Source organism: Tympanuchus pallidicinctus, unplaced genomic scaffold (genome assembly GCF_026119805.1).
Source record: "Tympanuchus pallidicinctus isolate F22 unplaced genomic scaffold, pur_lepc_1.0 scaffold25, whole genome shotgun sequence".
Classification (NCBI taxonomy): domain Eukaryota; kingdom Metazoa; phylum Chordata; class Aves; order Galliformes; family Phasianidae; genus Tympanuchus; species Tympanuchus pallidicinctus.
This window is the reverse complement of record NW_026294742.1, coordinates 4,066,700-4,353,611: the sequence shown is the minus strand read 5'-3', so window position 1 is coordinate 4,353,611 and position 286,912 is coordinate 4,066,700. Positions and strand designations below refer to the sequence as shown.

Sequence of the window (286,912 nt, the reverse complement as noted above, 5' to 3'; positions counted from 1 at the left end):
CCAGCAGTGCCTCTCGGGTTCAAGGAGAGCACCCCAGTATCTCTCCCTTGCCCTGTGCCACGACCATGCAGAGGATGAGGGCATTCGGCCACCTCTCTCACAAGCACCATCCCGAGGCCAGCCCCCATAAAGCTTTTCTCCCTCTCACCTCCCTTCCTTTAGGACTGCTTGCAGTCCCATGGAGATCTCCCTAACCTCATCCACTCGGCCCTTTAAGGCGTGGATGAAATTCCTCACTGGTGAACTGCACAGACCGACGCGATGAGGCAAAGCCATGCAGAACTGCTACAGTCAGCACAGGAGAGGCCAAGGAGGAAGAAGAAGGAGGGGAGGGTGGAAGGTTGTCTGCTGGCCTCTGCTGTTCTGACAACAGAAGCTCACTTGGCTTCAAAGGTTAATGCAGCAAATGCATCTGGTGAGGCTCATGGGCTCTGACAGCCTGTCTGAAAGGCTCCATCTGCAGCTCAGCAGGAGGGACAGCTTGCAAGGAGGGCACTGGGGGAACAGCATGCTGTGTGCACAAGTGGCACAGGCGGGCACTATCTGAACCTGACAGAGCCCAAAGGGGCTTAGCAGCGCTGTGGTGCTAACAGCGCATACAAGGAGGGGAAACCTGTTTGCTGGAGGGAGCAGGGCTGTGCTGTAGCCTCCTGGAAAAGCTCAAGCTAAGCAGTTGGGCACACTGGGACCCTGAGGATCTTTCTGCCATGCACAGAGGTCTCTGGACAATCTGAAAGCCTAAGGCAGAGGTAAGGTACACACCACCAACATCAGGATCTGTGCTCCCCTGGGGGCTATGGTTGCTCTCAGCAGTTTAGCAACATGCTAAGATGCTCAGAGCCAATATAATCTGTGTGCTTGGCAGTTTCAAATGACAAAAGCAGCTTAACAGCACCAAGTGCTGCCTTCAGCCGCCCCTCTATAGCTTTAAGATGGTTTAATTCTTTTATGGAAATGTCACTCCAGAAATTGCTGCTGTCCCTTTTAAGGCAGGGATTTAAGAAGCTCTTTAGAAATATTTTTGTGAGACACAACACATCACATGGAATCCCAGTGGGACATGCTACAAGATCAGATGTCTCTGATACTGAAAATGCAAGAAGCTCACGGCACAATGTGGGTCTGTGAAATTCCTCCACTGCTCCTGCTGAGCCCAGCAAGGCTCCACCCCTCCTAGCACCCAACCTCACACTGCAGCCACATCTAATCACAGCAAAACCCATCTAAGTAATATGGGTGCAGAGTGTTCCTGGCATGGAGAGAAGTAGAAACCCCCCATGTACCTCAGATATCTCACTGATTCCTTGTGAAAGCAGTGGAAGTTCAGAATTCTCCTATGCAAAGAAGTCAGGTTAATGCCCTGTACCACTGGGGAGGACTCGTGACCTTCCTGTGCATGCAGCACTGCTGCCCAGCACACCCGTAGGCACAGCATCGTGGGTCATTAGGGCAGCAATATTCAGCCCAACAAATCTGCCTTAATAGGCCCTGTTAGAACATGATCAATTTGCCATAGCAAGCAGATGCCCATGATTACTTAAATGGAATTCTGCCACTTCTAAGTGTTGTTTCTGCCTTAGCCCTGGAGCACCAGGATACTTCAGGGCCTCATGACCCACTGGGAGAGCCTCAGTGCGAGAAGGAAAAGGCTGAAGAACTAATAAATATTACATAGAAAACTGTTACACCTCTCCATTAAGCACAGTCTCAGCAGTGCCTGTGTGCATGCAGTTACTGCTGTCAACACAGGCACCTCAGGGATTCCCCACTGATGCAGTGCCCTTCAATCCCCTCCCTGCATTCTGCACATTAAGGGGATTTCTTCCCTAATGTGTGTTACTGTGGGAGAGTGGACCTTCTCCAAGTCTGTACTGCTCTGCTCAATGGTCTACAAGAGTCTGAGTTATGGAGCTCCCCACATACATCTCTCTCTCCTGCAGACAGAGTGGGGCAAAATAGCAAGCGCTCCTGCCTCCAGATAGAAGGGAACTAAAGCTGAAGCCTGGAATCGCTCTTTGAAGGTGTCTTCCCAGGACTCAGCTCCCTCTTCTCCAGGAGTAATGTGCCAGCAAACTCAGAGCCACCCCACAAGAAATGACAGCTGAGATGAGCTGCTCTGCAGGCAAGCAAAAGCTGAAGCATAGTGCGAGGCAGCAAACACAGTGCCTTGCAGCACAGCTTCACCACCACCTTAATCCTCTTTCCCTTCTTAAATGCTAAATTAATCAATTACATTCCCAGCCCAGTCAGAAATGCAGCTTTCATCTTATACAAGGCAAACATAATTAGGATTGTCATTCGGATCCCACTCGAGCAGCATACAGATGAGAGCAACCCCAGCACATGGGTGTGTGCAGTGCAGTCCTCCCTGGCAGCAGCTGGGATTGCAGCCCCACTGGCAGGCAGGGCTTCCTGCTCTGAGCCACAGGAGCCCAAGAAACAGACGCAGCAGAGATTTATCATTAGAGATGGGTGGGGAAACGGATGGAGAAAGATAGCTTGCTGTCTCTTCCATGTTTTTTAGCTACAGAGCAGCAAAGAAAAGCAGCGAGTGACAGATTCAGAACAAATATTTCTGCACACAACGCAGTCTGATGTCGGAACATGCTGCTGTAAGATGCTGTGCTTGCTTTGGTTCAAAAAAGGTTTAGGAAAGCAAAAAGGGCAAAAGGTAATTAAAAGCAGAGATTCCCATCTCCTGGTCAGCAGACAGAACAACAGTCAGGGAAACAGCAACCTGCATCCCTCCTGTTATCTTCTCTCCAGGCACTGCCAACAGCCCCTCCTAATACAGGGTCTTCATGCAGAGAGGCCGTGGGCTGACCCAGAGCCATCACTCTTCTGCTCTTGGCATGGACCTGAGCTCTGCTTACCTGTCCCAAAGGCCCTGGTGCAGAACATCTCTGTTACAGGACATCAGCACAATGACAAGCAGATGTGCCTGAGGCACAGAACGTGAGCAAATAGAGAGAGGATCTCTGCTTGCTCTGTACTTTTCCCATTCTAATCTTAAGAGACACTTCTTGGGAGAACTCTAACAGCCACACTGCCCAGCTCAGCTGCAGTCAGCAGTGCCATATGTACCCGTGTTTGATTTGGAGCCAGGCAATGCCCTGATGAGAGGTGCAAGTATCCCTAGTGGGACAGAATGCAGGAAGAAACCAAGCCCAGCACTGTTGTATTTCTCATTAGCTCTATTTTTTCACACACTGATTCCACTTTTAAACCACGCAGACAGGAGACACACAAAGCCACTCTGCAATGAGCTGATACCTTGGCTACAAACCTGCTGCTCCTCCTCCCAGCATGGAGCTCAGGCAGCTCATTCTGATGCTGCACAGCCCCATAGCCATCAGCCTGCCAGGGGTTGTCTTCTCCTATCCATCACCATCAGCCACAACACTGCACTTTACAGTGATTTTCTCCTGACCCACCCCCTCTTGGACCTCTCCAACCAGACCCTGCAGCCCTTACTCAGCAGCTCTCCCTCCAAATGGGATCAGCCCAAGTCAGCCTCAGCAGTACCTCAGCATCTGCTGATGCCAGTTTCTCTCCTGCAGGTGCTAGGGTAGGGAGGGGATGAGCAGAGATAGCCAGTTTTTCTCTGATCAAACATTAAGCAAAAGTATGATAAAGGCCCTTGTGTTTCACCTGCTGTGCTTGGGGATGTGCATAAACATGGGGCAAAGCTGATGCATTGGCCACACTGCTCTGAGGGCAGCCCCATCCCATCTCTCTGCTCAAACCAGTAGAGCATGAAGGAGGTGGCATCATTTGAGGCTCTGAGAAGGAAAACAAACTTTGCTCTGTACTGCAAAAGGCCACAGCCATTCCCATCCCCCAGAATGAGGGCCCAGCACCTGCAGGAATGGATACTCCTACAGAGGTGATACTGTCTCAACCGCAGGCTGCTCCTACAGTCACAGGCCACCAACACCATGCTCTGTGTGCTGCGGGCATCCAACAGCAGTCCTAAGCAAAGAGGAAGCTCACAGCTCCAGCAATGGGAAGTCAGGCTGAGCTGCTGGTTATACTGGGAGCGTGACTCGGCTGCCTGCAAAGTCTCAGCTCTGGGATCCGACCTTTGCTTTCTCAACGCCCCGTTGGATCGCAGCGGTTCGGTCTGGGGACCTGCTAAAGTTTGTCGCGTGCTGCTGGAGGATGGAAGCGATGAGGAAAACATTCCTGCCCACAGCGGCGGGGGAAGGGGACAGAATTATGTTATCGTCCACCAGCGGGCAAAAGGCGCCTCCTCTGCTCCAGCAGCAGAGCGGCAGAAAACGGCTGCCCGCAGCCCAAAGGTGCGTTCGGAAGCACCGCTCGTCTCTCGCAGCGTTCCAGGTGTTGGCCCGGGATCAAAGCTCCCCCGAGCGCCTGGACGCAGGGAGGGATGAGGAGAGGGATCCGCTCCTCTCTTTGTCCTCCGCAGCGAGGATCCCCTCGGCAGAACACACCCTGAGAAGGGAGGAGCGGCCTCCGAGAGGAGGTGGGGGCCGGCACAGCGCGATACCCCCGAACGCGGCAGCCGGGGCGGGGGGGGGAGCGGGGCGGAGCCATTCGGGCGGGGCAGCGCCGACCCCCGCCCGCCCCTCGCGGCGCCTTCCCCGGTTCGGAGCTCGGAGCCCTCCCGGCCCGGAGCGGCGCGGCCATGGGCTCCCGGTTGAGCCGGCAGAGCAGCCTGGAGGATGAGAGCTCCGGGGCCGAGGAACCCTCCGGCCGTACCGACTTCCACCTCTCTTCGTTGTTGCTAAATCCGCAGAAGCTGCCCGGGGTGCTGCGGAAAGCCTCGCCCGCTCCCTACGTGCGGAGGGTGGGGTGGCTGCGGGAGATTCAGGCCACCATCCGAGAACACAAGCGGGAGCACGCCGTGCACATCCTCAGGCTGCTCAGGAAGGTAAAAGCCGCGGGCGGGGCGGGCCGCCTCCGGGCAACAAAGGGGCCGGGGCGGTGCGGGGCCGGCTCTTTGTGCCGCCGTTCGGGCTGGGGACACCGCCCGTAGTTCGTTGCCACCTCCCCTTCCCCGCCCGGGGACTGAGGCTGTGAGGAGGGGAGCCGGCGGGCAGGTAAAGCGGTGCCCGAGCCGTCCCAACCCGCAACCCTCCGCGTCAGCCCCCGGTGCGTTCAGGAGCGCTGCTCCCCAGGGAAAAGCCACCGCCCGCAGCCCGGCTGGAGGGGAAAGGGATCGGCGTTTCGAGGGAGCAGGGCTCTGTCTGCCGCTATGCAGGCATAGAAGAGCCCCACCGCGCAGACAGCCCACTGCCAAAGGGATGCAGAGCACCATTGCTGGAACAGAGCATCTCCATCGCTCCTTCACTTTCCAGGCAAACTCACCTCCCCGAACTGCAGGCGGCTCTGAAATAAACAGCACAGGGGACAAATGCTCCTTCTGATTTGGCACAAAACACCACCGCTTCTCAGCTTATCATGTCCCTTCATTAGATAATGACCCACTTCATGCTGGGAATGTACCCAGTTGCTTTTATAGCAGCCAGCAGCCTTTGGGTGTGAGCTTTGGAGCAGGGCTGGGCTCTCAGGGATGCTGTACAGCTGCAGTAATGTCCACTCTGAGCTCCGAGTCCCAGGCTCTGCAGCACACCTCAGCGTGACCAATGCTCCCAGCTACTGGTGAGCTGCACTTTTTCGAGTAGGAAATTATGGGACCTAAAATTCCCTCTCTGCTTTTCATGCCCACTGCCTTAGAGTTCACATGAGGAGCGTTCTAGCCCTGCAAACAGCCCTCTTGCCATGCATGCATATAGATAACCCTCAGCAAAAATCCTGTATATGGCAGACAAGGGCTGAGTAAGATCTCAAAGGCAGTTTAGGAGAAGAGTGATTACAAGAAGTCAGTGGTTGCCTCTTTTTTTTCACAGCTGTGGCAGTCTAACACAAACCGACTTCTATAGGGTTTGCCAGAGGCCAGAACCTCAAAATGTCATTTTCTATAGTGCTCAGCACCTCTCCTTCAGGCTGAAGCATTAAAATCTCTCCCAGACCTTGCGGTCTTCACAAGCCCCATCTGTGAGCAGTGGGGTTTGGATGCTGAGTCACAGAGCCATGGAGGGTCATTGCTGAGCCCTCTTTCCCACACAGGCTGCCAGTGTCTTTCAGGCTCAGCCCTGCACCCAGAATTACCATATGCTGAGCACTCCTCTTCTGCCCCCTGCCCTCTCACTTCCCCTTGTTCCATCTCTGTCTGTCCATCTTAAAACAGTGACCCTCTGTTCATCTGCTGACAACACCACAGCGGGACACACATCCTGTGGTCCCAACACAGCCTTCCTCCACAAAATGAGATGGGAACCCATCCAGCACCTCCACAACGCCTCCGGTTCTTTGTGTGCTCAAAGGCTGCTAATGTGCATGGCGCCTTCCAATGGCTGAACACAGCTGTCAGCCATGCTGGGGGCAGATAATCACAACCAATTCTCACGTGTCCAATGCTTCAAAGCACCGCGATCAACGTCTTTCATTATTCACAACATTACATCACTCTCAGCTAAGCTCAGCTCTTAGCTTGGTCCCCAGCATCTCCCTCCTCACAGAGACTGCTTACCTGAGCAGTAATGCTCTCGCAAGTTGCTGGTTAACACATCCCAAGCAAGGGTCTGTTTGTTACCTGTAACAAGAGAGAGAGACCTCCTTCACTCCAGTGGGCAGTGAGGATATTTAACACCATACCTAATCACCGAGCCTCAGACTGGCAGCGTTGGCACTCCCTTCCCTAGAGATGGCAGAGCAACACCGGAGCCAGAACTGCAACCCCTGTGAATGAGGGGATGCACTGAGGCACACCAGGGCTCCTGGGATTGCCTCCTGCCATTGCCAGACCTCATCCAGCCCCACATATCCACCCTGCACGCTGTCGCTGTATCCACCAGCACTTCTCAGCTCGTGGCCTGCAGGCCCCAAGAGGTGGTGGATTGCTCCCAGGATATCAGGAAGCTGTAATTAAATAAAGGGAGAAGCTGTAAGCAGATCTACTCAACAGGGATGCGAGATTCTGGCAGCATGCTGAGAACAACTGCAAACAGCAGGAGTACATTCATGCACACTTGCTTTGCAAAGCAGCACTCTGATGGCTGCATTGCACCTGTCCACATCAGCCTGAGAAATACTCACCTGCCAGAGAAAGATCTGTTTCTGCTGGTGAGTGGGCATCACTCTGCTGGAGGCATCAGACTAACAGCAGTAAAAAGTACAACTAGTTTTTCCCATGCTGAGACATCAGCAACCAAGTGCCCAGTAAGAGCACTGTGCCAGCGGAACGGCCCGGATCCATAACATGCTGTCTGCTCACCACAGTGCCTGGGTGGGCAGTACAGCATTTTCCAAAGAACAGAGAAGGACAGGAAAAAGAAAAGGAGGCAGTAAGGGAAGAATATAACTAAGAACTGGAAAATGCCCTGTGCTTAGAATTTATAGATTATCAACACAAAGTGAATGTTTCTATCTGTATTACTGATAAAACCCTTGAAGGCAGTCTTATAATGGGAATGCAGATTCAACTTAACAGCATAGCTCCAACTGGGGGAGTGTAATTACCAGTCTGACATCCACTGCTGCAGGCTCAGCCATGCCATCCTCTTGGCAGCTTCCCTCATCTATCCGTGCTACGCTGTGTAGGAGGCTCCATTTCCCCAAAGCCTTACGGTTAAGGGAGATGTTGGCACGATGCCTTGGCCCACATCCAGCTGCTTCTGTCCTTCAGGATTCACCCACTGCTCGGGCTCCTCGGTTGCTTCTGCTGTGCACGCGGTGGTGGGGCTGTAAAGCATTTGATTTATTCTTGCTTTCTCCATCACATCTGTAGCCAGGATCTTTGTCTCCATTCTGCTATCCGCTCAATTTGATCTGGGCATACACAGAGCAGGGAGAGTGGCTACAGCAACAGCTTTGCTTGCTGCTTGGGGTTAAGATTCAGCACCTCTGCCAGTGATGGCTCTGTCCCTGCTGGTTCTGCATGCACACACTCCCAGCTTTCTCTCCTAGAGTTCTCAGTGCATCTTTCCCTGAAGCACACTTTCAGTGGAGTAGTGCGAACATATGGGGCACTCATTTGCTTATTCATTTCTCCTGGCAGCAGCATGCAGAATGGGCAGAGGACTCGTTTCCTCCCTCAGCTGAGCCCTCCTCAACAACTGAATCCAACTCAGCATCATCCCAGTTACATCCCAGTCTTCTTGTTCTACTTTTTTGTTGCTGGGGTATTTTTCTGTCCTCAGAGTATTGCCAAGTGAGTATCCATGATCCTCCTTCCCAAGATGCTCAGCTGTATGTCTGGCTTTTTTTTGTAGGACCTGGGACTGGAAGGAACATTCCTCAATGAAGTCCTCTACAAAAATGCAACCTTCCTCAACTTGGTGGATCCCATCTCCCATGACCTGCTGATGAGCCTTGCTAGAGACCTGCAGTGTCCCAAAAAGGTGAATCCTCCCCTTTAACTCAGCAGACACTTCACAACATGGCATGATGCAGAACGAGCTCGGATGAAGAGGTGGATCAAGCTGGGTGGTTCTCCAGAACCAGCCAGCATGCATCCTTGGAGTGGTAGAGCATGCAGTGATGTGCACATATCTGTAGAAATCAGTTGAAAGAACTTTGGAACATAATTGCAGTTGAGGGACAGAGAGGTTATAGGCACAAAAGTCAGGGAATTACTCATCTTGCCAAAAAAAGACTTGGTTGTGAGGACATGTGCCAGATAAAAATATATGTTGGGGAAGGCAGTGTTGCCATATACAATGGCACACCCTCACCCCCACAAGCTAGCCATTGGAAAGAGGTGTTTATGGAACTACAGAGTTCCTCGCACTTTTGCCCAAGCTGGTGACTCTGGGAGGAGGACAAGAACCCCCTCTAAGGCTTTATCACATGAGACCATCCTAACCCAGCACTACATCCCACAGCAACACCAGCTGTTACCCTTTACCACCACAAGCACCATCCATTCACTCATCGGGCTCAGCAAGTGTCATGTTTGCTTTATAGAGAGGGCAACAGAGTGAATTTATGCAAAGATAGCTATTAAGCACACGCAGCTCAGAGCAGGCAATGGTGCCCTGGGGAGTATGCTGAAAGCCTGGTGCAAATTAGCAGCATTCTAATCCTCATCACAGCTGTAAGATAGCCTGAAAAATCTTTTCAAGAGTAATTATTATCCAAATACAAGCATCTGAAACTAGCACCTAACCAAATCTTGCCCATCTCACTGAGCAGTGAAGTGACACTGGGAGACATTGCCCTGCCAGCAGACAACACATTGATTTTTATGCACCTGTATACATCCCTCTTCTCTACTTCCATGTCTTACGTGCACATATGCTTAGATGAAATGCCACGTCTACCATTGTGTAGATCAGATTTTCCCCACAGGAGATTATTTAGGGGGGTGGAAAGCCCCAGCACCCCACATCCCCTCCCTCTGACCCAAGCTGAGCACCCAGCAGCTGTAACAACCTTACATGCCAAAGGTTGAGCGTGATGTAATTCCAGCAGAGAATTACATCAGCGAGAACACGGAGGGAACAGGAGGGTAATTCTCAACTGTGAGCCAGCAAACACTCACAGGGCACTGTGCCAGCATCTGTCATGAAGCCTGGCATGCACCTGCTGTTGTAGGTGGCACCAGCACCCACTTTGCCAGTGCAGCAGCAGTCTGGAACAGGGCACCTAATGCCAATCCCTTGGGCTCCCCAAGTGAACTGGGATGGGTCAAGAGGCGCTCTCCTGAGCACAGGCTGGGATTTCTCTTCATTTGGCACAGAAAAGTAGCCACGTGCTGGCAGTGCATCCAGGGGATACTCAGCTGACTCAGGGACTGCTTGGAAGAATCACTGTGCAGCTGTTGGCCCACAGTACAGCACTTTAACTGCTTGCAATAAAGAATAAGTTAGCGTATGTTCTGACAGCTTTACTATGTGTTTACCTATCAAATCTCTAAACGCACATGTTGCACTATGGCTGGAAGGCTGAGGAATAGGAATGCAGGTGTCTGTATGCCAGATGAGGCAGAAATCCCAACCTTCAGCAACTTCCATTTGTCATTCTGCTTCACCAGGAGAAGAGAGATGCTTTCAAAGTCACAGAGATGGAGAATGTGTGCAAAAAGAAACTCAGGAGAGCTGCAGCCACCTCGGTGCTGATGAGTTAGTTGTTGCAAGGGCTGGAGGGAACTGCTGTTGTTGGGAAGCTCCCAAACTCAGACCTCCAGGAGAAAAGCAGACTGCAAGGAAGCAAGGTGCAGTGCAGGGACCTGGCTGGTTCCTTGTTCCAGATTTCCTAGCTGAGCACAGGAAGGAATAAGAGTCCAGGTTTGCAGCCCCACTCCCCTGGTCAAGGCAGGAAAATGCTGGGCTGGGATTCTTCCTGGCAGTGTGGGGTACTTACATGTTCCTGGCACCCCAGAAGTGCATGCAGTGTTGCAGAGACATTTCCAACCTTTTATCCATTCCTTTTTCATCCTCTTTTCCATCTTTCCTTGCGTACAGTCCCATACTCCACTATCACCCAGTCCCTTTCCCACCTCCCACCCTTTTCCTCCTCTTCTGCAGCAGCACACAGAGCCTAAACTATCCCTTTGCTTGCAGGAATACGACCCCTGGAAGTCCTCAGATAGGATCTGCAGGCAGCTAATCTACCACCTGACCCCACACTCCAAATGGCACCGGCATGGCATGCCCCGCAGGAAGTCCCAAATGTGGTAAGTTCCTCAGGCTCTCTCAAGTGCATCGAAATCAGTCCTGCTGCCACAGTGCTAAGGAAGAAGAGAGAGCAGTACTTGAAAGGTATGCAGCCCCACAAGCACTCTAAGTTGGCAGCCCTGCAGACACACAGCCGAGACACAGCTGCAGAGCATTGCATAAGGCAGAATAATTTGAATTAAATATGTAACAGCAGCACTTTCTTGCTAAAAAACAGGAGAGGAACTGGTTTGTTTGTGGCAAAAGGCACCTGCAGAATTGGCATCTTTGGCTGCTGCTGGTAGCAGAAAAGCAAGGAATTACTGTTTCACTTGGAGATATCAGGGCTGTATTCTGTCCAGCCAGGCTGTTTTTAACTGATCTGTGTTCTCTGCTTCCTGCCATCTGCTATAGAGCATTTCACTCTGACCTCTGTCTGAACTCCTGCCCCTGCCTTGTACCTTTCTGCCTTCAAGGTCCTGTAAGAAGTACATGTATAGCAGCAAGACTTCTGAAGGCATTTCTAATCTCCGGTGGAAATCTGGGATCGTTCAGAGGAATCAATGTGTGGAAAACATATTCCCTTGTCTTTGTGATCCTCTGGGCTTGGGCTTTCTTGGGTCTGATACAGAACCCAATTCATCTCTTTTTCCACTTTCTGGCAACGTGCCAAATGGGTCCAGGGGATAATTAGCAAGTTCAGCCACACAGACAACAGGGAACTTCTGGCAGGTTTTAATTACACTCGGGCTGCTACAGAGATGTGGTCTGGGAGATGGAAAGGACCCACCGTACTCGAGCAGGACCACACATCAGGTGTTCCCCTGTGACCAAGCAACAAACCTGTAGGGCAGGAACTAAGTCACATCCTAATCCCTGTCAGTGGAACCCAACCCTCTCAAGTAAGTACAAACCTGAGCTACCCATGAATTGATGAAGTAGAAAGAATGAGATAAATGTCTTCAAGCACTCCTGTTTCAATACACAGTGATCCCAGGATAACTGGAACTGCAAACTCTGCTAAGGACCAGTCACACTTCCATCATGCAGAAGCAGTCTTATTTTAGTCACACATTGAGCCCAACCAGATCCCTCAGAGACTGTTAGCAAAACATCCTATGAGAGCTTTCAGACAAGCACATCTCTCTGGATGTCCTTAACCACAGACCCGCTCCCCCACTAAAGCCATAGGTCCTACCTGCTTCTGTTACCACCTTTTACACTGATGCCTTTAACCTGAGGCTGTGACCACAGCAAAGGTGCAGTGAATCTCATAGGGAGAGGACACAACAGTTGCCACAGGTTGCCATCAGAGCAGCTTTTACCAGTTGAACACCCTAGGCCAGAAACAGAGTCCACGGAGAAACATGGAAGAATAAATCTTGCAGCAGCAGATTGAATGCAACAGCAGCTGAAGTAGGGAAGAAAGATCCAGTCCAGAGTGTCTCTGGTTTCCCTGATTGTCATAGATGATGCTGGAAGACAGATCCCCTCCTGCATCCAAGCTAGTTGGTTCTTGACAGGTTAGCAGTCTCAGCTGTTCATGCACCCAAAGAGACTATTTCAGCTGCTCAGGTTATAATCAGGTTTGCTACACTGAAAACAAAGGGCTCCATTCTCCTTTCCTGATATATTTGTCTTGAGTCTGTAGCTCCCAGCTGACATCCTGTGTCTCACCTGATGGTGCTGCTTGGGCAGGCTGCCTGAGCAAACACCAAAGCTGAGCTCTTGAGGAATTTACTGAGGGTTTTCAAGTAAGAAGCCTACAAGCAGGAGGATAACTTTCCCTCAGCAGGGACCAGCATGACCTTACTACACAGTTGTCAGCCTCTTGCATCCTAAAGGGACTTCAGTTAAAGCACGGTTATATAGTTTAGCTCATTAAGAATGACTAATCACAATCCAGGGTGCCCTACAACTCCAGCTTCTCTTCCATAAACTGATGTTTACAATGTAAAGAGAAGCAGGTTAAGGCTTCTCAGTGTGGACATGGGGTTGCTTAGACTACCAAGAACCCTTTCTGCAACATTTTGACAGATGCAGTTTTTTGAGACACAGCTGTTTTTGTCAGATCTCAAAGCTGCTGTGGCTCAGCACTGCAGGACTGTATGTTCTCCTCCAGAAGAGAGCTGGACCTGAAGTATATATTACTTTTCAAGGGCAAAGCCAGAGCAGACTGCAGTTCAGAGTGGAAAGGGTATCAGCTTAATGCAGCCTTTGTCTGAAGGGGAGCACTGTAACCTAGTACCACCATTAAGGAGCTATAGATGATGACTGAACTGTGTTGGCATAGCTGGGTTGGGGAACCTTGCACATCTTCTACTAGCATTGCACTCAGAGCTGGCTGCTCAATGCCTCCCTTCAGTGCAATGGATGGAACCTGAACCTATAAAACATGCAGGCAGAAAACTGAGCAATCTTTACAAGCAGGATGTTCCTGGTGCAGAAAAAATAGCCTCAGTTTCCCACCCAGTAACCTGTTCTGGAAGAATAAAGGCGTCTGTGCATATGGAGTTAGTAACTCTCAGTTGCATACATCCAGGTTTCCTTTTTCACAGGTCACACTATGGGTTTAGTTCATTTGCCAGAGTGAATTGCATTTTGTAATATCTTAGCTAATCTAAAGCTGGGTGGGGAACTGAGTGTTCCTTCTGGGCTCATTGCTCCATTTCTCATTTGTCGATGTGCACTGCCCAGACACTGCAGCATTAGATGCACTTTAAAAATGCAGTGAAAGCGTTTGTGTCTAGAAGACTGCAGGGAAGCATCTCTAAAGGGCTTCAGGTCTTTTTATTTCTTCTTGAAAACATCAGTCAGGGCCATAGATGACAGCTCTGGCAGATTAGATCTTAGCCTTCACATGGCATGAGATGAATATTAAGTAGAGCTCCCATTTCTCCTTTATACAGCAGAGGAAATGTTCACCATCATTCTGCTTTTGAGTTAGGAAGCCAAGTTAGAGAATACCAGTCAGTTAACTAAAGCCACGTGGTAAGCATCAGATGCAAGAACAAGAACAGCTGGGACTGGGTTTGTTTAGCTTAGTGCTCTTGAGGCTTCTCTCATCTCACCAGAAGCAGCTGAAGCCAGACTTTCAAAGCAGCACCCTGTGCCACAAGGAAGCAAAAGCAAGCAGATTATGCTAAGTAGGCAATTAAAAAGCCCGGAGCTCATCCCTTAAGTCGCTGGCAGAGGAGCCATCCAGACATGCCTGCCATTAGGCTCTGTGCAAGGAGGAACAGCAAAGAAATACTCAACTCGTGGTTAATAAGCCACCTCTGGCAGTATCTGTTAATGAAGGAGGGGATGCACAGTGGTGGGAGCACCAGGAAAACTTTGAATGTAAAGTTTTGGAGGCAAATTAAAGAAAAATAAGAAACACAGAGGGAGAAAGCTGGTAACTCCCCAGCGATACAGGCAGGGACTATTAGGCATCCTTCATTACTGAAATCTTATTTGGCTCTTACCACTTCCTCCCAGCTTCTGCTTCCCTGAGCATGAAGACAGGGCAAAAGCACTCAATGTCCAGGATGCTAAACAAGCTCCTTCAAGACCTACAACACAACAGGATGCCAAACAGCACTGGATCTGCTGCAAGTCTCACCAGAGCAACAAGCAGGAGCTGTCACAACCACCAAAGAGCTTAACTGATGAGGAAGAAGTTGAAGGACACTGATCTCTTAGGAATGGCAGGCACTGCTCCTCACTGCATGCTGCACACAGCTCCAGGCAGGCTGTGGGGTCAGACTGCACATCACCTTCTTGCTCACATTGCATTCTCACTTGAAGCTGAGCCTCCAGCATCACATCTCCTCTCTGAATTTACTGCAAACATCTTCTGCTTCCCTGCATCCAGGGTCTAGATCCTTGCTGGATGCAAACCCTGGCAATTATAGATGTGCCACACAGCACCAGCTGCAGCAGCACAAGGCTAATCCAGCCTCCAGCACTTCGCAGCCCTCTGCCTACAAGTCCCATGGGCATCCAGAGCCATGTCACTAAATAGCTGTTTTGTCTCACACAAAGAAAAAAGCATCTTCATTTGAAGCTATCTTTAAGCCTATTTTACTTGCAGAAATTAGAGGATATTAGATGATCCCCTCCCCTAGAAATAAGCCTGGCATTTTATCAGCTGCTGCACAAACATCTTTTTGCTCCTCTCATGGTCCGCAGAGGGGTGGCCCAGGTCCCATAAAAAGCAGACATAAGGCTGTTTGAAACCTTTAAGTCTGAATGCAAGTTATTTCACACTGTTACAGCTTTCTACCATGAGAAATCATTAAATACATTAGACACAGTCTCAGCCTCGCGCAGTGAATTCCCTCCAGAAGCACAAGGATGCATAGAAAAAGCCAGAAAAAAAAGTGCTGCAAAACCCAGAGAGCAGGAATTTTTGGGCTGTAGAACAGATAGGGCAGCCCATGAGGTCATTTCCTCCTCATGCTCCTTCGTGGGTTCTTCATGCATCCACAAAGTGTCAATGAATGCACTGATGCATAGTTATTCATTTGTGTTACCACATATTTATAGAAATTATTAGGAGCTGAAGTTTCTGAAATAGCACAAACTGTATACACAAAGCAGAGCATTAAGGGCAGCATCATATCCTCCCCACAACAGCAGAAGGGCCTGGAAACACTGAAGTTTACAGAGGCATTCTCACCTGCCATGGCAGCTCCTGTGGTGCTCTAGCCTTCTCCAAGGAAGCTGCACACCCCTGTGTGCCCATCGCTCCCAGGGACTGGCTGTGCTGCAGCCATGCAGGACACTACAGGCAGGCAGATAGGAAGAGTGGGCACCTTCATACTGGTGGTTAGTTCTTACCCCAACCCTAACAAAGCACTTCTACACTCACTGAGCATATGAGTAAGGGCACTAGTGGAGATCCTAGTAGAGGTCCAATATCCTTAAAGCTATCTGCATCTGTAAGGACTGCAAGGCTAATAACATTTATATTAAGGCAGTAAGCTCCCACATTACACCAACACACGCTTCTACTCAACCCCACAACACAGCCTCATCATCCCCCATAGCTTCCACTTCTCACGGCACTCCCGCAGACCTACAGTCCACCTCAGAACTCCACGTCCCACTCATTTTGAGACCCTGTAGCACAGCCTACCCACCTACCTACCCTGCAGCCTACCTCCTCCTTGCTCTGTTCCCCTGGCAAACAACAAGGACCACAGGTGAAAGCAGATCTCTCTAGATTGCTCTCAGCACCCTGCTGCCCTGCCTACCTCCTCACAGCTGCAGCAGATCCCCAATGATTTGCTGACCACCGAGATCCAAACCAGCAGCTACAGGTGGGGGATGCTGGGGAAGGCTCTTAAAGGGACGTGGTAAATTCACTCCTGGAGTGCTGTTTGCTCACAGATTGTTTTTTTCTGATAAAATATCCATTTCACAGCCTTTTAACACCGCTCTACTGCAGCATAATTTGTTTGCAACAGACCACAGCATTCACCTGGAGAGGTGGTGAAAAAACAGCTCAGACACATTGCAAACCAGTGCATATGGAAGCTTTGCTTGCCATGGGTATTTCTACTGTCCATGTGTGAACATCTGTATGTATGCATCCAGACAAACCCTCTAGTTTGAAGAATTAGTGAAAGAATTCAGAGTCATATGGTTTGCCAGTTCTTGAGGAGTTTAGGTGCAGAGAAGACACAGGAAAGCCCCAGGACACAACCTGCCCAGAGGCGTGGTGCAAACGTCATGCCTGTTAACTAACCAAGCTCCACTTTCTGTTTGCAGAACGTTCTTAACGAGCCCTCCCCTGCTCTGTGTGTGTCATTCCTCTCTCTCCATTTCCACCCCCAGCCTGAAGAACAGCCTGCAGAAGAAGGTGAGCCAGGGCTCCATGGATCTGTCTGGGATCCCTCTGACCATGCGGGACGTGCACCGCATGGCGTACTACCTTCAGAACAACGGGGACCACCTCACCTCCGTGGACCTGAGCTTCACCGAGCTGAACGACGACATGGTGCGCCTGCTGCTGCCCTTCCTCTGGGCGCTGCCCAAGCTCACCCACCTTTCCCTCAACGGCAACCGACTGACGCGAGCAACCATGAAGGAGCTGACTGACACCATGAAGGACATGAACAAGTTCCCTTGCCTGGCTTGGGTAGACCTCGGCAACAACGTGGATGTCTCGTCCATGCCGCAGCCTTTGCTCGTGGGCCTGCGCAAGCGTCTCAGCCAGCAGACCACGCTGCCAACCATTTATGAGGCTCTCGACTGTGACCCAGAGATCCCCAGTGGGCAGGAGGGCGGCCGGCCGGAGGGCGAGGAAGCAGGGAGCACCCCACGGCTTGCTGTCCCTCAGCAGGGCTGCGAGAGGTGACTGGACAACGAGCCGGCTCTGGCACACTTGAAGCCGCCCCGAGGAGCAGTTCTGAGTCCAAACGCCAAGCAGAAGGCCAGCTTGACCGGCTTCCTTCAGCACTTCTCTCTCACCTTCCCTGACATCTCCCTCCAGTCTGCTGTGAGACAAAGCCTGTTGTTCCCCAAAATGTGCTCTGCTCCCTCCCCTCGCTGCCGAACCCATCGCCCACGTTACGGAGAGGAACTTACAGCAAAGCTGGTCCCCAGGCTGGGCTTTACTGGAAGACCTGTCGGAGTCAACCATTTCTTCCAGCAGCCATTGGGTTGAGGGAAAGTGATGGGGGAAAACTTAAAACAGAAACAGGCTTGTAGTTTACTTCCTTTCCTTCTTTTCCTAGGCACCTTGGAAAGCTTGGGACCTGCAGTCTTGAGTGTGAAAGGAGGTACCCCAAGAGCCTAGCTGTTGTGGAGCTTCGTTGAAGGGCTCAGAGGCCAGAGCTGGAGCCCGGCAGTGTCTCCCTCTTGTGTCTGGCTCTTTTTGTTTTGCTTTTTTTCCCCCCCCCCCCCATTGTGTGTTTTGTATTAATGTCTGAACAAAGGGACTTGGTCAGAGACCATCGGATTGCATAGGCTGGGGCAGACACATGGCTTGGAACTGCAGCATCAGGATATTTGTTGTGTGACTGGGGTGAGAGGGAGGGGAAGGAGGTATGTGTTGGTGGGAGCATGGGGGATGGGATGAGATGAGATGGGGTGGGAAGGCCAAGGGTTGAAAAGGGAGGGGAAATAGTCTTGTGGTTTAAAAGGACTGGTTCAAAAACCGTGGTTTTGTACCCAACTTACAAGTTTCAAGTGAAATTAAGGAGCATCAGACAGCTAAGTGCTTTACTGACACTAGAGGAGCAAGCAGTGAATGTGCCAGAGATGGGCACTTCCTAAGCTAAAGTGCAAAGCTTTGGCTCCTTATTGCATATTGCACACCTCGTAATACTGACATGATGTGAGCAGCTGCATTGTCATTTCCAATGCTGTCCAAAACCAAACCAGTGATGCAAGATTTCTAGTGTTTTCCACATTGCTCACGTTCTGTGTAAACTCAATAAATGGTTCTCTTGGACATGAGTGTAAAGCACCATTGGGTCTGAGTATCTGTGTTGTTGCCAAGCTGAGCCAGCAGCCCAGTCACTGCTACCTGACTTCTGAAAGAATCTCTCTGGGAGTCTCAACATAAAACAAACTCTCATATACTGAGCCACACAAATCAGCGTGAAACAGACGATTCTCTCATGCTTCTTGCTGACCTCTCAAGGTGTTGCAAGAGCAAATTGGTGATGCTGAGTTATTTATCCCCTTTGGATGAAGAGTGAGGGCACTGGATGGTATCAGTATCTCTGATCAGCTGCCAAGAGTCTCATCATAGACTCATAAAGGTTGGAAAAGACTTCTAAGACCATCTAGTCCAGCCATCAGTACATCTCCACCGCGCCCACTAAAACACATCTCTCAGTACCAAAAGTTACCCAAGGAAGAAAGATAGTTTTACAGACACTGGGACATTACAACCTGGTATTGCAGGAGTTAGCTGGTCTTAGTTGCCCATCACAGTGGAGATGGGAGAGAAAAGGCCCTAAGATAGTGAGGACATGGTGCTTGGAACGACGGTGGGAAACAGGTAGTGCTAACGTAGCCAAGCTGTTGTGCAACCCAAGGAAGTAAGGGAGCTTGTGTTCCCCTAAAGAGATCTCATCCCTTTTTGTGAGATTTGTGGAGTAATTTCTATGGCAAAGGCTGCATTTGGGGGCATGAGATTGTCTTGCAGAAGGCAAAACAGAGTTTCTCAAGCAGCCGCTCCCATTACTGGGAAAGGCTCTGCCACTTTCAGAGGTCACTGCCTGCCTGTCTTGTTAAAACTCAGTTTCTCCCTCTCCTTGTGCTATCTCTTTCCTCCTCCGTTGTGGAAAAGATCATATTTAGTTTTTCTTCTTTTCCTTCCAAAATATCCTTCAGCAAAAATGAAAAGCATTTCAAACGGCAGCAGGATCTGCTTAAACCCTTGCAGTCTGAGCAGAGCAGCAGTCTGTGCCAAGAAGAAAACTCGGGCACGAAGCATTCAACTGAAAGCTCAGTGCTGCCTGGTGAGTCAGAGGTGTATCTAGAAAGAGGAAGCAGGGTGCTGAGCATTCCATCTCAAAGCACTGCCTGTAAGGCTCTGTATTGAGGCATCTTCACAGCTTTTCTATCACAGAAGAACCCCTCAGAAACAAGGCAGGACCCCCAGCGTGCAGCCCACCACTGACAGCTCTTCCTGCAGAATCCCTGGCTCAGCCCCAACCACTTCCAGCCCTGCTGTAAGTAGCCTTTTGGGTCCCAGCCATGCTGATCAGCAGGATGAAGAAGAGACGTTCCGCCCTTTGCAAGGGAATTCTGTGCTACTGGCAGCTACAGGAACAAGAGATAAAGCATGGCTTGAAACAGACTGGTTAAACCAAGCAACTGTGGGACTGGTTCTTATTCCTCCATATGCACTTGGTTGCTTTGCCATAGAAACTTCCCCACGGAGAACTGGCTGTGAATAAATACATGCAAATGCAAATTTTGAGGTCTTGGCTTAGGAAGCCAGCAGTGCCTCTTGGATCAGCTTTAATAGCTGTGGACAAATGCTCACAGCACATCCAGCTGTTCCCTGTCAGCTCCCAATGGCACTGACAGGTGGAGGACTCCAAGGAGCACAGCAACACCCCAGTGCACTGCGACAGGGAGATAAAAACCAGAGAGGAGAATGCAACACAAATGCGCCTCTCCTTGCACAGAATGTGAAAGCTCAGGGCTCTCAAAGGGGATTAAATGGATGAGCTGCTGATACAAGCCTCCTCATTGCTACTTACCAAGAGGGACCAGCTTTGTTGTGCTGCTAAATTAGAAGATGCCTGTCTTGCAGTGAACTAGATAGCACAGCAGGAGAGACAGACTCCTGCCATACTGAATACTCTCCTCAGCACCGTACTTGCTGCTGCTGGGCTGTAATTTCAGCTGTGCAAAGCAGTACACACCTCATTGCCAATCTAATGCACCAGGCCAACCTCCATCATTTCACAGGTTAGCAGACTCCCTTCCTCTCCACGCAGAATGCAAACAGTCAGGAGTTTCCTACCTGGCCCAGCAGTTTCCTGCATCCTCAGGGCCAAGGGAGATGGCCACCTGCAGTAAGCAGTCAGCTGGGACCTTGCACAGGGTCAGGCAGGCAGCCCACAAAGCCCAGCCACAGTTTTGCTCAAACGTGGGGACACTGAGCAGCACCACAGGTAAATAAGGCCACGGGTGCCAGATGGCAGAAGAAGAAAGGATAGACCAAAACTTTTCAGTGTCTTAACCAGAAGTATACTTTCTTCCTCCTTCCCTAGCTGGTCAACATCTTCCTCACTCCCTCATCCTTTATTTTATACAGCACTGACTTCCAAACACAGAGTAATTACCTTAGCATGGTCTTGGTAGTGAGATGCTCAGCAGAGGAGTCATCACGAGCCTCCTGCCCCCCTGTGGCTCCATCCAATAACTGTAATTGTTTCGTTGAGTTAAGGATGCAAACACAGCTGGAAGCATGGGCTTGTCTGACCTATTTTTATTTCAAACACTTCAGAATCTGTCAAGGGCTTTCCTTCCCTCACGAACTAAGCTCTTTTTTTCAGTCTATAATACATTTCTCATGATGAGTGCTCAGACAGCAATGGAGTTTGCACTCTTTGGGAAGACTGACAGGCTCCTTACTGGACAGCTGCTGACAGTGTTACCAAAGTTCACATTGTTTCCTCTTATGAAAGCAAGCAAGCAAGCATTCAGCATTTGCCTTTGAGAGACAGATCATTCTGTCTACCACCTGACACTTCCAGCACTTAGTGAGGATTATTCCTCCCAGTCCATTTTTGAGGCAATATGCCCCAGGTTGGTTACTACGATGGGAAGCACGTGGAAAGCTATCTAACAACTTCACTCAAAGGCTTCATTCAAAAAGCATAACTCCTGTGAAACATAACGAGTCTCAGTAAGCATGAATGTGGCCACATAAAAAAACAGAAGAAAGCATTTCCCTGTACCAGCAGCAGCCCGTGGGTCTCCATGTCAGACAGCTGAGTGGAGCTTTGTTCTCGCTCCCATGAAGTCTTTTGGTTTGTGGAGCCAAATTTGGTGTGCATGCCTTTATTTGAACTCTCTTGCAGATGATAAGCTCTGTATTTATTCTGCAGACCCCCAGGTTCACCCAGTAGAGATAACCCTAGGATTAGCACGGCCCAGTCCAGGAACCCTCTCTGGAACTAGCAGACAGGGCTAGAGCGGGCAGTACGTGCTGGTATCAGAACCAACTGCACGTTTTACCAACTTTTTGGGGCAGATGGTTTTGTTGTTTAAAAGCTACGGTTGAAAGGCAATGAGATGGAGGATACCAAGGAATGATTCTGACATGCCACCAGACCTTCGGAGGCTGAGTCTCCAGCAGCAAGCTACCCTTCTCTGGGTCTCAGCCCTGATCACATCCATCCCTCATCGCTGATACAGAGTATTTGGGGGAAGATTTTCTGTACCTGTGCAAACCAGGCTCTTATCTGCTGTTCCTGCTATCCCTTACCAAGCAGAAATGAACCCAGGCCTCGTGCACACAGTCTCTCTCTAAGCACACTACTCCACTGCAGAGAAAATAGAGTAGGTGTTTTGCTGTTTTGCCACTCATTTCAGCATCAGCATAGGGGTAGGGCTGGCTGTCTCTGAAAAAGAGGCAATGGAAACATTGAAAGCAAAGCAAGAAGTGAAGGCTGCCAGAGTCCTCCCTGTACACAGCCCTAGCCAGAGGCTTCAGCACATCCTGCGACACAAATCTCAGCCTAGGTTTAGGATTTGACTTCATGTATTGGCAGTCAAATTCTGATATGAAAAACTCTAATGAGCTCCCTAGAGCTTCACCCACTTACTCTGTGTCAAATGTGGCTTATTAACTAGAAAAAGTTTGTAGCAAAAAGGCAAAACAAAGAGAGCTCATCCTAATGAATACCCAGAGAAAAGAAGAAAGCAGCATTTCCTCTATGTGCATTCCCCAAACCACAGAGCAGCAGCCAAGCTGTCCTCAAAAGCAAAAGGTGACGGCTGCAGCCAAGATGATGCACTCCTCCCTGGCTCTGGAGGGGCCTCTGAGGGGCAGCTTTTTACAGTGCTCTTCAAAGAGGTTTGATAATGGCTGATAACTGAACTCAGCGAAGGGAAAAAAAACAAAAAAGCCTGCTGTAGAGCTATTTTAGAGATATGTGAGATGCAGAAAGGAAATTATTCAATTGTGAAGTAGCAAACAGCAACGCCTTGTTTAGTTACAGAAGAGTCAGAGTCTCCACAGTTCATTTCTATCCCTCAGGTGGATGAAGTCAGAGGAGAAAAACCTAAACCAAAAACCTATTCATCTTGCCATCTACTTCAGATTTTAGAGGGCTGTAAAAACATCAGTGAGCAACTTCAAATGCCACCACGTGTTTATGCATTGTCACATTCTCAGCTGCACAGTGTGTCTCCTGAGGGCCAGCAGTACTGCCAGCCCCCTCTCCCTCTTGAAAGGAGGGCTATGAATAAGAACAATCCTCTAATCATCATCTTTGCTTGTACCTGGACAAAGTGAACTGCAAGGTGCTCTCAGCACAGTATCCAAGTATATTTGATCAGTGATTTATCTACCTTGCAAGATCAGAAGTATGGTTGTCTTGACAAGCTACTTACATATAAACCTTCAGAATACAGTCAGAGCAACCTGAATATCTGGGAAGTGTCAAATCCAAAAAGCACTGTGAAGCAGCTTACAGTTCAGTAGAAGACTGATGCAAGAGTGATCAGACATCACTTCTGCATCAGAGTTCTGGAGATGCACCTTGTAAGGATAATCCAGCAGTCAGAACATTCACTGGGCCTCCGCAGATTTTGTCCCTGAGATCCAGAAACACTGAACCTCTCCACGGTTCAATCTCCATCTCTCCTTGTGAAATGCAAGGTGACAATAAAAGGTTGCCCTGTAGCAGCTTTGCTTAGAAAAAAAAAAAACAAACCATAACAACAACATGAAAGCCTGCTGTGGTCAGGCACTCCACAGCATGGAGCCATGAAGAAGCTAAAGGGCCACTTTCACAAACCACACCATCTCTCCACAGATTCAGGCATTCCCTTTGCCTCCCCTTGCAGCTCAGCACTGTTAATATTCCCTCTAACTGCTCTGTTCCACTCTCCATCAACATTTTAGGCTCTATAGGATAAATTGCGAGCAGTTTTGCCTCACAACAAGCAGTGGTTTGCTCTGGAGTGGACATAGTAACATCTCTCCACTGAACTAGAAACAGAGCAAGTCCCCTACCAGAAAACAGATTTTCAGTCTCCAGGCAAAAAAAAACACCAACCAACCAACCAACCAACAAAAACCCAAAAACCCAACACAATAATAGTGCTTTTTTTCTGCCATTCTTTTCATCCCTCCCAGCATAAGTACACATCTTCTGGATACATTTTCTTTGCCAGGGCTACAACACTCTCCCCTGAATTAATGATGCTGGAAGACCTCCACTTTTCATAGGCTCCTATTTGACAGTCTCTGCTGAGCAGCAGGGGACTGCACAATGCTTGCTTATGCAATGACTAGCCCTGTGCCAGGAATAATAGCCTAATAGGAACAACCAATTCACACACAAAACCAAAATACTTTTCCTGTTAAAAGTCTAAATTAGGGGGAATAAAAACCCCAAACTTCCTGGCCATAAAATACACCAGTCTCTACACAGAGTTAAATAATTCTATGCTCTAGTCTTTGAAGAACAGCTAGAATTGAGTGGAGGAGGGCAGCATTTCCCTATTCATTTACCTCCTAGGTATTCTGGACACTGTAAGAAAACCTTATTATAGGACCAGGCAAAAGCAGGATGCCTGAAGCAGTTAAAATGCAACTTGATCTGGCTATATACTTGCAGACAAGTGCAGCTTTGGCAACTCAGGCACCAGCATGCTGTAATCATATGGCAGCTCTTCTTTCCACAGCCGTGATCAGCCCATGAGCAGATTAAGAGATGGGGAAAATATCACCTTACTTGCAAAGCAATCTACAGCACAATCCGTTTCAAGGCAATTGAAGGCAAGCAGCTCAAGGTTTTCAGCACAGTGGATTTATATTTCCTCCCAAAGAAATACTTTGAGCAGAATGGCCCCATCAACTTAGTTTTATCTAATCTATTGAAAGAGGAAGGACAGCTCTCTCTGTGTGAAATCAGTTTAGATGCAAAAATGCACAAATCCAGATTTTGGTTGTTTTTTTTTTGCTTTTGTAAGCAGAGAAGCATCAAAGAACTCAGGAAGAACCCTTTCTCCATTTTAGTCCAGAGTTGAGAAATGAGCAACCAAATTCCTGATCCTCGTATGCAGAACTCCATTGTTTGCTGAATTACCAAATCATTGCTCCACTGGGATGAGAACCTTCCAATCTTTTTCATATTACAATGCCAAAAAAAAATTGAACACCTTTACTTTAACGAAAGCTCACTATGAAGCTTTAAGTAGCAATGAGATAAAGACAGTACAGATATGCTGGCTACCAGCACCAGAAATTCATATCTTCCACTCCATTCAGCCCTTCTAGAAGAGGTTTTCTGGAGGTCACTGGATATCTAGGGGTCACATCCCTTTACTACATCCCTTTACTGCACCCTTTCACTGGCAGAGGAAGAGATTGAGAGGCTGCTGCTTCTCCCACACTTTTGAGAGTTAGTATTAAACAAGTTTTGTTACACTAGAGAATGGGGCTTTTACAATGTGGCGTGTAATCAAACTGAAAGAAGAGAAACTACAGCTTGCCACTTACCTCATCTATGGAGCATCCCTTCCCAGTCTCTCATTCATAACACAATACCTTTCAGACATATTTTGCAGTTGCCTTGGAAAATGAATGGAAGACAAGTACAGCTTTGGGGCCAAATGGAATTTAGACACACGTGGAGAGCAGAAGGGCACATGTGAGGGATGAAAGCATCTGGTGAGAGAGGAAAAGTCCCATAGTTCTATATGAAGCTATTTCTTCAAATGATTACCTTCTCCAATCATTTAACTCTTTGCTGCTGTTATCAGCATCCTCTGCTTTTGTACAGAAGTACAACCTCAATTTTCACTTGCGAATAACAGGTGGGAATATTTGGGAATAACTACCAGAGCAGCAGTGCAGCTTCTCTGTCCTACATGAGTACTTCAAAGGCATCTACACTGATTAAATCAAAGGGATAAATTCACGTCGAGGCCTCAGCCCTGTAACAGTCTCTATCTATCCCCAGCATCCACCACCCCAGAGAAACAGATTACTTGATATGCGGAAGAAGAGGATTCTGTACCACTGCAGTGCACGTGCCTAGTTAGCCAAGTATGAGGGAAACACACAGCACCAAAATAACCAAACCAATAACTAAACCAAAATACCCTGGGTGATTATGAAGCCAGCACTCGGGGAAGCACTGAAGAGAAAGGAAAATAAGCTCAGTATTTTCATGCTAGAGTTTTGAAGAGCATTGTGCTGATGGAGTTTACACCAGAAGTCATGTTCGTTGTATTTCTTCCTTCCAGAGTGTTCTGGTTTCCCATATTTCATTACCAACAGAGCCATCTAGTGGATGAGGTATCATTTGTTAGTATGAAATATGGATTTATCACAGTATAAGAAAACACACAGGATCTTAGAGCAGCCTGTAACAATCCAGCGCATCTGTTAATGTAGTAGTCAAATTTTGAGCAGTGACATCAATAAGATGTTGCCTGTCTTGGCTTTTGTTCCTACCAGTGCAAGACTTCAAACATTTTAATACTTACTTTAATACTCTTACTGAAGAATGTGAGTGTTTCATCCCAGACTCAGCCTCAACCTGATTTCATAACACAAAGATTCTGGTTTACACAAAATCCAATATCTTCTTCAACACTGATGTGGATTAGAGCTGTTAAATGTTTATAGTAATGATTGAAAGTTAATGCAACAGTAGTGGGAGGGAAAAGAACAGTCTTGTGTGTTCACTGGACAGCCACATACGTAAAGGGTGATAAATACTGAAGGAGTATAAGGTTCTTCAGGCAGATACACTACAGAGCTTGTTCTGTCAGTTAACCTGCACAGGGTTCTTTCTTTCTGAAATCCTTGGCTGCCCTCCTGCCCTCAGTGCTGCTGAAGGTCAGACCAAACACTTCAGGGAAGGGAGGGAATCTCAGTGGAGAAAACAGAAGCTTGACATTGCACAGAAAGGAAGAAAAGGAATTTCTGAAATGAATAAGAAATGTAAGTCAATCATTGTTAGTTGGAACAATCCACAACAAACATGCTATTGCTGGGCAATTTTCATTTACTTAAATATTTATGCTATACTCTCCAGAGCTCCCCAGGATTTCACAAGCTTTGCCATTCCAGCAAAACAGCACCATTTCTTCCTGACCTTTGCTAATACCTAACCTCTAGAAAAGGTTACATGCTATTTAATAGACAGAAGGAAAAAGCCAGTGGGACAGATCTGTTTCCCAAAGCATTGAACCTCTTCTGAAAAACACTTTTAGTCAAGTTTCCCATCTGTGACTTGCTTCCTTTTCCATGTATCAAGAAATCTTTCTGGAGGCTTTTAATAAAAAGAAGGTAAACCTATGAAAGCTGAGGAGTACTGGATAACTCTTACAAATAATAACAATCATGATGCTGCAAAGCCATCCTCACTATTAGCTCCTCCAATGAGTACAGGGAGACCCTCTAGAAGTCAGCCCCAAAAGGGTCCCAGCAAGGTAACTTCTGTTTGTTTAAACTGCAAGTGCACTTCTTGCCTTTCCTGTTACTGAACAAGGTAACAGCAACCTCCTTAGGCAACCATGGTACACATCAGCCACAGCCAGAATAACAAAAGTAACCCTATTTCAACACAGGTTGCTATCCTTCAGCACAACCCATCCTATACTAGGTTATACTCGTGGCAATTTATTCTGACACTAATCAGTCTCAGATTTTTATCAGGTATTGGCTTTGGGAAGAGAAGGCTGCCAAAGGAGCATCCAATAAAATCTTGTAGCAGATATTTGCCTCAAGTTACACAGAAAATTTCATGCTGTGCCATCCCTATTTTACCTGCTGACAGAAAAGTAACCCCAGTGGAGAAAATCTCAGACTAGGTTAGCAACACAAATCTCATGTATTAAAAGGGATAAAAACCAATTAACACAGCAAGAAGGAGGCATGTAGGTATAATCCTATCTGCTAGCGAAACAGATGTTGCCAGGTTGTGATACCAGAGGCAAGTGAAGGTAGTGGTTGCCATCAGAACAATCAGAATCACCCAGTCTTACCTAATAACCCATTTCCAGAGATCTCAGGTGTTTGTTAGTAGGACTACCACAAGCAGGCAGTTACATTTTTACTATGAAGCTCCTGGCACAGCAATAAGATGGAATTCTTTTGTGCTAAAAAACATCAGCCTAGTAAAAAACAAATTCAACATGAGCTTCAGTTTTGACTTTCAGATGATCCTTCCCAGAACAGTCTTGCAGAACTGAGTAGCATTTACGTAGGCATGGGAAGGGAATCCTGTGAAAATAAGATGTCCTCTCTCCCACGTAAGAGCTGGAACTAAGCTGACTGAGTTCCACAAACTCTTTCAACTAGTTATTAGAAAGGCTGCACTCTGCAGAGAGCACTGCACTTTACCTGCCAGTGCTTTACAGAGGGAAGAGCAATCAGCTGGTGTAAGCCAGGGATCTCCTCTGAGTGACTGCAGATTCAAGGAACACATTTCCACAAGAAAGTGATAAACATCACCACCAAACCCTTCCAGGTTGCTCACCTGAATACGAATACGGCTCACACATCATGTTTTACAGCTGTTTTTTTGTGGAAACCTTTGGACAGGTTCCTCGTGTAGGAACAAGAAAGCAATAAAGTCTCCATAATTAAGCCCAAGCACACCACAAAGACATTTTACAGATGCTCCTAATGCAAATATTTAGGATCACTACTGACCCCCCTCAAAAAAGCGCAGCTCACTACAAAACCCCTGCTAATCAAACACTGCTTTATTTACAGACAATTCAACAGATGAGTACATCAGTTCAACTTCCATGTCTGCACACAGAGGGTCTTTACACAGCAGAGAAGAAAAGCAGGACTCATTCATACATGTATAGACTGATGACTGTATGGAAGTGTACAATTAGGTACAGGAGTTCAATTTAAATATTTCAACCATCAATATCAGTAAGACAGCTACATGGTACTTCAAGCAAAAATAAGCTACAGCTACAGCTAAATCTGGCCTCCTACAGATGAGATTGTGAACTATGTGATCGTGTACAGATGTGAACAGAAGCTAGAGTCAGGCCTAAGTTCTGATCAAAAGGTTAGCCTACGTAATGGATAACAATTTCTGTGACTTTTCCTGCACATCTTTTAGATTCATAAGAAACATTTCAAATCAATGCTTGAAAATTATTTTTTTTCTTCCATATTCAGGCTTCTCTGCCCAGGCATCAGTAAGAAAACAAATAACTGCCAATACAGCCAGAATCAAATCACTTCAGGCAAATACAAACTCAGGCTAAAATGGTGTGTCTACTAAATATCAGTTGTGTGTTTCTAATGAAAAGTTTTCCCTGCATCCAAAGACAGAAGTAAGAAATACAAGAATACAAGCTCAATGTACAGCTTTGAAGACAGACCTGTATTTATTATAGATCCATATGAAGCTTCTCTAAAAGTTGCTTCAAGTTGGTTGTTTGTTCTGTAAATGCAGATGTTAGCACAACTTTAAAACAACATTTAAAAATTCTTCATCAGGAATGCCTTCTTTAGAGGGTAACAGCAGTACTGAACAAGGAGAAGCAAGATGATCTTTGAAACTCAATGCATCACACAAAAATCCAAAGAAGTCAAATCCAGATATCAAGTCCACTGTTTTCTAAACAACTCACTTTGAAATCAACTTCCAACGCATTTGCCAGCTACAGAAAGAAGCCAGAACTCCAGTGTGCCTATGAGGAGTTCTGTCATATAAGAGCAGACAAGGTTTTGTCAGAAACATTTATTAAACAGAAGTTACCAACGTATATGTAGACAAATTAAGAGCCCCTCTAATAAAAAAAAGCATATTGGTCGAGGCCAAAATTATCTTCGCTTCTGGAAGATGTTGCCACGACCCATCCCACGGCCTCTTCCTCTTGCAGCCACTGAAGAAAGAAAACATCAGGGATGACATGAATGTGATGCAACGCTGTGTTTATCTCAACAACTGACAAACCAAATACAAATAACTCCCAGTCTCTTCCTTGCAAGCATGGAAGCCAAGCTATAGAATGAGGTTCAGAAGTGATAAAATAAGTAGAAGTTTTCTGCGAAAACAACTGTAACCAACAGCTACACAGCTTTGCTGTTTATAACATAGAGTATGCATTAAGAGCAATGAAATATTAACACACTTTTGTTCTCATTCTGATCTGCATGAATTTGTAGCCTGTGAGATTTAAGAACTCCTGCTCGTCATGAGATCTGTGACACAACTCGCTGTGTTTTGTCAGATGTTACTTCCCCACACATCCTTACTGCATTTGCTACAGTTAACCAAGGGCTTCACAGCCCATGATTATTTCTCTATCTTGCTATAATGAGACTGTTCACATGAAAATTATATGAAAGGAGATGAATTGCAGAATGGCTAACAGTTACTGATTCAAAATTCTGTAAGTATCAACCTAGTATTTTTTACATATTTTTAAAAACCTTAAGAACACCAAGATCCTTCCTTGGGCAGTCCAAACAGCCACATTTACAAGAAAACCAAAGCTAAAGTTTTATGCAACTCTAGCAAGGCCACTTACTATTCCTGAACATCAAGCAGTCTGAGTCTTGACTGCCATCACTCATTCAGCTTCTTACAGCTCACGTTTGCTTAGTGTTAGGGATGAAAACTTCCCAGTTCCTGTTCAGCAAAATGGGGAAGCAAGGGGGGAAAACATCAGACCACAAACACATTGTACCCACCCTGAGCTTTGAGAATAGCTGCTTTTCCTCGGCCAGCTCCAGACCCCTGGTTCTTATTCTTCATGCTCTTCAGCATAGGAGCGTTCTTCAACATATCTGGTAAAATTAGAAACCGTATCTTGCTGCCTCTGATGTACACCTGCTCAAGCTGCGCCACTCGCCCATCTCTGTACGTCACTGTTATGTTGGACATCTGGAAAGTGAAGATCAGACTGTGGTCTTAGAGGCCTTAAACATAGTTTCAGACTCCTGCTACTCCTGCTTGTGGAATACACAACCAGGATTCACGTAACAAACTCAAAGCCCTGTCAAGCATACTGCCTTCTCAACGGCTGCTGTGACATAAGGCATCTATGACCATTTAAACATACTCTTAAGCCTGCTGTAATTTAAGCAAACTCATTATTTGCCCCTTCTCCCCATTGCTTAATTAGTTTTGTTTTGTTATTCAAACAGTTTTAATAGTTTGACCAGACCCAGCTATTAAGGAAACATCTTGATTTCAACTATGACGTGCATGAAGTCAATCAAAATTAAGCCTCTTGCAATGTCTTAAAGTAATCTATATTAGACACAGCTCTAAGCTCATAAATCATAGAATGGCCTGGATTGAAAAGGACCACAATGATCAGTTTCAACCTCCCTGCTATGTGCAGGGTCGCCAACCACCAGACCAGGCTTATTTATTATTAAGTTGAGAGACAATAAGCAAAGAACTCCTGAGAAAAGGATTTCACAGAGGAAAATCTTAAGTACTGGGAACACGAATTCCCAATTCTGTCCTCTTTGGCGTGCTCAGTTATCTGGAATTTGCTTCGTTACTGTAAGTGCATAGAGCAGAAAGGTTTTATTTATCCTAAGACTAAAAGCAAAGGTCTTTAATCACGCTGCCAGTCAGCTGGGTGTGACTGTTTCCAAAATTAGATGAGATGAATTTCTTTTCATCCATCTTGAGCTGCACACCTGACAATTCATGTTGTCTTCAGCTTCAATGAGCTTCCCACGGTACACCTCCCCGGTGTTGGTCTCACAGGTCACAATGTGGCCCTCTGCCTCGTGCAGGACTTTAATGGGCACTCCGATCGACATGGCTGCAGCGCTGCGGCTCTACTCCTGGGAAGGAGAAAAAAATAAAAGCGAAAAAAGGAAACAAACTACGAGTTGTTTTGCAGTTCGGCTTTGACTACAAGAAATAATTTTCTTTCTTGAAGAAAAACCCGCTGCTTTGACAATACACAGCTGCACAGCCGCAGCACTCAGTGCTCCGCCCGACAGAACGCAGCGTTCCCCACACGCGGCCTCCGCGCGCACCCCTCTGCCTGCCCCAAGGCCCGGCCAGGCGGGAAAAGCTGAGAGCGGCCCACCCCCTCAGTTCGCCGCTACCGCGCTCGAAGCTCTGCCCACGGCCCTCAGAAGCTGATGGCACACAGCCAACCCCTACAGCCAGCCCGCCGACACTCACCTCCCGCCAACCGCCCGGAGCCGCACAAGCACCCTAATGGCCTCCGCCTTCCCGCCGTGCACCGCGCCCCGGAAGCGGAAGTGCAGCGGCGCCGGTCCATTTCCGCTCCCTCCCCTCCAGACCGCGGCACCTCGGCACGATGGTTCCGCCGCACTCTTGGCCCTCCTGGGCGCAGCTCCCTCCCTCCCAGCTCCGAGCGGCCGCCCCGGGGCCCGCCCTCTCCGCAGCCAGGAGGAGCCGGCGCCGCACCAGAGCATGCCGCTGCCCCGGGCCCGGCGGGGCGGGCAGTGAGCGGGCGGCCGCCGCCATGAGGAGCCCCCGGGAGCCGGGGGAGCCCCCTCCGCAGGAAGGTCAGTGCGGCTGCGGCCCGGGGAGCGTCGTTTGGGGGCGGCCTGAGAGCGCTCCGCCCTGTTTACAGCCGAGCGTCGGGCCGTGGCGTACAGAGCTGACAGCTCTGCGGGGGGCGGGGATGGGAGCCGGGCGGCGCTCGGCCTGGCTGTTACCGTTGGAGCCAGCGCGTAAGGAGAGCAGGAACCAAGGCTGTGAGTTGTGGAGGTGTCACGGGGCCCTGGGTGGTCACCGACTGCTAACACACCGCCAGTGCTTACAGAGCTCTAAGTTGGGGAAGTTTTTTACTATGAGATGGTGAGGTGCTGGAACAGCTGCCCAGAGAGGCTGTGGATGCCCTGTCCGTACCTGGAGGTGTTCAAGGCCAGGTTGGATGGGGCCCTGGGCAGCCTGGGCTGGTATTAAATGTGGATGTCAGTAGCCTTGCATGTGGCAGGGGGTTTGGAGATTCGCGATCCTTGAGGTCCCTTCCAACCCAGGCCATTCTGTGATTCTGTGTGACTTGCTTCAAGTGGGATTTGGGGGTCTGTTATTTTCTTGGGAGACTGAAGTATAATTGACGATGCTAACAAACACTGAATACACCAATGGGTGTGCCAGCTTTCAAAGTTATGATTAAACCTGGTGGCATGATTGAGAAAATGCACTGCGTTGGCTTGTTGCTGCAGTAAGCCATAACTGTGAGAAAACAATTTAAAATTGCAAAACATTATCCATGAAGTTTTACAAATAAAGCTGCATCAAAACTACACCAGTCCCCCAGGATGTTGAATGCTTTTTATCCCCATCTAGAAACGTAGCTGACTTTGCATTAGCAAAGGTTTCCAACGGTCTGCTCCAGATTGAAGGTAAAGTCATTAAGAAAAGCCTTTTATGATTAACTCACTTGGATTGACTTTGAAGTTGCAATGCCAAGCGGAAACACTTCAGTCCATCAAGCAATCCGGGCTTTTCTGAAACTGAAACCACCACAACCACCCATAAATGAACTACAAGGGATGAATTACTGGTATTGCGGAACTTCTTGATAGAGATTGGGTTTTGTCCCTCTTCCTTTGCCCTTTTCTGAAAGGCCAAATGGTGTCATTTGTGAGCTGTCTCATCTGCAAAAATTACAATAAGGAAAAAGACATAGCAGTAGAAGAGGCTGAAATCGATAGGGCTTGTAAGAAATCACTGCCTAGAGATCATGGCTGTGTCTGTTTTCTACACATTTCACCTATGACTTTTTGTGGCATAGAATACAGAGCTGAGAACAAGCTGACTTGGAATGGTGAAGTACAAAAAACCATTCCCATATAACCACTGACAGCTTTTACATTTTACTCACATGGGGTGTTTTCACTGCAGTTGAATGTGTGCAGCTGAAAGTGCCCGTCATTCAGCAGCTGTACCACTGGGACTGCGGGCTGGCCTGCTCCAGGATGGTGCTACAGTAAGTGCTGTTTTCATTGGAAGGGGTGGGAAAACCCAACCCGTGGGAGAGGGTGTCAGGAAGCAATATCCAGGGAGATGAGGTATATGGGAGCAGCTGTGAATTTTGCTTACCCTTACAAGAGCACATATCCCTGAATACCCTTGGAGAATTACTGCTGCCAGGGCCTAGCACAGCAATCCAGAAGAAAGGGAAAAGACAAGCTAAGACAAACTTAAGACCTTTTGAATAATTGTTTTGATTGATCAGCACTGAGCTAACAATGAAGCAGTCTGGCATGCTTAAGCTGATAAGAAGTTATCCCTCTTTCCTGTTGTTACAATTCAGAACTGGTATTTGCCACAGCAAGTCACATAATTCCTTCCTATATCGTTATGCAATGGGCAGGTTTATCCTAGTTTCTGAGTATACTGTCTCTGTTCTGCTGAGCCCCCAGCCTGTGGGGCGAATGGTTTTTGTTCCAGGAGTGGTTTTGACTTCACAGCTATGCACTATATTGCCATCTTTTTTTTTTTTTTCTTTTTTCTTTTTTTGAACCTGTAGCTGTCCTGCTGAACTCCTCTTTCCTTCCACAGAGGAACATGAGCTTAGGTGCAGGAGAAATACCTATTTAGATGTCCACTTAGTAGATATGAAGGAGAAGATTTTCATTTCTCTCCATCCCTTCTGCCAAGACGTTAGTCCGTGTGCTGGTAATTCCCATCTTGACTTCTGTAACCTCTGCCTCTTCATTCCCTTTAACCTCTTTGCCACACCAGTCTGTCCAAAACTCAGCGTTCAAGATTAATCTTCTCACCTTGCCAATCTGACCTTGTTTGCCCTGCTTCCTTAATTCCACGTTTTGTCTTTCTTCATTTAATTCCATTTGTTTTGACCTCCAGAACTCTCTGTAACTGCCCTTCCCCACCCCTTTGCAACCTGTCCCAAGCTTTCTTCAGAACTTCATCTCCCCCTCACTGCCTTTTGTGTCATCAGTGACTAAGCAAGCTTCCTTTGAATATTTATCAACTTCCTCCCAGTTCCTCCTTTTGAAATTCATCTGTTGCTTGAAGCAGCTTTTAGTCTTTAATGCTCCCTTCTGCATTTGCTCTATTAACCTTGTATATGTAGACTGTAAGCCCTTCAGGATAGTTCTGTACTTGCTCAGTATAGCTTGCCTATTGTCCAGCATCCTGTATATACTTCTAGCACTATAAAGCAGTTGAGTTACCTGCATATTTCCAATAAGAAAAGTCAGAAATAAATCCATTTATGTATTCTCTGCTTCCTTCCCTTAACTTTGTGGCTCTTTTGTGGGTTGTTTTGTGGGTATTTCTTAGCCAAGCCCATTGTATCGGTTTTTCTGTCCCGTGGATGTGGAGGTTTGGGCTACAGCACATACTGTGCTTCTCCTAAGACCTGTGCTTCCCTTCCCCTACCTTTACTGATACCATAGGTACCTGGATCATTTGGACAACGATGAATTTCAGAAAGCCATCCAAGAACTCCGGTTAACAAAGAGTATCTGGACTATTGACCTGGCCTACCTAATGCGGCACTTTGGTGTTAAGCATAAATTTTGCACCCAGACACTTGGAGTGGACAAGGGCTACAAAAATCAGGTTAGTATTTTCATCTACTGCAAAATGGCAGGCAGTTGTAAGAGGGACCCCTATGCAACATGCTAAAGTGCCTCTGCTGTCTTACTGCCAGTTAGCCATGGCTCCTGGAAAGAAGGTTTGCCCACTGCCCAAACTGGTATGGATCAGTTTCAAAGCAGAAACTAGATATGTTCCCATCTTTTTTTTACATCTTTGATTCCATAATATAAAGTTTTTGTTTTTTTACAAAAAAAAAAAGTTTCCATGTAGCATTCACGACAAGTTACAGATTATTCAACAGCCTTGGAGACTGAAGCCCTCTACCTGCCTACAGAACAGGCACAGCCTGGGCAGAAGCAGTGCTAGCTTCCAACTTTCCCCACCACCATGACTCAGCCCAGACCTGGAGGATCCACCTCTAGAGGTGAGAGACCAGCTCAGCCTCTGTGTCTGTGAGAGCTTGGCCTGTTCCAAGTTTGCTAGTGAGCACCTACAGTACAAGTAGCTTTTGTGATGCAGCCTTCTGCCCAGTACAAATCAGAGAGACTTCCTTCATATGGCAGCTGAATAGCCACTGCTTGGAAATTATAACACTAAGTGACCAGGAATGAAATTAAAGTGATAATTTAGAGCAAGAATTCTTATTAGCAGTGAAACTGAGGGAGATAGAGCTTTTATCCCTTCATCAAAAACGTATATAGGGCCTTGCCAGCAGAGATTGTAAATGGTGAATTACCTAAGTGAATATCATTCCAGTTCACAATTTCTGTTGTCTCCAGTCATTTTACAGGAAGCACTTTGACACAGAAGAGAATCGAGTGAATCAGCTCTTTGCACAAGCCAAAGCCTCCAAGGTGCTGGTGGAGAAGTGGTAAGTTTATTGTTCTCTCCTTTCATGTTGGAGACTCTGGGTCTCTTGTTGGTCACTGAGATAAAGTGGTGAAAGACAGACTGGAATGAGACCTTCAGCCTTTTTGTGAATTAGTCTTTTTATTAAATGTCTTGAAAGAATGGACATAAAGACTTAACTGTGAAGTCTGAGGGGCAATAATAACAACGGAGTGATTTGAAAATGCTGATGGGAGTTGCCTTACATATTGAATTTGATTTTCCATTAAGATTAACCTGTAGGGAATGCTTTCAGTGCTTTAATTGGCCACTGTTAAGTACCATTGTAATATGAATTAAGGAAAATGCTATGTGGACACACAACCCATTGCTTCTAGAGCTATGCAAAGAGCATAGGTCTCTGTTCCTAGACAGAAGCACATAGAAAAAGATGGCATATGAGCCTTTGCCAAGGGGAGGATGAAATAAGTGAAAGAACTGTAAACCCAGGGGAAGACAAAAAATTATAGAACTGTTACACAACTGACAGTGACACTTTAGATGGGAAACAACTGAAAGTGTCCATGTTTAGCTTGAGTTGTATCCCTTTTTGTAGTGAAGCTGTTGTCAGAGTGGGGTGAATGATTAAGAAAAGAGGGTACAGCATAGCCTGTACCAGGGCATTATTTGAATGCTGCAATGCAACTTTTAACTAACAGAATAATTAAGTGTCCTTTTTCACATATACAGAGTCTGTATGGCACCACCTGTTAACTAAAGCTGCATCAACAGAGAAGGGACAGTCAGTCCATCTTGCTTTCAAGGATCACATCCTTGATCGGGGCAGGGACAGAGTGAACATCTGTGCAGTACTGAGTTTGGGGCATCAAAGAGGAGAAGCAACACTGGAAAGATTAAAAAGCACAAGTTCAGTCGTGTATAACACACAGCCCTCTGTCTGAAACACATCAAAGAGATGAGTTCTAATGCATCTGGAATAAACAGTGAAGGACAGCTTTTAACAAATGAGATTTTAGGTCATGATTCATTAACACTTGTTCTCTGTGGAGGTGCTATAGAAACACAGCCTCAAAAGAACCAGATAGTGGAAACTATCTGCACAATATGCATATTTGTGACAGAGACAAATTTGGGCATGTATTAAGTTAGCATACAGTTGTTAACCATCAAGTTCTAATGGCAGGATGGAGCACTTCACTTGAGACTTTCCCTCAAGTCTCTCAAGTTACTTACCAAGTTGCCAGCTCCTTTAATACTCTTCTCCCAGATGTCTAATACATTCAGAGGTTATATTTCTAGCATTTCAGAATCCAGTGCTGTTGCTCTGCACTTCAGAAACAGCAGTGAGATCAAAAGTCCTTGAATCTGGTCAGGCTGTCTCTGTAGCAAACCCTGGATGTTTTAACTTCATTGAAAACCCATCTGATTTTTTCTTTTCCCCCACAGCACAGTAACAGTTCAAGACATCCAAAAACACCTGTCCCAAGGTCACGTAGCCATTGTCCTAGTGAATGCAGTCTTGTTACTGTGTGACCTTTGCTCAAGTCCTGTCAAATACTGCTGCTTCCTACCCATTGGACAGAAGTGCTTCTGCAGGAATCCTGACTACCAGGGCCATTTCATTGTGTTATGTGGCTACAACACAGCCTCAGGGAGTATTTACTACAACAACCCTGCCTATGCTGACCGTAAGTAGCCTGCTCCTTTTGGGTGAATTCTCAACCACCTCATCACTAACATTTCCATGATGCAAAGCCACACTAATATGGACTTCCCATTTTAGCATGCACGTACTTCAAGCATCACTAAGCAGTTTGTCAGAATAGGTTTTGCAACATTTATTAAATCAGTGCACCAATTTGTTCTGTGATTTACTTGAGGCACTGAGATTCTAGCAAACTGGTAGAGGTTGGAGAGGTACTGAACTGTACTTTTGTGCTGAGTATAGCAAGATGACCAATTTAATACCTATTCACAGCATTACTTCTGTGAGCAATGCCTTTGAGATGAGAAGATAAACTACAGTCAGTAAAGCTGTAACATAAGCTGATAAACCTAGTCAGTATATTAGTTACTTTTCTCTGTAGAGTCTGCTAGACCCAGAAAAAGAGCCCCTCACAGGCATCTTCTGAATTTTTACTAACACTTTGTTCCTCTTTTATATAGGGACATGCTGCACCAGCATCAGAAACTTTGAAGAAGCCAGGAGAAGTTATGGCACGGATGAGGATATTCTGTTCATCTACACTGACAGCTGACACCCACAGCTGTTACTTCTGGTCCTTTCTGGTGCAGCCTGCACAGCAGCTGGCTGCTTGTCTCAGGACACCCCCTGCAGAGACCTTCCTCCTGAACTGCAGTGGGATCTTAAACAAGGGAGGCTTTATAGACATTGATAGGACTGTATTGCAATGCTGTCTTTACCTTTTTATTCTGGATGAAATATCTGATTTTGCAATGTATGTCATAGGTTTTTTTTTTTTCCCCTCATTTTTAACACTGCACATTTGACAGCAGTTTTGAAATACAGGCCCAAAGCCTGTTCACTTGGAGCTTATTTTCAAATTATACACATGAGGAAAAAAAGCACCAAATCTATGAACTTCAACACTTGGTAATGGATGCATAGGTTTAGATAAACAAGAGCAGGAAAAAAAATAGACAACACCTGTTACATTGTCTTTCAAAGCATCTGGGCTGATCTTCATCCTCAGTCTAGGGATCTGAGGTTCAGCAGGGAATTATGAAACAAAGAAATACTGATGTTAATCCACCTTACTTTCAGATAGTGGAATTGCCTTGTTGGCCTATCAGTATTATAGGAGTGAAACATTTACTCAAGGAAACTTCCCATGTATAAAATGCACAGTTTTAGCATTTATGATACCATCGGGTTAAGTTTTGAATAGCAGCCACTGAGATTGTTCCCTTGCACTGCAAACTCCATCTCTTTTGGCTAAATATTTTCGGGTGACTGTCTAGAGCTCTGTATTACCCCAAAAGTTTAAGGATATTTGTTTGGACCTAGGAGTCTTCACTGCACTTTGCAAAATCCTCTAGACATTATGGCACTCATGGGTTCAATTTTCTGATGCACCCAAGTCTAAATATACATTTATGAAGCAAATACAGAAATCATCCACACACTAGTAGTGTATGTTTTGTGTGTAAATTTTAAATAACAAGTGAGACTAGATTGTAACTAAAATGCTGAACCATATTTTGAGCCAAACTTTCCTACTTATGTTCACTTAGTGAGCTTCTCAGAAGAGCTTAAATCAATTAATACAGGGAATACGAGCTTCTTTTTGCTACAGTAACAAAAAACAGAACCAAAACTTATACTACAGCTGCATTTGGATGAAGTGGGAGTTCTGTTCAAACATTTTCAAGTGAAATTGTTAGTAGCCCATTCATAATCCTGTCATGTATTGCCAGGGTTTAGTGACTGTGCTGGGGAGCACTGTAAAGTGTAGAAATAGCCACATACTTCAGATTTGGCCATCACAATTTCTGACAGGTAGGTAAAATTGTTAGTACTCATGTACAGCTGGCAAAATTTGTTTTGCACTTTAGGCAGAGATCTCACACCTTTGTCATGGCTTTAGGAAAGGAACTGTTAGGAAAGGAAAGGTTTTGGAACTGTGTGGAATAACAGCAACTGGATATTGTTATTCAGTGGGGGAATGCTTTCAGCATTAGAAAATTTCTAGGAGAAGCCATCTTCTACCATGGCTGGCTTACTGTAAAGTATCTGGAAAGCATGTAGTAAGTATGCATAGTAAAATCAAAAGCACTGCTTTGTACAGAAGCTAAAAAACAGCAACGTGAAATGCAGCAGGCTTTGAGAAGTTCTGAACAAAATGTACACAATAAGAAACTCTCAGTGTACCTGATCCTGTTTTATCAGGAGTGAAGCTGGATTACATTCTGGCAGCTGTCCATGCAAAATGAGTAAAAACTGGGATGTATCTGTGAGCAGCAGAACCACTATCTGATAGAAACCCAGAAAATGATCCTGCAGTAGATAACGCCTTCTGGTCCCTCCAGCAGCAGTCAGCAGATGGTTGCTGGACCTGGAAATTTTATATCCACGTTCAAATTCACAATGTTTGGCTTAGAGGGATTGTATTAACTATGTTAATAATTAACAGCTATGTAAATTACAGGTTGATAAAAGTACTTTCTTAACCCAGGCATTTTCCTTCAGGTAGTCCATTCAGTAGCACTGAACTGCCACAGAATTATTTTTTTAGAGCAGGCTTGGTTAGCAAAAAAAAAAACCAACTTACAAAGGTGTGTAACTGACATCAGCTTCCACACGTGAATCTGGAGCTTATGTATAAAACATGAACTTAAGGGCACGCTAAATGGTCTGAAATGTACAGAATTGAAAATATGTAGAACCAAAGCTGTTTGAGTTAATACAGATGAAATGAGAGCTCCACTCACTGCAACAGGATCTCCAGTAGCCAAGTGGAATATGGTAATGAGAGATGAAAATACGAGGAAGAAGCAGAAGGAAAGCAAAAAGGTGACTATTTAAATGACACAAATTCAGGCCACAAAGAAACTCGCTGGCCAAGTGTCCAGAACTCCTGCATTTTCTGGCATGTTGTTTTCCATGGGAAGATCGTCCATCTAAACACTCATTCTGAAAATGTGCAGTCAGTCACTTTGTTTCCTTCATGCTGTCCATAGCAAAGGAGGGGGTATTTTACATGCAGGGATTTTATACATAAATATATTTTTATTTGTAATTAAGCCATTCTCAATAAAGGTTTAAAGTCATGGATAACCCTGTAGCATGATGTAGCAGGTGTATTTATTTACTGGTTTATTATTAAAAATGTTGGAAAGTCTTTAGAGGCATATTATATACTTCACTGGCACAGCTTAAATGGTTATTTGGATTTCTCCTCTTTAGCAGATCAAATGTTTGATTCAGATATATATTAATACCTACTAAGCTGTAAATCTTTTTCCTCCTGTACTTCCTGAATGCCTACTCCATCACTTGAGCTCTGCAAAACGAATTTCAGTATACACTAATAGCCCATGCATTAACTATACATTAACAGCATCTCCGTGGCTTTCCATTCACATGAGCGACTGCTTCCATTTCTGTCTCAACACAGCACCAAGCTGCTGGAGGTGTTAAAAGCATCTGCCTTCAGCCCTGCTTTTGGACCCTGGAGGAGCCCATCCAAGGCAGTGGTCCAACTACAGCTGAAATATATATAGTGTGATAGGAAATACAAAGAACCACAGCAGTGATGGTTTACAGGACACACAGATCTCCAAACATGTAGGACATGTACGGGATGTTACTTAGCTCTAGCAAAACTGCATTAAATGGGTGGCAATTGAAAACAAAGAAATAAAGAAACAAATAAAAAACCCAAGCAAAAAAAAACATGAAAATGGTTTATGTCTCCTTTCTCCTCAAATTATGCATTTGGGTAGAGTGTATAAATTGGAAAGCAGAAGCAAACAGACACGTGCAACTCAACATATTAAAAAGCATGTGTAAAAGAATTTCTTTTATCTCCTCTCCATCGAATTATGCAGCCCTGTACACAATACTGGATAAATGCCATCACCATTTTGTATCTATGTATTCTTCATTGAATAGAGTTCTAATAAGGAACAAAGGTTGGGAATCATTAGTGTAAACAAAAAAGAACTAACAAACAGAATCCATTTTTAAATTATTTTACTTCACATAGTTTTGAACCTTGCAGAGAATTAAAATAACATGAAAATAACAACTTGTAATTCATAGTAAATCAATGCCAAGTTGTACCTTTTCATTTGCTATGTACCATTTGATTGTATTGAGCTGATCTCTCTTACTGTCCAATTATGTTGGGTGTAAAACAAGGTTGGACTGCTTCAGCGAGCTTGTCTGCATACATTTCATATCTACCAGTCATCTGGAAAAGGAAAATCAAAGCTTCAGTTCAGTTAGCTATGAAAGAATGTCTGTAAAAAAGCAGTATCTACCATGTGTTGGATTTTTAATGTAGGCCTATTATTAATTGACTTAAACAGTAAGATGAGAATTCAGTCAAAAAGCAAACCCTCCAAAGTGAAAGTCCTTCAAGTCTGCTGACTTAACTTAAAGCTGTGTTTTAGCATCCAGAGTAGCTGAAAGCTGAAGGTGAAAACCAGGCTTGCTTTTTTACTCATCAACAACATTCGCTTTTTAAGTTATGTCAGGGATAGAAAAGGAGCATACCTGCAATTGTGTCTTTGTATTTGGTCCTTGACAACTGATTCACCCAACTGCCAGCAGTAAGTGTGAATATGTGTCACTGAGGGGATCTGGTTTACACTCAATTCATCCCTTAACAGCACGAAATATTGTTGATTTGGATGATGCAGGAAGCTAGGATACTGAGATACAGCACTTTGCATTCTGGTATCCTCTTCCCAAGTGCACAGTCTGCAATGTGAGCTGCTTCTTTCTTGCCAGCACGTAATGAGGACAACCTGTATAACTGTTTTGTTGCTGATAAATCTTAAATCTTACACTGATGTCCCATTCAGGTTTCATTGGTAAGTAGCAGATACTGGGACAAGTTAAATTAGTGCCTACACACTGCAAAAGGTTTTCTGCAGTGGATAAATGATGATTCTGTATTTCCTCATCCTCCCCATATCAAAGTACTATCTCTATCTCAGCCACAAATGAGAGTAAAATGATATAGAAAACCCCAGTCATACAAACAAAAGCCACAGCTATGCCTCACATGCCAAAATACCAATGAGAGTAATGCACACCATCAACAGAAAACTGTAATGGGCTGAGAGCATGACAATTGAATTAAAAATAAAAATAAAAATATTCTATACCACACAGCTAAAGGTCAGTGCTTTGCTTTAACTGCTTTTACTGCTTTTTTTTTCCCCCTAATCAATACAATTGCTTTTGTTTGGATGCCTCTGCAATGCTCCATATGCTTCCTGACACATCCCAGCTCTGCAAAGATAGCTTAAGATTTCAGTGGTAAAGCAGAACTAAATAAATGCCTGCATGACTCAGAAGCCTGGGGATTTCACAGCACAACTTAAGTCCATTAGGCCAACCACCATATGCCTACCACACACCTGCAAAACATCACATGCAACTCTGTACAGAAAAGGACCTAAAACTACTTTTCCATTTAATGCCTATGTACAGATGAGCAGCACCCACAGAGAAATTTGTCTCTAGCTAAGAAATGATTAACTAAAATGTCAACATTGCTTACAAATGATTATCCATTTTAAATAGTTGAGGTGAGAACTACTTAATTGAGCTCTGCTGCTGGAGGAGATACTCCAAATTCATAGAACCACAGAATCATAAAGGACAGAAAAGTCCTCCAAGATCATACAGTCCAACCATCCACCTACCACCACCATGATCCAAGTTACCTTTGGCTGAATTCAAAACATCTAAACCTTGTTAAATCACGCAGAAAGGCTGGCAATTGCCATGATCTGGTTGAGATTAATTCAAAAGTCTGTCAGGATGCTTCAAAGAAATTATGCTTCTTTTTTCCTCTGTAGCATGTGCATGTCCCCACGGCCAGAAAGTTATCACCAACAGATTTTTGCACATTCATATACAAAAGTCACAGCTTAGTTACAGCTGACAAGAAAAGCCCATAAGAATATCAACAGCTCCACGTAAGATCAGATCAAAGATCCATCTCAGCTCACTGGCCAATGTTTATGCACGCTGCATAAGAAAACTGCATGCTTCCCCTACTGGTCCTCAGAGTTTCTGACAATCAGCTCTTGAGGATCAAAGTGTAAACTCTTCATTTCAAGGCTATTTCCCCAGTTTCCCTGAATCTGGCTATTCCCTATCTGTATCCATTTATACCTTTAGCCTCCACAACATCTTCCAAAACATTCAATTGGTTCCACAGTTTAAGCTGTAGGTTGCTGAAGAAAGGCTGCCTTTTAACAGTTGTAACACTATATGACTGCTAGGAAAACTTGTTTGCTCTAATATCATACACAAATTGTTCTTAAAAACAGGCATTTCTTTATATTTAGGCTTACCTTAAAATTCCATTTGTCACTGACTTGTCTGCAAAGATTTAGATCCATCTCTACAACAAGAAGTCCATCCCGAGTACGGGAGAGTCCCGGTGTCCTGCTGCCATCTGGTGCAGCTACGTAGCTTGAGCCATAGAAATGGCCCAAGTCATGGTGTGCTTAAAGAGAAGTTTAATAAGCGTGTAATGTTTGCAAATAACTACACAGCTTCACATGCAGCTCCCCCAGTACTTGGTTCAATTTCCTGTGGTTGTCCCTTTTGCAGTGCTTTAAGCAATATCTCATCCCGAGCAGTTTACAGTACAACCCTAAGATAACTGCAAGTTTGACCATGAGTTCTGTTTCATGCACAGCACAGCTTTCAGATCTATCAAACAAATACAAAGAAAAACCTAACTGCATTGCTTCTAAATAATGCATGACGCTTTCCCATTACTAAGCTGTTGCACTAAATGCCTAAATAAATAAAAAATGAAAGCAAGAATTTAATTGAATGCTAATTGTCAAATCATAAACTTCCCAAACAGTCAGAGTTTTAGTATTTTAGAATTTTTAGTGCAAGATCAGAGGTGAAAGCATGGAAATTTGAGGCAGGAAATAAAATGTACTTCATACTGTACAGCTCCAAACTGTGCCAACCACCAGCCACACACACTGCACCACTGCGTAATGGATATCAGCAACCGTGATGCAGCCACATCTCTTTCTTACTTATTATAATCAGTTGGTTTTTTTGGTTTCTCAACCAGCCCTCACTTGGAAGTTATGAAAAACAGAATAGAATTAGCCAAGAATATTTCTCCATGGAAAGCCATTCAGACCTAAGTTTTTCACCAGTCATGACACCAATGTTGCTGTTAAGTCTCTCTCATGTAATTATAAGCTTTTCTTTAACCCCAACAGATTTATCAATCGGGGCAAAATGGCTTAGCTGGTGATGCAGGCTGGTGCTATTAAGGTTAATAACCCTGAACTTGTACAACAGATTAATTTGTGGGATTTCTGTCTCCCAGTACTGCCTCGACTCCCAAACTTAGCCCTCTGCAAACATGTAGGAACCTCGAGAAAAAAAACTGGTGACCACATGGCATGGTACCACCACCTTTAGTTGGAAGTGCTTCTCTACAGCTTACAAAGCAGCAGTCTTAAGTATGGCTAACACAGATGTCATGGGATAGACACTTGTAAGAGAGCTCTCATTCTTCAGACTCTACACAACAAGTTATCAGCAAGCACTGCGTGCAATTTCTGAACATACCTTCTCCACCATCCCCAGAAGTAAAGGCGTTTTTGTAGTATTCCTGTGAACAAGAAGGAATCCATAGGTGGCAGCATAGATCCATTTCATTCGAGAAAACCTTACAAGTCTACCACATCTACTGTGGAAGTTCATATGCGTCTATTAAGACTTTCCTGACTATCTAAAGTCAGCCATCAGAGGGACCTTGTTTCTATGGTGGGTCTAGAGACAAATACATTTTTGTACCACTGCCTGTTGTTCACACATGTTGGGAAACATGCTTCATTACAATTCCAAGAAGGGCAGAAGAAGAAACATTTAATTAATCCCATTCTTACAGGTGACAAAATGTGGCAAAGGTATTTGCATAACTGCAGGAACAAATCTGGATTGCTGCAAAGAGCCTTATAAAAGAACACAGAATATTTGGATGAATCCAAAGACAGGAATGACCTGTTGTTTGCAACATTATTTCTGATTATAGCATTTCTGTGTCCAGAAGGAGGTTGGACCTGGATAACAGCAAACTGCAGTGAGCCCTGACTTGGGGTTATGCCTCGTATTCAGTTCTTCTGGCTAAAACAATTGTCACATTGCCACAGAAACTAGGGGAATTAGCAACAGGGGCAAGTGCTGATTACAAAGAGAACAGCTTCAGAGTAGAAAACAGCTGCAACAAGTAGACTGCCAGCAACAAGGCAGTTCTCAGTCACTTAAAAACACTGAGAGAAAGGGCCTCACACAGTAGAGGAATCCAGGTATTCTCATGCTATTCATTACGTTCAGCTGAATTACTCCAAAATACTTGAATGAAGAGGTGAAATAAAGCAACGATACGTACTGTTCCCACTCTGTTGATGGGGCACGTGAAGCAGTGATTAGCTATGGCAGCATTTCGTGCTTCAATTGGCCACAGGGACTCGCTGCAATACACAGAAAAGAAGGCTGGCATTCACTGTCTTCTGCAGAGACTGAGATTATGTGTACAGCATTGCATATTTTCTGTCAAAAAAGCCAAAGTTAGTGACCGATCCTGTTCAATAATCAGAATCTCCTGACACTGACATAAAACCAAGATCTGAGAAATAAGCAGTAAAACAGCTCCCTCTCTTTCACAAGCCTCTGCCTATTTTCCAACAGGTGCTTCATTTCTGACAGATGTTTAGAGCAGAAACAGTCCTCTTTTTATTAAATAGCTTGATACACAGTTATCAGATTAATAGGAGGTCTGGAACTACTCAGAGCTCCAAAACAAAGGTGATACCTCCAGTATACTCCTGACAGCATGTACCTGCCAGATTCTGAGCGCTAAGGCAAGGTGCAGCTACTCAAGGTGCAAGTATCTGTCATCAATCTCCCAGTCAAACTCCAGAATCTTACTTGAGAAGGTCATGGGATCTGATTGAAAGGAGTTGCTTTATTGCCTTTTTTTTCTCAATTGCTTTGAGTCTGGCTGCCAGCTCTTCTAAGAAAAAGGGATTTTATTGAAAAGCTCCAGCAAATTACAATTTCACAGAAGAAATCAGATAGGAAAAAAAGGCTTTAGACAAGAAGCTACCCCCTGAGACAGTTTTCTACATAGGTCTCAAGAGTCCTCTTCCTGCAATAAAAATTATGTGCTTAAAAACAATCAAGTGAAAGCCAATAATTAGGAGAGCCTGAAGCACCCAGAGTACCAATCAAGCGCTGCATGACGACAGGGTAATCTCCATTTGCTCTCCTCCTAATGGGATGTAAGTAGTCCAACATCACAAACATTATTCTAGTAGTGACATGAATGCCCCAAAAGCATTGTGCATTCATGGAACTCTTTTCAAAGGACATTTTCAAATATTATGCAGCCTAAGTGAGATCCTATCTTTTACATTAAAAATTACCAAGGGCAGTTTCAATGACAGTCAGCGAAGGCTATTTGATACCATACTTACTGGCTTCCAGGTGAAGGATGCATAATCACCTGGCCAGCCAAACCTGACTGTAAATTACTACAGCCAAAACAAGACAAAAATATGATGTAGCCAGTCTAAATGTTGTAGCTTTCGGAAGACCAGCTGGATGCTGGTTAACTATCTCAGAGACCAGACACTCACAGATGTGCAACTAAAGTAGCGGAAGAGAACTGGTGACTGCAAACAGATCGATAGACCAAAATCCCAGATGGAGAAGAATGCAGAATCCTCCATGAAGACAGAACATGGAGGTGGTATTTCTGATTCCAAGCCTTCTGCAAAGTGACCCTGAGACTCCAGTGAGGGGCTTGGAAATTCAGATAAATGAGAAATTATGTAACAGCCTAAAGCAGCTTGTCTGTCACCTGAGTGTTCCGATGGTGGCTGAAGGATTAAAGATGATCTCTGCTCCATTCAAACTGTACATGAGCCAGTTCAGGGGGTGATGGCGCCCGAAGCAGATATTGACAGCAATTGTTCCAAACTGTGTCTGAAATACTGGGTGTCCTGTATTTCCTTCCATGTAGTAAGTAGACTACGAAAAAGTGTAAATAAATACATAAATAAATCGATCCAAAATGGAAGGCAGACTTCTAAAAAAAAAAAAAAAAAAAAAAAAGACCTCCAACATTGTTTGGATACATCACAGTTTCCTGTCACCAGCTTCAAGTTATGAGACCACAAGCAAGGACAAAATTTCTCATTTAGTACTCACTGCAATGAGTAGTCAGCAAGAAGTGGCTCTAAGATGTACTGAGATCCATTTTGAAGGCTCTTTCTGCCTCCCTTATAGTACACCATCAGCACTGGCTGACTTACACCTCAAACTAGAAGCACTACAGAATTCTACAGAAGCTCGAAATCAACTCACGTATTGTCAAATTTAAGGTACATCTCTTAGTACTCCCATCACATAAAATCTTCCTAAGTCATTACAATCCTCTGAAGTCTCATTAGAAAGAGACAAGATATGCTCTGTTTAAAGAACAAGGAATTCTTTTACTTTTATCTGTTATGTAATGCCACGCAACATTTCTGTGGACAGCCTAGGTAATATCAGTGTATGGCTAAGATTACTTATTTACATTTCCTATATGACAATTGCTAACAGGTGGTTGGGAAGAACTACCAGGAAAATCACAGGATAAATCCACAGAACACTCCTTAAAGAAACTGGAGCCAATTGCTGGCTTAAAAGATCTCATTTACCATATGCTGCAAACCTCTTGTAACATCAAACATTGCCTTCCAGTAAGATATGCACCAATTCCTGTAAAAGACACTGGTGAAGGCAAGGGTAGGGCATCACTAACAGCTATCAAGAGAGACAAACACTAAAGGGAACCTGCAGAAACAGACACGGGAAAGGAATGTGTGGAGTTACTGAAAGCTGCCTGCTTAGTGTACAGTGGTAATCAAAAACCCAAGAAAATCTCAGGCATCTGAAATGTAGAAGAAAACACAGTATTGCTGGTTTACATGAATTCTGTGCGCCCACAGCTTGAGTAGGCTGGGCAGTTCCAGTGCTTCCATCTCAGTGAGGATGTATTAGAGATGGAATAAGCAAAGCTGACTGAAATGACAAAGGGAATGGCACAGCTGCCTTTTGAGGAGCAACTAGAAAGGCTGCACCTCTTTGATCTGCAGACAGAAGGCTGAGGGTGATTATGAGTGAGATTTACAGCTTCACAAAGGCAGTGGATAAGATGAATACAGAAATCCCAGAAGAGCAGCAGCAGCCACTGAAATAACACTCGTATCTGATTTAAACCAAAATAATTACTTTTAAGCAGCTGGCAGAACACTTATAGAATGTGCTTCTACCAGTTTGTGAAAGCAGGGAGTGTCAGCAGATTCAGAAGGGATTAGGCACTGATAAAAGATCCACAGATAAGAAACAGGAATAGACAGGAGCACTCTATCTAACACCCCCAGTATAATGTCTGTGGATACTGGAAATGAAGAGGCCAGTTATTGCTAACATCATCCCTTTGTGATGATTTCAGAGACAGCAAAGAGACCAAACAGTTTGACACAGCGAGGTGTGGCTCTTACCATACAAGAAAGGTGCACTGTAAAACAGTTTTTATTGAGATCATCCACTGTACCAACTGCTGCCACTGATACTGCAGGAAACTGAAACACAACATCTGACCCTACATGAGGAAGCACAGTTACTGCTGGGGGACAACCAGGGTCTCACCTAAGTGTGAGAGAATGGCATGATGGAAGAGGTGAAGAGTCATGTTCTGAAGGAAGGGTGGGATAGAGGCTCACTCTGCCCAGTAAATGGGACAGGCTCTGACTTCTTATCAGCTCTCCTGAAATCACGCAGCCCCGTGGGCACAGATTTCATCTCCTTTCATGTGCTTAGAGAGCATGGCTTGTGGTGAGTGCCCAAGTAATCCTTTCTCAAAACAATTCTGCCAATTGAATATATTTCCATTTTTTCTTCTATTCTCAGTTTTCCTTTATTACAAGAGGAGAAGAAAAACAAGAATGTTATTGCTTCAGGGAATTCATCAGTCCTTATTCTTTATTCTCCACCAGAGGTCACAGTCATCTCCACAGCAACAAACGGTGATGTCTCAAGAAGGATTGATTTTTGTTTATTTATATGTCCTCCCACACACGGCAGAATAGGTTAGAGACCAATCTCTTTCTCCCGTCCATTTAGTTCTCACTGATTCATCAAGGATGATCTTAACAAGGATCCTTTCCCAATCTGCTCCACAGAGACAAGCCATAAAAAAACCATTTCAAATTCAACCCTTCCTTAGGGGTTAGCTTTGTTGATAAAGAACAAAACATCAAAATAGCAGAGCTGAGCATAAGCTTTCCCCATAGTCTCGTCTGTTGCTAAAATTCCTCTATCAGATTTGCTCAGCTCAGAAGAAAATGGACTTAATGCTCTTCTAACAAGAAATGTCGAATCATTATAGCGTACTGGCAATATAATAGATTGCTTTGTGATAATTCTTTAATTTACAATTATGCAAAACACTCAGTGAAACTCTATACTTTATGTGGAAAAGTAAAAGTAGTTTTTAACTTTCAAAGTGCCTTTCTTTCGTTACAGTTTCATAGCTGTAAACACGAATATTATTGCAATCCGTTGATGCTCCACAACCCACTGTCTAGATATTGTTTTGCTAAAAGGCAGCTCTGATAAAATAATAATAAAAATCAACATAATAATTAAAGTTTGAAGCCTGGTGATTGACAGACTCGTGCCAGAAATCCATTATGAGGAAACCTATTAACATCCTCCTCTGAAGAAAGCCAGACCAGTCTGACCAGGCCTAGGAGAGCAGGTCAACTTCCAGAGGTTTTTGAATACCAATTTTCAAGATAAAATAACTTGCAAAATAAGTAAGTCCCAATTCTGAAGCCTCAGTCTACTGCACTCAGACAGGCAACAACAGCAACTGTAAGCATACACACAACAGGCTCCGAAGAAAGGGCTCTGTTAATCACTCACTTCGGCTGACAAGGAGAGATTAAGTGAGGTAAGACAATGTATTTTTAGATTTTTGGTTAATTTTTAATCCTGATCTTTCTTCTGATAATTCTATGGATGGATAAACTCATTTCAGATCAGTCAGGTTGTTTCGACATTGCCTTCACTGAGTTAGTTTCTGAAGCTGATTCTGGTGAAGAGCCTTAAAAACTTGTGTGGGCTTCAGTGGAAGGAATGTGATTAGTGAACAGAAGGTGCCATAAACCAGAAATGCAATTAAAAAATTAATTAATTAAGAGATTCCACTGACAGAAACTGAAAAACTGCAAAAGAACTGTGATTTCCATGACAATTTCAGAGAGAATGAGAGATCAAGTCTGCAAATAATGCTCATGCATGAATCATGAAACAAATGCTCTCCGAATTAAAGCAAGTTTGACATCCTTACAAGTAAAAACTAAGCCAACCATGCACAGGTAACATAAAGAAGCTGTGATTAAAAGAAAAATGTTTATTTTTAAAGGATCCTCAACTTTTTTGTGGTTTCCATGAGGCAAAGAAGAATATGTGGCACAGATTCAATGTTCGTGCTTTAACAGTCATTGCACTCTACTTCTGATAAATTATCTTCATATATTTTTACCCGAGGAAAAAACAATGTGATGCTTAGCAAACCACATTTTCTAGAACTACGTCACACTTCCTGCCAATAGGACTGATACAACACATGGTGACACAAACAAGAGCTGCATGGTTACACCAGCTTGATGGTCTTGACTACTGCACCTTACCTCATTAAAATCTCCAACTCTTGGAATGTGATTTTTCCTACTTTTGCCAAGGAGAGCTCCTGAGTTAGAAATGACCACTGCAGTATTCCACAGAGTTCCTCCATGTACTTCATCTCGCTCCAGGATTGGAGACACCACAACCATATCGTACTTCTTTGCCAGCTGCACAAATGAACACAATTCCTCTATTACACACAAGCCTGAGATAATTATTTTCACTTGTGGTTCATAAAGAAGCATTAAAAGAAGTTTTCATCTTGTGCATTGTTTCGACTGTTCTGAAGTGCTCGTGCTTAACCCACACCAGCATGCCAGTATTGCCTTCATCAAAGATGGGTACATCAGAGTGGGCTTTCCACCTGAATCCTTCAGCTAGAAATACAAGGTGCTCAATGCACCTAACTGCAACACTCAAGCCATGGAGCTGAACTGAATCCATTCACAAGTTCAATGGGAGACTGATTCCACTCCCATTCTTTCATTCTTGCATATATTTAACACCACAGCTAGCTGAAAACTATTTTAAAGATCTAGAAACATTTCAAATGTTGTTACATATGAAAGGTTAATGTTAAAGAACATAGGTGCAAGTAAGACACAGCACCTTCTGACTGCCAGTTTAATAGCACATTGCCACCCTTCCTTCAAACCTCTTATCTTTTTGTGTTTATCCAAATTAAAAATACCTGGATGAAAAAATATGTATAGCATTCAGGAACAGTTAAATGGGGAATTTCATATACCTCCCATGGCAAAAGGCAGATTGGTTTGAAAAATAAATATGGAGCACAGCTGTGGTTGTCCATGTCTTCACAAAGAAGATGAAAACTGATTTCAGAGTACTGGAGATTTCTCATAGCATAAGAAGAAATCTAACCTAATCAGTGGTGGTTATAGACGGATGGGGAAGCTGGGAAGGCTTTGAGGCCATTTGTTCATTTTACCTCTTGACAGAATTTTGTTGTTATCCCGTCCTCTGCTGACTCAGCAAATTCAGTCCAAGGAAGCTTCTCTCTTGTACAAAAAGCAAAGGGCATGGCTGGAAAACATGAACGCATGGCAAGATTTACAAGTGTTCACGTCGTTCAAGAAATACAGAGGTGCTTCTGTTTCCATGAACACAGATAAAAATCAAACACTTCCAAATGATTCAGCTGTTTTATTTGTTTAAAGGGAAAAGCTATTTAAAAATATTTTTAGCAAGGATGAGGAGTTTTGGACCCACACAGGCCAAAGCAGAAGAGAAACAATGCGCTTAGTGAAGACAGTCCTACTGGAAGTAAAGATCCAAAATAAACCCCTGTCATCAGAGTACACTTTCTGTGAACCACTCGTGTTCACAATTTAGACCTTCATTTTCATTCTGGCCTCCAGAACCCACTTAGCCTCAAATACTCTGCTTTAATTAAAGTTAGATTTATTTATTAATTTTAAAAGTATCTGTCTAGATGAAAGAAAGTTTTAGAAGGAAAAATACGAGGAAAAGATCACAAAGGGTAACATGAGGCATGCCTATAAATATCACCATTGTAGCAAATCCAGCCTTCAGCACAACAGACTTCACGGATATACTCTATATAGTTCTGCCAACAAAGATTCTTTGTTTTGTGTGTTGGTGTTTTTTTGTATTTCTTTTCTTTCAGAAATCAAACCAGTAACATTCAACTGTTATACTGGGAAGACGTCTGCTGTTTGCTTAAAAGACATAAATCCAGTACAGGATACCTGCTGAACCAGAAGGAATGTGACCTCTGACAATCTACAAAGAATCACAGCAAGTACTCACTCCAAGCCTCCTGGAAACAAATGATGTTGACCCCACACATTGCAGCTACTTCCACAATCTCCTCAATTCGTCTGTGCAGTGCAGCCACCTAATTGCAAGAAGCATCATGCTATAAAAAAATCTTGTAACTTGTGCAGTAATATCCTGGTTTCACAAACTTTGTTCACATTATTATTTTTTTTATATTGTTCTATACTTAGTCCATTTGCTTTCAGAGGGAATAACTCAAGAAGTCAACATTCCTAAGAGAACTGGGATCTGAAGAGCTGGATATAGATGTTTGGGTTTTTTTTTAAGCATTTAGATGCTGAAAATAGAAAGAGCCAGCTACTAGAATCCTAATTCCATGGTTACAACACCTAAATATATGGCACTTCATTGCTGACTGCCTAGTAAATGGGTAAAAATCTGAAAAGAATTAGCAAAAAATGTATTTTTATTGGTCACTGTAAACAGTACAGAAGAGTGTTATGTAAATCTGTATTCAAAGTCAAGTACCCAGAAACTTAAGATGGGAGTAAGGACAGTCAGTTTTTGCAGTTGTCTTTGAATCCTGCTGACACGTGGATCTTGGACACTCTCTATGAGTTATTAACTCCAAACTATTTTTTTCAATCCCTCTATCCTAAGAGGTAAGTAGATCATTACCAAGAAAAACATCAAAACACTTATTCATTAGTCAAAACACACTGTATCAAAGTACTATTTTCTTTCAGTGTTCTTGTTAAAGATAAGCATAGGTGCTGTGCTTTGTATTGATACTTTCATGTGTCAAACAAGTGAATACCACACAAGTCATCAGGGACCTACAAACTCAACAGCTGAACAGCTATTTAAATAGTTACCTAATTGTTGCTAATGGAAAATCATTTAAAAACTGGTATCTTTTCCATAGATGCCACAAAGAATCCACAAACACGATCCACACCCCAAATTACCTGTTTGCTCTCATGACATGTAGTCTTTACAAAATAAATTGCCTTGCAGATGTTCTGTCCTATTGGTGGACAAAACTATTACCCCATGAGATTTGATAAATGCTACATTTTCCTTTAAATTCTCTATTTATGCCTCATCTCCATGCTTTCATGTCCATGATGCTGGTCAATATGTAATAACATTTGGTTTACTGCAGGACAAAGAATAATGCACAAAGATTCATTAATCCGTATTTGCTGTAATGGATTTTCCTATAAGGGAATGCTTCCCAATTATAACAAGTACAGCACTGTGGTTTCCACAGGTTGCCACCTTTTTTGGTTTCAGGTAAACCATTTTTCTGTTTCACTTTAGAGGCAACGTCTTTTCATTTACAAAATCTGTGATTAAACATTTAGCTTTGGAAAAACTGCACGCAGGTTGGGCAATTCACTGGGTAAACACAACAGGAGAGATGGTTCTGAGAAAAAATAGAACTGCCTGGGTCACTCAGATTTCTTACAGTGCGTTCTACTGAGATAGTGATGGGTCCTATGCTGCCAGACAGCCAGCAGACATTTTGTGATGGAACACCCAGTAAAAATAAGAGGTACATGCAGACAGCCTGAGTACCTGCACTGCCACAGCTGTGTCGGTAGGAAGAGGAATTTTGTTCTGCACCAGCCCTACTCGAACGATACGCGGCCTTCTCAGTTGCTCTGGAGCAGCATCAAATCCGTAGCCCTGTAGTTCAAAATCTCTCTGTTGAGCAGATGATAGAGCAGCCGCTGGCAAGCTAAGTTTTCTAGATTGAAGATGAAACAAAGACATTTCAAGATAAGATGCACTCCTTTTCTGCAGTGCAACAGACCAAAACGATCGCACGTGTCACCTTGCCCTGGGAAGACGTTGCTGTTCCAAGCTCCTGTGTCACACAGCTGTCAGATAAGGGAAGTCAGGCAGCAGCCAGGTTGTGTGTGACCTCAGCTCCATGGCAGCAAATTCTCAGTCTTTCCCTCCATAACTGTGCTTTCCAGACATTGCCATTTACTACAGAAATCAAGGAGCGCACGCATACAGACCTCTCTACCTAGCCCTGAAGGTTACATGCGCCTTCCCAACCTGTTTTCCCTCATGTCAGACCCCCCTTTTAGAATCATAGCATCACTAAAGCTGGAAAAGACCTCTCAGATAACATTACCTCATCGCAAGGTCAACCTTCTTCCTCCCTTCAGCCCACCTACCCTCACACTGCCTCCCCCTGACCCCCAAGCTGTCCATCCCCAGCAGCACACCTCGTCTCACCCCCATAGAGGATGCGCTTCACCTCGGCCAGGTCCTGGGGTGGGATGTGCCTCTCCAGGCATGACTCCAGTGACTCCAGCTCTCCCTCCATGGCCTGGCTGTTGGGCACACACAGAGGCTGTTGGGCACGCAGCCCCTTGGACTTTACCCTTGCTGGGTCCTGGTGGCCACTCCCCTTTCTCCCCAGCCTCCCCACTATGGTGGCCCAGACTTCAGCACTGTGGGCTGCAGGGGGGGGTTGATGCTCTCAGGTTGTTCAGTTAAACCTGAGATGCCCCAAATGGTTAAAGAAGCAATGATGTGGTCACGCCAGGTCACTTCTCACTTCTGGGGCAGCTCCACAGCCTCAGAAATAACTAATCTAAAAGCAGAACATTTTTAGGAGCTTTTTATGACGGCAGCATTCAATAAAAAGGCTTAGAAATAGGAAGGAGATCATAAAATGACAATAGTTTTCACGGATGTGTGCGTGCCCATTTTAGTTGCAGTGACACTCTGATCGTGAGCCAGGAGTAAAAAATAATTTTGCCCTCAAGATGGATTTGAGACCAAATGTCATCAGAAAATCATCCCCAAAACACAGTTAATGTCCAATAAAGGCTAGAACACGTTAAGACCTGGATCTAAGAAAAGAAAAGAACACCTGAAGAGAAATGGCACACACCCCACAGCCACCCTGCTTCTCTCATGATCTCTGCAGCACTGGCCATTGCATCTCCTTCAAAATGTTACTGAAATGCAGAATACTGGCACTTCATTGATTGAAAATAACAGCTACCAAGCCCAGGAATGGGCCACACACATCCAGACACATCACACTGATTTCAAGCGCTGTTTTTTGAATCTTCTAGAGGATACAACAACGTCCAGCACTTCACATCTACAGCTGTTTGCTGTTCTCAGTTAAACATTAAGCCCTTTAGACAAAAAAAAGAATATCATGGAGAGAGTGTCTAATATTTAACTTTAAACAGAAAGTGCACAGGGACAGTCAGGTGTCATCATGGCATTCTGAGATGTGACTGTGCCTTTTTTAACCCAAATGGTGCAGCGATGCTCATGGTGCACAGGGCATCGCACTGCTGCTGTGAGGGATGGGGCTCCTTGAGGCAGAAGGCCCCGAGGAGAGCCCTTCAGTCTTGGGAGCATTTCCAAGATCAGCTAAAATTAAGGGCGACAGCACATGACAAAACAAAAGCAGTGAATACGAAAGAGAAGAAATGCCATCATTTGAAAGGAAGGATGTTTAAAAAAGCCTGGATAACTGGTTTGTTACGTTAGTATTTGTCCTGTAGTCATTGGTGTAGCATTGTGTCTGTTTTTGTGACCAAGGTCCTGCGAACCTCTTCTTAGTGATCACTTTCCAGGCCCAAACATACTTCTGCAGAGCAACACTAAGCAGTGGCTGACAGTTACGTGGTGTTTTCCATTTGATGATCCTAATTTGCTTTAACAGTCAATTTTAAGGGTATGTATCAATAACATTTTGTTCTCTTCGTGGCTGGCAGGTCTTTAAAAATCACTGAATGAGATAGCAGTGCAAAAATTCAGGGAAATTAGGAAACCAAATTACGTTTATTTCCCTATCAGCATACTCAGGATGTCAACTAACAAATAAAGCATTTCTGGAGATTCGTAGAAACAAACAGAAGGGCCTGGGTTTCTTTGGGAACTATTCAAATTCTTTTCAGCCTGGACTGCAAATTAAAAGAAAAAACAGCAGGTCTATTTTGTATCCAGCTCCTGAAGAAGGTCACATAACTGAACTTTTCTCTTCCAGCTTCTATTCTTAGTGTGAACTTTCACTGACTTGTTTGTTTGTAATTTGTTAAAGCGTGCTACATGTAGGAAACGGACTTTGGGGCAATAAAACTGAAGCCCCTGAAAAGAATACTCATGAACAGTCGAGATCTGAAAAAACAGTACATTTCCTGTGTGCCGTATCAACCATCCTGCAACAACACAGCCAAGTCCAGACTGCGTGAACAGGAAATGACAAGCCTAGAATTACTAATAATGATGAAAGGAGACCAGGCTATTCCATAGGGACTGTGTGTATATAAAGGTATAATTCCAGCCAACACAATAAACCTTCAAAGCATGAAATGTTAATGTTCATCAGGAAAGTAACCTAATAAAGGAAGATGCTTTCCGTATCCCAGACAAAGCATATTAGAGAGCTTGGATCTAAATCTGAATGTTCCACCTTGGTCATTGCAATTATCTGCTAAGTATGATGCTTGAATCCAAAGCTCAATTCTGGTGTTGAATTCTTCAAATCTCTGTATTTAAACCTCTTCTCAGTGCTGCATTACCAGGACCAAGGAACTATTTTGCAAAAAACAAAGCTCAACCTTTTAGCATGAAATCAGCCTATGAATAATTGGTTTGGAGGAAAACACATTTTAAGGATCAGAAACATTTTTTTAAATAAGGGGAAATTCCTACAAAACACTTCATCTCTATTGCCCTCAGGTGGTCCACAAAGTCAGGCAAAGATTTCAGGACCACATGGGTGTAATGTGCACAGAAAGCAGTTTGTCTGTGCTTCTGTGATGGAGCCCTGTGCTGCAGTTGCCATCTCAGAGTTAAAACTGGGTTTGTTAACACTGGATCATATGTTCTGTGCCGTAAGACTGCTCCCAAGAGTTCCTGTAAAACCCCACAACAGCACCCTGGCATTACTCAGAAGCACTCTGGAGGATGAGTTTAAGAGCCAAATATCTAAAGTTCAGGCTAAAGCTGGGAAAGACCCAAGAAAAGACTTAAACAAACAAAGTGTCTCCACTGTAACCCAAGATAGAAGTAAACGCTAAACAGCATCACATATCAGAGCTAGCAGGCAGAGACAGAGAAACAATTTCCTTTCTATGTTTGTAATATGTACATACACTCTCTCTGAAGCACTCAGCTTTTTACAAACTCGGCTAATATCATGCAAATCATGTTTCCAGACACTTTCTTCTGCTGCCATTCCTTTAAATAGGTCACACAAAGCTCCCCAGAGTAGCGAAGTAAATAAATTGTGTCCCAGATGCAATAAGGGGACAATCTGTCTCAGCCCGTGCATGGGGTCATGCTGTTTGTTAACAACACCTACCAAGGGATTTAGGTGGACGTGGATCCAGGCATGTCCTGCAAGGCCACATGATATTGATGGCCTGTCTAAACTTGCTTTCTAGACACTGCAGCATTCTTCAAAATGACCTTCTACGTGTTCCTTTGCTCGTGATCACAAAATAAATTACCGAGCTGTACTGCAAAAGCGATCTCTACGTTGCTTCTCCTCAAACACAGATCCCTTTTGGTTCATGTAGAGGTAGAAAGCAATTATCTTCAGAGATAACTGATTCAAAACATTTCAAATGCAACCAACAGGCCATAGAGGGTAATTAGTAAGGTTGTAAGAAAAGAAACCTAAAATATAGGGTGAGTTTCATGCTACTTAATACACAGCTACAGGAAGGAAGGCAGTTGGTAAAAAAAAGCTTTGGGTCCTGCTTTGAATTATACACAGATACAGACAAGATGCAGGGGCGTTGCAATGCAGGAAAATTAGAATTTTGTTCTGAAGTCACTCATGTACCAGGATCTCTTGCCACTGCTAATTTTTGGTTTTGCCTTTTGTTTTGCAGGGGGACAATGGGGCTGGGAGAGCTTTACAGTGCCCACATACAAAGAAATCTTTTACTAGTTCTACTTAAATCTTCAGAAGCACTCTTATCAGTTTTAGAAATGGGCCTGCATGCATATTTAATTCAAAATGGAGATAAGGATTTTGATATGGACAAAAAAATTAGGGTTTGCATTTGGATTCTCCCACTTTTCCCATGGACTAACAAAGCCACAGGTACAATCACCTATGGAGCAGGAGAGTCAAATTATAACCTCATCATCTGCTCCTGGCTTCCTGCCATTCTGAAGGCTGGTTGAGGGGAAATTGCTGAAGAATGGAGGAAGTTCAGTGTTGACAATACATTTTGTCTGCTCTCTGGCATGCCAGGGACCAAAGGAGTCCCTAACCAACCTTTTGTCTGGGAGGCAAAATGCAGGTTTGCAGTCACTTTGCTTGCCTCCCTCACTTTGATTCAACGAGAAAAGATCAGCTCACAGTTATCACAGAGTTAACCTACCTTTGGAAGAGATCTGTTGTCTTTTTATCGAGAAACACTCTGCTTGCTTGCTTTGACTAAATCACACCTGGAAACGCATCTGTAAACTAGAAGAGAATCACAAATCGACCACTTTGGCTAATGAAAAAATTTCATTCTACCCTGTGATATCTCTGTCTCTCTGGCACACAGGAAGTGCCTTAAAGAGATAATAAACACTCATGAAACACATTTAATGACCTAACATTTAAGAGCAGCGCTCTTGTTCATTACTGTAACTTTCTGCTAAATTGTCATCATCAAGATTGCTCATGGGCTCAAAAGGTCAGTGTTATTTTTGCTGTTGAAATCACAGAGTCTGGGAAACAACTGTGTGTAAATTGCTGATAAACTGGAACAAAGACGGAGGAGAAAAACACTGAACATGTAAGAATGCAAGTAAACCAGCAGGAAAGGAGGGGAGGGGAAGAATCTCACGGACAGTTTATTAAAAGAACAAAAGAATAAAATCTGGTGCATTTGTTTTCCACTGGTGCAGGAAGCCCGGTCTTTAAGCACCTACTATAAATAGAGTGCTCTAATCCTTCATCAAAGCGGGTAGTAGTCTACAACAAAATGAATGAATTTTAAGTATAATCTGGGAAGAGGAAGATGCCACTCCCCTCATAGTAGAGGAATCTTTGTCTAAATTCTAACAGAAATTAGTTATTTCGTAGCGTAAAGGAGCTGGGGAGACAAAGCAGGGCCTGGAACTTGATGTTTTACACTGCAAGATCCTCAGCAAGAATATTGTTAGAGAATGGAATGAGCAGTCATCTACATCAGGATTGAATAATCAGTTCTGGAGAAAGATGAACTTGAATCTACTGCATGGTGAACCTGAAAATCCCCAAGGAGTTCCATTCTGAGTGGAGGCTGTATGTGAACTCTGTACACTTTGGAGTAAGTGTTCAATAGGGTGATAGGAATACCATACAGAAAACAACAGGAACTTTGAAAACATGAAAAGGACAATCTTCAGTCATTCAGCTGTCTATAAAGGGGGTGAATGGAAAGAAATCCCAAGTATTCGTCTCAGAGCCATCCAAGGTCAAAACAAATGCGGAATACAGAGACTTACACTGCCCTTGAGGAAAAAAAAATCACTGGAAAGAATTTCAGGAGAAAGAATGTAAGTTGTTATTAGATGGCCTCAAAGCCCTAACTCTATAGGCAAGCAGCTCTGGCTAAAACTTTGGCAAAATGACTCAGTACTTTTAATTGTGTGGGCTTGGGTTTGATGCTACTCAAATGAACCCAACGAGGAAATTTGTTCAACTTGCACACTGAACCAGATGCTTAATGAGTAAATTCTAGAATAGGCACTGAATATTCTTCCAGCAATCAATAACAAGTGGGAAAAGAGGCTTCAGCTGAATTTGTCCCATGAATTGATGCATACCACTGTCAGACAGGAATCCAGACTTAAGATTATAGGCATTCAGAAGCTTTATGTACGGAGTCATACATTGACACCCAGTTTGCAAACTTCTGCTTCAGAATAACTTGATCTACTTTGAAATTTACTTCTGAGTAAACAGCTTCTTGTTCCACAATGGGAGTATGCACACACAGTGCTAATCAGAAGTAATATTCCTCTTGAACTGCTAACTTTACTGCAATCCAAATGAGTTGCACAGAGTAAACAAGTGTTTTCTTCAGAGAAGTGGGAAGATGACAAGCATGACAACTTTTAAGGGCAGCTCATGGAGGGGAGATTGTGAGGCCTCAATGGCACATTTGTGTAAGGAAGGTTAGTATCTCTGGCTCACAGCAACATGTGAAATCAGGAAGATAGTTGCAGCTGCATTTGGCAGAAAAACAGTAGTAACCTAAGCTTGACACTATAAATGATGGTTTTTGAACCAGCGTCCTCATGAAAAAGCTAGATGTTGGCAAGAGGGCATGAGGAAGACAAAACAGAAGCTTAATTAACTTAACAGGAAAGAAAAATCTCCTAGATAAAAGGAAGAGAGCCATTTCTGAGCCAAGTACTTAAAGAGTTCTCAGACCTTCCCAGGCCAAAGAGTGTGTGTGTGTAATGCTGACTTCCTTCCAGCTCTGTCTGTGCCAGAAATAACTCTTCAATGGAGTATATCTCATTAGTGTACCTTTTACCAAGCCATTCTTTCAAAAGAAAGTGATACTTGCTGCTGACACGCTGCTGGCAAATGAAGAAGGAGGCTGCTTTCATGAAGAGTATAGCACATTCCTCTATCCCTCTGCCCAAACACATACAAGTTTGCTGACTTGTAATGGCACGAGCTAAAAATTGCATTGAAAAAAATAAAAATGAGAGAAAGAAAGAGGCAGAGAAAATCTGCAGCAACCAACAGGAGGGTTGACTGGCCTCTTCGAGACAGCAAGGCAAGTTCAGCATCTTTCAAAGACCCTTTTGCAGCTCGTATTGCTGATGCTGCCTTTCAAGACATTATGTTCTTAGCCACAGAAGGGTGAACCTGGAGCCATATACTGTGAATGTCACATAAAACCCTAAAACTTGGCCAGCTGGGTTGTAAGTACAGAACTTACACGTTGCCTGAAGATAATACATAACTCTTCACCCAAGAGAGGCACTGAGAGAAACATACAAAACATACTATCTATATGCTAATGCATCCATCCACCAACTAGCTGTGGTTTGCTTGATGCACTCCAGTTCAGGATCTGAGATTTAATTTAGGAATAAAAGTGCATTTCTATCTTTCATAGTTTCAAAGAAAATAATCCACCCATGAACAGAACAGAGCAGCTGAAATAGTATCTGCTGAAGTCTGTGAAGAACCTGAAATGAAAGATCTGAGAAGAGCAGTTATGTTCCACCTAAGTATCCCACTGGGCTGCAAAACTGGGCTGCAAAACTCTTTGGAGGCTTTATGAAGGAAAAATAAAATAAAAAGTGCATGTTAACTATTTCATTGTTAGACAGCAGTCTAGGGATACTGGAAACTAGAAACACAAAAGCTAATGGAAAGAGAAAGAAGGACAGGAAGAGACTGCAGAGGATTTACTGGTAGACACAGCTTTCCTACTGAGCAAAAACTGGTATGCCAGTAATCTCTAAGGAAATTTCTAATAGTAGCTCTAGAAGAGCTTTTTGTTTGGTTTTAGGTTGTTTTTGTTTGTTGTTTTTTTTGGGTTTTTTTTGGCTTACCAACTAGACTCCATACAGGACCTTTGGTCCAGCCTCACAGAGGACAATTCTGTGAGTCCAGAGGAGAAGACTGTAATGAATTTATAGTCCCAAGTATCATTAAATATGGAATTTATTCTTTTCCTGGAATGAGTGGGACACTCCTCCCACAGACAAAAAGGGGGTTTTATCTTTTTTCTTGTCCACAGAAGTCACCCCACACACAGTGCACTGCATGCGTAGAGCTGCTTCCTGAAATATTTCAAAATTTGTTTTCCTTAGATTATTTGTGTCTACAGCCACCAGCTGGTCTGTGTCAAAGCCGATATATTCAACATATTATTCCATTATCCTATTAGGTTGAACATGTCCTTCCTCCCACGAGTGCTGTTAAGATATCATTCTTATATAAAAGAGAGAACTTTAGTCCCACTGTCACCTCTTTTCTCCTTCAGAATAAGGCACTATCCTCTGATCAGATGACTTTTTAGCCCATTCTTACACTTCGTGTTCATATATGCAAGAAATGATTCCTGGGCATTTAACATCCAGCTCTCTCAACAAACAAGCTCCATACATACATCAAATGGAAGAAAAAACAAAAGCTCTGAAGTCTTGAAAAGACAAAGTCTGATAATTTCTTTTTTCAAATGACACTTTTCTATATTATGTTATTGGACTCTCACTTGAAACCATCACTTCTCTTCCATCAAGACAGCACTCATTTCCCAAACTGCTCTCTCAAAATGGAAAACATCTCAAATTCTGGTCAATGACATTTCAGCTAAGGAAACGGTCACCTTCAAGTTTTCTTCTGCAGGCTCTTCATGCCCCTGGGAATGGGAGAGCAAAAATTCCTGGCTGGTTTCCATGACCTCTGGGACTGAACATTCCTTGCTTGAAGAGCCTTCCCAACCTCTACACAAGCTATGATTAAGACCGTTAGTGTCAGCAAGGATTAGTCAAAAAATGCCATTTTAAAGTTTGATAGGAGTAGGAAGGCACTAAAGAAGTGAGATAAAGCAGAGAGCAAGCACCAATGGGAATGGAGGCAACCAACCAACACATAAATGTGCCCACGTCAAAAGTGTGTAGGATCACCTGTGGGAACACTTAAAATCATTGGCAGTGGCATGAACACTATCTCTTGCTTCTCTCCTCTCCAAGATATAGCTTTGGGTGAATAAGACTCTGAACAAGGGAACTTTCTCCTCTTTACATCCTAGAAAGAAATGTATTTTGGAAACAACGCACATCCCTCTTTATTTGTGTGCCTGGAGATTTCCAGTTAGCCCACACCATACTTTTTCACAGGATCTCAGAAGTAACTGATGAGCCAATGAACACTTCCACAGTCACATGAACAGAAGAGAAATGTAACACCTTTCCTGGACAGATCATTAGCAATATGCAGTCTCTTGATTGGGGAAAGAAAGAGGAGAACAGGGAATGAAGGAGTAGCAGAGGTGTGTGAAGGATAACTGGGGTATGCATATATAGAGAGCTGAGATAACACATCGTCCCATAAACCACAGCAAACACTAGCACAGCAAATTCAATCCTGCTGATCAGACAGGTTAATCATAGCCACTGGTGACAATAAAGGAGCCTTTTTTTTTCTTTTCTGATTGTGGCAGAAACAAATGCACTACTTGTCAAAAGGCAACACTACAACATCCTCCTATATATATATTAAGCTTGATTCATTCTCCAGAGCAGAAAGAAGCTTGCAAAGGTTTCATACCCATGTTTTACCACCTATTTACTCACCTCTCAGATCTTTTGTTCCACGGGAAACAGTAGTTAGTCACTCACAAACATGCTGACACAGTTCAATTTCCTCCTGGTCCCAGCACAATGGCAACCACTAGCATCAGCTCAGCTCCAAGTACTGAATAATAAAAAACAAAGCAACTTTATCAAGCCAAAATGTACCATCAGAAGCCTCTCTAACACAGCACCCTCCTCCTATGTTAATCAGAAAATCAAGGAAGGACACATAATGGTTACCTACTCATCCATCTACCTCTCCTCACTCTTGCTCACCAGAAAAGCAACAGGTGCTTCAAGCAGAGATGCAGACATGCATATTTATTCTCTTCAAGAGGCACCAAAATCCAGAAGTGTCCCAGAAAGATAGTATTTCTTTTTGCTCCTACTGCATCCTCTCTAGGTATAGTTTTTTATGGTCTTTTAACATAAGGGCCGTATGTTCTCCCTAGGGAGGTATGCTGCCATAGGTAAAGATGAACAGACATGCAACTAAAACATAGAAAGTGAATGAATAAATGGACATCAGGGCAGTGTGGAAGAGGTTAATATTAGTACATTGGGAGCAGCTAGTGGATCGTGTTTTACAGATAATAGCAGAGGGATCTGCTATTTTAAAGATTTTAAAGATCTTTTAAAGATCTTTTTGCTGAGAAGCTGTCATTGAGAGTAGTGTTTCGTAGCAGAGGAAAGCAGCACTGGTGCTGCTATAGTGGGTTGGGCAGTTATTATGGGATGCTAGAATGTCTCTCAAAGTGTGCTGTGGCTCCAATCATGCCCAGCCTCCTTGCTAATACACTGGGGTACCATTTTTCATTTCCTTCCTTGCTGGATTGCTATTGTCACAATAAATCCAGACGTTTGGGCTTTGGGAGGGAAGAAGCAATTATACCAGGGGGCTGCTCAGCACTGCAAACCAACACTGAGTTCGGCTGTGGTCCTCAGGAATTGCAACACTTCTGAGATTCACTCAGCCCTTGCATTCCTTGTACAAAAACACAATGCCCTAACTGTCACATCTGCTGGTTCATGCTATCTCTGCTCTTCCTGTTCACGCTGTGTGTTTAATTTCATGTTAACTACTACAGTTCTTCAAAGCTTCCTTCTAATGCAGTGTAATTTTCCACTGTAACCAAACACTCTTTAGAAACCAGCTCCAAAGTACCTGGAGAGCTTTGTGCACACAAAGCTGCAGGCTTTGGTTCAGAAGCTCTCCCCATGGCTAGAAGCAAAATCTTAGCAAAAGGATGCCTCCCTTCTTAAAGGTACAAAGAACCATTCTCTGGTTGTGTTGAGTCACAAGACCTTGAATTATCAGTTTTAGAACAATGTTTACGTGCAAAACAATGATTTAGCAAAATGTTTGAATAAGAAAGTGAGAGAATTAGCAGCATTATTTGATCTCTTTTGGAAAAAAACTGATTGACCACAGTTTCAAAATGTTAGAAGCAAGACCCTGGAGCCACAGATTAGTGGACAGAGACTGGGGGGAGCAATCAGGGTTGCCTGCGAATGCTCTTCATAATGATTGTGCAATTTAACCCAGCTATCATGAAGATGGATGAATGTAGCATGTGCATGTATTGCTGCTCGCAACCAATAATGGCTCAAATTGGGCAGAAGGAAAGATGACATGCTACAATTTGAAAATAATTAGTATGCCTGTAGCCTTTGTTCACCTTTCCATCTCATGCATTAGACGCAAAATATTCACATCCCAGGCAATTTAGCCCATCCCATTTTAGACTTTCTCATCCCATTTTTCCTCCTGTTCTGGTATGCCTGCGATTGAACTTGATTCACCCATATGTGCTTACCCTCTACGTATGCCCTCAGCTACTTTCATACACTCAAAACTGAAATGACTGCCATTTCGTCTTTCTGCTCAAAAATCCACAGCTTCCATATGGTCTGGATAAACTCAGGCTCTTTGTTACATTGATGCTTATTGTTTCTGTTAGTCCTTTGTCTTATTTCTATGGCTAATTCAATTATTTATTTTTTATACTGCATTCTCTTTCGGTTTGTTCAACGTGCACAGCTGCTAGCATAGCAAGGGCCAGAGCAAGACACATTTAAGGAGATCGTTTCCTTTCTTGTATGCAGAGAGCTCAGTTTAACCCATGGAAAATGTCTCTTTGATGGTTCAGCACCAATCTAACACAGGAAACACCACAGCAGCTGATGTTGGGCCTTTGCAGAGAACTGTAGTGCAGCATTTTCCTGTCATGCTGTAGGCTGTTCTGACACATCGTCTCGCTGTTCAACTCATGACAAATAACAGAGAGAAGCATTGAAAACAGTCTAATGCCAGGCCTCAGAATGACTTACCTTGTTTAACAAGGAGCCCTTTGGGTTTATCAAGCCTCTGTTATCTTGTGCATGCTGGGACATGTTAGCAGCTTCACTGGGGTGAAGAAAAACAGTAGTGAGAGCAAGAAAGTCCTGTTTTTATTGACCAGAGCTGCTCACCCTTCAGGGGCACCTAGCTGAAACACCATAACAAAGCATTGATTATGCTGCTGCTGAGAAACACAGGAAGGTCTTCCTGAGCACAGTTCCAAAATGCAGCCTGGAGAGAGAGAGAATGGAGAGAAAGACACTACAACACAAAGGAGAGGTATGACCCTCCAAAAGGAAAAAGAGACCTCACAAACACGAAGCAAGAGGCCAAAGGGACCAGTCCAAGGCTGAGAGGAGTTGCCACCCCCTCCACCTTCTGTCTGTATTCTTGCAAGGAACCATCTGGTTCAACTGACCAAAACATTTTCAGTCTACAGCAGAACAAAGAAGTACCTGGGTTAGTAGCCTTCATAAAGCCAGGATGTGGAGGCTTTTTTGTTTGCTTGTTTTTTTAAATATGCAACCTAAGAGCAGAAAGCTATTTTTGCTCTTAGGTTACATATTTGCTTTGAAAAAAATCCTTCATAGTTGCCACATTCCTACCTGATTTCTTAGCATCTCCCCAAGGGCTTCAGGCTTGATGCTGTCAGAGTCATCTCTGAAGAAGTGTCCTGGTGAAGACAGCTGAGTCTCCATCATTGTGGGGAAAATCTGCCTGAGGTGAATGGCCTAAGAAGCCATCAGAACAATCTGCTTTAACCAGAGCTTTCCAGCAAATGGAAATGTGGACCAAACTAGTTGGATCCTGAAGTCCCACAGACAGCAGAGGGAGCTCTCTCTGCTCTCTGTCCTCCAGGATCAGACTTAAACCTGCCAGAGTTAAACAACCAAAGAGAAATTAGAAATGACATCAGTGAGTACAAAGGCTGCTGAGTTCCTACACTGAGTGAGATGCCCAAATCCTAAAGAAGGGCCACACTTTGGAGGTTGCTCCCCTGCTGTACAGCCTGGCTGTTAACAGCCCACACCAAGTGCTTTAGGTGCAGGCAGGAGACGGATTCCAAAACAGGAGTTTAGTTCACGTTCTGGTTTGAAGCCAGAGTTTCACTGGGGATGAAGAGACAGGAGTGAGGTCTGGACAGTGTCCTGGAAGCACTGGTTTCAGTCCCACCTTCTCTGCTGTGCTGCTGGATAATCCTGGAGGCTTCCTCCGACCCATTTTGTGATACCTCCAACTGCTGCCCGTGTGACACAGTTCCCTGTGAATCTCAAAGACTTCTGACAATTGCTGGGTGCTGTGGGAACCGATTCCGACCAAGTTAGTAACCAACATTTCTGTAAATACCAAACGCTAAGGAGCTAAAGAAAGAAATGGTCAGGGGTGAAATGTCAAGTTTATGCTACTGTAACGCACAGCAGATGCTTCCCAGTCTGCTCACTGGCACTGGTAGCATAGTGCCTGCAGTTCTGACAGCCCAGGGCTTCAGAGGTTACCTTTCCCCCAACACGTGCTTCCCACATTGAAGAATCAGCAATACTCTGCAAATCCAGCAATCTTGCTTAGAAGAAAACAAACCCTTCAGACAGCCTTTTTCTGCTCCCCTGGCCAGCAGAAGGAAATGCTGCACACGAGTGAGAAGGCTCAGTGCTGCTGCTGCTTCCTGACTCCCACACTAAAAGGGAGCATGGGGGTCTGGGCTGGAGGAGAACAGTTCCACAGATAAACTGTCACAGAAGGAGCCAGGCCAGAGACCTTTCTTCCACAGGAAAGCAGGCACCTTCAAGAAACAGCACAAGTAGCAGCTGGGTAGGCAGGGAGTGCAGAGGAACACGTCAAAGTCCGGATTTATGGGAACAAAAGGGTTTTCTTTTGTTCCTCCAATTACCTCTGCCAGCAGTCGTGCCACGTTCCTCCCCCACCCATGCAACCTCACCTTCAATTACCTCAGGAACTTTCGTTACAGGAAGATGCCCTGAATGGATCAAATTAGTGCCTTATAAAAGCTCATTTGGGAAGCATCCATGTGATCCTTATTCAGTTAGCAGGAGGGGATGGAGTGGGGATGCCAAGTGAGGAGCTGAATGCTCAAGGCACACTGACATGGCTTCAGTGTATTGAGAAGACACAGCCAGAGAATGATGCCCTGCTTCTTGAGGGTACAGCAGCTTGGGGGCATGGGATCTCATAGAAACATCCTCCTCCTGCTTGCACTGCTCCAAGGAAATGGGATGTAACACGCTGCCAGCAGCTGTGAGCAAATAAGATTGTCCACACGGCAGCTGTAGAGGGAACAGGACTGGACAGAGATAAATTCCTGTCTCTGACAATAGCTAGTGGGCTCCAGGCAGACTAGCAGCTGCAAAGCACCCAGTTCCCTGTGCTGGTTCAGATGACCAGGCACCTCTGGGACTGTGCTGGTGAAGAAAAGAGGCAGAACAAGTCTGCTTCCATCTATTTTTATACTGCAGACCCATCTGCTCCTCTCCACAGCTGGCAAGGCATGGAGCTCAGCTTAGATCCTCCCAACAAAAGCCTCTTTATGAGGCATGGGAATCCCTCCCTCTACCAGCACCACTTGGCTTGGATTGCCTGGGCAGAGCTATTTCAAGCACCACAGGTGGCTTCTCCATCTCTCTGAGCACAGGATGGAGCAGCAGATGCCTCACCACAACACTGCCCAGCAATACCACTGGGGACAAAGCTGGGAAGCACACAGGACCTGCAGACATGCCACATAGAAGAGGCCAACAAGAGGAGGGGCAGGGAATGGGTTTCACAGGCGAGACAGAGCAGTGTCTACCTGCACAGAGACACAAGTACTGATACTGGGACAGAAAGACAAGAGTCACATCCAGTTTTTGCCCTTTGCAAGCACTAACTCACCCACATACAGGCCCTTTCCTTGTGACAAGGCCTGACATTTGCTTGCTCCAAGCTCTGTCCCCCAGACACACACACAGCAGGATTGCTCCCAGCCGCTTGTGTCTCAGTTATCTGACTGCAGGGATACTATTTCCTGCGCTTATTTTTCTTGTCTGGCTAGTTGGCCTGGAGGGTCTCACCTGTTGGAAAACTGCCATTGCTTCCCCATCTGCAGCACTGACCACAGCTCAGTGAAAAACAGCCTTAGGTCACTTTTAACTTCCTTAGGACCAGGAGAGGGCAAAGGCCACAGATGCCAACATGGAGCAGGTTCCTGCATGCCTTACCTGGAAGCTGACATCAGCAGATGCATCGGTAGAGGAAGCACAACAAGGACACGTGTTTTGCAGCACTGGCACACATCTGGTGCACAGCAGCCACCTGGAAAACGCCAACTGCATGGCTACGTGCAGGAGGACCTCCCTTCTGAGAGAGTGAAAGTGTCTGTGCGGCAAACGGAGCACAGCCTCTTCCAAGACCTGATTCACACGCAGGCTTCAGTGCTCCGTGTCATCTGTAAGTCACTGACATCCTGACCCCAGAGCATGGCCTCATGCTTCTGATGGGAAGAAAACCATCAAACTCGTCCTGGGAGGACCGTAAGTCCCACATGGTGCTTCCAGATCAAGTGCTGGTCCTCCTGCAAGGGAAACGGAGACTGCTGTTAGCGTGCAGACAGGCCATACCCCAGAGCCACACGGTGAACATTTACAGAAACGTTGCTACATTTTTGGAAGCTTGGGTAGTGCAGAACCACAGGAAAGGGAAAGACAGCCCCAGCATCTCAGATAAACTTCTTGTGCTGCCCAGGTCTCGCATGCTGCAGGAAAGGTTGGATCACCTGCAAATGGAGAACATAGGAGGGGAAGGAACCAGCATGGGAAGCAAGTGCTTAGAGGAAGCAAGATGTAAAGATTTATTGTGAAAAGCCTCAATTCCCAAGCACTGGTCAATTCATAAGGAAAAGGGGACCTTGGGTTTAACACAGTTGCAGTTGAATGTGACATGGGTTAGTGCTACAGATTGGAAGGTCTCAGTACAAGTCAGGGATATTACTGTATATTTCCTCTGGAAGGAAATCAAAATGCTATTTCTCATGAATTCAGAAAGAACACAGCTGTAGAAGAAGCAGCTGACTCTCAGCTTTAGTTGTGGCATTGAGTTACCAATGGTGGGAGAAAAAACTACTTCTGTTTTTCTAATGCAACCTTTAGCATTTTGATCCTTCTGGAATTAAGAGGATGATCTTCAGGAGGGTCTGAGATTTTTTGTCTCCACCCTATTTCTATTAGTGCTTTTGGCATGAATATAAAGGAAGGCAGGAAACACTTGGAATACTGGACTGCTCCCATATGGCAGACACCTCAGAAATGAAGCAGCCAGTTGTCCTTTACTTTAAGGTGCTGAGCACTCATGCAATCAATGCTGAGCATTTGAGGCTCTGCCTTTGGCTCAGTCATAATCGTTGTGAACCCACTGTGTTCTCTCTGGGATGGGGAACACAAAAACTCACCTCCACCCAGCGCATTTTTGCTCTGCAGAGTAGCTTCAGTCTGCTATGTTACCATCACAAAATGGCTTCAAGTTTAGCAGCAAACGATTCCAAGCTGTTCTCAAAGGAGCAGTGTGTTTCTCAGTCTCTGCCACCAGGGTTAGCTCAGAAAACCTGGCTGTGATTGCTCTCAGTCAGTTAGCAGAAGAGATGGCTTGGCAGGGATTCACAGGCAGCAAGCAAGCCTCAGAGCTGCCATTCCTGTCACCTGCAAAATTGGCCGCATCCTCTGGATGATGGAGATGTTTAATATCGCAGGATCCAGAGTGCATGGCAGAGCTGCTCAAAAAGCAATACAGGAAGCAATAGTGTTCAGTGCTGATTGAAATGCTTGATGGATTATACAGGAATGTGAAAGGATGGAAGTCCTCCTTGCCCCAGGATTCACACCAGCGCAAGCAGCATTCTTACTTTGCAAGACATTCCTTTTCTTTTTCTTGCCCAGCAATTAAAGTTTGCATCAGCGTGACCTTCATCCAGCCTGGATCAGCATGGGGAGAAATGGCTGGGCCCAGTGCACCTGCCTGCAGAAGGTTCAGCATCTGCCATTTCTCAGCCCTTCAACACACCTCCAAAATAGGAACTTGGCAAACAAAGCTCACAGAGCGCATTGCTAAGCAGAACATTCTGCCGAGTCCTGACACTGGGACTGCATGTTATAAGGCACTTGCCAATTCCTGAGTCAACTTTATTTATTAAACACTAGAAAGGTCATGACGAATCTCAAAAGATAAAATCTGTGTCTGTCAAGCTGCCTTCCTTATTTTCATTGGCCCAGACACTCACGTTCCACACCAACAATAACAGGACATGGGTTCAGGAGGCACCATAAGTGCAGCTTACCCTGAGATGGCCCAGGCTTGTTTTGCATTCTTCATAGAACTGATCCAGGCCATTCAATTGTCTCTTCATTAGGCCTCCCCACACCTCTCCTGTATATAATCCTCACACTGCACAGTTTTGCTCCCCTTAAAACTCTAAAGCACAGGCACATGAAACTTCCAAATCCTAGATGATGCCAAATGCCCAAATGATGCAGCTGCAGGTTTTCCAGCAGAGTATCCAACCAAGATATGCTTAACTCCCATTTAGAATAATATCCTGGACTAATACTAGCCCAAAAGGCATCCCCGTGATCTCACCAACAGCTGAGGCAGCAAGATACTCCATGTGCATGGACTTTCTTTACTCTCATTCCAAGCTGTTATCTAATCTCCTTGCCTTAGGTAAGGTAAAAAATCAGAGCTGCCCAAGGCTCTGGGTAAATCCTTGGCAAACAAAACCAGAGTGATCACAGCTCTGGTGCTTCAGTTTCCAAGCTAGCAGGCTTAAAGGCTGCCCAGAACTCTGGAGAAGTTGCAGTCACCTCTCTGGAGAGCATCAAGACACTCCCAAAAACCACAGTCCCAGGTCTGGAGTTCAGTGCATCGGACTCAGACCACACAGTACGGATCTGCACTCCAAATAACCTCATCCTTACACCGTTTACTCTGAACCTGGAGATCAAAAGTTCTTTGCCTTTCACTTGCCAAAATATCACCATGCTATTCTCAGCCCCACACTTGGCACAGCTTATTTGGTTTCATGCACTGTAAGGACTCTACTTTTCAAAATGAACCTCTGATTTTCTGAGATCTGGGTAGAACTTCCTGTCACTCAGCAGGATCTCAGTGGCAAACACTGCAGTTTCACAGCAGAGCAATGATTCTGCTCACAGGAGTAGTGCACTCTGCAGCCAAAAAATCCTACGAATAGTCCCATCCACTGGGTCATTTCTGAGGAAATGACTCCAGTATCCAGAAGCATCCTCCTTTCTTCCCAGAACAGCACTGATGAGGAGAATGGGAGGTCAGGAAGAATAACACATCTCCATGTATATTCAGTGAGACTCCAGTCTACAGTGAGTTGCATCATCTAACTTCAGGGATCAGAGGTGGACTCCTCCCAGGATCTGAGCTGGCAGAAGTCACACATGGAGAATCTCACTTGTTCACTTTGGCCAAATGCAAAACAGTGCAGAATCTTTCCTGTGAATGTAAATTATGAGGTCCATAGGGCCCCAGAAAAGATGCTCACAGCTTTTAACCCCCCAGAATTTCTCCTTGAAATACACAGTGGCCGTGAGCACAGCAGGCAACTCGTATGCACTATTCTTAGCAGCAAAGGCTTCCTGTTCAGTGGCAGCAGTGACAAGGAAGATCCTGCTGCTTTAAAGCTGTAAAATACCTTTTAGACAAAGCACGTCATCCACCTGTCTGCAGGGAAAATGCCGTGCTCCACTGCTCCATCCTATTTCAACACTCAACAATGTCATCAGTTCCCAGTAACGCAGTAAAGATTGCACTGATGATGTCCCTCAGCTCAGTCTACAGCAGCAGCCCTGCAGTTCAGTTTCTCTGGGTGACCATGCCAAGGTGTAGATTTCCGAAGTGAGATTTCCAGATGAGGCCGATTGTGTTGCTGAACTGGGAGCTCTGTCTGTTCTTCCAAGTACTTGCTTTCTTCCCAGGACCAGGTACAGCCATTGTTCCCCAGGGCTCCTGCAGACCCATTGTTCCTCCCGGCTCCTGGCCTTTGATGCAGCAGAACAAAATGCAGGCTGTTTGCAAAAGGAGGGGAAAAATCAAAAAGCTTTTCAATTACACAGTTGGTTGAACAGCTCGGGCACAGCTGGCTACACAGCACCAGGGTGCCGGCACCTCTCCACAAAGCAGGGCCTCCAGTGAGGCCTCCAATCCAGCTGCAAAGTGAACGGGAAGAGAAATGAGCAGTAGCTGATGGTTATCTGGTGAACTTTCATTTCAACACTTCCCAATTCCAAATGCTCCTGGATCGTACAGACTTTCACTAACCCCCTATACTCATTTAGTAGCTGCCAGCTGTGAAAAGCTGGAAATTATTCCTGCTGCATTCTGTCAACATTGCTCAGAATTGGCCTGAGATGCACCAGTAGCATCTAGATTCACTGCTTCCACTTCCAGACTACTGGGTCCGTCACCGTGTCCATGCTGACATCTTTAATAGGTAGTACCAGGGAAAAGAGCTCTCTGGAAGAACGAGCCTATGGAAAAAGCTAATAAAAGAATAATAAAACGTTCATAAAATAGACAGATCTCCCTTGAACAAAGACACTCATGCTCACTTTTACAAATATATTTTATTATTTTAATGCTTATTAAGAAATGTAACCAAGACAGACTCAGCAGCACCAGTGGCTCCTCACTGCCCAGCAGTCTGATGACTTCACAGATATTAAAACTTCACAGGTTCAAGAAAGAAAACAAACTTTGGTCAATGCACTTTAAATACATATGCATGCACAGATTCTCCCACCCCTTTCCCTCCCCTCCCACTGGTAACTGACAAACAGAGGGAAAACAACAATTATATTCATAAAACATTTAAATTAAGAGAGTAAGTGTTTCTTAGTGACAGCATGTGCAGCAGGTGTTCGTAGTGTCTTGGCTGACAGACCACAGAGACAACCCTCCAAAGAAATGGGGGCAGGAACACCAGCTCCTGAGACAGAACAGGGGAAGCATAGGATGTTCTCAGATCAACAGGTTCCAGTCTTGAATGCAACACATTCTTGTGTTAAGAGTCCCAGCAGATGAATAACACAGGAAGCTATACAGAACACTGCCTCATTTAGGGTTTAGTTGCCTTGTGCAAATCAGGAACTGGTGTCGTTTTAGTTACTCTGGATGTGTTTTACTGGTAAAAAAAGGTCAGACGCTCAGGGCCAGAAAGACAAAGCTCCTCGGTCTGTCTCAGAGCAATCTGATGCCCAAAACAAATCAGGAGAGAACTATTAGGCAGCTGATGTACCAAACACCTCTAGAGCATTCTACAGTTTCAATGCATCACAGCTGTTAACTGTATGCTTGTCCTTCCCACAAAGCAGGGCTGAACTGATTTTCTTAGGGGTAGGATGGTGTGCGCGGGGTGATGCTCGTGAAGCAGAAGGGCTCATTTCACCTGATTGTGCTTATGAAATAAGCATCTGAAAATGAGATAATCCAGAAAAAAACATCTCTTCCTCAGTCACATATCAACCACACAAAGTCAATCCCCTGCAGTTATCAGGGCAAGGCTGCCCCTCTGCAGTGACCCAGGAGCACCATAACACTATAAATCCCTTCCAGAGTCCTTATTCAGCCATTTCCACTCCTCTGAGGCTATCAGTGCAAACCTCAGCTCTTTCCAGCACATTCCTGCTCTCATGATAACCTCCCAACACATACCCTACAAATCTTCCTTCTACATCAAGATTTCCCATCAAACCCTAACACCCCAGTCTGTTCCCACACCTTAAAGACTTTCCTATGCCCTCCAGCATCTCCAGAGTTTCTTTTCAATGAAAGATCAAAGATTCAGAGTATTCCTTGTAACTCCCAAATCTGTCTGCACAATAAACTTGCTAGCAGCAGCTAGGACCAGTGGCAAGTCCTTTCTATTTACAGTACCCCAACTGTCCTGCCATGCCCTCTGTAAACCGGTATCAGCCTCACAAGTCTCCTTCTCATCTCAGTTGGCTCCATTCATAAGCAGTAGTTCAGGCTTGCACAGAACTCTGAGATACTGCCGATCCAAAAGAAAGCACAGAACAAAATTCTAAGTGCATTTATTTGCTCACACAAAAAAGCAGTGCCCTACTGAGGAAAGAGACCTAAGAACTCCTCATGATAAAATTGCTCCTGGCAACTGATCAGAATTTTACTTTCTCCCAAACCCTATAAAGCAGACAAACCCTGGAGCCTAGTAGTCTCAAGGGAATGGTGAAATTCATGGAATGCCCTCTCACCAAATGAGGCACTGCATCCCTCTATGGATTTTGAGTCATTTTTAGTAACATGTTCCAATTCAATGAAATTAGTCTCTTCTTACCCCAGCTGTTACTCTCTGGACCCACTGCACCTTGGATTCCTAAGGAGATCTTCTCTATCCTCTCCTGATGGTCACCCCATTCTTCCCTTTGTCTTGCACCATCTTTGTTTATCCAGAATAGCTATTTCATCAGCTAAATCTCCAGCTGGAAGGAAAATGGGAATATGAGTAAGGGAAGTTAGGAAAAAAATGTTAAATTTTAACTTTTCAAACTTGCTCTGTATAGTTTGGAAGAGGTGCATTTCTCAAGAGTGGAGAGCATATTTTATTCATGGGATTTTAAAACTTCTTTTTCAATACAAGGAAGGAAGCCTTGAAATCATGAAACAAGAATTCCAAAATTCTGTTCAAAAGGCTCACGCTCCCCCCCAGCAACTTCAGAAACATCTTCTGAAGGTCCATCTCAGACATATGTTTGCCAGAAGGCAGGCAGCATGTGGTGCAATTGCCCTCCACTCCTTCCTGTGACTACAGACTTCCAATTCCATACAAAACATGCTGCCTTCTTACAACCACTGCACATCCTCCTACACACATCCCCTGGCCCTTTTTCATTTGAAATCTAGATCACTAATGTTGAAAGGGACTGGATACAGTTGGGAGACAACTCAAACAGCCACAGAAAAACTGGTTTCAGGACATCTGGAAACTCTAAGTTTGCATGGCAATCTTACTTTGGTTGGGCAGGATAGTTTTCCAGAGGGACAATCTTAATTTTGTCACATCAACATAGATCAATTCAATTCCTGTGGCAACCAAGCAAGAAGAATCCACAATTGAGTGCGAAGAAGCTCAGGAAACAATAGAAAGCAACCAACCTACATCAGCTGTTGAAAGTCTGATGCAACGTGGCATAAAACATCCCTTTACAATGACAACTAAAGCTCAATAGGAGACACTTCTGCACTTGCCTGTGTTCCAGCACATGAGCTATACTGGTATTTTCCCACACTTCCTTCCCTGCTCTGCTTCTTTGTGAACCTAATTGTTATTGACATGAATACCGGATGTAATCTTGTGTTATTCTTAGAAACATTTCAGCTCCCAGCTGAGGCCTAAAGAGATCAGATCCCCGTTTTTCAGACTGAATTCCTCTGCTGCTGTTTCAGGAGGCCAGAGGAGTCATCCTGCACAGAGCCGACAGAAATATTCCATCAAGGAAGATAAAGAGCAACAAGATCCCAAGGCACCCTGCAGAGGGCCTGCCTACAGCATCAGTCATAGGGAAACGGTCATGTATTTGCTAATGGTGCTAGAGTGATAATCCACACCTCTGATGTTAGACTATGTGGTAGAGCCATGCCAAGAAAGCAGCAATTCAATTAAACTGTGAAGTCTACTGTTCTATATAGCTGCCTGTCCTTCTGCTAAGGATTGTGGTGACAAACGCATCCTCTTACCCAGCTTACAGTAAGCTTTTTGCTAGCCAAGAGCAGTCATGTACTTTGGACACATTCAGTATTATAAACCACTCTTCACCTTCATTCAGACAGACTGGAAAAAAAAGAAAACTTTCTTCAAGTAAAACTTAATTTTCATTCTAATAATTCACAATATTTAAAATAAACATGGACAGAGAACACACAAACCTAGTGTGCCATTCTCCAAATACAAAAATGCAGCTCCACTTTCCTTCCTAAAAATGAGATTATCTGGGTTCTGAAATGTTAGTGGAGAGACACAAGGAGGAGCCAGGGTTGGAGGCTGACACTTCTGATATTTTTAGCTAAGGAAAAACTCTTGATCCTCAGAACTGCCAGACTTCTAACTTTCTAGTAGGACCATTATTGCCCATCTCCCTGGAAGGCTGATGGCAAGGGGCATAGAGTATTTGTCTGGAAAACAAAGACTGGAAAATATTTAGGTAGAATACAAGCTAACATGGCACTCTGCTGCCCTTGAGCTACCACGGCTTCATAGGTGATACAGAAAATTACTAAGCTGCTGTGAAACTCCTCTACGACAAATCGTATCAGTGCATACCTTTGCTGTAGCAGATTTGCCTGCTCTCTTACACACACTACTGCAGTTTCTAAGCAGACTTCTACTAACACTGACTGCTTCCAGCTCCTCAGAGTATCTTCTAACCAGACAGACTGAGATCTGTTGGCCTCTGCACTGCTGGGACACATCAGGCTTCACAGCAAAGCACATCAGGAAAAAACTGAAACCACAGGAGAAAAAAGATGTTCAGACTGAGCTGGGATTCCAAAAGTAAGTAGGTATGTCTGTCTCATCCTGTGTCATTCCCCACCCTGCCTTCCCATCAAAAAATAAAAAAAATGTATCCCACAGACTTTTGAGTGAGAATGACAACTTCGGACCATGGAATTAATTTGTACTCTGGGAACCAGGGCAGGCACAGACACAGAGGCAAAAGCAGTAGCCAGACAGTGCCCACCAGCTTGCAGATACCTCACACCTGATGATTCTCCACTGCACCTCAGGGCAGGGCCACCCCTGGTGACGAAGACCATCCATGCTCTAGCACCAAGTCCTGCTGACTGTCCTTTTGCTAAGGGAACTCCATATTAGTCTCAGTTTTCATTATTTGTTGGATAGAGTGGAGAACTATGAGGTTACATTTGTCTTGTGCATCTGGAACATTGAGTGCCCAGGCAATGGATATGAGTTCTTGTTCATCTTTATAACTTAACACAATGGAATCTAATCAAGACAAGAGAAAACATCCGAGCAACCTGTTGCACTATAAGCTTTAAAAACATGAACTGAAAGACAAAATGTCATGGTCGAAGGTATCCAAAGCTCCCATCAGGTAAATTCCTTTCTTGTCCAGGCAGCTGATGGCATCCTTCCTGACCAATAGATGTTGCTATCTTCCTTCCATTTGTTGCAGGGCCAAAGAATTAGATGCTCCCCCTTGTTGCTCTTACAATCAAGTGAATGCTTTCAGCCATGGTTTTATTTCTGTTGGTAAAGACAGCAAAACAGACGTACAACCACAGACACACCGTATAGCGTAATGTCACGATATGCCCTGCTTCAGCAGTCTCCCAGTGCTCAATTTGGAATGCCATCTTTGACCCTGTCACTGCTCTTGGTGACAGGCCATCGATGGTTTACATGTCCCTCCTTTCTCAGTCTGTTTCAATGGTCTCTTGGCTTTTTCTCCAGTCTAGTATTTAGGATTGCCACAAATGTCCTGGGTGAGGACCCCTTCCTCCACAGTAACTTGAATACGTGTCTCTCCCCCCGCCCCCCAGCCTCATCTTCTGCCGTGGCAGAGGCTGCCCATGGAAAATAAAATAATTATACCAGGAAGACTGTGAACGATTCATCAGGAAACATCAGCTGCTGCAAAGGCTGTGCTTTCTAGATCTGAGAAAGATACCTGGGCATCTATTAACTCTTCATGGTGAAGCTCCCTGTTCACACATGCATCTGAGAGAATCCCATTTTTGCAGGAACGTGGGAGATGCCCATTTGTCTCCATGTCCAGAGCACTTCCATTCTGGTGCCATTCCAAGACAGCTTTGCATTTGTTTAAGTCCTGCTTTTCAGGATCCCTGTGGATCTCTCCATTGGTGTACACTTCTAACGCATACTCACTGATTCGTATGCTGGCGTTCTCTCCATCCCCACCATGCGTGGAAGTCCTAATGCTGGCTGCTCCCGCCTTGAACTGCTCCTTCCTTCCCAGGATATGCTGGCTGATGATTTTACGGAAGGTGTATCGGAACTCCCTGATTCGGTAGGCATAAATTAGAGGATTAACAACCGAGTTGGCATGAGACAGGATAATGGCTAGATACATCAGCCAGAGGGGAGCATGGGCACAATTTGGGCAAAAAAGGGTGAAACAGTTAATAATATGTAGTGGAAGCCAACAGACTGCAAACAAGCCAACAATGATGGCTAAAGATTTGGCCGCGTGGACTTCCTTCTGCAAAGTGGAACGTGAGCGTTCCCCATGCACCATCTTGTTCTCCATCTGCTTGAGCTGCCGTCGAGCTGCCATGAAGATTTTCAAGTAGATGCCAAACATGAGGAGAAGAGGCAACAACACACAGGCAAAAAAGTTGTAGTAGACCATGTACTCCATGGTGACCACAGCCTCAAAGAGACATACCACCATACTGTTGCTGCAGTTGATGGGAGAGGACTTATTAGCACCCAGCTCTTCAATCTGGGAACGCTTGTGCCACCCTAGCATTGGTGTCAAGCCAATGATGAAAGATAACACCCAGCAGATGGCAATGATACCTTTGGCTCGAGAGCCTGTCACCAAGCCATTGTACCTGTAAAGCAGAGGAAAAAATGAGAATTACACCAGTGTCATTCAACAAGTCCTTGACACCCAGACAATGGTCCAGTATCCTAGAAAGAAGAAAACAGCAAGAAAGGCATCTATTTCTTCAGCCATGCCTTTGAACTGCTGTGTAGAACCCACCCAGCCTAGGATGGACTCCATAGTGACACTGCATGCCATCTACTTTCCTCCTTGCTCCTTTACGCAGTGGATAGCCTACAGAAAAGCAGGGAAATTAAAATGGTTCATTCCACCATGTCACTTGGTCATGCATGCAGATCTTGCAGCCTGAATAACTGGCATCACTGTTCTGACCCTTGGTGGTGAAGGCCACTATGGCTCCTCTGCCAAAGGCATAGAGATGGCTCCTCCATTCTGCCAAGGAAGCAGGCTTCTGGCACAGAATTCCTATGTCTGTCTCACCATTAATCCATCTGTAAGCCAAACAGCACCAAAGGACTGGAGGCACAGTGCCACTGGCCCCGTAACCTAGCTGGGTTCCAGGGAAAATCTATTGCTGACTGAGTTGCAGAGGTCACGCTGACATTCCCCTGCACACTACCTCACTTTGCTCCTGCTTTCAACAAGTCCTGCACCACCAGCCTTCCTTAAATAACTGAGACAAGGCCAGCAGTTTTCCTCACCAGCCCAGCAAAGCTGACCCCATATCTTTCTCATAAAATAGGAGTTAAGCTAAGGAGAGTGCTCTGACCACAGGTATACTGTGGGCTGCATTGCACACACCAAAAGCAACCTCAGTGATGAAGATACTGATATACCTAGCTCAACTCAGAGCTCCTAGCAATAAATCCACCAAGATCTGTTGAACAAGACAATAAGCAACATGGTAAGAACCTGACAGGGCAGCCAGGGACCTTTGTTTGTTTGAAATATCAGCCAGTTCCCAAGGCCTCACAGGTTACTGCGAGTCCTGAGCTGACTCCACCAGTTCTTCTCTCTGAAAATGTAAATCAGGGCAACAGTTTAACATTTCAATGCAATTTCCTTTACTTGGTAACACTTAGCATAGAAAGTAGATGGCTGGATTCCCACATTGTCCAGTGTGGGTCCCACACTGCATTTGACCCCATGTGTCTGCAATTGGACCACAGTAGCTCTGGGCTACCAGTGTTGTTTACCCAGTTCTCCTTCTCCCTCTGTCTCCAGAATTCTCTCAGCAAAATAAACATTAAAAATAATAATAATAATCTAACCAGCCACAGAAATCTTTCCATCCCTCAATGAGATAGCCCCTCCCACAGGTTCATGCTCCTATCCTAACACCAGTTCAGAGCAGGGGAAGGGGGATGCTGCTTTCCTCAGGCACAGCAATGAAAGGTGATTTTGCCTGTACTTTAAATCCCTGCTGGTGGGCTCTGGAAACAACCTGGCTGATAAAAAACCTGGCAGGCTCCATCCTCCATTCCACAGCTGTATTTTAAAATCAGAAAAGGAGGAACAGCTGAAGAAGCCAACCACAATTCCCGGCACTCAAAATACACTGAAATTCACCTTCCAGAAATTACAGAGGGATTCAGTTGATCCTGGGACATAAAAAGTTCCCTCTAGCAAGAGGTGGATCCTACTCAGTGCCTATAGGAGGCTGAGAGCATGGATGCTAGCTGAGAAACTGCTTACATTCAGAGCTAATTAACACAGCGAAACAGCATCTGTGCTTTGAAAAATACCCTTGGGGAACAAGAGGTTGGCCAAAGGCACTTGGAGCTTTGGAAAAAAAAGAAGAAGAAAAAAAAATCACAAAACCCTCCAGCCATGGAATTGGCTACATCTTGTCAGAGGAATTTTGAAATTGTGCAGCTGTTATCCCACGACTAGAGATGTCCCATCCCTTTCACTAAAAATACATTCATCATCGCTCCAGGCAAACAACTCCCCTCCGCTCCACTCCAGCTTCTCCCTCCTTCTTACCCTCTGGGGATTCCTATGCAACAAACTTTACAAGGCTTAGGAACAGCACTTAACCCAAGCAGCCTTCTGCTTCCCAGCTGCACTGTACCAAGTTGGCAGTGCTATCAATTTATCAGTACATTTCTATAATGCTCAGCATCTCCATGGGCTAAGAGCAAAAGCTCACAACACCATGTGTAGCAGCTCTCTGGGTGTCTTTCTGGCCCCCAGGCCAAAACTGCTGCCTGTACCCACAGTGCTGTACAGCTCTGGATGATAAGGTCAGGGCTTTCAGGGAGCATCATGCAATTTGAGCTGCTGGCATCCTGATGCAGGAGGTGCAACCCGCTGAAAGGAGATGCTCACACCTACAGCCCATGCTCCTGCATAGCTGGACAATGACTTTGTAGCGTGTCTGATGTGTCCAGACAGCACTGGATTGCCTGTGCACAAGCAGTTCTCACACTTCCTGGAAATACTGGACTTGCTACACAAACAACAACTGCTGGTGAAACTGCAGGCACAGAGAACACGTGTGAAGAGCAGAGACACTCAGGGTGGAGGTGGATGTGGGGTTGGGGTACCTGGCTCCTCCATAAAGTGCAAATACCTGCAAGCATGGATGTTTTCCCCCAGATAATTTTGCCTGCCCTGCTGCTCTCCCACCAGCAAACCAGTGCATTGTCTCCAGGAGAGCAGCTGCTCTTGTGAATGCACAACTCCCCTATGCTGCCTAAATTAAATTGGCTGAAGATGTGATACCTTATGATCCCCCACCTTAGCTCTGCTATCAAAATAATGACTAAAGCAGAAAGTGTAGCGCATCACCTGTCTGACCTGTAAGTCTTGAAACAGGGTGGAAGGCAGAGCTGGTACAAGAATCACCAGGTCCTCAGATAGAGGTTAAAATCCTTCCATACATTGTGTGATTTATAGCTGGTCTAACTCATCATCCCAGCTTCTGCTTGGTGTGCTGCTTGTCTTCCAAACTCAGCCCTGGCTGACAGCGTGACTCCCCTCAGCCAAAACTCCCCACCACATGCAGAACTCACATCTGCCACTGTCACTGCATCGCAAAGCGACGTGCTGCACGTGGAGGGCACTGCACTTCCATCTGAATTCCAGCAGTGCTCAGTGCTTCTGAACAACTCACTGCAAACACTGTTCACTCAGCACAGTGCCCAACAGCCCAGCTGCAGGAGGATATTCTAGCCTTGTAACACATATCTGAAAATGAGAGATGCTGACAATCCCAGATCACTTAAGAAATCTTAGAGCAGGATATCAAACCCAGACCTTCCCACATACCACTCAAACAACTATTTCCCCAAATTGTCAGTTAAGGAACATCGTCCCTTGTTACCTGAAGATACCTGATACTGGTACTTAATCATGCTATGGGGATGGGATCCCACAGCCAGGCACAGGGCTCCGAGCAGTAGAAGCAATGGCAGTGGGCAGGCACTGCTCTTTTGCTCACAGCACTACCAGTTCCAGACCACAATTTTGGCAGCAGCAAGTTCCACCACACACAAAGCCATAGACAACTCATGCTGCTCTCAAAGCCGTGCCCGTGGTTGTAAGAAGGAGAAAGCAAATTATTATTTTGTATTGGGCTGAATCTGCTCACAATCTATTTGACAAAATATGAGCGCTTGTAGGAAATGCTTGGCATAAGGTCAAAAGGCTTATGGTGAGCAGGGAAAGAAGCAAGTGGGTCAAAGTGGCAATAAAACATTAAACCACTGATTCAGATACTCATCTACGACCATTTAAGAAAGTCAGCTGTCTCCAAAGTACCTTCCTTCAGAGGACAAGGTCTCCACTTCCAGCTCCTGCAGTTGGCACCTCAAGACAAGCGCATGGATTTACGCCACAGGCCCACACCTGAAGCCAGCACATGGAGCAAGCAGTAACCTGAGAAAACTGTTCTGTTTAGTTGCAGGAAGAAACACCTTCTCTCCTTCCAGTGCATCAGAGCTACCTGTCCTTCAGCACGGGAACCTGGGCACCACCAGTGCATGCACAAGAGCACGTGGCTGGGCACGGTGCCCTCGGAGCATTTCCTGGCACCAAAGAGCCTGGAAAGTGGCAATTGTTCTTGGCCCGTGACTTCATCCCGGAGCTCAGACTCGCAGCCAGTTTTGTTTCAAACACCCAGGGGTTTTATATCAGTGAGTGCAGGTTTTCAGGTACCTGCCATGCTAGAGACAGTTTGCATTTAGTGCTACACAGAACAATGGCTTGGCCTCACTTCCTTGGGAGTGCTTTGTTGCCACTTTCAGAGAGCTGCACTCTCTGAGCCACTTACAGAGAGCTGGCAGGATTCAGCAAATGTTTGAGAACTTTTTTTTTGAAATTCTGCAAAATGTTTTGATTATTTGACAATTAACAATTTTTTTTCTTCTATTTTTAAAAGTTACCTCTACATGCCTTTCCTCACTGCCATTCCTTGGGGAAGGTTCTTTTAACCACAGAAAAATCATTCCAAACTTAACACCAATTGCTTACTGAGGTGTCCAAAACCAAGCAGAATAAGAAATCGCATTCTTCTGCCTCCTTAATGCTTATGGCTTATTTGTGTGGATGTACACAACTACACAGATATCCATCGAGGTGCATGGTTGCCTTAGGACAAATTGGGCATGGAACAGTTAAATGAGGAGAAAAAATAGGTTTGGTGCTTTCCCCCCTTCTCCCCCCATATAGGAAGGAGACCCCGTTTATTTGTAAGAGTATTTATCTAAATTAATATCAGGAGTGTCTGATGTTACATTTCTTACTCTCTGAGGGGGAGAGAAGAGGTACTCTCCTCAAAGGTCTTCCCATTAAAGAACACAAAAGTGTTGCATTTTCAGTGGGAGAACTTTCCTTCCATTGGTTTGATGCATATTTGAGACAACCAGGTATTAGAAAGTAAAAGGTGAGATGTGAGCAGTCTGAATCATACTGCTTCTCCCTCTTGGGCTAATAGCTTTCACTTTCTCAGCATGTCAGAAGCTATAAATCTAATGTTTATTCACCCATAAACTCTTCTGAGGAAAACAGAATTGACAACTTCTTCCTTCCCTTTGTAAAAGGACAAACTAATAGAGGACGAGGAGGAGGAACCCACAGATCTACCTGTTGGTTTCTGCAGCCAATCAACTCCACTGCTTCTGGGCTGAAAGAGGGTGTGCTCTGTTATTTCTAAAACAAAACAGTGAAACAGGTAGAGTGCCCAGTGCTGGGCGAGTCAGAAAGACTTCTTCTGAAAGATACTCTACTTTGGCTAGTCCAGAAAGTTAAACTTTAAAGATAATATAGCTGCAATGCCAAAATAATAATAATAAGCAGAAATCCAGATATTTAAAATCCCTTTCCTGGAAAGTCATTCTCTAACCATATGAATGCTTAAACTTTCAGCAAAAGTTTCCAGAGTTCATTTGCACGAGATTGAAGACATTTCACCTTTTCACAGCCAAGTCAGATGCAAGCTACCAAAGGCTGCTCTCCATGTGCTTCCTTGTGCATTTATTATCACACTCATTTGTGAACTAAAAACATTTGTCAGTAGAAACACAGAAAAGTGAGAACAGTCCAATTTATAGGTACTAACACTGATAGTTTTCCTCCGCAATGGAATAGACTCTCTTCTTACGACAACACAAAAAGTAGACCGTTAACACAACTGTAAGTTTGGAAATCAGCAATTAACAGCAGCTGAGATGAGCCTTCAGGAATGACTATGCTGCACTGGTCCACATGGAAAGGTAGAGCAGGGAATGGGAGATTTATGTTAACCAACGTAAGTGCTGGGTGAGCAATGTATTCAGAATGGACAAAACTAAACTAGACAGGCTGGCAGAAAGAGATTTAAACTCAACAGGAGTGAGGATAACCAAAACCCCCAAGCTGAGAGGACAATAGTGAGAATTTTGTTCCATTTTTGCAGTCGTATTTATTACTCAACAGGATAGGAAGTCTCTCCACTGGTGAGAGCATGCTGCGTCCTCCTAAGGACAAGATGGGAAACAAGGGGGTTCCTATGCTCTGCCAGCCTTGGTCTCTCCCAGGGCTTCCTCTGCATCTCGAGCTTGCTGAACAACACTCAAGCATTGCCACAAAGCATTCAGACCCAGCCCACAAACACACTGCTGTTTTGCACCCAAAGGCAGATGTATCCAAACACAGTGCAGAAGGCTGAACTGAGTAACAGCCCCTGCACACATACTAAAACTCCTCCTTGTCCCAAATCCTCCCTGGCTGCACACCACGTTTCAGCTAGTCACATCCAGTTTCCAAACTCAAGTATTTAAATCATAGAATCATAGAATGGCCTGGGCTGAAAAGGACCACCATGATCATGAAGTTTCAACCCCCCCTGCTATGTGCAGGGTAGCCAACCACCAGACCAGGCTGCCCTCTAAACTCCAAAGTGGAGACCATAGAACAACCACCTTCAAGGCTGGCATGGGGACAAGCCCTTCTCTTGACCTAATGCAGGGGTGCCCAACTTTTTTGGCCTGCCTGGGCTGCATTGAGTGAAGAGGAATTGTCTTGGGCTGCATCTACATATGTTGCTCCGAAAGTAATGCCTCCTGATTATTTCAATGGAAAATACTGCTGATATGAAAAGCACAATAATACTCCCTGATAGAACAACTTCTCAGCTACAAAACACTATTTTTACCATAGGCACCATCATTAGCTGCTCATTCTTCCTAGCCATGAATAAAAGCCTGTATGCTATGCCCATAAATATCTGCACCAGTGGAACAAACCCACTGTCCTTAAACTTCATAAACATCCAGCAAGTATCAATGCATATCAATGGGGGCCATTTTTTTCTACATGGAGGAATCCGATTCCACACCTTTGTTTCATTCACACTTCCATGCCAGATGCCATTTGTCACAGTGCCCCTCTGCTGCCATCTGTCACACAGCAATGGAATCAAACAGAATATTGGTGGGAAGGTTTATTCTCTATGGCCATCCCACCAACATCTGCCTCTGACATCACAGGCCAACATCATTAGGATGCCCAACAGGAGGCCTTACTTTTGGAGCAGCCTTTATAAAATATACAATATGGGTAATATATAAGTAACAAGACATTTATCTCTTACATTTTAATAGAAAGAGAGCAACAAATGCATAAAACTAGTGGGATATTTGGCCTTGTTTTTCTGAAACTAACTGGTTCAGTGACAGTGGCTGCCAGTCTCAGTGAGCTCTCAAGGTGTCCATCAGAGATTTTTGATGAAATATTACTCCTGCGCTTCATCCTTGAAAACAGCTGCTCATAAATGTGTGTACTGCCAAAAGAGGATGACATGAATAAGGCGTGGTTGTGAGGGATATTTCTCTCTGATAAGAGAGGGCTTACAGAAATCCAGTAAAGAGACATGATCAAATTGTGGAGTTGAATATCAGATTGCAGCTGTATACATTCCATTTGAAAATTTGCAGGTCGTGTATTCATAATAACTGAAAAAGGAGTTGCAAACATAAATTGATGATTTCTCTTTTTGAAATCTTGGAATCTATTCACAAATTCCTGTATCAAAATGGAAAGCAATGCTGTGTGTTTTTTCACTGTTCACGTGACTGTGTTCAGGCAGCCCATCAAAATGCATAACATTATTTGCCATCACTTGAGTCAGCCCTGCACTGTGCCCTCCCTGTGCCCTGGTTTCAGCTGAGGCAATGTTAATTGCACACTGATGTGCTTTGGCTGTTGCTGAGTGATGGGTGCTCACGCAGGGCTGGCCCAGACGCTTGGTGGGGAAGAGAAATCACCTCTATAGTGTGGGCTCTGAGTGGCCACATGCTGCTTCTCTTCTCTTTAGCTCCACTTTCCTGCAGCACTTGTATTGCTGGTCAGGGCTCAGAGCACAGGTTTGCGAGTGTACAGTGTGCTCCTTTCTAAATATGGAGCAGCAACTTCCAAGCAGCTCCACTGCAAAGCTTTGGGCATGTGCCATATGAGGGCTGGGTAGAACAGGAAAGAAATCACTCACAAATCCAGCAACCAAGGCAGCCCCCAGGAATGTGGGTTTCAGTTTGTTTTCTCAAATTACAAGGTGAAAAATGCTGCTACTCATTAGCTCTCTCTTCTGCAGTTTACCTCGAAATCTGCTTTTACTGATGCTCATTCCCCACTAAGTGCCCCCTCTGCTTTTCAGCCCACTCTGCTTACCTGAGGGGTATGCGGATGGCAATGATTCTGTCGATGGCAATAGCAAGCAGGCTGAAGATGGAGCTCTGCGTCAAGACCAGGACGAAGCAGGCGATGAAAAGGCAGCCATAGAAGAAGGCACAGAAGCCAGTGCTGATGGTGATGGCAAAGGGGATTGCCAGCACTCCCACCGCAATGTCAGCAGCAGCCAGGGATACCACAAAATAGTTGGTGACGTTCTGCAGGTTGCTGTTCAAATAGACCGCCCAGCAGACCAGGACGTTCCCCAGGATGGCCAGCACCGCAATGATCAGTTCCAGGATGATGTAAGCTATGTCTGAGAGGAAGTCTTCTTTCCCATGTACTAGCATGGTGAGAGCGACCAGGCCAATGTGAGAACGTGCCAGAAAAGCTCAGCGTTCATATCTGCAGAGCACTGAACAGCCAAAACACCTCGAAGCTGTCTGCAGTCTGCAGAGCGCTCGGCGGCTGCCGTGAGGGTGGCTCACACATTCACCTCTCTGCACATGGCTGCTGGATGTCTTCACAGGAACAGGTGTCAAGAGGAAAGAGACAGGGCTCGCTAGCTTCGGCAAGGTGGAGTGACCAGACACAGAGCAATTCAAATTCTTGCAGACGAATGGACAGAAGGACACCTCGTGTAGTCAAACACTGCTCCCCAGGTCACAGAGTTCAGCTGGCAACATGACACAGCAAGTGCTCTGCACGTCAGCGTCACATCGGCTGTGAAGTTTTGTTTCCTGTTGACAGTCACACTGCTAGTCATGGCTTCCTCTCAGACATACCTACCGGCAACATCCTCCGTTCTCTTTCCCTTTTTCTGCCCAAGACTTGGGAAACTTTCTCTTCAGCCGAAGCAAACATTCAACTTCTCTTGTAGTTTCCTTAAAAAAAAATAAAATAATAATAATAACCAAAGAAAAACCACATATGCTAAGTAATCAGCTCTACGGCGGAGATGGAAAAAGCAAAATCTCATTAGAGTGGCACATTAAATTGATAACGGATATTAAACAGACCAAGAAGAATACATCATTGGCAAAAATCTCACATTCTGCCTATCCTGAAAGCTGCAAAGCCAGACCCAAGGCTCAGGAAGGCAGCATTTCGCAGTGGTGATGAGAAACAAGAGATGTTTTGTTTTTGAGGCTACCAACTGAGCTGGCACTTTTGCAGCTGCTCGATAGTCTGCCCTGAAACATGAGAGCCCCATTAATTACGCCTTGGCAAGCTCTGTGGCTGCACAGAGGAAAGGTGGAGGAGACTTTTACATACACCTGTCTCCTTCTGATCACAAACACAGGCTCAGGCCATCACGTGCAGCCCACCCTCACATACCTTGCACAAAGGAGTGTTGCACCAGTATACAGCCCAGCAATGGCATGAACGCTCATTCATAAGAGGGTTATGCTGCTGGCACACGCATTCACTCTGTTCCCACACCCTGTTTTTCCTCCAAGTGCATGCATACTGAAATGCAATTGGCAGCAGGGAGAATAAATAGCTCAAGGCATGTCAGACAGCAGTGTCAGTACTTCCCTGCTGGGAATGGACACATCCTACAAGGGTCTTTAGGTTGCCTTCCTGCAACACCATCTTCTTGCTCACTTAAATTTTATCCTACAGGCAAACCATTTTGTTTGCTAAACCAGCATTGTACGTAGTGTTGGCTTTTTTGTTTTTGGTTTTGCATCCATAGATTCCGATACACTTCACAGAGAAAGTCAACTTGATTCTGCATCTCCTACCAGCCAGGAACACATCCAGGATATACCCCTGCTAGAAATGCACACACAGGCACAATGCCATCACCATTTCCCAGAGTGCACATTCATATTCCTGCATCACACACAAACCTGGGACTCACCATGGTGCAGGGTAACACTACTGCTACAGATGCTGTTCCACACGAATAGGTACACACCACCTACATGCTTGTGTGCCTCATTTGCACGCTGATCCTGCAGGTATCTCTGCTTTCAGTAATGCGGGCATTTCACCACAGTTTCAGCGAAAAACATTGCCAACAGAAAATACAGTTTTCTGAGATCCATGCCACAGTCAATAGAACTGTTTGCTGTGCTACCCTGTAGCTTTCAAACTGGGTTTTAAACCTCATTTAGCCAGGCTTACTTGCAATACTTTCTCACTAATTTCTGAAAGCAGCGACTGAAACCATCGGAGGGCTGGGAGAGAGGCAGACATAGCACTGGCTAATAAATGACTAACTCAGGTTCTGAGGCAACACACAACTCCAAAACAAATGATTGTTGGTACCTCATCCACTAGTGATGGGCCGTGGCCTAAGCCAGCAGGTTGCATGCCTTCACAGTTCACTGTTTTGAAGTCAGAAACCTAATTTCTCAGGACAAAATAAAAGGGTAAAGACAGTGATAATAAAAGAAAATATGATTAACTCGTGATTCACATCTGATCTCAGGAATATAATCTAATTTTAGACCTTTCATTGATTTAGTGCTCTACTGCTAATGCAGCATTTGAAAGGAAAGTAAATGGCTCTTGGTGGCTTGGATACGTTTCAAAAACCCAGCTTTTCCTTCACTCCAACAATCTTTTGTATGTTTTGTTTGGTTTGCGTGGAAGAAATGAACAGAATAGATTAGTTTGTGATATAGCTATTAAGAGGGAGATAAAGATCATCCATTTAATCTTTTCTAAAGAACAAAAACCCCAAGAAGTCTCTATATTGTTTATCTTCCTTTAGCAAAAACCCTGTTTTCCACTGACCTCCCGCGGATTGCTTCTACCTCTTGGAATTTCAGGGTTGTTGGCAATGTGTTCTTACATCACTTCTCCAATGTTTGATTGTCCATTTCAAGTCCCAATAGGTTTGTTTCAAGGCACTGATAATGAAATCTCCCCTGCAGCCTGCCTTCCAGAGAAGGAGATCAGAATATCAGATAGGGACAAAGAAAATCAGGAGGGAAAGAAAACAAAGACAGAAAATAAACGACAGCACTTTGTGTAAGAGAGAAAGACAGGGATGGGCGGGGGAACGGCAGGATAGAAGTTGGCAAAAGCCAAAGAAACAATCAAAGGAAAAACAAGAATGTAAGAGAAACACCTTGTGTTTGTCAGGTGTGTGCAGGCTCCCATGGCCCACAGAACCATGGCTGCAGAGATGGTGATGGGGTAACTAAGACTGTCAGTGAAGCAGGGGATACTCTTCCCAGTGCTACAGTTTCCTTTGTTTGGATTATGAATTATTAATCTCTCCTGCATTTTGCTTTACCTGGCTCTTTCAGTTGCTCACCTCAAACTCATTTTCCAACAGGACATGAAGTAAAGCAACACACCTGCTCCAAAGAGTTCCTCTCATACCAATTATTCAGCACAAAGATGATGCTGGAATTACTGACAGTTCTGCACATGCTCTGAAAAAGCACAATGCCAGAATCTGAAGCTTAATGACCACACTACATACTGTTTTCTAATACAGCAGTTTTCAACCTTCTAGTTCAACAGTTTATTTCAGTCTTGTTTTAACCTTTCAATTTGGCTTTCAATTTGTTTGGCCCCTTGTTTCCCATTCCCTTTCACAACCGGTGGGCTAATTCTTCAGCCTAGCTATTTATTGAGAAGCAGTCTGCAAGACGTTGTGTCCAGAGGAGGACATGTCCTTCCACCCCAATCTGCTCCCATATGGACTGGAAAACACTTAAGAGTTCTGCAGAGCCAGCAAATCTCAGAAGAGAAATGACCAGAGCTGAGCAGGTGTCCCAGTCACAACCAAACAACATTTTGTGTCTGCATCAGCACCAGTGCTTCTGCAGTAGCAACTGCTGCTGGAAGCAGGAATTGCTCACCACACAACACCAGCACATCAGTGCTCTCACTTACTACTTATGGAGGTGTCACCATTCAGGGGGCTCCCACATCACCCCAGACTTCCCTTGTGTCTCACTGACCTCTCACAGTGCCAGCCAGCTTTAGCTTGCAACAGCGTGATGCATCTTAAATTACAGACCCGTTTGCAGCTCACTCTAAAACAAGGAAAGGGCCAATCTTCCTGTGCATATCACTAGAAATTCACTGTGTAGAGACAAAATGAAATACAGACCACCCAGAAAAGAAGATACATTACAAAATCACTGACTTCACGCAAGACTCAAAGGCTCAGCAACCAGGTCTGACAAGACAAAATTAATTAACAACTTGTTTTACTCACTGGGGAAGTGTATATTTAACAGCTCAGGCCCTTGAGGGATCAATATAGCAAGCCTCTTTAAACTTTAGAAAAATAATCTGTATCACACAATCTGCTGGACAGCTACAATTAGTATTTCTTCTCAAGCTCATGTTTTGTCTTGTTAATTGGATTAATTCTTCCTTGATACCCTGGGCCATGCTCTGGCTTTTTCCCTATTATTAAATAAACCTTTTTTTTTTTTTTTTTTTTTTTTTTTTGTCCACTCACAAACCTGTAAAGCTGTTGCTCTGCTCATTTTTAGTGACTTGGAACACTCTGTTCTCTCTCACATTTCAGCCCCAGTGAAAAACTGCACCTTGAAAATTCAATAAAGCACCTGCACAGCATGTTCCCATGAAGCAATTCACCACTGGAGACCAAGCAAGCTTTTGTTTGGCATCTCCAGTTGGCTTTAGACTAAGGAGCTGCCCCTTCATCCTTCTGACCACCTAAAGCTTTGGAGCGAGCCCTTGGCCACTGCTTGCTTCCCACCACCCATCTCTAAAAAACTCACTCCCTGCTCTTGGTCCCTTCAGGTAGCTCACAGGGCCCTGGGGGAGCCCTCATCCAGCTTCACTCCATGGGTTGCCATCCAGCATCTCTGTCAGACAATGCAGCCCTCCTCAGGTACCAGCTGCCTACAGATCACCTCCTTCCATTCACACATGGCTGCAAGCACAACATTACTGCTGCTAAAGCAGTCATTTCCTACTTTCTAAAGTCCTGAGGTGGGATGCTTGTTGCTTCGTATCCTCACTTAAAGCCCTTCAGCTCAAAAAGAATATTGCTATCTTTTATATTCAAGTTTCTTAGAAAGCTCTCTCTCCTCATTTCTCTAGAGGATCAAACCACAGTGAGTCAATGTGCACACAGGCACTACACCAATTCACAAAACAGCTCAGACTGTAAACAGAGTGCAAACAGGGAAGGCAGCAGCAGCACATTTCAGTGTTGCCTGCAGGTTTGTTTTCTGAACCCCAATATGTTCTATGAGCACACCTCATTTAGAGCAGCTCCCCTACAGCCCTGACCCACCACAAGAGGGCTGGAGACAGCCCCAGTGCTTCTCCTCCCTTAAGGATGGAGGAATGCAGTGGGGTGGGGCACGAAAGAGAGGAGTAAGGAGGCATCACCTTACTAACCAAGCCACACTTGTTCTGGTTGCTCTATCTGCTTTATTATTAGCTCTTGGCTAAATGATCTTTAGGTCATCTGCTTACAGTAATAGGAGGAAATTAAATATTAATAATAGACTATTTCCCTCTAGACTGTTCTTTGTTAACAAAGGATACAAGTGAAACAAAGCAGGCAAAATTATCAGCACACCGTGCTCTTGGTTTTCAGGTACCTGGAGCACTTGCAGACTCCCTGGATCCTCCTGGAGCAGCAGACATCCCATGTCCTGGCACACCTGCCTGCAGGGACACCCAGACAAGCGCACAACATGCCAGTATCTTGAAATCCTTCCTCTATCAAGGGACTCTACATTGCAGCCTGACCCTTGTGGAGCACTGTTTTAGACTTTATCCAAAACAACATCCAAGCCACTGATGTTCTGACTGAAAAAAATGCAGGGCTTTTCAATTGCAGAGCTCATCTCCCTTTAGGGAGTGAAGTCTTCGTACAGTGTGAACCCTGCAGCAGAGCAACACAAGAGCTTTGCAGATTATCCAGAAACACTGAACAAGATGAAGGCTTCAGTTTTGCTGAACTGAATTCGCTAATTCCCCCTTACAGAGAAACAGTAGCTCTCTAAGATGTAAAACCAGCACTCCAAGCACCTGTGAAGGGCAAAGGAAATGGTTCTTCAAAGGTCTGAACTGCTCCTGGCAAGGAAGAGGGACAACATTTCTTATGTTTCCATCTCTACTGCAGCTCAGGACCAAAATGGAGCGCATATCACAACAAGAACAAGCACGGTGAATTTGGGTGCCAAGTCTTCATCAATGAGGGTTCAATCTCTACTAGAGATGCTGCCACTGTGATAGCAACACAACCCAGGAGCAATTGTACTCCTCAAGCCTGTCCCATGTCTCTGCTCTTCCTGTTCATTACTAACATAAAGTCACAAACGAAAAGAAGTCCAGAAGGAGAAACCCCACTGGACAACAGAGGTCAGAGCACCAATGAGCTGGCTAACAGGAACCGCGAATCTGAAACCAATACTTCAGCTTTGCCTCCTGCCCTCCAAGTGCTAGGAGTGGATTAATTTTTATTGCTGTAGCGGAAGAGAGGATTGGAACAGAACACATTTGACCATTATTTTTTCCTAAGTGGATATTATAAATGTTTAAAAACAAGCAAGGGAAAAAAAAAAACAACCCAACAACAAAAACAACTCGTTGTAATTATTCCCATCCTAATGGTCACTAAAAGACAGGGAGGGCAAAACTAAATAAGGCTGAATGACCAGCAGTTAAATAAGCCAGATCAAACAAACAAACAGAAGGAAAAAGGCTCCCTCGTGCCCACTAGAGCAGGCACGATGACATCCTGCCAAGAAGCACAGAAACATGGTGGATTTTTAAGCAAACCATTTGCATCCAGGAGTGGTAATGCTGATCTACCTACAGTGTCATTTCCAAAAGTTAAAAACGGAGCACTTGAATAAACTGTCATAAGGCAGACATGTAAAAAAGCATAATTAAAACAATGAATCCTGGCCAGAAAGAAGTTACTACTGCCAATATCATTCAAAATGTCTCTGAGGATCCATTTTTCCTTTCCTGTGTGAGGAAAGAACTCAAAAGCAAATTTTGCCTCCGCACAGCCCTACCACAACCAGCTGTGTTCACACATTAGAAGCATTTCCTTCAAGAACAAAAGAAAAGAAATAAGGAAAAAGGATTTCAAGAAGAGGTGACCCACTGAGGAATACAGGCTGGGGAGGAATTTGCTCTGAAAATACTTCTCCTATTGCTAATGCATCCATTCTGGTATATTTTAACACAGTAAACTTCTCTCCAGATGTGACTTCATCCTTCATTCTTATACAAAGTTTCCAAGAAGGCAGTTCAGAATTGGGTACATCTGTTGATTTTGCTTTGTTTTTATCAAATTCACAATCCCATTTGCCTTCTCCAGCTCAGACTTGCTCTTTACCAGGCCTTGCTTCCTCTGTGAGCTCGTGCCCCATGAGCTGTGAGCAGCTTTTGCCCAAGCTCTGCCTATGGAACACCAACTCACAGCTCCAGAGCAGGACTGTCAGTGTGCCAGATCAGCCAGCTCCCCGTCATCTTCCACAGCAGAAGGAACACATAAGCTCCTGCCATCTCTCCCCGTGGGACTGAAAACCACTCCTCAGCTACCCTTCCCTCTCCTGATGCGCAAAATGAACGGCGATGAGCAATATCTACCTACCTCACAGCCAAGGAAAAGCTTTCTCATCTGTGGATCATACCCTGACCCCTCCGAGCAGGAGTTGTCACTGTGGCCCCACCAGGAAGCCGTGTTACCACCCAGGTGGTTTGACTCATGTCTACCCAGAGAGTGAAAAGCAGCTGGGCCTCTGCTGGCTTGCAAATGCAGCCCAGTACATCCTTCCTCCCCGCCTCACCCCCTTCCCTTATCACTCGGAGCTGTGACACAGCAGCAGCACTTGGCTCATGCTCTGCAGATCCTGCCCTGCCCCAGCACCCTGGGGTTCCCCAGCCTCTGCCCCCGGCCCCACTGGTCGCCACTTCCCCTATAAGAGCTGCTTATTGATCATCCACAGAAGCTGTACACATGCTCCTCATGCCCTGCAACACTGCTGGGTTTTGGCCAACACAAGACACCTCATTTCTTCCTGTGCCCTGGCCCAGTGAGTTTCACCCACTCATCTCCCCTCAGCTCATTAATCCTGCCGCTGAAACAGCGCTCAGACTGACAGCGCTGTGTTGTGTGCTGATCCCCAAAGCAGACAGATGTCAGATTTTCTGCCTGCCTACTTTGTTTCCAATTACTTTCCCTCTTCCGTTTACTTTTTAAGGCACCTCCCCCACCTCACACATCCCCATTTACTATGCCACACCTCGTCATGCCCTTCATGTCTGTGCCTCGTGGCCTCAAATCTATTTAAGACTTCTCAGGGCTCTGCCAATCTCTGTGGATAAAGAGTTGATGCTCTGATGATGTCTCAAGGCCACGTGCCATCGTTGTCCCTTCCTCTTCTGTTTGCTATGACTTGTATCACACTCACATCACTCTTGCAAAATGACTTGCATCTTTACCACACCCAAACAAGCCTTTCTAGAGGTTCTCCAAGTGATTTTTTTTCCAAGTCATTGATAATCCATTTTATAAGAACTCTCCAGCTTTGCTGTTCATTGATCCCAAAGTCTCAGGGTTTAGCTGGTGCTTCAAGGACTCTAACAAAGTTCTTCCTTCATTTCCTAAGTCCGCGTGCTGTGGTAAAAGCACATCCTCTGACAAGCAAGCTGCTGCTCCTGCCTGCTTCCTCCTCTGCCTGCTTGGGACAGAGACACTCAGCTCTGGTGAAGAGAGCACACAGTGCTGGTGAAAATTACATTTCTAGTTAGCACTTCTACATCAAGCCATTGCATGAAGAACTAGCAGACATTTGCAAATCATTTTATGAAACATTTTTACTGGACAAAGCATCTTGTTAGCTGTTTGTGGGCTACAGTGCATCTCTACGGGCAGCAGAAAGACCATCAGCAAACAGCTTGTTAAAATAGAGATGGCTCTACCACGCTGGGGAAGTGGTCCCTTTCTCCTATGAAAATAGAATATATTTTACATGATAAGAGAAAATGAAAAGCTCCAGCTGTACAGGAACCCACAATCACCATCACAACCAACTGAGCAAGGAGAAACCAAAAAGGAACTGTGGTGTGTGATACAAAAGATATGGGTAGAGCAGAAACGAATGCCAGCGAGGCTCCTGGGACAGGCATCCCCAGACCTGAGGATAGTTTCTCCCATGCAGACTGTGTCCGTCTCTTGCCTGCTGAAATCACACGGATTAACTGTATGAAAAGGAAGATCTCCCTTCAGTACTAGTAGGAAAACCTACAAAAACCGTCAGTGAATCCTCTTTCCACTCTTCAGTCCACAAACACAGCTTCTTACATTCTATATATCCTGCAAGAGCTGGTACCATGCAAGAGTACCAGAGAAAAAGAATCACAAGCCACAGTGAACCCCCCTGAATCCTCTACATCTACATATATTGCAACCCTGAATGCACCATAATGGTCAAGCAGAGCATGGATCAGAATTTAGGCAAGCCTCAGGGTAGTATAAAACAACAGATTAACTTCTATAGGTGTCTGAGAAAAGTCAAGTGCCTCGGTTTTAACAGCTCTAAATAAAGAGTCCTCATTTCTGGGAGGGAAACTCTTTTTGGAATCAGGGTGTTTTAAGGAACTCCAACTAGGCAGCCATTAGCACAGGTTATTTTTGACCTAAAACTCAAGCCAAAAAACAACTAACTTTTGAAAAGTCAGTATGCTTCCCCCATGCATGCTCCAGGAATCGTAATGGAGCTGGTGCCTGCCCAAATCAGTCTGATGTTATTTTCCATCATCCCATTGAACCTGGGCACTGATCTGTGCATAGGACGTATGTGGAAACTCTAATTATTCCAGTTGATTTCAATCATATGACTCTTTTCTGAAGTTTGCATTAAACAGCCACATACATACCTGTTAGCTGTGCTTTTATCCTGGGAAACGTTTGCTACAGAAAATGCCAGCCTGTGCCCAAGTCTGTGAATCTCATGCTGAGACCAAAGTTGTTATCATCACAGAATATGATATTCAACAGTCTCTTTCTCTTGACTCTGTAACATTAACTGATTCATACAAGGATCTGACAATCCTATTCTGGGGAAACCTCAGCAACCAAAATGACAGGTCAGCGTGCAGAGGACTTTCCCAGTACAAGAAGGAGGATGCAGATAATAGGCCAGCATTAGTGAACGAGTGAGAATAGAAACACTCAGGCTCCCATCGTAAGAAAAAAAAAGCAAGGGAGATAAGAAGTGAGAGAAGGCTTTGTAAAAACAAACCAAAATAACTCCAAAGAAGCAGAAGCGGGAAAAAAAATAGAAGAGAAACTGAAATATGAATGCTATATGAGGAAAGTACTTACAGCAGAGAAAAGAGAGAAAACCACCACCTACAAGAGATGCATTAAAAGAGCAAAAATGAGACCAAATTACACTTCCCTCTGTTTAACAGCACTACTCACCCAAACACGCAGGGCCTCTGCCCAGGAGGTATGCAGGCATGATCCCCCAGCTGGCGCTGGCTTGGATCCAGCTGAGCTCCACCAGCCAACAGCCCCTCTCCTGCCCTCCTTGACAAACTGCCCAACAAGGAGCCACGACTGTCCCTGTGAGACAGCGAGCTTCGTATCTCAGCGAGCTGGCAGATAAAAGAGTCCCAATCTGCGATTACTGACAAGGGCTGAGTGCCTTCCAGCCTGGCTTTCAGTGCAATCACAAATGCTAATCGACAGGAGCCCGGCATGTCATTCGTCACGTCTCCAGGGCTCCAGGAAAACCCCCCTTTCCTCTCCTTGTATCAGCTAGGGACAGGAAGATTCCCTCATCCTCTGCACAAGGGAGCCTTTCCCTCCCCCTATCCCTGGCTCCAACCATCTCTGCAAGAAGTTTCACTCCCTGCTAACTCCTCCATTGTCTCCAATGCATTGTTTGCAAATGTTCCCTAAAAATGCCACAGAAAGTATTCCTTATTCCCGTTTCAGGTTTTTCCACATCCCTGTGTAACACCTGGCTGTTATCTCGTTACCTGCCAGATACTGATAAACCTGCTGCATGCAACCTCTGACCTATCATCTAAGAGAAACACGATCCATCTTGTAGTTGTCATTCCTTTTCAAGTCCTCTCTTCCACTGTTGTATCTGTAGTTGTAGCAAACGACTTATCTTACACATATATGCATATAAAAATAACACTATCGAGAGCCTCAGAAGAACTTTCTATCCTGGCAGAAGATTTGCTACTGCTTTGTAAGCTAGGAGCTTGCAGCACTCATCTATCTTTTGCAATGTCATTTGCATACACTTTCTACAAGATTCATTGTATTTTATGCTACCTGGTGATTACTTTTTTAATGTTCTAAAATAATCAACCAACAGGTTTAATGATGAAAAGCATTCTTTCTCCAGAGCCAGTCAAACTAAATCGATAGGGTTTGAGTTGGTTGCTTAAATGCACATGGATAGTGAGGTCTAATGAGCTCCCAATGAGCTCCCAACTCCCACCTGAGCCTCTGCTGCCACCTCAGAAAGGCACACACCTCCCTCAGAAGCTCTCCCATTCTGTGCCAGCCCCACTGATGCCTGTTCAAAGCACTGAATTAAACTCTGGGTGTCAGGCTTCATATGATCTGCTCCTTACAGAATTCAAGGAGGGAAAGAGATTACACCCTTAACTAACTCCCATTTACCAACTACCTGCACCTGATGAAGTAATTCTAAATTCTTCTAGCTCATCCGCTGCAAGTTGCTCACTGAGGTCAAGGTGAGGAACGAGTTATAGCAAAGTTTAAGCTGGATGTTGGGTGTTTCCTGCATGCCTGAGAAAAGTGGAGTCTGCACTACAGGTCCCTTAGGAGCAGAATGGAGGCATAGCTGCTGGGAAAGGCACAGAGCTGATTCTGCCTTTGAGCAAAGGCATGGATTAGATGACCTCGAAGTGCCTCCTGAGGATATCTTCCATAATTGAGAGTTGTATATGCCATCTGGCCATCCTGATCTAGAGAGGTTTACAATAGAAAAGAAGTATGAAAAACAACCAGTAATTATCCCTGACTCAGATGCAGCCTTTGTGAGGGGAGAGGCATCTTCTGATTCTACAGAGGAAACTGAAGCCTTCAGAGGTTAAACCACCTTCTGTGCTCTCCCGAGTCAGAATGCTGCCAGTTCTTTACCCCTAATGGACCAAATCACAGCATTCAGCTGCACAAGCATCTCATTCAGTAGGTGACTTTCTCCTCATTTTTAAAACGAGCAGAGGCCAGAAACCAGCGCTGCTGTGCTCAGGTCACTTTGCCAGGGCTGTACGGATGCTCTTTGCAGAAGTAAAACCTAAAGGTGAACCACAATATAACCAAGCCTCCTGGTCCTAAATAGTAGGGGAAAAGAAAAGGGAAAGCTCTCCACTGACTTACGAGAGCCCTCCCTGATTCTTTGAACCACAGCTCTGTTTTGCTTAGAGTCCAACAAAAAAAAAAAGCTCCAATCACCCATCTCTATTTTCAGATGGAAAGCCTATGGTAAAGAAGGACCTGGGGGGTTATTTACCATCCACACAGGGTGAGGAGAATGAACAAGAGCAGTTGAAACCTGTTTGGGCTGAAGGATGGACTCTGCAGGACAGTGAGAGCGAGGTGTCACAGGCAGCCCCGGGTTGGAAAGCACCATGTGCTCACAGCTGCACAGAACGAGACGGAGCGCAGCCACAATGCGCGTCGGCCCATCTCACGTGTGAAAACGTGGGTGGAAAAGTCCAACCAAAGCGAAGAGCTGAAGCATAGTGAAAATAAGTGTTTCGGTGGAAAGATCTGTGAAGCCTTAAGCATCCTGTGCTGATGAGATCATACAACCTTCAAGCATACAGGCAGAAGGGAAGTGGGAAGGTGGGGGCTTCCCTCTGAGCCAGACCCTGGGCTCAAGACTGAAGGAGACGCACTGGGCCAGCTCAGACCCTTTGGAGAAACAGCTGAAAGGAAGAGCAAAGATCTGCAGCAGTCCCCAAACCTGCAGGACCGAGCTTTCCCCAGTAGTTCTTGAGAGGGCTTAACCACATGGGCTCAATATAAAATCCATTACTGAAGATTAAACAAAAAGATTAATAGCTTTCAAAAGTTGATTACGTACAAAAGCAATAGTGCCAGCAGCCCTTATGGAAACGTCCCATTAAAATCAGCAAAAATAGAAACGCAAACACAGGTAGGAGCCTTTTCAGCTCAGATCTTCAGTGCCTTTTGAACCCACTGACAGAAGCTAAAAACACGATGCCAGCCCCTGGTCTGGCACAGGATCACCCTGACTGCATTTTTATGTGTAAAAATATGCATGGAAAGCCAGGAAGATTATAAGCATGTAAATTGCAATCTTACCCCATGAGCAGCACTAAAAAGGAGTCCAGCTCACCTATTTTTTTTGCACCCCAGAATAGACCCTTCTAATTTCATACACACGTGTGCAGTTTGTACCTACATGTTTTCTCTGCACACTCAAAGGTTCATAGCTTTCCTGGATAATCCACAATTGAGCCCATTTAGACAGGATTTCATTTTTATATTATTTGTGGTATGGTTGACTTCTTCATAAAGATCTATTTACTCATTTTCACAGATAGGTATTGCTCCCACACACACAACTCAATGCAAACACTTCTCACGTGCCCGCTGCTCACTATCTAATCTCTGTGTTGCTACCTGGGTGTATGATACGCTGGGGGTCTCTGCGGCAGGAGCTGGCCATGCTTTCCTTTCCACAGAAGAATGAGTTTATCAATTACTACAATTCTGGAGTTACACAGGCCTGAGACTTACCAACCAGATAAGAAACCTGAAAACAAATACATCCAAAGATAGACTTATCTAAGAGTTGACCATCTCCTTAGGAAAATAATTTTATGCAGTTAAGGCAATTCTATTAACCGCTATTTACTAAATGAGTCACGGCATTTAAGTTAACCCTTCCTGTCTCCTCCGTGGCCCCTCTGCCCAAAAACACTCTGGAAGCCGACTACAAAGCTACCAGCAAAGCCCCGCGCTCGGATCCCGCCCCAGGACACGGCAGCACATTAAAGCAGCCCAAGGACAACATCTATACGACGCGGAAAGCTCAACCCCGCGACACCCGCACCCCGCACACACCTGCTGCTGCCCGCGCTCCTCCGTGTCAGGGCGGCAGTGCCCGTCCCGCTGGGCACGGAGCCGCCCCGCTCATCCCTCCGCCGCCGGCGCCCCGCACGCCGGGCACAGCGACCAAACTTTCCGCCGCTCGGCACGGGGCTCGCCGAATGAGGAACGGGACGAGGCTGCGAGCGGGGTTAGAGCCGTCTGTTAAGTCCCTGCCCTCCTCCCCTTAGCCCGATTGCAAAGCGCGTGGAAATCTCCTTTGTTAAACAGTCCTCATAAGTTGACAGGATGCAGGGTGCTCCCGGGGAATCACTATTTTATGATTAATTGTTTTCCGGCACAAATAGCAGTCGAGGAGTTCGGAGGAGGGCTGGGTGCGGGGGGCAAAGTCCGGCACCTGATGGTTGAGGGAAAGATCCGCGGGGCAGAGCCCAGGGCGAGGGGTGTGTCGGGCACTGATAGCCGGGAGAGGACCGGTGCTCCGGCAGCGGGGCCGGGGCAAGTCGCGGCTCAGAGAAACGGCCCCGTCCGGGGGCTGCGGCGCAAGCGAGGGGCCGGGGCCTCGCGGCAAGCAGCGCGAGGGGAGTTCAGCAGCCCCAATCGCTCCCGTCCCGGCTCCCACCCGTCCCGCCGCATCACCCACCTGCCCCGGGGCGCCGTACCGCGCAGCTCGGGCCGCGCCCGGAGCCGTGCGCCGCTGCCGGGCGCTGCCCCGCTCCCGCCGCAGGACGCGGGCGGCCCGGGGTCGGCGGCTCCCCCTGCAGGGCGGCGCGGGCGGCGCGGGGCGGCGGCGGAGGGGCGGCGCGGAACCCCCCGGAGAGCGGAGCCGCCCCGGTTTACCTGGCGGCCGAGGCGCCGCGGGAGGGAAGCGGGGGATCCGCGGCACAGGGGGCGGGCGGGGCGGCATCGGCGATCCCTGCAGGAAGTCCAGCTGCCGGCGTGAGGGACCTGCGAGGGACGGAAATGGGCTTTTAGTGTGTCTTAGACAGGGCGCACGGAAAGGAGGGCTTTTCCCACGCGCTGTTGGAAGCTTCTCTGTCTTTCCAGGCTGCCAATGCCACCCACCGAGCTGCAGCCCACAGCCGTGCCGAGTGGCACAGCACTAAGCTCCGAAAAGATTACACAAGCAGAGAAACCAACAGCTCCTTCTCTCCTCTGCTCCGCTGTCACTGCCACCGGCAGCGCGAAAAGGAAACCCCGTCCGTGAACACTGTGGAAGAGCTCAAAAATACCCAGCCCAGCTACGTCTACCAGAAGTGCCACAGAATCGTTTGAGTCGGAAGGGACCTTTGAAGGCATCTTGTACAGCTTCCCCGCAATGAACAGGGGCCACCTACAGCTCCACCAGCTGCTCTGAGCCCTGTCTCCGAGGTTGGGAACTGCTCCCATAACAGCCTCGCTCCTGCTCTGTACAAGAGGCTGTGTTTTCCTGCTCCCAGCTGATGCTCTACAATCTGTGCTGGGTCTCAGCTCCTTCCAGGGTAACGCTTCCTACATCTGTGCCACTGGTTCTCTTACTTTCAGGTGCTCTTTTCTTCTGCACATAGAAAAGTTCACAACCAGCAGCTGCTGTTTTACAACCTATTAAGCAGTTGGATAGGATGTCTTCCATTACTGCAGTGAGATTTGAATAGCTGCTGCCTTCTTTTTGAGTTCTATCTTTGCTATCACTTGTCAAGTTGCAAAACTGCACCATTCTTCAGATCCTATTTTTCCTTTTGTATGTCAGCGTGTATTATTCTTATCTATACATTTCCTACTTATGTATTCCCTTACCAGTGGTCAGCAAGGACTGTAAACTGAGGTTTAAGGAATACACTCAATCATCTTTTATAGTAATTAGAAAATACTATAGTTCACATTAATAACCAATGAGTAGGGGGCAGTACAATGGAGCCTTAATTATCTTTCCATTCTTTGTGGTTGTTGAGAAATCCAGGATTGCTATGACTGCTATGGCTGGACAGTTTTAGGAGGGGCTGCTTGAAGATGAAGGCTGAAACTACTTGGAAATGAAAGAGTTTCCAGCAGCTGTGGTGAAGGTGCTGCCACTTGTCTGGAGAGCAGGACGTGGGCTTGTGCTGGGAGCTGAAAGTAGTCCAGGACTGCAAGGAAAGAAAGGAGACTTTCCAATTCTCCTGATTACAGCCAAAAAGGCTGTCCTGACAAGCAGAGCTGCAGAAGCACACAGGACAATGTCTCCTAAGAGAGCAAGCAAAAGTCCTGAATTTTGGGCAGTTCAAAAGCAGTGATATTTGCACTCCTTAGACTTGGGTAAAGCAGTAAATCCTAGGAAGACAGTGTAAATAAACCCTGAAAAGCTCCCCTCAAGAAGATGAAAGTAAAGTAAACAAGAACTTAACACTTAAAAGACCTATTGTGATGCTCACCATGCCTTCTGCTGATCCCGCTCTAGCGACAGTCTGCTTGGGCACATCAGTGAGGCCACTGCAAACACAAAACAGATCAATATAATGACTAGGGCCAAAACCAGCTCATCAACCTTGTGCAGAAATCATACCCGCGTACTGCGATTACGTACGGGAAACTGTCTTGCAGTTTCAAGCATCAGTTTGTCTTGGGCAGAGTCCGGAAGAACAAATGTGTGTATTTTATTTAAGTAGAAAATGTGCTTATGCCTAATGAATACCTTTTTTTCTTTTTATTTGAGGATGCACTTTCTGCATCACATATTTTTCAGTTACTAGACTGTCCCAAACTACAAGTTCTATTCATTGAATCACAGGCTGTGAGTTAGATATTTGCTTTTGCTATACAGAGTACAATTTCTAATGGTCTCGGTACCTGAATCATTGCAGACCAGCGTGAAGCACTGATCAGACCATGGTTAATGCATAAGTGACAACAGCAAAGTCGTGTATCAGGGCTGTGCTGGAGCTAAAAAGCTGATACCCGATCCTTTACTTCATCAAAGCTGTGGGTTGTGTCCACTAATCAGAAACAAAAACTTATTTCCACTCTTTCATATTCACACTGAGATTACTCTTAACCAGTTTTGGAGCTGTACTTCGTTGTGAACCTTCTCATCAGACAAAATGATTCAGGCCATACTGCATTTAAGAGAGGCATATTTTGCAAAGATGCTTCAAGCTGAGTAGTGCAATAGTAAACATATGCAATATTGGTATAGGAGACATTAAAAATCATGTGTTCTGACTTGCACATAATTCCATACCCGCAATTGCTGCCCACATCTCCTCAAGGACAGTGGAAAGCCCTTGTGTTAGTCTAAGGGACTGGGGAGACAGGGTTATTTGAGGTCCTTTGGAGGAACTAGCAAATGCCTAAACATTCAAGTTACATACATATTTATATATGTATTTATGTATATGCAATTGTTTTTCTTGTCCCGTACGAAATATTTATTAGCAATTTAAAAATAATCATGAAAAAAATAATTCTGTGAGGAAGGAGTTCTATAACAAAGTTCCATGTGCTGTAACTGTGGAATTCTTCTCTGTGTCAAAGCCCTCTCACAAATGGTCTAATTCCAGCAGAGAAAGCGTTCAGCTTTTACACAGAGCTTGAGGAAAACAAGCCACAGTGAAGGTAAGTCCTGTAATCACAAGGAATAAGCACAACCCTGCTTAAATTCTGTCATTTGCACTTACATCAAGAACCAGTGAGTGCTTTTAAGTGGTTTCATGTCAGGAATTGGACGAGCCTTCCCAGACAGACTGGCTTCATTTCTTCAGATGCTATTCAGCGTGACAGAAGACAAGATGGGAGTTCAATCTAAATTTAAGCATTCTCTGTAGACTATTAATAGAGGAAAAACTGGTAGCATGAATCATCACGTGGGAGCTGCAGAGCGACAGCTATTTATTCTCTATTATAATAACATATAGAAGATACCCTTATACAATAAAGAAACTGTTGGGTTTGCAAGGCTCAGCGGGAAGAAGTCAAATGATTCCTCTTCACTGACACTATTTTCATTTTATGCTAAGGAGCAATGAAAGAGCAACCCTTATTTAACTTGACAAAATACACATTGTGTGTATCCAAGCTTCTGTTACAAAATCTAACTGCTGACCCTGCTCCATACCACTCCCTGCTTAGAGCAACAGTGACCTGCTAGAGGCGTGGAGAGAACTTTGTAGGTTTATAACACTAAATGAGTGTTTTAGCTCTCCTTTCAGTGCTTATACAATGCTCCTCTGGCCAGGAGTAAAATCGCAGCATGTCCTCCCTTTACGTTACTTCTCTGCTGGAACAAGAGCCCACCTCTATCACTGTTGAACCATCATCTTCAGAAAAGATTTGTCAGAAGGACTGAAGACACAACAGCTCCTGAACTGCAAAACTGCAGACGCTCAGCACCCCGCATGCTCAAACCCTCCCATGTTGTGATGTTTTTAAAAAGACAGAACTGGTTACGTGCACTGTGGGATTTACCTCATGCTTACTCCATTGCAGTCACTGGAATCTGAATTTGCTCTCCCAGAGACACACAGTGTTAACACACAGTGTTCCGTGGGTTATTTATTTTTCGAAAAATATGATATTGTCAACAGCTCAGTGAATTTGTCTCCAGACTGTTATGTCTCCTTCTCAAGTTTCTTTCATTTTTAAGAGCTTAACTTTGAGGCCTCTGGCGTGAGGAGCCTAAAATGGTTTAAGGAAAGGAAGCATAAACAAGGGAATCAAGCTACACACTGCTCTGGAAAGAGGCACAAACATCTCCTCACTCTATATAGTCAATGCAAAAGTCTAGCTGTAAAAATACTCTTCTATGTTCAACCGCATTTTCATAATGAGGGCTCTCCAAAGAATTTAATATACCAAAGAGCAAAGAACATATGAGAAGTTGACCTTTTGTTTTTCAAACAGGGCGTTTTGTACACAAAAACTCAGTTCCATAATCACAGTTCAATTAAACCATGGTGGTAGAAAGGGCAATAGCAGGTAAGACTAGCAAAAACCTTCACTTGGACTAGGATTGATGGTGTGTTGCTTATATACTTTGTGTTTTTTTTTTTAAATCATAGATGATATTTTTTCCTAAACAAGGACTTCCACAGAAGAAACTTCAAAACAACATTTCTAAGAAAAATGAGGCTAATAAAAATGATCTAATTAGACATAAATTCTCTTCTAGCCCTGAGCTGCCAGGAGTAGGGAGGCTAATTAGCTAACCTCTCTGTTCACGTGTTGGGTTGCAGCATCAAGCACTAATTCATATGGAAGGTACTGGGGCTTTGCACCACACAATTATTACCTTCTGAGCAATTTCTAGGAATTCTGTACCTCACTCAACCATTAGAGCTGAGAATGAAAAAGAAAATATACCAGTTTAATATGCCAAACACAAATGATGGTGATAAAAACATTAAAAAAAATAGGCAGAATACTAAGTGAGGGGGGCTAGGACAGGGTGAGCAGTGGAGAAGGCACCACAAAGTGCAGAGAAGGCAGGTTTTTTGCTGTTGTTTGTAGTCTAAGCAGTAGCTGCTGGCTGTTAGTAATTTCCCATTTGTAGAGGGAAGGTTTTTTTTTGTTTTTGTCTTTTTGTGTTTCTTTTTGTGGTTTCAAAAAGAACTGCATGGGGGAAGAACTTCTATCTTCATGACCCCTCTTGTCTATGTGCTCTGTGGAACCACCTACAGGATAGGGCTGAGTCCAAAGAAGTTCTATGCAGAACACGTGATATAACCCACGTCTCTTCCCCTGATCAAAGCCACTGTGAAACACGGTTTTGATAAGAATTTGAGTGGCAAGTTCTGCAATATTAACTTTTTTCTACACAGAAATTAATTGCAGAACAACCATGCCTCCAATCTAAGCTGTTCCAATTTAATACAATAAATATTATAATGATATTCCTTCCCAGCTTTTTATTGTACTGCTCCAGAGTGCTGCAGTTCATTACAGTATAACCTTCCAAATTGTTTAATTGATGTTATTACGTTCAATTTAATTTTATTAAAAACATGAAACTAGCACTGTGCGCTTGTCTACTGATAGCTTGTGAGATGTTCTGTGAATAAACTTCAGTTAGGGAATTCTATTTCAGTGACTGCAGTTGCAACTCAGATCGTGCAGACAAGATTGTTTTAACATACCTGACCTGCGTCCTTCTTGCTGTTTCTGTCCTGACCTTCATGCTGCCAAGTGCAGATGTACAAGTTGCTTCTATGATACGGTCATGCACATTCTACAGAGAAGGAAAACATCCACTTTCTGACACGAGGCTTTACTGCACACTTTAAAATATTTATTCTTAAAAGTATGGATACTGAAGATCTGTGCTTAAAAACTGGATATTGATAACATTTGAGAACTAAGAATTTTCTTAACTCATTCAAATTCACTGAGAATATTCCATCCCCAAAAAAGAGGTCACACACTTTCTTGCAGAATAACACTACTGAGTCAAAGGCATTTCTGAACAGAGAACACCAAATCTCAAAAACCTGCAAGAAATGAGCGGAATTAAAACACCTACAGTAACATCTAAGAACCAGCTGTGAAATAAAAGGGAACCTGACTCAAACCTCTGAATCCAATAGAGCACTTGGGACTTACGCTAACGATTTCCACACCATTTCAGAGAAAACTGCATTTGAAATCAGTTATCCTCCAGGACGAATGACAACATACCAAATTTAAGGTGCTTAGTCTTTATTTTCTATTTTTTTTTCTTTATTTTATTTTTCTAGTTTTTATTTTCACCTGGAAGTTTTACTTCTAGGCATCTGTTTTAAGTACACCAAACTGCTACAGATGAAGCCCCCAACCTTTCTCCAGCCCCAATTCCTCATGAGATGGAGAGTACACTGACTTCCTTAGTTGGGATAAGTAATATTGCAATAATTCTAATTTTGTATTATGTATTCTGTGTGACCGAAGTTGCCTTAATTGAAAGTATTAGCTAGAATTCCCTTCCCTGTTACTCATATTCAAGACCAAGACAATCCAGTCTAAGGAGATGCCTTAAATACATACCTCATCTTTAGAACATTCCATACGTTATCATTTAAAATCCTTTGGAGGTAGATATCAAATAATGCTGGTATATCAAAATAGAGGTGACTTCCTGACAACAGTGAGGTTATGGGCATGCAAACCATTGGCCTGTACTTCTCATCCATGGCACATAAACCTCCACAAATGCTTCCTGTAACATTTACTCCTGAAAAATCATGGTATCAGAAATGGTGTTAAAACATCCCCTTTTGAAGCAGCCTCAGTCAAAAAAACAGACACACGTTTTGCTATTTGCAATCTTTATTTCATGAATAATTAAGAAGAAAACATGGCAACATTGGCAAATTGAAGGCATACATACTAAATATTCATACAGAATACATTATGAAGAAACTAAATGCCCAGATCTTTAGTGGTCCTTGCAAACTAAAAGCATATTGGTCCTCCAAAAGGTTTAGCTTAAAATACTCTTGCTGACCTTTTAAGTTCCAATAACAGCTTGTGCCTTTTAAACCAGAAACAGGGTGAAATACAATTTGAACACACTTCAATTTTCCTCAGAACCGTATTTCTAAGATCTAATCAGAAACAAACAAAATAGCTTTTTCTTCCTTACCTTTTAAATGTATAAGCTGTTATACCGTCATAAGTATTCAAGACTCAAGCACTTCTTAAAAGATGTTCAGTTTTATTAAGAAGGTGCATAGGTACACACATATACACAAATGTATTTGCACAAGTGTATATATGTGTACATACATACATTTATGCAAAACCTCTACACATATCTAAAATGTCTATGCATGTGAATGTGTACAGAACCTATTTGACAGGGTTCTGAAAAAGAAGAAAGTGCTTCTTGTCTAAAAGGAGGATTATTGAACCCATGTACATGTTTGGTCAGTCTAATATTTGCGTTTCAAATGAGGATAAAACCAATACAAATCAGAAAAGCGTGGATGGAAGAAGAGAAGAGCTTGTAAGAATCATTGTGTTTTACATCATCTTTAAAGGCCATGGAAAAAGAGCTTTAAATCAGTTATTCATGAGATGTAAGTACTGGCTGCAGTGTCATTTCAAACAAGGTTAGTCCTTATCTGATGTAGTGCTGAGAAGTTAGACTGAGACATCAACAACATTCTGTTCTTTCACCAAGTCCAAAATTCACCACTCTGTTCTGTCAATTCTGCCTCACCTGAACTCAAAGTACCCCCACATCCAACACTAAAGGGTACCAATTAATGCCCTTCTGACTTTGACCTGGAGAGCTGTCCAACATTCAATGGGAAAACTACTTTAATTCATAGACATTGAACAACTCTTGATCATCACTGACCTAAAGTGAACGGACAGCCTGGAAGCTAACTATTCTGTGTTACGTTTCATAGTGTTATACTTTCTTTCCATTAGATAACATACAGAAAAGACACTTCTGTTAAAAAAAACCCTTCAGATAAGTATAAAAGTGCTACTGAAAAATAGTAAAATTGACCCTACTATACATGTAAAAACTAAAGTTTCTAACTGAAATGTAAGTTACAAGGATTAATTACTTGAGTATGTTATGTGTACTTGTGCTCTTCCTACTGAGCAGATTCCCAAGTAATCAATCCAGCTGCACATATGCAATAATTGGAAACCAGTAAAAGCCTCCAGAGAAACTTCAACAATGGAACACAACAGAAGAGCTTCTTTCTCTCCATGAACTGAAAAAGTTCAGAAAAATAAAAATCAACTATTCAATTATTGCAAATGCAGTCTACTGTCAAAACAGGTCAGTTCATGAACTGTGGAACCAGGACTGCCAATGGCTCCTCTGCAGCAGGAAATGTCCACTGGGCTTTTTAACTACCATATAAATACACTGCTCACATGCTAAAATAATACAGATACTTACTAGAATGAAAATGCTCGTAATACACTGCTATGCTGGGGCAGAGTAAGTTTTAAACCTAAAGTTCCCCAAACAACTTGTTTGTATTCTAGAACTCTATGCAAAATACAAAAGCCTTAGAAAAGTGCAACAAAACTAACTTCACGACATTTTTCCTTTAGTTTACATAAATACAATCTCATAAAAATATTATGAAACAGAAGCATACTTCTCAGTGGAGAATGAACGTGCCACCTTTCAGCTTTGAGTAAGTGATTTTGGCTGAACTGAAACTCCCTGAAAATAGGGAATTAAAATGAAACAAGCTTAATCACATCAGACTGCCATAATTCTGCAAGAAGTTCCCCCTCCCATTCTACATCCACAGTTCCTATTGGAAGTGGTAAGTACTGTCTGTAACTCCGGTAGACAGTGGCCAAAGGGTAAGGAATATTCCAAGAAAAAGACAAATGCCAATGGGAATGAAATCATCTCATATTCATAGCTACTACTGAAGTCTCAGTGTGAGGAAGCAAACCTGCTATCACAGAATGAACTCATGGATAGAGGCCATAGACTTGCCAAACTGAATTCAAGTGAATGGTAGACCAAAAACTGACAAGCACAGATACATAAGGAAAAACAGAAATTCTTAGCAATGCTGACAAAAATCAGAACTCCAGAACTCCATCTTAAGAGTTATTTAGTATTAATTATCAAAAGCATACTTGCAATATATCCCAGATACTTAACATAATGGCTTTGACAATTACCAAGCAAAATTATGCTGATTACACAGGAAAACCTTGCACAAATAAAGGCTCAGCAAGCCAGTGAGTCACTCAAAGCCCATCCAGTCACACTTCTTCGAGGGCAGAAACGCTCCTAGAGATACCTTTCTAAATAGAGACAGTTAAATGCATTAAAAGATCTCTATGACCTGATGGGCACTGTAGGGTGATGGAGATGATATGGTTGAAAAGGAAGTCAAGGAAGAGTTAAGCAGTTCTAAGGCATTTTTCCATTTAACACACACTAACCTGGGAAAGCACAATGGCATGTCCAGAACTTGTGAATGACTACCTTGTTTTAAGAGCATGTCCCACCAAATTGCTTATTGGATGGGCTAATATCACTGACTATTCATGCACTAATGCTAACTTCAGAAAGGAACTGCAGAGGCAGCGCTTGGCAGAACATAAGAATAACAGAGAAAAATATTCACCGAGTCAAGGGAAGGACCACGAATAAACTACACAGTTAAATCAGCCTGTACACTAATGCTATTATTTCAAAATCCTATTCAGTTGGCCACTTCAGCAGGAGTATTTCTTACAATAGGCAAAAAATGGTGTCAAGGTGTACAACTGGCTTCCTTCCCAAAAGGATTCTGCCCTCTAATCGCTCCTGCTCAAGGCAGCCTGCAGCTCAGCTATTCCTGCGGTGGTTGTAATAGGCAAATAAGAGGTAAAGTCACCACACGAGTCATATAAACACAATTTTAAAGGGTCAACTTCAGCCTGTGCATAACTTCTTGCCAGCCATCCAGGAAAGGCAGCTTTTGAAGAGACTGCCACATATCAGCATTCCCAAGCTGGTCACAAGCAGAACAAAGTAAGAAGTTCTCCATATCTCATACTTCCCAATTAAGCTTGTTTGAATCTAGGCTATAAGAAAATCTGTATCCAGGTCGAAACTGTACACAAACTGCTAGAATTGAGTAAAAGTCATTTTGTTGGTCATGGAAAAGATGCAACAGAGCCCAAATGGTCAGTTTTCAACTTTCTGAAGCGCTGAATGAGGGAAATGAAAAAAACCAGAGAATTTAACACTGAGATCATTAACAGAGGGGAGACACCAAGGAGAATTTTTTGTCACAGCTACAAATTTAAGGCAGATTATCAGCAGTTTAAACCACTGTGTTGTGCGCATCATCAGAGCAAATGCATTTCTACTTATGCAGGTAAAACCAGAGGCTGAATGCAGCCAGCAGCATTTATAGCAGATTACATCCATACATCAAAGCTGAGTTCACTTTGCCCTTGCAAACAAAAAGCACGAGAATGGACTTCCCCAAAACACAAGAACAGTGGAAATACTTTACAAAATTAGCCAAATTATGAGAAACTTGAGGAACACATTTTATGCAAGAGAAAAATAATTATTTTTAAATCTTGATACACTATAAATAAATGCTACCTTGTAGATAGCCTATCCACCAACACAATTTTAAAAGGGAGCCTTTTGTGCACAACTTTTCAGAAGCATGAGGACGAGAGATCTCTCTGAGGGTCACAGAGATCCATTCACAACACCAGGGCTACAGAATTGGTGTTTCCACATAAAGTATACAAGACAGCAAAATGAATCAAACCAAACCAACTGAAAATCAAGACAAGTGTAATTCATTCTGAAGTCACCTTAATTCTGTTACTGTCAGATACTGGGTCAAAACTGACAGAATTCTCCTTAATGACCAAAATTTATCTTCTCATCCTTTCTTTTTGGTAAAGAAAATGCCACAGTTCAAAGCTTACGATTATCATGATGACAACCAGGCAACCCTAAGACACATCTGACTCTAAACTGACATCTCTGTGGTCTATGGAAGCATTTCAGGAAACAGGATCCATTAGGTCATATAGCCATATCTGCATCAGTATTTTTGACAGATCCCTTCTGCCCACAGCTGGCAATAACTAGCCCTGATATACTACAGCACAGGCATTTGCAAGGCACATATTAAATTGTAGTAATATAAACGGATAAAATATTTGTCTCTTTTTTTCTTTTTTAAACACATTCAATAATATTTTCCGGGCTGGTTAAAAAAAGAGGAAATTAAATCAGCAGAAACCTCGCTTCATATGTAAGAAATAACAGGCAGTTTCAGGATTAAGTGCGAGCAGGAACCAAGTAGGACAGTATCATCCGCGTCCAGAAGGGCTACAGCTATTCTTTCACTTGAAAAATTAAATGCTGTTTGAACCTTTGCAGAAAACATGTGGCAGAGTGCAGCAGGGCATTATGTTTGTTTTTTATCTGTCATTGCTTCATTGCTTTCCTTCATTGCTTTCACTTGGACAGCTGTACGGCATCTTATTTGTAAAGGCTCAGATGTACGATTATAAAAAAATCTCTTTATGGAGCCCAATATTCCTTTCTAGATAGGCTTTTATCAGCCAGACCACACCATGAAGCTTACAGAGCACTGAAGTTCAAAATAAGGTCCTTTCTGTAGTGGCTCATAACTTCTCTCTCTGAAGACCAGCAGCACAACTTTTCAAAAGAAGGTATGAGAAAAATGTGGTTTCCTCCTCTTACTACCATGCGTTATTTAGTTAAGGGCTGGCACAGTGTTCCTGGTAAAGGAGGTGGGCCATCACACAGAACAAATCAATGTAAAAAACACAACAGCTCATGAGTGAATTTAGACCAAGAAACGCTGTCCTTGTCATTGGAAAAATACTTTCTTTATATACAAAGCAACAAATAAGACAATCGCAGATAAGGATGTCTATTCAAAGGAAGAATACAGATTTATAAGCACAAACGTGCATAAGTTGGAATCTAGTAAGAGATGGAACATAAGCCAGCAGTAGCACGTATTTCCAATAGGACTGCTCCTGTTGAGACTTATTTGAAGAAGCAAAGTAAATAAAAATACTGGAAGGAATATACAGGAAAGGAAACTATATTTCAGAATTTTATTAAAATCTGTTAATGATTTTTTTTTTTTTTCCCATTTGAAGCCTCTCTTGCAACAACTGCCTTTAGAGTATGCTGGCTTTTCAAATGCACCAACTGATAAACTGAGGGTATCCAGCTACTTTTAGGGATATGCAGGCTAAAGAATTATAAGGATGCATGAGACACTGTTGCTCTGAAAACTTCTCCAGAGCCCCTCTAAGAAGTTGTTTTGCAACATTTCATATATTCTTACAGGCACATTTATAATGTATTCTATTACAGACGTGTCAGTGTAAGCATTTTAAGAAGTAATTTTCTATAATGCTAGCTGCTGGAGACATACTGAATTATTACTCTTCACATGGGCTATGTTCTTCAGATGAGAGCTTTTTAGGTTTGGCAATAAGTCTGAGTTAAATCTGTGCTTCTGTACCATGATGAAGTTTCACAGATGCCAAGTGGAGCTGCATTCACTGAGTTAACATCAATGACATTCAAACAGTCCTTAACAGTCGTAAGAGCACCATAGGAATAGAAGATTCTTTATAACAGGGTTACTGTGTTGAAAGAGCATGTGCTTATAAATAGCAGTTGTTACAGAACTCGCTTCTAAAGTAGGCTTCTGCTTAATATTAATGAGAGATGTTCAACTGTGGCTTAACTGCTGGAAAATATTCCGGAAAATAAGAGGCAGAAGCAATGGCAGAGTGAAGCATTCCCTTGATTTGACGAACCAGATTACAACAAACATTTTAACAGCTTATAACAAACGGATGGATTAAATCATTCTGAGCCATTAACATTCTGCACAAAGCCCTGAAGTGCCAGGATGTATCAATCAATGATAGCTAAGGCACTTACTTGAACTCTTTTGCCCAAGAGCTGTTACATGAATTCAGGTGCATTTTAGGAAAACAAAAGCTGAGCAAACCAAAGTTTCTCGGTTAATTCCTTGTGAGAGCAAGTCTTTTCCATGCAATATTTGAGACTGCTGGGTATACACACATTACATTAGTTCCTCCACTCTTGTCAGAGAACATCTCACCTTCTATCACTCAGATGAGGATGTGCAACATCAATGAAAGACACACAGGAAATTGCAAAGGTAGATTTTTAGACAAATATCTTCATTATTACATCTTACTGAAAGTATCTTCTCTGCAGAGGAAATGCTGTCCCAGTTCCAAAATGCTACCACAGACATCCACGACGTTTCCTCGTATTGCTGTGAAGTAAAGCCTGGGGTAGCTGTGCATGCTATACAGGCATAAGAAGAAAAGGGGAAAGAACAAGCCATACAAGGGTTGATTATTGATTCATTTTTGCTATAATGGAAGCACAGAGAGCTACTGACAGATTCCTTTCAATACAGCATAACCTGAAAACCAGGAGCTGTATATGGTAGTCTTTAGAATCCATAAGATAAAGTTGGAAGCCACAACACTGTGACAGAGGTAGGCTTATAACGAAACTTTAGAAGAAAGAGTTCTTCTGTGCCAAATTTTCCGAGGTATCAAGACCACTTTTCCACTCAAGCTGTTGTGATGAAATAAAAGCTTGTTTTCCTAGAATATTGTGCACATTTTAAAGGAGTGAAAATAGCTATAAAGGCAGTAACTAAATTACCATCAGGAACTCTACTGTATCGGGGTGCCATAGGCTGTAGGTGGAATATTTAGACTGTGGTATCAGGACACTACAGAAAGTTCAGTAATATGATGCCATGTTATCCTTTCCTTCTCAAAGCATTAGCTGTACACTCAGTCTCCCATATGCTAGAGGATCCATTCATCTCACTCTCTTAGGTAAGAAAGCTTCAGGAAGTCTGGCTGGCAAGGCGGTAGATAAGCAGTCCAGGCTCTTTAGGCTACATAATTAATCTGAATAGCTTAATTACTTGGGTTATTCCAAGCAGCAGCAACAAGTTTTTGCTTTTTAAAAGTTGTTTCCAGGCTTAGTAGCTGAAGCAGTCTGAAGCAATCCAGGATAGCGTCACCGAAGTTTGAAGGGACTCAACTGATGCCAGTTTTTAGTGAAATGGGGATTAGCATTTCAGCAAGATTTCCATCTGGTAGCTAATGTCGGTTCTACTTCATGAATCTGTTGAATTATTAGGGTTTCAGGTTTCAAAGTATTTGTAAATTGCTGTAACATACAGCATGACATTCTGCCAGTCCGGACGTTCAGTTCGCACCATTTCATTGATGTCCTGTCACAGAAAACAGATTGGTCAAAAAGAAGAACCATAACCCTGTGAGGGACGTGGCAGTATTTTTACCAAGTCATGGTGATGGTAAGCCTGTAAAGTTTCCATAATTTAAAGCATTGATGAAGAAAGCTTTGTTCTCCTCCATGCAACTCGATATTACTTGGAAATAAACAGCTGTAAACAGCTATAAATAGTAAATGTAAACAGCTATAAATAGGATATATGGAGAATGCTGTTTTGCTGATTTAAGATTGAAATAGTGCATACCTAAGTTGTCCCCCTTTCAGAACAATTAGTACTGAAGATGTTACTGTTCCCCAGCCCCTTACACCAGTCTCACAAGTCAATGCAATCTGCCCAGGAGCTAAGACAAAGAGTCAGAATCAAGATCAAGATACTGACTGAACCTGAAGTTCAAAATTCTCATCACGATAGGAGTCAATAAATGACAATCCCATTTCACAGTAGAGTAGTGAACTTGGGATTACTTCAATATGTATTTTTGAGTGAAGAGGCAAGAAAGAGGGAAGTTTGCTTTGCCATCAGCTTGGCTATATGCAGGAGACAAAGCATCAGTGTGTGCCTAACTGGTAGGTCAGTTCACTCATTTCTTAACAAGTGTGCCAGATTGTCTATGGATAAGCTGAGCAAACACAGCCTGATCTGCCCTTTTCAGCATATGTACACAAGAACACAGTGAGACAGTTCCTAGACATTTCTGCCTAGTATATGGATCTGTTTTATAATCTTTGAGTACTAGGATCTCCAAACTCAAAAAGAGGAAGTTGTTTCTGTTTTGTTGTTGCTTTATTTACTTTGGTTGGTTGGTTTTGATTCTCTGTATGAAAGCAGCTGAACACTTTCTTCTTCTGGGAACAAAGAAGTCACCCTTATAAACCTCTCCTTACATCACCACTGCTATTTAGTTACAGTGGTTTTCACATCCTTGCTCACTCTTCACCCATGAAGAGGAAAAAAAAAGAAACACTACACACTGTGTACTGTTGGTATGTAAAAAGATACTAAACCCTTAAGATGGATACAATTTGCACACTGAATATTTAATTCCTTTCAATTTGTCTTTTCAGGAAGTCTGTAATTAAGTACATGGCAAAAATCAAAGGACAAACAGCAATCACTGAGACTAAAGCTAAAGCAGGACAGAATTCCTGCAGCTATTTTCCCACACTGTAGTTCTTATATCAGCACTTGGGAAGAAACTTCCAGGTTTCAAATCCCTGACAAAGCTTAATGTCCAGGAGTTGCACTGCCATTGTGAGCAAACACAATGCTGGTGTAAAGGCTCTGATAGGGATCAAGGAAAGTGTTATTTTTAAAACACCTGACTTCGCTGTGTTATTAGTTGCTAACTATGGCAGCTTTGTTAGAATTTAGATTGCTCAAGCATCACTTGAATATCGTTTCTGATACTGGCAACTTCAGTTGAATTTCTGCAATTAATCACAAAGGCCTGGGATACTCTCAATTCCCTACCTTCAGGAGTCTTACTTTCACTGTAAATCCTATCATGTTGAAAGTTAATTCCTTTAAGGCAAAATTTTTATAAGACACACAATAACCAGTAATTGGGAACAAAAAAAAAAAGCCCACATTCAATCATTTATAATGCTGACAAATTAAATCTAAACATTAAAGTCTTAACTTTTACATTTCAGTGAGCAAAAGAAAACTTACATAGCTTGATGTGTATTCCTGAAATTCCAACAAAACCAAATCATTAGAAAGTAGAACAGAGACAGAAGAGAGTTAATGGATCCTTGAAGATAGTATCACAACTATTTCTCGAATTATTCTCAAAAAAAAAAAAACAAAACAAAAACAAAACCAACACCAACTTTATTATTTCTTAAAATACTGAAAAATGAGTTTTGGTGAATCTTCCTTTTAGGAGTTTATCTCATAAAACCATTGAGTATCCCAAGATGGAAGGGACCCACAAAGATTACTGGCTCTGCACAGGAGTGCCTATAAATTAAAGCCCATGTCTAAGAACATTACCCAAATGAACCCTTCTTGAACTCTGTCATCAGGCTTGGAACCCCTGCACTTGGCACCTCAAGCACTGTGCTCAGTTTTGGGCTCCTCACTACAGGAAAGACACTGAGGTGATAGAGCATGTCCAGAGAAGGGCAACAAAGCCGTAAAGGTTCTGCAGAACAAGTCTTATGGCGAGGAGCTGAGGGAACTTGGATGTTCCATCTGGAGAAGAGGAGGCTTAGGGAAGACCTTATTGCTCTTAACTATCTGAAAGGAGGTTGTAGCAAGGAAAGGGTCGGTCTGTTCTCCCATGTAACAGTGATATGACCAGAGGTAATGACCTAAAGTTGCACAAGTGGAGGTTCGGATTGGATATTAGGAAGAATTTATTCCCTGACAGAGTGGCAAAGTATTGGAACAGGCTGCCCAGGGAAGTGCTGAAGTCACCATCCATGAAAGTGCTCACGAAACACATAGATGTGGCACTTATGGATATGGTTTAGTGGGAACAGCAGTGATAGGCTGACAGATGGACTAGACGATATTACTCTTTTCCAACCTTAATAATTCTATGATCATTCTTTGGAGAAGAATCTTTTCCTATTATCTAACCTGATCTTCCCCCAATGCAGCTTCAGGCCATTCCCAACCTGCCATAGGCTGTTCTGCTGTTGCCTTTGCTGCAGCAGCTTGAGTACAGGTCTTTATCCCACTCATTATTTTACTGCAAAAAACAGTATTAGCTTAAGTGGCTGACAATATTGGATTTATGCTAGACTGACAGAGATTAAACAAAACCACTGATGGATGTGCTTACCATTTATGTATTTTTTTTCAGTCAAGTGTGATACTGAGACTATAGGCTCTAGCTGAGCTCATCTGCTGTTATTTTTGCTTCAAAATCTTTCAAAAGCACAAAGTGGAATAATTTATTTTTTAAAATGAGATGTAATTTGTTCAGTATGTGTTTAAAACTCACCAGAGTGGATTTGATGCCAACGCTTTCAGCTGCCTGAAAAGCCAAAGTGAAGTTTCTCCTCTGCATGAGATATGAAAACGTATCAGAATCCAAGTAAATACTACTTCATAATAAGATGGCATTAAAAAAGTTTACAGTAAAACTGCTAATTTTGCCTCAAAGTGAGTCTGTAATTGGACCATATTAATTTTAAAAGGGCAACAGGAATGAACATATCCTAATATCACCCAAAAGATCTTACAACATTAAGGTTTTAAAAAGAATAGCTATAATGTAGTCTGAAATGTTTCAATTATGATTTCTAGTAAGATCATTTTTCTATTACTTTAATTAGTTCATTCTTCTTTTTTAGCTCATATTAGCTATATAGATTCTATATGGACATGAACATATATAATAGAATGGGAATTCTAACGTCATACCTTGTCCTGGCTGTTTAGCTCTTGATAAGGAATATGGGCTGGGAGGTAAGTATGGAGGACTGCACAGAAAGCCAAGCCATCATTCCAGCTGCTGCTGAAGTTTGTTATGTCAATATTCTTAAAAGGAAAAAAAAAAAAAAAATGCAAACAATATTAAAATCATATTTTAACAAGTATTAGTTCAACAAACACCTTAAAAAGGGACACACACAAAAAAACAACTTTGAACAGCCCGACACTGGAGTTCTGTGGTAAGGAACCAAAACACCTTCTATGGTAAATTAAAAAACAAAAAACAAGCCATGATAAGAATGTCAGGTAACCTTACACGGGTTAAAGAGAAAGTGGCTAATACTTAATTTCCTATAGTGCAAATACAGTTAAAAAGCATAAAACGATAGGCTAGAAAGGGTATTAAGAGTATAAATTTCTTACAACTGTACAGAGCAAAATATAAAAGCAAACAAGTTAGGGACGTATGTCAGGGCTCTTTCTAAAATCCCTGAAGTAGACCACGTGGTTTTACCTCTGTTAATACAAGACTTTACTTCTATGCTTCAGCACTGAAGCAAAATTTCTAGTTAATATTGATAAGGAACAAAGTTTTATCTGCTAAATAAAACATTTCTACATGAAAACCTACACGAACAACAACACAAAGAGAAATTAAATTGTCACTGTAAATAAAGATGCTCCAACAGATTTAACAGGAACCGTGGCAAGGAATCAAATATTTGTGACTGAAACTGAAATTGAAAAATGCAGCCTTGCACTCCTGATTCTTTGGTGACACTCAGTGACACTGCTAAACGCCACTTCTAAGAACACATGCAAGACTACTGTAAAAAAATTCAGCCCTGTCCGTACGAATCAGGAGCAAGATGCCTTGCTGGCCCTTCAGGTCACTGCTTACTTGACTGCTGGCAGCCCAGCAGTGGCAGAGCAGCTCAGTGGGCAGCAGTTTAAACTTTAAACACCAAGTCACTCGTTGACCTGACAAGAAGTTACAGACATCACTTATCTCTGACAAGCACTGAAACTTTTCATTCATCTAGTGGAAAAATGAATGTGGAACCAATGTTAAGCTGCAGAACACTCACAACTGAGGCAGCTGAATTTCTTGTCAAAATGATGATTTGGATACAAATGGAAGACGACCGCAATCCCCATCTCCAACAGAGGGAAAATAACCTCAACAAAACTAAAAGCAATTTCTAGAAGAACGCGAGGGAAATCTCCATTTCCCGCTCAACTTTCACTCTTCTTACACAAAGTCTGCACGATGCAGGTTGGGGCTGCAGTGATGTAAGAGTACGTGCTGGGACTCACAATGCCAGGGCAGCGCTCTGAGCCCGGCCGGCTGCCTGCCCACAGAGGAAATGTCATTGTTGGAGACCCCCAGGCTGTGGGAACGTGGTCCTCACTGCTTCCTCGAGCCGCAAGGGTGGGAAAAAATAAAAAAGAAAAAGAAAAAAGAAAGAAAATAGCTCTCCCTCCTTTCTCCTTGAGGGACAGGAAATTGGATTTAAATTAATGTGTGTTTAAAACTTTTTTCGATGTTACTTGAATTAGGCAAATAAATGCAAGATGCAGTAGGAGACTAAGGGAAAATATCAGCAAGGAGGGATGCTGAAACACTGCTGAGTCTGATTAACAGCCTCCAACACATCAGTTGGCTTAATGGTGGACATCCTTTCAACAATACCTGCTAATAATGACAGAACACATAAATGTGGTATAAACCACAGCCTGCGAAACCTTGCATACAATTTGTGCTTTTTTGTTGTTGTTTTGCTGTTGTTGTGACTTTTGTGCTTTTGTTTTCATTATTTTTGGTGGGTTTTTAAGACTGATGGGCTAAACAACTGATAAATACTAGCCATAGCCCATCAACTGATGCTGTACTTTATGCAGTACAGAAAGAACTGCAATGAAGATTCTGTAGGAAACTGAAGCTTTGTGCCTGGCTATAGGGAGAACTGCTTCCAGGCTGCTCCACTCATTTCAGAGCAGGCTCAGCAGTGTTTAAATGAAAATGTTAGAGCTGGAACACCAGCATCACCCAAGATGCATGTCACTGAAGACCCACAGAACTGGGCTGAAGACAGAGCACATGATTTTAAAAAATTCTAAAAACAACAAGGAGGCAAGGAGGTGTGCTCAGCTCCAACCAGAACACATCCATAAAAAGAAAAAATAAATAAATTAAGTTTACTCCCTCACCCATAAAGGGCAGCAAGAAAAACAGGACCAAGTTGTGCTGAAAATGGTAAAAGGAACTAAAAGAGGAGAAATTTCCTCAGAGATGATAGCTGTGTAAAATTGAAATATCACTTCAAATATTAATAACATCTATGGAACGTTATATTTGGAATATAAACATTGGAAAAATGAGGCCATTAAAAAAGTTCACCAACACATTTGGATGGTATTCAAGAACTTGGAATCCCCTGGTTTCCTACATCATCCTGTAGGGTCCAGCAATTATTATTAAGATAACAAGCAGAAAACAAATCCATCATCCAAGAATCTTAATGAATCCAGAGGAGCTGCATTAAATACAACGGAAGGAAACAATTAAAAGGGACTGGTCTCTGTTTCCAATTCCTCCAAGCATTATGAATGGTTATTAACTCTCAGATTGAAGAATTGTAATATTGGTCAGGCACCAATCTAAAAACTGGACAGACTTATTTAAACTGGAAAATTCAATCTTTTACACGGGGCTTTGAGAACATAACTGGCACTTTTAAATACGGTATAATTTTATTTCCCAAATGCTTTTAACTACTTGTGTTTTTCCAAAAAGCTCGGTGGGCATAATGAAATCAATCTTGCATTAAGCTCTTATTTCTCAAAGAACTGACAGTAAACAGAACATCGACCTAACATCTCTGACATAATTTCTCCTTTGTTACTGCTTTTATTCAGTAATTGGCTCTATTAAGATAATTCTACTGGAATCTAGTCCGGAATTTTTCTCAAGCCATTTCAGACCACAAAGTATTAAAGCAATTGGAGGGCATGCTTTCAGATAAATGAGGAATGAGCCTTTCTAAAGAGAGGTGAAGTAGGAGGAGTTTCATCAGTCCTTGTCCAACAACATTTAATATTCAGCACAGGAGTGAAATCACTTCCAGTATTACAGATTTTTGGCAAAAAGCATTTCTAACACTTATGATAAGCCTGAGTCATAAGGTTATGGAAAGCACTTGCCAATCAGGAATGAAAATCAGAGTTAAAAAGTTTTAGAGACAAAGTATGAGCAAGAATATAACATTTCAAATAATCAAAGAGACCAAGTTCTATAGCCTGCCCTACAGCCGAGGCAAACAGGGGAACAAACAATGGTAAAGGAACACCCACAGCAAAACACATTTCAAGCATGACTCAAGCTCCTGTCAGAATGCAAAGAGTAGCAGCAGTCACCTCAAAATGAGTATCTTCTTGTGTGCACATAAGAAAAATGACTAAGAAAATTCTTCCTGAAACTCTGATTCTACTTGTCTCCCCTTCACATCGCATTCTGCAGCTAAGAAAGCTATGGAAATCATGGTTCCTAACTTACAGTTACAAACTAAGGGCAAAGTTTCCCTAATTCTCTCTTCAGCGGATATATCCACATCTGTCTTCCATCTCCTCAAACTCTGAATACTCCAATCTGAGCAGAAGAGCATCCTGCACAGCAGCTCCAGCCCTGCCCTGCACAGGGAAGCGAGGTTCCCACATCTTCACTCAGCGCGGCTCACAAATGAGCTAGGACACAGGCAAAACAAAAACATGTGTCTGTGCCTCTGTTATATTAGTTAATGAAATAAGTGGCCTGAGAAAGCATAACGTGATTCTGTAGAATAATGTATGAAATCATTAAAGAGATTTGAGGTTTAACTTCACAGACCTTCGCAGGCTTTTTGCCATGGCATCGAATTACTACTAAAAAGCTTTTAAAAGCTTTTAAAGATGCACAGAAAAGAGCATCCATTAAAAAATTAGAAAGGTAAACTGCTAAATAAGTGTTCCTGTTATGCTTTCGGAAAGTCTTCTAGAGTTCTCCCTAGTCTTTCTGTGGTATTAATCAGCATCAGCATTCCTTCAGTAGGAACAGTGCCTGGTAATGCCTCCTGTGTACAAAGCTGTGACAGTAGCACCTCAGCTGTGTTCTCTCCTCGACTTTTGTCCATCTCTCTTGGATAGGTTTGGCTCTCCCAGTGAGGACAGCAGTGTCTGTTTCCAGCCACACCATACCAAAGCTCTCCTTGGAAAGAAGTCTTTTTGACTGCACATGTCAACGGGAAGCAATGACTCCCCAGAGACAAGGAGACCCACTTCTTCCTACAGAAGGCTCATCCACATTTAGAACTGGGGTTAGGTAGGAGGGGCTCTCATACTAGGAACAGCTGGATCCATACCCACCAGACAGCTCCTTTTGGAGCAGGCAGGTCAGCTCATGTTGGTGGAAAGGGAACTGCTGTAGCTCAGCCTCACCAACAACACAGTCCTTCCTGTTTTCCAGCTGTACCTTTTGCAGGTAGTAAAGCAAAGCACATCACCTCCTATCTGGAGCCACGTATTTAAAGACTTTCCCCCTTCCCTTCTTATTTAGCGTTTCTCAGCCAGTAACTGTTTCTAATACCAGACTCAGCTTGCCACTGGGCTCGAGGCTCCAGACAGCACAAGCCAAAGTGCAAATCCTGAGGAAAAGGCTGCGATGTCCAAGCTGGTGGTAATTCCAAATTCCTGCTGAACCTTGTACCACCTCAGACAAGTGTTACTTTCTTGCAATCAACAAAAACTGCCATCTGCTCCCCACTGAATCAGTCTGCACTGATTCCCAAATCGTGCATTAAAGCTGAGGCTGGGAGGATTTCAGGCAGTAGGTGACAACGTCCAAGAACTTCTGGAACAGTCCCAACCATGGCCTCCTCATTCCCAGCTCTTGGAAGGCAGTAAATAGGAAATATAAACCATCAAGTGCCTGAAATATCAGCCATAAAAGTTTCTTTTTAGACCAAAGATACGTTATTTTACAATTTTGGCAGAAAGAAAGACCATAAAAGGAGCAATCATCCTCAAAAAACTGTAATAGCTTCAGATTTTAACATATGAAGCATTTACAGAGATAAAGACAGCTCCATAATTTGCTCTAAATTTTGTCATAATTAAGTCTAGCAAGCTGACATTTCTCTTGTATCAGAATCCAAATCAAACAGAAAAAGGAAGCATATCCTTCCTCACTAATTTTTGGCAAAAGCATCACTGCTTAAACCAGGGAGAGAATTGTTCTGGCAGTCAGAGTCACTTCAATGAATCAACCAGACAGTGCCAGAGAAAGCCTGTGTATGCTGCAACCATTACCTCAGCACTAACAAAAGTGCTCTAAATTCAGCCTATGATAATCCATTTTTCGGTTTATTGTAGCCACACAGGGACATCAGTAAAAAAAAAAAAAGGTACCATAACTGAACACACACCTCTATCTGAAGACCACTACATGTCTGACCTGAGCAGCCCCTCCGTAACCTATCCTCAATAGAAGCACAACCACTAACACCAAGGGTAACCTGCCAAATCTCTTGGCCTCGGGTAGAACCCTGAGCCTTTGCTTTTGTACATGAAATTGAAGTGAAGAAAATGTGACGCATGTGCACGAGAAAAGATTAAAATAAATGTCATTTGCCTGATGTGCACAGAATAGATGATCTTTTGATACACTGCTCATTTGTTCCTCCTCTTCTTTCCCCTCTACAGGACAGAACAAAGGAACATATTTTAACTAGGTATCATTCAGTTGTCAAGAAATCCTCCCCCTCCACCCTGCCATGTCAGATACTTCTCCAGGTTCACAGATAATGTTCTTTACAAAGCAAATGTTGGACTTAAGTTAAAAATGAAGTTTCCATTTCAAATACAAGATGTATTTACAACTACAGATATACCTCAACAATTCCATATTACATAGTCCACTAAGAGCAATAAAAGCCTGAGAACACTGAGCTAAAGCCCTATTTCTTATATAATTTGCCCCAAATATCTTTATTTGATCTCCCAGCAATTCTCACTGGAAAGCCAAACTCACACTCACTCATGCAGCCAGTTTCAATCTTAAAGTTACCAAGAAACCAAGACTGAACCCTAACAGGTTCATTAAATACAGTGCACAGACTCTTCAATAGTGTTAGTCTATAAATAATTTTATACCTTCCTGATCAAACAACACATTTTCAATAAGGGCTCTAATCAGCTGTACCCACATCACAATCATTTTGGATGGCAATTATCCCATTGTGAGCAAGTGCAGTAGCATCCCCAAATGTTGAACATCACTGGGGTACTGAAATACAAAAATTCAAGTTCAGTAGAACTCTATTATTTATTGCTGCCATGAAGTTTTTTTTATTTTTATTAGATTATAACTATTATGTTTTTAAGATTTTTGTTTTAGGAGACAAAAGTTAGGCAGCATTGAAACAATTAGAGGACAGGTGCTTTAGGGCTACATTACAGGTGTCTTTCAGTGCACCTGCAATTAGAAAGCATGGAAAGCTTCAAGAAAACTAAAAACACAGCTATATACGGTCTATTCTTGCAGCTAACTTGTGGCAACTGCTTTTTGGTACCAGACCTCTGAGGTTAATACTTTCTCAGAATGCTGACAAAAATGGAAAATATATTGTAATATTGCTGTAGATAAAAATGGGCACAGGATGTGTGTGTCCTGTTTATTGGTCCCCTGCTTAACATGGAACATGCATGCTCACATCCTTTTTTGCACTTTTATTAGTTATGTACTTAAAATGAAAGTAGCAGTACTTCAGCTGGGCTAAATGCTCTGTAACAGCTGGACAGGATTGCATTATGCTTTGAAGATATCTGGAATTTATGACAGTTTTATGACACTGCACACATTTTAGAGAAGCCAGGAAAATGCAGTACTTGGCACAGAACTCTGAATCAGCGTGTCAGCCCCTGAACCAAGCTGACACATGGTCAGATGTGACATACGGTTTGTTGTTAGCTTTCAGCACAAAACATCGTGCTGAAAACTGATGGAGACTCATTCATCCTTTATCCAAATCCTCCAAAAAAACAAACAAAAAAAAAAGAAGTCCACAACTCATCTTAAGACACCAGTTCTCCTCTTTCATGACTTAAGGATCTGTTGAGTGCTGAAATCAACTCACACTAACTGAAGTGAATGCAATGCTGCCTGGACTGAACAGCCTCTAGATGAAAGTTAATAAAGAACCTGTCTGCTGCTAGCTCTGCAGTGACCTTCTGCAGATTGCCATTCCCAAAGCAAAGCTTCAAGGAGAAGTTCTGCCTGCAAATAGCATTCAGACAGTATGTCTGTTACAAGGAACAATATAAGAGAAAATGCCATACAGTTTCTTGTTTCAATAACAATTTCTTATTTTCATTGGCTGTTTTGGCCTTTGTTTTTTATTCAGGTACTCCTGAAAAGAATACCAGGTTTGGTGATACAGTTAAGCATTGTTTCGTGACGAAAATATTTCTATTCATTGCTTTCCTTCCAAATTTGCTTAAATAAAACAAGAAAGTTGCACAATGAAGTAATTTATTAACCATTTTAGAGTAGTTATTATTTTTTTGTAATGCATTCATAGCAGAGAGAGATGTAAGATGGCTTTAAAAAATATACTGCGTGGTATTCCATGTTTGTCAGAAGGGAAAAGAACAGTTTGACAAATTCCTGTGAATGTGTACGAAGAGTTCTAAATAAAATCCTCCCATCATAATGGGCTGAAATTAGAGCTTCACAATGCCATAGTCTTTGAGTTGTGTAGCATTCACAACATTTCAAGCTTCTAAAAGAGACAGATAAGACTCTTAATCAAAAGCTTGAAAGTAATTTCCTGGGGGGATAGGAGAGCAGAAGTAATTCTTCTTCCACTTTATTTCAGCAGACAAAAAAAAAAAACCACCAGTTGCTGCAAGCAATTAAACAGTACTATATTCTCCACGAGCATCTTATGGATACAGGAAACCTTCTGTCTGTGAAGCAGCACAGACCTTGATTGTGTTTTTTTTCCCCCATTTAGTATTTTTAAATGGAATAAAAATGGAATAAAGTGCAGCTCAAGAGCTACAGCTGGCCTTCACAGAGAATCATGTTGAATCATATGCTGCTGCTTATTAATAACAATAAACCAACCACATGGTTGTTTCTAACATTTTAAGCAACTGGCAGCTCATCCATAACTCTGTACATTAAAAACTTTTTTACTCATATCTGGTTATCTGTTCAAGTTCTATTCATTGTTTCTTCAACTGTTTTCCCAGTCTGAAGTGCATAACAATGTCTGGAATGAGAGCTAAAACACCACCAGGAGCAAGCATAGCACTACATCAGAAACGAGGCTTAAACTCATGTGCGTGGTTCCACCTCCATTGGTGAAATATGAACAGTTGGAATAATTCCTCAAATATTTTAAACACACGTTTGTACAGAAGGCTACATCTTGAGAGTCTCCAGGTGAGGTGAAGAAAAGAAAACCAAAGTGTCTGTATTTGAAAACTAACAAAGATGTGAACACAGCTTTCCCTGTGGCAAAGACATACTTAATAAATATTGGCTTTCAGAGCAGAGTTTACTTGCACATCAGTAATTTTACAAGATCGGCATTAGAAGTAAATTGCTATGATGTTAGGAGGACAAGATGCACGTATGGACAGGGATCTTCAGTCACCTGAGCTCTGCTTGGCTAACGTGGCAGCTCAGACAGAAGCTGGCTGGCAGTCAGCTTGCAGGTAGCTCTAAAAGCATGGGCTGGCTCCTGCCCAGGTGGCGAGCCGAACAAAAGCAAGCAGTGGTACAGGAGAAAGGTAGAACTTACACAGATGGGAAATGCTGAGGATAGAAGGGATTGTCACAGAATAAAGGACACTAGGAGGAGCTGGAGGTGTGAAAAGGTACCCTGGCAATATCTGGGGGGAGAGGGAAGCAGAAGGAGAGCTAGAGTGCCTGAAAGAGAATTGAATGAGGAAGGGAGATGTTCCTTGTTCTGATGCTTGTTTACTGCATGTTACTTTTGAAACCACATAGTTTTAACACAAAAATAAAAACCACTGAAGGCTCTTCTTTCTAGACCAAGGTCCTTATTCTCGTAGATAATGGTTTTGAGACATCAAAAACTAGATAAGCACTATTCACTACGAATGCAATGTTAGACACGTTCTTATCATTACACCACTTACACTGCATACAACCAAAACTGAAATTCAGGAGATGCTGAAAATAAATGAATTCTATACAACAGAGATGTAGATAAAAATGAGTGTGCTTAAAGCAGAAGACATTCTTGTCCAAAAAAGTAACTCCTTATAGCCTCATGATTTTATTCTACTACTCCAAGAGAAGGCATCCATTGCTTATGCAGATGCTATATGCCACAGTTTCCAGCAGTAACATAATCAGAGAACCTTACTATAATTGCTGAAGTATAGTAAGAGTCAGAAGTTATTCTTCTACTAGTGTCTATAAAACTCAAGAAGAGTAATTCGAAGCAGCAATCTATTTAAGCAGAAGAAAGCTAAGAAAGCTGCTTTACATTTTGCTTGTATGTGCACACAACTGTAGAGTGAAAAAATTGGCAGGCTTTCTATTACTTTTCCTAACCAGGTGTTAAATTTATGTATACCTCACTTCAAGGCACTATGAGAAAATACTTCTGTATTTTGTTTTACAGGATTTGTAAAGAAATATAACATCCTGCCTTTTTTAAAATGTAGGGAAGGAGAAAAGCTCTGTCCACAAAGCAGCTTATCCTCAGAAATAGCACAGTTTAGCACTAGACGTGCCACAGGAAGGGGGGGAGGGGGATTATAGCACAAGCCTCTCCATTGTACTGAAAGAAGACTTTTCCTATGGATGGGCCATCATCCTGTTATGTGGCTCTGAACTTCCTCCTGCATTGTGAGCCTCAAGTCATGGAAACAGTACAGTTCTTAAACTGAGGATTGTGTTGGGAATTCCAAAAACTTTCAATACAAGTTAACCAAACAAATACATCACGGTCAGATTGTTAACATCCTGGTTTAGTTTGCTGAAGCCACCATTCTTTTGAAAAAATAATGTAATCAGGAGAACTCTGGATAGATATCTTGCTACTTCTTCCAGGTTCTGATATCATTCAGACTAACTTCAAAAACCACACTAGAAAGCTAAATACAAATGCAAGACAACACATTTGTCTAAAATCCAAGGCATCTTACTATATCTGCATTTAGGAAACATTAGCTTAAAAATTAAAACGCTGAAGTTTCAGTTTCAAAAGTGCAATCTGTAAAAGGCTGTTGTAAAGCACCTCAATAGGAGGTCACCTGCCCCCTTAAGAAAAAAAACACATTAACAACATGGAGCAAAGTGACTAAGGAGCTATTAATGTTAGGTTAGAACTTGTAGCACGTGTTCCAAGAAGAGAGTACAGTACATACCAGTGCCATTGCAATCTATGCAGTCAACTGTGGAGCAGCCTGGCTTATGCCACTGGCAGAGTCTAATTTGTTGCAGCTACAAGTATGCTATGTTAAAACAGCTCTACAATTACCTGATATCCTTCTGTTTTTTTCTGGCACCATTTCAGCAAGGCATTTCTCTTCGATCCTCCATATTCTCTTGCAAGGGCAGACAAAGGATCTTTCCTTTCTTCCCTAGGAATGAGGGAGAAGTGCAACTTATAGCTAATTATTTTTCATTCACAACAGATACACATATTACAAATGCTAAAAAAAAAAAAAAAAAAGCTATCATGAATTATTGTGACTGAAAGTAGTAAGGTGCAGCACTAGTAAGAAAAAGAATACAGAGAGATACCTGCCAGACTTAAGAATTACTTTGGTGAAATACTTTCATTAGGAAACCACGTGTGTTTTTCCCCCTTAAACTAAACTTCTTCTAGGTATTTCAATCTCAATGATATTATTTCCTAACAGTTTGGAAAGTAAACTCACAATATTGTAAGTTCCAGCTTGAACCATTAAGCTAACTCAAGTGACTTTATTTTGTATTTAGAAAGAGAATAAACTGATGTTATCTCTTCTGCAGCTCATGGCTGATTACAAGTGTCACCTTGAAGCAACAAGTTTGCATATTAGCCACATGTCATTACTAACAGAATACTTGCCTGGGATCTGGACTTCTCAAAAAGGACAGGGGAGATCTACTTTGTTGATCTGCTACATGATATACTGGAACAAAAACGATTCACCCTTTTTAAAACATCAAAGTTCAATTCCCAATAAATGCCCTCTGTAATGAAGATATTGATGAAAAGACTGCTGTTATGCAACTTAGTTGCTGGATGCAAAGTGTGCGAGCAGTTGCTCTTGTTTTTTACACAATCACAGAATGTGTGAGGTTTGAAGGGACCTCTGGGTCCACATGGCACGACCTGTGCTGAGGCAGGACCTTCCACAGCAAGGTGCCCAGGCTTATGTCCAGGTGGCTTCTGAAGATGTCCACGGAGGAAACTCCACAGCCACTCTGGGCAGCCTGGGCCTTTGCTATGTTACCTGCACAGCATGAAGTGCTTCCTGATGGCCAGACAGAATCTCCCTGGCAGACAGTTCCCCCTGAACCTCCTCTTCTCCAGTCTGAACAGTTTTTACTGTCTTGGCACTGGTAGTTTTGTGCCATCTTCAAACTTACTGAAGGGTGCACTCTGCTCCATCACCCAAATGGTTAATGAACACAGCTAACAGAACCAGTACAGAACCCTGAGGTAGGCTGTGAGCAAATGGCTTCCAGCCAGACTTCACCACTGAACTTCTCACCAAGCCCACACAGAACAGCCTGATTATGAGAATCCTATGGGAAGAGCATCAATGGCCTTACTCAAGTCCACCTCAGAGGAGATCAAAGAAGGTCACCAAAACAAGTAACAATGGGGCTGCATTTTCCACCTACAATCAAGATCATGCAACTGCAGAGAGAGAGCTTCAGCACAGAGGTTTGGGAGAACGTTCTATTAGAACTCAAATTTAAAGTTCCCTCTCTTTACATTAATCCATGCTGTTTAGCTGTGAGCCGTACAACCTGTCTTCAGATTCCAGTAAATGCACATGGTTTATCTTGAGTCCTCCCAGTTAAGAAAACATTGCTGAAGGAAATAAAGTAGTGTAAATTGTATGGGGACAACGAGAAATATTATGACAGACAAATCTTATAAGTTAGTATATCAGGTCAACTGAACTCCTACCCAAAATAAGCCAATGAAGTTACAGCTAGAGCAGAGAACAGTAAGCTGCAAATGTTTGTTTTAGTGCTTATTTTACCACAGCGTTCAGAAAAAGGTAGGGGAGAAAAACCTCCATTCCAAAACCACACAAGTCCAGCAGCAGTGTCATGAGGAGTGTTCCCAGAAATCCATCTCTCACTGCACACACACTGCTGCAGACTGCAGTGTTGCTCCTGTTGGAGAGCTGGGCCTTTCAGTCAGTGCTCAGGCAGCACAGTATCACAGCTGTACAATCACACCATGAAATGACACATCATCTGCCACGGTCTGCAGGCTATCATCAGTGCAAGTTTATGTTATCAGTTCACACTTCGTACACAAGTCTTTGAATCTTTTTTATTGCAGGGCTTACCTGGTCTAAATTCTGGTACTAACACACACATTATTCACTGCTGCTGGTAAAGTAACCACAGATCCAAACTCAACTTACTTTCTGAAAGGAGAGCAGCAGCAAGGCATGTTTCAACTGATTTCAGGGAAACATTTTTATCATCCCCCACAGTTGTAAATAGCTTCACAATTTCATATTGTAATTATTACAGACTGCAATGATTCTGAAGGCTAAGGATATGATATTACTGCTGTACAAAAACTGTCCGTTCTGTGCTAAACAGACCTGAGAAAATAACTGAGTCTCTGTCTGCCAGTTTCCCAGTGTAAGAGGCAGGGATAAGAACATACTTTACTTGCGTAACATGAGGCTTAAATACTTTGAACTCCTTTAACTGATAACATTGATAAATTTAAACATTTTCCTATCTGTCAAGACTTTTCTTTTTAACGTGTAACAAAAAAGAGGTGCCTGGCTAGTGTTACCTAGGCTTGCATTATGATTTCATGTGTGGTGCAAACGACCCAGGCCCATTGACTCCTGGCTACTCAGAAGGCTTAGCACTGTCTGGAATTAAGACCTAGTTGTGCTGCTTTTCTTCAGCTGTGATTACTAAGGCAGAAGTTTATCATGTGTTCTCCCCTGGACCAAATCACTCTGAAAGGTTTGTTCAGCATGCTGGAGCTCACTTCTTGGACTCAGCTTTACAGTATTTTGAGCAGATGTGATGTTATTATTTAGTGGCATTGTTTAGTTTGGTTTTCTAGTGTAGCATATAGTTCTGTCATTGAGCCTATAAGCTCTAAAAACTATACTGAGCTGCAGTGAACTTCAGAAAGCTTCACTTTCTGAAGTTCTCAAAGGTTACTCAAGATTGTTTTCAAGGAGAGGCAGTAAAATCTGCAGTCTTCCTGCCAACATTATATTCTAGATACTTGCAGACAGCTACAAAATTAAAATCTTACTTTATCACATAAAAGGGCTTTTACCTTATTCGACTTCTGGTTGTAGGGGTGACTGATGCTGTAGGGGAGGATGAGAGGGACAGCTGTGGTGAGGTGGTACCCATTGCCATGAGAGATGCTGGAGACCCTCCATCGGGTGCACTGATATCCCGTTTGATTTCTTCACTACTTCTTCGAGACACTGTGTGGTAAAAAATGTCCATGTATTTAACATTGCCAACATTAAATCCACTGCTTCAGAAACCACCAGTGGAAATCCATACATGACACATTTACTTCACATTTCCTATCTAAGAAGTACCAAGGATTTAGAGATCAACAGTACTGATAAAATTTGTATCCGAAAGCAAACAAAATTTGATGAATGCATCTAACAGCATATCATTACTTGCACTGGGAGAAGGACAACGTGTTTCCCTGCCTCCTTATCTCTGTTTAAAGAAAAAAAACCCTACATTTAAGCAGTAAAGTGTAACAGCCAGCTACAGTTTCGTGGAACATATTCTTCTAAGCCAAAATTACTTCTAATGCAAGGAAAGGGTGACATAGAAGCTGTCTGTTACATGCAACAATAAGGACCTAGAAATGCAATTAAAAATCTGTTCAGTTTCACTTGATGTGATAGTTATTATTTTTTAACCACCAGACTTATTTTTTATTGTTTAATTTTTCTGTTGTAAGCTACTCCAAAAATCCAACCTATTGACAAAATCTTAATGGTGTGAACATAAAAGGTCTCTCTTGAAAAAGTAAGACAGATCTGGAAGTACACGACTGAAATCAGAGTTCCTAATTTTGTCATCTAAAAAACGTGATATTACCCGAAATAGATTTGGCACTTTCCATTGCAGGAACTCTTGGCAAAGATGCTGGTCTGCTGGTAGAAGACGTTCTCAACAGATGTTCTGCAGAAAGAAGACAGAACACTGTTTACAAAGATGCCAGTTAAGCACAAGTGATCAGGTACACGTTATGAATACTGCCTACCAGTGCCTGAGTTGGGCTGTTTTACTGAGAGCAATATATCCTTTTCTATACGAAAGAGGCCTAAAATTTGCACATTGCCAATGTAGTTCACTCATGTATGATGATACATTCTTAATCCTTTTACAGTATGGCCTCTCTTACACGTTCAGCTGCCCTAGGCTACTGTAAAGGAATTGTTAAAGCTGAAGTCCAAGCAAGGAATCCCCACTTAGAATGCAGCAAAAAATGCTTGATGTGTCACTCACAGTGTGGATTGGCAAAGCACACTGTTTTGTCTGTTATGTGAACTTATTTTTGTTGTTTTTGTTAGTTTGGTTGATTTTTTGTTTGTTTTTTAAACAAAATCTTGCTTTCTTGTCTCCCCCTGCAGTGGGATCCAAGAGGTACCTTAACAAACCATAGGGAAGCTCTGTTCTGCCCACTGCCACTGAGTGAAATCAAACTGCAACAAAACTAATTTATGAAGCATTTAATCAGAAGTAACACCCTTTTGGTTAAGTACCCTCCTAAATAAGTATTCCTTCAGCTAACACCTTAAGCTGTGTGCAAATGTTTACATATTCCTGTTGCTGCAGAAACACACACAAGGCAGTAGTTTGAGTACAAAAATCAAGAAAAGGACAAATTGTGATTCAAAATAAAATGCTAAACCCATTTCAATACTTGACCAATTATTAGGATACATTGCTAATAAAGATACTTTAAAACTATATACAGTTATGAACAGGAATTCTGTCTGGCACATTCTCTGTTGGAATGTAGTCCTGCTCCTGTGTTGACTGCAATGAAAACGCAAAAACTACATAAAGCATACCACTCAATTTGGGTCCAAGCTTATGTCTACTCATGAACTCTGTAACAATTAAAGAATCCTAAACTATCTTCTTGGAAGGGCATTTCAATATTTCTAAAAATGTCAATGTTTCTAAAATTAAAACTCCAGCTGCATTGAGCAAAACTTCAATATGCACTGAACAAAAGCAAGAAGGAAATCTGGCACATCCAGACCATTACAAAATGTTACACGCACAAAAAGTACCCTTTATAAAGCATCAGACCTCAGGAATACCAAATTGAGAGGAAATATTCAGTCTGGAGTCATATGGGTATTATCTTGAGAAACATCTACAAAAAAAAAGCCTAAAACAGGCATAAATCAGAGAGCTACGCCCAACACATGATAGCCATTCATTCTCACAGGAAGAGCACATTGTGAGCAGTGCTTTTAGAGACAAAACAAAGTTCACAGAACGGGGAATTATTGGAAAACAGATAAATCAACACTCAATTTAATTCCATTCAATTTTTCTTCTGACTCCTGAAGATTCAATATTTATGAAGTTTATATTTGGTTATTCACATGCAATACAATGCCAAGTATCATCCCAGTTTCTGTTTGGAAAAGAAAACCCAAGCACAACACATCATATGGCCACAGAGGTGAAAACAGCAGCACAAAGTCATCCTGAATGTCTCACATCTTGATTTTGCAAGTATCAGTTTATGCACACATGAAAAACAGATTCATGCCCCATTATCTGGACAAAAATGTGGTTGAAGATTCACCGTATTTGATGAAACAAGTAAAACCTTTTTGTTTCTTGTTTTACATTTAAAATATAATGAAGTCAAAATAGTTCACTTTAGCCCTGTACGATACAGTAATGCTTTAGATAGTAAACACTGTAAGATATAGAAAAGTAGCACTGCTAAATAAGTGCAAACGAACTCGAGTGATTACCTTGAACAGGGATTTCAGCATAGCTTGGTCTTTTGTCTGTCAGTGTAGCAAGGGGTTTAGAAGCAGAGATTGGTCCGCTTATAGAATGCCTCTGAAACAGAAAACACAGTGTGCCAAACAGTTTGATATATACAAACCCAGTAGAACAGAATAAAACACACAAAACACAACTTCTAAACATGCTTTCAAGAGGGCAAAAAAATGAAGTGCCTTTTTTCAGGTGTTTATCCTGAACTCAGTTTCAACCTTTCAGAGAAGCTTAAATGAGTCTTATCTTCATGAGATAATAAAGCTCTGATGTTTCTCACCAAATCATGTAGTCAAGACAGATAAATCCAACACTGCGATAGAAAAGTTCACAGTATCTATACACTGCAGCATCCTATAGCATAGGATTATAGGGCTACTTATCTAACATTTGGAGTCTAACTAATACTATGCTTTTGTGCTCAAAATCAAATGCAGAGCAAAGAGCTGCCAATAACAAAGAATCCAAGTACAAAATACAGTATGGAGAATTTTATCACTTTGTATATCAAAAGTCTTGTATGCATGCAGCAAAGACTATTCCCTTAAACATGTAAATGAAAGTGACTGTAACCATGAGCCACACACAGCTCTCCCTATAACAGCTTCCCACAAGAATTGGTATTTTAGGTTTTTGTTACCTTTAGAGATTATTTCATTTCCTTCAGGTTCTGGTTTTTGTTTTTTTGTTTTTAATAATAAAACATTGCATCACAGCGACAGCCTCTTTGTTTCTAATAAAGAAGTAAATAAAGGAAACGATAACAACAGTAAGGTGATGAGGCTGGATAACATCATGCCACTTGGCCAGCTTTGGCACTGTCACTACGAAGGCAGAGCAGTACAGAGCTTGGCCAGGAAAGGCAGGTACACACAGAGCAGGCACACTGCAATGCTTTATCACGTTCTCAGCTTCCGGGTATCACTGAAAAACAAACATCCTTTACGGATATTGGCAGAAAATGACCACATTACTCAACTGATAGCCTGCTGTATCTTGGTCCTGTCTCCTCGTTATAAAACAAAATGTTTGTTTTGTTGCTTTTTACTCCTATTGACACTGCAGACTGAGCTTAACTTCGCTATTGCTAGTTCCTCGTTAAATATCTTACTGCTACAACTATCAGTAGTAACATACTGACTCAGGAAATGAGAGGAAAATGAGCCAGCTAATACGTTCATACATCAAGTTCTGCCTGGCAATACTCTGGCAGTAATAGTGCACAAGTGTCTCATGAAGAATTACTTTTCCTGAAGCATTTTACAAGTATTAGAAACATTTCTGCTCAAGTGAGCTTCTGTTGAAGCTGCAGATGAATCATTCACCATTTCTCTTACATCTGATGCACAGTGAAACATGTATGGATCCTACCAATTCCTTGATAAACAGACTTTGTTTTCCTTCAACTAGTAATGCATTCAAGCTTGTTTAACTACTAAACAACAATTTTCCTTAACACCAGTGACCAAATTCCTCAACACTAAATAAAACGAGATCCAAAGTTTTCCCATGCTTTTTGAGGCTACTCATGGAGACTCCCAATGGGACAGAAATTACTGAAGATGCTTTACAATCTGTTCTCCTGGTTTTCATTCACCCCACGCTGAGGTCTAGCAAAGTAGTACTTCAGATGAGGTGCAATGAAGAAAATTGTTCACTTAGATGTTTTTATGCAGTAGTCTCTGTATAATGTAATCACAATAAGAGATAAAATTAGGGTTATTAAGATCATCACCAGTTACTTTCCCACAGCCATTTCTGGCCTCTGCTAGCTGCCTGTTACTCTCTTCTTCTCCTTTTGTAACAAGAGTTAACAGCCCCAGAAGAGGAAAAGGCACACAAGACAGAAAAAAGGAGAACATCTGACACTTCAAATTTGAGGCAGAACTATGGCAAGAAGAAAAAATCCCTTCAACTATCCTGCTTCAGACTCTTAATTGGTGCAATCTGCTGTAGCTGTGACAGAAATGTGACCCTCAGCTACTATCCAGGTATCTATTTCTGACCACTCTGCACTTCAGTAGGTACTTAAATGAGTACCTCAATAAGATGTTCTGCCAAATTCAAAGAAAGCACAGCCCTTTGCACACCAAGTAGTTACACTGTGGAAGTTTGACACTGAATAGGCTGGAGCCTGAAAGCTTCTTGCATGCTCAAAACAGAACTGGACATTCACTGGTGAGCAGGGAATCTGAAACCACATCTGCTTCTTTCAACTACAAAACCAAAAAAGAAAGTACTTGGGGAAACCAGCAGTGATAATTCTCCATCCTTATAAATCTTTCTAGGAAACTGCTTTGCCACTTGTGGGTTAAGTTTTGCTGTGTTCTACATTCTGAAAAGCAATGTATTTATGTGTGTTTTTCCCAGCTGTTTTGCAATATTGTTAAGGTCTGGTATAAAACCACTAAGCTTTACTATGGGCTCAGACCCAAAGCTAGAAAGGGGTTTTTGGCTGCTTGTTTTCCATTTCTCAGTAAGTGCCAACTCTAGTATTTCCTGTGACAGCTTTTAAAATCTGATGATAAGCACTGCAACAATCATACAGAGAACAACCCTTCCACCTTTACTCAAGATCTTAAAGCATAGATTAGTACTGTAAGGTGAGAGATTCTATAGATCAACTCATACAGAAACCACTTATAAAAAGACTGCTTTACAATTGCAAGAGAGCAAAAAAACCCCAAAAAAACACAAAACTAACTTCTTCTTACAAGAGAATGGAAATAAACAGAATACAAAGGAAGACCAACAAAAACAAAGCACCTACCAGAGAATGTCACATCTAAATACTTTAGAAAACTGTCATCAAGAGTGACAGAGCTCAAAAAGAAATTATTGAAGTAACACACTGAAGACAACAGGAGGATAACTGACATTAACAGCATAAGGTGCAACAATTCGTAGGGGTTTTTTTGAGAATCTGGAGCCATCTGTGTCCTTAAGTTTGTTTGCTTTTGCTGAAATCTCTTCAAGCAGCTAGTGTGACCATAAAAACAGCAGCCATCTATCAAGCTGAGCATTAATGTATTGATGATACATTCTTTAGTGTAGTGTTGTCTCCTTTACCTAGACTCCTATAGCAGCTGAACACGTGGACAAAGCTTCAAAGGAGACACAACAGAACACACAGTACAGTCAGCAGCTGGACAAAACTCTCAGCCAGTACGAAATGAACACAGATAATCAGTTTACAATGACCCCATTCCTCTCTGGTCAGGTCTGGTAAGAAAAGCCCATGCAACGTGGGATACATTTATACTGATGACTGCTGACAGACTGCATAGATCTCAGTCCACTTCCCAAAGGAGGTAACTGCTGCTTCCATGCAAGGCACAAGACTAAGAGCTGATAAACAGCGAGTCTAAAACTAGGCAATGTAGATAGTTTTCCTCTCATGAGGAATCTTATGATTCCTCAGCAGTACAGGAATCATAAGAATTTTTAACAGGTACCAATAACCTCCAAATTATGTTGTCATATCTTGTATTTACAATAGGGTTTGCCATGCAGGACTCCCTAGGGAAGCACAGGGCAGGCTAGAGCCTTCTGCAATTTCTCTTTCATTGCAGTGCTTAAACAGACATCATGCAAACAGGACACATAACAAAACACACCTATGTTATGATTACGCCCCTAACAAGAAAATTAGCTTTTAAGGAGATATGTTCACATGGACCTGAGCAGTGGGGATCAAGAAGGAAGAGACATAGGCTGTATCTGAGCAAAACCACAGCATTTTTTCATTTCTCAAATACAGCTGCCTAAGTGCCATTTTCTCAGAGGTCTCCTTGGGGGAAATATGCTTTCATTAGAATGAACATTTTAGTAGCTGCTTACTTGCAGCATCATTTTATCATTATGTCCCCATAAAGGCAACCAACATTTGTACATCACTGCCTGCAGGTTCACTTGCTCTTCTTCACAGAGAATTAAATGCAGCCATAAAATACGTACCTGCATGGGGGATACAGCAGCAGCTGGGGGCGTCTTCATGGGACTCGGGCTCAGAGGAGTGCGAGGAATTGTGGCAGCAGCAGGACTTGGAACTGGAAGAAACACAGCCATCAGGAAGCAATGCCCCATTTTCAATGAACAAGCAGACTGGCTGCATGTAGCAAACTCTCCATTTGTGTTTTACTCCCCTAATTTTACAAGATCGCATCTTTAAAAACTGCAGGTAGAGACAGCCTGCAAAACCATTTAGAAGTATGCCATCACAGTCACTCCTCCACAGTTACTTTCATTTTCTGTACTGAATATCTCAGTCACAGTAAAAACATTTCTAAGTTTACTAAGAGGTGTACAAAGCTAAGCTATAGGATGCTGTTAAGCTGGCAGATGAGAGCATAACTAGTTCTCTGATCTCCAGATAACTGAAGACATGGCAGCAGGCTTCTGGGTCTGCCAATAAGACAACCCCTGTATCTGCTTTCCAGCTTTCAGTTCAAGTCCCATAGCTAACGCAGACCTACTGTTGTGTAACACGCTTTCTGAAATTTTGAATTAAACAAATACCAGGTTTAGGAACACATGAGAACAGAAATACTGAGCTGGCGAGTTACTCATCTAATTCCATAACACCATGATTAGGCATAAATGCTGAAGAAGATAGATACCAGCTTAAAATAAAAGGTGAAAAAAGGTAGAAAGGCTTTGCTGTTTTACCAGACTAATTTTGTCAAAAGAGAACTTTCTTGAAGAACAGATTAAAAACCTTTTAAGTTAACTCAATGAAAATTTAAAAATGTAAATATATATGAAAAATGAGAACACAAACTGAAATTGAACCATTTACAGAATCGTCAAGTAATACAGAGGAGCTTTTATAATAAATATTCAGGCAATAGGTATGGAGAAATAGAACTGTTGTGCACAGAACACTTATTGCAATATTGATAATATAATCTACTTTTAGCCAAGCCTTTCTGCATTAAAAACTTAGTGACACTATCAAAAATGACACTCAAGGCCAAAAGGCTCGAGGCATGTAAAATATTTCCATTACCACTTCAAATGTCATCACACCTAAAATCCATCTCCTATTTTAGGGTAATTACTCAGATTTCTTATTCTGCTTATCCTTAACAGAGAACAACAATGGCTGTTTTCACAACCAGAAAATTACAGTCTATTGTCTCAACAGTGAAACCCCTCTCATTTCAAAAGATATCCTTTATTTATTTCATGGTGAAATAACTGGCTGGAGGTTGTTTTTAACTTTTATTAGCACCGACTACAAGAACATGAGTTACAAAATGAAACAAACTCAGTTCTGGCTATTGCATGCATTTAAGTATGCTTAATTCAGCACGTAAGTTCGCAGCTTAACAGAAAGGCTGAAGTCAGCTGTGCTTCCAGCTACAATTATGTTGTGTGAGTTTCCATACTTCCAATACGAGGCAGCACAGAATCAAAGTGTGTAACATACGAACCACTGGCAATTTGACAGAGAAGGAAAACTAAGGATAAAAAACGATGCTTGCCCTTAGCCACTGGGAATAACCTGTCGTGCAACCTAATGTAGGTTGATTTGTTTCAGCTATCGCTTACGAATCACGACGGCACAATAAAACAACTCATCCGTGAACTAGCTAAGCCATTAGAAGTATTCATGTCCACACATCCAAAATCAAAACTTGGCACTGGCTGCACATAGTTACCTTGGGAGGCACTGTCAAAGGACTTGATGAGTGTTTTGACAGTCGGAGTTGGCTCTGAGGAGGTGGACGATCTGCGGCTCAGGCCCATTCCCTGTCTCAGAGCTGCCAAATCTCTCTCTACAGCATTCATGTAATTGTACACTCGCCCGCGTTCTTCTTCCTGCCTGAAATCAATATGCAGCCTGTTTAAGGCATTTAAAGCCACCTTAACATACAAAGTGTTAAAACAGGAACATAAATTTGAAGTCAAACTAAAATCTGTAGAGAAAAGAATTAGCCATTAACCCAGTTTCCTTTCCACTGTGATTTGGGAACAGATTATCATCCTACATTATCAATTTAAATCAACAAGAGAGCTTAAGCACCAGACAAAAAGTCTATCAAATCAATACTCCATGTAAGGCTTAATTTCTGTTGATTTCTGTTCCTTTCACATACACAAATCCACACACATGCATGTATGTATTGAAAATTTAAGGCTCAAAAATTCCACCATTTCACATGAAAATAATCAGCTCAGAAATAATTATGAGTGGAAAGAAAACAGGACAAGATATATGCAAAACAAGGGTTCTTCTCATATAAAACAACATCTGTATTTATCATAGCAAAAGCCCTGGCTACTAAGGAGAAGTACTCATGATGCACAGAAAAGTTGACACTGCTTATTTTCCATACTGAGGGTAGATAAACCAAGTCCAGACATTAACTGGGAAAAAGCCTCTATGAGAAACAGGTTTATACCAAAGTGCCAAACTAAATATTCTTGGAGGAGGAGCATATAAAGGAGAAATAACTTTTTCATTTCCATTTACCTACATTACTCCTCAAAGCCTGCATAAGGCAAGTAGTTTACAGCGAAAGGAAGAATTTACAGTTTCCAGAGTCTCAATAACACATGCTGGATTTTCAAAATCAGATCTCCCCCCCCACAAAACAGACAAAATTCCCATTATCTCTTGCATACTTGCGTGACTTGATTTCCTCCAACTCTTTAGTGAGCTTCTCATTTTTCTCCTGAGCTTCGTGTAATCTTCGCTTTAGGTCTCCTATCTCTTCCTGGGCCTCAGACTTTATATCATTTGCTATAACCACCGCAGTCTGGAGATCAGCTTGGAACTGACGCCATTCTGCTGACTCCTCCTATAAGCAAATAAAACGTTAAACTGAAAGCAGCAGCAAGAATTTTGATGTTAAAAAAAAAAAAGTTATGCATATTATTCATATTTTCCCCATGTTACTACAACAAACAATTTTCAGGAGTGATTAAGGCACTCACCACTGGTGCTGTGCATAACCTAACTCACATTCCACAAGTTTTGCTAGAAACAACCTCGAAGGTCAAAAATTTCTGCCCTAGAAATTGAGAGAATGTTCATAGTATTGCAAATGTACATATTGAACATACATCAGCAGACACAGGAACATATTCACCCAAGTCACCACATTTCTGGAACGCTAAGAGTTTTTCAGAATTAATCTTCAGTCTCTGTAAATTAGTAAATATATTTCCCTGTGATGCCCTGCTCTCACCAGTTCCTTTAATGACATTACATTTAATCATATTACTTTTTCCATGATTTATTGTGCTTTTCGTTTTTCAACTTACCCGGAGTCTCCTGTGAAGATTCTTGATCTCTCTTTCCATGTCATGCTTTTGGTCCTGAAGTTTTTTAACAGTATCTGGAAAGAAAATGAAATTCCCTGTAACATCGTAGTCAGGGCTCTATTTACTTAAGAAACAGTAACTGTAACAACCTACAAATGTTTTTTAAAACTTAGTCAGAGAACACTTTTGTATAATCAAAGCCATCCGGAGAAAAATAGTATTATTAGAAGTAATTTGACAGAAAAACTCTGCTCTGTGACTGGTGGGGGAACAGCAAAAATGAACAATTCCTGTCACAACATTAAGATGACAAAGCAGTAACAAAGAACAAATAAAAACAGTATGTACTATTTTTATTTGGTAGGTGGGCAAATTAACATGGAAAGATCCTAACATGGGTACGTTCAACTGTAAGCTGCAGCTACACTAAGCCTCCTGATCAATTTCCTCCTTTGCCACAGCGCAGCTGACAGAATGCCGCTGTGCCTTCAGTGGGGACAAACTTCCACTTGGGTCCACAAGAATTGTACATTCTTGTCTATCAAGCTCTATTTGGAGTAGAAACAAGCTACGTTTACAGCGAAGGGACAAACAGTCAATGCAATTGTGTTATGAAGGAGATGGTTCCTCGATTCTGTCAGCAGCTGTACAAAAGGGGACGCAGGGTGATCAGCACCAGCTCCTAACGCGGCGTCTGACAGGCTGGCTACAGCAATTACTATTCATTTGGTTCTTTATTCAATACACAGGGACAGTGTGATTGATTACTCCATTCTTATAACTAAGCAACTAATGAAGAAGAACGCAGCACAAGCCTCTCATTAGCGTGTCCCTTCACTGATCCTGGACTGGAAGATGTTTCATTTCTATAGCATCGTGTATTTCCAAAAGGTAAAACTGATAGGCCAACTGATTAACTGTGTTTTAGTTGAGGTTCACTGCTCTGAGTTTTGCTGGAAAGAAACACTGTCACTATGTACGGCAACAACCTTTTCACAAAGACTGAAGGTGCATAATACACACATTCATGCAGATAAATTGATACCATAAGGTTTTGGAGGTCTCATTTCCCAGGATGAAACACTCTCCAGGATTCTGACTTGGTTATTAGGGCTCAGGAAAAACACTGAATCCATGCTTTGCTTCAAGTCAATGTTCTACTACCACCTTCTCCGCAAGCAAGCCTATCACTTCAGTACTCCTTGTCTTCTGCCAAATTGCTCTCCCTAACAATAAAGATGAAGCTGTGGCAGACTAAGTGGAACACAGTTAGCATTTCAAAATGTTTAAATCAAATGGAACAATGACTAAGTACACATTTAAGCCCATTTATGTTGATATGTACGTTCAAAAGCCTCAGCTAAGCTCACAGGAACATCACAATTTTTCAGCCATGGAATTCTTTCTAGTTTCTTCATCAGAAGAAATTCTTCAGTGCTGTCTCAACAGCCCCAATTCAAAGGCTTTAAAAGCCACAGCTGATTTCTGTACAAGGATGACATAATCCTCAGTTGGTCTGAAACCATGATAACCTCTCAGGCTTGCAAGAGTTGGAACAGTAAAATTAGACAGATACTTCTGTATGAATCTCATTCTTACAAGACTACACAATTTAAGATGCATCCAACTGATCTTCAAGCTTTGAAGACAACATGCTGCTGTGACACTCAAGAAAAGTCCTCCTATTTTTAGCTTGTCTGCATATAAAACTTGGTTGAGATAAAGTCAACACTGAAATGGCAGCTTCAAGTGAAAATTACACAAGTTGCTCCCACTCCACACTGTTTTTTTTTTTTCCTATAAAAATATGCTAAAAACCACCAGCAGCTAAAAAACAACAGCAGAACACCAACACAACACTGCAAATTAGGTACCTTTCAGCTGCGATGGCAAGCATAAGGAGCTTTCAGTAGCACTTTGAAATGCAATCGAGTGGATGGTGGCCCTTTTAACAAGAGGTTCAAAGAATGTTTTTTAAAATAAAATTTGTTCTACTGCTGAAAGCAAGCTGCAGTTCATCTAAAAATAACCACAAACCAGAAACTATAAATGCATCCAGAGCTAAGGTTGTACAATGGCATTGTTTTGGGCTTCTGTGAGATATGAAACGCACCATTAAGTTTTAGTATATTTATGCTTTGAAGTAAAACACAATGGTCTGCAGTTACCATAAACAACAGAGAGCATTTCACAGCAGTTGCTGGAAACAGTTACCTCTGCACAAACCTCAAATCTGTCAAAGAGATTCAGAAAAACAGAACGGAAAGGAACTTGAAACTTAGCGAGACTGAGATAAGGGATTTCCCCTCTTACAGCTCAACTCCACTCTTCACATTGTGCCACCAACTGCAGGCCACAAAGCCAAGCAGTAACAACAGGCAGGGAGCAGCAGCTTCTGTGCAGCTGCTCTGTGGTACCTTTCCTCACTGCATCCTCGCTGCCTCCCCAGTCTTCTCTAAAATGCACAACTAATTAAAAACTAATGCTCAATTTATTTTTCCAACATTATGTAGAAAAGGATGAAACATCATTTGAAAAGTGAGCTTGATAACTGCTGTCAAGGTCCTTTTGAAAAGGAGATAATATTAAAAAGCAATTCTGACAGCCCTATAGTAGAAGCACTCATTCACTCCTTGTTCACCTACTCTCGTCCAAAATATGTACTGACAGAAATACTGATGGATGAAGAGAATTGAAATGTTGAACACTCACACCTTGCAGTAAATGAACGTACAACAAACATTTTCAGGCATCAGAACATCTGACAACCAACAAGCTAACCTACAAACATTAGTTTTCTGCAAATCACAATACAAAATCCTCCATACCAATTCATCTGTTCACTGCTGGGAAGAACAGAAGATTTATTTTTTCCCTCCCTTAGCAAAGATGATGACTGTGCCAGCTTGGCGACCTGACTACCGAAGTCTGTCTGAAGTGGCACACGAAAAGCAGAGCACAAACGCCACCTAGTGCAAGGCTGTGCTGCAGCCCTCCTGCTCAGCAACACCTCTGTGTCAATGCTCAGCCCCTCACAGGCTGCTTCATCTTGCTGTGCCTAGTGATAACATGGAAGTTATGGGGTATTTCAGTATTTCTTTTCCAGATTCAGTCCGGAATCACTACGGCTAAGATTCCTTATCCCACTAGTGGCATGTTCAGGTAGCACTGATTGCAGGCCCTGCCACACCTGGGCTGACTGCAAGGGCGGACTGCATGCTTTTAATGTCATTGACATGACACTGGAATTCCACTGTCCTTATCTAAGAGATCACTGTTTCTTTTCAGGCACTCATTTTCATATAATAACAGCTAAAATGTGGTAACTTAATATTCCAATAGCTGTGAAACATGTTTCATTGTATGATCCTTGAACTATTTCCTAGAATTAGGGAAGCCTGCAGCAATGAAGCAAGTCCCCAAGCAGTCAGGCCAGAGCATCACATGATCCTACGTGACTCTTTAGTGCAGTGGCTCATCAACACTGACTGCAAACTCATCAGCTCATAAATGAAGCATCTTCCTCCTAATTGTAAAGTTTCTCCTCTGTAATTTCATTAAGAGATAATTTTCTGCCATTTAACACCTGCCATTTCTCTGTCATCTCACCACCGCTCTCAATTAGCTAGCAAGTTCGTCATTACACAAGCTCTCACATTCTCTTAAATTCTCCCATATTTGACACTGGATAAACGAGAGATTGCCATAGTTTAAAAGCTTAGAAAAAAAAAATCTTATATTGCTCTTATTGCATTTAGTTACTTAGGCTAAAAAACCACCATTCCCCTGACTAGTGCTCACATAAACCTGCAACACATCTCCATGTTTAAAAGCACAGTATTTGTCTGGTAGAAAACCAGACCTGACCACAAGTCTGATCAACATAAGAGAACTTAGTAAGTAAGATGTATGTTTCTGTGAGTTCAATACAAGTTATTAAAATGTTGTGTTACACGCTGTATGCAGTCCCACAATTCCTCCTGTGCAATCCCTCCTTACGGTCGCTAGATGCCACTCTCCAGATGCTCGTTTCCTCCAGAAGTAACCACAGCAAACAGCCCAGCTGACTTTTCAGAACTGTTTCTGCAGAGATGAGTAACAGACTACAGCAATTTTTGTTGGAAATCTCAGCACCAATAGATTTTTTTTTCCACCAGCATGTTTACCAGTTCAACTGTTACAGCAGGAACACTCTTACATAATGTCTGTCGAAACGACACACCCTATTCCCAAGGCAAAAGCATCTAAAACTTAGAGCTGCCTTGTAATTAGGTATTACTAAATAAACACCTAAACAGTTATTTGACTGCATGAATGGATTTCAGTTAAGACAAAGAAAAAAAATGCAAGTGGAGAAGCGTTCATCTTTCGCAGTGTTTGGTATAAAATGACTTCAGGAACAACATCAGAGCTGCTGCCCACACACCTGACCTCCCATTCCTGAATATGTTCCTTTGGTTTGAGCACAGAAAGAGGAGGAAAAAGAATAAAAAGCTAAGCCAACTTTGCAAAGTGAAACAGGAATTGTCTTGCAAGATAAGGGAACACTGCTTGGGGAAACTAAGCTGACACCCACATCTGAAAATACTGCTCTTCAACTGAATGAACAGTTTTGATTACTTAAACCACCATCTTTCCTTGATAGCAGACCGATTTAAAATACTTGCTACAAACATTTTACTTACAGTGAAAAGGAATAATACTTTGACTTTTCATTATCTGATTTAGAATAGCAGACATTTGAATTCCCTAAGTAGCACAGTGCAAATAACAGCTTTCAGAAGGTACGGCTGCCCAAGCTCTTGTTCAGATGGAGACTAATTGCAGAATTCCAGCCTGTGGTAGGAATGTCTGAGCAGGTCTCAGAGATCAGAGAGGGAACGTAGGCACAGACAGATAGGTGAGTGTACAGTAAATATGAATTTCATACAGGCTCCAACCATTTCTTGTACAGTGAGTCAACAGAGGGAAGAGATCATCAGTTATTCACATTCTCAAGCTATCAGCTAAATCCTGGGATTTAGGCACTTGAAAAAGAGAGCTTATTTAAAAAATAAAAATAACAAAATCAATTATCCAGTTTCCAAAATGCACACTATTATTAACTCTGTAACTACATGTTTTCCTACTTAAAAAAAACAAAACAAAACTTGAAAACAGCATTATCAGATTTCAGATTTATTCTCAATTCACAGGTTTTGGTTCACCAACTGACACTGAGACTGGAAAACAAAATCTGGCTTTTTTTTCCCCTTAGCATTTTAAGGGTGACTTGAACTCAGACAAATGAGAGACAAATGAGAATATTTTCACTGTTTCAGCGTTCTGCTTCATAAGTTCTTAAATTATCATTACCCTTTCTAGCAACACATAACACTTACTCTCCAAATCAGATATGATGAGATTGTCATGAAGCTTCACAGCCCGATGCTGCTCTACTTCATCCTCCAACTCGAAGATGGTTTCCTTCATGTCACTTCTCTCAGTTTCTTTCTCATCGAGCTCTGCCCGAAGTTTTTCTAGAGTCACATTAAGATCCTCTATTTGTTTCTTGGCTTCTTCTTGGAATACTCTGTATTCATCTTCAACCTGAAAAAGAAACACCACATGTCATAACCAAACTGAATTCCTTTAAAGATACACTTCTAGTTTTCTAGCTAGCATACCTACAATGTATTTTTGGAACCATAGGAAAGGACATTGGCCAAGAAGTTAAACACAAGCCTTTAAAACTGTACGTGCAACTATTTTTCTGTGCCAGAGTCAAGCTCTTTTCTCCCAGGCTGAACAAATGAGCTTCCCTCAGCTACTCCAGCAGCAGAATCCTGTACTCAGGGAAAGCAGTAAGAACCACAGTACTGAGGTTTCAAGAGCAGCTGATGCAACTTAGCATCTAGCTGCTTTGGAAGTGGGGGAAAACTCTTCATCCTTTCTTTATCCTGCCAAGAGAAGTCAGTTCTCTTTTGTGCATCGATATCAGTGCTTGCTGATTCCTTAACCTATACCAAGATTCATATTTGTGCATGTGATGTGTCACTGATTTGAAGCAGTTGCCAGAAAAGTCTTAGAAGCTACTGATCTGCTTAATTGAAAAAAAACCCCCGACAGGGAAAGGAAAAGGCAGCAGACCTCTTTTCAGGAACAGCAAGACCATTTTATTCAGCCTTATGAAGCTGCAGCTTAAATAACAAGCTGAGATCAGAGGCTCTTTAACATTCACTCCCATGCCCAACAGCAAAAAACAAGGTCATGGCTTAGGGCGGGTCAGCACAGGCACCAATTTTAATCCACAAAATGCCCTGCTTTAAATTACCTGCTTCAGTATTTATTTATTTATCTTAATAGCACTACTCAACCTTAATTATTAAAATTTTATTTTAATTTTTTTTAAATCTCTAATTAAGATTAATTCTAACTGGCTATTGATCTGCAGTTAGCATATAGCTCAGACAACATATCTGACAAACTTTCTTATCAGGAAGACTTATCTTCAAATGGATAATGGCTAGGACATTTTTACTAGATAAATCAGTTTCATTTAAGTCACAGTAGGTGTTCTAGAACTACAACGTTTGGATCCAAAACACAATTAACACATAAGGTGCTCCTGGATGGATCATTAGAAAAAACCTTCATGTATTTGCCATATTTAATGATTTTTTTTAAAAGCTTAAGTGTTCTTTTTTTCACTCAAAACTAAAACATTTAGATAGCAAATTAAATTACATGGAATAACCTCCCCTACGAGGACAGGCTGAGAGAGCAGGGGCTGCTCAGCCTCGAGAAGGAAAGGCTCCTGGGGGACCTGACAGCAGGTTTGCAGATGTTTTCAGTATCTGTCAGAGGCAGTAAGAAGGAAGGGGACAACCTCTTCAGCAGGGACTGCTGTGACAGGACAAGGAAAGATGGTTTCAGACTAAACAAGGGGAGATTTAGACTGGATATAAGGAAGAAGTTTTTTACAATATGGGTGGTGAGACACTGGCACAGGATACCCAGAGGAAGCAGAAGCTCCATTCTTGAAGATACTCAAGGTCAGGCTGGATTGGGCTCTGAGCACCTGACTAAGCTGCAGAAGTCCCTGTTCACTGCAGGGAATTTGGACTAGATGACCTTATGGGTCCCTTCCAACTCAAATGCCTTACCTATAATTCTGTGATTCTATGACATACTTCTTTACAAAAGCCTGCAGCACTTTCATAACAGAACTGAAGAAAGCCATTAATCCTAACTTTACCACAATCCAATCAGCCTCATAATTAATCCTTTATTTCTGAAAGAACTGCAATGACCAACAATAAATGTCTTGATATAGAAGTGATGTTAAAAACACAGCGAATGCAAACACTACCTTAGCAATGGCATCTTGCAATCGATTGGCATCATTGCGAGTGTGCGCCAGCTCCTCTTGCAGACCGCTGGCCAGTGTCTCTGCTTTTTCTTTATCCAGCCTGACACTCTCTAGCAAATCCTGTATATCTGATTTGTCTCCAGAGTTGTGTATTGAATACAACTCAGCCACCTTCTGCTTCTCGTGCTCTAACTGAGCCTTCAGCCTGTTCATCTCTATCTGGTCGCTGGCTACCGTGGCTTTGTACTCCTCTAAGGTTGATGCTATTGCTGTTTTGCTTTTCTGTTCTGACTCAATGATCCGTTCCATGTGGTGATTGCGTTCCTTCAATGCCCCTATCATTTCTTGGGCCTCCTTATTGTCTTGTTCTGCCATCTTCAAAGTGTTGCTCAAGTGCTGCTGAACACCTAACAGCTGCTCCCGCTCAAACCGGGCGTTCTCTGCAAGGTCCATGTAGCGCTGCTCCAACTCCATGTAGCGACCACTTTTCATATCTTCATCAATTACATAGGAAATATGGTGTTCATCTAAAAGAGACCGAAAATACTCTATCTGACGGCTAAAATGTTCCAACTTATCACTTTGCTGGCACAGAGATTCCATCAGGATGACTTTTTCCTCTCCCAGTCTTTCATTCTCACTGTTTAGCTCTTGCGTTATTTGCTGCAGATCTGCAAGCTCTTGAAGCGTGGCTTGGAGCTCTTCTGCTGTGCTGTGCTGGTTCTCTTCCATCTGATGTATCCGCTCTGTCAGACAAGCTACGGACACTTCGCTCGCGTTGCCACTGCTTCCTTTTCTAGATCTTTCTATACTTGGTACGCCTTCAGACTCCGAAGATGACGGAGCATCTAAAGCATCATCACTCGATGTCAGTGGCTGATACACTTCACTGCACTCGCTATCTAAATTATCCATGGAGTTACTATGCTGGTTGTCCATCAGAGTGTGTTCATCCTGACTTAGCAAGTCTTCCATTGACCCAGGAGCAGAACCTTCCACAGAAGATGTCAGAGTACCACCACCATCACTGTGGTTGCCAGCTGTAATCTCCGGACTCAAAGACTGGTAGCCAAAGAGTTTCTCAGAGTTGTCCAGCCTTTGTTCCAAAGAGAAGCCTAATGCATTTAGTCTGTCTTTTAACATTCGGTTCTCATTCTTCAGCTGGTTGAGCTCTTCTCGGATGGCAGTGTTTTGTTCCTGTAACTGTAGCAACGTAGACTCTACATCAGTTGGCTGATGGACAACAATGGCCTCTTTTTCTTCAGATTTTTCATCACCTTCAACTTGGTCTTCATTAAGTCCCAGCTGAGCACGCATGTCCCTTAGTTCATTTCTCAGATGCAAGATTTCCACATCTTTAGTTTTTGCTAGCGTCAGAAGATCATTCACCTTTGCTTCCAATGCAGCTTTGTCACTGATCTGATTGTCTGATTTGGACTTGCTCATCCGAATATCCGATTCCGGATTGGTGCGACTGCGGGAACGTTTTGCCAGGACCGCATCATTGCTGCCCTGTCCAGCCAGAGGCAGTTTCTTACTCTGGCTTAAGCGGGACCGATCGCGTATTCTCTCCCTAGAAGAGCTCGACTCTTTAGTTCCAGATGAAGTGCTACGCTTAGCTGTGGAACCTGTATGGTTTTTGAAAGTTAGGAATACTCATTTAGAATACAGCATTTGGACCGTAAGACTGCGTATTTTTTAGCCATACAATGGTTGATTTTCTGAACTATGCTGGCAAACACATCCTAGAAAATAAATCTACAGTTAATGTTTAAATAAACCTACTTATGAGGTAAAGCAGCTGTACTTTATTTGATGTGTGCTTTTCAACTGCTATACTGCTCCAGTATTTTGAACCTCAAAGCTTAGTTTAACTGTAACATTTACACATTTCTTTTTTTCTGTCTTTAAAAGCTTCTGACAAACTGTACAAATATGATAGCAGTACTTTCCTGCAAGTTCAAATTTCACTCTTTTCAGTAGATTTGAATGCAAGCATTTAAGTGATGAATTGTGTATTACGATTAATAAAATATTAGGCTACTTTCTACTCTATCTTCATCACATTTCATAAGGCACAGATGAATTATTGCTATTTTATTCCCAGATGATTTACAGCTTTGCAAGCATTACTGAATCCAAAACACAGTGAGGAAGGTATTTCCATCTGTATTGAGAGCACATTAAATAATTCCACTTCTCTAAACAGTTTATGAAAGCTCTCTTACTTCTTTACTAAAAAAAAAAACAAAACACATTGACTGCAACACGCAATCACATCTTATGTTTGTAGCTTGAATCTTCTAAAGACAAATTAAACCACAACCCTCCAGATTAACTACATGATGTAGTATTATTATATAGTACTTACATAAGCAGTACTATTAAAAGGAGCAGCCTCCAAAAAGGCAATTACAATATTACAAAATATGTAAAGAAGATCAAGGCCAAAGCACAGAAGATATTTCATTTGACCATGGTCTTACCAACCACTTCCTAAAGCAGTCTGCATCCACACTGCATGGCAGGAAAATAAAATTCTACCTTCAAGAACCAGTATATCCATCTACCTGCAACAGTTTTAGGTTTATTTTCCAGAGTGTTCATGGTTGTCCCTGTAGCTGAAGACACTGTTGGTGCACACGTGCTCTTCTTTGCCTTGACACCGTTGGTCATTGTCACTCCACCGCCACTGGCCATCCCTGCTAAGAGGTCATCGTTGCTCTTAGTCTGAAAGAAAGGTAAGATGCAGCTTACAGACAGCTGGCTGACAAGTTTGCATAGCCAATATTTCTTCTGTGAAGGATTCCATCAGTTTAACAAGCACACATTTGACCAGTCTTATGTCTGCGTAGGTATGCTGAAGAGTAACTGCACTGCAGCGTGCAGAGCAGGTGAGCTGAAACTGAACTTCAACTACTTACACACAGCTGACCATAGAAACCAAGTCCCTTCTCTCCCAAGAGAGAGGAAATAATCAACATTTCAATACCTGAAGTGGAGAAAGAAAAACAAAAAGAAGAAATCACGGGGAAGTGTAAAAAAAAGAAATTACAATGAAGTGTAATTTTTCTCAATTCTGACAGAAAGGTTCCCCAGGTATAAAAATAAACCAACAAATACTAGGAAGTCTGCCTAATGTTCTTCAAGAGAACACGATCAAGCATTTTCTGTTGGACAAATTCTCAACAAAAATGAAAGCTAACAGCAATAAAAATCAATCCAAGACAAATAAAATACCATTTCTAGCTCAAAATGCTAAGCCACAAACCACTAGAGACAGTAGCAAGAAGGGGGGAAAAAAACAGCACCCTCACCATATATCCCTGTCTTGTTTTCATGCCCCTTCCTAGGCACTCTCAGAGACAGGACATTTGTTTCATGTACTTTTTGTCTGACCTCTTAACATCATTCCTGAAGCGACTGTTAGACACAGCAGCTGCCTGGAATGTGACAACAGTAAGCACAAGGACCTCAAGAGCCAGATTCCCAAATAGAGAATCCATCTTCCAGAGTAAAGCAACATCTAAAAATACCAAGTACCCAAGTACGAATTGGCAGACAGCACCACTCTTTAAAATGCAATTTGTCAAATGGAGAAACAATCATAATAGGCTAAACATTCTTCCTATTATAAGGCCCAAAAATTAAATTTAAAAGGTTAACAGCGTTCCCTGAGTAATTGTACTATTCAATTAGATAACACATTTGAAGTCTCAACTAGCATTCCTGCTAAAAGGTCCCAGCCAGGAGCTCTGCATCAGGACTTAAAATTCTGCAGATTTGTAACCTCTCTATCACATATATATCCATGGTACAGTGTTAGCCAGACACAACATTTTATACATTGAGAACGAATTTACACATGCTTAGTTAAAACCAGTGTTCCATCTCGCTCTATTACAAAGTTTCCTTTTGCAGCTGAGAATTTGACAACAGCTAGCAACATTGATAACAGTGATTCTACGGAGTCTGACATCAGTCAGACAATTAGCTCTTGGCATTTGTACCTCGCTAAGAGAGCGGAGAAATTAGATTAAGCTTTCAAACACTTGCAGCACATGTTATCAAGCCAAATAGGTCAAGACGTGACTCAGCTTGAAGAAAGAGAACTACGTTAAATGCAGGCTTTCTGACATTAGTCACCTCCAGCCCTTTGCTGAACAAAGGAATTTCAGCCAGCCCTTCTCCCTCTGACTTAGCCATGCACTATTTCCAGGGTAGGTTGGAAGGCACTGCCTCCTCTGCAGCCAATTAGTAAACAGTTTAGAGAAACTGTAACACTACACTATTGGCAGGAAAAACTATTTAGCAAAGCTTTGGAAAAATTACAAACCAGCAGCTCTCTTCTAAATGCTCCCTAATAGCAACACTCTTGACTTGAAAAATCAAACTATTTTTACAGTATGTATTTTTATTGGAACTGAAATTAACAGTTTTCTCAAGGAAAAAGTTTCTCCCATTTACTGGAAATGTTGCATCCCTGCTTAGCAAAAAAAGCCTTTCTTTAAAAACTAAAAGATTAGAAAACCAAGTAATTGAAGTGCCAATGCAATACAATTGACATTCCATTTTCCCCCACAACTTTATTTCTTTCAGTGCAATGAAACCTGAACGATTGCCTCTATAACTCATTTCACATTAGTTTCCCAACATGCATATCCTATTTACTGCACCTCATTCAAATCCTTTTTTTTATCTATCTACATAATTATTCCTACGTGGGATTTTCTTTGATGCTCACTGTTGCTGCACTGAAGTACTTCAAATACTAAACTTCACAACAATCTGTAATTAAGTTACTGCATTTTGCAAACAGATTGCTGAAGCCCAGACACAGGAATCCTGAAGATACTTTCTGAGTTTTGATTTTCAAATGTTAGGGCCCACTCTGACTTTTCAGGGACACTGGATTTCTGCAATTCGTTTGCATCAAGTGCAGCTGCTGCCTAATTACAGCTGTGATTGTTAACAGGGCTGAAAGCTCATTGGCTAAAGAAGTCAAAAAATGCTTATCTTTAAAAAAGGAACACAATGCTGTTTGCACAAAATATTTTTTGACAGATTAGAAAGTAGAGGTGGGTGGCTGTTAGCTGTCTGTTGTAATAACGTGTGTGTGCAGGTGGGAAAGTGGTGGATGTTTACAAAAGTCCTGAGTGCAGTGGGAACCAAAATCTTATGAGAAAGGTCACCTGAAAGAGTTGGTCAGTGTCACACAGGCATCCTGCAGCAGACAGAAACAGCATCCAGCTGCACTGAAGGAGGGGTCTCCCATTTTCTTCCTGCACTCACTGTCTAAACACTTTGAACAAGACAAAACCACAGAACGATGCGTGGTTAAAGACCCCCCACCTCTCACCCAAAGCACAGCACCACCCTACAGCTGTGTCATGAAGGAGATAGAAAAAAATGTACTAGAATTAGAAAGCCATTTTCACCCGCACTACTGATTAAGCAGTGTGCCTGTGCATTTCTATTCCTTAATACCTGCCTTTCGTTCAACAACCAACCCAAAGGTTTTTGTATCTGAATGCACACTTATTTTGAGGACTGCATAACTCAGTAGGCTGCTGCAATCAAATCTCATGCCAGCCATGTTTTGTTTTCAAGGAATATTAGATGAAACTTACCAAATGCACACAAATGTACGTCTAAGAGCAGATTCTAGAAACTACTTTAAGAAAAGCAATATGCCAAAAGCTTAATTGATAAGATCAAATATAGAACCACACAAAATAAATCGCTGGCATTTCTTTCAAGTCAGAAATTATACAGGTGATTTGACAGCAACCTTAAGTCCAAAAATAAAAGCTACTAACTTTTTGTTTGAGCATCGAACACTCAGAGAAAACTAAATAAGCAAAAGTCATTAAGTCACACAGCTGGCAAAGCAGCAGCTTGACAAGGAGGAGACACCCAACTGCATGAATAAGCCTGGCTGAAACATAAAGCTGAGATAAATCACAGTAATTATAGGGAAATTTTTCATTGTACCTCAAACAGACGATTGTCAAATTCTAATCCAACACCCAAACATAGCCAGAAGTGTTACTAAAGTAAGAAGTAAAATTGTGAAAGCAGACTGGGTCAGATTTCTTCAGTGTTAGATCATCCTCCTCCTTTACCTCACTGAGAGGTATCACCTCAGAAACTTGATCAGTAAACTACAAAGGGGTTTTGTTTCTCTGTTCTTTGAGAGGTTTCTAAAAATGCAAAATGAGAAGTGTCAACAATCATCAAAAGATTATTTCAAGTTAAGAAAATGGAGCGGTGGGAGTAGAAGGGGCACAGGGGGAGAAAAATCTACGTGAAAGCCAGCTTGGCAGTTCAGTGCAAAAGTAGTAACTGTTATTCCATAACAGAGAAAAAAGAGTGAAAGACAGACTTTGGCAAATCTGCAAAGTTATTACAGAACAGCTTCAACTACTACAATTTCTTAATTCTACATCTTGCCAGCTACATATACAGCCTATCTGGCTGCCTAGGCAGCACAGATACAGGTCCCAGCTGCACACACCAGCCCTTATTCTCAGCATGCTCCTCTGCTCCAGGGCAGCTGCAGAAATGCTACAGCTCTGCACACTGGGCTGCAGACAGGCAGCAGGAGGGGAGCCCAGCCACGTCTCCACCAGCACAGGGAGGCAGAACAGGCAGACTCAGAACATCACTCCAGCCCCGACGTGATCTCAGGCCACAAATTCTGCACCAGCACAACTTGCTAAGTCCTATTTCTTGGTTGTTGAAAAGCCTATGATCCTAAATCCAGTAACGTATGAGAGAACCTCTACCTTTGAACTTGTTTTAGGAGCAAGAATCAACTTGTGCATGTTCAGCTCAAGCAATAGTTCACACAAAGGAAAGGTCAGAACAGCCAGTAGAATGCAGCTGCGCTGACCTGACACGGATCACCAATGTCAAAAAGTTTCTCATGTCAGCTACCTCATTAGTTCTTGTTTCAGAATGGTGCATAGCTCTCTTCAAATCCCATCAGTCACTGACACACCATTCAAGCATAACACGACACTACTAATAACACTCATTCCAGTGCAACTTTCACCTCACTCCTTTGCAGAACAACCAAGTTCTGCAAAGTATACTGCCTTCCATCCCACCACAAACTGCAGTGTGAAAATGCAGCACGAACACCACACAAGACCCTTCACTCTGCCCAGTGCTGTATAACCACCTCAACTCCCTTCAGTTCCCCATGTAACAAACATCTAGTTGCACTGAAAACGTGTTGTAAAATGCTTCACTTCTAAAGCTTTCTTGTCAAAAATTGAAATAATCAGAAAGTTGTAGTAGCTGTTACCTTCAAAAGGGATGCTGATGTCCCGGGTTTGGAGAGTTTTGTTACTGCAGACAGTGAGGAGCCGCTCTCCGGTTTGGTTTTTTCAGTTGTTTGAGTCTTATTTACTCCAGGCACTTTGGGCACTGAGCCAACACTCCTGCTTGCTTTCTTCATTCTGGGCTGTCTGTTTATGATGCATTTACAAACAAATCTGCAAACAGAAAGAAGTCTTCAGCACGAAATACAAACGAAACACAGCGTATTTTTGTAGCACTCTATTTAAGAGCGGAAGTCCAGAACAGCACTAAGAACCACAAACCAGAGCCAAACAGCATATATATGGAACTGACCTACAGGTTTTATGCTTTTATAAAAAGGATTTTATTTTTTTACCACGAGTTCCTACAGCTCCGCTCCAAGATTTATTTTTTCCAGTTCCCTTTCCACAAATGGCTCTGAACCAAAGATACTCTAGAAGTGACCCGTGTTACTGAGTTTGCTTGTTAGCTAGCAAAAGAAAGGCTTATTAGGGCTGCAGCGTTCTTTAGTTCTGACTGTGGGAAAGAAAATACCGTGGGAGCATGAAGGCAACAAGCTGACTCCCAACAACAGCGGATCTGAGAAAAGATTAGCTTGGTAACTGAAGTACTGAAGAGTATCAGCAGTTGCAGAGAAAATGGGCTTATATAACAAGTCAGAGAAGATGAAAAATTCTTATCCCTTGAAACCAGTTATTATTAAAAGTCATGTTAATACAGATGTGGGATTTCAAGTGTCTTGAATGTAAGGTTTCATACTGTCACATGATTATGATGACTGTCTCCAAGAAGTAACCCAGCAGCCCTGCCATGGGACGCCTGAGCACCTCCTCGCCTTCAAGCTCCCTCCAACAGCAGACAGCTGTCAGACCTGTGGCCCAGCCACGAAAAACCAAGCTGACTTTGCACAAACATGGAGCAGCTGCAGCAGACAATCGCACTGCCAATTCCAGCAGAAAGCCATAGGAAAGGCAGAAGAGCTGACAACTTGGTGCAGGGACACAAGAAGGACCAGACACGTCGTGCTCATCCTCTCTCTTGCTGAAGCAGGACAGCTGGCAGCTGCCTTCCTCATCCTGCCTGAGCCAGCAGACAGAGAATGGAGCAGGAGACAACACCCTCGCTCCCCTTTCAACCTCCCAGGCTGGATGGAGCAAGTGCTCTGCTCTACCTGAGCTCAATATCCCACAGCTAGTTAGAAACACAAAGCCCATTGAGTTCTCCCCATCTCTTCCAAAGCAAAAACCTTCAGAGGCACAAAAAGCAGTTGGTCAACCGAGTGCATGAGAAGTGCCACACACAAGCACGGGAATCAGAAGCAATGTGTTACACTACCAAAGTGACACTGAACACCAAGCACGCACTCCTCCAGCCCAACACCACTTCTGCACACAAGCAGATTCCAACTCTGACCTCCCTCAAAGTCAGTAAAACTCCCAAAGCTTTACATCTTCAGATCCCTCAGCGCCATTAATACAAAGTCTCATTTTAAGACACTGAAAATATTTGTTTATAGCTTCCAGACTCTTGAACTCTGGCACGAACAGACACACAAAACTTTGTCCACTGCTGCAGTTTCCCCCATCAGAATGTCAGCAATGCAGCAGTGCTGCCATGCTGCTACCAGGAACCAGAACGCCCGCGCAGAGCAACACATCACCGAGGGATCATCTGAAATGGGACACTCCTAAGAAAAACACAACAAAGCCCAAACCAGAAAAGCCCCCGCCAGAGAAGCCCCATGAAGGCGAAGCGCTTGCTGTACACCAACACCTCCCCAGAATGTGATGTTTAGAGGCAGGACCACGCTGCCATGCTCACGTTTCTTGCCTTTTCCATGTTTGTGAGTCAAACGCTTCCACGTGCTTTTGATCTTATTCCACTGAAAAGAAGAACCGAAAAGAACAAAGAGGACAGCGAGTGTGAAGAGAAAATGGTGCAAAGCTGGCTCCATTACAAATGATTGTAATGTCCTACTGATTACATAAAAAGTGACCCATAGCACACTGGAGAAACAATAAAACTTCTATTCTTGCAACATTCGCTTCAACAGCAGTGATTTCAATAAGTGAAAATAAAGTAAGCTGCACGAGCTTAACGTGCAACACGATGTAATTCAGGTAAGAGCTAAAATAACATTTCATCATGATTTTAAAGAGCAAACATTCCATACAAGACTGCAGTTCATAACTCACCCCAGGGACAAAGAAGTTACCAAAGCCTTCCCTTTCCTGACACACTCCTTCCTACCTCAGAAAACCCAAAGCAAAGAGCAGAGAGGAGATCAGCACAAACAGCAGAACACAGCCTGCAACCCCCCGAGCTGCTCCTGGGAGTGCCCCCAGCACAAACCAACAGAACACCGACCCACCAGCAGGGCACAAAGCATTACTGCAGCCATTTGATTAACGCCAGCATTACAGGATCAATTATAGCATTAATCAGGATGGAAAAATGCCCAAATGAGCCCCAGCTATCAGATAGAAAGACCACATTCCTGACATGCAATGCAAGCGCTGCCTCCAACCTGTATCCCCTTCCAGAGCTCTCTCTCTCAGCAGCACACATGGCACAGGACACAAAGGCAGATCCAGCCGGGATGCAGCTCTGGCAGTGTGTGGCACCAACCCGGTGCTTCATGCAGCTGCAAACACGGCACCATAAATAATAATTTGAAAGCTCCCTGCCCAATAGCACGGCGCTGCTCCTGAGGCTCCTGGGCTGATGCACCCAGCCTGGTGCTAGGCAGCGCTCACAGGGCTGCCCCTGTATGTACCTACAGCTTTTAGAGACCTGAGTGCTGGGGTGATTTCTTACCTTTCTTCATATGCTTCTTTATGCAAATCTTGCTGTCACAGAGGTAAGAGGAACAGAAAGCACTTTCCTGAGCCTGTAAGGCAAGAGGGCATCCAGCAGCAAACAAGGCACCAGCTGCCTGCTGCTTGCTGAAGATATCTCATCGAGGAGTACGTTGTTTCACCTATTAACGTTTTCCAATAAAATGTGGTAAATAGTATCAGAATGCCTCTCAAGAGTTACTTAAAAGAGATGTGATCCCTCACATCTGAGGACACAGCCTTTTTGGAAGCGCTGATGAACAAAGCAGATGTCCAGAACGCAGAAGGAAATGGCTATCTTCAAACCGAGCCCTGCACTCGGTACGCTCACTCTCTGTGTACAAATTCCTTGGATTTGATGTATGCAGGCTGATGACTTCTGCCCAAACAAGCAGGGAACGACATTTTTAGGCCACAAAGACAGTCTCAAAAGGCGGAAAAGCAGAGGAAAGATTATGCAATACAACCCCTCCAGCCTCCTGTAAAAGGCGCATCAGAATGTCTTCAAGTCTCTGCAGGCAAGAGAGCATAACTACCACCAACTCCACGTCTGGAACATGAAATAAGCTACCAGGGCAGAGACACATAGCATGCACTGCTCACACCCCCAGCCCACAAAGCTGCACAGCACAGCAGTCAGATGGAGGCATGTTCTGAACAGATCAACACTGCTCAGCGTGACTTCAGTGCTTTGATTCGCAGCATTTGGGAGAAGTCAAAAAAGTAAAAGCAATTCCAGGAATTACTGAGAAAGCAACACAAAACCATAAAGCAAACGCGGAGCTCAGCAAATCCATCTCTCCTGCCCACCCACACATCAGCTGGTACGTGCTGTTCCCCAGCCCCAACCTAAGGGCTGCATTTGGACTCAAAGGAGCCCCAGCGAGGGGCAAACATGAGATCAAAGGCACTTCACAGCTTCTACAGGACATCTCCTGGGGAAGGTGATGAACAGCCCATGGGAGCCCAAATGGCACAGAGTGGGCAGAGCGGGGCTGCCTGCAAACCACCACCGCTGCACTGAAAGGCCGACAGCCAAAGCCAAGTTCCAGTGAGACAAATGAGCAGTGCTGTTAAGGCAGTACTGATATTGCTATTTTTCTTTTGAAACCCAAAGGAAGAAAGAAGAGAGCTGTGGGTGAGAAGAGGCCGTTGTGCACCTCCATTCCTCTGCTCCTTGTTTGGAGAAAACTGCAGAGCTGTAAGTGCTGTGAGCAACGTGCACCCGTTGCAATGCTTCGCATTCCAGACAAGTGACAAGAGCAGCTCAGAGCTCCTAACTAACAGGCCGTGCTCTAAAAAAGCCTTTTCATAACAAAATTAAATAACGCCTTGTTTCCAAGCTCCTACCTTAAACAGACGTTATTTCAAACCACTGCTGAGGACAGAAGAAAACAAGCATCCATCAGACGGGCTCCGCTGCCCCTCCCAGCGCAGACTGTGAGCAGCACCTGGGGAAGCTCTTCTGGCAGCTCTGCCGAGCAGAACAACGGCCCCAGGGACAGTGACCCCAGCAGCCCCTGGGCAGCTGCGCCAGTGCATCACTGCTCTCTCAGAGAAGAAACTGTTGCCAAAATCCTACCCGAACCCGTCCTGTGCACCATGACAGCGTCACTTCTCATCCTATTGCTGTTCCCCAGGAGCAGAGGCTGATCCCCACCTCACCACCACCTCCTTTCAGGGTATTATAGAGAGCGATGTGGTCACCCCTCAGCCTTCTCTCCTCCATTCCACACCTCGTAGTAAAATTCACACTTGCATCCAAACTTTAAACTACACACATACAGATACAGTACAGACCTATTTCCTGGACTGTCATTACAACTCTCTGACAGACTTAAAAGGTTTAAGCAGACTTGGCATAAGTATCCACCTTCTCTACAAAGCTCTCAGGTTAGCACTGCATTAGAACAGAAGCACTGTTTTAGCACTGCAGGCTTTCTTGGTTAAAAACATAAGCAAAATTATTACACCACACATTTTCTGGGCAGAGGACTGGCTGCCTTAAACTGCAAGTGATAGGTGGTAGGTAACCCTGTGATCCCATCGTCACCTACCAGCTATTTCAGGGAGCTCCGAAATAACTGTTATTGCACAAGCCAATCACCCTCCAGCTACAAAGGTGTATTTAGAATCACGTAACCTTAAGCACATACTCTATTATTTAACCCACACTTAGGTTGCCCTGTGGAGATTCTCCTTCTGCAGCCAAGGAAGCACTTGCACAAAGAGCAACAAGCTATCTGAAGAGCAGGGAACTTGGCACGACAGCTTCCTTCCCTTTCAGCTCAGCAATAACACCTCATGGCACTCCTATACCCAGGACAGAGTGCAACAGTGGCCTTTCCCCTGTCTCCACTCACCTCTGCCAGCTGAACTCTGCTACCAGCAGCTGCACTAAGCCTGTAGCAGGATGAGACCAACAGGGAGAGGAATGAGGTCGGTATGCTGGCTACCATTAGAAGAAGGGGAACAGAGAACACTAATAGACAAGCATTGTGCTGCCTGAGGAGCCAGAGCAGTGCTTTCCAGCACAAGTATGTACAGGCCAAACCTGAAAGTGAATAAATTCGCCCCAATCAAACATTCATCCAAAATACTCTATCGGATCATTGATTTGTGCAAAATCCCCAACGCCTGCTTCCTGTTTGCAGCTCGGTCCCAGTTATCAATCTGTTCTTATCAGATGCTGATTCACGCATCCTCAACTTGAAGACTAATGCTGCCTGCACTGCTGCTGCTGAGAGACAGCAGGGTGCTCATCATGCCCATTCCATCGCTGACCTGGCCCGGCAGCATTCCTGAAGGGCCGCACCACCACCTGAAGCCATCCCAGCCCCAGGGCTCACACCTGGATTTCCAGCAGGGGATGTCCGGGTTCTGGTCACAGCTGGGCCGAGAAAACCCAATGGGTGTGAATAGCCCATCTGTAAACCAGTCCTGCTGGGGCTGGGGGAGGGAAATGCCTTCTGGGGATTGCTTAAGCCGGTTGTGAAAATCATTTAATTGTACCCTGCCACCAAAAGAGACAGTCCCACCCCTTCCTCTGTCCTCTCCCTCGTTTCAGTTCTAGAGATCGTAGCTCGTTTTCTGATGAGTTAGTTTTTTTCCATCAGATCAGGGCTGATCTGACTCACCTTATAATTACCAGGCATTACGCAGAGCAGCAGGCCACGGAACTGGGAATGAGAGGAAGGCTCCCCCCGTGGGGCACTGCTCCACACCAGCCTGAGCTCAGAGCGAGACCACACGGCACAGCTGCCACCCTGCTGGGAGTAGCCCCATGCTGCTGCCCCACCACCACTCTGTGGGGCCACATCAACTGGATGAGGAAACCCATGAGCTCTGCGAGCAATCCGAAGACAGAACACAGAGGCTGCTAGCAGGGCTGAAGGTCAGCTCTGTCTGGCTATGAGCCCTGTGCTCTGAGCCACCTTCTCCTTGTCTCTGAAACCTGACAACTGCACACTCACGACTTGGTTTTAAAACCTTCAGGCTTAGCAGACAGAGATGAGACAGAACTGCACGCAAATCCTTCCTAAACACCACGCTAGCACCAGGGACATTCACCTGCCTGAATGTGAGCCTGCAGATATGCATTTGAGTCACACGGAGTTGCTGGGGATACTATGGAGCCTCTCATGGCTAACTGGAGAGAGCCAAGCTGTAACAGATCGCTCCTCCAGCTGTGTCCCTGTCAGCCCCAGGGCTGCAGCACCTCACAGGGAATGCACTGCTGCAGGAGAACCCAGCACAGTCTCACACTGCAAATCATTCCAGAGCTGAATGTTCAGGAAGGCTCTGTCTGCCAGAACTACTGCGAGTGCTTTTAATTAAGAACACGCACACAGCAACGTGTTAAGAAGAACACAAAGTTTGAGGGAGAACTGGAAGGAAGGCACATTCCTGGTCAAGCTGTCCACATCCCAAATACACATCCCATCGGGCCATGCACTGCATGTGTGCAAAGAAGCACCCCATGTGGGCTAAATGGCCAAAATGAAGACAAATCATAGCATTACTTTCAGGCTGATGTCATCAAATACATCACCCGAGTACTTCAGTACTACCTTTATTCACCTTTTTTTTTTTTTTCCTCCTTTAAGAGGTCTCTTTTCACCTACCTTCACCATTTACTTGTGATTTCCTCTTTTTGTTACTCCCAGTTCTGCCATGTATTTGTCTGTTCTTTGCAAAATTATCAGGAGCCGTTTACTTACAATAATGAAGATCAAAAGTCCCAGCGCCCTTACAGAAGCTTTCGTTCCCGAAGAAAACCATGCATGTCCATGAGCATGTGAACAATGAATTATTTATCTGAAGAGGGACAGGATCCTATGATCACTCTCCGGCTGCACTAAGCTGCTAAGTGTTCCAGAGGCTGGGTTGCTCTGATCGTTTCAGCTGGAGTAAGCTCAAAAGAAACAAGAAGTGCACTCCCTGTGAGTCGTCACTTCAGGCCACATCCAAGCTTATAACTGAGCCTCTAAGGCCTGCTTATTTTCCCTTTTTCAGTAAGAGGACTAAAAATAAGATCAAATGGGGTGATTTCTGAAGTCAGGAAGTACAAGCATAACATTTGTGATGCTGCTTTTCCCACTGCGCCATGGAGATTCGGTCACGCTAACAGCATTACAAGTTCCTAGAACTGGATCCTGGTCGGCAAGACAGGCTCTAACATTACAAGATCAAGGAGAAAGAACAAAAAAAGGAACTTCTGAAGTATGTCTGTGAAAGATCCCTTTAGAAATTCCCAACGCTCGCTCCGTCTCTTCTTTTGTACTGGAACAAAAACAGCATAAACTCACTTCCCTACACCGTGCTACCTGGAAGCATGCATTTATTCACACCTCGTTTATGCTACCTCATCTATTACTCAGTGCAATGAAAGTTATAACAGCCTAGAGATCATTGTTCACTGAGGACAGAAGTGCTGGTGCCAGCACTGCACTGAGGATGTGCAGCAGGCAGCCAGCCCAGCCTAATGCCCCAGGTTTCTTGGAGGGACTCCTAGGGACAGGCCCAGTGTGCCTAAATGCCACAGGACTCTACTGCCTTCAGGTAGAAGGGAAGGTGAAACTTCACCCAGCTTCAATACACCAGAAGCACAGTCCTGGAGATCCGGAGGTGCCGCTGTGACGTTCTGCCACTGTCACACTGTAATAAAGCAGTGCTTCATAGAGCTAAAGTCAATAAAACCACAGATTACTATCAACATCCACGACAAAAGTCCCATCAACGAGCTGCTCCAAGCAGACAAAAGGACTAGGAAATATGGGCTGTGGGGTTTAATTACACAGCACTGTATTTGACAGAAATAGGAGAATGAAATAAAAACATCTCAGATGCTTTGTTCTCCACAGCCACGTCCTGTATTGAGTAAAGAAATCAGACATGGGGTTTCAGCAACAAGAAAACAACTGAAAAAAAAAATGCAGATTCTTTCTTTCCTTACTCCACACAGCCCAGGGGCCTAGGAGCTGACTTTTCCATCAGCTGAAAACGTAGTGATACCATCACACAACGTACTCCCATCTCACTTTTTCAGATCATTATGCAAGACTATCTGTTCTCAGCCCTGGAACCACTCAGGCCACATCACTCGGTGTGATACCTGCCCTGTTCCCCAGCACCTGTGGGGTCAGCGACCCCAGCACCCCATGGGCAGGCTGTGTCAGAGCCTGACTTTTCTTGTGGAGAAGAAAACCATTCTTTGCATTTTTGTTAGCTACCACCTAACAGCAACCTGGAGGAGGCATTATGTACTGCTGAGCTCCTGCAGGGCTCACAGAGCGTTCCTGCCTCAGTTCCACCTCAGGCAGCCGAAGTCCACGCCGAGCAGGGCTGTGCAGGAAGCACAGGGCTGTGTTTGCCTTTAGGGCGAGCAGAGCTCTCTCTGGCCGCGTCCTCAGCCGGAGCGCACGGCACTTTTTCAAGCGGAGGAACAACAACTCGAAACACATCTGCCGCTCCACATGCACCGTTTGTGGCTCCTGGCACGGAGCGGATCGAGCGTCGCTGCTGCGCTGCCGCCCTCAGAGCCGCTCTGCGCTGTCACTGCGGCGCAGCTCCAGGATCCCTTTCCCGAGCCCGGATAACGCCGGGCAGCAGCAGCAACGCCCGCTGCGCACCGGCAGCAGCGCACCGGCAGCAGCGCTCCGCACATGGGAACAGAACGTCGGAACGCAGCTCTCACCCCCGCCCCACAATCCGGCTCCGGTCCCTCAGCGCGGCCGCGCCGCCCCGCCGTTCCTTCAGGCCGCCCCCGGGCACGAAACGGCCGCCGGACGGCGAGGCCCCTGAGGGCGAGGCGGGGGGAGGAGCCCGGGGCACGGCCTGCGGGGCCTTCGCGGCCCTGAGAGGGGACCCTCGGGGGTCGGGGCCGGCGCTCGGCGCTTACCGGGCAGCCGCCTCCTCCTCCTCCTCCTTCCCGCGTCTTCGCGGCGCGGCCCGACGTGAGGGGACGGCGCCGGGCCGGGCCGGGCCGCGCGCGCCGCCGGCGGGAGGCGGAGGGGGCGCGGAGGGGCGCGCGCGGACGGCGGAGCCCCCCCCCACCTCGCCCCGTCCCGCCCCTCGCGGGCGGTGCTGCCGCAGTGCGCGTGCGCCAGCCGTCCCACTCCGGAGCCAACCCGGGGCCGAGGAGGCGCCTGCGCCGTGGCGCCGCGCGCGCTCCTATTGGCGGTCTGCGCTCCGCTCGTGCCGCGCGGCACCTGAGGGAGCGGCCGTTCGCTGCCCGGTGCTGCAGCACAGCTTGGTTACCTTTGCAGTGAAAGCGTTTCTTACGTGTTTATGGGATCAGGTTGCGATGAAGGTTTCGTTCCCCATCTTTCCGTGCTGGCAGCGGTTTCTCTGGAAAATGGAGGCACTGCTCAGCCCGGGTCTTTGTGAAGGGGGAGAGCGGCTGGACGTGAGGGGAGAGCTGAGGCAGGGCAGCAGGGCAGGCTGAGCAGAGGCCCGGTCAGGAGGCAGCCCTGCGTATCCTGATCTGCTGCAGTGCAAGTCTGCTAGGTCAGCAAGAGCCATTTTACAGAAGGATTCCGCATTGAAGCTTTAAGAAAGCAAATCCGAAGCTATATTATACAGATCCACAGTGGGGAAGAAGTGTTAGTAATGCTCATCGAGTTCCCTTGGGAGAGCTTGATTTAAATAAGTGATTCCATTCACACCTCGATTGCTACAAAACGCTCATTTAATGCAATATTTAGCGAGGCCAAAGCTGACTTCATAGTAAGTATCAGTGATGGAAAGCTGTGAGGTGTGAGGCTGGCTGCATCAGTAAATAATCCTGGTAAAGGATTAAAAGGATTAAATACCTGATAATGTTAATTACATACCTGCTAACGCAGCATTTTGCCCAGCTACTTCCCTGCCTTTCGTGCTGTTACTGTATATTGCAGTTGCTTTAATTCAGCAATGGCCTTCTGCTAGCCTGTAGATTTCACTGAAGTCGTACAGCTTTTACCTTGTAAAACATGCAGTAGCTCTAATTTGGAAGCAGTAGGAGTGGTCACTTCCAGACCTTTGGCAATCTCAGTCAAACACAATTCACACACTGACTTTAATGTAGGCCCGGTTCTTAATTAAATAAGACCCAAAGAACCCTGACGAACAGATACAGGAGATTTTATTTAACACTGTGTACAAAGAAAGGCTACAAATGCCTTAGACTTTTTCCCCCCAATACAGTTTTTGTATCCCTTTCATACCACTTATCTCAGAAAATAAAAAAAAAAATCCTGAATGATTATTTTCCCCCTTTTTTCCATTTTTCATCACATGTGCCTAAACTGAGAGATATTCAGTCGTTTCAACACCTTTCAGTAGTAAGCTCTTAGGGTTGGTTTTCTTTGCAAAAACAGAGCACTGAGATACCGAAGCACTGACAACAGCAGTATGAAACGTCAAAACCAGACTGTAACACGGTGAAGTTACAACAACTCCAGCAGTATTAATTCTGAAGAAACCCCAAATTATCCAAACAGTAACAAGTTGTTTTTTCTTCTACGCCTGATAAATTATCACTAATTATATAATTTAATTGTATTTATATTTAGTCTTATGACCTCCTTTCACTGGCATTCTTCATGGATTATAAACACACGTAATAGAGATAAGAACAAACCATATAACCAATATAGGCAAGAGAAGGCTTTGTTTTGCTCCCGTTGCTTTTTGCTGGACAGACACAGGAAGGACAACACGTCACATGTGTCCTTCCACGAGATCATACTTAACTTCACCCGACCACTGTGCTGCTCTTTGTCATGCAGCATTAATTCTTCACCCTCTTTTTGCTGCCTTGGATAGTACCTAGTCACTTTTAGCACTGATATCCCATCTCTGTAAAAGATCTGTCCTTGTATATCCGGGATTCCAAATTACTGAGTGACTTGCAGAAGTTTTTGTATGTTGCTGTGGAGCTCAAGACAAGATTTCTCCTAGGCTGTGAGAAGCAGTGAGGAAGAGATCAGAGTGGATGCATTAGAAGAGGCTGTGAAAGGTTGTGAAGAACCTTTCTGCTATGTCAGCAGTCAGCATTTTCATTATGTTACTGCTGTATTTGAAGGAGTTTTAATACTCAGATCAGTTTTCAGCTATTTCCATAATCCCATAATGGTTATGGAAGTCCTCTCCTAAAACATGACTAAAATGGAAGAAATTTGAGCTTGCCTATTTATATTGGCGGTTGATAATTCAATTAGGCACTATAAAAAGATGGGTCTGACCCCATAATTGCTTTCTGGGCTTCGCCTCACCAGGGAAAACGTGAGCCTCTAAGGAGCAAAGCCATCTGCTCACTGGTGGGCTCTTCCCATTGTGGTTCTTTGGCCATCTGTGGGAAGCAGCTATGTTCTCTTTCCAGGCAGGAAGCTGATTTGTATACAAGCATGCTCTTCCACACATCCACAGGGATATAAACTGGTCCTGCAATAGAAATCACTCTGCAGATAAATGGTTGATCTGTAGAATGCCTTGAAATCTCAGAACATCTTGTCACTGCAATAATTACACAAACACAAGCCCTAGCAAAAAATCCAAGAAGAATTCTCCATTCTGATGAATCATTTCAATGAGATGATTTGAACATGACTGCAATTAAGGCAGAGCAGTAAAACAAATATTTTTTCTAGGCTTGGGCACTCTGTGATCATATTCATTCCCAAGTATGCTTGAGCAGGCAAAAAAATAGAACATATCTTACTTGCAAAACAAGCCTGCACAAGCCTGGAGCATTAACACTACCTGGTCCACTCTGTACCAGAAAGCTGGAAATATTCCAGCCATCTCCAGGAATAGCCCTGCTATAAACTCATTTCTGCAGTATAGGATGACGTGGTTTCTGATAGAAAAGGACAGAGGGTCTCTTACTGAAAGAGGAAACGTGACAGTAGAAAGCAAAATGATGTGGCCTGTATTTGCACAGGTCACTGCATGCTTTTACAGGGGTGTCCTCCAGTTCTACTATAGAGTGGCAGAATCAACAGTGGAGGCCCTTGAACAGTTTTCTCATTCTTGCATTAGCACTTTTGCTTGACCCAGGCCTAAATCTAGCACCTGCTCATGGCAGGAGAACCGAGATAATGCATACGCTCCTTTTGCCTTGGCCCTGCTTGCACCATTCAATCACTGCAGGGAGTTGTAGTATTCTATCCTTGCAGCTCAGAAGCAGCCTCTTCCAGCTTAAGCTGTATTCTAACCTCCTGGTTCCATTTTTCTTTGCAGTAGCTTTTCACCTTTGGTTTAACACAGACTCTGGTGCTCTGTTGCCATGGAGGAAAAAAAATGTACAGAGCATGTGATAAGCTTTGCTTTCTTGGCACTGAACTGTGAAGATTCAGTAGTGAGAAAGAGGGCTGCAGCACATCAGAAGGGAGGCTGCAGCAGCTGAATTCCTGGCATTCCTAAATTAATGTTTATTTACTGACAAGGCAGTCAGTTATTGAGGCCACAGGTCTTCTGTAACTTGAAAGGAGAGCTTCTGCTTTGTGCAGTTCCAGATCATCTTATCAGAGTGATTCCTAATTGTTTTTTGGTTGTTTTTTTCAATTTATGTCAGCTTTCTTCCCTAAGACTTTGGTAAGAAATAATAATTAGCTGTGAGTACGTCCTTCTATCAGCAGTCCTTTCTTGATTTTAAGATCCACGTACTTTCATCTACCCAGTGAAAACTTCCATGGAACGCACACGGGAATCCATTTCATTCTGGCTGCGAATGGAAGATTGCTGATATTATTTGTAAGGCTCCGTGATCCCAGCTGCAAGAACCCCGTGTTAAAGGAAGTGGATGGTATCTGATTTTTCAGGCAGCACTACAAAGGGACGTTAGCAAAGCTTCCAAAGCAAAACGTACCTGGACTAAACAAAAACCTAAGGAGGAACAAGTAAGCGACTGACTTGCCAACGACTCCAAATTTTGATTATTCTGAACATATTTACTTCCTTTTTCAGATTTTTCTGCAAGGAACAGAAGCAAATCCCTCAAATCCAGCATGAATGTGTTGGTCTTCTATTACTGCAAGTTTCTCTTTGAATTGAAGAGAGAAAGAGCAGAGGCTTTTCTCAGACATTTCCCACTTCTTCCTAACATTGCCATGCTGGGAATGCCACATCTGACAGCACTGCCTCAGCAGAACAAGCCCTGAAAACAAAGGACTCAGCAACCAGTGAGGAACCAGAGAGGGTCGCTTTTTTCTCCATCAGATTTTCAGTATCTCTGAAAGCTGTGCTGGTCAATTTACATTCTGTGCATACTTCAAGAACGGTACATTGAGAGAAATGAACAAGTTGCCATGCCTTCCAGTGTTACAGTGGGTGACAGGCAAACTTAGAGCTCCACATATGCTTTGCAGAACAGTACATCCATTTAAATAAACTCATATAAAAGTAACTCAACTGTGAGACACAATTTTAAACAGGTAAAATGAATAAGCTGTGGAAATACTGCAGCTTCCATCAAACACTCTGTGGTTCCACCACCTCGTGGCCAACGCAACACATTGCAGTTCTGCTCCATCTGCACGCTGACAGCCTTAGTATGAGCAATGGAAAGGTGGAATCAAGGCGAGCAGTTGGCATCAGCAAATACAGTCAGTGCACAGCTGTACTTTGCCCTTAGCTGATATACAAAAAATAGCAGCGTTAGAAGCCTGCAATAGCTTGGCTGCACCTCAACTTGCTTAAAGTTGTGCAAGGATAAAGAACACCAGCAGCATTTCGATGGATGTGTTTCAGTTTAATTTCAACACCCTCCCACGAAAAGCACACACAAAACAAAGCTCAGAATGATGTAGCACTATTTTCTTCTTGCCCATCATTAAAACCTTTTCCCTTATTTTGCTTTATTTTTTAATTAAAAAAAAAAAAAAAAAAAAAAACTGATCACTGTTTTTTTCTTGTTTTTTTTTTTTTTTTTGTTTTGTTTTGTTTTGTTTTTAAAGAGAATTTTAGAATAGTTTCTAACTGCCAAGAAACCTATGCTTCTTTCTCAAACTGGAGGCACAGTCTGTCCTAACGACCTGCAGTATTTCTGCTGAAGCTGTTGATGTTTCAGCTGCACGTAGCTGAAAGCTGCTTCTTTAGAAATTTCTTTCCAATGCAATAGAAACAGAAAGAACACAAACTCAGTGCAGTTTTAAAGGGTAGTTTGCTCTTATGTTGTTTATATTGTACATTGTATATTTTCTTACGGGAAATGCAGAAGTTAGGTTTTCTGACACAGCTCTTAAATCAGAAGACCTTCTGTAAAGCCACGTTTTTACCAGTCCCTTTATGTTGTAAGTGTGATAAGGCTTATTAAAAACACAACAAAGTTTAAAAAAAACCCAGGCCCACAACATCCCTTGGAAAAGAATACAAAAGCCTTTTGGAAACGCTTCATTTCTGAACACAAACGTCTATCTGAAGAAAAACTTCAATTGCAAAATTAACAGAAATTCAAAAAATCAATTCTCATATTTCAAATCAGTCCATGATTTCATCATTAGCAGAAACATCCGCTGTTTTTTTCCAGCCCAAAATTACCAGCTTTGGGGAAAACATACTCAACAGAAATAATTAATGGGTTACGTTAAATTACCTTTTTTTCCCTGATCCACATGCCTGCATGTTAGATTACGTTACATTAGAACTGAGCATCGTAATTGAGAGACTAAAGCAACAACCTGTAACAGTAACCAAGCAAAAGCCATTTCTCATAGTTACACGCCGTACATCAGTAACTTAATATTAATTTCCTATATAAATAAAAATAAAAAATGGGGTAAAAGTAAATTGGCACAGTCATTATGGTATTGCTTTCCAGTTTCAACACTGCAAAGGGCAGCCACAGATTCTGAACACGGAAAGGAAAGGGCTCTGGCACCCAACCGTCTCCTGCGCTTTGCTCCTGCTGTTGCTCTGTGGGCCTTTTTTCCTTCCAATGCAGTCAGCAGCAGCGCCACTGCCTCAGATGCACCACACAGCAGCCTGGGATGGGCAGCTGTGCAGCCAGCAGGAAAAGGATTGTTATGGATCTGCTAGGTGGAAATGAGAACAAATACATAAAACCAAAACCACGGTGTGGTTTACTGGTCTGCCTGCCTTAAGTCGAAAGTTGTCAAGATTGTGACTAATTTTTACCTTCCAAAAAGACAGAAATAAATATAAAAAATGCTAAGCCTTCAAGTTTTCTTGCCTTCATCCCCTCCCTCCCCCCAAAAGCACCTCCTACTATAAACATGTTTTCTGTTTTCCAGATTCAGAAGTCGGAATGTAATGGAAATACATATAAGAGAGAAGGAATTTCTAGTTGTACATTACATTACAAAGAGGTTTGCTCCCAGACCTAAGAAGGGAGGGATACTAAGCAATATTAAATTCCTATAAGGATCCTTACATAGCATGCAAAATGTTGATATACTCACAAAATCAGAATTTCTATTTTTTTCCTTTTTGAATTTGTAACTTCACAGTACAATATTTTCTAATATTATGCAGCAGTCAAAATTACATTGACTACAAAATCATTTCCCTTCCATTATTTCTTTCTCTCCATTTGTTTGAAAGACTCCTTTGTTGGTGGTTTTTTATATATATTTTTGTAACTGAGACGCTGCAGGTCACTCATCAGAAAACATAAAATTCAGCATCACGGGGGTTGCTTTCTCTGTGGCGTTTCTGCTCAAGTGATGTTGGCAACCCAACTACACCAATCAAGATCTGTCCTTCCCTCCCTTTCTCCATGCTGATTCCTCCCCTTGTCTTCATGCTGCACTCTTGCCTGGATGGTTGCCACCAAACGGATGCTGCATAACTGGGTATGAAGCAACGGGGGCTGGAGTTGTTAATGACAGTGGAGTGATTCCCACCTCTCCCAGGACGTTTGGCACAGCTGCTTCATAGCCAGAACACTTTGCTCTGGATGCCAGCAATGAGATTTTGCTTTCAGTTCCCTAGACAAACACTGCTGTCCTTTATACCTGCGTAACCCCCGTGGCTCTGACCAAGTTAGGCAGGAAGACACCAGCCCAGTATTTAGTGAGACCTGCTGCACAGCTCCGTGTGGTTCCACAGAAATCCCTTCACTGCTCTTACTTAACACAGGCTTGACATTTCTGAAGAGGACACATGCATGCTACTGGCTAGGCTGTCCATAAAGTACATTCTGACATATTTATCAAAGCAGCTATCAGAAGATGACTCTCATAGAAGCAATGCACGTACAAAGCCTCCAAAATTCAAGTATATATCTATATATTAAAAAATATGTTCTGATAGGAGTAAGCAGCCAGGCAACCTCATAACCACTAATAATTTGTTTTGTCCACGAATGCTTCAATTATTTTTGCAGTGTTAACATCTTTTCTTTGGAGTGTTGGGAATTAACAGCCTTCCCAATTAATTTTCATTAAGTTTGGCTGAGTCTAAGGAATTCAGCAATCCTCTCTGGATAATATTGCTCCTGCTTTTATATGCAAACAACCAACGAATCACAAAGCACTGACTCAAACCGTCCCTGCCTCTCTTTAATTTGCTGTATTTATTTGTAGTGAAAAATCATTGAGTCTGGGCCCTTCAACACCCCCACCCCCCAAAAAATCCACTCCATCAGAAGTGCAACATAGGCAAGAGCACAGCATCTCCTTGTATAAACATTTGCAGGAGAAGGGGTGGGCAAGACAAATAAAAAAGTTTGAGTTGTATGCAAAACTGTTTCACTTCTTTAGAACCCTGTTCAGGTCAGGACTTCAATTTCAGAGGAGGGTGTCTTAGATCCCAGACCCTTCCCTTCTTCTTGCAAAGCAATGCTATTTTTGTAGCCTAGAACAGTACTTTAAAAACAGCAGTTATTAAAGACACAGTTGTGATAGATCCTTTAACTCCCTCTCACCCAAAAAAGGGTGTCCTATCAAGTGGTCCATTAGAAATCTTGACGTTTCTTTATGACAAATCCATAAAATGAGGAATACCTTCCATCACATTCCCAACAAGAGTAACAGCCACATTCCGTGGTACATCTGTTCAAGTGTCTATTGCTCCTTCTAGTGGAGGTTCTGCACAGCTCTATCTCCACTTCGATTCTCATTCTCCTGATCAAAAGCAGGTATTTTTCTACCTTCTCTTCAGCTTGCCACTGGTTAACAAACAGCAGAAGCACTGAGGGCCGTAATTCCCCAGAACAGGAACAGGCCAGAAATGTCTGAAGAAACACCAGTCTTCCTTTTTTCAAGAGTGGCAGATTCATGCCAAGAACAGGTTGGGTTTGTGGCGTGGTTTGTTTTGGAGTCCTGTCGGCATCACAGACATCTACACCTCAGTGGAAAAGAGAATACTTTGCCTCTTGCTGTCGGGGGTAGGGATGGTCTCTAGCTGCAGGAAGTACAGAAGGACTTGAACCTGGAAAGAGAAGGGAACAGGTAAAAATAAAGCCTTGTTAATTCATTGTCATGCTGGCTGTTTTACAGCTGGCAGACGTGATTGCATGGCTCTGCATAGGAATTTCTTTGCACTTACTAGTTTAATACTGTGCTTAATAATATCGGGAGGAATATTAAAAACTCCAATGCTTTGGAGGCACTTTTCAGCTTCAAGGATAGCAAGCGTTGATGTTCCACGTTGTTGAAAAAATTTGATCTATGATTTGCTGTCACTCAATAAAGGAAGTACAAAACAGCACGATGAGCTAACACAGCCTCCAGGTTCCTCTAGCTGTCTGCACTGCTTTAAGAAGGCTGCAAGGGCAAAAGAAATCTGAATCTAGCAAGGATTATTGAGCACTGTGGAAGAACAGTCCTTTTATCCTAGGCTTGTAACACAGCACTCAAAAAGCCTTGAGACTGCTCTCCAAAACCTTACTGTGCACAAAGAAAGAATGCAGGATGTGTGCATATCAACTGTTAGTACAGATACGAACTGAACTGCCTGAAGAAATACAGTTCTGTAAACAGAGTCAAAAACGCCTGCACTGGGAGGTGAAAGTTGTTTATGTTGCTCAAAACTGCTATGAAAACAAAGGAGGAAAGCTGAACAAGGCCTTGGTAGATGAGCACAGCTTACTTTAACCCAGCTACTGCCTCCAAATGATTCAGTAGCACATTTTGAATTTTACCTGGGACATGACTTCTAGTGACCAGCTATCAGTCATTGTTATAGGCTGGGTTGGGTTGGCAGGGATTTTACTGTCCTTCTCTGAAGGTCTGAGCAGCGTTGGTCCAAAGACAGTTGCAAGATTATGCAGGGACATCTTGTTAATGCTCTCCCTCTCAGCAACCCTGCGAGAAGAAATGACAAGGTGGATCTTTGTAAATATCTGAGTTTGGAAATCAGCAAGAAACCATAATTAATTCTTTTATACAAAATTTAGGTACAGACATTGAAGCAAGCACTCTCTCATACATCCCCAAATTGACTGTATACATAAACAAGACCTTGACCTGACAGCTACAATCTTAGGCACTCTACAAACCCTGGTTTGAGAAAGGGCCTGCTGATCGTTTGGTCAGGCAGAAGTGAGGCAGAAATAAAGGAATGTTTTCATCCCAGTTTCAGAAATGAGAAACTGAGGCACGCAGGTTAAAACATTTACCCAAGGGCACAAGAGTCTGTAACAAAAACAAGCCCAGATTTCCTGGATTTTAATCCAGAACCTCAGTCACAAGATCATCTTTGATGTCTACACTGACAGTCTCTGGATGTACATATGAAATTGAAATACTGTGCATGTATTAAACAAGTTTATTGTATCAAACACATGGGAATATTTTTTCACAGTTGCAACCACATTGCAAAGACAGACAAGATCAGAAAGACCAGTCTAAACAGGGAGCTGACAACTCCAGTTAGAAGTGCAAAACTGGAATTTTTAAAGATGTGTTACGTTAGATTGCAACACCTTTTGAGACAATACTGACGAGTCCTTAAGCACAAAGTTTCACAATTAATACTGAAACTTTTCCTGATGCAGGTGCAGTTTTGTGGAGATATCACAGCAGCAACTTGCATTTGCACTAGATAAGTCCTCAGAGTTTTGCTACCCCCCTCCTTCAGTTCTAATCCTCTCAGTTTCGGTGAGAACGCAGTGCTTCACTAAACGAGCATGAAGCAATAGTGATCTGATGAGCATCCACATCAAATCAGAAATGCTTCTTCATTTGCCTGATTCAGCATGAGCTCAGGAGAAGGCGGCTCCTTTTTTCAAAATAACGATACCTTACACATTGAGTAAGAATCTGAAGGATTCAAACATCACCTTTTTAAGTGGTCCAAAAGGAAAAGGAATGTGACAAGGTTGGGTTCTGGAAGTGATAACAATAGATTCAACATACAGCTTTCTTTTGCAACGGGATCTGAAAGTGCTGCAAGACAAAAAAAATAATAAAACATCACCACAGGCAGTAAATTAGAAATTGACTGAACTGTATAATGTCCCAAACCACCAAATATGGTTGGTGCTGAATGGACTGTAATTGCATCGTACTTTGGAAGGCCAGGCAGACATAAGTGCCTCACTGTTAGTTTTTTTCTTGATTTCTTGGAGGGATAGAGAACCCTTTTCCCTCTAGCAGTTCAATTGCTTGCAGATGTTAAATCATTAGGATGTTTCCCCTTCATTAAATATAACAAGGCATATCTCTCTCCAAAGAGGACTTCCTTGGAAGACTGAATGGGCAAACAACAAGCACAAACTCAGCAAGCAGGCTGTCATTCTATTCTTTGCCTGCCCTTCAGAAACTTGGACATTTTCTGCTTTCAAAAAATCATGGCATTTGCTCATTCTCAGATTTGCAGCAAGATGATGTCATTCCAAAGCTAATTTCTGAGATCCATTCCACTTCCCTTACGGCTTGTTCCAAGCTTCTGTGCAACATTATAAATACAGTTCTATACTGCTTTAGGAGCAGCCTCCTAAAGAAGAGCATCTTTAACACAGATCCAGGTCGTCAAGAGTTATTTTTGCTACTACCTACCAATGCCCTCTGCAAAGTTGGGGTACAGTTCATCTGTAAAGAGAGGTTCAGGCAGCTCTCGGAAGTACAGCTTCAATGTGCCTGCAATAGCATTAACATCCATCTCGCTCATCATCACTGACACATCTTTGTTATCTGAAAGAGGGAAGAAGGGTTAATAAATTGCTGGCCTTGCATTCACTTTTTGATTGCTTTGATTCCTTGTTTACCTCCTGTCTTTGCCCAAATAGCTGAGAGTTTTCCTGTTTTCATTTCTCTCAGCTAAATGACAACTGAGAAATGCTGCACAAATGGCTGCAGTTTCCAGCTTTAAATCAACTAGAAGGAAGTTCACACTATCCATGGTTCCTTCTGCTCTGCCAGCAATGCAGGCCTGATCTGGAAAAAGCCCTGCATGACTGCATTTATATGCATTTCAACTTTTTCCTAATGACCACATTGGTTATTCCAGTTCCCTGCCTCAAACAGCTTAGAATAAGAGACTCTGAGGCTGTCCAGCTCCCCACTGAGTGCTAAAGTACACAGGCAATTCAGGGCTCACATTTCAGTTTTGTTACTTTTAAGTACAACAGGACCACCTCCTTCCCTGAAAACAAACATCAACCAGCAGAGCCATTGCTGGCTTAGCAGAAAATGGCATTTAATGCAAACGAAAAAAAGTTGTTCTTCAAAATATGAAGCACTTTTACTTGCACTACTGAGGACTCACAAATCAATGTTTTTGGTAGTTCAGGGGGACAGAAAGGAAAATAGAAGAATGAAGAAAAGCCACACACACAGAAAAAAAAGAGCTCAAGAGGTCCTTTGGTTGTCAGGTGGATGCTGAAAGTATGGCAGAAATTTCATTTTCCACAGCACAGCAGTCTGGAGATGTTTAATCTGCTGAGTTTGGATGTCTTTGGGGACATGCATGGCATTCCATTAAATGCAGCAGCACTAAGGAACACTGTTCTATACAAGATCAAGGAAGGCTTTAAAATATTGGTCAGAATTAACTGAATTTACAACCTGCACATAGCAGTATAGCCACAGAGTCAAAAAAAGAGCCCCGACCATCCATCTTCTGATTGGTAAATCACCTATTCTTCCTAATCAACCACTGAATTGCATCATTTATTTTCTGCTTGTTTCCTTTCACAAAACATTCTCAAACAATTCCAATGACTTCTAATAATTTGGAGGCAGCAATGAGGAAAACTGCAGCTTCTGGTTGCTGCTTCCCCTGAGGAAGCTTCCTGCTATGCACAGAGTCTTGGCAAGGCCTGCAAACCAGCCGTGTCATGTCTGCTGGGAGGAATAACAGACGTATTTGGTACAGGGATCCATTCCATTGTAGGTCTTGGGTCGCATCTGTGGCTGAGGAATATGAATAAAACATGCAGCCAGTTTAAAACGATTCTCCTTGAATGAGAATCTCTCCCTCTTAATGCTTCTAGGGGAATGTAAATTAAAAATAGCACAGCCAATCTGACAGGGAGCTCACACAGGTTCTCACAGGTAGGAGGAAAGCAGGCACAAATACTTACTGACATCAAAGGCCGCTTTCAAAGCCTGGATGTCGGTTGCGACCCCCGAGACGCGGTAGATGCCCACCTCCTCCATTCCGCGGCGCTCTATCTCCTCCACGCACTGGCGCACAATGTAAGGCACCTTTGATCTCTCCCTCCTTAACAAAGGAAGACAGAAGAGTTCAGTACAGCTCATGCCCTCAATTCTTGCTACCCCAGCCAGACAGGCGGGCTAAAATCACCCTGTCATTCTGCAGCAGCCCTGAGCACTAGGGCTTCTAGCCAGCTCCTCCTACTGCCCCCTGTGTCTGCAGCCCTGCAGAGGTAATGGGAGCATTCCCAAACTACATAGCAACACTGCTGCCTTCAAATTAATGCATTTCCAAAATGAGGAAACACTACACTTCCCAAAGCATGTAACAGAACAAACAGGTTTCTTCCGGTAAACAATTCATGATGAAAGATTAAGGGTTCAAAAATAATACAACAGGATCCAAAGAACTTGAACATTTCTGGTTATGGAAAGGAAATAACACTCTTTAATGGCTCTGGAACTTTGTGGCCAAGCCAGCTAACAGCAAAGTAAAAGGGCAAGGGGCGTTTCCGGAATTCTGAGAAGTGACATGCTGGAAGTGAACACCCCAGGTTTCCAAGCCTGTATGCATGTTGGTTTTTTTCCCATGCAAAAATGAAGCTCACAAAATGTACACCACCTTTCTGCAGCAACAGCCATCTGCACTGCTACCCAAGTGGTGCAGACTGTACTAAGAAATCCCTCAGTGGCATTAAGACAGGTGCAACCCACTGGCTAATTGGCTTTTTCAAAAACCAATAGGGAGAAATTCAACCCATCCACTCACTTGGTGACAATAGCAATCTTGACCCCAAAGACCCCCGTCTGTTTCCGTGATGGCATCCTCTTCAGGCTGAACTCTCGACTGGTAAACTTCACTGACAGCTTCACTTCAACCTGATCAGAAGAGAGCAGCTGTTATATTTCAAACATTTTTTTTCCCTTTTTTTATTCTGCAGTGAACAGCAAAGATACAAACCACATCAGAGGTGTGGAAGCAGTGCTGTTTGCTGTACTTACTCCATTCATTGAGATGACTGTGCGTTGCCAGTCCTTGTCCTGCAGTGTCTGTGGGTCCAGCTGAAAAACATGGAAATGACCCTTGAGCCAAGAACAGACTTGGGAGAAGTCAACTAGTCTGAAAGGCTTCTGTGAGCAAGCAAAGCTCCTCCGCTTTCAATGCATTCATTCATTCCCATAGGAAAACACACATCCTAAGGTTTCCCAAATTTTGGGTAACACGACACATACCGTGCATTCTCCAAGCTGGGATGATGATGACATCTCACTCATACAGACAATCCTGCAACACGCGTGCAGTGTCTGCTCAACAGCAAAGCCTCGACAAGAAGCCTCAACAAGGAAAATCAGTATTTGAAAGCTCAGAACCTCACATTCCATGGAAAGGGAAACTGCAGTCATTGCTGCAGAACATCAGGAGCAAGAACAGCAGGCCAAATTTGCCCTGTCCCGCAGGGCCAGGAGTCCAAAAAGGGGAGGAAAAATTTCTGAAAATAGACTGATTTGAAACAGATCTCTCTCAAAGAGCTGCAAGTTCCAAGCACGTAAGCCAGAGAAAGTCTCCTTTGTTCTCTAATTTCTTGCCTAAAAGAGGCGTTGGAATTAATTTTCAAAATTCAGAAATAAGATCAAGAATTGGGAATCTCTGCGTATGTGTACACAGGAAATCTCTTGTCTGAAGACACATGCCTGCTTGCATGCTCTACTTCAGTTTGGGAAGCCTGCTGATAGTTTCAATAGTCAAAAAAGTTAATTAAATGTAAGTGCTGAAACATTAAAAGCTGGATTATCAAGGCTATGGGTTTTTCTATCAGTTCTCTTGTACTGCACAACAGAACTTTTATGTAATTTCTGTAAGATCAAAGTAAGCACAAAATCCATCCATAACATCTGCTTTAAAAACCAAGAGCAACTGCAGAGTTTTGTTTCCTTTTAAAAAAAAAACCAACACTGCTTTTCGTTTTTGTTTTTCCCGCCCCACTAAGTGCAATTCTACCTGATCTGCCCAGGCTCACAGTATGGTGATCACAGCAATGTCAGACAGACACACGTTCAAAAAGCCACACCTGACAGTGGACAAAGACAGATCCCTTATTAAGCTCTTATTTTTCCATTCTGGAGTAATTTGTAAGCTTCAGGCATTTACAAACGTTGAATAGGTTATTATTAATTCATCACAGGGAAAGAATCACTTTGCTGCTTCTGCACAAGCATGAAGGAACGCTAAGTCTGCTACATCACAAGAAGGAGACAGCAAAACTCATCAGCAACATGGGAGGGAGAGAAAATGGCTGTTGAAGTGCAGTTCCTGCAAGAGCTGTTCCTCCCACAGTACCATAAAACCTTCCAAATGCATGGCAGAAAACAGATGCTGCAATCTGGTCTCAGCTGGAGAAAGTGGACTGCAGTTTGCCACAGACTGCTGTGGTTGGATGAGTGCAAAATTACTGTGCTGAAACAGAAAGCCAGACTTGAGAACTTCATAGTTGTTGGCAATGAAGCCAATGGCTTCCAGGAAGGACTACATTCTGCTGAATTCAAAAGACACAATGACCCTACAGTGAGAAAAAGGAATAGAAATGGAACATGATCTACACAGAGATAGGTAACTTTGAACAAATGAAACCTGTGTCAGGATCTGACAGTGGAGGAACCCAGTCGAAGAGGAGAAAGTCAGTTCAGAAACCATGGAAAGCTGTCTTTCCATGAACTGTGTGCTACTTTTAATTTCATGTTGTGCACAGTCAGGAAGAACACCTGCCTCTGCTATTGCAAGAATTCACTAAACAAAATCAGGTTCTGAGGCAAAGCCCCAAGTTCCATTTTCAGCTTTGCTTGATTTCTTTTGAGTGAACAGTTGTGAAGCTGGGAGCAGCTGACTCAAGTACTTAAACATCACCAGGCAACTCCAATGCTAACCGAAAGAGTTCAAAACCAGCCGATTTTGCTGACACTTAGCTCAAACTACACTGACAATACACAGAAAAGACCATCCTGCATGAGAACTTCTATCAGCAATCTGCACTAGCAAAAGCTAACAGACTTCAGTGCCTCCTGAGGCAGCTTTGTGGCACTTGGCTCTTGAACACCTGAGATACTGTATGCTCACATGGAGGCAGCTGCACCACGCTCTGTGTTTTGAATTCACTGTTGTCTGCAAAGAAAAAGACACCAGGGCTATTTCTGCAGTACAGTTCCTCCCTCTCACAAAACTCCATGCAAAAGCAAACTTCTCCACCTGGCAGAAATAAATGTTGAAACAGTGGCACCTGCTGTATGTTCTGGGAGCTCTCACACACCATCATGCTCACGCTCCAAACCATCAGCAAATTAACCTAGAACTGCTGTCAGGCACACACATGGCACTTCCCCTGACCCCCTGCCACGCTCCCTGCGAAAGACAACAAGCAGAAAGAAGTTTCTCCCTGCTTACTCACACTGTGGAGACCCCAAGAAGGAGCAGATGAGCAAGTCAGGCCAACCTTGTCTCTGCGCACTTTGTTACAGATGTGATCCCACAGCGGGGTCCTGCCTGCACACACGCGCCTTCCTGCTGAATCGGACCGGCTCCTGAAGGCGTAATTGTGGCAGAAATTCCTGAAGATCCCTTGTAAGGAATAGTCAGTAACTAACAGCTCCCACATTTTGGGACTGCAGAAAGGATCAAGAGGCTGATGGGCAGAAGTTCTTTGCTGCAGCACTTCAGCAAACCCGAATAACAGACTGTTTGCCAAGAGGGTTTGCTTTTAACTCCGGCGGAACAGATCCGCCCCCGCCTGTGTGCCTGGCCAAGGTCCCTGCAAGCTGGCCAGAACCTGAGCTGTTCTCCCCTGAATTTCCGTGATGGAAGTTTGGTTTCTAGCGAACTGCATTCTTTCCCAGAATCAAGAGGAAACCATTTCTGAAGTGTTTGGTTTCCTATGAACGAGCAACCATGCTCGGTGTTCCTGAAAACTTGACCTTCAGCTGTCTACAAAGCTGCCGCAGGGCTCTGCTGGTAGAGGCTGCCACAGCGAACCCAACTGTTAGAAAACAGCTTTCTATCTCCTTGTAGAATGGAGTTACTGACAGCGTTATTTGCAGAGAGTATTTACAATTGCAGGGAAAAGAGGGTTTGAAATATGTGCAAAACAGTTGAAGGAGAACTCTAGCATGGCACAGTTCATTTAAGCTAGCAGGTATTACCAGTTCTGCTTAGGTTATGGCTACAAAACTTCTTTTGCCATACAGAGAGAACCAGCAAAAGCAGTGCTCTGGAGTTGGGAGTTCACAAAGACTCTTCTTTTGCTGGGTAAAAATGGGGACTGAGCAAGGACTGTTGGTGCACCAATTGCTGCCCATGCTCCTCTGTCTCTGAGCTCTGTTGCAGGGCTGGAGGGACCCCCTGTGCTCCCCACCTGCTGTTTGATTGTTGGTAGAGAACAGCTTGTACTGAATGGAGGGTGGAGGGGGGTCAGGCTGACCTGAGCCAACCCTGCACAAATCAATGGCTACAACAACAAAAAATGAATCCAAGGTGCTTTTTAAGTAACTGAGTCAAGTAGATGAAAACTAATAAAAGAGCAAAGGCTTGAATAAGTTCTCAACAGTACTGAATGAAGCAGAAAGTTAGGTTTAACAGCCTGACAAAATCACAATAGGAAATAACAGTGTCAGTGGGAAGCAGAAAACATCATTTACACCCTGAGCAAGCTTTTAGTCCCGGACCCTGCAGCGGACCAACCTTGTGAGACCAGCAAGAGCAACACAGAAAAAGGGCAACAGGAGCAGGCAGGTTACAAAGCAGACTGATGACAAAGAGTCAGTGAGTGTGATGCTCCAGCACAGAGAGCAGCCTGTGACAAATGGGGTCGTGCTGTCTTTTGGCCTGATTTGGAGATCAGTGACCTGGAAGAAGGAGCACTGAGTAGAAGAATGTAATCTACAGAGAGCCAAAAGGAGGCTGCTCCGAGTGAGCACAGAGCCCTCGTGTCACCAGCCCAAGGAACACTGAGGCACTGTGAAATGGCCACCTCTGCATTAATGCGACAGTGAAATGCACCTCTCAACATTTCCTTCAACTGGTTACTGGGTCTGAGTGACAAAAGGACCCATCTCATCCCCACCAAAAGCATGAAAGATTGTGCTGTGTCTGTGCAAACAGGACAGACCTGCTAAGAGCCTTATGGGCTTGTTTGCACAGCCCCCACTGGAAGCTGTGCCGCATAGGAAAACATAAACAAACTGGGCTGTGCTCCCCCACCACCTCCAGGCCTCTTGTGACCCATTTTTTTGGCATTGGCAGTGGCAAGCTACATCCCTAAATTCACTAATGAATCAAGCAAATGGTTCTCTGTATCCTGCACAAAACACAAGAGAACAAAGCAGCTTGGCACCGCGGGATTTCTGAGTGCAAGGTTCTAGTGCTCATAGCAAATTAGCAATGAATTAAGGCACACAATTAGGTACAGAAGTCAGCAGAGGCTGAGCGTGCAGAACACAAAGTAGCAGGGACCAGGAGAAAGGCAAACTGAGGACACTGGTCAATAGCAAATGCAAGGCAGGCACTAAGCCGTTTGTGTTTTGTCTTAAGAAATCACCACGGAGAGTTTGCTGATTTTTGTCCCCCAGAAGAGAAAAGAAAACATACAGAAATAGGAAAAAACAAAGAAGTGTCAGCAGAAGTGAAATGTCTGAGAGCAATGACTGAGGCAGCCTTAGTGTTAGTGTGCTTTATGTTATTTATTTGCATTACTTCCTCCCTTTATTAAATCTCCCTGGCAACTTCACACTCCATCAGTTTTTAAGTGTAACTGATGTGTCATACATGTTGTCAGAGTCTCACTGCTGCTGGAAACTCCCAGTCCAGCCATAACCCCATTCTTCTCCTGCCGCTGCTGACATGTTGATCTTTGCCACCATCACCCCTTAGACATGACCCACTGCCTTCTTCACTTCCACCCTGTTTTCATTGCTGGGGTACTGTTCTGCATGAGCAAACTGTTTAAAGGAACTCAAGCGTGAAAAGGTTTTCTGAGTTGACACTTGGGAAGCACTGCATGTGACAATCTGTTTTACATGAAAAACAAACCTTGATGTCTGTGAAATAGCCATGTGCACTGCTCTGAGATAGCCCAGATAATTAAGCAGATAAGAGTGATCGTTCTGCATGGCAACAGAGGAGGAACAGAGGCAACAGAGGAATGATGGTGCATTGCTACCACTGAATGGCCGCTTAAAGTCACATCCTCCCTGACTTTCCAGCGCTGCTGTGAGGGAAAACAGTTTGCCTCAGGTGATCATGCAGAAAAAAGAAAAAATAATAACAAAGGAAGTGGTGTATCTAGGAGGCACCAACTGGAGGAGATGGATCACAGGATGAAACATCAGTTTGCTCAGGCAGCCTGTTCCCAAGGCTGAAGCCAGTATTGCTGATATATGCGCTCGCTTGCATGCACGGTCTCATGACCAAACAAAAGGCAGCTACAATCAAAATGTGGGGAAATGCTTGCCACACTTAGTGTAAACCTCAAAGAGCGAAAGTGCCATCCAAGTGCCAAAGAGAGATTGCAAGGTAACAACAGAAAGAAAAAAAACAGTTCAAAATGAGAGACAAACTGAGCCTAAAACCGAGCTCAGCCTCATACTCCCTGCTGCAAAATATATCTGGCCATTTCCTCCCTTCCCAAACTCCTCACCAACCTCAGATTCACAGTGGCACCTTCTCCCTGCATTTCTCAATGCCTAAGGTGTAACAGAAGCCTCCCCCCGTGTGTACAATCCAGTGCTGTTGCTCTCAGGTCTCGTGAGGATTTCAATTTCTACCTGCGCAGGAGCTTCTCCCATTCAAAACTTTGCAGTTTTACTTTTAGGGAGAAAATCTGCAGATTGGCAAGCTGCAAATCTCTTGCTCATGGCTAAAAAACAGGGAAATAAAATATTCCATAGGAAGAGAAAACATGAGCAATGGGAGCTATTAAAGTCACTGCCCATTCCTGGAAGCTTGTGACCACATGGACCAATTTCCAGTCTTCCTTCCTCCTGTGCCGTTATGCAATGGAGAGATTTAATAAACATTTCACAGCCTGCTCTCCCTGATTCATTGTCTTCCTCTCTGCAGCACCGAGAATGCGGTGAGTCAGGAATCCCAGCAGGAAGAAGCTGCAGATTTACAATAATACATACAGGGCTTGAGAACACATTACTATTTAACCAACACAGATTTTTCCCTGTTTTTATCAACTAGAGGATGCAGACACGACTCCTGACATTCCCAGACTTCTTAACTATGGGGAATTTTGGAAAAACTCACCCAACTTCACAGCCGTTGCCTTTAGACAAGACAGATTTTGGCTGAATAACAACAACAACAACAAGAGCTGCACAGGCTAGAAACTCCACAGTAAACAAAACTTCTGAAAGAGAAATGAATGTAAAACCAATGATAGGGGAAAAAAAAAATGCTGACAACATGAACAAGCTAACCTACAGGCACTGATTTTATTTTGATATTATAATCTCTTAATAGAGAGAAATCTTCGGAGGTTGGATTTAAAATTAGAACAAGATAGAACCCTTCAGTAATTCTTATCAACCCCAAATCTCACCAGACCCTCCTATGACTTAGGTTTGTTGTTACTCAATGGTGTCAACAAGCTGCGTGATGCAACAGAAATCACTGAGAATTGAGGATGTTCAGAAAGGTCAGAAAGAGTCCTTAAAAACTGCCATGGGGATTTACCGAAAATGAGAGCTTTTGTGTTTGCTTTTGTCATAAAACACAGCACAAATTCATGGATTAGCCAAAACATTTCTGTTGATTTTTTTTTAAGCTTTCCAAGCTGCTTAGATTTCTCTAAAAGAATCAAGTGATTGAATTCAAGTGCCACCAACAAGTATTTATACTTATTACCTTCATGTAAGATGTTTTAATACAACATACACACCCTGTGCATAAAAACACCTACTCCAGTGGGGAAAGAAATGTCAAAAAAATTTAAATCTTATACATTTTTTTTAACTATGTAAGACATTGAAGACTTTAGAAGGTCACTGATTCCACGGTTCTCCAATGAGAGCACACAAATCTCCAGGGCATTTCAAGGCTGAAAGCTTGCTCTTTTGTACTTGCTCAGATCCACAGAAAATCAGCCTTTGTCAGCAGGAGGGACACACAGATCTCTGCTTGGCCTGAGAGTCACGTTCTACTAGCATTTATTGATTTGTATGTACATTATCTTCCAAACACCCAGCGTGCATTTGGTGACAAAGCTTTCCCTGAAAATAGTATGAGAGCTTCAGGGCTGTGAGCTGGGGGGGAGAATGGGCCTCATCAGCCTCATTTAGACAGCAAACCCCTTTAGAGTAACAGTGAGATGTGATCCTGCAAGCTGCCCACAATCAGAGCTGCCTCTGAAATGCCACCGATGGTCTTGGCCTGTGTGATTATCACTCACATCCTGGAAAAAGAGGTCATCCAAGAAGTGGCAAAGACCTAAAGGTAAATGAAGGTGAACCAGTACTGTTTTTCTGCACACAAGAAAGGAAAAGCTACCTGGGCAGGGTACAACAGTCCAATGTAAAGAATGCATCCTCAGAGCAAACACTTAAACAGCTCCCTAAAGCTGTGCACAGACACTGCAACAATCTGGAGGAAGCATAGGAACACGTGTTCACTATGACAGCACCCACTGAGGAGCCTGATTTCCTCTGCACGGACCTTTAGTCCTTTATCACACAGCAGCTCCTGGAGAGCAGCACCCGCCTGCAGTCATCCCCTTCCTTGCTATATTTGCTGCACAGACAAAGCGCACACACAGATTCACAGTGGTGGAATAGTTCAAAAAACCCATTTATCTCAGATGCAGTCTGTTGTCATGGGCACTAAACTTTGGACATGGCAGTTATCAGGACAATAACCCTGTCCTCCAAGGCCTTGCAAGCACATCAATCAACTTCCAGCACACAGGGAAGGAGGGAAGGTAGTGTTCTTCTGCACAGTATTTTCACTGCTTCCTCTTTTGTCTCAACAGTACCCAGTGCTCACTGCAGCTTCTGTATCCTCTGCTGGAAGTGTTGAAGTTAACAGGGAAATCAAGAGATCAGAACCTATTTTTTCTGAAAAAGCATCTTTTATAATAAGGGCAGTGAAGTAAGCAAGGGGGACAAGGCAAGAGGGAAAAGGATGCTGACTTCCCACTTGTGAATCTCACTATATTTCTCACTGTCTGGAGGAAAACTCCCAGCGTGGAGACAATCAGAAGGCAGAAAAAAAGCTCTCTGGGATGCTCCAGGATTAAAAAAAACCTGTCATGTTTTGCAGTAATCAGGAACAAGTTAAGTGCAGTCTTACCTGGATCTGTCCTTTTCCCATTATGCGATCTGTGCTCTCTCCATCCTCTTTGGTGAGCTTCATTTTGTTGTAGCACTTTTCATAGCACAAAATCCGCAGAGTCTGTGAGCCTTCCAACTCAATCTCAAACTCCTGCAGGGCACCAGAAAAGGACAGAGCAATGAGTGCACCACAGCAGGACGTTCAGTCTCTTCATAGTCAGGATATTATCCTTAAAACTCTTCAGGAAGGAGCACTTCAGGTCTGGCGAAGATCTCCTTCCTCATGAAAATGGTCTGAAAATAAACTGAAGCTGTACTTTGTACATATGAGGTGGCCAAATTAGAGACTAAGGCAGTTGGCTCCTTAGCCAGGTTTCACTGACATGCAGCGAAGCATCATTTAAAGAAACAAACTCGCCTACGTTCGTCTAATTTTGCTCTCCTGCAGGTTTGCAAGTTGGCTGTAAGCAGGCATACATCTAATTCTTTCTCCTCACAACAAATAAAAGCACCTCCAAAAAAATCCTCCTTCAGTATATTATCACTGATGTCTTATTAAAAAAAAAAAATAATCCAGTATATCTGTTTAAATGATGAGATGCTGGAAAACGCAGGACTCATTTTGTACTGAAAAATTTATTTAACTCCATCCAGATCAAGAGGAAATCTGTGAGAAGGAATTAGAGCCAGGTGGATCTGCCATCAATGTGATTGCTGAAAGGCAGCACATGCTGCACAAATCCAAAGCACGCAGCCTGGGCTTCAGACAAAATGTTCTTTCATTTGCAGTTTTTCTACCCATCACGCACTGATGTCACATGGAAAACAGCACATCAAGAACAACCCAACCTACCTCATTCCAGTTGGGCTCTGTGGTGTCTCTGTACACCCTGGTTTTGGCCTTGTTCACAAAATACCCAAAAGAATCAACCTCTAACGTGCAATACAAATCTGAGAAAGGGGAGAGAAAAACTTCATAAATATTTCTAGAACCTCCTATCTTACATTAATCACCTTTAGGGTGTTTCTTCATTTATATCTTCTCTATAATAGTGCCAGTAACACTGCCCAATGCAAATTTTGTCATCTGGACCAGCAGAGTTGCTTTTATGAAGCTGAATTACCAGCACACTGGTATAAATAACCTCAGCACAGACAAGCCTTTCACTTATGAGTCTGGTGTGTGCTATTAACTACTATTTCCCAATCAAGCCACGATGAGCAGAAGGTTTACACCAATGAGAAATGAAACTCCCCTAGGTAGATACAGGATCCCATCAGCACATTGGAGCTGATTTCACTGGCAACAGCATCTGCATAACATCCCTCAGAGGCTAGGTTAGGGCCGAGTCATCAAAACCTCATTATCTCCACACTGTTTAATTATGTGGTATCTCGTGTTTTTAAAAATAGTGATGAACTGCAGACGTTGCCCCTACTTTTGTGCTTTTAGCTATGTTAGCCAGTACATTGCACTCCTCTAAATTCATACCAATGTCCCAGTTTCACTTCCAGTTCCCCAAATCACCACTCCTCTTCCTCATCATCATCCCAGTTACTGCAGTCCTAAATGAATCCACACCCAGCTGTCAACAGCACCATCATCTCCCTCCTGCTATCTAACATCCCCCAAAACCTCTGTGTTACAGAACTACAACTCACTTGAACTTTGCTTGAATCCTGTGGCAGAGTGGACAATGACATTCAGGAATCCATAGAGACCTGGAGATTCATCATCTATACAACAAAGCAAAGGAACGCTGTTAAATTCACAGAGAAGCTAAGAGCAAAAGACAGAGTGATGAGTTAATTTTGCAGAAGTTTATGTCCCTAAAACGGATGTAGCAGGAACATGTATTCTAGCCATTTATAACTTCTGGCAATTTGGGGCTTTTACAATGCCACTGCTAGGGTCAGCAAGACAGCGTGGAAGAAAAACAAAGGACAAAAGTAAAATATAGACACGAAGCCTATACCAGCAGGCTAAAAAGCAACACAGGATGGTCTCTGACGCAGTGTCCTACATTTGGAAATCATCACCAGATTGAAGCTGTAGCAGAAAGAAATATTAAGAGTACCTCTAGGGGAAATGCACAAAGGCAGGCAGAGGCAGGCTTTCACTGCAGCTACACCATATGAAAGCATAAACTGTACGTCTTACCTTCCTTATTGATAGTGAGGGGAATGTTGTGAACTGTCTGGAGTTTCACACAGGAATTTGTCAGCATCTGGAGCTCCACTGATGTGAGTGAGAAGCTTTTAAAGCCTGCCACGGAAATTCAAAGGGAGAGCAATTAAATTCAAAGCAAAAGCTGAATGCATGCTCTCTCATTCTGGGCATGCACAGGACAGCTGCTCCCTGGGCAACACTCAGCAACAGTACCATAGCACTTAGGTCTGTACTACTGCTGCAGCCTATCTCTGTTTAGGGCATGTTCAATTATTCCAAATTTAGAGTAAAATGTCCCAAAATGGTTCACAGGAATAAAGGGACACCTACATTCTTGCAAAGCCAAAAAACACCCACACCAAAATAAAAGTCTCTTTGGTCAAAAGGTGCAGTTGTTGCCTCTGCCCGGAACTACACATCTCTACCTGGAGGGTAATTGAGAGAAACTCCTCCCACACATTCCCTACGTGGTATGGGAAGCAAAATTCCCACAGACAGGCTCAGATGTGCAGTGACAGAAGACTTTCAGATTCCACTCTGAATGCCCCACACCGTATCCTCTGGATTCAAAATCACAGCCTTTGAACCAACAGCCAGCTGAGGGTCACTCACATTTCTTCTGCTGCTCCCGGATGTTCTCCCTCCACTCTGCCCTTTCATAGTCCGATGAAATGAGGAACGTGTAACTCTACCCAAAAAACAGAAGAACATGGGGTATGCATTAATCTGATCCACCGCTGAGAGCTGGTCTGCCTCCAATATTTTCTCCAGCAGAAATTCTTGGATATACTGCTCTTCTGGTACTCTTCCCATTGCCCTACATCACGGTTTTGTCAATGACAGGCAGGACTCTGGCACTGTGCCATGTCAGCAATGTGTCAGCAGCACCAACAAACAGACTCCTGCAGTCAGAGCCTTCACAGGGCTCTGCCCTGCGAACAGCAGCTGTGGCCCTGGCAGCACGATGTCCCACGACAGCTCTGCACAATTCCTTACAGCAGCTGCACCACAAAACTTAAAAGCTTCCATGACAGGCCAAGACACTGATGTGAGCTGAAGAAGCAGTTACCAGCTTCTGAATTTTGACTGGTTTGTAACAGGATCTTGTGACAGACTTTTGCCTTGTGTGTGCTAAGGCCATGGACAAAGGTTCCAGTACTGTCAGAGCAGGTGATACCTCTGGCACACTGAGAGTCCTGCAAAGCTAAAAGGAGATCGTTCTCAGCATCCCTGGTGCCGAGTGATTCTGTGAAGGGCAGCACACAGCTCTGAGAAGGCAGCCCTGAATGCACTAAGCCTTGAACTGAAGGGGAGGCCAAAAGGGAGTAGCTGCAGAGCTTTTTCTTAGGTGAAGAGGGCAGTTCCTATTGCTCTGACAGGATTTGTCCCAGACAGGTGTTCAGCTAATACATTCATGTATATTTTTTATGCCAATGTCACATTCAAATTAGTCACGGCCTCCCGAGACATTATCTTAACACCTTAGTTATGGTTAGGTGTCTGCTCCTTGGAAAGTGCTTTCAGACCAGACAGAATAAAGTAGGATCTCCTTATACAATGCATGTGCAAGCACACAGAGCCCTTTAGCATTTTTCTATTACACAAAGCCTGAGACAGACCAAAACAGCCACTCACCTTGCCATTGCGATTGTGCACCCGGAAAGCCATGTTGGGAGACATCAGCAGCAGGAGTGATTCCTGTTCTGAGAGCTTCTTTTTCAACCTCTCAATGACCTTGCTGCCCTTATTGGCCCTCTGAATGGTGGGGGGAGAGAAGACAAAAGGACACGCACATCATTCTCCTACACTTGCTCTCATTTACACCAACACACATTTTCAAAACCACAGTTCCTTTTCTCTAAAGGAAATGAGGATATACTCTGACAGATGCCAGACTTTCCACATATTGGTATGCTATACTCCCAGCCTTTCTCATGTCTACAGCATGAGAGCTCCATTTTCAACATAAATGCCTGGAAATAATCACAGGCAGATCCATGTAAGCAGAGGAGCAATACGGCATCTTTTGTTGTTTCTGCCTCCAACTGAGGAGGCCGTCATACAAGCAGTGCACCAGAATGAGAACAATGGGCTGTGCAGCAGTCTAGATGTCACTGATAATTGAGCTGTACCACAAATCTCTGCTGAACAGCCTGTTTTAGCAGGATTCTCCATGCTTCTATCAGCATCTCATCTCAGCAGAGATATTGAGTCTGTTCTGTATGTGGGATGGAACCGGCTTTTTTTGTGGTTTTTTGTTTTGTTTTGTTTTGTTTGTCTTTTACCTTTTCACGCTGGATATCATTCTTGATCTGGGATATCTTGATTTTCATGGCATCCAGTTCCTCATCAGGTACCAGTGGGATGTTGGGAACTGCCTCGGACTCATCCACCATTTGGAAACTAAGGTCAGTGAGTGGGATGTACCATTTGCAGTCATACTGCTGGCTTTTTCTGAAAGACAGAAGGTCCAAACCTTTGCTCCTTACTGGTGCTTGGCAAATACTCACTTCCTCTTCCTACAGGTCATTCCTCATTATAGCTCATAAGATACAGAAGTAGGGACAGCTTCTTTATGACTACCACATCAGAAAAAAATCTGGTAAAATGCTGCTTTCCAGTAAGAAAGCCAAGGAGGACCAATTGCCAGTACAGTGCAAAATGAATCAAATCGTTTTGTTACCTAGTTTATTCTGTCCTAAAAAACCCACAAAAATCTTTTGCATACCCTTTTAGTCCTCTGCTCTGCCTCTTCAAAGCCTCTGTAGATGCAGAGTTTGAAAGCAAAGCCACATGTGTGAATGGATGGCTGCCTGTGGTCTAAAGCTCAGGTCTCTCCTGCCTGAGCTGGGATGGTTGAGTGGAGGGTCGAAGTGTCAGCATACAAACTTCCATGTAACCAAATCAGAAGAAACTACACCTTGTGACTGCCATTCTGTGGTGCTCTCACCAGAACAGCCTGTCCACGGTTTTTTCAATGTTTTGTGCTATTTACTCCCTTCTTCACCCCTCCTGCCAATATCAGACATTCTTGGGAAAGTCCCACTCTCTTCTAAATTACTTCCCTGGAAGTATGTGCTTCAAAAAAGGGCACGAGCAACTTGTTTGAGGAGAACAAGGAGAGGAGTTTCTCAGAGCGAAGGTCTCCTATGACGGCCAGCACTTCCTTGCTGATCACTCTCTGTCCAACTACATTTTATAGATTCTGGTTACCCAGGACTGCAGTATTCAGATTCAGCTGCTGTTGCTGGCTGAACCCAGGACTCTGCTGAAGCTGAGATGCAAAACACATAGACCAGAAGGGAAACCTCACCCTCCAATCTGCTTTTTGAGCTTGGCACACAGGAAGAGATCAGTAAAAAGAAAGACGTGACGTAGTTTTCGAGCCCCCTCAACGAGCTCCACCATGAAACTGTCCTTCAGGAGCTGCCGGTGCTGGTGAAAAACAGAAAATGTTTCAGTTAGTGAAGAAAGAGCCCAGATAAAGCACTGCGCCTCCCTCAGCGACGCACTCCTGATGCCTGACTCCTACCAGAGCCAATTTAATAAACTGTTCCAATTCAGCAAAAAAAACAGGCTGTTATGTGCTCCTTGCTGTGAGCTCTGCTCCCCGCTGCTGCCTTCTCTCTCAAGGGCAAAAATGGCCTCATTCATCAGGTGCCAGGTCAGAGCGGAGGTTTATTTCCATCACCTGTCTCTGAGACCAAGTGTTACTTATGGTGAGTCATTGCCTGGCTTTAAGTGCCCAAGGGCCACCATCACAGCATCCCTCTTACAAGCCAGCAGAGAGCAGCAAACACCACTTTTCTGTCCAGACTTCCCCCATCATCCAGCTACTGAATTCAGCTCAAGCTACCCCCACTCTGCATTAGCTAGATACAAAATGTGTACCTTGCAAACTTCTCTGTAGTCCCTTACCTGCTTGTGTTTAAACAGAATCATCTGGATATGCCCCCACCCCACACCTATTCAAAGCTTTAAAAGCTTTTTTTTTTCCTCCTAAATAATTAATAAAATGAATCAAATGTTCCCCAAACCTAGATGATAATTTGCATTACCCCAATACCTTTATTCCTATTTCTAATTCCCAGAAGACTTAAAACCTCCTAATTAGCAGGCATACATTGGAGGGCAAAAGCATCTTTTCCCTTCTTCCCCTACAGGGACTCCATAGCTGACAGACAAAAAGGCCGGAGCACTGGCACTGAGACAGATGGGTCTGTGCTGTCACCAGTGACCAACACAGGAGTTTCAAGCCTTCCTCTATGCCCAGACCTTCTGTTCTGATGTCAGGATCAATATGAGTCCGAGTGCACATCATGCAGAATAGAAATTTCCCCTCATTTTCAAAAGCAAGCCAAGGGTATGTCACTTTGGCAAAAATTATTCCCACAAATATGTCTGTCAGTGTTAGTTTGCTTCACAGCCAGTACAAGCAGCCACCCTCAGCTTCTGCACACAGGTTTCCTAAGATGCTTTTTCCTCATCCTCATAGTACTTTTACTTGTTACTCCAGCTAGGAGGATGGCCTGCTGACACCAATGAGTGACACTACACACACTGTACACGCCAAGACAGCATCATGGTTGGAGATAGGAGAGATCAGCTCACATTGCTCAGTGCTAACCAACAACACCCCCTTCTGCTCTGTCACTGTCAGCCTTCTCCAGGCCCACGCACGACTTGTCAGTAGGACAAGCATCTCCGCAGGAAACTCATATGCAAAATCTGTCCTTTGCCAAGAGGCAGCCCTGCTCAGCTGCGCAGCAGTGTGCAATAGGAAAGCAGTTAACCTCAGCAAGGTCAAGACATCCAAACCAGAACTCATGCCTCAGTTTCTCAGGGTTATGCCTCACGGGTTTTACTTGCTGCATGACTTAACAAGCCTTGAGCACGTTTACTGCAGAGGGTGTGGGAGTGCAAACCTCCGCTCTCCTTCTCCTTCCTCCTACCATCCGTCCCACCCTGGCTCTCCAAAACGAAAACAAGCCACATCAGCCCCAGCAGGCAGCATGGCAAGAAACACAGGGGATAAATGTCCTTGCAGTCACAGTTCTTGTTTCTAGTCTGTTCTAGAATGCCCTAAACTTCCTGACACAGACTAAGGGTCTGCATTTTCCTGTCTGCAGCTTGCAGCCACAAGCTGCTGAAGTACAGATAGCATGTCAGCATCTCACCTTGGGTCTGCCTGCCACCACACAAAAGCCCCAGTAGTCAGTGAGCAGCAGTAAAAGCTGCACCTTTCCCATAGTACTATCAGTACTTCTTCCTAGCAGACTGTTGCACCATCTCTGGGCACAAGTCTGTGAAGATGCAGCATCCAGCAGTGATTCAGGCTCTGGAAGGCCCATATATACATTAATATTTAATTTTTAGGCATGATCTTCCTGGTTTCTCCTCAGTGGTTTTGGAGGGAAGGCCTGCCTGCATTGGTGTGCACTTGCACACAGCTCCCCACTCCTGCCTGATGAATCCTAGGTAGGCAGGAAACTAGAAAACAGCTTTGAAAACAAATAAATAAAAAGGAGGTGGCATGCTGGCAGTAACAAAAGCTCTCCACAGCTGCAAAGAATTTCTTTTGGGAGCAATAATGAAGCAGGGAAAGAGATTTTGTGAACAAGCCCAAAACCTGATCTCGGGCTGCTAAATCTGATGCATATTAATTATGTTGCAACTCCTCTGGGGCAATGAGAATAGCTTCTTGTTGCCTGCCCAACCTCTGCTTATTGTTCACTCTAACCACAGTAATTTGAAGGTAAGCATTTCCTCCAGTGAAGGGAAGCCTATGCAGAGGGAACAGTAACTGCAGGTCTTAGTGTCAAGCCTCCACAAAGTAAGAAGAGTCCATCAGCAATCCCTGCAGCAAGCCTCCACGCAGCCTTCCTGGTCCACATAGGTGACCCCTCTTTCTGCCTCCTAAATTTGCACTGCACTGCTTTGGCTGCCATCATCCAGGCAGACTTTCTCCAAGCAGTCATGCTCTCTGTCCCACATCTCCCTAAAACCCAAGCAGAAAGCTCAGCTATCAGGGGTGTGATTTACAGCCTTTGTACTTCCCATCTGGGACTAAGGTACCACTTGTTTGCACTGAGCTTCTTTTGGCTGGCACTCTGGGGTATGAATATCCAGATCGACAGGACACAGTGCTTCTATGAGGCAGCAGAAGTCTTTGGCAGCAAGTTCTCTCAGAAATACAGTTGGGTGGAAAGAAGACAAGGTTGTATTTCCTAAGTTTGCTTGGATCAGAAGTAAAGAGGTGAAAGGGACGTATGCTAGTCAGCCGCTCAGGAAAACACTAAGCTTCCCAGAGCTGTCATTCATTTCTTCTCATTGAGGAGCTAGTTTAGAAAGCTTCCCCTTTGGAGCAAAGGTGTACCACCACAATGAGCAACCAAGGATCTAGGGAGGAGAGGAGAGGAAAAAGAGTTTGGGGGTCAAGACAGGAAATGTATCCTCATAAGGGTGTGAGCTTGATATTAGGTCTAACTACCAGCTTCTCTGGGAAAACAGGACTTTCATTAGGGCTGGCCACAACAAGTGTGCACCAAGCTGCTCAGCATCAGTGGAGCCGAGGAGGAGCACTTCCAGCACAGGGCCACATCCTTTGTTGCAAATGAGTCAACTTGCCAGGAGGGCTCAGCAGGTCAGAGGGAAACAATAAAAGGATTTCCCAACTGGCTTACCAGATCCCTGCCAAACCCCACAGCCAGGGAGCACAAGGCACCTTTCTGACCTTCTGCATGAGTCAGCCCATCCTACCCCACACCCTGGGGAAGCCAGGGGTCCCCATAGGCAGCACGTCTGCCTGTCAGGTACCCATACCACCTCAGTTCCATAGGTCATACTAGCATTTTGGGAACCAAAGTCTAAGAAGGTTAACTCTCTCCTGAGGGCACCAAGAGCTGTTCCTTTGCTAGCCTTTGGTTAAACAGACTCCCAAAACATGAGGTCTTTTATCTGAATGAATGGTCCTATGATACTGTATGTCACATACAACATGTTGGGAGACCATCTCTCTCAACTTTGTTTCTGAAGTTACACTGTTTGCTAAGATTACAAAAGGTGTTAAAGGTTTTCCTAAAATTCACTATAGGTTACAGAAACACCAAAGACACATCCAACAAAGCATGGGCTTAGTATCAGAGTGGCTGTGCAGAGGCGGAGGGACTCCATGTGTCCTACAAACAGCCCCAAGACTAACAGGTGTTCAGCTCAGGAGCTCAGCTCAGATGCTGAAAGATTTTCGAGGACATCTAGAGGAAAGCTTCTTATTTCGTATCATTATAGAGTGAATTAGTACAGTCTTTACCTCTCAAACAGGGCCTGGGCAAACTGTCACCAACCAGAGGCTTTTGCTATGCTACCATATTGGTTCAGTACAAGCCCCAAGTCTCCTTTCTAGACCCTGCTTCCTTTTTCACGTTTTTAGCTGCTGCTTCTCTCACCCCCATCTCTGTGTTCCAGACAGAAGAGCTCTCCCTTTATGTCCTTCAGTGCTTGGATATCCTCTTTGGACTGCCTATTGCTGTCCTCTTACCTCTGCCAGTGAGCACCTTCTCTGCTACCAACGTGCTCATCTATTCATTCTACAGTGTTTTTGTGCTATTTGTAAAGGATAAATCCTTCTGCTGTCGTGTACTGCTTAACTCCAAGAAGTGGCAGAAGATCAGCCTGAGACACGTTACAAGAAGTGGAATTTAAAAATATATTCATCCAAAACCACAGCTGTACAAAGGGCCATCTCCTCACGTGACAGCCAAGCAAAGAGCTCATCCGACGTGGTGACAGCAGCAGCATGCGTGGGTGAGAGCCCCCGGAAGGACTGGAACATGTGTGATGCAGGAGGAGAAGGGTAAAAGCAGAAGATGGGTATTGGCATATGTCAGTGAGGAAGAGTGGCTTGGCTTTCTGCAGAGCGTAGGAAGAAAATGATTCCTTGTGTGTGCGCATGTTTCAAGACCAGCACTGGAGAATTAAGGGATTCTATGCTTGGAGAGATAAATTGGCTGCTTTTTGCATATCTAGTAGGTTTTTTTCTTTCTTTTTTTCCTCCCAAGCTTCTGTCACCAGAAGCTCTCTGACTCCAGCTGTATTTTTAAAATATTCTACTGTCAACACCTGTCCAAAGGCTCCGGGAGTAGTAGGCACCAGGCTTTGAGTTGTGCATGCCTGCCTGCATCTAGGCTTAGTCCTCAACTTTCCAGAGGCTTTACTTTGCACTTCTGCTCCCTTGCAAACCTTCTCTCCTACTCTAAGTTAAACACAAGCCTAAAGCAGTGATATCTAGTTTCTTGCCTGCAGCTACAAGCCTTGTTTAGGTACGTATTAGAGCAGTCTGCCAACAACCTCTTCTCTCCAGGGCAGGAGGGAAAGGTCCGCAGCAGCATAAGCAGATACAAAATGTGATTTGGGGGGTCTTATTTCCAGAAGGAACAGCCTGTCTGCTCTCTTTGCATAAAGACTGGTGCTGAGGATAACAGACACTAAGCTACTCAGCCAGTAGAGTGACCCAGAACTAAAAAAATGGCTTAGTTTTCAGGTAGCTCCATCTCTCCATACCACTGTGTGATCACAATGCTAACACTTCAAAGAAAGTAGGAGTGTGCAGCCATGGGTGAGACAGAATGGCAGCCACCACCACTCTGATTAGCTTGAACTATTCTGAAACAACACCCTGCAAAGAGTAGAGATGAGCTGAAGCCTAGGAAGGAACACACATCAAATGAACTCTGCAGCTTTGTTAACCTCTGCTTTACAAGAATGGGCCAAATTAGCTGGAAGCACAAATCTTGGCAGGGAAAGATGACACACGCTCCAACAGTCATTTGCATCCAGGTTCAGCTGAGAAGAAACAGGCAATCTGCAGAGCTCGTTTGCTAATAAGTCTGGGAGGGCTATAACTCCCTCCCTTCTGGCATATATTTGTACATACTTCATCTCAAAGCACTTATTTTCCTGCTTGTCTAAGGGACCAACCCCTGTAAAACCTTAAATAGGTTTCCTATTAAAGATGAAAGAACAGAGGAGAAGAAGGGTCAGCAGTGAGCACGTAAGAGGCCTGCTCCATGGTCTTAAGGGGTGCAAGATTCTCCATATTCCCTTTCTGAGTCAAAGGGTGCTGTGCTACGCAGACCCTCTTCCCTCCTTTTGTGAAACTGATTTTTTGAGTTGGTGAAGTGGATATCTGCAGATAAAACATCAAAAATACGAAGAAGTAAAATTACAGAAGTAGTAAGCTGGGAAGGAGCAGTGAGAGAATGGCACAGATCAGGTTGAAGGGAGACAAAGTCAAAAGTCTGGAAAAAGCCTTCAGTAAATCCATCCTGGCTCCCCTGTGCTGCCAGCTACAAAAGGCCCAAACCATTCCTGAGAGGTACAGACTGAGCTGGACCTGAAATTCTCCAGGCAAGACCAGAAAAGCCATCAAAAATTGCCAAGTCTTTACTCCTCCCCACACTTCTGCCATTCCTTCGGAATCTCACTGTGAGGACATATTCAAACCCTTCTGCAGATCATGGAGGAACACAGTGCATCCTTCTCCTCAGCACAGACTCCAATGCTCTGCTAGTTAAATTCAGCCTCAGGGCCACTGCTGCCTTCCCAAACACCAAACAAATGCATTGAGTGAACCACTCACAAACCAAACAGGACGGGGCTGGTGCTATCCTGGATCCTCTGCACCAGCAGTCCCTAGCAAACTACAGAACAAAGAACTGTGGTTATTGTTAGCCTGACCAGCAGCAAGGGCCAAACTATGTGCAGTATTCCCTCCATCCTGGCTTGTAGGCTTAGCCCAACTGATCCTCCCTTTCCTGTTACAGCCCCTTCTGTCTCTGCAGTGAATGGTTTTACTCCCTTTGCATTCATCTCCTCACACTAACTGAAATATTCATTCAGCCCCAGCAGATTAAATCTTGTTCGTGCATCACAGAAAACTTTCAGTTCACATACATAAACCCAGAACTAGCAAAAAAGCCTGCCATGCAAAACAGGACTTGGATGCTCTTGTGCAGGAACAATATCTGATGTCATTCAGGAAGGCAGCAGGCAGGTCAGTGAGAGCCAACGCTCACAGAGCAGGAACCACCTTTTGTAAAAGAGATCAAGACTGTTCTTGAGCTTGTTCTATGTTTTGACCTGCACTCTTCTTAGCAGCCTGTCGCTAGGGAGATTAGCCACTCGCTGCTTTCCTCAGTTCAAAGAGATCCTGAAAAAAAGAGCTGGAGAAAAGGAGATTTGACTCCTCCCCATGATGCACCCCAAGGAGGAAACACACTCTGCATAAAAGGCAAGGACTGGGGAAAAAAGACAACTGAGATCAGCACCTAAGCAATGCATGAGGGGAAAATGCTGTTTTCCCTCCTTCCTTTTCACCAAGGAAATTTCAAAGGGGAGTAAGACAAATAATAATAATAATAATAAAAAAAAGCTATCAAAGCAAGCTGGTGACTCATTAAAATAAAAAAATGCATTATGTATTGAGGGTAGTCAATTAGGAAATGTGAACTGCACACTGTCCTGTCACCCCAGGGGAAGCATAAGCAAGGGGAATGGGAGGAGAAAAGGAAAAATGTACAGGCATAAACAAAACCCAGCTATGACCCCAAGGTGAGTAGCCTGTAGGAAGCAACACCTGTCACTAACCCACACAAAGCAGTTGGAAGCCTGCTTCTGCCTCTGGATTATTATGCAAAGAATGAACGTAGCTACTCCCCAGACAGATAGATACTGATTCGAAAGAATGTGGAATACAACTGGAGAAAGTACCCACATTCAGCCTCTCAAAGTGGAAGACAAACAGGGAAGCACCAGAAGCAAGTTCTTTTCTTCCCTAGGCTCAGTACAAGGAGCGTGCAGTGAGGGAGAGCACAAAGGGTTCCAGTTTCCTCCAGCACACCTACAGCCCTATCCTTCAATATGCACTCTCCCTCCATCACACACAAAAGCACTAGAGGACCACTGAGCTTGTGAACAGGCCTGCTGAGCACAATTCCAACAGGCCTCCTCCTTCCTGCTTTGTAAGATCTGACAAACATATTGCTCCAAAAAGAGATCATCAGGATTATCCTCCCAAGACAGCCCCGCTGCCTATGCACTGGCACTTCATTAGGATTCTGCATGACACTTTCCAAAGCCTGAATCCCTCATTGAGATGCTGACAGACAACCGGAGAACACAAAGTGCTCCCTCCCCTGCACAGGGACATTCCAGCCTGCAATTTCTGCTGTGACTCAATCAGCATCCACTTTAATGAGGCTATCTGCTATCTCCAGGCCCTGGTGACTGACGTTTGAGCTTCCATCTCAGCCTTCAATTGCTCAGTCTCCCCTCTTCTCAGCAGCAGCCTTCCTCAGTTAACAAAATGAGAATAGGAGCAAGAGTCACAGGTGAACAGTATACCTAATTTCCAGTACTGCAGCTTCTAGCTGATTTTTGTCAGCTGATAATCAGTTTAACAGCTAAAAGCAAGCATGTTTAGCTGACAGGATTTGGGAATACATCTTGAAGGTTTGTGGTATGTTAACAATCTTCTGGGATTTGTAGGAGATGTTTTTGTACAGGGTAATTTGGGTCACTTTTGATCAGCCAGTGTCTTCAGCATGCTGCCACAATTCCTCTTACAAACTTATTATTTGAGCTGCACCTCCCTTTTGTCCAATATCCTACATCCTCCTGTCTCTTCGTACTTCTGTCAGTCCCAGTGTGCCCTCATCAGGAAGGACTGAACTGTCATCTAATGAAATCACAAGGCGTATGAATCGAGCCCATTCAGGCACGCAGAAGTTTACTGCTGTGTAGGTTTATGCTTTCCTTGCACAGCATGACATGCAGGTAAGGGAACCCCACATCTTGGAGCTTCTTGGACATATTCAAACTCATAGCAGAGCTGAGAAGAATGGTACCACACCTATAGGATTTTAACATCTCCCTCAGCTTTCCCAGCCCGTTTCATTTGTTTTGCTCCCCTGTCCCATTCACAATATTGTTCTTTAGAAATGAGGATGCAAAAAAAATGAGCTTATGGCATGAATTAATATTTAGGCCATAACATTTCCTAACCTGTTATGATTTCTGATAATTCCTCATCTTTTTATCTTCCTAGGCTTCCTGTGTGTTTGCAGGTAAAATATATTTACTACATGACTATGCATTGTAGAAATGACGTATGACAAATCATTATAAAAGTGCTAAGGACAAAACTCTAATCATTCTTTTCCTCCTGGTTTCCAAACTGTTTTCCGTACAACATCCTTTAGAAAACAAGGACACCGTATAAACTGTTTCTTAGCAACAAACAAATTAATAGCTCAGGTTCCCAGTCTGCTCCACAAAGGTACAACCAGTATTTAGGAACTGAGAAAATAATGGAAGCAGGAAGACTCACCTCCCCCTTCTTTACAGTCATGGACTGCCGACGAGGAGTGATCTCCTCATTGATGCTGGAAAGGAAGTTCTGCGAGATCCGCAGGGCGTCCTGCAGGAGTGGATGATCAGGGTGGCTCACTGGAGTGTGCTTGAGCAAATCCTGCCACCAAGAACACAAGCGAAGAACAGAATCATGAGCAGCACTGGAAAGCAGTGCCCCCAGAGCTAAGTCCCCAGCTGAAGCCATCGGAGAAGATACTCCATGGCTTCTTACAGGCTAAAGTAAGGCTGTAACTACACAGGAAGAGAAGTGACAACTTTGCAGTTTGTAACATCACTGGAGAGCTACCAGGGTACCATGGGCTCCCTCTCTTCAGTGTAAACAGAAGAGGCTCCTATGCTGCACAGCAGCTTAGTTTTTGCAGTCCTGCAGCTCAGTGGGAAACATGAGAGGAAAAGAAAATAGAAAATGGGAGAAAAGTTGGAAAGCTACCCTTCAGATACTTACATGCAGTACAAGCGTGCTGCGAGTCACTCGATCCACTGGCTTGTATAGCAGAGCTGTGAAAAAAATGCAGCAGGAACATAAAAAAAAGGTACCTAAATGCAGCCCTTAGAGAACAACTTGTCCAATGCCACTGAGCATACAGGCACAGGTTTATTAACTGATGAGGTACTAGAAACTCTTCTCCAAGGTTAACGTGCTACATAGCCAGTAAAATACACATGAATGCACAGAGGAAATAAACATGCTCTACAGCAAACAAATACCCACTTGTGAGCATATTCTGTCACACAGTGGGTGAGGAGCACACAAGGTGGTACAAAACAACTGCAAACAGCATGGCACACTTGCAACAATTTCCTGGCAACCTGCCTGGTCCCACAGGTCAGAATCGGGCCTTGCACTCTTAAAGTTGCCAAGGAGGTCCCTGAAAGGTTGGCAGTGCATCCCTCCTTCTGGAGTTCAGCATGACACTGTTGAGTGCTTCCAAACCCTGATAACAGGCCAAAAAAGGAAGGGGATTGGCTTTTACATTAATCATTATGGAAGCTTCATATAACATAGCTTATCTTCTACTATGTATACATGTAAAGGCAAGCACAATGAGAACTGAGCTTGACCAAGCTCTCTAGAGAAGGCAAAAAAAATAGAGCAATTACTTCTAGGCTGATGTTTGTGCTAACACTGGGTAGTAGGTGTTTTCTTAAGAACACAGCAGTCCTTTGGTTAGCCTGGTTATGCCCAAAGGGACTCATCAGGTTTAAGCTGGGCAGGAGCTCACCCATGCATGCATGCAATTTACTATGCAGAAGCTCTACTACTTAGCAAATGGGAACTGATTTCCCATGGAAAGCCAACAGAGACTCCACAACCTTCCAACATTTAAAAAGAAGAAGTGAGTGGAGGCTTGGCAACAGCCCCCACGCAGTCCTGACAAACCAGTATCCTCTGCATGGATCACTCACTTTCCAAGGAATTTTTCGTCGTCTGATCTTTAGATTCCTTTGTGCTTCTAGCCTTTAGATTCTAAAAGAAAAAGAAAACCCACGTAGCAGACGGTCAATCACCTTGAAATATCACATGGGAATGTAAGAGATTATCTGCTCCTCCAGAGAAGGGCCAAAGAATGACTGGAGGACAGCCCTGCCACAGTTCAAATCAATGAAGGAAAAAATATGCTTGTTTTCTTGATAATTTCACCATTGCTGTGACAAAGGCACCTATACATCTCAAATAATAATCAGATTTCTTAGGAGTTCGCATCAATAGAGAAGCAACAAAAGAGGGAACCACCTACAGCAATGTAGGGATGGTAGAAATTTTAATCACCTGCAAGAGAAAGGCATGTCCACAACAATGCAGCCATTGTCATAGCATGTACACACCACCAATAAACAGAGCACAGGATTGGGATTTAGCACCCCCTGATTATGCTTATCTATGCCCAGAGCTAGGTGACCTTGGAGAAGTCAGCTGCCTTTCACAACAGAAAAGGAACTATGCCTGTGACTTTTCTTTTTTGCTACTGTTAATAAATGGGAAACTCTGTGGAAGGCATTTCAGTACTGAGAGAAAAGGAAGCGCAGAGGAAGCTACTCTGCTAATAAGTTGACACCACAGTAGCAAAGAAGTGGTAGACAAAGGATCAGAACCCAATGGAAACCCTCAGTAAAGGAGAAAATAGAACCTGCACACTGTTGAGTAGCACGTCAGATCCCAACAATGTTGAATGTACTCAATAGCTTTTTCAGAGCAATAAACACCCTAGTATTATTCAGCTCTGATTATTTATTTGCTTGTTTTTAAGGATACAGATATGAAGTTCACATTTTCTTGGCAACTGAGTTTTTCAAGACATGATCACTGCAATGCAAACAGTTAAGAAGCACTGCAGGCAAAGCTGGTGGCCTGGGATGTTCTTTAAAGCATTTTGACACAAAGTACTCCCCTTTGAGGAAATCAGAGCAGCTGGTAAATAACCTACATTACACTTAATACACTCGCCATTTTAAACAGAATTTTCTGTCCTCTTCTCCAAACCAGGGAAGCCTGCAATTCCATGGTAGACATAATGCAAACCATTAAAGATGGCTTTTTTTACATGCAGTCAGCATAATCATTGGGAAGAGCAATATTTGGGAAGCTCAAATAATAACTTTCCCTCTAGAAATGCATGCAGGTGGCACAGAGCTGAAAAGCTCACAAGAATCAGTTGTTACAAGATTTCCTGGGTAGGGACAGCACATAAAGGCTGTGTATAGGATAACCTCTACTAGCCCCAAATATAAATCATTGTAAGAATCCAAGCTGAAGCAATGAGTCTAAGGGAGCTCATAACTCCTCCAGAAGTCAGGGCTGCAAAGAGTGTTGGAGAATAGATAAGTGACACTGCAGGGTATTAGTCAGATTCAGATGGCTCATGTGTCTGAATACCGTGACATTACCTCAGAGATTTCAGCAAACTGAGCATTGGCTTGGCAGCATTTCTCTGCTGTCTCCATGGCAACTTCATAGTTATCCACAAAGGCCCGGTACACTCCCAGCTGGCTGGCCTGCAGGAAGCAAAACAAAATCAAATAAATGCTGAGGAAGACGAGTTTGGGATGGCCAGACTGAGTATCTAACGATCAGGTCATGTTCCTTCACAACAAAGAATCACAGGGAATACTGAGCAGGCCCAGAAAGACATCTCTAACCTGTTAAAAGCTTAACCAGGGCAGGTCTTCCATACACCTAACTCCAAATATCCTGAACAGATTCACTTACTGGCCTGTGAGGATGACACATCTTTATTACTGCCATCTATTTTTCCCTTCTGAACTGCCAGATTAGTATCTATTAATATTTTAGCTCATTGATGTAACTGGAACTGCTGGATGGTTGCCACAAAATATGAATCAGACAGGAATGATTCAGCCAAACAGCACAAATGTGACCCCAGTAAGCTACTAGCTGGAGCTTTTGCACACACGCTGGTCACACTAAAACAAGCCCAGATATTAAACTATATATGCATCAGAAAACATTGTAATAAGGACAGAAGATGCTGAAAATGTAGCAGAAGTCCAGCACAATCTGTCTGTGAAGGCAGTGACTGCAGCACTTAGGTCCAGGTGAAGATGGAGCAGAGACCAGTAATGAGCCACTATCATCACTGAGCCCTAGCACCGATCCCATTTTCTGACTTATTAAGTGCAGCCATATTTGTGCCAGAGAACAAAAGATCCAGCTCAGGAAATCCCTGGGTAGCTTCCAAGCTTGTCTGGATCGCAGAGCAGTCTTTATGTTGCGGAGCAGCACAGGCTGTGCTGTAAACACCTCACAGTTTGAACGTGTTCTCAAATGCGTGGTCAGCAGTGAGCCAATAGGTGGGGTGCTGTAAAAGACTCAATTTGAAGGAAGCCTGTTACCAGAAAAGCTTGCATTTACCCTATCACTTCTACAGCTCCCCTTTGCCCAAGAGGTACAACAGGCAGAGCAGTGAACTTTCTCACAGACAGTGCTCTTTTCCTCTCTGGCTCTCCCATAACCATTGTTCTCCATTCTCTCTGGAGCTTTATGCAAGAGATAACAGACAACAAAAAGGCACTGCATGGAGAGCATTTGCTGCAGCAAACGTCAGTGTTAGCTAACAGAGACTATTCTCTACGGCAGATTTTACTGAAAGACTGGGTACTGGTCACAGAATCACAGAGTGGCCAGGGTTGGAACGGACCTCAAGGATCATGAATCTCCAACCCCCCTGCCAAATGCAGGGCCACCAACCTCCCCATTTCATACCAGACCAGGCTGCCCAAGTCTAAACTCTCATACTCTCATACTCTCAACTCGACCTGCTGGAGGGGAGCTCTGCGGAAAGGGACCTGGGTGTCCTGGTGGATGACAGGTTGGCCATGAGCCAGCAGTGTGCCCTTGTGGCCAAAAAGGCCAATGGCTTACTGGGGTGCATTAAAAAGAGCGTGTCCAGCAGGTCGAAGGAGGTGATCCTCCCCCTCTACTCTGCCCTGGTAAGACTCATCTGGAGTACTGTGTCCAGTTCTGGGCTCCCCAGTACAAAAAAGACAAGGATCTCTTGGAAAGAGTCCAGCGGAGGGCCACGAAGATGGTGAAGGGCCTGGAGCATCTCCCCTGTGAGGAAAGGCTGAGTGAACTGGGTCTGTTCAGCCTTGAGAAAAGAAGACTGAGAGGGGACCTGATCCAGGTCTATAAATATCTAAGGTGTGGGGGGCAGAATGGCGAGGCCAGACTGTTTTCAGTGGTGAGTGGAGACAGGACAAGGGGAAATGGCTGGAAACTGCAGCATAGGAAGTTCTGCACAAATGTGCGCAAGAACTTCTGTACAGTGAGGTGACGGAGCACTGGAACAGGCTGCCCAGGGAGGTGGTGGAGTCTCCTTCTCTGGAGATGTTCAAGACCTGCCTGGATGCCAACCTGTGCGACCTGCTGTAGGGAACCTGCTTTGGCAGGGGGGTTGGAGGGGGGTCCCTTCCAACCCCTACAATTCTGTGATTCTGTGATACCATAAAACATGCTTATGACTGAAGCTGAAAGAGACTGTGCCCATTTTGCCAGAAGTGACTCAGTCCCAGCTGCCAGTGGGGCACGAATCCCTGAAGAAGTAGCTGTCAGAATTACTGCTCATTTGCAGGGCTTATGACACTCAGGTTTGGATGATGCCAGATGACAAGGCAGAGCTTTAGAGTTTCTCCATTATAGTGTGGCTCTTTTATTTCCTGCTACTCCTGAACAGGCTCTATAAGCTTTGTTTTTCTTCCCTACAGATGCTGCCATTAAAACATCGTTTCCAGTAAAAACTGATCTTCCAATAATGCTCCCCAAGTTTTTATGCTAGTTTGAGATTTTCCTTTTTTAATTAAAAAGAGCATAATGAAAACTAAATAAACTTTGGCAAAACGAATTGTTTTTTGGTGAAAAGTTTTCCATTCTTGAAAACTATTAGAGACAATATTTGCTAAAAATTTATTTCTAAAAACTGTATAAAATATTCCACAAACATGAGAAGCCCATTTCAATCCCACATTCTTGATGGTTTTCATAGTTGATGTTGTTTTTTTTCCCCTCTCTTTTCCTTAGTTTCAACAGGAAAACTCATCCAATGACAGACCAAGAGGCAATGGGCACTAATTGGAACACAGGAGGTTCTGCCTGAATATCAGGAAGCACTTCTTTACTGTGCAGGTGACTGAGCATCAGAACAAGATGCCCACAGAGGTTGTTCAACCTCCATCCTTGGAGATATTCCAAAGCCTCTTGGACACAGTCCTTGGCAGTCTGCTCTGGGAGGCTTTGCTGGCCTTCCTTGAGCAGGGAGGCTGGAACAGATGACCTCCAGAGGTGCCTTCTGACCTCTGTATCCATTCTGTAATTCTGTGAAAAAGGTGGAGTAACAGCCACTGGCACTGCAAATGGATGATTATTTGTGCCAGACCACATGAAATTCTGGAACTTGTGACATGCACTAACTTCAACCCACATTGCTTTATTTTGTAAGAGGTTCAAGAAGATTTATGTTCACAGAGACCTCAGGATAATAGCAAGGATTCCAGCCTTTATCAACAAATTGCATAACACAACCACAACTAAACAATCTATTCCAGAAGATTTGATGTATATCCTGTAAAGATATCTTCTAATGCCTGCTGATCTTGCTGTCTCTCCCATCTGCCACAAATGATGAGCTTTACTTCATGCAGCAGAGTTCACAGTTCCCACTGAATCTGTACCAAACCATCAGAATCCAAAACCACTAAGCTAGCTCAGTTGCCCGCACCAGATCAATTTGTTTGCTTCCAATACTAATAAATTCTGCTATAAATTCCCAAGAATCAAGGGAAGATAAAAATGAGAATGCCACAGAAGGGCCTGTAACCACCATCAGCAAGAAATGGTCTTAAACAAAGACCTAAATAGCTGAAGAGGTTGAACCTTCCCAACAATATTCTGTTACATCTTGTTGCTGTGCAACAACCAGAGCAGAGGGGCATTCTGACAGATAGGCATCTGACATGGGAGTGCATACGAAGCAGAAACTTTCATGGAAATAAACAGGAGGCATTACTTTCAGAACAACCTATGTCTATCTTTGCTTCAGCAACCAGAAGCAATTGGTTTTGTCTTCTTAAACCAGATGCTTAAATTACATATGCAGAGCTACTGGCCAAGATATCAACTTGACCCCTTCTGGCTAAAACATGCTGGCAGTGGAAAGCAGATTCCCATATTTTCATCTTGAGCTGTCAGCATGCATGGAAAACATCCCCTTCCAGGCCCTTCTCCCCCTGCTCCACAGGCAGTGATGCTGGTACTGGGCTACACAGCTGCTAACAATTGAGTGACCCTGGAAAAGAGCACTCTCCATCCAATAAACCCCTCACTGGAATGTCACTCCTACCCTGAGAATCAGAGGCACCTCAGGAATGCAGAGATTCTTTTCTTTTCTAAAAGGAAAAAACAGCCCTTTTAATCCCTTTGCTCTCTGTATGCACTAGGGGAGAGGCAAAAGAGGCCAAAGGAATCTCCTAGAATGCAAACAATTTTTCATCGGACTCAGAAAGTTTGCAATTTTAAATCAGCCTTAGGAATATGCTTTACATGACTTCGGCCTGAGAATTTTGTTGAGGCTGCTTGGAGAAGTCTCAGGCTGACTGGATCATCTCAGCTGCAACGGGAATATCAAAGTCACTACAGTGCTAGAAAAGCAAAGCTAAAGGCAACCACCATAAAAAAATGTAGATGCAAAGCACCATAGAGAAAAGGGAAATACATGTGAGGGAGCTCAGCAATAAGGAGAAATACTTATCTTTTGGTGTTAAAAGACTTAAAAAAAAAAAAAAAAAAAAAAAAGAGAGAGAGAGAGAACAAACACTGTCATTCCTCAATCTTCCTGTAAATAGTTTGATGATGCTGCAGACAGCCTGAGATTCAACATTTCTGTAAAACTGTATTTGTATTAATATCGTGGCTTTTTGGAGTCTGTAATTAACGAGAGCCACTTTTTCCACAGTGAGGCAAAGCTAGAAACTTGTCATTCATTCCAGAGACAGGCTTCCATCCCTTTAGTCCATGCAAAGTCACCAGAAGAAGCTGTAGCAGCACACCTGAGAAGAATGAGAGGTAAGAGAAGCTCTGGTGACTGCAGTCAACTCACCAGCTTTTGGAAGAGGTCTCCAACACGTTGCTGGTGACTCCACTGCTGCACTCGGGGAAAGAGTCCATCATAGAATTCTTTGTGGATCTCATAGAGCTCAGGCACTTTGAAAAATATTGTCTCAATCTGCTGACTAGTCAGCACAGGCTGAGAGGTGGTGGCAGCTGCTTTCAGAGGCTTCATAGGCTGAAACAAGAGATGAAGGAAACCATTACCATGCAAACCAAGTACATTCACCCTTGCCACATGACAAAACATACTTCCAAAGAGTTGTTTTACAGCCTGTTAGTAAGTGATATTTGCATTCACACAACTGCTGAAAGCTAGGCATTAGCAAATTCTCTCATGGAGATCAGCCACCTCTGGTATGTGGATCTTCCCAGGATATTAATAGTGTGATTAAAACCACTTCGCACTCAGTTTCCTCAATCTCCAACTGTAGAGAAGTGTGTCTAATAATTAGCACTGAATACAGACAGCGTTCCTGCATGCTATCAGATTAATATCTCCTGGGTTGTGCCATACCCAGTCCTTTCCTTTGGCTTCTTTCTCTTGACCAGAGAAGTGGCCAACAGGTACCTTTTGCACTGAGCAACTGACAGTCAAGGTGTGTGAAGTTCTGGGCAATTCTGGATGGAAGTAGCAGCAAACAGTAGCAGTACTGGTGGTGGAAATGTAGCAGTGCTTACCAGCAGCAGAGCCTCCAAGTGGCTCAGATAGGTTTCCTCACTGGCCAGGATTCCTGACAAGACCCATTTTCTCATCTCCAGGCCTTTCTCCAGATCTGGCTCACTCTATAAAGAAGTTAAGTGAGGAGAAGAAGAAAAAAAAAAAGAGAATGAGAATGGAGGGGGTGAGGAGGATTTTATTTACTTACAGGCTGATAAAAAACAACTTGTGTTTAGCGTCAAGATTCTAGAAGCAGACATAGAAACACCAAAGAAAAATTTTTATCCACCAGAAACTGATGGCACTAATTTACAGATATTAGTTTTTAGTCATCTATCTTTGGTGCCTGGGTTTCTTCACATAAATCAGAACTTAAAACTTTAAGATTCAAAAATCTATTATTCTAAACAAATTGTAGGGGCCTTTGGTTATGTGCAGTTCATTCTCTCCACCCATGAGAATTCTCTACGATTTTGCTCCAAAGCCATGTGTTTCCCTACACAGACAGGATCACTTTCCCTCTTTCTACACAGATGCACATGAATATGGAGCAGAAACAGCCTGCCATTGCTGTTAAGATGGCTGTTCTTTCTCCCACTCTTTACTATTCACCAAGTTATTTTCACTGCCAGCTTGCACAAGGTCTATTTTTAGTTAAAAGTCTGAATAATCAGCACTGCTTGGATTGCACATGCTGGTTTTCTTATTGGAATTCCATAAAGCAGTTCTTAACCAAAACAACTGGGGAAAAAAAGAGAGAAGAATAAATACATTCATGGGCAAACACCGATGCTAGCCATCAAGCTTTAAGAGAAGTGACATTCTCTTTTCTACATTGCAGTTATCACTGAAAAACGTTTAACCTGACAAAATGGAGCATCCCCATAAATTCTGAAGAAAAAAAAAAAGGAAAGCCAAACATTGGAGGTTATAAATAATGACACACCACCAGCATCACTTTTTGCAGAATGTCATTTTCAACTTTTTATTTCTGTGAATGACTGCCTAAAAAACAAACAAACAAAATTCCTATTTTTGCACCCTTGTATTGTTGTTAAAAGACTCTAAGAGCAGAGACAATCGTTAGATCTAAAAAAAGTAAATAGGTAAATACTTCTAAGGGCTTTGGGCAGACTGTTAGGGACTCCATCCTGCTCCTGTTAATACCTACAGGAATCTTTGGCTATTGATTTCAGCAGGAGGAGGATTAGGAAACATTAACAGTATGTTCCCCTCTATTGACCGAACATAAAGCCCGTCTACAGCTGATTTTAAATAGCTCTACTTGGAGTCCTACGCTCTGAACCCTGCAAATGTAGATAGGAGGTTCATTATGAGAGATGTACCTTGGTTACAGGTAAGCCTACAGCAGCTATCGCATTAAGTGCAGCTTGGAGCCCACGCACCATGCTAAGAAAGAAATGGATCCTCACGCTCCAAGGTATTTTTGGACTCAGTGTCATCAATAACAACCCTGATTTTTGAACGCTTTCGTTCTATTTCATATGCTATTTTCTAGGCTAAAAGGCTTTGCAGCAATACTTTATAAAAAATTTGTGAGGTGTCAAATACTGCTAACACCTCTTAAAGGAAGGTGACAGACAGAAGCAGTTCTAAGCATAAGAGTAAAATGTACGTGCACATCGTGTATGACATGGAAAACATTGGTCTTCACAGCCCACCTTTCAGCAAGGTTCATTAAGAACCACAGTGCCTTTTAAAACCTTGAAAGGGCATCTCAGAGAAACCAAGAACTCGGAGTTCAGCATTCAGACGTAGAAGATTTAAGGAAAACACCAGTGACAAAGTAACTACGTGGGGACAGGAACAAAGAAACACTGCAACACATTTCTGTGCATCTCTATGACGTTTCTTACAGCTCAAACAGAAATCTTTAACACAATGTCTGATCCCTAAAGTTTCTGTAGTGGTAGCACCTGGATAGCTGCTCAGACACCACTGTTAGGCATGGCACATGCATGTAACCCAGAAAGACAGCACCAAGATGTTTGGCGAAGATTTCTTTCACTTAAAGAGGCATCTAGCTGCCTCCTGGGAGCCTTAATGCAAGACGAACAGTAATCTTTGGGTTTCCAAAGGTTTCTTAGCACATTTACAAGAGAAAAATGCAGTAGAGAAGCATCGAAAAACAACTGACAATGTTCCAAAGTCCCCACTCCTGAGGATGAAGTAACTGGTCAATGTTGACACAACACTATAATTATGTCTAGCAGGTTCTCTTAGAGGAGGTGGGTGCTTAAAAACCAGCTGGATATGTTTGTGACATCTGTGAGGAGCACCACACGATGACAAGTAGCTTAAATGATTCAAACTTCCCCATCGCAACTGTGACACAACAGTTTTCATTATAGCACTGAAAACAGCTTTCCTCTTCACAAATAAAAGCTTTAATTTATAAGCCTGTTCTTGCTGGGCATCAGCTGACAGAGACAGCACTTTCTGCCTGAATGTTAATTTCCTCTCAAAGAGATTGGCTTTCAGAGAGACAAACATCTCCCAGGACACACTACAGACTCTCCTTCCTGGCCATTAACACAAGGTCACATTGAGAAGCCCACAGTATTGTCCTAACTCTTTATAGGAGCATTTTCCAAGTATGATGCTTACAAAACGACAGCCTCAGATCCAGCCAGCCTGAACAGGGCCTAGCTGCTTTAAGCTACAGTGCAGCACTTGCTGAGGAAACTCAGGAGGGATTTTATCCAACAATCGCAGAGCACACCGCAAGGTTGCCAATGCAATACCTTCAATTTACACAAAGATTCCTCAAATGTGAAGAAATGATCTCCTGCTGCTGTCAGGGATCAATAGGACACCATGCTGCTGTCTCCATTGTGCTGCCACTCTGTATTTCTCCCTGAGAAGCAGAGCCCAACATGAGCCTCCTGCTGAGCACGGCCTCTTCTGACAACATCATCTGATGCACCAAGGAGCTGCTCTTGCTGCTAGAACTTCTGGAAAGCAGCCTCAGGGTGCTTTTAAGCTATTCTTGTCATGAAACTTGCACAATGATCAAGAAATTCACTAGGAGCTAGTGCCAAAATCAGGGAGAAACAAGTTTATTATTTGGTATCGCAATATTTCTTGCTTACAGAATTGGAAACAAGCTCACCTGCACACTCAGATCAGAGCAATTAGCAAGCAAAGATACTGCAATGCTGTCCTGCTCTCGTCTTAGAGCACACAACAGCATGATGCATGCAGCACCATGGGCAATTTCTGCTTTGGCCATATTTGAAGGAAGGGCAACCAAGAGCAACCTTGTAACCACAAAGTCTCACTGACTGCTCTGTTTCTGTGCTCCAGGGAGAACAGCAGTTAAGAGAGGGAATATTCTGGGCCCAAGAGGCATCACCCAGATGTACACCAGTTCAGGGAGATCTGCCAATGCTGGGTACTCACTTCCCTTACTCAGACAGGAAGCAGTCTGAAATCTCCAAGCAGTCTGTGGCAAAGCAGGGAGCTGATACTACATCCAGAAGATCACATTAGCTGGGGAAAATACACCTATTAATTCACCTATGTGCAGACGGGATGTTCTCAGCAGGATGTGGGAGCAGCCCATGCTGGCAAACTCTAACCACCAAGCAAAGAATTCCAGGTGGTCAGCAGTGCATCCCAGGCTTCCTACCTGCCCTGGTTAGCCTGTTCTTGACTAGTACAAGCCTAGCTAGTATTTCATGTTCTGATCTTATTCCTACCTTTTTGACTCAAGCATCCATTTCTAGCCTTTCCCCCTTGGCCTTCCACCTTTTGATTGTCTCTCTACCCACAGGTTTAGGAATAAATCTGTTTTATAAAACTCTACTAGGGGAGCAGCCACAGCATTCCTGCCTGTGTTCTGTAGGAGCTGTGAGCATCCAAGAAGCAGTCAGCTCTCAACAAAGCAAGCTAGAAATCAGTGCTGTGTTCCCACCCTCAATGAACTACTAATATATATATAATACAGAGAGGGAAGATGGAAGACAACGTAAAGGAAGTTCCATGGGTATTTCACACTTACAATGTTTTGCTGTTTTATTCTCAACTGGGTGGTGCATCTTGCTATTCCAATGATTTAAAAACCAAACACAATCATAAATAAAATTTTGCAACCTGAATCAAGGCCAGTCAGAGTGGATAATAGCATTAAAGACACAAGAGAGCGTGCATACGCTGGCCTGAAGCCATGGCTGTTTTGAATGTGTTTACAGCTTGTCAGCCTAAGTACTCTAGTTTACTAAGCAGGTTGGCACTGCTTGTTGTATTCAATTACAGCAAACCTGAGATTCACCAGCTCCAAGGATTAGACAAGTTCAGCTCTTCTCGACTCTTTTTAAAGAGCTCAGAGGTTTGTGGTTGTTATTTAAATTAACAGCAATAATTGCTTTATTGCAAATGTTAAAAGAATAGAGATTAAGAATCTAGAAACCACCACGTGTAAGATTTGGCCAAGTGGTTGCTGCCAGAACAGCTTTGTAAAGAAAACCAGTGCTTCAAAGTGGGCGTATGAAAGGCACTTCAACTCTCCAGACCTTCCTTTGGTACAGTGTGTTCATGTTGTGCAATGAACGTGTTCAAAGGAGAGGTTTCCCGTAAGGGCAGCTCAGAATCTCACAGACAAGCTACCACCCTATGAAGGAGAAAAAAACATTCATTTTAATCTTTAAAGTTTAAATATCTCTGAAAGCATCTGCCAAGCAGCCTGGAGGTGTCCTATTGTCTAGGTGATATTAGGCAGGGAAAATTCTGCAATCAATCCAATCGTGCTCCTTGCAGGGGAAGGAGCAGGGACAGGAGCCAACATTCTTTATAACATCAGTATTGATGTGCCAGCTCTCCTCAGGAAGGGCTGTACATCCAGGCAGAGCCCTCCGGCAACACAGAATTGGAAAAGAAAGAGTTGCATCTGCTGGAGATAGTGAGAAAAATGCAGCATTAAATAAAAATAAATAAGTAAATAACAAATACCAAGAGGGAGAAAGGAGAAGGATTTGGAAATGTTGGAGAGCACAGGAAAAGCTGACAACAGAAGTACTAAGCAGAGCTGTAAGACAAGTGATCTCATTTATTAATGTACATTCAGAGGTCAATTTTTCTGCCCCTCATCCTCCTGTGCTTTCCCAGTTTGTCAGAACTCAACTTCAGGAGGATAAACAGTACACATCCCTTGTATTGCACAAATAAAAAAGTCAGATGAAGCAAAATTTGACTGTTCTGCTCCAGACAGGTCCTGACAGGAAGCTTACATAGACATGCCAGTTTTCATTCCCCTCCATGGTCTGGGGAGCCAGAGCCTGGAACTGTTGTTTTCAACTGGAAAACAACAGAGCAAACAACAAAAGATAGACTCTACATATTTGTATTATTATCTTTTCATTAAAGAACAATTTAACATCTCACAGTATTCAGAGGAGCAGCATTTTAATTTTGTTGAAGCACTTTAAATTTTGATTAAAAAATCAAGGTGCTAAGCATGTTCTTACTAGGAACTAGCTGCTCAGCTTCAGCGCTCCTGCTCTCAGGGAGCGATGCATACAAAAATTGGAAAACCATTTTGGTAAAAAATATATTCAATTAAAAAAAAAAATCATCTCTTAATCTCTAGAAGAGTGACTGCTATCATTTTCAGGTGGGAGACTGTCCTGCTCCCATCTCCAGAGCCCAATAATCTTAAGTCCAACCATGTCTTAGAGCCTGTCTTTGTTGGCAAGCTGATCTTTGAAAGGCCTTCTCACCTTTACCCTCTCCATTGCTCTAATCTCTTCCCACACGAGTAGTAGCAATGGGATCCTCAGGACTGAAGCTTCCTATACTCTCTCTGTGCCTTTATCCTCAAACAAACTACCTACCCCAAGCTCTAAGCAATAAAGTCTCCTCTAGAGAAGGGTGCTATCGTCTTCCTCTGTCCTACCCTACACAGCTATCCACCTCTTACTTTGACTTTATGCATAGAACAGAAGCATTCTTGCTCTTTGTACTCTAAGAGTCTGAATTAATACTACCCATTAAACCCTCTGACACCTTCTGGATTTACCAGTTGTGTCTCATTTGGCAAACATTTGTCTTGACGTTTTCCAAAAGCTTCCAGGATTTTTGGAAAGTTCAATAATAATTAACTGTTTGGAAAAAATTATATAGCTTTCAACTTAAATAAACAACTTATATTTATTTCTCCCTTCTCTTCCCTTTTCATCTTTCCCTTGTAGGTTTGCTTCAGAGCAACGAAGTCTGGCAAAAACTTGGCTTTATGCCAAGACATGCTTCCACATCTCAGCATGAGATTCTGGAAGAGCCAGAAGAGGGGTACAACCTGGACTGCTCAATGCAAACATCTTTTAAGGCTTCCTTACTAGAAAAATGATGAGTTGGGATGTTGAGATGCACATCAAAAATGCCCTCATTTACATCCTCCTTCAATGAAAGATAAAACTAAGGATGGCATCCCTCATCACCCTCTTTGGATAGGGGCATATATTTGAGTGATGGATTCACAAAGCAAGTGAAATAGAAATACATAAAATGCAGTTGAATTTGTACAATTTGAATGCAGAGCAGTCAACATCTTTTAGTCTACTTAGATGATGTAAGCAGAAGAGGGAATTGAGAAACGGATCCAAAGCGACAAAGATTGAGAAGAACAGCAGCCTTCTGGAAGTCAGCTTGTGGCCATCGCTTCCTGGAACAAAGGACATGAGGCGCTGGGAGTCTGTCACCTCCCAGGCTGAGGAACATAAAGCCCCTCCACATGTAGTCCACGAGGTATCCTCTTGGTTTCTTTTGGAACAAGACACTGCTTTGTCCCTCTGCATCTTCTCTACGTTGGCTAGGTAACCAAATGGAGGCCAGCCTGCCAACGCCACCCAACCGAACACTACAGCCTCTGTCAGAAGACAGAAGCATTTAGTCAGTCGGTAAAAATATATATATATAAATCCCTTTGACATAAAAATATGTCAAAGAACAATGCCCTCAATGTTCAGATATCAATGATCTGATCTCCAAAAGAAAGACTGTTCTGACGAATAAGGCCAATGAACAACATCAGAATGCTGCCGAGTCTGTGATGCTAAATGAATTGGTCATGATCACATTAAAAAAATACATCATTGTTTGCATGCTTTTCATCTGGGTGTCTGACTGAAGTGCTGTTAGCCCTTGGTTGCAAGTGAAATTAAAGGAATTTCTCTTTGAACGCGAAGAACACATTAAAAGTTAGAAGCTGGTTTTGTATAACATCAGACATCTCACATTAAGGACTCAAAATGAGCAGATGCACTTCCTATAATCTCTCTGCCTTCATTACCTGTGATAAGTGGACATGGTATCTTCTTATCTCACAGGACACTGCAGGGATAATTAAGGCCTGCATAGCATTCCAATAGTATTTGGAATTAATGGTCATGCCCAAAGGAAATGAGTACTTGTGTACTCAGAACTAAGTTTAAAACGTCCCACATATACAGAGCAATAAAACACTGAATCCAGTATTACTTGTTACATGCACTAAATAACACAGAAAAAACTATACAAAAAATAGGACAATTGTGTAATTGAAATTAATTATAAAGACTCAAAGTTATCTGCACAAGGCAGGACTGCATAGTCAGTAATTCTTTAACCTTTAAACAATCTTACAAATGTAATATTTTGAGAAAGCAGTATGTATACAACAACTGTCATGTTGCTATATACAGTAACTGTTGATTTCTAGACTCTGGCCATGATAATCTAAATAACTGCAGGCACATAAGAAGCCAGAAGAAGGGACTACTATACAAGCATGCACACAGACGTGTTTTCAGCTAATGAGGTGTAGTGAGGGGAAAAAAAAAACAACAGACTTGCATCCTGGTATTTCAGGGTTCTGATCCAACATGGTTTAAATACACTGCAACGAGCAAAGTACATGACACTTAATTTTGTTACTGATGTCTTTTCCACTACAGCTGAAAACATAATTATAGTAAAACTCATCTAACAACTTGTGTCAAAGTTTAACTTGCTTAGGAAATAGCATAACCATTTATAAACTAATTTCTTCCTCCATGTTGTGGACCTCCATTCATAGATAGCATTGTCAGTTGTGAACTAACTGCAGCCACGATCAGCTGAAGCAGTTGAAGTTCATTATTTTAAGTTTAGTCTGTCTCAGTATCCCTGCATTTTTTGGAAACAATAAAAAATCTTTCTTATAGTCAGAGAGAAGAAAGCAGCTGGTTATAAGTATTACCTTTTTAAAAGGCAGTCTTCTAGTATTGTTAGGACAACACTAAATTATCTGCTTTTAAATGCTTATGGGGTGATATTCAAATAAATCAAGACTAAGATGAAACATTTGGCTGTTTCTCTTCCCGGCCTCCAGCTACAAACAATGTGACAGTGGGTTCTTTGACTCAGCCATATGATGTCAAATTGCATTTTCCTTTTAACCTAAGAAACATAACCTGAAAATCTCAAGCCAATATCAAAATATTATTGGAGCTTTTGAAATCATTAATGATCATTTCTCCATTCAAAAGGCTCTTGGATATCACAGGAGTTCTCATCCCGAGCAATTAGGAAAAAAAGCATCTCAGAGTTAATAGGGTAAAGTAGAAGCAGCTAGCTAGATTCCATACACTATATTCAAATAAAATACAACAATCAACAGTAAATGAACTAGATAATGCTTTAAGAGACCTTGAGGAGAAGAACAAGAACACTTTCAAGTAGTCTTTATAATCTAACATTCATCCTGGAAGAAGTAAGGAAACGCATGATGTGACACTAACCAAGAAAGAATGATAGAAGGATGGATAAAATCAATGCTAAAAGCAATGGTTTGTGGAACTTGTCAAACTCCAGAAATCATTTTAATATAAAATAAATAAAACTGTCTGATAAAGGTGTTGATTTACTTGTAGACTGATACCTGTAAAATACCCCTCATCTTCTCCCATGACACTTTGATTAATAGGACAGAACAATACAAAGTCAACACAAATTAAACAACTTAAATGACAGATTTCAAAGTGTCATTTGCAAAATGAGAATTCAAGGCTGGTTGGCTACACTGTCTTAGAAATAGAGTAGGAAGAAACTAAGAGCTGTTTTTGTGCTACTAAGTATTTTTATGAATGAATTGGGGAAACCAAAAATCTGCAGATGACAAAGATTTCCAAAGAAACACCAGTTTGGCATGGAAGTGCTCTGCAATTTTGAAAGCAAAAGGATAAAAACGGCAAACTACAGTTCAAAGGCAAACAGATCAAGTTAAATGTAAGAGATTTCTGACTAAAGAGAGCAGTCGATGGCTATTTACCAAAGCAAGTGGCAGATTCTCTATAAGATAAAAAATGCAATATGCAACAAAAAAAAATCATCAAGTTCTAAACAATAGCCATGCCCCTGAAGCAAAAATAATGCAAAATAGCCTGAATGGCCACACAGAAAACACAAATCAAGCTACTCAGTCAATTCTGATAAGATAAAAAGCTCAGAAGAGATTATATGGATATGCATTTAGTAAACAGTAAAAGTTTTTATGAACATCCATCTCCCACACAAGTCACTCCAGTTTAGAGCTGACAGTGTTAATTCTCCTTATTCCACTTCCACAGAGCAAAAGAAATGGTCTGTATATTCCAGATACCTTATCAAAGCCTTCAAAGTACCCAAAAATAATTAATTTTCCTTGTGTAAGGCAATGACAGCCCACATAAACAGACGCACACAAGGAACACAGGCCCCCAAATGCACCTATACTTTAGGAAGCTCTGGTCCAGTATCCCCTCTTCCAAAACATCTGGTATTTAGAGACTTCTTAGCAGCATTTAAGCATCCCTTTTCTTCAATACATTCAAAGTGTGAAAAAATGAGTTAAAAATGAGTAAAAAAAAATACACAGAACGCTTATTTCTGAAATTTAGCTTGAACATCAGTCAGAAGTCTCAATTTAACATCAAATATACAATATAGTACCACATGACTGATAGTGTATCAACTAACCTGTCTTACCATTCTGGCAGCCCCCCTCCCCCTTAAAGCAGTCTACTCCTTCCACCTTTACAAGGTGTGATTGACCCCAAAAAGGCAGGAAAGAACTCACTGATTTTGTAGATTCCAGAGACCCTGAAGACAGGGTGTCTCTGCTGCCTCGACTCTTGGAACTGAGATGGGGGGAAGACGATGGCGAGTCATCGATGTAGGGCATCATATCATGATGTCGCCTCTGTTCTTCAGCACGGTCTGCATCATACGCATAGCTGGGTGGTGTGCCACTGAATGAAGCATCTGCAAAACACGGGAGAAAAATCTGTCTGGTCAGAGCCAAACTGGATATGAAACAGGCTGGTCAACCACAGCACTGTTGATGTCCCAGCTATTTAGTTTACTGATAAGTAATCACAGAATCAGTGATAGTTAAATATAGATCAAGTGGAAGCATGAATTTAATTAAGCTCATGTCACCAAACATTCATTTTGATGATTTTAAGTCCTAAAAGGCAAAGTCCTTTCTAATATCTAACATCGGTGTTCATGAAATTGCAGCTCTTTCCTCCAAGTTTTGCTTCAAAAGTATTAGCATTAAGATAAATACTCGTACAGGCTCCATACAAGTCACACAGTCTGAGTCTATCAATGCAGTGGGTTGGGGTAGCAGTCTCTGTTGTTCTTATTTTTCTGTGGAAATGAACAGATGATACCCCTGAAGGTTTAGCAATCATCAATAATACATAGCTCAGAAAATGAACAGTTGGACTCGGTGATCTTGAAGGTCTTTTTCAATCTAAAAGATTCAGTGGTTCTGTAATTCTCTTCAGACTAGGAACAAGAGGACTAGGAAAGAAAGGTCGTACATGTCAAGTGAACGGGCCTGCTGCCAAAACAAAACTCTAAGAGTCCGTCTTCTATTGGCTGCCTTCCTCCTCAATTCTAATTCCCTAAGCAAATAAACAATCACCCTCCTTCTCTCCAGTACCCCACAAAAATAAAAATAAAATGGTTAATTTAATTCTTTACACCACATTTGAATTTTTAGGAGGTATCAATGAATTTCTGCAGGAAAAATGAGTAGTAAAATTGATTCTGGTATCTTTTCCACTGTTTCTGCAAAAACCTGTACTGAGGACACATACTGAACAGAACAGCTCCCTGTGCTGTAAATTAAAAGGTCTTTTACCTCTCTGCACAAATACACACAGAGGATGAACATTTGCTTTCTGCACAGTGCCAAAGAATCACATCTATCATGCCCAAAGGAGGATGGAAGCAACTTTGCATGTTGCTCATACTTCACGTGTGAAGCATTTTCACCTGTCAGCGTACAGAAGTGTGAGCAGTGATAGCCATGCCCAGGCCATGGCAGAAATCTGCTGCTTTCAGTTACAAGTCATTCATTTTCACTCTTCTCCCCAAACTGAGGAATAACTCAAGGCAGACAAGCTAGATCCACTTCTACTGTAGCAGGCAAGCCTTACGGAAGACAAAGCCATAAACAAGGATTTTGTTTGTTTGGTTTTGGTCTTAAAAAGTTCAAAAATTTGCATTAAATTCACACTGGAACTCAACCTTTACTTGTAGAACTAGTTTCTACTTGTTTTCACATATCTAGGTTCTGTAAAAATAATAAGCAGCAGCTGCCAAGCATACTAATAATCGTGTTATACATCACCAAGGCAGGGTGGAGGAGTAACATTTTAAAGCCCACTTTCCTCCTTCACAGTAAACTCAGTTAAAGCATGACTCATGCCAGCAAAGGATGTGAACTTTGTGTGAAACAGAATAAAACTTGATCCATGCGGTTTATTCAGGAGGGAGAGCCAGTCCAGGGAATTTATGCAAACAATATACCGAAAACCTAACAATAAACTCACTGTAGAAGTGAGCCTCTGTCTCAATTTGTAGCAAATACCACCCCGCTAAATAACTGCTGTGTATGTGGCCTTCAGGCTGCTGAGTGACCATGGCAATATTATTTTAACAAGCTCAGTGAGTTTTATGTCACCCACTCTCTCATGGTATTACCTTGTGCTCAAGCCCTCAGTTTCTCAAAGGACTTTTAGATTGTGCAAGACCACAGGAATGGGAATGGGAGAGGAAGGGAAAAAAAGAAAAGAAACAGTACGTATTTGCTGGGGTGGACTTTTATTGAGATGTCAGAGACTTTCCAGATTTTCTTAGTTGTTTAGAACTCATCCTATTAAGTTAATTTGGTAAATGGAGGCTTGAAATAGAGGTGCTAAAGTAAGGATGATCAGGCACAAACAAAAGAGATTTCAGATAAGTTGGATAATGCCCACATATCAGCAAGCCAAACAAATCACAGATCTCATGCTTGAATTGTCAGGAGCCCTTTAGCTAAAAGAATGCAGAAGAGAAGATATCAAGGCCTTTGAGTTCCAACTCTCAAACAGGCAAGGAAAGAAATCAACAGGAATAACCTCCACCATGCGCAAGATGACTGGTCTTCTATGTGGTCACAAGGCATGATTAGGGACCATGCTGACTCCAGAAATTAGAATTTTATGTGGAAGACAATCCTTATTCCTCCCACCTCTACAATATTTATGTCATTAAAAAAATAAAAATAAAAATGTAACACCAGGCAAATTCACTGGAGGAATGCAAATACCTGATTTCCATTGAATTATCCCTCCTGCAGCTTTCTAACCCAAGAAGCCTGAAAAACACTGCTGACAATTTAACACTTGCTTTATCCACAGAGGAACATCAGTACAGGGTGCTTATGTCAGCTTCATGTCTTTGATCAAGGAAGAATTTCTTCAAACTCCTATTCAAACCAGTTTCTCCTGCACACATGCAGTAACAAGACTCATTTGCCGTGCAGAAATGAAAGCAGGAATATTTCTTTACTCCCAGTGCTCGCTTTCTAACTGTATGGTTTGCTCCCTTACTGTTAATGGAGAAGTAAACTCCATATAGTGTATATCAGCAGAAAGGCTTGCAGGGAATCACAGTATTTTCACTTTCCTCACTTTCTCCTACTAAGAAGTAGGCTTTGTATTTCTGATTTCCACAACACGTTTTGTCTCCTACTACACAGGGAAATCATCATTCGAAAGGAAAGGAAAGGAAGATGGAAGACTTAGGTTAGAAAGAAGAGATCTATTCCCAGCACTGCATAAAGATTCAGTTTACCTTTGCATCATTCACTTTGTCTTTCCATGCATGAAAATGAAAATAAGACCCCTCAGCAAGGAATGAAGAGCCAGCCCATCAGTGTCACAGACTGCCACAAGATACGAGCAGAGAAAGCCCCACACAGAATTTAAAGCTTTGATACTGTATCTGTAGTATCTGTAACACATTCAAAAACCTTAGAAACAGTTATAATCCCTCTTCTTCCTATTATTGTTTCATACAGCACTGAAATCCACCCATGGAGATTTTTAATTATCTCTGAGGCAGACAGACCTTCTTGCTTTTATTCCGCCATTTATTCCAACAGAAGCAAAGTATTACTCTAGCGAGATACACTAAGCAAGCCCCAACACTAATAACAGAGGTAGGCTCGCATCTCTGTGATTAAAGAGACCACTGTTGCTAGGGAAACTAGGTTATTTGGATCTCCTACAGGCAGGCACAACTCTGCACAGGCTGTTCAGGCTCTACCTGGCAGCAGAACAACTACAGCAAAGGGATTGGAGCCAGGAGCTCATTGGACATCCCTAGCTGCTCTGGGTGACCCTCTTGTAGATGTAAGCAATCTCAGGGAGCAAAGCACCAGTGTTGCTTTGGGCACAGGGACCTGGCTTAGCCATGTGGCCATTTAACCCCACAGAGGCTTGTCCTCTGCATGAGGACAATGAGCAACAAAATGCTCAAGCTACCCTCACCAGCAGCAGCTTTTCTGTTTTGACAGCTTGTAAAAGTCCCTGTCCCCTACCCTCATAAGAAAGTCTGGCAGCTGTGACTGACCAAAATGTGCCCTCTCACCACTAAACAGCAGCTATTTCTGCCACTGGCCATCCAATATTCCCTTACAGTACTCCACTCTGCACCAGCACATCATCATCTGCAATCAACTACTCGGGGGCTACAAAGGTTTTTCATCAGTTTTGCACGCACTCAAACGGTTACTTTCACCTTTTGGTTCTGATGACAGTAACCTTCCTGGCCTTGCTTTGTTCCCATCTTTAGGAACCTGCCCCACATCCTCTTCTTCAGTTATTGCTTCCATCCCCTCACCTCCCCAAGCTTTCATTTCAGTTTGCCGTGCTCAAACTCAACATTCTTTTCTTTTGTTTTTCTGTTCCTTACCTCTTCTAAACTACTCCCTCTTCCTCACAGCATCAAATTTCTCCTGGCTGGGAGAAAAGAGCAATCTAACAAACCTGCAGTTAGCTACAAACTTCCTTGCACTCAGTGACTGCACAGCAGCCTTGTCCTGCTGCCTACCCCCCTCCTGCTGTGTGTCACATGCATTCTTTGAGAGTGTGAGACCAAGACAGAGAACTACCTTGCCAGCACAAGGGAAAAAGAAACTAACTTCAAAATTAAAAAGACTAGTTGCATCTAATCGTTTGGGCCACACAGTGACTCGAGTGTCATACGTTCACAGCATCACAACATCCATAGCTGCTTGAGAGGCTTAACAGCAGCATGCAGAGAAGCTTCCAAGCTAGCTGTGCCCCAGCTAATCCCACTAAAAGAGCGGCGAAGCCACTGCAGCTCAGACCTGCCTGCCTAAGTAAATACAGAGAATCCTGAAGGGGGTGGGGAAGCTGGTTTATGCCAAAGCCCCACATCACTGTGGCTTCATTGTAAACGGTACCAAGGCTAGCACAAGTTTGCAATGTCTATACTCACTCCAAAAACATTCCTGCAGCTGCACAGCAGAAGAGTGTTAAACCAGTCTGCATGTCTGGCCGTGCATTTCTATACCAAGGAATGTGCAAGGCCACAGTTTGATAATGCAAAGTCTTGGCAGCAAGAAGGGTCTAAGGTTTCCACCACCAAGCCATAAACCACAGCATGACCCTTTCCCTCTTATCCCCTTAGTTACACACAGCCCCACACGTGGCTATGGCCCAGATAAAGAACTCAGTCAGCTCAAAGAAAAACATCTTCCACAATTCCCTTCTAAGCTGGATCAGCTTTCTGATCCAGTTCATGGCACAGAAATCCCAACTAAAAGGTTACATAGGCATAGTGGTTACAGGATAGGCATACCTAAAGCTTGCACAGCAGCTGAAAACAATGTATTAGCAAAGCACTGATGGAGGCTTCCTTTAAGCAGAAGTTTGGTCAATTCCTGGATTCTAACATGGCTGCTTTGGGGACAAATAACTTTTGTGCAATCCTTGTTAGTTTTTTTTTGGTTGACTGGTTGCTTTTGTAACCATCAAATTAATGCGATCTCCCAGCTCCAGCTTTTACATGCCACCATTTGCTTGGTGATAAACAATGCAGGTTCATGTCATCATATTTCTTAGTGCTGGCCCTGGCCAGGCTGCTTGGAGAAGGATCAGGGATTCATTCCCAGCAGTAAGCACATGTAGAAGTACATTTATGTGGACGGGCTGTGAATGCAGTTGCCTAGGGAATGCAGCAGCACATTCTAAAGTATAAAAATGTTAAACTATGGAAAACTGAGCATTTTGCTCATTTTCTTGACATCATCTGAATCATCATCTGCAAAACCAGAAGCAGTGCACACACGCTTTAGCACAAAGCTGAGATCCACTAACAATTATACTGTCTACCTATATCAGGAACTTGTCCTAGAATGAAAACCAGGTATGGGAAGGGGGGGGGGAGGGAGAGAGGAAGAAAGCAGCTGATTTGCCATGTCAAATCCCTGTGGCTTTATTCTTCTTAGATTGATGAATAAAAGGCTCCACTAAGACACTAAACAGATTCAGAGCAAAGTCTCTTCTTACACAGATAAGAGATACAATGCTGCAAGACAGTACACTTGATTATAAAGATGTTTAGTGAAACCTAAAGCCCTCAGTCAAGTATGAAACCAAATATATTTAGCAAAAGAGAAAAAGAAAAAAAAACACACAAGTATGTACACATAAATAGATAGATCACTATTATTTCAAAAATCCTCTCTTTACTATTACATAGGCATGTAAACAGAGGCAAACAGTAACAGGAGCTAGCTTCAAGTCTGCCTATGGCTTCAAACTATAGACCTCTGTAAAGCACAGCTTTCAGTGCTAAGCAATTGACTTGTAATCATGTGCCATAGAAAAAAAAAATATCCACGCAGGATTATCTTCCTTACCACTGCCAAACAACCTGTTTGAGAGTATGGGTTGCAGAAGAACTGTGGTGAAATACATAACACAGCTCACCCACAGGAAACACCCATCAACACACAGACGAGGCTGAGTTAAACAAGCAGTTTCATACAATAGAGCCAAGCTGCAGTTTCCCATCTGCAGGCAGGCATTAAACGGGCACTGGAAGCATGCTGTATGTTGATAACCTGCAGCAAAACTCTTTAGGGGATAGGATGCAAATGGAGAGGTACCCCAGGCTTTTGAAACACAAATCTGGACACTGGAATGGCAGCTTTACACTTTTGGTTGTGATATAGCCTAGTTCTGTGAATTCAAGAACTGAGCAGATTTTCCTGAAATCACCATACTCGTTTCAGGTTTGTGTCCCCTCCTCCCCATTTTCTTTGAAGTATAATGGTGTGCATGTGTGCACAGGTGTGCATGCATGTAGTGATTGAGAACTGCATTTTATTTTTGAAATTGAAGATGGAAAAAGCAATGTACCTTACATATGGAAGCAGCAAAGGACAGCTGGTGGTTTTCCCTTCACCCTCCCTTCATCCCCCAAGGGATCTTGGGCTGTAGATTTTAACCAGCCCCCAAGAAACTTATGTCTGTGCCACAGATGAGCTTTATCCCTATAGCAGACAGTGCCCATCAGTCTTTAGGAGATGAATTAACTGCAGTCAACTTTTAATCTTTTAGGTGTGCCAAACTCAGATCATTAAGTCTAAAAAGGAAGACCAGAGGTCTGTAATGTGCCCACATGTGGTTCTATGAAGAGTTCAAGCAGAGACTAGAGGATAGGCCTGATCACTTTGCGGCGGTCTATCACCGAGACGCTGTTGCTTTTTGCTCTGATTGAAATTTTCCTGCAGGCAGATTGAATGTTCACACAGATCTAAAGCCTACGCAGGCTGTTTCCACGATCCAGCCATGAAGTGCAAGCTGGAATTACTGAGACAGTTCCCAATCTCAGGGAAACCTAAAGGCATCCTCCCAGAGGACAGAAAGAATTGCTCACTGACATTACTGAGAGAGTTTATAGCATTAGAAATTCATGATGCTAACCTGGTCATTGAGGAGAGTCCACCTTTTCCCAGACACTGCTGTGTAACTGCCAATTCAAAACATTTTCCTGCTGGCAGCCTGCTTGCTGCTTGTCTTTGTTGCAGATAACTCTGGCTTAGCAGCCAGGGAGTGCTGCACACTCAGGAGGGCAGACCAAGCTGTCATCCCCACACTGCACTCAGCCAGGCTTTCAAACTTGGTCTGCCACAGAGGTCAGCAAGGGAAGAGTAGCAGAGATGTAAATTCCCATCTCTCTAAGACATTTGACACTTGCCCAACTAATATCAGGATGGAAACACAATCATCACACACCACAAACTGGCCAGAGGAGTCCATCAGATGATAACAGTTGCAAGTAGGAGGAAGTCAAGCCACATGTTTTAAAGGTACGGCCTTTCAAACACAGGGTGTCTCAACAGCATTTTGTAAAATTTAAGATCCTTTGCAAGTAGGCTGCATGTTACTAACATCAGCAAAGAAAGTTAGCCATTGCTACCACAGGAGGCGAGCCTTGAACATTTGCCTCTGATAGCTGACTATGCCTACGGCATACAGGCTTTCCACCAAGGCACTCAGAAGGGTTAATCACCATCATTTAGGGCTCTAAACATCTGTCAGTAAGCAGACACAGGTATGAATGAAGTATGTTCACAGAATCACTGGCTGCAAATATGCAGCCAAGAGAAAAAGACAAATTCTGATCAAACTTAAATTATATTCCAGAGAAGGAAGCACAGGAGAATACTTAACCTGCAGGTGAGGACATGGCCCAAAACAGTGAAACTCCTGCTGTCTTTTTTCTTTTCTGACTCTTCTTCCTAAACGCTTAGCACTAAGTCACGTGCTGCAACGCAACCCCCACAAAAGGATGAACTCGTGCCTTGGATGCAGCAGAAACTGAGTGTGTTACCATCCAGGGTCCACACCTTTAGATTCCTCTCCTGCTCTATGTTTTCCCAGGCAGGATGGAAACATTTCCATGTTCAGTTCATGCTGGCAGTCAGGCCATTAGATGTTCTTGGCAAAGCAAATCCCGGAGCAAACCAGAATGCTTTACCAGTTTTCTTTTCCATTCCTCATTCAGGATTGTGCACAAAGTTTAGCTGCTTTGATTCACTACAATCCTATTAGGCAGAAAATACATTTTAGGTCTAGTCCTTCAGAACTGAAGCCTTTTGTCACTATGAGAATACAAGCACAGGCTGACACATCCACAAGTGAATGCAGGTTTACTTGAAAACCACCAAAAACTTCAGCAGTGACCAGATCAGAGGCGTAAACTGACTACAATGAATAAAGGTTTTCCATGAAAAATAAGGTAAAAAAAAAGCAAAGAAAAACACAAATGAAGCAACAACAAACCACAGAGAGCTATAGGAGAAGAGCTAAGAAGTCAGACTATTTCCCAACAAAAGCAGGAGCTGCATTAGGGGGTGTAAAGTCTCAGGATTCCAGCAGTCTCCGATTTCTTCACAGGCTCGTGCCCATATCTCCCCCATTGTCCCATAATGTCCTATAAGAGATCTGTTTGCAAGGAGCACAGCAAACCACAGCAGGAGCTGGCCAGGCTAAAAATAACTGGAGAAGAGTATTATTTTACAACACAAAGCAGTTCCTTATTCCATTTCGCTGATCATCTCCACAAAATGCATCAGCACAAATTGGGCACAGAGGTGGGATGGAACAAATGTGACTGTTCAGGTCAGCATTACTGCTGTGCTCAAAATAAAACCTTGGTTTCCCTTCTAAAAAGAAATCTAGTAACAAAGGCTAAAAGGAAACTGTGTGTACTAACTACATTGGGGAGGCTGCTTCTTCCTTGCCTGCTGTGGCTCTATCATTTGTCTCATGAATGAATGAAAATTCCATCAACAATCAACATACTAATTACCATTGTGTCCTCACAGTTATTTCAGAGTTTTGCAGTCATTTCAAACAACATTTGACAACAGGATACTCCAGAGAAATAGAAAGGATTAGAAAATTAATAGAAACAAAATGGACCAAATTGCCACAGCAGGATCTGTTAGCAAGAAAACACCCCACGATGTGTATGTTCCATTTCCTGTATTTCACTCGAGCAGACCAAAAGTCCTGCCATGCAGAGAGGAAAGTGCCTGTTAAAACAAGGGTTTAACTGAAATGACAGGTTTGTGAGGAGGAAGGGAGGACCAAGCCCAGACAGTGGGGGATATTTAAAATCTGTTTGAAAAAAGCAATAAACAATAAGAATACCGTTCTGTTTCCAGGTCTCAGCCTCTCAAGATGAGCTGCTTTGGCTTTTTTTAAATTGTTTTGTCACTACTGCAGCTAGGACACTAAGAAGCAGATAAAGCTAGCCACTACTTTCCTGTTTACAATGTAAATCCAGCCATTGACATCTTTCTCGTTACTGTAAAAAAAAAAAAAGCAACAAAAAAGAACCAACCCTATTGATTTATCATCTCGGCCTAGAACAAGCAACCCAAGCTCTAAGTGCCTTGCTAGGCAGATGGCTCTGCCTACAACACTAACAACCTTTTTTGAACGCAGCTGCTGCCCAAGCTCAGTGCCTTCCTGTCACCTGGACGAAGAAAAAACTGCTTTGGTGTGGTTCATAACCATGACAAATCAGTTTAAGAAGCTATTATTATTTTTAATTGAGGATGCTGTAAGGGGAACACAGCTCCCCACAAACATTAATAAACACTATCTTCTCTCCATCTCCTTTCCTTCAAACCTACTAGATAAGACTAAGATTCATTCTGGGCTAGTAAGTTCTCATGTAACATACCATGTCTTTTTCTTCCAAATTACTTTTTTCCCTTCAGAGCCTGCTTCTGGAGGTGTCTATTCTCCTGTAATCATGAGCAAATTTGAAAAACACAATACAAATACAAGCAGTACAGCAGTGTCAGAGCTCTCATTGAGGCTGCAGAGCAGATGAGAGGAAAAACCTCAGTCTGAGCCTATGGTGTTCTCCATCATATGCCAACTGTGCTGTTTTACACATCAGTATCATTGACTGCTTCACTGCTGTTCACATTTTACTAAAATATGGCAGGATAAGAGAGAGCTTATTTTGGTAATACAGATGCATTACATTACCATGTCTTGAAATCCCACCATTCATCAGCATGAATGAGCCAGCAAGTACCATGATTGTGAAGCCAGGCCAAGAGGATGTGCCAGTGAATTTGACCCAAAAGGAAACAGGACCACATCACTTCCAACCAACTCCCCAAAAGCTTTCTTCTGTATCTTCCAAATTTATGTATACAGTGCAGAGCTCCTGCATGGACAGTAGTTCTCAAAGCATACAATCAGAGGTCTTCTTGCTCAGCCAAGTCACAAAGAGGTTTCACACAGTAACTCTGCATCAAGACTCCCTGTTAACTTCAAGGAGAGCTGGTGGATGTGCAGATGCACACAGACTCTGGCAGGATCAGAGCCTAGCTGCCTGTGCAGACAGCTGTGTCCACCACATACAAACAAAGGGCACCGAGAATCTGTAATTCAGATCAGCTGGTGCAGGAGGCAACAGCAAAGCAGGAGAGGGGCCTACCTATAAAAACAGGTCTCTGTTGTAGGCTCCAGAGAAGTCTTTACACTACACTGCACTGCAGATGAGTTGGCAAAGAATTGTCAACAGCGAGGACTCATTCCCAGAAAAGTCGCAGGAGAGAGTTTCAGCATTCATCCCTCTGTCCCCACTTTCCTGCTCTAGGTCTTCTCTTTCCATAGTGATGATTGAAGCTGATTAAAGTAACACTCTTATACTGGACACCACATCAAAAACACTAAATATATTTTCTGCTGTTAATACCTTCATTTCCAATTTCACTGCTTAATAAAAACAGGCAAAGAGAACAGCTGAGCTGCTAGACCTGAGCATAGAAGAGCCACAAGTAGAGCCAGAGAACTGGTTTACCTAGAGGAGCTAACTTAAAACAAGAACTTAAAAACAATATAGAGGCAAGGGAATATTTTCTATGTTGTTTTAGAGCTACTTTCTCCTCCTATTTCCAGTGGCATCCCTCTCTCAAAACAGAGGACAACCATTCCCCAAGAAGCAGCACTGAAATTTTAGAAGGACTGATAAACACAATGGACTGACATGAGCAGATAAAGCCTGCTTCTGATTTCAAGCCTGAAAAAAGGAAAATAAATCAATTATGTACCAGAACTACAATCTCAATCTACTTAGTAGATAATAACCTGGGAATCTCCTCCCTTCCTCTTTCCAAGCAACATTTTGAGAGAGAACAAAGCATTACCAAGGAAAAGAATGGGAGTAGCTGGAACAGGAGGCTGTCTTGCACCAGCAGTCCTGCCACACAACTGCTCATGAACTGAGATCCACTAACAATTGGATCTGCCCAGGGCAGTTTGCAGCAGGCAGATGGTGATCAGAAGCAAGAGCCATTCTGCAAGGAAGCCCTGGGCACCTCACCCCTTTGTTCACTGCAGCAGCCAACAAGGGGCTGGAAAGCAACTTGGTGGTTCAGCCTAAGCAATGAGCCAGGCCCGAATGCTTGTGACTGCAGCTTGAACAGCAGCCATGGAAACACAAGTTATTGGATGCTCTGTGTGCACTGATATTCAAAACTGTGCTTTTACAGGTGAAAGAATCTGCAATCCAAGAACCACTAGGAGTAGCTCTGAGGGCCATCTATGGCTGCAAGGATTAAAAAACCCCAAATGAGACAAAACCTAATTTCAAGCCTCAGACACAGGAGATCTAGAAGCCCTTTGTATGATGCAAGAGGTAACTGCACTTTGTGCACAGGTGCATTATAAATACACTGTGATCTCAGCATCTTGACTGCACATTTCAGAAATGATAGAAGGCTAAATGATTGTTTGGCCTCAATTTTTAAAAGTTAACACATTGGGAAAATACAAACAAACGTCATTTTCTATTGCACTGGAAGATGGTTTGACCACACGTACATTCAAACAGCAGGTTTAGCAAAGGTGTCAGCCTCAGCTCCTTACATAGCCTGGAGGAATGCAGACAAAGATGTTAGATGAAATAAACTGCTTACTGAAAGGATCACTCACTTGAAAACACAAGAAGTCACAGTCATCCTCCCCATCAGAGGGAAAAGATCCAGACCGTGCTTTCTGTCTTGACCAAACCGATTTGAGATGGAAAAAGATTAGCCAGACACAGATACTCTGAGCTGAGCAACTTGTGCACACAGCTTGTCTTTGTGACAGCAACAGAGCACACACCCAGAAGCATGGCTGCACTCCTCCACGCAGCGCGGCTGGGGCACAGTGGCTGCATTAAAGCTTAGCTGCCTCGGTTCTTCACTCCTTTTTATAGAAAATGTATTTATTTACTTTAATTACTCGTCCTTCAAGTCATCTTTGAAGGCAAACATTTTGAGTGAAAACTTCAGAGAAAAGCCGAACCCTCTTAAAATAGAGTAAGCATAAAACCAGAAGCAAGTAAAACACAACAAGGGAAAAATAAAGGCAGGCTTGTACACCAGCACTATATTTAGATACTGCTTTACTAGGACTTTTACAGAAACTTGGAAGACGCATTGTGTTGATGCTTGGTCCAGCCTTAAAAAGCTCCAAGCAATTCACACAGCCCTGAAATAGATTTCTGACGTTTTGAACTGCAAACTGCACAAACCAGATACTGTTCAACAGCACAGTAACTGTTTTTCTATACAGCTTCATCACACAGCTATGTTTCCTGGATTAATGCACTTTTATTTTCAGCAGCATTTTTAAACAGCAACTACACTGTATGACAGACTAATGCACTTTAAGTTTGAAATAACTGAAGAATTAATGGGACAAGACAAGATTCCTGACAATGTTACCACAGCAGAAAAACAGCAATGCTACTTCTAAGTCTCCATGCGGGATGAGGCCTCAAACTTGGTATCCACTTCCTAAAAATCAGAAGTTGGTCCCAGAATAGGAAACAAAACCAAACACACACGTGCACAACACCAGAAAGGTTAACCTGAGAGTTGGTTTACTTCCTCTGAATGGTGCATACCACAGTACGGATTTACATCGTTCACAAAATGCATCCACCCAGTACTACAAGCATTTGATTACAAAAGCTGCATGTGGCGACAAGAATCCTGTTCAGAACATCACTACCACAAAACAACAACTACCTTCCACATTCCTATCTCAAATACTAATTTCTCCTCCTAATAGCAAAGCATTAAAGATAGGAGAAAATGAAGGTATTCTGGGAAAGTGAATTGAAAGAGGAGCACTGGTACAAGACATAAATCCCAGTAACTTATCAAAATAAAACTCAGACTTAAGCTATTCCTGCAAATTTTACCAGAGATTCCTGTCCAAGAAGCTTTCAGTCAAAAAAGAGCAGGTCACAAAAACAGCAGGTATTTAAGATGCTGCAGAGGGACAGCTAGTAGTAGTGGAGGAAACAGTTCGCACAAATGAGATGACAAATATCCTTGGGCATTTTCTTCATCTTAATGATCACAACCGTTTAAGCTGTTAGTTTCACATCAGCAAAATAGGGTGTGTGGACCACAATGGCTAGACACAGAAGGAACCACAGGAAGTGAGATGTGCTGCTTCTGTCTCAAAATAAAAACAGGCTGAGCTCAGAACCAACTGAACATTTTACGAAGGGCAAGCTGTCTTTTAACGGAAGCTTGGTAGAGATGAAAAATGATGGAATAGCTTTGCTTTTGTTTATGGGTTTGTTCTTAACTGTATGGAGAGGAGAAGAGAAACAAAACAAGCTCGTTCCTGCTACATATTACTCCAGAACTTAATAGCCAAGGAAAACTGTCAGGGTTTCACAAACACCTGCACCAGTGACCCATGTGTATAATTAATCTTAACATGAGGTTTTCATAAAGCTGAAAGCAGAACTCAGAGAGCAACATGAGACTTTCCTAGGTGAAGCCAGCATACCCTTGTGCCCACCAGCTACCTTCCAAAGACAGAAGCACCCACTTCTGTTTCACGTCCAGCAGATGGGGTCTCACACTCAATCAGGATGCCCCCTTTAACAGGAGCTTGAGGATCCACACAGTGCCCAGTTCCATTGCAAGGTTAGGTACGCTTTTTTTCTCTGCCTATGATTAGCATTGGATCTTGTCAAACAGGCGAAGAATAATTAAAAACAACAAAAAAAGTACAGTGACTCTTGTCACAGGGTAACAGCACTATGGCCTAGATATCACATACCCTAGATGTGAAACAAAGGACCTGGTTGTGCAATCTTAGTCTCACTACCCATATTCACTACAAGCAGCTACACAACTCACAGTATCCAGGTCCATCTTCCAAAGCCTGCAGGTTTCATCTGAAGCACAGAGCTAACCTGAAATCATGAACACTGGTTGTTCTGCCTCAAAGGGGCAGAAAAGGCCATAGGAATACAGGCAGTGAGAATTTCAGGATGTGACATGCTCACACAAGGCACGCTTCGCAGAGCACCACAAAGCACTCCTGTTGTTGCCTCTTGGTTATGAGGATTCAAGCACAACATGTGAATCTCCTTATCTCAGCTGCTTCTCCCACAGAAAGGATGAGCACTGACAGGTCCCTAGCGAACAGCAGCCACTACTGCTTTTCTGTAACTGCTTCGTGGAAACCAAGCTCCCTGTGGGACATGGCAAAAGGCCACAGGTGAAAAAAAAATTAGTAACAGCAGGATCTGCAGCACAGCAGTCTCCCACTGCACAGAGTTCTCTAAAGGGATTACTGGCTATCAGCCAGCCTGAGGGGGCTCTTTGGATGAGGCTGGCATTGCTCCCGTAGGCATCAGGAGATGACACAGACACTAAGTAACAGACATAACAAACCCCACATACACTCAAAATGCATCAATATGCTTTGAGAATTGGGGAAAAGCAGTTCCAGCAACAAGGGGAGGATCTTGTCAGATGACAGTATTAACTCTACTGCGACTGGCCATGCACCAAACACCATAACACAAGAACAGCCCCTCAACAAGAGAGCTTAGGCCTTCTTCCTCCACTTCAGGGTAGGCAAATGGCACAAGTGGAACCAGCATCGACCAGAGACCATCACACATTGGTATCTCTAAGAGCTAGTTTCACGAAGCATTGACTGGTCCTGTTTCTCACGGGGTGCACATGAACGACCAGCAGACACTGGCGGCTAACTGGAGGCAGGCAGTCGTGCTGTGCCTTATGCTGAGGAATAAGGAAAGTGATAGGTGCAAGCAGATATTAAGAAAGTCTGTGCATTTGAAAGGCAGGTGCTTAAAACCTACTGCTCAGCAGAAACTTGGAATGATCATACTGCAAAGTACTAAGCTTCCTTCTGGCTGTACAATTTCCTATCCAATCCCTCACTTATCTTTCAGAAAAATAAGTCCGGATTCAAAATGTTTCTTTCTTGCAGTAAAGACATTTTCACTCTAATCTGCCCCCAAGACAGGACAGGATTGCCTTTCCCCATTGCTTCTCTGACCAAAATGTAAAGATTCTTCTTGCCTAATATCCTCCAAGAACTTCAGACTCTTCTTGCTTAGCTCACAAAATCTGTGAAGATTTCCATCTTTGACAAGTTTTTGTATGTGAATATTCCTATTTCGCTGTCCCCACTATTTTGCAGAGACAAGAACACTGCACTCTACAGCTGTACAAGTGCCAGGATACTTGGTGTGCAACCCAGGAAGCTGCTCGATGCAGCTCGGTGAGAAATTCTGAGGAGGACACATCCAGCAAAGATCCTTACCTCCTTCAAATTCAGTTAGCCATTTTTCCTACAGTACTGAGAACCTGAGAATGCAACAGCATGAGAAGTGCACACAGCCTTCCCTCCACATCTGGCGGTCCGCATCAGCAGGAGGCCAAGGTTGCCAGGAAGCTCCAGGCACCGTGCAATCAGCTCAGCTAGCTTTGTGGTTTAGCGTCTAGCCGCAGAACACCACGCTGCCATTGGAACCTACCAAACACAGCCCAACTAATGGACCCAAAGGCTGAGTATAAAATGTATATATTTAAGGGAAGAGAAAAAGGGGGGAAAAAAAAGGCATGAATAGAAGCCTTTATGTCAAGAGTTACTCTCCATCTGGTTGTGTATTATATATCCATTGCCCATAGTTACTGAGTTTAATACAAGGGAAGGATGGACCCACCTTGTACATGCCTCTCCTGCTTTGCTTCTTTAAATGGTAAGATTTCCATTTGGTTTCACCACTTGTAACTGAAAACTAGCATAATCTACTGTTGCAGCCAGTAATTTTAGAATATTTAATTACTTACAGGGCAAAGCTATCTCCCTGTTCCCAGTGCTGGTCTTTCCCATTCTCATGCTGGATACAAGAATTATATTTAAATGACATCTAAAGCCAAAAACTTCAATTCTTTAAATAGCAGAGCATATGAAAGTGATCCTACAGAACAAGGTTCTCAATCAGTGTTGAGGAGAATCTGCACACGGAAAAAGAAGTGGTATTTCTTGGGATGTCATTACTTGCAAGAAACGGAGCACAGACACCCTGTAGTACTATCCAGAAGAAATGGAAGAAAAATGTGAAGGCTTGAAATTGTAGTTATAAAGAAACAGTTGCTATAAAAGGAAACCCATCAAACAAGTTTTTCTGCACAACAAAACAATCTCAATGATTTCTGAATGTTCCTTCAGTACTCCATCGACAGCATCAGGAATTTGTAGCTACAGAGACTTATTGCAGTAGTGGAATTGAAACCTTTCTCCTGCCCACATGGGGAACACATCAATGTCAGATGTGTAATAGATTATGCATGCGAGTTAATGCCTCTCCTGGCAGCAGTTAATGGATGATCCTGCTAACAAAAGAATGATATAAAAATTCCACTGTGAAGGATAAAAGTAACTCGCATGAAAATAGCAAATTAGGAGAACTAAACCTTTGTTTAGATAAGCTATTCTCTGCAAGGGTAAGGGGAAAAAAAAAAGTCAGGAATAGAAGAGCTGATCATAAACAGAGAACTCAATGCAAAGAGGCAGGATGGCGAAGAGAAGGTGGCTTCTCTGAGAAAGACAGCTGGAGAAAAGAAGTCCTGGCATGCAGGAAGTCCAAGGCAGAAAGCACTTTCCATGCTTCCATGACTACTGGAAATCTGGAGTATTCCAGTAACTAAAGCTCAGTTGCTTGTAACATTACAGCTCTCTGTGTGCAACCAGACTGCTCTGAAAACTGGCAAAATGTACAATGCCTTCAAATACCACTTTATGCCTCCTTCTCACAATAATGAACGGCCCAACTTGCAAATCTCTCTATCTTGCATATGTGCAAAGTCTGGCTAAAAAAAAAAAAATAACAGCCAGTGATTCACAGCAATAACTGGAAAAGTCTCTAGGAAACTCTCTTTTGCAAGGTGTGACAGAATGGCACCATGGTTACCAAGACAATACAAGGCACAAAATCCTGCTCTATATCTAATCCTTTTGAGTTTACCATCTGGGACAATTTCTTCCAAGAAACAGTAGCACCAGTACTTAAGAAATATGGCTGTTTGTCCAAAGGTCCTCTACGACACACAGAGATGTGCTAAATGAATTATTTTATTCACTACTCTTAGGATGTACAACAGAAAGATAACAGCTAAGATCGAAAGAAAAGTTCAGATCTTAAGAAGCAGTGGCAACATTTTGATTTCCTCAATTTCAAAATGGAGATATCATCTGCTTATGCAACACAGAATTATAAAGTAAATAAATAAATAAACTTACAAAATATTTGAGGTCTTTGGGCAAAAGCCATATATTATAAGTAATACTAACTCAGCTTAACTTAGGCGAGCCACTTGCCAGAAAGTGTGAGTAAAACAAATCAATTTCCAAAGAGGAAAGTGTTTGGTAAGTGAATTAGGACAGTCTACATAGCTAAGGACTGAATTATACAATTGCAAATAGGGGAGATTTCAAAACGACATTCAGGAACAGCTGCTTTGAAATAAGAAAAATTAAGCACCTTTGTATTAACGTAGGTGCAAGCAATACACACCACCACCATGCACAAAAGCAGGCCTTTGGAATTACGAACACACCAGGCCTCCAAATCTGTGCATATTCCCAGCATCACCAAGCCAAAATTCACTATTTTGCAAAGAAGCTCTAAGAGACATAATATTTTACTCCTTTTTTATCCTTCCTACTACCACCCTTCATCCTGCATCCATGCTAAGCAAAAAAATAGATAACTAAATAAAATCAAAGCTTTTACAAGGGCACACAGGAAAAACTACGTCTGTCACTAATCCATAAGGTCTATGTTTTCACCCCTACACACTCCCTTGAGCTGTGATTTCACAGATGCCAGCCCCAATAGATAGTCCTGGGATGGGCTTACACAGTAATTGACTTGGCATCTTCTCGAATGCTTGCACGTATGAAAGGTCACTGTATGAGGGCACCCCCTTCTCTCACGCATCCTCCACTTTTTAAAAATCACACTGTCATCGAGCATCACATCCACTGCCAGTGGTGCTGCTGCATGAAGAAGCTTGACAAAGACAAACTAGCTTCTGTACATACCCCTCCACCACCCCTGCACTTGCAGACAGGTCGAATAAAGGCAATCTTCTGGCGTCTCACTGTCTACGCTGAGCTGCAACCTGCTATGCTTGCTTCTACAGAACGACACTTCAATAAGTAAGTAATTAAAAGAAATCTGTAGGATCTGTGTGCCCTGACCTCCAGGACATACAGCCAGACTGTTCGCTCAGCCTGAGCGGGTTCTACCACCCAAGGAGCCCTGTATTTGCAGTGGGAATGCAGCTGGGCCACTGTCAGATTCCAGCAGACCACAAATACAGCTTTAGTAGCCACTTGACATCAATTATTTAATGTCCCTTTTTGTTTGTTTGTTTTGTTATCTCCAATCAATCATTCCCTTTAAATCAAACCCTGGGTTTTCCTGTTGTTAAGAACAGGGATTCACTGCTTCAGCCTGGTTTCCTCCAGGACACGTGGGGAGAAGAGATAAGCCCTCCCTTTCAGCCAGTGCTGCCTACAGATAAGCACAAGGGCTTTATTATTTTCCACCTGGTCTCTACCAGTAGAACAGTAGTAAGGATAATCTGCAAACTTGGAAGGTTGAGGACTCGAAAGAACAACTGCTACTCCAGTGAGTCCCAGCTCAGTAACACAGCCTAAGCAACAGGGCACATTATTTTAGACTCAGGAAGCAACCAAATCTTAAAATTCCACAGGAAAGAAAATTACTTCTCCTCCCAAGCAAAACTGAGAACAAATAGCTGACCACACATCACCATTCTTTGGAGAGCAACAAGCTCTGCCAAAGCGTTTTAAGCTCACATTTAGCGGCGCTAATTCCCTTTAAGGCAAAGGAATCTGAAGACCAGAGCGGCATTGATGAGGAAGCTTTGCCATCTCATCCTTAGCAGAGAAGCACAGGTAGCAATGCTTAGAAATGTCAGAAGGGCATTTAAAAATACACTATAGCTCTGGTGCTTCCACAAATGCCAGGAAATTCCAAGTCCTGCCTCTTATTTTGTCCCAGAGCACAATGGTATAATTTATGAAGGGTGTGTGATCTTTTTTGGTGCACCTTCACTGAATATGTTGTTGCCCACTGGTAGAGAAACTGCATTTTGCATAGCATGGCAGCCTAAACTCTTGATTTCTTATTATCTAAACCTATATTGAAACTGACACCATTTTAAAACTTGATTTTGTTTTCTACCTTGTACCTGCATCAAGCTGTAGCTCTTGATAAAGATCTTCCCCAGAATATTCTTTAAAAGAGACCTTGTGAGAAATATGCAAGCAAATTAATTGAATTCCAACATCCGTTTCAGCAACTGTGCCTCTCATTTGTGCTCATGCTCTGCATTCTCCAATGCTTTTATGTTTATTGCCACATTCCTAAAGACAGCTATCAGCATGGCAATTGCCACTCTAAGACTGCATTCCCTCTTTAGACTTAGGATGAAAAAGTCTCAGAAGTGAGATATAAGAAGACGAGCCAGTACTATCAAACATTTGGAAATTCTTAGTCAAACAGCTGAGACGTTTCCACACTGGAAGAATGTGCTCTGTTCATCAAAATGCTGCCTAGCACTTGATGTGGATATAGCAGTTCCCTCTGTGCCAACGCTTCCAAGCTGGATTCTCCAGCTAAATCAAGTCCTGTATGGAAGCGCTTCAACACTGATCTAGCAGCTAGTTTGCATTTCAGAGCCATTTCGAATCTGAACACATAACACACCAAAACACTTACTGTGGGATTACAGATTCACAGGCCTGGTCTCTCCCCTTAGAAATTGTTTGTTTTTCCTAATGAAAGGTTTGAGATATTTCTAGGCCAGAATAAAGAAACAGTATAAAGAATTATGTAAGATTTTTTGCAACTTGAGAAAGTTCTTTTTTTAAAAGCCACTGGGATTATATTTCAGAACAGGTAGAAGGGCTGCTCCTCTGCCAGAGCCATGCGCCCCTTAGAAGGTATGAAAGCCATTTGCAAAATAATCTGATTTGAAACACAATCAAACCACTCCTCCAGAAACACAAACACACAAAGCAGGATGCTCTCAGTAGGCACACACAGGCGCTGCTAGGATCTGCCCATAATTTGACTTAATTTGATTCTTTATAATGTTTATGTAAAATAAGGCATTTGGATAAGCAAATCCAAATATTTTGTTTACTCAGCAGGCCCCCAAGAGCCTGATACAAGACTGCCTGTCAATTTAGGAAAAAAACAGTAAAAGATACACTATTTCATTTAAAATAGAATGAAGAAACACTCATAATTAAAATAAGCAGGGAAGCACCCTTCAGTAAGAAAAAGGAGCAACCCTGGGGCAAGTCATTGAGAACTGTTTAGATCTGATAAATTACACAGTAAGCTTAGGGGCTACAAGCAGTACACTGTGCAGTATGCACAGATAGGGAAGACCATGCAGCACGTATCAATGGATAGCCTACAACGTGCAATTAAATATTTAGTGAAATTAGGGCCTGCACGAAGCTCTGAAGGAGCTCTTGCTTCTTTACAGTGCGACTCTGGAAGAGAAAGCATACATTAATTAGCTTTTGCACAGATTCTGTACTCAGTAAGAGTGGCTTCCATCTTGCAGACATTTGCATGGTTAGTAGTGGCAGAGGAAGACGCGATGCTCCAGGTGGCCAAAAGGTTTCACACAAGTCTTGCACAGTTAGCATGTGAAAAAGCTGCATGGTCTCAAAAGCTCAACAGGTCAGATTCTTACACTGACCAGACAACCAAATCTGCATCACGGACATCACTGAATGCCAAAACATCAGCACGTCAGTAAATGAGATAATCCATGTCTTCCTGGAACAAGAGCTTTGAAGGAACTCACATTCTATACGTGGCACAAAAGAGGAAAGGTCTTGCTGCTGAACCACAGAAAGATTTTACACACTGGGATATAAAATGTCTTACAGCAGTAATTTGTGCATGGCAAACTGCAGTTTGAAACTGCATCTTTCATAATACATGGGAAGGAGTGTGTCTGTCTTGCTCTTAGACCACTGTAAAAAGAGATTTCCTTGAGAAGGAGCCTCTCAGCACTGCTACAGCAAAGCAAGCAAGACCAGACTGCAACAGCTACTGACATTCATGGAGTGGGAGGGAGGCACAGAGGTGGTTCAGAAGTTACCCCAGAGACAGCACAGACCAAACAGGATGAATGCCAGACTGAATGAAGAACCCTACCATATGATAGGTCCCTAGGTATTTACAGGTTGCACATCATCACAGGAAAGAAAGGGGCAACACTCCATGCCTCTCTGACACATGCAAGTAGGAGGTTGTGCAGGGATGTCTCCAGCCTGAGTTCTGAGCAGAGCTGCATTCCCAGAGAGAAGGCTGGACACTAAAGGCAGGAGGGTGCAGTTCCTATGAGAGGTCACAGCCTGCCAGTCCAGTCTGATAACACTGGGAATACAGCTCTGCTGCACCAGCACAAGGAGTCTGGCTGGCCACTAGCTCTGAGGTCACATTACTGAGGTCTTCCCAAAGTCATTTCATTTATTAAATCACCCTCCTGTCATACCAGTTTTCAGCTTCATCATTAAAGGTCATTCACCATGAGCTTGATGAGCTGTAAGATCAGACTGGAAAAGAAATATTACAGAAAACTCCACACAGCTGTTTCATTAATTTTCATTTTAAAACTCAGTTTTCTTGCTAAAAGATGACACACTGTTAGGGATTAGGGATCCCTAATTAACCATCATCATTAAGGAACATACTGATTCAGTTGCAAAATTTAGCTTTAAAATATTCTGGAATCAAATTTAAATGGTGCCATACTCTGCAGATCAACTTTTTTGAGCAAAAAAGAATTTCTTTTTGCCTTATGTTCACACATGCAGATCAGCACATGAGATTCAGTTTTTCAGAGCTTATACTATAAGGCTTTCTAAATCACTGAGTTTCACCCAGGCAATGATTCAAATATGCCAAACATACAGCTTTGAAGAAGCTTTTTTCAGGATTTCATAGGCTTACATGACAGATTTAGACTCTCAAGGTTGTAGTGCACTTCCAGACACTTCAACTCACACAGAAAAACCATACTCCCAAATCAAGCTTATTGGCACTTTCTGGTCTGCATTTCAGTAGGCTACCATTAAATCAAAGGCAAGAAACAACCCAGTACAAGAACCACCTTCTGTTTTGGCAATGAGATGGAAACAAAACTAAAATCAAACCAGAAAAATACGACAACAGATAGTAAGTGTTATCTTAACAGGCACTGATTTCAGCTGTGCGAAAGTTACAAAATTGACTGTGCACCAGAGGAAAATAAGCCATCATTCTATTCCCATTGACTAGTAATTTCTTGGCAGATCACACAAAGATTTTCGGGAGAAACACAACTGCAAGAAAAGAAAAATCATTTTTGTTTTGTCTTCCCAGTTTTCAGTGAAGGTCCAAACAGTGACTTTACCAAGCTCTATAAATCCAAACTATGTCAAAGTAATCAAGTAACGTTTTTTCTTAAAATAAGCAGAACTGTAGTATCCTTAGCTCACCTCTCAGGAACCTGAGACAGCACACACTGCAGTGCCTGAACAAAAGGACTGCAGACAGAAAGCCTGTGCTTTCCAGAATGGCTGCTCCTTTGCACCAGCCTTTACCAAAAGAGCTGCTTTGCACTCAGTCAAAAATACCATTCTGTCTTCTGTATTCCTTCTTTCTGCCTAGAAAAGGTATGTATTTCTAGGGTAAGTTTTTCATGAGATGCTCAGAACTGACTTAACTCTAATCATTTTGAAAGCAATTAAAACTCTTAAGTGACAGAGTACCACTGGGACAATGCACAGAACTTTTCAAAAGCTGACCAGACCTCAAAATCCTACCCTTAAAAATACATAAACCTCATTCCATACATGCACAGTGAGCTTGACAAAGGCACTTGTACCCCCCAAAAAAATCAATCTAGAGTTCTTTGCCAAATGGATCTGCATAGCTGGTTGAAGAATTCTCTCATCTTGCTGTGCTGGGCAGAAAACCTGAGAAGCCAAGGGCTTCATAGTATAGGTGGGAGGGTAGAAACCCTTTCAGTTGCTCTTCTCTGTAGCAGAAAAAACAAATGACAAAAACGAAAACAAAAATACCACCCATTTCCCAAGAATACAGCATCAGAGTATTCACCCCCTCCCCAGCTCACCTCTCTCTCCTCCCCAGCACCTGTAGCAGCAGCACAAGTTCCTGAACTACTGCTGAACTGTCAGCTGTGCCCAGGAAGTAAGCAGACAGACATCTTTTGTGCATCTCTCAGTTGGCAGCTGCAGAGGAGAGGTGTGGGGGCAGGGAGGAGGGTGTTCTCCCCTGACACACCCAGGGGAGAGCATCAGCAAGCATGGAAAAAAGGACTGAAGAAATCAGGGGAGGCAACAGAACAAGCACGCAGATGCCCATGTATTGACATCCTCTCCTTGCTCTCAGCTTGCAGTTACTTATTCCAAGGGCTATTTTTTCAAATGTGAGAGGAAATTCCAAGTTCAGCTCAGACTAGAGAACTTAAAAAAAGAAAACATAAAGCACAATACAACCTTGTCTGTTTGCAGCCTTTCTGGAATAAGGAGGAAAAAAGCCTTTTGAGAAAGCATCTTAGTCAGCCCCAGTAACCCACAGCTTCCACCATCAGCCTTTGACAAGATGCAAGTGACGAGCGAGTGGGACAAGCCAAAAGAGCCACAGAGCACTCTGCAAGCAGTGGTATGTTGCCATAGGATCTCAGTCCTGCCCCACAGCCTGGCAGCCAGCAAGCAGATACTATAATGGGGTGTGCAACAGGCTCCCATACCATGGACAACAGGTGGATCAGCACAAATGGCAAGTTAAAAACCCAGCGAGAGGAAGCAGCAGAAAAGCAGGTGGCAAACTCAGCTGGAACTGAACTCAGCAAGTTACCAGGGTGGTGGCAGCAGCAAATCATCCAAGCAGCAGGATATGCTACAGTCTTCCCCAGAGCTCTGAGTTTGGTCCTTGAAACATGGAATTAACAAGGTTGAAAAAGACCTCCAAGATCATCAACCAACCACCACCACCAGTATTTCCCCACTACACCATGTCCCTCAGTACAACATGTAAGAGTTTCCTGAACATCTCCTGGGACTCAACCACCTCCCATTCCAGAGCCTGAGTACTCTTTTGGAGAAGACATTTTTCCTAATACCCAACCTGAACCTTCCCTTGCACAATTTAAGGCCATTCTCCCAAGTTCCCATGAAATGGCAAACCAGCACAGTAACAACAGAAGAACCAATATAACGTGTTTAAATGACATTTACCAATTTCTGCAAAGAAAATGTGTTCCCTTTTCAGTTTTTTTCTGCACCTTCTCCTAGTTCTCTATGACCCTCTAGCTAAACAATGACTATCCCTCTAAAGCTCTATAAGCAATGAAACTCAAATAGCACACTCAGGCACTGGCTCATCCTGCAATTTTCAAGCTATATAGTTACACTCTATAGCACAATTCAGTTAATTAACACCAGATCAGCTTTGACAGCACCTTCTGTTTTTTAATGATGTCAGCTGGCCTACCAGCTGTTTTCTGCAAGTATGCTTGCACACTGAAGAGGCAGGTCAGGCAGCAGAAGTTTGGGATCTAAACTCTTTAGATTAACATGGGTTAGATGGGAAAAATACATAGGCAGCAGCACTTTGAATTGAAGCAGAGCTGCGCAGAGGCCAGAGTCCAAGAATCATCCAACTAGTAAGAATTTGTGAACTACATTTATAAGCAACAGATAACAGTGGCTGAATCAGGCAGAAACTCCCTAAAGAATTCACACAGGCACACTTCTCCATCACTGTCCTCCTTACAGTTAAATAAACACTGCCACAGATCCATAATCCACCAACCTAAATCTGAAGAAATCAAGAAATAAGCAGACAAGTTATTCAGTCTTTCTACATGCTCTTCTTGATTTGTTTTATCAAGCACAAACTTCACAGCATCCAAGCGACTGCCACATTCCACACAACAATTAATCACCAGACTTCATGTGAACGTATGCAGATGTGAGATCACTTCTATTAATATAGATTGCACTTTAGAGCAAAAGGCTTAAATGTTCTGATCTGTATAACTTGTTTTCTCCCTCTTGCTAGTACACAGCTGCTGGAACTTCTTATCCATGTAGATTTAAATGCACATGCCATGCCCAACACCATTCAGGAATGGCATCCAGAAATGAATTTAACTGTAACAAGGGATCTCAGCCACAGCTCTGCAGCACTTTTGTCCATTTCTAGTGACAAGAGCTTCCTTGAAGAGGAGTTCAGACACACCTACAGGCAGCACTGCATGGACTTGTTCTCCCTGTGCATTAAGTGTAAATTGCTTTGATGCTTTATAACAGAAATAATAATCTTCCATAAGAAGACAGATGTGAAAAGAGGCAAAGCACACTGTCTCAAACAGAACCACCTTCTTCCACTTTATCATGCTACACTAAAAGGATCCCATTCAATTCAGGTCTTCTTGTATTTCAGTCCAACAGGACTCTGCACAGCCAGAAGACAAATGCCGATTTATCATCCACACTAAGGTGGAACAAGAGAAGGCAGCTGAGAAGGCTGGACCACAGCATGCTTTTACCAGTTCTAGGTAAGCAGGCTTCACTGCTCCAACAGTTATTCATTCAGCACTTGTTATTCACAGTTAGCAAGAGGACTCTAGAGACTTTTTGACACTTCCCTTTCATTCACCCTTAAGAATTCTCTCTGCAGAGACTCCATCCAATACACACTAAAAACCACAGTATGGAAGGAATTACAATACCAACCACCTGAACTGGCAGGATGACTCCCTTTCCACCATCCATTATCCAAACTTCTTGTGACTCTGAGCCTTTAACCTTTCCAACTAGCAATGCAATCCCTTCTGAAATACTCCTGTGTCCATCATAACTTTCTGCCCCTCCCCTGCAAAAAATGAGTCTGATGGTATGTTCCCAAATGACTGAAAGACAATACATAAGGAACTGCCTGTTCTCACAGCCAGAGAAAACCGAAGGACTCTACAGCCTACAAACAATACATAAATATAAATGAAACAATCTCAATATAAACAAAACTAGATCCAAAACTTACACCTGTAGTGAAGGCAAGACAAGTGGTTTTTTGCTCTTTAAAAAGCCAGTCAAACTACAGCTCCCCAGCTGCCAGGACTCCAACTGCAGGAGCTCAAGACAACTCCATGGTAAACTCCAAGATTAGGGACTCTTTCTTCTGCTTTGCTGAGGGGCTGCCCAATGAAAGCAGGGGTTCCTTTATTTGGAGTTTCTTCCCTCCCTTTCACACTGGTTATTTCTAAGGGATTGTGCTTCCTGTTTTCACTGCTCTGCCTCCATTTGTCATTCATCACAGCCATTAGAGTAGGAGGGAAGCGCAGGAGAGCAAACCAACACAAAGCAAACCTTTACAGTTCAGCAAGCAAGGGATTAAATATCATCCCTTCCCCCTTCAACCTCACTCTCTCTCACAACCCCTCGGAGATGTTATGTGAACATAGCTTATCCTCCGGCATATACCCAGGCTCTGACAGCTTTTGCAGGTCAGAGATTTCAGGGTGGATCAGACAGGCAGCCTATTCATCCTGGCTTGGAACAGCTATTTACTGTCCCTCGGGCTGGTCCAGTTCACATCAAGAACAACTTGTTCCTGAAAACCCCTGCCTATTTCTTGTAGCTAGAAATTATAGCACAGCAGTTTTCTGTGATGAAAGCAGAGAAATAAAACCAGATAGTGTTATGTGTCATGCTGCTGACCTAAAGACATTTCCTCCCTCCTCCCCCTTTTCTTCTTTCAAGAAGAAGCACAGTTAAAATAAAAATATATTAAAAAACAAAAAACTTGTAACAATTTAAAAGGATGCAATCCACAGAACTCGTCTTTCCCTCACACCTTCATGCATACCTTCCTTAGCAGCAACCTCACAAACTATCTTGATGAAAGCTGTACTCCAGCAGTAACTCAGTTCCCTCTCAGCACACTTGTAGCAGTTGTGCAACTACAGAAGTACAATGATCCCCAGGAACAATAAGCACACAGGGCATCAAAGGTTAAGGGCAGCAAAACTACTGGTTTAAAGCAGAGAAAGGTTATTTTAACTGTTCTAACACCCTCTCAGGTATCTCCAGCTACTTACTCTCTCTTCATAGGCTCTTTATCATAGATCTGATCCTGGTCAGTCACCTGAGACTCCCAAACATATACTATCCATGAAAAATAAACAATAACCTTTTTGACATAAGTGGAGCTAGAAGCACGCCTCCTGAGTCCACTAGGCCCCTCTCAGTTTACCTGCTCCTACTCATACAATGCACAGCTTCCCCAAGGCTGCTGTTACAGATGCAATCTTCCTCCCTCTATTCTCTTGATCGCATTGCAGAGCTGTCCTAGAGGCAGTAATGCACTGTATCAGCAGCAGATGATGACCAGGGGATGGATGGAAAGACAAGACTGAAAAGCAAACTCAGAAATAAAGAGCATTTAGTTTCTTGAAAATAGCTGAAGATACAGCTCAATTATATGGCTGAGCTAGTCTGAGTAAGCGTTCATTTGTGTAGCAGCAAATCATACACAGAAAGAACCCATAACCAGGGATCAGATAGCAATTAGGGGCTTTAATTAGGCTGAGGATAGAGCGGTCATCACCAGAGATGAAACTAAACACATGTGAAACTGAACCACGGACAGCATGTACAGACAGGACACCAGTAGAGACTGGGATGGTAACGAGTACTGAAAGAGAAAACCACCACAGTCAACCCTCAAAGAGGCCAGTCAGAGTCTGCAGCCATCTCCAAGACAAATACATTGCTGTTCCCAGGCGTGGGGCAGAAGCACACTTAACCTCGTGGAACTACAAAAAAAATGAACGTATTTCAGTACCAATGAAAAGCAACTAAAATCATAACAAAGATCAGGAAATGGATTAGACTCTGTATTTGACAGGTCAGGTTGCACATCTGGGCAAGAACAAGAATAACACTGAAGATAAAATCAGTTTCTCAATGCAAAAAGTCAAGTTTTCCCTTCCACAGCATTAGCAAGAGGAGGAATCCAACTAACATCAGCTGAAAATAGGCATCTACTCCTCTCTAAAAATCTATGCCATTCTGGAAGACCACAAACCTGTAACTCATGGCACCATGATGTCTGTTAATACAGAATCAAAGAATCATTAAGGTTGGAAAAGACCGCTTAGACCATCTAGTCCAACCACCATGCCCACTAAGCGTCCTTCAGTTCCACATCTACCCTTCTCTTGAAAACCTCCAGGGATGGTGACCCCACCACTACCCTGGGCAGCCAGGGTGGATGACAGCAGAGGGCTACAGCTGCAGATTGACTCGGGAGAAAGCCAAGGGCTGTGCAGGTACCGTTCCATTTAGATGATACATTCCTGACAGCTGGGTATTTCTTTTTCCTTTGAACATTACCACCTTATTTCTTGCTAGTACTGTAAACAGACTCACCACAAAGGCTTACGGAACTCCTGAATCAGAGCAGTGAGAATTTAGGATTATGAAATCTTCCTTAAGAGGTAAAACAAGCAAGGGGTCCAAAAAAGGAACTTTAGAAAAAAACTAATAGGAGAAAAAACCCACTAAGGAACAAGTTGTATATACAGACCACTAGAGAGCAAAACCTGGGCAAAGCCACAGCAGAGAAGATACTGAAAATATCTAGGCACCACTGGTACACCACATTCACAATGCAGCTGCATTCCTTTGCTGAGTAATACACCAGCTTCTCCCAGTGATCGTGAGAATGTTAATGAGACCTACCTGGAAGGCTCTAAAATTTAAGGGCAGTACTGTTCCAGCAGGAACTTACTAACCAGTAGGTCAATCTGAAACACACATGATCTTCGCTGTGAATGTACCTTTCCGAGAAGCTTGGGGAAAAAAAACAACACCCACTACAACCCCACAGACATCTCATCCCAAAAAGACCAACACGAAGATCTGCCTTCAGAGGAACTGAAATAAGAAAAACTTGTTAGTCTGGAAGTCAATCCTGTAGCACGTGAGCACTAGGATTTGTTTAATTTGTCTCCTTTCTTGTTGTGAGCTAGAGATGTTTGGTTTCTCAAGCAAACTCTACTGTGAAACGCACCGGACTTCCCTGAAATATTCTCCTGCCACATAATTTCTCTATTACAAAGAATTCTTTTAAGTAGAAAGTGTTGCTTGCACTGTTGTGAGAAAAAGTTAAAGGCCTGGATTCTGCTCTCCTCCGTGCCATAGGAATGTTTGAGCAGAAAGACAAAGACCGAACAGCTCTACAGTAAGGAGTCTGGTAATAGTACACAATCTACTGAATAGTTACAGTCCATTTACATTCATTAGTAATTAAACGTAGTTGTTGGGTGGATTACAAAAAAGAAGCTATGGTACCAGTATGGTTCTTTATCACTTAAGTATCTGTGGAACAGGACAATAAAAAGCAGCAATAATGGAAAGACAGCATGGTTTGTTGATTTAACTAGCTCTCCCCTTCAGCTAGCCACTGCAAAATTCCAGCAGAACTGGATAAAACAAAGGTTAAACCATACTTATCTAACGACCACAGATGGAGATGAGCCAGGATAAAGCTTATTCAGCATCTGCGTTGCCACGTCACTTCAGATGAGGTGTACAGCCTGTCTCAGAGATCAAGTTCTAGATTTGAGAACAAAAGGCTCCATGTCCCAGACTCATCTCATGTAGATGACTGTCCATGCCTCAGTTTACCTGGGTGAACAGGTCTATTGGTAGCTGAACTTCTGCACTTTTCTGAAACACCTGCAGATCCAATGAGCAGACGAACTCCTGTCACTATGAGATCAATAGAAAATTAAGCTGGAAATCAGAAGCCAATTTTAATGGCACTCATCCTTCTTTTGTACAGATAATCATAGACAGATTTTTTTCCTCCTCACTTGCTGGGCAGGTATAGGATGCTTATATTTATTTTTTAAAGCCCATTATGCAAAACAGTACTTGGTAATGTTAGAATGACAAGTTATTCTTTTTAAGCCGGGCAAATAAATGAGAACTTACAAGTTTCACACAGATTTTACTACAATTAAAAGTATATTTCAATATATTGGAAAACAAACAAACAAAAAAAAACCCCAAGATTAAAAAGTAAAGGCGAGGGGGCTTCCGATGTCTTAAACAATGTTCCTTTCTACAGGCCTCCTCTGAAAAAACATTCACCCATCCAATTTTTGCCTTATCAGGAACCTGCTACATTCCAAAGAGCTGTGCTCAAGGTTGTAATGTTCTTTTCCAGGCATTTTTGCTGACTGTTTCATTGCCAGATATGGTCTTTTGCAGGATGCACTTGTTTGTAAGAATTCAAAACCTGAGACGTTAGAACAGGGCTGCACAGTATGCCGACGCAAAGAAGCAGGCTCCTGTTTACTTCAAATCAAAGGGAAAAAGCGTCTGGCCTCATGTATTTTTAACACCAAAAACTGATAATTGACGTTTGTCTTCACAGAATCCTTTGATCCAAAAGCAAAACAAGGGGATGCATACAGAAGCACATATGCCCTTGGGGTGAGCCACCAAACAACTTCACACTGCGTCAGGTGGAGAAGAGAGGACAGAAAGAAGAATACAGCTTTGCCCTTGAAAAAGGGAAATAACATCTCACAAGTCCTGGCAGAGCTACTAGACTGCGAGTGTTATCTGGACACCAAGTTGTAGGTGGCATGATGCTGAACAATGTAAGTGGTTTGCTACTCCCAGAATTCCCCTTTAAATAGAAAGCCAACCCCACTGCCTCCAGCACTGCCTGACATCTCCCAGGCACACTTGGTATGCATACAGCAATATGACAGAACTTGACAGCAGCAGGTTTCACTTGGAGCCATCTTCAAGGACATACTGAACTATGCTGTTAAATCCACTTAAACTCTCAACACAGTATCAGAACAAACGTGTTGGAGGGATTACTATACTAGTTGATTTCTACAACAGTTGTATTTGTTGCAAAAGCTCTTAAATGATTCAGAGATAAGGAAATCACCTTGGGCCAGAGGCCTGATAGAGCACGTAGATAGGATTCATGGTTCTAAGAGAAGAGAACAGCTGTTTTAAAAAGAGGTTTGGCAGAAGGGAATCAGATCCATCCATGCTGAGTTGTTCAAACTGGCTCAAATATTACTCCTATTTCAGGAATACAAGGAGTGCTCTGGGCACAGTGAGTCAGCAGGGTGGGGATTCTTTTCCATGTTTGTAGGCTGAGCAGGAACAGAAAAAGAAAAAAAGAAAAGCTGGAAGCCAGAAATGTAGCACCTGGCTGCTGTAGAGACAGGAATTCAGCAAGATTTGTCAGAAGAGCTCACAAATCCATGGAGATCCAGCAGTGACAGGTAAAAACAGATCTGTGAATCAAGCCAACATCATAAATAGAACAGAAAATGTAAACATATTTCAATGCTGTGAGCAAGCTAGCTGTACTTTTCCTGATTGTCATTTCTCTCTCCTTATTCTAGACAAAGCTTTTAAAGCAAATTTTGCTATTTTACACACGTTTTATTTGCAGTCAGACTAGGAGAGGAATCATTTCAAAACAAACAAGTGTAAGAAGGCCTAGAACTCCCCTTCACCAAGAGAAAATGTTCACATTCTACAGTTTTGAGGCAATATTGCAGATGTTATAGATATTATAGATGTTATAGTAATTATATCATTAAAATAACACAAAATCTTAGCCCATGACCATTCAGATACTCCTCTAAACAACATGCAAGTTACCCGAGGTGATTTGATTCAGTCTCCTCTAAAAGCTATGCTAATCTGGCATAGAGTCCTCCTTTCAGATAATTTATAACCTAAGCAAACTTCCAGCAGAAGCTAGAGACTCTTTTTCAGTCTTCATAAAAAGAAGTAATTGTATCTTCTTCTCCATTTTCTTCTGGCCACAAACAGTCAATACAGCTATGATGCAATGATGAAAAATACGAAGTGCTTACACAGGCAGCTGAAAGGGGAGTCAGTTGCATAGACTAGGATGTCATCTCGTCTGTTTTGCAAACAGTGCCTGAAAACACATCTTTTCTCTTATTTTCAGTTCTAATATTCAGTGTGTGTTTTGCAGTAGAAGCATATTTAAAACACCAGCAAACCCTCAGGCAGCTCCCCCTCCTCTCCACCTTCAATTGCAGAAACAAAGCATCTGACTAGGGAAATAACACACTCTGCTCAAAGGATAGCCCAAATCTCTTCCTGAAATCCCAAAGCAACTGGCTAATCAGAAGTAAAATTTCTGAAATTAAACATGACTTCTCAACATTAATGTTTCCATTGTTATGTGAATTACCAGCCCCGGAATCCCAACAGACTGGGATTTAGGCACACATTGTCTTCACAGCATTATGCTCTCTCCTCTCCATCACCAACCAATCAGCTGCGGCTGCAACACAAATATCTGTGGCAAAGATGGATGGGATCCATGGCAAGAAGGTTTGTGTTGTGCTTTGGGGAGGGGGAGTGATTTTTTGTTTGGTTTTGGTCTGGGAAAAAAAAAAAAAACGAAAGAAAAACAACAAAAACAGATGAACTCCCTGGAGTTCTCAGTGCAAACCTACAAATGAACATTTGTTGGCACAAGTGACAGGGCAGCATGCCACAGCATGAAGCACCATCACCAAAGACAGTTTAAATCAAGACAGCCTCAAGGGGCGTAACACGAAAATACTGGAAGGCACATAGAAATGTACTTTGAAAGTCAAGGCAGCTCTTGCTTCAAATCTTAAAAGCACTACAGAGTAGAAAAAATAGAGATCAAAATATAAGCAGAATGAAACACACTCATAGGCAGGCAAATGCAACTCAGATTTTGAACTTAATTACTTACAGCAGGAACCTGTACAAGTTGACATGAGCAGAGAATCAATAAGAAGGAAGAAATGAGAGATAAATACTTGATGAATATAATTGTTGAGCTCAGTAGACGGGCAAACTTCCAGCACAAGAACTGTGCCTTTTTTTTTAATACAATATTTTCCTTTAAATTTGTATATGGATATAAGCTGATTTCTAACTATATTCATACAAAGAGTATTAATCTATTTTTCCAGCTAGAAGTAGTGTGATGCTTCCTCATTAAAACACTTGGAAATGCATTTATGCAAATCACTACACAAGATAAAAGCCTTCTATAAACACAAGACCAGCTTTTCTTTTCAAGTTCACTTTTCATCCTTCACATGTGTTTGAACAGTATTTGCAAATGACTGTTTTCCTACCACTGACAAAACAAAACAACTACCAAGTGCTATTAAAGAAGCCTATTTGCAACATGAATCAGCCCTACCAGGCAAATGCTCATTAATGGGGAAAACAGAATGTTTCCTCAACCAGTTGTTGTTTTAAACAAAAAAGAAAGTTTGCTTGTCACAAAGTTTAGATGGAACTTTGTAAGAGTGCTCGTATTCTTGCATCAGTACATACTGAAACCACGCGGAAACATCTGCATGCAGAATAAAAGAGTTAAGATTTAAAAAAAATCTTCCTTTTCCAATCTTTCTTATGCACATGTATATAAAGAACACATTTACACAACACTCATGTCTCCTCCCTCACTTTAAGTGGAGATGCTGAGATTTTATACAGTGACTGAAATGAAGAATGAGCTCTAACAGTGGGAAGATGCATAACCCTGCATCTCCAGTATAAATGTTGTTATATTTAAATACTGAGTGCAAAGCAAAGCAGCCCCTAGATCATATTAGTACATATTTTAGTTTGAGCAGACGGTGAGCCCACAACAAATTACGTGTAGGTCAGTGCTCAAGCCTGAATAATTTTGGGGTAGTCAAGGTCAGGGCTAGGGCATGTTTGCTGAACACAAACAGGGCAGGTCAGTCACATCCAGCAGCTCCCATCACATCACGGTGTAACAGAACTTATGTTTGTTACAGACAATTGCCCAGCTGAGTGGATGGCACCTTGTTCTGTTGTCACAGATGCCCTAAATCTGTAACAGACATTTCTCTCTCTCTAACCAAAATGCACTTTGACAGCCCTACTTTCAGAAGGCTGGACAAACCGAAAAAAGCCTCCCTGACTTTTTGATGGAAACACCATTTTATCACTTTCTCTTCTCTTTTTGGCTTTTTAAGACAGCAGAGGCAGTGTGGCACAGAAAAAATAGCACTGAAGTAAAAACACTTTCCCAACTGCAGTAGTGTTTCCATAGCACCCATCCAGGAGGCACAGCATCTGACATGTGCAGATAACGCTGTGCTCTGGAAGGTAAGTAAATCTTTAAATCACAACTGTTTTTGAATTGCCTGCCCAGTGCAGCTCTTGACCACATCTGCAGTACGGCTGCATGCATACAACAGTTTTAAAACATTTATAATCTAGGCCTGTGAAAACCCTATTTGTTCTTTGAAGTTAGAGATCAAGCCTATAGTTTAAAAATCAAGGTACCTTGGGAAATTCTGGCTCAAGCAGCTCTGCAGCAATATATAGCTAGTGCTGCCAGTGTTTCAGTCACAGCTAAACAGTTCACTAGAAATTCGCTGGCCTCAGCAAAGCCCAGATCAAGCTCTCTGTGAGATAGGTTTTATCTCTCTGATAGCAGCCATTGGTATGCCTATTTCTAAGTGCAACAAAAACAATAATAGACCAAGCAAAAAAAAGAAGAAAAAGAACTCATGAAGCTCTCTCATTCCTTCCTTGCTAGTTATTCAAAACTCAACCTCTTTCCCATTAGGATAATAACTTTTTCCTGATGGGACCCTGACCCTTTTAGCAAAACAGGAGAACATTGGAAAAATGCAAACTGACTTCAATTCTGTAACCGCGTGGTGAGAATTCATGCTTTCAAGTGGATTTTTACTGGAGGTCCATTGGTCTCCAATCCCCTGCAGACACACAAGAAGTGTCCTATGGAGCTGTAAGGTGCTCCAGTTACTGCCTGCCTCCACAGCACAGGTATGGGAACGCGCTGCCTCTAGGCACAGCCAGTTCCTTATTTGCTTTAGGGAGTGCTGGATTTTCTCCATAGCAGTATTTCAGAATTATTTCACCTCCCTGGTGGAACTTTTGAGCATAGAGCAGGATATCTCACTCCTGTTAGACTCTGAACACAAACAAAAGTATGAAGACAAAATCAACATCAAATAGAATTCATTGCCAGGGAGCTCTCGAGCTGCTAGTTGAGGTGACTAATGCAAACATCGTGATGCTATCACCCACTGCAATATTAAGATGTTTCAGTAAGAAGACATTAGAACCTTCTAGTTCATATCTCTCTCTACTCTCTCTGCTTCAGCCCAGCAGAGATAAGATTGCCTGAAATTTACCCCTCCCTCTGAAGTGCAAGTGGCAGCAGGTCCTTCCATCTCCTACATCTTCCCGCCTATTCCCCCACACTGATACTGTCTCTTCCCAAGACTTAGAGCTCTGTTCCAAGGTGCTCCCTCCCACTGTACCCCATCCCCCATAAGAAAGACAAAGGCAGTAACCAGAGAAGAAGTAAATCATATTCTGTAATGCTGCAGCAGGCAAAAATCAGCATCAGTTTTCTGTTTGATGCTGGTTACCAAATTTCTGGTAAGTTTTCATGGTAACCAATACCTGAACCCCCACTCCTATAGCTCCAAACCTTTAGTCTATTTTAGCCATCAGTGATCAGCTCACTTTCTCAGCGCGTTATTTTCTGAAACTTCCACTGGTAACATCAGTGCTGACCATTATAAATATTTCCAGCAACACAGCTAGGCTAGCAGGAAACAAAAAATGAAGACAGCTCCCGAGACAGCTGGATGCTAATAGTCACAGAAACACGCTTTTCTGTGTCTTGACCACACTAAGCACCATAATCTAATCTCCTTTGGGAAGCCCAGAGCCCAGCCAGGCTGACAGGCCATTACTGACTCCCTGGGCAAGATCACTCACTGCTGTGTAATTGTAGACTGCAACAGATACAGTGCTCTGTTTGCATGCTACACCTCGCCAGTGACAATAGACCAATCACATTTGCTTTTTAGCAGCTCGCACACATTTAAAGCTTGAAGCTCCAGGGAATTAAATATTTTTCCTTAAAATATATTGTACCAGGAAGCTTTTGTTCCTTTTTAAAAGAACACAGAGATGCAGTTGTAGGTAACTGAGGGATTCTGGTTTGTTTTTAAAAAGTAAAGAAAAAAACCACAACAAATAGGTCACCCATCCTAACAACTAGAGCTCACTTTAGCTCTGGTTGTTTCACCCACACTGGGAGTTGAGAACAGGCACTCCTTGCCTAGCCTTGCAGCCAATGAAGTACACGGTTTCTGATAACACAATAGGTGGCACATATCCCATCAGAGAAGTAGCCGTTTTTCAGTGTCAAGAGCAGAATATTCTGAAGTCCTTAAGAAAAAATAAACAGACGAAGTGAGCCAAGGCTGCAAGTGTACTTTTCCACACATCACAAAGACAGAAGAGCTGCCAAGTTCATACACTTGAATTGTTCACTATTAAGTAGCTACTGCAAAACCTGTTTTTGTACATTTCAGATTCACAGCACAGTCTGTTACAGTTGTTACCTGTTGTCACAGCCCAATCTGCAAATAATTCGGAATCTCTGGACACTTCACTTCAGTGCAATAGATACAGTTCTCTGTGTGTTCCACCTCTCCAACTCATGCAGAAGCTCCAAAAAAGGTATTTCAAGGTAGGTTATTTTTTGTTGTTGTTTGCTCTTATTTGTAAAGTAAAGAAGGTTGTGGTGGATTTATCCTCCCTGAAAAATAAGTCCTCCTTCCACGCTACTTAAGAACAAACAAACAAACAGAAGCAAGAATTAGAGGTGAAACAGCTGTAAATAACAGTAGTGGGTGATTATAACTAGCCAAAGGGCCCACAGAACCAACAAGCACGATTCAGCAGTACAAACCAACTGAATGAACTTTACCAATTCACTCTTCCTGCAGAGCAATCATTGTGGATTCTCACACACACACTCCTCACGTATCCATGTAGCCATGAGCAACTAACCCAGCTCCAGCTGCCACATTTGGAAAGACCTTTCTCTGAAACAGAGATTCCAATTACATTCGCAATAATCTTATTACTAGATCAGCCATAACCTGGTTAAGAAAGGGTCTGATAGAGACCATTCTGCAGCTGGGAAGAAGATAAAGGGGAGATATGCTTTTGTCATTTTCATAATCAGGAAGGTTTGCAAATGACAATCAGACCTGTGACAGACCAGTTTTGCTATTTAAAATACACACAGTACAACTCAGAATGAGTTTGAAGAAATTATGGACTTGTAAAACTGCCTCAGCTGTGAGACAAACCAATGTAAGATTTACTCACAATTTATGGTTACTTTCCCGTCACCACCAGTTTAAAGATATGACCAGGAAAGCAATCAACTTCATTATCAGTGAGCTGATTAAAACCTGCTTTGCAACTTAAGACACTCAAATTGTTATTCTGGAAGTACTTCATTCACATGCAGTTCACCCAAGCTAATTAATCTCTCAGGATTTCTGTTTTCACTTGCTGTCTGTCCCTCTATCTGAACAGCAAAGTTTGCAATTCAACCTGTACCGGAACACCATTTTATTTCCTTTGTGTACAAGCAAGAGATTGCTAAGTCAGTGATATTTCACCAGGGACAGAACAGAATCAGGGCCTTATTGTTCTCTCCACACTTATCAGACCGGGCAGAACAAATCAAAGAGGAGACAGTTGAACAACCTGCTAGCCTTGGTTTCTCTGGGGACAAGCCAGCTCCCCATACGCTGTGCCTCCAATCAACAGCCTGAGTTTCATGAACAACAGCATGCTTCCCTACGGTAAATGAAATGGAGCAATTCTCCTTAAACAGCTTGCCAAGCCTCACCTCATTAACCTTTATGGACTGACCTCCAAAATTCCTTGAAGCTGAAATACAGATCTTGCTTGCCTGTGCACTGTAACTGTTTATCCCTAGCAAGCTGAGGAATGAGGAAGGGCATTAGGGAGCAAGCTGCTAAACACGCTAGGACTGGATGGTAGCAGGCTACTACTGTGTGAATTCTTGCTGGCTGTTTCTCTGTCAGCTTTGCTGCTGCATCAGTCAGATAGCTGCAAAGCCAAACATGGATTGCAAATCATCCTCAGCTCCCTCCAACACTTCTTTCAAGAGCCAGTACTAGAAGTTGCAGCACACTGCCCACTGTTCAAATAAGCACTTCCTAACCCACACTTCAGTGTTGAGCAGATCTGGGAATTTAATCTGTCACTTAGGATGCCCACTCCCCACTCCATTCTACTCATTAGATGGCCCAAGACAGCATGTTTTTCTGCTCCCTCTTTTCCTTATTTTTGCTTCAGCCACCCAGAAAGAAGCCTCCATCTCAGAGGAGGTAGTGCACTGCAGCAGACTGTCAGTCCATGGATGCTTCCAGCTCTCTCTGCCAACTCCTGGGGCAGGACCAAAATTCTGTGCCAAACAAACATCTCCGTGTTTTCCGTCCAAAAGCACTACGACAGAGGCTGACAGCAGCAAAGCAGAATGGATGCACAGTATGTTCACATCTGTCAGCTGAACTGCTTTGGCCATAAACCAGTGCTGAACAACAAGGACCATAGGAGCAACTCGCTCAGCCACAGACTTAATATTCTGGCTCCACTTGCCTACACATTTCCTGTTCAAATCAAAGGCACTGTCATCTTGTTTCGTGGCACTCACTGCACTGATTCAGATCTCTGTAAAATAGCCGGGCTGAAAATGCTTAGCTTTAATTGTTTGGACAAAGTATCCTAGACTGTGGTCATCATAGTGTGGAAGTTGCTTGGATAGCCACATGGCTGTGCTGCCACTTGGTCCTAGTCTTATGCTCCTAGAACACTCACAAACTTTAGGCACATTCTGGCATTATATTTAATCTACCCAGCTGCCTGCCTGCCTGGGAGGCCATCATGCAGCTACGGCAGCTGCAGAAAGTGGACTCATCTCTACTGCCACATAGGCCACGCTAAAACTGCTGGTACTACACAGAGATGACAAGCTTCTTTATACCTAATCCATTACTCCCAGACCTACCACTACCAGAATGCATAATCTAGGCTATTTACTTCATTGTAAAACCAGTTCCATTTCAGTATTTCTGTTATGGACCACAAAACTGAGCTTCGTACAGACAGATCAGGTGTCATCTGTACTTTTTTAGGGCTTCCTTGTATCAGGCAACTACTATCTGGGTTGGCTTACCCTCTCATTTCAAAAGCAGCTGCTTTGTGACTGCAGAAGAAGCTGAAGGTCGTGGTGGGAGGTGTTCTGTGATCTAGGGTTGCCCTAAGAAAAGCAAAAATAAAATCCGCCTGTCTGCATGTCACTACTGATAGAGGGCTTGATGTAAGTAAGGGTCAGTAGCGGTTTATGGAATAAACAAAACAAATCACAAAACAGAAGAGGACTGCAGAGTTCACTACAGTCACTGAGGACATCAAATGGAAGCCTCTCAGATTTCCTTAAACTCAGTTGAAGGGAGAGAGAAATCTGGCAGAAAAAGAGAGAGAGGGAAATCTTCATTCAGATTATGAGGAGGGGAGTGGTAGGACAAGCAGCTAGATAATCTCAAAAGCCACTAAATCTCTGGAAAGAACTGGGCGGAGGGAGGAAAGCACTTAAACAACATCTTGTCATCAGTATTCCTAGGAAATCCACTGACAATCACAGCAAAGGATTAAAAGATGTTTTAAAAAAATAATAGCTAAATGAACTAAAGAAGTGTCAGAGAAAGTATAAATCTCATTCCTGACCCTGATAGGTCACCGACTGACAGCAAGACCTGTAGCCAGTAGCCCTTTAAAGGAGTAAGTCAGCTACACATGATGGAAGTTGCTGCACTTCAGGTCCTCGGACGGAAGGATTGCTACGCAGGGGACTAAAGCCCACCTCTCTGAGAAAGAGGAGTGTTGTTTCTAAATGGCAATAGCACTGCTATTGCCCCCACTGAGTTGTCTTTATACTGCTGAAAGATTGCAAAGCACTTTTCAAACTATATGTTGTAAAATCCACAGAAGGCAATACTGGTGGAAGAAGTGTAATTAAGAAACTCATCCAAAATGCAGAACATGCAAGCAACTCAAGAACAGGACGCTCATGGGGACTGGTACAGAGCAGCACACTTTTTTGGAGTTTCAAAACTAAACAGTGCAACAGTTACCTTAAAAGCAGGAAATTCAGATGCACAGCTATGTGGTCAGGCATTTAAGGCATACAAACCTGAAGAATCTACGGATCTCAGCAATTACATGACTTAAAATGGTATTTTGCTCAGCTGAGGTAACAGGAGCTTCGAGTTTTACTTTTCACACACATAGATAAATTCCAGTACTCTTCCCTCCAGCTACATCAAACTCACTGACAGCACAGAACACTCCATGCCCTTCAGAAAGGGACATTCAACATTCCCACACTTATGAGGCTGAAATAAGTAAAAATTTTCTTTCAGTGACCCAAAATTACACAAATCCCCAAACTGATTTTATATTGAGCACTACAGCTGTTGGCATCTTTCTCTCGAGACAGCCTGACTAAAGTCTATGGAGAGCACCATCCAGTCACTTCAGATGAACAGAAGTCACCACTGGGGAACCTGCAGTATTCACCTGTAGAGCTGCTTCCTTATCTATGAGGGCTCCATACAGTTTACACGATGTAATGCAGGTAGGTACAAATCCTTTCACACACAGACCTATGAGAGAGCATGCGCCAGTTTTACAAAGCAAACTATAACATCAAGCAGTGATCAACTCTCAATTAATAGACTTTATTAGCAAATGAGGCCACTGTGATGCCTGTTCACTACATAACAGCACAATGGCTCTCTTCTCGATAACAGGCAGAAAAGTATAATGGGTAGATTCTCATTTTTATGTCTACAACTGCCATTTAACAGAGAACAGACTTTTATTTATCTATGTATATACACACAGACACTGCTTTTCCTCCCCAATCACAGTAAAAATATGCAAGTTTAATGCAGAATTAAGACTTGATTCTCTCTGTTCCCAGTGCAGTAAATTAGTGCTACATAATTCATTCTAACATAAATATATTTGCTGAGACTCCATTAGGTACATTTAACAAAAAGTACAGTTATTATCAAGTCTCACCCCTCGAGCTCTCCTTCTGCTCTTTGAAATAAACTGAAAGCCTACTACCCTGTCTCATTTAAGGCTTTGGATATAACCCAAGTACAAATACTGACTTAGATCTCTTTCATTGGAGAGGTGGATGACCTCCTCCTAAGCCTTTTTTTTTTTTTTTTTTTTTTTTTTGTAACACAGAAGCAACAAACCATCACTTGAATGTGAACTCAATCACAAATTAAAATAAAATATCACATGTCAGCCAGCCAAACTTCATGCACACTGGTAGGGCAGATCCAGACAGAAAGTTCACTTTGCACCTGCCACACTACATTCAGCGTCATTATGGGCAGAGACTTGAAAAGCTAAGCCAAAAAACATACAAAAATCTGAATGTGCAAAGAAACCAAATACTGTTGATCAAATCCCTCTTGATGCTGATTAATAATAAAGCTGGCCAGAACCTGCTATGATTTAAACTTGCACTCTGCTCAAGCACAACTTCAGGGAAGACTGACAGAACTAGAAGCTGAACCACAGGTGCAGAAAAAGCTGGCTGGGTCTGTGAACTGCCTTCATGTCATGCAGTGATGTAGAACAGTGCATGGTTGTTGGGAACAGGAGCCAACCAGTTACACAGTGATCACTCAGGTCTTCTGTTTGTTTTATGAGAAAGAGGTTTTACCAATTAGATTCAGATAAATCTCTCTAAACAGGAAAGAATATATATATATAAAAAGATGCTGTTAGAATTAGTCAGAACCACAGTCAACCAATAAGGTTTGTGGCTTCAGGAGAAGTAAAAAGTTGCCACCAGCTAACGTGCAAGACAGTAAGGATGAGCCATCTGGTGAAGGTTCCTGCTAAGCTTGCCATGTAACCCCCTTTGCTGAGGAAAGCAGAAGGTGAATCAGTTACATTCTGTCCTCGCCTGCAATTGCGTGGCCAAGTTTAGAACAAACACTAGGCTTTCCAGCACAACCAGAAATTTTAACTGTTCAGAGTTTTTAGCAGCCCATTTTGCTCTTAATGCAACCCACAAAGCATGAGCTAAACTATTTAAAATAAAACTCATTTATTCAATTTCTGAAAGCTGAATTTCTCCTCAAGCTTTATCAACCCTTGTTGTTCATGTCCTTTGTTTCCTTCTGCAAAAACTGCAACTGCCAGGAGGCTTCCAGTCATCTAAAGAGCATCAGTAAACAAGAGCAGAGACAGATGGCTGCAGCTCAGCATAAAACAGCACTACACCCAGCCTCTCCTGCACTGCTAGCGCTCCCTGGAAGATACAAACGTATGCATGAGACCAAACAAGAATGCAGCAGTCCCAGATAGAAAGCAAGTACATATCTGTAATCAGAGAAGGAAGAAGCCACTATGAGGACAGGATGCTGAGGTTCCACGTACAGTGAACATTCATTTCAACTGTACAGCCTTTTCTAATCAAATAATTGGTTACAAGGATGGCAGAGGGCGTGAGGAAAGATTTCTCCCCTGCTGCTGCTCCCAGAAGCACTGCTGGCAAAACAAACAAGCGGAAAATCAGCAGGGAAAGTAAAACCAAGGATCTCCTTTCAGCAGTTACTTTACACCAAATGTACAGAGGCTGAGAAAGTAACATCTCTGATAGGACTCATTCACCTGCTACTTCAACAATTCAATCACGTTAACAAATAGGTTAACTCCTTATTAAAATGACTTAAAGAACAAAAGAAAAACACAAAGTAACTCACAGATCTAGAATGACAGAAGTCTGTCAAAACAACCATACTGCTCTTTTGTTCCTAGATTTGATTCTTTTTCATTTACTGCATAGGAGGCCAATGGCAGTGTTAATACAAGATACTGCCTACAATAATGTACAATTATGTATGTCGCCTTGCTGAATAGATTGAGGTGTCCACATGGGTTCCGTAAGTTTATTTCAATTGACATCGATCACTGTTCACTTCTTCTACCACCTCGAAATTCACTGCAATTCCACAGACATCTGCACGCCTGAATGTTTTACACAAGAATGAGTTCAAACACGGCCCATTCTTTCTCAAACAAAAATTCTGATTCTGCTAAAATTAAATTAAGAGCATTCCCTCAGGGCTTCCTGATACTCACAGTTATTCCCTCACTTAGTGACAGCAGAAAGCTTCAACAGGGTTGCACAATCATCACTTCCAATCAGCAATAATTGAAGGATGACAGAATGAGAATCTGGCACTCCAATTAATACAGGCAGGAAAAAAACAAGACTGTGGGAAGAGTATGATTATTGGTAAAGCTCCAGCAAAACCCTCAGGCTGTAGCATGTTGACATGCTACCACCTCGGAGGCACAGTTTAACTACTCCTCAGTGAAAGAGTAAGAGGAAAGGAGTGATCTGTATAGGAATACTGAACAGTTCTGGCCCTCTTTTACCTCAGCAATCACACCAAAACTTAGAGAGCTGATTAACATCGGACTCAGCCGATCCTCTCGAGAGAAGACAAGAGAATTCTGAGGAGTACTTCTGTAGGACTTTTCTGAAACAGAACAACTACAAGGTAAACAGATTTTTCACACTGAACAGTTCCCCTCTTTGGGTGATTCAACCAGGTTCATCTAGAAAACCTCTCCTATGAATGTCTATGATGCCATTTCCTACCCTATGCATTTAAAAAAAAAATAAAATGGAAAGCTGGTACACACCTGCATCTCCATGGAAGAGGCTGTCATGGTGACATCTCCCAGAAGGCAAATCTCCATCAGTTGGCCAGATCTGTCCCGTTTTTCGTACGCCCACAATAGTAGCCTCAGATACAATGACCTGCTGCTGCCTGTGCCGTTTCTGAGACTGGGGAGTTGGTGGACTGCTACTGTCAAAGGACTGCTGAGAGTTCTGGGAGGGAGAACGACTTTTATCCCGATACATGCGGTAAGTGGTAGGGCTGGGGGAGACGTGGCTGGACTGCCCTGAAGAGAAATCTTCCTCACTGGAGGTAAGGTTCTCATTAGAGCTGCAGTCAGGAGTATACCCTCCTCCAATGTCTTCAAAACTCCTGGGGGAATAAGATCTCCTGGGCCAAGTGAGATGTTTCTCCTGGTCCGCTGTACCCTGATTTCTCAGGATAGGTCCTTTCCCTTCTGTCTCCCCCATCATTCCACCAACATAGATACTTTGATAGGGTTGAAAGTCCATGGGCTGCCAAGGTGAGCGGTTGCTGCCATTGGCATTTATCAGATTATCTTTGAGAAACCTGGGGTTCAGTTCAGCATCTTCATATTCTCCATCATAGCCAAAACTGCTCTCTGAGGACCTCCCCCTGTAAGCAGGCCGCTGGAATTCATTGAAGCTGGGTACCATGTTTGAAGGAAGGGAGTGTAAGGACTTTTTGCGTTCCATTTGCATGGCTTGACTACCAAGAGAGCTTATTTTATCAGAAACATCTTTATCGTTGACCTTCACTAGACCTTTCTCATGATGATACTCCATGTTTACATAAAAGGGTTTTTCAACAACATCCTTGTTATCTCCAGAATGATGTGAATTGCCCTTTTTAATCCTCTCAAAATTGGACCTTAGGGCTGCCACACTGGTGCTGTTTCCTCTATCCTTGGAAATAGGTTCAAACAATCCCTCCTTCTCAGCAGATCCCACCAGCCTGCAAGTGGAAGACGATCTGTGTTTTGAAGGAGATCCATCTGCGTCACAGCGACTTTCTGTATCTTCTGCAACTCTCTTCAATTTCTCCTCGCCATAATACTTACACCTGTCCTGTTCTCCTTCTCCGTGATGGGGACTGTCCAAAGGTGACAGGTCTGACCCATCGCTCTGGGTAGACAGCTTTCGCAGAGAAGGCATCCTGGGTTTGAACTTTTCCTCCCCATGGTGCGACTTGCTTTTTTCATGTTCATCTTGGTCAGCAGACTGGTGATGAGGCAGGTCTTGGACCTGCTGGTCAGCACCCCCTTCAGGCAACTGAGAAGCACGTTTAAAGCCCCATCTCTGTCTATCATAGCTTTTTTTCTCCTTTGCCAGAAGAGTCTGCAGGTAAATCATGCGGAACCTCTCCTTGTTGACCTCCATCTCCAGTCTCCGGATGGATGCTTTGCACATCTCCAGCTCCTGTTCAATATCTCCCACAGATTTCAGCTCCATTTTAGGAGGCTCAGAGTCTGCAAACTGCGCTTTCCAAGCCTCTACAAACCCCACAGGGTCCACCATTTTGCATACAGGAGTAAGTGGAGAATAAGGGAAGGAAGCTGGAGAGAGATAGGTGGAGAGAATAAACCAACCGATCTCACATGTAGAAGCCGAAACAGCTCCGACAGGGTCAACTCAACGCGTTTCTTCACGGTCCATGCAGAGAAACTGGGAAGCAAACGGCGATCCTCGGAACAATCTCTCCTCCTCGCCTCCTCCACCTCTTGCCGTCCCCAGCCCCCCGTACGCTCGCTACTCTCCCCCCGTCATGACTGATCCTTCGCTAGCGAACAACAACGCTCCCACCCCGGCGACTCCATAGCACTTCAAAGGGAGGTGGACAAAGGAGCGGGCTCGGGGCGGGGGAGGAAAGGTAAATATCGCCCTCCACCCATCCACCCACCCACCTCCTGCCTCTGCCGTCCCGGCCACAGTCCTCAGCGCCGCCGCGCTCCGGAGCCCTCCGCTCCGTCCTCCCCTTGCTAGTCCCTGTGTTGTGCTTTCTCTTTCTCTCTCCTCCTTTCCCCCTGCCCCTTTCCCTGTCTCCTCCTCCCGGCTATTGTGCTGTCCTCCGGGCGCACACGCTCTCCGGAGCGTCGGCGCGTCCCGCGGAGATCCCCGCCGCTACCCCTCGGTGCCCGGACGCCCCGCGGCCCCGCGGGAGCCCCCTCGGCGCGGCTCTGACGGCGGTCGGCGGCGCGGCTCCGGCGGCTGCCCGCGGCTGCCCATCGCGCGGCCCGGCTCTGGCGGCGGCACCCCGAATCGCAGCGCTGCGGAAGGGGAGGAGAGGAAAGGAGCCGGGCGCGGCGATTGACACGGCGCTGGGGCCTCTCTTAAAGGGGCAGCCTGGGCCGGCGGAGGGAGGCCGTGCCCGCGGGACCCCCGCCGGGCTCGGGGAAGCCGGCCCGGGGCCGCTCCCACCGGCACGCTCGAAGGCGGCCGCCGGGGAGACAAAGGCGCGGATTTGCACGCCGTGTACACGCCCGTCCGCTCGCGCTTGCGGCCGCGGACCGCTCAGCCGCGCCGGCAGCCCTCGGCTCCGACGAGGCACGTCCCTGTGTGCGCGCACCGCCCCTGCATCCACGCCCTCTCGTCCCGTGTATAAACGGAGCGCCCTGCCCGGTGCTCGGAGCGGCGCTCCCCTCGGGCACTGATGCAGCTCGCCTTCAAAGGTCACGTTTGCCCCCACAGCTGCAAAAGCTGTTAATTAGTGGGCGCTTCGTTCACTCGAGCCTTCCTTCACGATCGGGTACTCTGATAAATGACAAGCTGGTACTCAAAATAGCTACGATAGTAGTAACCAAACCTGCTTTGTTCCATCATCACTCTCACTTTTGCCTTATATTATGCTAGCCAAAACAATTCAGAGCACTGCTCTCCAGCTCTGAGTGAAGGGTGGTGAGCTGCGACCAGAAGTTTGGCTGCTTACTCTCCTGCTTCTCAAACCATGGCACACAGCCTTGCTTAAGCCCTTTCCACATACTAATCCAGCCCCTGGAAAAGTGGAATTACAGATATATTTATCATCGTATTTCCTTTCTGGATGATGAGAAAAGTGAAACGTTGCACATCTCAGTATCCCTCATAAACCTGCTCCTTTTATGTCTGACGTGGGACAAACCACACAAGTGAAGTATATCTTTTCTCATATGTTTTTTGAGAAAAGACGGTGGAATATAGCACCAGCAACAAGTGGTGCAATTCCTTAAGAGTAAGAAGCACAGAGCCAGAGGAGCAGTTCTCTTACCTTCAAAATATGCAGTGCTTCACAACCCGCTAAACCATTTTCCTCTCCGTGTTCTGAGACAACACAAAGTATTTTCAGACATCACAAATGGCCAATCACGCGTTCAGCTTCAAATAGCGCATCCCCCTTGCTGTTTGTTTCCTGCCCTTAACCTCTTTTCCTGCACTTGTTTTCTCAGCTTTTAACACATCGACTGATCTATACAAAAAACAGATTATAATCAAAATCATAATAAAATCTGTATACCAAGTCAATACCTATACAAGCCTTCCAAGAAATCTCAATGTTTCACAGGAAGACAACTTGGCTTTTCACCATTGCTACTATTTGCCTTCATGCCTGTTTGACCACTGACATTCTGATATGCAATGCATTCCTAGTACGGTTAACTTTCAGATTGTGCTAGCATGGTTGTAATACTGGCACATACATTACACCATGGGGATGCGTTGTGAGTCTGGAGACTGCTTTTAATTCAGTGCCATTGGTTTTGTTGTTATTTTTAAAATTACTTCTGGAGTGTTTTCTATTTGGGCTCACTGTTTTCATATCTGTGCCATCTCCAGCTGCATCAAGATTTCTAATGGATCATAGGAGGCCTTTCTGTATGCACAATTCACTTGTGGCAAATACTGTTTAACAACTGTATCCTCTGTATTTCTTGAGGTACAAGGTCAGAAATTCTGGTGACTGTTCAAGCGGTCTCTGAATTGATGCTGTTCCTTTATGCATTCATTTTAAGAGATCACAAAATTTCATTAAGGCCATAGTGGCAGACACGTGTCGGTGATTTGTAGCAGCGAGTGCTGTGCTGAGGGGGCAGTGCGTATCCAGCCCGCACCCTCTGCTGCCTCGCCCGGCCTTTCCAGCAGAAATAGAGCGAGCACCGAACTGACCATAGAGCTCCCTCTTGTGGGAAAGAACAGCTGATGCGCTTGGCGTTTAGAGCGCTGGAGCTTCACAGTTACGAAGTTCGGGGGGTTTGTTTTTCTGTGTCTCCCAGCGCGGGAGAATCAGGAGTCTTTGTAAGAAAACAAACAAACAAACAAACAAACAAAAAAAAAAACCACGAAGCACAGAAGTGGGGGCTTTTTAAGGAGAAACAAACCCTGATTTCTGATAAACACGTGGCTGAAATTAAGAGCTATCTTTGTAGCGTAAGGTAGCACTCACTTTTGTGGTAGTTTGACATGACCAATAATCTCCTGAAGTCCTGTCCAACATACATCACACTACGATAGCAGTCCTCTTTCTTAGGACTCAGAGAATGGCAGTGAGGTGAGTCTGACATGGAGAGCAACAGGAATGATATGGATCATATGACCTACAAGAGTATGAAAGAAAACACCCCAAGGGTCACATCAGCACTCAAAGGGAGAAATAATATCACTAAGGATGAAAACAAAAGGTTTTTACAGCAAAAATGAGATTTACCTGCCTGGTGACTCTTTCTTGAATGGCTCTTGATTTGTTACCAGTTGTTTTTCCTCAGATATACGTACTTATTTCAATAGAAACTCATTAGCTGATTAACCTGTATTATGAAAGGCACGAACTAGCATAACACTAGTCCATCTTTGTGGAGATAATTACATCTGCTCTTTCACTCTGCTTCACACTCATTATGAATTTCACATTCTCTGATTTCTTATCTACAAACTCCACAGGAAATGGTTCTGAAACTGGTGCCATCAACACTATGAAGGCTTTAGCTGGTAAAAAAAAAAAATTATGTTTTAGCTTGCCTACATTCAGAGTTAACAGAATTGTTCTGACACTGCTTTCCACAATCTGAAGGCTTTCCAAAGCAAATTGAAATTGCTGATAAAATGGATCAACAAGCATAGATGCAACATAAACAAGATAAAAACATTTAAGAACTTGCAATCTGATAATTCTTTTCCCACCCAAGGTTAGGTTTCCCTTTGTGCTTTCCTAAGCAATCCATCAATTGTAAGATCTAAGATTCATTTTCGATGATCAATTATTTATACTTTGCAGGGGCAGCCTCACAGGGGCTTAAAAAAGGTCTCAAAGCATCCTTCACAGCTTGAATTGAATCAGGCCATCTCCAGAAGATAGCTGCTGACTAACACACTAATGCAGTTTTGGGTAAAGTTTTTGGAACTAAGGAAGATATAAACCACTAATGACCTCAAGCAGTGTACTTAATCATTAGGAAAACTGTCCCAGTTGACTTTCAAAATAACACAACTGCATTGCTGAAGAGATTATATCTCTAATTTTGTACGAGAATTACGGTCAGCAACAGAGTCTGTGATTTATTTTCTTTATTTACTTCAAGAATTATATATATATAATTTACTTCCGATTCATTTTACACTGTAGGTACCAATCCTGTGTCTGCACTGAAACCTAGCACCTACCTAGCATAGACAGGAAGACATCCTGCAAAACCTGCCTTTTGACCTCCAGGACCGTTATCAGTGCTCCTAGGAAAGAGGCAGACCAGTAACTGCTCAGTAACAGCCACGTGAAACTACAAGGATGCACCATGGGTAGAGATAATACTCAGCAGAAGGACTGCTGCTGCAGCCACACTGAACTTGTCCAGCCTACAGTCAGTTACTGTCCTTCAAATGACAGTAACTGGTATTGTGTCCGAGTTTTCTTCTCTGACACACTTCAGGATTGCTCAAACTGCATAACAAGACTGCTTATGTCCAAAAAACATATAGATGCAAGCACAATTTGGTCAGAAATCCAGGCTCGAGCCTGTTCATCATGGTAGCAAAGAGCCTTGAAGCACATCTTTAGAATAACTGCTATATGAATTACTTCCTCTTACAATAACATCTTTAACAAGGAAACAAAATGAGAATAAATGAATGATAACAACACACAAAATTCTGACTTTCAAATCAGTTCATAGAAAATTTTCTACGTGCAAACAAAGGATTTTAATACTATTTTTAAGAGCTTCTACCAGTAATATGAGGTTAGCAGTACTCATGCACTCACAGCACAGTATGAAGGAATGGCCATGTGGCTCTAATGGCTTGTAAAATTGCTTCTGAAAAGCATCACAGAAATGCAACGCGTTTTATATGCATGCACTATACACAGCAGTAGAGTGAAATGTCTTTCTACTCTCATTCAAGCTCAGTTAGCACAAAGATTGTGGCTTTGGTGCCCACTCAGTATCAGACACAGTACAAGTGGAGCGTGTGTTCATCATCCTGTGAAAGAGATGCAGGTCAGGATATTCCACAGTCAGACTCCTTACATACCCACATATTCATCTTCTTTACCAAATGCTACATTGTTGACCTTGCCAGCAGAATCAATTGCAAAAGAGAAAAAAAAAAAAAAAAAAAAAAAAAAGATCCTAGATCTCTATTACATTATTTGTAATTGCTCTAGCTTACATCACAAGCCACGGAAAAATAGAAGTAATTAAAAGGCTGCAAGCCACCTTTCCACTCACTTTTTCATAGAAGACAATTTTAGATGAAATAAATGGTTGAGAATCTAGAATATTTTTAGTTCAGAATCATAGGACTGTTTGAATTGGGCTAGATGACATTTAAACCCTGAATGCCTGCAGGGGCAGAGCAGCACCACCTCACTGAGCAACCTGTGGCAGTACCTCACTGCCCTTGCTGCAGAAAACTTTTTCCTTATAACCAATCTAAATCTCCCCTCTTAATTTGAACCCACTGAGACCTGTTGAAGACTCTGTGCCCTTTGTTCCCATATTGCTACCTTTAGATTCTGACAGGCCGCTCTCAGCACCCTTTTCTCTGAACTGCCATTTGTATTCTGTTCCCATGAGGATGCAACTTCAGTAATCAAGATTTCTAGAGAATTATCAAAGTTACATAACTTTTGACTACAAGTTTTTCTGGCAGACAGATGAGCACACGGTGCTGGCAATGTCTTCTTGCGCTGAGACAAGGATGCCATATTTCCACTACACAGAGAAAAGTTCATGTAACAATACCATCCAGCACAAGAAAGTCTTCAACAACAAGAGAGCCCTCAGAAAGATAGTTTGAATAATATTTTTCTCCCTCATTTCTAAAAACGCAAATTTTTACTTCTGATTTTAGAGCTTTTGTTGTTGCAGGTGCTGTATGTTGGACTACAGAGCAGTGTGGCATTTGCAGAAAGAGTTGAAAATCAGCAGCACCTTGAGCTTTCTTGAGCTTTGCCTTCTGAGATTTCCATCAGGTTCTGTTCCAGCCCTGTAGAAGCCAAAAAGTTATAAACTCAGTTCATAAGAAATAACATCACCCAATATTAAAGGTAGTAAGAGTTGAATGAAGCCCCTCAAAAGACTGCAGTTAATATGCTTGCAGCTGCGTGAGACAGGCTTCAGCGCTCAAAAAACCTTCCAGACAAGCAAAACTTAACGTACTGATGAGGTCTCCTGTCCCAATTTGAGCCATGTGCCCCGTGGTTTTCTCCAGCTCCCTCATCATGGACTGTTCAAAGGCCAAGGTAGCAACTCGGGAAAAGAACTCTTTGACATTTTCCCCTAGGAAACAGAACAAAAAGGATGCGTTTTTGCAACTGCACATCAGTGCCTGATCAGGTACGAACAAGCACACCTGTGAGCAGACCACTGCTTAATACTGGGAAGGATCAGGCATCTCCACCAACCTGTCTTCTGATCACTGCAGGGAGAAATTCCCTTTTTTCCCTACTCTAGAATAATGCACCCTTTGTTTGGTTGGTTTTTTGTTTGTTTTAAACTCAGCAACAAGGAAGTCTCGGTTTGTGGCACAATATTTTCATTCCTAATCAAGTAGAAGTGCATACATGTCTTTAAATAATTATCCATGAATTAAACATGCTTAGACACTGCAGTAGCTTAAGCACACCTTTCTGTAAACACAACAGTGAAAGCATACGTGCAGATGCTTAACTGAAGATCAACCATTGATAAATATGAAGTCTTGAAAGCAGTAAAATGCAGCAGGATCCTTAAAAATACACTGAAATAAAGGTATAAGGAACTTCAGCATCCTTCCACTTCAACATTAGCCTCTTTGGTTACATTATTTTTATATCTTTTGCAGTAACTTACCTGTTTTGGCTGAAACTGACCAGTATTCTGCCTGCATGTCATTGGCAAAGCGGATAGCATCCAGCTCTGTCCTTTCACAAACAGCATCTGACTAAGTAAAAACCAAGGAATACCTTTAATGTAAGAAGCAAGCTGGTAATAACACAGAAGTAGTGCTAGCACCTACACTGGGATGCTTCCTGTTCTCACTGTAGCATTTCTGTCCTTCCCTGGGAACTCCTGCAAGCAGACAGCTGAAGTATTCAGATGCTTGGAAAATAAATTACTTAACGTTGTTTTTAAATTGGAAGCCCCCATCTACCTTCTGTTACATGAAGCAAAGTAACAAGGGCAACAATTGTACCTAGCTATGCAGCATGGTACAGAGCAATAAAGAAAACAGCACAGTCATTGGTCTTCAAATTCTTGTACAATCGCTTGCCTTCAGCAGAAAGTCACAGGACTGAGTAATCATAATGATTTTTGTTGTTGTTGTTTAGTCCTTCTTACTTCTGTCTCAGATCCTTTTTTTCTACTCAATCTATTCTTAATATGCTCAAAGTTTTCTCTCCACACCTCCTGTTGTTTTTTGTTTTTTTTTTAATTTCTCTTATCTCTTCTTCAAGACTTCTTCCCCCTTTAATACAATTTTCTTTCTTGCACCTCATTTTCCCATTCATTTGCTACCTGCGATCAGTCATATCAGTATCTTGCCATTTGCTCACCACCAAATCTTTTTTTGTTCCAACCAGAAAGATGAAGATGGAATTTGGCTCATTTTCTCTCAAAGCATCTTCCAGCCACTGTCTGAAAAGCAGAAGAGAGATGAGAAAATCAGTCAGAGGCAGTATGGAATAATTGAGACAGAGACACATAACAGGGTAACAAGAAAAGCCAGAGAGTGAGCTGATGCAAGAGTGCCAGAGGCCTTTTGTTTGTTGTCTTTTTTTTTTTTTTTTTGAGACAGAAAGGGAACAGGAGCTATTCCAACTGCACCGAATGCATGCCTTCCACTACTGAAAAGTGGAAACATGCTCACAGTAGAGTGTAAATTCTACAATAATATTAATACTCAGAGACGAGTATAATAATACTCAGTATAATGGAAAAGGCAAAATTTTTACAGTGATAATGAAAAAAAAAGAAGCAGAAGAAAAAATTATAAACAACATAACAGATTAGGCAACAAAGGGAGAAAAGAAGAGTGTAATAACTTCTTCAGTAAGATTATAAAGCATCTCCCCCAATTGCATGACTCGTCTCATAAACTTGTATATTTTTGTTACTCTGGCAACCAAGTTCCTCTGGAGTCATCCAGCACAAGGCAAGGAGGGAAGAGTGCGTGGGGGCAGAAATCAGGTTCAAATGTTTCAGTTATTTTCATTCAAGCAGATACACACACACAAATATATATGTAATTTTATGAAGTCTTTTGTGGATGCATTAAATGCCACAGCAGTAGTCTGAGGAAAGACCCCAGTACACATTTGAATAAGACAAAGTACAAGCTGTGGAAAGACACGTATCTGCTTTACTGTCATAACAGCATGATAGAACATGTCAGCTCTCAGCCTGGTGACAGCAGTGTGGATCACAGATTCACAGTGTTTTGCTGCCTGTGCTTAAAGTGAAGCAAGTTTACTCACATCAGCTGGTGTGCTGCTATAAACAAACCATTTTAAGTACTGAACTAATACATCTTGAATTAAAAACGCAAGGTCTGTGTAGGTACATAACACTCTCAGGATCCAGCAAGTTCTCAGCAACTGCAGACTGCAATGCAATTAAACCTTCTGTGAAAGCTGTAAAAGCTAAGCCAAAATAAGGAAACTTACTTGGTGTGATCCAAAGTCTGGATATTAGCTAGATCAAACACTGTTATTATAACTGTAATGAAAGGACAGGAAAAAAGTAATTAAGTTTAAAAGCGTATCAGAAATCTCTCCAGTTTAACTCATCTTGTTAAACAGAAATAACACACATACAGTACAACAGTGGATTTAACACGGAGGACTTAGGAGACACTGTTAGGCTGATCCCCCACCCTTCCCAAGACACAGGTAGCAATTTTTAATCACTTCATCATCACAACATTCAGAGCTTGCAACAAATGCATTCATGAGATTTTCAGTCTTTCCCTCTTCCCAGTAAAGAAAATGCCATTCCATTGCATGTATCTACATGTGTCTTTCCAAGGAGCATATATAGGTGTATATACAATCTCCTGTTACAGGCAGTTTCAAATTAATACTGATCTCACCCTCTGCTCCTCGGTAATAAGCAGATGCAATGCACTTGAACTTTTCCTGACCTGCTGTGTCCCATCTGTGCAATGGGGGAAAAAAAGAAACTTCAGGTTGATGAAATCAAGCGTAACCTGAGCAAACATACTAATGAAGCAACAGACTGGTACAAGTTGGTAGCACTTCTGTGGTATTACACTCTTCTCCATCTGGAACATGTTATTCATTAACTTCTGATAGAAATACAAGTAAAGCTCTATTACTTAATTAAGCCATTCCAGTTCTGGTTTTATCCAGAGTGAATTTTTTTAACTGGTCATTTTGGAGACTGTTCTTTGAGACACAATTCAAACACTTGTATTCTGTATTGTAATACTCTTTTCTTCAAACATCTCAACTTCATCTACATCACATTTATATCTTTCTATGGCAATCTAATTTTGAAAATGCATTTTCTGCACTAATACCAAATAAATCATACATCTGTTCATGCTGAAGTCTTGCAACTGATACTTTGATAGCAGTGCATTCACAATTCCATTAAAGAATAAATAAGCAAGTAAATAAATAAAAGTGAAAAAGGAAAGAAAGAGCTGCTTATCCATGAAGATGATAGACAGTTCTCCCACCTACAGCCAATACTACAGAGGTCTGGGACTTTGTTACAGCACAGCACTGCCACTACTTGCAGACGTAGCTTGTACAGAAATCTCTCAGCAAGAGGGGGCACCAGTGCTTATCGTATGGAAACGTTCTACATCACCACCAAGGAGTCTGAAGACAACACAACCTCAAGTTTAGCAGCCCATGAACCTTATTGTTTCAACTGACAACATACTGACTTATCAGTGCAGATTTTAAAGGCATTCAAACTCCAGAAAGGCAGGGCTGAATAGAATTTTCAAAAACAAAATGGCACCGAAATGGATAGAAAATCATTTGTGTGTTTTTCAGTAAATCTCACTGGCCACCTGTTTACATCTCTAGGCACTGATATTTCAGAGAAAATGTGTTCCTAAGCAAGAAGTTTCTTAAGATTCATGCACTAAAATGCTTCATTCAATGAATTGTATCTCTGCTCTGATCATGCTATAGCACAGATAATTAAATACTGCACATTATAGAACAATACAGTTAGCCAGGTAAGATAGCAAAGGACATTCTCCAGTGGAACCAAAGCAGGTGTGAGAAGGCCAGGATTCCCACTAAACTGATAAACATAGCTAAAAATCAGAAACATCACTTAGATCTTTTTGTGATTTAGGGAATGACATTTATTTTGCAATTAGGAGATGCTGAAATAATCAGAGTTCATAAAATTGACTTCAATTACTGCAGGGAACCCCCCAACCCCCTTCAGAAAGGTCAAGTTCTGTGCTCACAAAGCCTACTAAACCCAAATGGCAGAGTAACACAACAAAACGAGTTGCAAAAGCTTCTGCTCCTCTTCCAAGAAGCTTGAGTAAAAAAGAACTGCAAATAGTGCAAGATTTCCAAAATGAATTTTCATTGACAAAATTCTAATGTTTCCAGGAATGTGAGATCCAAGAGGAAATTAGAGATTTTACTTATTCATTTATTTCATTAAAATTGCAAGTGCAGGTGCAGAACCTATTTTTCAGATCCATATTATGCTATGGGCTTTTATTTTTTAATGTATATCTTTGTACTACCAGAGCCTGTAGCAACTTAAACTCTTCTGAGATTGCATTGCATGTGGAACTTAAGCCACGTTTCAACTTACATCTGGAGATTATATGGTATGCCAACTATTTCAAAACGTTCAATTTCAAAATCCACCCCAATGGTCGCCTTGTAATCTCGTTCAAAATGATCCCTACAGAACCTGCAATGAAGGAATGGGCAAGGATGAAGTTTTAGTAACTCATGGCTACAAATAGCTGCAAAGTAACACTACCTAAGATAAATTATACAGAAAAGAACTAATAGTGGAGCGATTACATTGTGCAGAAGCATTTATAAAAACATTGAGACATCAAAAAATAAAAAAAATAGTGAATGATAAACTGGAAAGTACATACATCAAGCAAGTCCTCAGGATGAAATAAGAATCAAAACAATTTCTTTGCACTGTCTAGGAGAGGCAGCATCAAATTTTTAGTTACAGAATAATATATTTTGGGTCACAAATACAAAAGGAACATGTGCTTATTAATGAGATTAATAGCCAGCAAGATTCCTTTGGAACACAGAAATAATTGAAAATGCAAACAGACAGAATGCAATTACAAGCTATCGAAATTCAGAGCTCTGTTCACCAAATTTGCAAGGTCTGGCAAATACTGCACAGTATCATATTTGATTGAATATATATTCAGTTCAGATTCCTGAAAGCTTTACTGCAACAAGTGCTTTCAGCTTGGAAAAGAACTGAACCAATCCATCTGCTGCAATACACCATACCTGTGGATGAGGCTCGTTTTCCCAACATAGACATCGCCAACCACAACCACTTTGGATATTTTCAGCCTGTTAGGAATATTCAAAATATTTCATGCTTTTAGTAGTAATTTCAGTATTGTCACTGTAGCAATTCTGATGTAGATCCTTAAGTTGCGAGTGATTAATGCATCTGCAACTCCAGCTTACTTGAATGCCACAATGCTGCAGAAGGATCAGTCTTAAATAGTGAGAAAGAAAAAGACCAAAAACTCCAGAGCAGAATTAGCCATTTCTTACTTTGCATATAATTTCTATGGGGCAGAAAGACCTTATCAGAAATGCTTTCAAGGAAAGATTATACACTTGGCAGTTTGCACTTAAGACCATATAGCATCTACATCCATAGAGCTCTTCAAAAGTACAAGTTTATATTTTTCTGCCACTAAAATTAATTATGAGTTTTTCATTGACTTAAATAGTATAGAATCAAATCTTAAGTGCACAAATATGGAATTGCTGATAATAAAATAATTTGCTGATAATAAAACCCATTGCAGAATCTGTCTCTGGGAAAAAATAATGGTCAGAGCCAATACATTTTCTGACTACCTGAAATAACATTAATCTGAAGCTTGCCTCATGCAAATAATCCTCTTTGCTCTGGGTTCTCCCGCAGAATACAGCAGATGGGCTGGAGGTGACTCACCTGCACTCTTAAAATTGAAATGTAGCGTATCCATCAGGAGATACAGATGGATAAATGAGTGTACAGTATTTGTTGACTGAAACTTGGATTGACATCTCCCCTGCACATGCTACAAAAATGGCTTAGGAGGTTTAATATTGTTCTGTATCAAAGAATGGCTTTTTAAACAAAAGATTCAGTCTTGTATTGAATGCTGTATCTGCTTATATCTGGTTTAACTCACTACAAACTAAATCTACTACAGGTGTGTGTTCTGGGAGAGAGATGACTAGAAAAAAATTTAAAGAACATTAGAATTCAAGATTTATTTTTCATTAGAATTTTAGTCCAGAATTTTGCTCCAGTTTTAAGGAAACATTTAAGACAACTTCTCAGCATGGATACTTTTAAAATATTAAAGCTAGATTCTTATGTGCTACAGGCAACTTAAAACTGCTGTGTTTATATCTGCTCCAAAGCCTTTATCTAGTTCTTACTTGGTACACTCAGTATGCAGTCCTTTTGTACTCTCTAGTGGTGCCAGTACATCTGTTCTTGTCCTTGCAAATGCTCTAGGACTTGCTTTTCATGCTGACTTGCATGGCCAAAATTCAACACTAATTTTAAACAGTTGGTTAATCCTTTAAACTAAGATATCTGTTACTAAGTAACAACTCTGTTTCTTTAACTTCACTTAAGCCAGGAAGAAAAAGATCTTTAAAACATATAAAGAAGCAGTATTTCATTCATTTACTGTGAAATGGTATAGAAGAGCCGTGGAGACAGTCACAGTGGAATGCTCAACATGTGTAATCAGGAAAAGCTTATGGAGGAGTCAGGCTATAAAGAGGTTAAAACATTTGTGTCTCATTGCACACTTGGGTTATTAGAAACTTGCCCAGCTGTTCCAGTGCTCTGCTGACAGGCAGTTCTGAGCTGTGCGTGGAAGTGGTCTTTGATCTGCAGACAGGCCTCAGGAGTGTACCACTGGAGACACAAGAGAACAGCTACTGAGATAAAGTCCATAATGCCTACTTGTCAACAAGCCAAATCAGCAAGGTGAGATAGAAAAGGAGATTACTTCAAAAAGCTTGTGAAGCACAGAGATACTCCAGCTCATGAAAAGGGACAGTCTGGGTTAGAAGGCAGTAAGGCTGATGCACAGGTATGTTTGTATAGCTCCACCAAGTATCAGAGCCCTAATGAACTTCCACAGTAAATATATTTGTCAATCAGTTTGTACAATATTAATTATCTTAAATAATTCCAATAATCTAAGACATTCAAGAAGAACACAAGTGGGAACGCATCACTAGAAAATCATTTGGACTACAAGTCTTTTAGATCTCTTACTTGTGAGAAGCACTGATTTTATTGCTAATTTTCCATTAAGCTTAGCAGGCTACAAACAAGGAAAGCATGTTTTGCCTCATATTTACTTAAAATAACAGTGACACTTTTCATAAAATTAAAAGCAAAATAGGAGGTTGAGATTGAGAATGAAAGAAGTGCAAAATCCTCTCAAAAGAGTGCTTTGAACAAAATTAAAAACAGAATGGCAATTCTTTGTCCTTACCTGCCCCTAACCATTCCATTCTACTTCAAGGATAAAACTCTATGGGGGTAAGATGATCTTCACTATCAGTTTTCCTACAGTGCCTTCTACGTTTGATCTACAGTATGACTAAGTTTCCTACTCACACAGAAGATTAAAATTGCTTCAAATTCTTCAAGTGAAAACTCCACATAGACCTAATTAGTCTTTCTGAATATTAAATAACAGCTATGGTTCTAATTTCCTCTCAGTGTAGGAACTCTGTAAGTGTGGTAATTATTAATGTTTGGCTAAAAGAACAGATATTATAAGGTAACACTTCTGTTGCAAAAGTCACTTTCTGTTGAGGTTAGAGGAAGAAACCTGGTTTATTATTAAGTGCACCAGCACCGAATGGGAAAACAGGGTCACACTCACCTCTGAAATAAATACTTAAACAATTTGCAGTTTTAGCAGAAGACATCAAATATACATCAAACCAAAATACTATTAGCACAAGGGAAAGGCATGGCAGGTGATACAACCTCTGAGCAAAGTGATAAAGAACTCTTACCTTAGGAAACTGGGAGATTATTCTGTCCCTGCTCACTGGGGGAACCATATGCTTTGGGTTGGACTTCATCCTCCAAACTCAGGTCTGTTCTGTCAGACAGAAAACATGCAAAGTGAGACAAAATATTGAGGAATTGTCTCAACACAGGAAAAACATCAAAAACAAAAAATGAACAGTCCTTTTGGACTTGTTTCCTCCTAGTACAACTGGCAGCTCTTTGACTTCATGTTAAAGAATACATGTTTCTCATGAAAAAGGATGATTTCTGTCTGCAGAAATATAGAAAGAAATAGGGGCTTTTTCTAAGTAGAAAAGCACTGAGTAATTCTGGAGGAGGACAGAGAACTGTTCAGTTAATTCAACATAACTGCTATAGTTTAGTCCTCAACTGACTTTGTAGTGCTTAATTTAAAAAGCCCACACCTCACTATTTTAAATGCTACTGCATAAAGCATGTTTATTAATGTTAGGGCATATCAGATTCCATTAGGTCAGAAGGGGAAAGGAGAAACAACAAAGTTGCCATATTTCTTGGCACAGCAACAAACTTCCACTCAACATCAGCTCATAAGGAACAAAATCAGTAGTTAGTCTGACATGGAAGAACAGTGTTCACAGGAAAACTACAAGCGAATCAAGATATCTCACTTGAGAAGCAATGATATCGTTATGAAAAGAAGGGTTGTGGGTTATTGAGAGGGAACTCTTTGTAAGGCACCAGTTTCTTACTGGCATTCAGAAGAATCTAACGAGAGCAATCCTCATGCAGCAAACACAAGGAAGGACTCACCGTGCAGTGCAGATGCGGCAGGATCCAGCCACACGAGCCGCCTGCAGCCGCGTGCCCATGGCAACAGGCTTGCAACAGTTCCCTTCCTCTCCTCCTCTCACGGACTGAGAAGGCGGGGTTGGAATGGAGTAATTTAACCATACGCAGGGCTCTGGTTTTAGAAGAACAAACCTGTTATAGTGGCCATGCAGATTCCTTTAATATTATGCATATTAGCAACTATAAAGAAAAAAAAAAAAACTCCAGAGGTTTTGTTTTGCTCCCTTCCAACCCCAGAATTTCAGCTTTCTTTCATTCCAGCCTTATAGTCAGGATGTGCATGCAACTATGAGCCATTTTGAATCACATAAACGTCTCTAGTAATTACCAATCTTGACTGATAGCATATCAAACAATAAAGATAATAAAGAATAAAAAATCCCATTGCTCTTCTGTATTGCCTAAGTGTTGTTAATCAACTTAGTTTAGACTGCATTTAGGATGCTAAAAGGTTTTGCTGTTCATTTCACTTGGATATAAACTTCCAAATTTCAGGAAAAAAATAAAAGCTCTCACATTCAAATAATCGTATTTCCATAATGCTGCAACAGGCTTGGACTTCTTAACATCCAGGAGACAAAAGTCTCCCATTTAAAAAAAAATTAAAGGACCAGTAAATAATAAAAAAAGAAAGCGTGCAGCATATAACAAAAACCCTACAGTTGTTTTGCAAACATAAGCAAAGAATAAAGGTCAACAAAACTACCAGACCACTACTTAGAATTACCATTTTATTCTCTTTTGTGAGGAATTTCTTCTGTGAGGGATCACTTCAGGCACTCATGTGATTCGATCCACACTGAAAGCAAACAAACAAACAAAATACCCAAATTTACAGCCGATGTGTCACTGAGGACCAAAGATGACAGTGTTTATTTTTAACCATATACACATTTCTATCAATCATACTCCTGACTGCTCCAAACCTGGATCCGCTTCGTGATGTGCTCCAAAATAACAGTTCTGAAAGCAAAAAAAGAAACCTTCCTGGTTGGTAGCAGCATCGCACACGCTGGATTTGCTCCATTTTCTCCTAGTTCTGGCTCAGCACATCCTCAGCGTGTACCAATCTGTCCTGAGCGCACAGCATGACTCACTGCTCGTCTCCTGGAGCTCTTTCACAAACTAAGCTAGGAAAAAATAATCAATTCAACCATCTCAGTGAATCCAAAGTCCAGGAGGGACCAAGGTAAACAAGGAGAAGTGTTTTAAAATCAACAGGCCATTTTCCTTTGGTGTATTTCAACTAAATTTCTCTCGCAAACACACAATCACCAAACCAACAAATTAGCTGCAACGTCAGGGGAAACAAGCCAGTGATTTAAGAAACACAAAGCTGCTGAAAGTGCTGAGAATTATAGGCACTGAGATCCAGGTTCTCTCTTCCCACAGAGCTCAGTCACAAGTCTCCATAGCATCACATCACTCCCATCAACAGCATCAGCCACAGACAAAAGATTGAAGGCTTCAACTCTGCATAAAATCACTTAATGCTATGACCACTGATTAAAATCACTATACCAAGGTGTGGTGAAAAAAGGATGAGAAGAGAGTTAAAGCTGAGGGACGTGAGAAAGCTTTGACCTTCGCGTGTGCCATCTGCATGGACAAAAGTTCACATTCTTCTATAGAAATGGTGAAGTTTCAAAAGTCTTTGGTTTGTAAATATCTAATTCATTCAAGGAAACTAACTTCTACTTCAATCAATTTGTTCTTATAAAAAAAAAGAAAAAAGAAAAAAAAAAAGAAAGGAAAAGAAAGCACCCTTTCCCGAGGATATTTTTTAAAGCAGTACTTTTCTTCTGTGGATCTTGGTGATCAACAAACCAGAATCTATTCCAGTGTTTTACTACATTAGCTCCTTTACAGAGAAGGCAGTTGGCGCGGGCTCCCACACGGCAGCGATTCCCGCCCTTTCCTCACACGCGCACCCACCAAGCGCCGCTCGCCGCTCCCCTCGCCCCACGCTAGTAGCGGCCACACATTCCGATTCACCAACCACGCCGCGGACGCCACTGCTTTTCAACAACCACCGCCGAACGCGCTGCTTACGCTATTGACGCAAAGCTAGAAACAGTAGAGGAAAGGAGCACGGGGCCGCGCAGTTTTTATTCACAGAGCTAGGCTTACGCAAAGGGCGGGTTGCTGTGGTAACCAGAACGCGGGCGCGCAGGCGCCGTCGAGCAGCAACCGGGGCTCGGGCTGAGAGCGGCGTCTGTGATTTTACGGTCATTTGGTTTGCTCTTAAGAAACAGATGCTATTGTTAAGTAGGATTTTATATATATATGATTTTCTTTTTCCGTGCAGCTGTGTTTTGTTGTGTTGAGCAGTTTCCAGGGTTTCAGGCTGCTCCATTGCTGCGCTGAGGGCGGCGGGCGGTCAGCGATTCTTTCCAGGATCATTAACGAATTCCGAGGGCAGGTTTCCACTACAAACCTTTAGAAAGACCGTGTTTCTGAAAAATGGCCTTTTGATAGAATTTGAGTCCCTTCGGTAGCATGGAACATTCTAAAGGGGTTTTAACCCTTTAAAAAAACACTTCTCTCACAATTTTAATCTTTCTCCTTGCTTCTTCTCTTGATATTTTACAGTACTCAGTAGAAGCTCAAACCAGAAAGAACAGCTCATCTGATGAACCATCCCAGCCTCTTCTTTCACAGCTTCCTAAAACCTCACGCATGCTAGAATTGTGCTTTGAAGAGACAGAACCATTCAGTTTTAATGCTAATTAATAGTGGTGGCTTTGGTACATCAGTTGTCACCAAGCAGAATCATTTTACAGTATTTTTTAAGTATAAGAAGAATCCTCCCCAGACAAATCAGGAATGGCAAGCACTCTTATCTCAGCCAAGCTTCCCCCTGATGTAGATCCAACAAAAGCTCCTATTGCATTTGGGAGGAGAGCTCTGCCTAAACTGAATGGAGAGATACAATCTCCTGAGGTGCTGACTCAGCAA

The 286,912-nt window shown here is 43.0% G+C and overlaps 8 protein-coding genes across 19 annotated transcripts; 2 read left to right on the top strand and 6 right to left on the bottom strand.

Annotated features, from left to right (window-relative positions):
- The first annotated feature begins 3,340 nt into the window (after positions 1-3,340).
- Positions 3,341-18,141, top strand: LRRC75B (leucine rich repeat containing 75B). 2 transcript variants are annotated; one of them, XM_052689855.1, is made up of 5 exons: positions 3,341-4,301; positions 4,760-4,894; positions 8,298-8,426; positions 10,590-10,702; positions 16,506-18,141. In XM_052689855.1, exons 1-5 carry the CDS (start codon positions 3,939-3,941, stop codon positions 17,026-17,028), a joined length of 1,263 nt encoding a protein of 420 aa, XP_052545815.1. In that variant the 5' UTR covers positions 3,341-3,938; the 3' UTR covers positions 17,029-18,141. The 2 variants fall into 2 exon arrangements, with proteins under 2 accessions (XP_052545815.1, XP_052545814.1); XM_052689854.1 differs by lacking the exon at positions 3,341-4,301 and having other exon boundaries at positions 4,573-4,894.
- A 9,935-nt stretch (positions 18,142-28,076) lies between these two features.
- On the bottom strand, positions 28,077-31,624 carry SNRPD3 (small nuclear ribonucleoprotein D3 polypeptide). Of its 2 annotated transcripts, none has more exons than XM_052690019.1 (4): positions 31,520-31,624; positions 31,021-31,170; positions 30,058-30,250; positions 28,077-29,246 (listed from the first exon to the last, which is right to left on the bottom strand). In XM_052690019.1, exons 2-4 carry the CDS (start codon positions 31,144-31,146, stop codon positions 29,185-29,187), a joined length of 381 nt encoding a protein of 126 aa, XP_052545979.1. In that variant the 5' UTR covers positions 31,147-31,170; positions 31,520-31,624; the 3' UTR covers positions 28,077-29,184. The 2 variants fall into 2 exon arrangements, with proteins under 2 accessions (XP_052545979.1, XP_052545978.1); XM_052690018.1 differs by having other exon boundaries at positions 31,552-31,616.
- A 19-nt stretch (positions 31,625-31,643) lies between these two features.
- On the top strand, positions 31,644-39,941 carry GUCD1 (guanylyl cyclase domain containing 1). The gene is made up of 6 exons (XM_052690017.1): positions 31,644-31,869; positions 33,218-33,302; positions 34,738-34,903; positions 35,662-35,753; positions 37,178-37,419; positions 37,898-39,941. Exons 1-6 carry the CDS (start codon positions 31,659-31,661, stop codon positions 37,987-37,989), a joined length of 888 nt encoding a protein of 295 aa, XP_052545977.1. The 5' UTR covers positions 31,644-31,658; the 3' UTR covers positions 37,990-39,941.
- A 1,489-nt stretch (positions 39,942-41,430) lies between these two features.
- Positions 41,431-55,373, bottom strand: UPB1 (beta-ureidopropionase 1). Of its 2 annotated transcripts, none has more exons than XM_052690016.1 (10): positions 55,236-55,373; positions 54,564-54,735; positions 53,013-53,100; positions 52,171-52,265; positions 51,227-51,388; positions 47,341-47,510; positions 45,868-45,949; positions 45,045-45,087; positions 43,790-43,944; positions 41,431-41,667 (listed from the first exon to the last, which is right to left on the bottom strand). In XM_052690016.1, the coding sequence occupies exons 1-10, from the start codon at positions 55,295-55,297 to the stop codon at positions 41,584-41,586; spliced, it is 1,113 nt and encodes a 370-aa protein (XP_052545976.1). In that variant the 5' UTR covers positions 55,298-55,373; the 3' UTR covers positions 41,431-41,583. The 2 variants fall into 2 exon arrangements, with proteins under 2 accessions (XP_052545976.1, XP_052545975.1); XM_052690015.1 differs by having other exon boundaries at positions 55,226-55,372.
- An 18,872-nt stretch (positions 55,374-74,245) lies between these two features.
- On the bottom strand, positions 74,246-104,734 carry ADORA2A (adenosine A2a receptor). Of its 5 annotated transcripts, none has more exons than XM_052690010.1 (3): positions 103,249-104,734; positions 88,356-89,239; positions 74,246-80,253 (listed from the first exon to the last, which is right to left on the bottom strand). In XM_052690010.1, the coding sequence occupies exons 2-3, from the start codon at positions 88,703-88,705 to the stop codon at positions 79,293-79,295; spliced, it is 1,311 nt and encodes a 436-aa protein (XP_052545970.1). In that variant the 5' UTR covers positions 88,706-89,239; positions 103,249-104,734; the 3' UTR covers positions 74,246-79,292. The 5 variants fall into 5 exon arrangements, with proteins under 5 accessions (XP_052545970.1, XP_052545971.1, XP_052545974.1 ...); XM_052690011.1 differs by lacking the exon at positions 103,249-104,734 and adding an exon at positions 103,052-103,142; XM_052690014.1 differs by lacking the exon at positions 103,249-104,734 and adding an exon at positions 103,071-103,118.
- A 9,271-nt stretch (positions 104,735-114,005) lies between these two features.
- Positions 114,006-168,143, bottom strand: SPECC1L (sperm antigen with calponin homology and coiled-coil domains 1 like). The gene is made up of 16 exons (XM_052690009.1): positions 168,029-168,143; positions 158,775-158,964; positions 154,033-154,192; positions 151,463-153,090; positions 149,493-149,700; positions 144,112-144,185; positions 143,470-143,645; positions 142,503-142,666; positions 140,797-140,888; positions 136,812-136,902; positions 134,905-134,988; positions 134,108-134,264; positions 131,099-131,201; positions 120,531-120,647; positions 120,109-120,168; positions 114,006-117,131 (listed from the first exon to the last, which is right to left on the bottom strand). Exons 2-16 carry the CDS (start codon positions 158,925-158,927, stop codon positions 117,042-117,044), a joined length of 3,357 nt encoding a protein of 1,118 aa, XP_052545969.1. The 5' UTR covers positions 158,928-158,964; positions 168,029-168,143; the 3' UTR covers positions 114,006-117,041.
- Positions 168,144-169,235: 1,092 nt separating this feature from the next.
- On the bottom strand, positions 169,236-269,577 carry BCR (BCR activator of RhoGEF and GTPase). Of its 2 annotated transcripts, none has more exons than XM_052689445.1 (23): positions 267,413-269,577; positions 222,955-223,139; positions 212,885-212,989; positions 212,196-212,381; positions 207,472-207,579; positions 205,993-206,053; positions 205,031-205,083; positions 204,542-204,682; positions 195,470-195,591; positions 194,442-194,610; positions 193,792-193,911; positions 192,769-192,844; positions 192,148-192,252; positions 191,649-191,723; positions 190,840-190,937; positions 190,006-190,137; positions 181,674-181,733; positions 181,441-181,550; positions 180,599-180,738; positions 179,073-179,207; positions 178,355-178,460; positions 177,215-177,377; positions 169,236-176,502 (listed from the first exon to the last, which is right to left on the bottom strand). In XM_052689445.1, the coding sequence occupies exons 1-23, from the start codon at positions 268,926-268,928 to the stop codon at positions 176,413-176,415; spliced, it is 4,056 nt and encodes a 1,351-aa protein (XP_052545405.1). In that variant the 5' UTR covers positions 268,929-269,577; the 3' UTR covers positions 169,236-176,412. The 2 variants fall into 2 exon arrangements, with proteins under 2 accessions (XP_052545405.1, XP_052545406.1); XM_052689446.1 differs by lacking the exon at positions 267,413-269,577 and adding an exon at positions 266,843-267,340.
- Positions 269,578-272,930: 3,353 nt separating this feature from the next.
- On the bottom strand, positions 272,931-285,046 carry RAB36 (RAB36, member RAS oncogene family). 4 transcript variants are annotated; one of them, XM_052689444.1, is made up of 12 exons: positions 284,682-285,046; positions 283,916-284,066; positions 283,126-283,214; positions 281,916-282,004; positions 280,354-280,419; positions 279,674-279,775; positions 277,947-278,011; positions 277,522-277,573; positions 276,412-276,493; positions 275,708-275,798; positions 275,036-275,155; positions 272,931-274,862 (listed from the first exon to the last, which is right to left on the bottom strand). In XM_052689444.1, exons 3-12 carry the CDS (start codon positions 283,192-283,194, stop codon positions 274,798-274,800), a joined length of 801 nt encoding a protein of 266 aa, XP_052545404.1. In that variant the 5' UTR covers positions 283,195-283,214; positions 283,916-284,066; positions 284,682-285,046; the 3' UTR covers positions 272,931-274,797. The 4 variants fall into 4 exon arrangements, with proteins under 4 accessions (XP_052545404.1, XP_052545401.1, XP_052545402.1 ...); XM_052689441.1 differs by lacking the exon at positions 284,682-285,046 and having other exon boundaries at positions 281,876-282,004; positions 283,916-284,057; XM_052689442.1 differs by lacking the exon at positions 284,682-285,046 and having other exon boundaries at positions 281,876-282,004; positions 283,126-283,209; positions 283,916-284,050.
- Between the last annotated feature and the right edge of the window lie 1,866 nt (positions 285,047-286,912).

Coding starts and splice junctions, on each gene's coding strand:
- LRRC75B (XM_052689855.1), top strand. CDS start 3,939: ATGCTCTGTGTGCTGCGGGCATCCAACAGCAGTCCTAAGCAAAGAGGA. Junction 4,895..8,297: donor TCCTCAGGCTGCTCAGGAAG/GTAAAAGCCGCG, acceptor TTTTTTTTGTAG/GACCTGGGACTGGAAGGAAC. Junction 8,427..10,589: donor ACCTGCAGTGTCCCAAAAAG/GTGAATCCTCCC, acceptor CTTTGCTTGCAG/GAATACGACCCCTGGAAGTC.
- SNRPD3 (XM_052690019.1), bottom strand. CDS start 31,146: ATGTCGATCGGAGTGCCCATTAAAGTCCTGCACGAGGCAGAGGGCCAC. Junction 30,251..31,020: donor AAGACAACATGAATTGTCAG/GTGTGCAGCTCA, acceptor TTCACTTTCCAG/ATGTCCAACATAACAGTGAC. Junction 29,247..30,057: donor AGCTATTCTCAAAGCTCAGG/GTGGGTACAATG, acceptor TTCTTTCTTCAG/TGGCTGCAAGAGGAAGAGGC.
- GUCD1 (XM_052690017.1), top strand. CDS start 31,659: ATGGTTCCGCCGCACTCTTGGCCCTCCTGGGCGCAGCTCCCTCCCTCC. Junction 34,904..35,661: donor ACAAGGGCTACAAAAATCAG/GTTAGTATTTTC, acceptor TGTTGTCTCCAG/TCATTTTACAGGAAGCACTT. Junction 37,420..37,897: donor CAACCCTGCCTATGCTGACC/GTAAGTAGCCTG, acceptor TCTTTTATATAG/GGACATGCTGCACCAGCATC.
- UPB1 (XM_052690015.1), bottom strand. CDS start 55,326: ATGGAGGGAGAGCTGGAGTCACTGGAGTCATGCCTGGAGAGGCACATC. Junction 51,389..52,170: donor CAACAAAATTCTGTCAAGAG/GTAAAATGAACA, acceptor TCATTTGTGCAG/CTGGCAAAGAAGTACGATAT. Junction 45,088..45,867: donor CCATCAACAGAGTGGGAACA/GTACGTATCGTT, acceptor TCTTGTTCACAG/GAATACTACAAAAACGCCTT.
- ADORA2A (XM_052690010.1), bottom strand. CDS start 88,705: ATGCTAGTACATGGGAAAGAAGACTTCCTCTCAGACATAGCTTACATC. Junction 80,254..88,355: donor GCCATCCGCATACCCCTCAG/GTAAGCAGAGTG, acceptor TCTGCTTTACAG/GTACAATGGCTTGGTGACAG.
- SPECC1L (XM_052690009.1), bottom strand. CDS start 158,927: ATGAAGAAAGCAAGCAGGAGTGTTGGCTCAGTGCCCAAAGTGCCTGGA. Junction 153,091..154,032: donor TAAACCTAAAACTGTTGCAG/GTAGATGGATAT, acceptor AAAACCATACAG/GTTCCACAGCTAAGCGTAGC. Junction 143,646..144,111: donor ATCTTCACAGGAGACTCCGG/GTAAGTTGAAAA, acceptor ATTTGCTTATAG/GAGGAGTCAGCAGAATGGCG.
- BCR (XM_052689445.1), bottom strand. CDS start 268,928: ATGGTGGACCCTGTGGGGTTTGTAGAGGCTTGGAAAGCGCAGTTTGCA. Junction 191,724..192,147: donor CCTCACTATCAATAAGGAAG/GTAAGACGTACA, acceptor TTTGTTGTATAG/ATGATGAATCTCCAGGTCTC. Junction 176,503..177,214: donor CACTAGAAGTCATGTCCCAG/GTAAAATTCAAA, acceptor TTCTCTTTCCAG/GTTCAAGTCCTTCTGTACTT.
- RAB36 (XM_052689444.1), bottom strand. CDS start 283,194: ATGAAGTCCAACCCAAAGCATATGGTTCCCCCAGTGAGCAGGGACAGA. Junction 275,156..275,707: donor GTCAGTTTCAGCCAAAACAG/GTAAGTTACTGC, acceptor TCTGTTTCCTAG/GGGAAAATGTCAAAGAGTTC. Junction 274,863..275,035: donor TGGGACAGGAGACCTCATCA/GTACGTTAAGTT, acceptor TGGCTTCTACAG/GGCTGGAACAGAACCTGATG.